Source organism: Cnephaeus nilssonii (genome assembly GCF_951640355.1).
Source record: "Cnephaeus nilssonii genome assembly, chromosome: 5".
NCBI lineage: Eukaryota > Metazoa > Chordata > Mammalia > Chiroptera > Vespertilionidae > Cnephaeus > Cnephaeus nilssonii.
In genome coordinates this window covers 68,587,274-68,875,631 of record NC_137076.1, presented here as the reverse complement: position 1 = coordinate 68,875,631, position 288,358 = coordinate 68,587,274, and the positions used below count along the sequence as shown (strand labels likewise).

The following is a 288,358-nucleotide window of genomic DNA, read 5'->3' as shown; positions in this document are numbered from 1 at the left end:
TAATGCTTGACACTGATGTAATTCTGATCAATGAGATTGGGCAGAAATATTTTCAATGACTTATCAGAAAGAATTTTTACTTTCTGATAATTGTGAAGCAATTTTATATTATTCTGTAACAAAGGCCCCCCTCCCCTTCTTATGCCTTTGAATATGGAATATGAAAGCGGCATTTGGAGCTCTTGCAGTCATTTTGTGGCCATGTGAATAGCAGGTGTAGGCCACATGCTTTGAGATCTAAATAAAGCTGCTGCAACACCAACAATGATGCACCGCAGGCTTCTTGTTTGGGGGAAATGCATCTCCGTGTACGTGAGCCACAGTTAGTCTAGATTTTGTTTACTTGCTACTAACCACATTTTAACTCAGATAAACTATATTCTGACTAATGTTGGCCCATATATTTGACTTCAAGTTTTAACTTTCAGCATGAACAGGAAAACAGTACCAGTTATGATACACATTGCTTATAATGAAAACCCAGCATTCCTCAGAGTTCTTAGTAATGAACATATTATGTGGTGCAGTGAGCAAAATCCTTCCCAAGCACAATGGATAACATGAAGGAGAAATATAGGCACCTTTTTAAAAACAAACAAACACACAACTTTGACCTTTGATAGAATCAGGGCGAGAATTAGGGGTTTATAAGGTTAATACCTATAGATGATAAAGAAAAGCATAATTTACTACTTTCTCCACCATCACCCAGAATGCTTTTAGAACACAAAAGTTATAAATTCATGACTCAGGGTGGTAGAGTTCCTTGCTGTATCACTGTTGGGAGGGGAGTCAAGATTTTGATCATAGACATCAAAAATGCCCTACTAAGGTACTTTCACCATACAAGAAAGCTGTTGGTCCCCCTAACCCCCAACCCCATTATTCTTACTGTCTGTACAAGAAATGCAGAGAAGTGTACTCATCTCATTTACACACCATGATCGCCCACACTGGAAACAATGAGATCAGCCATTTATCTCTACAGGGAACTGGTTTGCATAAGATGTACTAATCAAGAGGAAATTATTTGTCAGTGCAAAAATCCAAAATTGTGATTGTGTAAAGGATGCTTCCTTTAATTAATATATGACTGTTAATGAGAGATAAATGCAATGGTAGGTACCTATTCTTGGATCTTTTCATATATGACTGATATGGGGAAAAATGGGGAAGATGCAGAACTTATTTACAGATCTTTCCTTGGATCAACTCCCTCTTGAGAGATGAATAATTTTAATATTGGCTGAAGAAAGAGCTTTCACTTAAGGGAAGCCTGTGAGAGTGCTGCAAAAATACAACTGTTCTTTCAATCATGCCTGTAATTAACTATTAGAAAAACACAAGCGACAGACATAGATTCTGGAATGTTAAAACTAGATGGGGCCTAGGTTGAACATCATCTGTATATGTTAGTCAGGGAGAGGTATGCATAAAGATCTTTCAGCTGGTAACAAAATAAATTATGGTAGTTTAAATGAATCCTTTTCAGTTAAAGGTATAACTGAAATTGAAAGTATTTATAAAACTCAATATAATTTTGTTTTTGTAATTAATTATAATTAGATTGTTGACATCAACACAAAATTAATCAACAGTTTTTTTCCTTTGTAAACAGTTGGGAAAAGCCAAAACTAAAAGCACTGCTGCTTTCTCCCTTTTAAGGCATTGTCCTTGACAACCTTTACTGGATATTGAATGCATTACTTCTAAGGCAGTTAATGTCTTACACATAAGGTGCTTGAAGTAAAAATGAAAGGATCTTTAGATGGACTGATAATTCTATGAAGGAACTAACTTTTGAACAAAGAATATGGTGCCAGATTAGAATTAAAGGAGAGCTATATACACAGATGAGTGTGTTTAGGAAGTCAGACTGTGATGCTAATCATATATACATTGCTCACACATAACACATAGGAAGGTAGAGTTTGTTAGTACAAAAAGGAATCGTTCATTTCCAAAATGTATACTTATTTTGTAAGCCCATGTAAGGGAAGAAGCATACTGTTTTCTGTGTCTATGAATTTTTGTTTGTTTGCTTGTCATGATTGTTCATTCATTGCTTACAGGTTTATATCTCACATATGAGTGAAATCATGTGGTCCTTAACTTTTCCTGTCTAACTTATTTCACTTAGCATGATATCTCAAGGTCTATCCATGTTATTACAAATGGCAATATTTCATCATAGTACTACTAAATTTCTGTTCCCTCATAAACTGAGTGGAGAAAATTCTTCTTACAATCTATAGGAATATTATAGCTTCTGTTCAGTCAACTACAAACACCAATTCTGTACCTAATGCATGTGTTTTATGTTCAGGACTATGTTTTATCCCTCTTTCCAATAAATATCTTGGTTCTGTAAATAAAAATAAGAGTTTATACAATATATCACAAGAAAAAGTCAACAATTTCACAGTCTAATTTATCTGTTTTACATCTTTAAATGTTTCCCCACTTTAATCTTCTTACTCAGTTTATTCAGGTCTTGCCTATGTTAGCAAACAAACCTTTTCTTAAACTGTTTCCCACCTAAAAATATCACCTTAATTCCCTTAATTGTTCTCCAAAAAGAAAAGAAAAAAGAAAGGAAAGAAAGATACACTTCCTTACTTGTTTGTTTCCTACTCATTCTTTCAAACAACTACAAAATAAAATGGTTCTGCTGGAAACTAACCAAGTTCTAGCCCTTCAGAACCTTTGGCTTCTTCTCTGTCTTCTCCATGACACTTGGCAAGTAAATTACCTTGTCTTTCTTTATGACTCTGGTGATTCTTTATCATTTATCTTTATCCTCTTTCAGCTTCTCTAACTCTTTGTTTTCAGCATCTTCTTAAACACTTACTGAGTCTCTTCCCTGCTCCAGGCATGGGGCTTATCATGTTATCAACTTTCTCATTCTGCCATTAAATGTAGCTCCCCCCTCCACCCCAATGAAAACCCACAATCCTGTTCTTAGTTCTTTTCCTTTTTATCCTCACCATATTTTTTTTGTTTGTGTTTTTTGTTAATCCTCCCTGAGAATATTTTCCCAATTGATTTTTTTAAAGAGAGTAGAGGGGAGGGGGGGGAGAGAGAGAGAGAGAGAGAGAGAGAGGGAGAGAGAGAGAGAGATGGTTTGGTTGCCTCTCAATTTCACCCAGACTGGGGCCTGGGAACGAACCTGCAACCCAGGTATGTGCCCTTGACTGGGACTCAAACCCATGACCCTTTGGTTTGCGTGTTGTTTTTAAATTTCCTATTTCCTTCCACATCCTCAAATAGCATCTCCAATAGAATTATTTCTACATTCTTATGGAGAGCCTTAATTGGTTAATGTACCTTTTCCTTAGTTTATCCTGCACTTGAAACTCATTTGCCCATAACTGAATTCTTGTCCAACCACTGATTCTGCTCTATCACAAGAGGTAGAGCAGGTAGGGTTCAAGATCTGAAACCTGCACCCAGGCAAGCCTGTGCACACTCCTGGCTTTGTCTTAGGTGAGCTGTGGAATATTGAACAAGATTCTTACTTGTGGGGTATTAGATAAGTTTCTTACCTTTTCTAAGACTTCTTTTCCCTGGTACTACTTCAGGTTTGTCTTAAAGACAAAAAGAAGGAGAGTTCACAGAGGTAGAAAATGAATCAGGCCTTACAGAGGAATAAAAGCAAATTGAACAGAATGTCCCAAGATATGCTTGGTTCACACAGACAAAGGAGAAATGAGGGCTTTGAAAAAACAATTACATCTGACAAAGGATTTGGCAACCTCTAAAAGTTAGTTTTCGTTTCATCTATATTTGGTAGAATCGTGCCTGCTATTTGCATTAAATCTTTACTTTGGCTCAAACTCATATTTTATTCATCTCTTTCAATACAATAATTTTAGTTCTAAAACAAAGGAGGAAATTAGATTCACTTTTATATCTCCGTCTTTGTATATATTACCAAAGTCATCATTTCACATAGAAAGCATGGTGATTCTTTAGATTCATACATCTATTTGTTTTATAATATAAAGTATTTTGTTATTGTATATTTTAATCTAACTTGTTCATATTTCTTCTCTATAAAACTGGATACATTTTTGACTAGCAAGTTTAGAAAATGTAAATAATTTATTAATCAAATATATTCTATTAGCCACCATTTTTTTGGGGGTGGGGATGTTCTGAAACTATACTTGAATGAGAATAAAAAAGAGTCACATTCATTCTATGGAGAAATGAATTACTTATGAAGTTTAAAAGTTCTTTAAGGAACATAAAATGTTGATACAAATCATCCTATTGCCCTAACCGGTTTGGCTCAGTGGATAGAGCATCGGCCTGCGGACTGAAGGGTCCCAGGTTCGATTCTGGTCAAGGGCATGTAACTTAGTTGTGGACACATCCCCAGTAGGGGTGTGCAGGAGGCAGTTGATCGATCTTTCTCTCTCATCGATGTTTCTAACTATCTATCCCTCTCCCTTCCTCTCTGTAAAAAATCAATAAAATATATTAAAAAAAGAAAAAGAAATCATCCTATAGTACAACTCTTTTCTCTGTAAATCATTGATATTTATAGAAAAGATAAGTGCACATACTATATACAATCTATATATATAAAGAGCCAAGGTCTGTAATGTCCAAAACAACCAAAGGCTCAACCAAACACCAGAAGTCAGTCCTGCAGTCAGTGCTGGGTCGACATGGCTGACTGCTGAGCACTGACTGCTGAGGGGGCTGTGGATCAGGCCTGGAGAGAGAAGCAGGGTCTGATCCGCAGCCTCCATGGCAACTATTGATCAGCCCTTGCCTCTCCTTCTCTCCGGGCTTTGCCAGCAGCCATGAGGGCTGCAGATCAGGCCAGCCTCTCTGATCAGGCCCAGAGATAGGCCTGGAGATGGTGACTGGCATAGAAAATGACCAATCAGAACCAAATCTGGGGGAACTGTGAAGGCAGAATCTAAAGTGGGGGCTGAGGAGGGGTTTTAAGGGCAATAGCTGTTTCGTGTAAGGTGTAAGAAAGCAGTTCAATTTTTTCCTGACCAGTTTGGCAGTATAGTGCATATGGCTGGCTATCAGTCCAGATATAGGGATTATGTATTTTTGTCTGCCAAGAGCACTCCTCCTGCTGAAAAAGAGCCCCCCCACCCCAATTTAAGCAATTCTATTCTATATAATCTATCTATACTAATAAAAGGGTAATATGCTAATTATACCAGGTTGACTGGCCATCTTCCAGATGTCCGACTTCCTTCTGGACAAAGCCATGGTGGTGGGGGCCGAGGCAGAGGCAGTTAGGGACAATCAGGCTGGCAGGGGAGGCCAGTTGTGGGCGAGGTCAGGCCGGCAGGGAGGGCAGTTGGGGAGACCAGGTCGGCAGGGGAGGGCAGTTAGGGGCAATCAGGCAGGCAGAGGCAGTTAGGGGCAATCAGGCAGGCAAGCAGGTGAGTGGTTAGGAGCCAGTGGTCCCAGATTGTGAGAGGGATGTCCGATTGCTGGTTTAGGACATCCCCCAAGAGGTCCCCAATTGGAGAGGGTGCAGGCTGGGTTGAGGGACCTCTCCCTCCCCAGGCACGAATTTCATGCACCAGGCCACTAGTATATAATAAAACATAAATATAATATATAATATATAATTTAATGTTATATCTATATTTGCCCATCTAAATTTTTGATTAGTTTTTTATGAATGAACTACACTTTTGAAAGCTTAGAGCATGGTGGACTGCAGTTGGGAGTGAAAATCTGATGTTTTCTATTTGACATTTCCATAATCTTTTATCTGAACCTAAAAATGTATCTTGAAAAGCATTTTAACAATTATTTCAAAATAAAATTTATTTTCTTTTACAAGCTGTTTATTCTCTCTGTACAGCTCTTATTATTAACTCTGGAACTAAATTACTATAACTTTTCATAGACAAATCTATTAATCAGTATTCTCTTAGGTTGGTTATTGAGTTTCAAAAACATACAAACTGGAATAACCACTGTGTCTCAGTGGTTGAGCCTTAACCTATGAACCAGGAGGTCACTGGTTCAATTCCCAGTCAGGGCACATGCCCAGTTGCAAACTCAATCCCCAGTCAATATTTTTAGATTACCCAAGATTATAGTTAAATCTTTAAAAGCAGCATTCATTTGAAGTATTGAGACAACTCCATTAAGTATAAGAATAATATACATAAAAATTGTGTTCAACATATAACAAGTTATGGAAAGTTTAAATTATAGAGCTATAAAATGAGAAACTAAGAAGTTATTACAAGATATAACAGCAATGTAAATTAAGGTTTAATTAAAAAAAACTAGTGAAAAGGAATTTAATTTCTTATGTGACCAAGATGACTAAGCCAAGTGTCCTTGATATATTTTTTTCAATACCAACAACTTTATATATAAACACTTGTCAAATGTTTTAGCCTAGAATATATTAAGAAAGACAACTTATTTAGGATGCAAGCCAGCAAAGATGAGACCATATAGTTCAAAAATGAAATTCTGTTACCTCAAGGATAAGAAGTCAGTATGGGATCAAGGATACCATGCTGTAGTGTTTTATAAATAGACTAGTGGCCCAGTGCACGAAATTTGTGATTTGTGCATGTGGGGTGTTGTCTCTCAGCCCGGCCTGCACCCTCTCCAATCTGGGACCCCTCGGGGGATGTCCAACTGCTGGTTTAGGCCCGATCCCTAAACCGGCAGTTGGACATCCCTTTTGCAATCCAGGACCACTGGCTCCTAACTGTTCACCTGCCTGCTGGTCAGATCACCCCCAACTGCCCCCCTTTCCGGCCTGATTGGCCCCAACTGCCCCCCCTGCCGGCCTGCTTGCCCCCAGCTGCCTCCCTGCTGGCCTGCTTGCCCCCAACTGACGACTCCCCCCCCCCCCCCCCCCCCCCCGCTGGCCTGATCACCTCTAACCTGCTTCTGCCTCAGCCCCGCCACCCTGGCTTTGTCCGGAAGGACATCCAGAAGGTCTCCTGATCTAATTAGCATATTATCCTTTTATTAGTATAGATGGGTCAGAAAGTAGAAGGTGACTGTCATAAATTTGGTGTAAAGTCTCATTGGTCTAGATATAAGAAGCTGAGGAAAATGTAAATGCATCAGAATAATTTTGGTTGCAAATAACCTAAAATCCAATTTAGAATGGCTAAATACTCAGAGGGCATCTATTGATTCTCATCAGCACAGAGCTTTAGCAGTGTTAGTAATGATCTGGTCTCTTTTTGCTTTGTCTACAGGGATAAAAGCTTCAATGTCAGTCAAGGCTCCCTTAAGGCCATAAGATGCCTGCAAAAATTGATACCATGGCCAATGCTTCTTTGATAATATCCCAAGAGGAGGGACAGGAAGAACAGTTTCTGTTAGTTCTCTTGAAGAATAAACAAAACTACTTTATCTTAAACATTTTATCACTTCTACTGGGTCATTTGCTCATCCCAAGTTAATACTATGGGAGGAGGATATACTTGGCTGAATGACTTAAACCAATCAGGGTACACCTTTGGTATTTAAAGTTGGGTCATAGACTCTACACAATGGGGAAATGATGCATCACTCAATGGAATATTGGAAACATTTGGCAGAAGAGAGAGAAACAATTTGGGAGAATATAAGCAGGTATCCATCACAGCATGGAAGAGATGATTGGGTCTGACTGAAGTTTCCCCCAAGTGTGTGCCTCTATTAAAGTGTTAGCCCCTCTTCACTTTGCTTTGCTTGCTTCTCTCTTATAGAATGACTATGTAGTTTAGTGCTTGAAAGCTGGGCTGAAGCCCTAGGGTGAGTTCAAAGCCTGGCTCCATCACTTACCTGCTGCATGACTTTGGGCCATTATTTTATTTCCCTGTGCTTTAGTTTCTTCAGCTTGTCCTATATAATAAAAGGCTAATATGCAAATTGTTCCCTTGACTGGGAGTTCGACTGGGAGTTCAACCAGAGGGCGGGCCAGCTGGACCCCACCCATGCACAAATTCATGCACCGGGCCTCTAGTGTTATATAAAATAGTAGCTACCTTCTAGGAGTATTATGTGGGTTATATGAGTTAATTCATGTAAATAATTTAGAACAATGCTGATTATATAATTATTAATAAATCAAATTTATTAAGTTTTTATCATAGGAGATAGGCTTTTGACATATGGCATATATGTATGTGTGTGTGTGCATATTTATAATATAGATTATAGAACATAAATTAATCTTTAAAGCACCTCTCAAACAAAAATTTTGCTTTTCCCCCCCATCATCATCATTTTGTTTAACCTATCTTTGTTTTAGTAGCTCATCCCATCTAAATTATTTTACATTGATACAAGATTAATTTTTAATACACAGTAGCCCCCTTTTATCCATAATTTTATTTTCCACAGTCAACCATGGTCCGAAAATAGCAAATGGAAAATTCCAGAAATAAACAACTCATAGTTTTAAATTGCACAACATTCTGAGGAGTGTGATGAAATCTCGCGAGTCCTGCTCCACCCCACCTGGGACGTGATCACCCCCTTGTCGAGTGTCTCCACCTGTAGCCGCTCAGCAGCCGTCTTGTTCTCAGATGGACTGTCAGGTATCGGAGCGCTTGTGTTCACGTCTCCCTTGTTTCGCTTCATAACAGATGCCGGGGATTCGGAAATGCCAAAAAGAAGCCGTAATGCTTCCTTCAGTGAAAGGTGCAAGTTCTCCACTTAAGGAAAGAAGGCGATGCTGAGGTTGCTTAGATCTACGGTAAGAACGAATCTTTTACTGTGAAACTATGAAGAAGGAAAAAACATCTCGTGCTAGTGTTCTGTTTCTCCTCACGCCTTGTATCATCCCATATCATCATGAGAAGGGCGAGTACAGTACAGACGACATTTTCAAGAGACCACATTCACATAACTTTTATTCAAGTTGACTGCTGTAATGGCTCTATTTTACTTTTAGTTATTGTTTTATCTCTTACTGCGCCTAATTTTAAAAATTAAACTTTATCACAGGCATTTATGTGTAGGACTAAACATAGTACTCAAATAATGTCATTTCTTTCAATGTTGTTTTGGTTTAACATTGACGAGAAAAGAACATTCTAATATCCAGCTGGAGCCATGGTCTCCTGGAATGTGCATACAGGGGTAGGCAAAAGTAGATTTGCAGTTGAAATACTAATAAATAGTTCATAAATAATAAGACAAGAATAAACTCTGTGTTTTGCATACTCACAACTGTAAACCTATTTTTGCCCCTCTCTGTGTTCTCCCCATGTCTGCCTGGGTTCTCGCTGGGTTCTCCGGTTTCCTCCCACATCCCAAACATGTGCGCCCTGGAGGTGACTGGTGTGTCTGCATTGTCCCAGGCTCACTGAGACTGGGCATGTGAGGGTCCCTGCGATGAAAGGGCGTCCTGCCCAGGATGAGTCCCGCCTGGCACCCTCAGCTTCCAGAAGATAATCTGGCCACTGTGGCCCTGAACTGGAATAAGCAGGTTAGAAATTTCATTCTCTTACTTGTTCTTATTCATCTCTCTTTAATGTCTGTGTAGCTCACATTTATTTCAGTGTCTCATATTATGAGTGTTTTGGATCTATATTTAGAAACTTGGTGGTATTTCTGTGATCAGAAATGTGCCATAGGAAGCGAACTCTTATTTACTAGTATATCAATTAGCCTCTGGTAAAATTGGTTTCATTATGCATTGCTTTTCTTAAAGTTGCAGTTTCCAAGAACCTATTGAGCAGCTACTGTATATACAGGGTTTGGTATTATTACTATTTGAGGTCTCGGGTAGCCACTGGGGATCTTTGGAAGAAATCCCCTAGGATAAGGGGGACTACCTTACCGTGTCCCTAAGTCGTTCTGAGCACTGCTTAGGAATTAAGTTCTGTTGACTGTCCTGTATCCAAGGCCTTTTATTTTATTATTTTTGTTAATCCTAGCTGATTTCATTGCATACAGGCCTGTTTGCTCTATGCAAGCTTCCACTGTTGCTATATATTTTTTCTCATATCACACTCCTGCTCCCAATGCCTCTCCTTCTTGCTAAACTAGATATGTTGCCTGTTCTAAGTTCTTTACTCATCCTTACTTCCCAGGCCTCATGGCATCCTTTAACTTATTTTTCTTGATGGAGTATGTCTTTGAAGACTCTTATCAAAGAGAGTCTGTTTCTGATTAGCTCTCTGAGACATTTAGTGTGTTCCTGATAACAGATTCACCAAGTCTCCAGATGGGTATGATGGTTTAGCTTTTTATAAAATTGTGAGTTTGAAGTTCTTTTCTTTCAACAAATTGGAAATATTACTTCCCTCTCTTCTTTTACCCAATAATGACGTTGAAATATGCTTTCCTTCCTTATTCCTTTGTAGGTGACTTCTAACACATTTTGTAACTTTATCTATGCTTAATGGTTTGAATTTCACTATAATGTGTGATGTAAAAATTTACCAATCTTGTTTGGCTTGCTGTGTGTCTTTCCGTTGGAAATGTTAGATCTTTCTCTAATTCTCGGACATGATTATGATGTGAGAGGAATGAATGGGCCAAATTCCCCAGACACAAGTGGGAATGAGGCTCTTGTAATGTCTTTAGAAAATGATTTTTTTTTTCAGACTTGCATGGGAGGATGGGATATGGAAGATTTTATTGGCGTGGAATTACATTTCTCAGGTTCCAAAGTCCCCGCCCCTGAGCCAGTCCTGGAAAAGTTGCAGCTGGGGTTCCAGCAGAGCCAAAAGCGAGACCAGTGTCCAGAGTTTCCACTCCATGTTGTTGCCGGGGCTAGTTCAGCGTCTAGGCCAGATTAAAGACCATCAGCCCACGCGTGGAGCCCAACATGGCCCTGTGCCATGTGTGCCTGGGGGAGCCAGCCCCTGGCAGCAGGAGTCCCATGAGGGTCGATGTGTGAGAGAGAGAGCCCTTTCTTTGTTTAGAAGTTTAAATATTTAGGTTTTGCACATTTGCAGTGGACACGCCTATTCTAGCCACTGACTTGCTCGCAGGTGTGATTGACGGGCAAGCAGGTGAGCATCTTCCCACGCCACGCAGATCTTACTGGGCATGTGTCTACTTGGTCTTCCCTTTCCCCCTTTCCTGCTAAATAATAACCAGGTTATTACAACAACATTACCTAGACTTCATTTTTCAGATTTTCTTTATAGTTATTTATATTTTTTTCACCTTCTAGGACATATTTAATAGAGATCATGGTCAATTTACTTATATACCACATATCTATTAACTTCTATTTTGAAAAAAAATTCAATGGAATATTTTTCAGGTTTGGTTTTGTTTGCTAGCTGCAATTTACCCCATCAACTATTCTTGATCATTTCTTGATTCTGCTTCAGATTTCAATTATCCATCTTTCATTTTCAAAGATTCAAATAAGCCTAATGTGACATCCCTTTCCTCTGTTGAATCAGGTATTAAGTTGTGGTATTTCCATGACAGGGTCCACACTCCTTAGGGGTTGTGATTTTCCCTGTGGAATTATATTTCTTGAGGAACTATAAGCACCTCCATGTGTACTTCGGTGAGGGTTATAAAGTCTCTACCCTACCTTATACCTCGTGTGATAAAGTTAGCATATGTATTAGGACAGTGGTCAGCAAACTCATTAGTCAACAGCCAAATATCAACAGTACAACGATTGAAATTTCTTTTGAGAGCCAAATTTTTTAAACTTAAACTTCTTCTAACGCCACTTCTTCAAAATAGACTCGCCCTGGCCGTGGTATTTTGTGGAAGAGCCACACTCAGGGGGCCAAAGAGCCGCATGTGGCTCACGAGCCGCAGTTTGCCGACCACGGGCCTGGGGTATGGAAGGACGGCTGAAAGGAAATCCTTCAGGGTCCGTGGTCTACCTGCCCCTGGTTTAAGTATTCCTGTCCCAGCCACTGTGAACTTTGCTCACTGACCTAGATGGCTTGCAGAGTTCCCACTTGCACGGACGCCGACCGTGGCCCATCCTGAGCAATGTGAGAAAGGCACAGGGCACATTTAAAATAATAATTTCCTGCCCAGCAGTGCATGCACAGACCCAGCGGCTCCAGCCCTGCCCACCATTTCCTGCCCTCCCAGAGCTTCCTCACTCGGCCGGCATTAGCTTCACAGCTCCATGGGCTCTGGGTGTTGTGACCTTCTAGCCCGTGTTGGTGTGCCATCTTACCAAACCCTACTCACCCAGGCCCGGCCCGGAGCCACTTCTCGCTGCAGTGAATCTATAAGCAATAATGCCAGATATTCAGTTAACCAAAATACTTAAAAATGCTTATGTCCTGGCTGAAATTGTCATTAATATTCTAAATTATATCCACTATTTCAGAAGTGAGAAAATGTTCGTTCTAGCCAGGACACGCTGTCTGTTACACTGTTATCTAAGGAAAGGGGTCTGGAAAGTGTGTTCGGGCTTAGTTACATCGGAAGCCTTAAACATAAGTAGAATTTGGGGATCAAGTTACTCCTGAGTCTTTTCTTAGGGCAAAGCCATTTCCTCTGAAACATTTATTAGGCCCCTAATCTGTCCCAGATACTATAACAGGGATCATTTTAACCTTTGAAGTAGCTTGGTGAGAGGCGTTTCTCTAATTAACAGGTAATTAAACTCAGCTAATTAATAATAGCAAAAGGTTTAAATCTAGGTTCCTCATCCCCTTTGCCAAGCACTGTGAACACTCCCTTAACAAATAGCTCCCTGGAACTGGTGTGGATTCGGGAGAGCCCAAGTTTGATGCAACTGAGCTTGACCTTCCTCTAGTCCCGCACTGTATCAGGTCTGTCATAACTTGAGCAAAAAGTGCACAATCAGGAAAACTGTGAAAACTTGGTTCCCTTACAGGCTCAGTTTTAGCTTCTAAGGCAGAATCAGAGGTTTGCTGATCTGCCTGAGTCATGTGCTTCTATTTAAGGAGCCTTGAATGCAGCTGAAGAGTAAAGCAGGTAGTGCGAGGGAGATGGTGAGAAACTACCGTTCGAAGCGCACCATTCTGCCCAGATCAGCTCTCTGCAGTTAGGGGACCAGCCAGGAGAATAGATAGCCACATTCTCACTATTATTTCAGGGAATGGAAACAGTTGGCTGAGCTTAACTAATTGAAGTTAGGATGCATCGTAGTCATATGCATTTTGAGACTAGTACGAAAAATTTACATTATTCCCATTTCTGACTGAATCTGCATTATCCAAAATTTTTTAATCACAAAATGCAATACTGTTTTTGAAGCCAATCTTCTATTGCCAGTAAAATGAGTTTTTAAATGCGACTTGTCAATTCTATTACCTATAATTAAAAATGCCTGAAACAGTTGTTTTAAGAAAATAAAAGTTGGGAACTATTTTGCATTTTAATTATAACTGAAAAATGTCACTATTTTTTTAGAAGCCCTCAACACATAGGTGCATATAATCAAGAACTAATAACAGCGAAGGGATTTGAATCCTATGCCCATGCTTCCTCTCTGATCTCATGATAGCAGTTGATTGTCATGAGATAAATTGATAGATATAGACTATAAACTCAGGAATTGTTGATCATTGCAAAAATGACTTTTCTGTAATCAGCTGCGAAGGAGATTAATGTGCAAGTGCAAGTGGCAACTAATAGAACTTGGGTGCTGCTTTGAAATGAGGGCACTTACAGTATTTCTCTCTCTGATGTTGTGTTTTGAATTAAGGAAGGGGACTTGGTGCCACTCAAGTTCACAGGATCTGATCCTCAATTTTCTGAATTGAGAGATTAAAATATGTCTCTACTAGAGGCCTGGTGCACAAATTCATGCACAGGTGGTTCTGGCTGGCCTGCCCCGATCGAGGCTGATCAGGGCTGGGCCAGCCAAGGGGAGGGGCCACAGGAGGCTGGGGGGGCGATCGGGGCCCCAATCGGGCCAGTTGGCTGCCGCAGTGTGCGCCATAGCAACCGGTTGTTCAGGTCGTTCTGTCATTCCGGTCGCTTGGCTTTTATATATATAGATAATCAGAGTTTACCTGGATTTCAAGTCCTAAATAATTCTAAAAAATCTCAATTATGACTGATGTGTGTATCAAAATGCTAATAAAAGATGTACCTCAATTCCTTGACAAGGGATAAATGCTCATGTACAATATTCATGCTGTCCCCTTCTTGGTATCAGGCTATCTGGAAAGCACACTGATAATAAAACCAGCTTGGGTAGTGAGGAAGGGAGAGAACAAAACTGCTTTCCACAAGAAATGAGTAGAAATGTAAGTGGCGTAAGTGTGACCAAGCTAAGGTGTTTGAGGAAGTTCGGGTTATTATTGCAATCAGTGGTACTAATCATATACATTCTGCTGTATATTGATTACATATAATTTCCTCGGCTACTGTAAGTCTTAGTTTTGTCTTTTCCGTGAGGAAATTTGTTGGGATCTCGGTAACAACGAGTACCACCAGCTGCACTGTGGACCCTGTGCACTGAGAGCGTCAGTTTTCCTTTGTCCACATGGAATGCTGTGCTCTGTTTATTGTACTAAGGTAAGAAGATAACCAGATCTAACATTAAGGTAAAGAAGAATGTCTTACTGATTTTTATTTTAAAACGTGAGACAGTCTTCTTTAATTCAGACACCACATTACTGATCAATTTCTCTTCACTTCTCATACCCCTTTCATTGTTTCCTCTCCATACAATTTTCCCCTTTGTTTCTTATTTGATTTGATCTAGCCATGAATAATACCAAAACTCCTTTATTATTTAAAATGTATGCTTATTTTAATTCTTTTGTTCTAGAGATGCATCTAACTTACAAACTAGCACGTGTGCTATCCATGCCCCCAACTGCCTTATTAAAAATGCCCTATTTTCAGATTGATAGGACACTACATTAAACATGTTATTTGCTCCACTGCTTAGCTGCACTAAGCAGTAAAGAGCACTCGATTCAGCAAAGGCAGCAGGCAAGATGAATGCAACGTAAACCACTACCATGGCTATAAAAAAGGCAGATTAAGTGCACAACTGTGGCTATAACCTTAGCCTAATAAAATAAAACAAGATAAAGCCCATTATCGTGTGTTTATTGCCATCTGTTGCAAAATGCTTCTTTTGGATGGTTTTGGAACGGCTTCATAGCCTTCACACTGAGCCTGCTGTCTGTGAAATGCAAAACTCAGAGGAATTAGAAAAAAATGTCAAATGACTTCACATAACGAATGCAAATCCTCAATGTTCAGGCATGCCATACTCTCAACTTAGGCCGAGTTTGTCCCGAATGTGATTTCTGTCCTGGTGAGGAGCCAGCAAGAGCCTGTGGATGATCATTTGCTGTAGTCTACATATAGACAGGGCTTATGACCTTTACACAATTTAAACATAGCTGTTCTCCACCACTCACCTTTGAAGAAGCCACCCCTCTGGTCTATGGAAGATAAAATTAAAACACAGGCAACTGGCACTGATGATAGCATTGAGCTAGCACAGACCAAAATAATGGATGTTCATGGCCCCAGCAATAATGGTTCACCAATAAAGCAAGAGTGGCCTACTTACACCCCACGCACAGGGGACCCTGGAGACGTTGCTCAGGGAGAGATAGGACTGCTGGATTTCGCACAGTTGTTTGAAGAGTAGCAGAGATAGAATGATGGAAATAAAGTAATTTCTTCTTACAATTAATCCGGGCATTCTCCCCACTTGCTTTGAACCCCACGCATTGGACCTTGTCCATCCCCAACACTGTAGAATGCATAAGTAAAGTGAGCATATCACTTAACATCCGAATAGGACGCTCTCAAGAGTTAAAAGATGGGTGCTATTAATAATCACCGGGGGCAGCAGGCTTATACCAGAACTGTTGGTGCTCTCAGTATAAGATAGATGACACTTGGTTTTTAATCATTTTACGTTTCAGTCTTTCTTCCTTTAGCCCTAATATTTATTCACTTAACTTTCTAACCAGCTTTATTTGTACTTCTTTTTAAAATAGAAACTATGCTAAAATATAGAATTCACCAATTTTTGTTACAAAGGATATTGCCTATTTAATGCCTAGGAATTGGAGAAAAGATGACCTTCCAACTTAATTATATGGTGTCTGAGATGCCACTGGTGGAATTATTAAGTAAATTAATTACTGAAATAATTAAGACTACACTTTATCAAGTATCTAATCATAGTGTTTAGCAATAGAAGCAGGTATAACCAGTATTGAATGTTTTCATTTTCATGCATTTGGCTCTTGTAATGCCACTTCTGTCTGTCACAAAGCAGACTGTCACGCGGTCGCTGTGTGCAGTTCTCGCCGTGACACTGAGAGGCCGCTGCCAGGCTCCTCAGAGATCACTGGGTGGAGGGGAAAGGAATTACCGGGAGACATCGCTGACATGCTTTTTCAGTGCTTAATTTTAGCTCTAACTAGAATAGAAAGAATGGTTCAAAGTGTTATTAAAATTTGGTTTTGTATACAGCTGCTTACATACAAGGTATGAAAAAATACTTTAAAAATAAATTATGAGTAGGCCCTAGCTGGTTAACTCAGATGGTTATAGTGTCGTCCTGATATGCCAAGGCTGCAGGTTCCATTTCTGGTCAGGGCACATATAAAAATAAATTATGTGTATTATATAGCAGTGTTCACCCTGCATATGTATGTTCACACATTGGCAAAAAAAAAAATAAGTGAAAAAATATATTAATTAACCTCACACACAAAAAACTTTGATTCATTCTAAGAGTAAGTGGGAGAAGCTGCTTTTTTCTATTCAACCCAATGCAAAAGATATGTCAAAATCAGTGATGCTTTTTTTGTTATCCATCTGGAAAAAAAATTATCTCTTGAGTTTTCTTAATATTTGCAAGTGACCATCATAGTGAGAGTCTGTGCGTATTTTTTAAGGAGATTAAGTATTCCCGAGAACAATAAGGGGACACTATCTTCTCTGGCCCCAGACAATCCAGCCCTAACCCCAATGTGCAAATATTACATTTGTGTTGCTCATTGCAAAAATGGGGATCTGATTGTCAAGGGTTCCACAGTGAAGCTCTTGAATTCAAGGGAGCACCATCCCAATGGCTCCTGTGAAAGGGGTAAAGCTAAAACAAAAAGGAAGGATGGAAGGAAGGAAGGAAGGAAGGAAGGAAGGAAGGAAGGAAGAAAGGAAGGAAGGAAGGAAGGAAGGAGAGGGGAGGGGAGGGGAGAGTGGGAGAGAGGGAGGAAGGGAGGGAGGGAGGAAGAAAGGAAGGAAGGAAGGAAGGATAGGAAGAAAGGAAGGAAAAAGAGAAGCAAAAGGCCTGTCTCTAATGGGACCTACCCTTGGTAGAAATCAAATTATTGACCAACTACCAGTCTTAAGTGAGTGTCTGGGGAATTTGATCCTCTAACTGAAGGAGCTTGCCAAGATTTTTCTTCCAATTCCATGCTGCTACACTCTCCCAGGGAGGATTTCTGGTAAATACAATTTTCTTTTGCCAAATGCACCCCTTCAAGATTGCTGCCTCGGGCATCTGCCTTCCTGACCCTCCTTGATCCACATCTGACAGGAAATCAAACCTGCCCACAGGAATTAAGTTGAGGTGGAGAGAGAGAGAGAGAGAAAGGGCAGACGTATGTTCTAAATGACATGGAATCCAGGATGAAGTGGGTAACATGACTGGCTTCAGGGAAGAAAAGCAACAGCAGACACCCCTCAGAACAGTAATGGCATTGATCTCTTTGAGTGAGGATTTTGTGCAAGCTCGAGGCAGAGTCCTGAGGACACTGATGGAAGACAATGGCACTCTCTCTCCAGTGTTCAGCCCCAGTTGAATCTACTAATGGAAGCTAATGGCACCACCTCGCACATGAGGAACCATGAAGTAAGGTTGAATGAACAGGCGTGATGATCTTCCACCTCAAAGAAGGATTTTTGTACAAATCTTCTCTTTTGTTCTGCCAAGAGTAAATGTACCATAAGAACAATTGAAAAAAAAAAGAAATATTAAAGGGAATTCAGGTACTCCTTTACTGTCACTTCAGAATCTGGAAGAGCACCTTTTGACATGGAATCAAGCAATAATAGACTGTATACTTTGCAAAGCAATCACCCTTTTAAAGTTATGCTTGGGATTCTACATATGTGGTGCTCAATTTTTATAATGTTTAACTTATCTAATCTCTTAAGTGCAATTGTGTTTATTCTTCTTCTCGATGTTCATTTCCAAGGTGCCGCGGAATGCAACACTTTCTCCGAGCACTTGGTCTTTGTGATGCCTGTTCCCCGAGTCTCCAAAGCAGCAAAGCCTGACAGCAGTTTGCTCTTTTCCTGGTGACATACTGAGAAGATTAAACTGTCAAGCTTTCAATGCGTTTTTTAATAGCTCTTCTGTTTTGGGAAACTTTAAAATAAGAATTCAGATTTTACTAAGTGAATTAATCATAGCCCTTCAGTTATAGGAGGTACTATTGACAAGAGTTTGTTCAGTAATATTAACGTATTTATGTAATCTAATTCTGAATAAAAGACTAGGATGAGACAAGGTGGATTTTAAAGCATAAAGAATTTTATAGCATATGGTAGACTATAAAAACAAATCGAGAAATCAACTTTTCTTATTTCAAGAAACTAAAGTGGTGATTTCGATTTTGAGAATTAGAATTTAAATATTCTTAAAATTTGCTGTAGTCATGACTTTTACTCTAGTTTTAAATATTTGACCAGGGAATAGCTCTTAATTTAAAATAGGGTTAAAAGTTTAGTTTAAAAATATATGTTAACTCATTTTCTAGTATCAAAATGGAATATACAGCTTCTACTTTGTATGTTTACATGCGCATATTTTTCCATGCATTGTTTCAGATGATTAAGCAGCTATTGGGCATGGACAATATAATCTGCAATGAAGATGCAGAACCCGGGGCAGAGAACCATCGTCCATGCCCTCTCTGCTCTAAGGTCTCACTTGGCAGCCTGGACCTGCTGTCTGTTTATCCTCAGGCTCCTACCCGGGCTCCCCCTGAAGAACATGGACTAACCTTCTCTCCCACCTTGTAAACCTCACACTAGTGCCCCTCAGTGGAAAAATGGGAATCCCACTGGCAAGAGATTCTAGAAATTAAGCTCCATGATTTTCCTCTGTGGTTCAGGGAAGCACTGTTTTTGGTGGCTCTCCTGGGAGGGCGTGAAGCTGAGCGGGCAGCAACCCAGCACATTGGCGCTGGCAGTTTCACATTATCCTGGGGTGGGGAAAACTCAAGTTAGAAATGATGCAAGCCCTTCCATTTTCTTTTAAACAGGGGAATGACAGGAACAGGTTTATTTCTCAGGAAGTCCGTGATGTTGATGGAAAATTGTTCCTTCCAATCTTCCTTCTCTGGTCTGATCTCCTTAGTACTTATTTAGAAACGAAGATCAAAATCCTCCTCTTTTCTTGGCGATTCCAGTCCTTTTCCGATGACTTCTTTATTCTGCTCATTCTGAGTTACGTATTCAGTTTGGTCAGCTCCTATGTGTCAAGTAGTTTAAAGATAATTCTATTTAATAAGTACATATAAATCACCTGCCATGGACTTGACAGTCCATGAGACTAGAGACAGTGGATAATGCTAAAATTTTTTTTTAAATAATCTTTACTGTTTTCAGACAAGTTAGACTTACAATAATTATGTATGAAATAGTTTTACAAGTAATAAATTGAATATAACCAAATACGAGAGATGCTATAAACAAAGTTAAAAAATGGGGCTATTAGAGCACTGTTGACTTTTGTTCTCCAGAAGGTTGGAAGATAAAAAGGTGATTTCAGTTTTCCTTTGGAAGGGGAAAGAGAGGAGTATGTGAGCTTTCGATTTGTTGTAAACGTAAGTAAACTGGTTATAAAGAATATTTAGAGCAGTAACTAAGAATGTGATATAAAATTGTAGACTGTACTTCCACAAACCTTTACCCAAAGTCCTAATTTCCATATCTTGATTTTGATGGTAAAAACATAGTTACTACAGTTGTCCAATCTCATCCAATTGTAACTTTTGATAAGTTCTATTGCATGTGCATTGTACTTCAATTAAGCTGGGTTTTGGGATCAGGGATAGACAGAAATACCAAAGAAATATAATAGATTTTTCTCAAAACAAACCCATGACTAAGGTATCCCAGTAGAGTGGTGGAGGAAAGGGTGGTGGTGTAATGTCACTGGGTACATTAGATATTCACATGGGGGAGAAATTAAAACTAGACCCTGTTGAAGACAGTTATATTCCAGTCATTGCCACAAATTCTTTCCCTCTCCAACTTGGTCACGGCTTCCATGTGGACACAATCTATATACCTGCTCAAATGATCTTCATCTGGGCATGCAGGTTGCTTTAACCAGTGGAATGGGAACTCTCTCAGCCTGCGTTATAGGATGAGGCTCATATGAAACAGACCTGAACCAGACAGACTATGGAGCCCATCTAGCTGAGCCACTGCTAAACCATGTGGAGCCATAGGAAGCCACAGACCCATGAGTGAAATCTGAAAGTTGCTCCTGGAAGCCACCGAAACGTCTTCATTAGAATCACACATGGAAGGGAACTTGGTTTTTGTGAGCCCTAAAACAAAGCACTCAATATAAATAATATAAGTTCTAGACACACAAAGATGCAAAGTCGGTCATGACCTGGGAGCCCGTTTTAGTACTTACCCACCACGACAACGCTCTGTATTCATTTTTTTGAAAGACACTTTCTGGAAGCTGAAGTCCAGTATCAATAACTATGTTCCCACCAACATGAAGGGCATGTGATTCAGATTCCTCTTCTGTATTTTTTTTTTTTAAATATATTTTATTGATTTTTCACAGAGAGAAAGGGAGAGGGATAGAGAGCTAGAAACATCGATGAGAGAGATACATCGACCAGCTGCCTCCTGCACACCCCCCACCGGGGATGTGCCCGCAACCAATGTACATGCCCTTGACCGGAATCGAACCTGGGACCCTTCAGTCCGCAGACCGACGCTCTATCCACTGAGCCAAACCGGTTTCGGCGGATTCCTCTTCTGTATTTTAAATAGAATGGTTTGCAAGGTTTTATAAGCTACTCAGTAGGCTAGGTAACTTTGCCTCTTGAAAGCTCGAGTTAGAGACCATAGAGAAACTGGCCAACATTCAGGGTGGCTCAAAAGACCCTCCATGTGTGTGTGGGAAGGCTGAAGGCCAGGAGCCAGAGAGCCTGGATTCCCAATGGGGGAGGAATAATTTTGTTTGAATTCTTGTTTCCTCATCCGTAAATGAAGGTAAAGCTCTTTCTACTTTTCAAGATTTTTGTAAAATAAAATGAAATAATGGGAGAATATTTTTAAAACAATTCATGAAAGATTTCTTGTTATTATTGATATTATGTTTTTGAAAGAGCATTTTTTGTTGTTGACATCCAGAACCGATCTCATCTGTTATGGTATGCAGGTCTTTGGACTTGTGTCTAATTTCAATATTCAGCTAAAGAAATAGATGACTTGTTCGCTAATATAACAATGTTATGTGGATAGTGATAATTAGCCTTGGTGCATGAAGTTATTGTGCTGGGGTATGCATATGTTTATTTTTTAACTACTTACTTTTGTGTGGATATATTTAATAGATTTGGAGACTTTGGGTAAAAAGATAAAAACTAGACTGCTTCAACATATTAACAGATGGCAAATGTGGGAAAAGAATGAGATATTGGAAGATGCGTTTGTCACAAAACAAAGAAAATGTCAAGGACTATATTACTTTAATTTTTTGAGATCTTTCCAAAAGAGTCAACTTCTCTTTAGTTAAATGATGACATTAAAGATTTAGAGCAAGCCCTTTGTAACTTGTGACCTCAGGTTACATTTCCATTTCTGTAGTACAGAAATCAAAGTAATTAGTCCTTAATTACTTTATATAGTTTGATTCTATTTTTTTATCTGTATTTTATGCAGAATATTTATGAAAAAAATCAACTATTCAAATTACTACAATCTGAATTAAGATTTCTTAAAAAGGGCAAGCTATGAAGAAGCAAACTGGTATTGAGAATTAAAATATATTATCCGTAGTTTCAAGTGGTTCTTCCTTAAGCAAGCCATGCACATTGTATTAATATGCTAGAACATTTTAGAAATGGTTTTAAGATTTTCCAGGGTTCTGACAACTTCTAGCATGATTATAGTCTTACTAGTGAAAGTCTTATTGGTGCCTCCCCATTACACAGCAGCAGTACAGAATAGTCATTAGGCAAAGTTTTGGGGGTGAATCTAATGTAAAATTGAATCCTGGCTCTTCCTTTTTCTAACTGTATCAGGACAAATTACTTGACCTTTCAGAATCTGTTTCCTCACGTGAAAAATGAGGGTGATGCTATCTACCTTCATACACCTGTAAATTACACATTAAAAACCTAAGTTGTGACCAGCTGGTTGGCTCAGTTGGTTGGAGATTGTCCTGTACACCAAACAGGTTGCAGATTCCCAGTCAGGGCACATACCTAAGTTTCAGGTTTGATCATGGACAGCGTGAACATGGAAGGCAACCGATTGATCTCTCTCTCTCCCCATGTTGCCCTCCCCCAAACCCTCCCTCCCTCTCTCTTTATCCAAAAAAAAAAAAAAAAAAAAAAGAATTTAAAAAATCAGCAAACATCCTTAGGTAAAGATTAAAAAAACTTGTAAATTGTGCAGGCCATTTTCTGGCCCATAGCAAGCACTTGGAAACTGATAGCTTTTGTTCTTCAAACTGAAGGAAAGAGTATCTTTTTGCAGTTTATCACTATATATCAGTAGATGGATATAATAGAAAGATATTGTTTAAAATGTTCCTGTTAGCCAACCTTATTTTCTGAGTTAAAGATATATTTGAACTTGACAAGTAATATTTTTAAAAGTTATTCATTGTTGATTCCCTGGCCAGGTAGCTCAAGTTGGTTGGAGCATTGGCCTGTACACCCAAAGGTGGTGGGTTTGATTCCTAGTCAGAGCACATACCTCGTTTGTGGGTTTGATCCCTGGTCAGGGCATGTACAGGAGCCAACCAATCGGTCAGTGTTTCTCTCTCACATGGATATTTCTCTCTCTCTCTAAAATGTTATCCATTGTCATCTAAGTGAAAATTTATATTCTTAGTATTTCCATGAGATAGGAACTACTTCTAACACTTGAAACCTATGTGGTTTTATTAACAAATGTCATCCCAAGAAATTAAATATAAATAAATTAATTAAAAATATGTATAAAATTGAAATACCAACATTTCATTTTTCATTATAGGAATTTTGCCAACCTCACAATAACTACTGGTATCAGGGGAAATTTGGAATTATGAGAAAAATTTGTCTATAAACAGTCACACAGTTTCATTAGACTTTTATGGAGTAGTACAAACACAGAATATTCATCAGAATGCCTCAGTGAGATTCAGGCATCTGCGTACCTCAGGATTAGCTTTAGATGCTGGATGCAGTTACCATAATCCCCACCAAGGCGATGTGGGCAGACTGATTCCCATTCTTGCGCACAGTGTTATCTAGTGCTCCTCGAGTCCCGAGGGAAATGGGAAAATGAGGCAAAATTACGTCTTAGCATTTCAGGCATTCTTCCCATTGTGATACTAATTCCCTATCCTTAACTATTATGTCGCTTAGTACCTATGTCAATGGAGAGAACAGAAACTAAAGCTTATCATTGATTTTAGAATACGTGGTATGCTGTTAAAAATGAATCAATCGTTGTGAAAAATTGTAAATTAAATTGATAGCCTGCATAGTTTTCACCCCTGCCCCCAGAATCTGTCAAACCCTTACTTGCTATTTGATTCGTTAGATAAGTAAATGCATTCTTTTCCCAGCGGCTGGTTGAGAAAGAGATTTAAATGATGCTCTGCCGGGAAGACTTGATCCATGTAGGGAGGGCTGACACGTTGTTTTCTGCCTGACCTTTCTCTGTGGGTGTAATGGAAACATGTGACTTTGTTACATAGACTTAAAAACAATTTTCTTTCACCTTGTCTGTAATACAGAGGTCAAAGCATTTCAAGGAACTGTTATGTGACAAAACAAAAATATGCATAGGATAGAAGGTTGAAAAGCGACTTTCAAAAGTAAGAGTTGTGCAACCAGAAGTATCTATTGAAGTGTAAGTTTAAATAAAATACCAAGAAATGTGCTTTTAATAATAGCATTTTATGACTCTTTTGCTCCAGATTTTCTTGCCTCCTTCTCTTCATGGAGCAGCCATTAATAACAAATGGCAACCAGACAAGAAAACGGTTGTCTTCAGTGGCAGAGATTGTTTGCTTTTAAAATTCTTGTGGCCTAATTTCAAGAAAGATGATTAACAGAGGGTTATTATTATTATTATTATTATTATTATTGAATCATTTCAAACAAAGGGCATTTCAGAGATGAAATAGGGTGTAACAATGCAATAAAAATGTACATATTTTTCTAATATTTGTCATGTGTTATAAAACAATTATGATAAATGAAAAGCTTATTTTTCACTTTAGTAAAATATAAGGTTTTCTTTAAAAATGAGTCCATCTTAACCAAAAATTTCTTATAATGAGATGGACAATACAATAGCTTGCATTGTAAGTAGACTCTCAGGTCATTATTAGTTACCATAAGAAATTCCTTAAAAGAGGCATTCTACTTGCCATCACTAGACTAACAAATGCAGTGGGACATGGAGTATTTGCATTAGAGTTCTATGGGATTTTTTTTAGAGCACAGATTTGCTTTCTTGCTTCCAAAGTGCTTACTCTTTACTTACTACAATAATGATTGCTTTGAGTACCTCTGTTTTTATACCATTAAGATTATATCTCTTGTCTGGCCAATGTGACTCAGTGGTTGAGGGTCGACCCATGAACCAAGAGGCCACCAGTTCGATCCCAGGTCAGGGCACATGTCCAGATTGCAGGCTCGATCACCAGTAGGGGACGTGCAGGAGGCAGTCGATCAATGATGTTTCTATCTCTCTATCCCTCTTCCTTCCTCTCTCGCTTAAAAAAAAAAATCAATTTAAAAAGTTTTAAAAAAGATTCCCACTTGATTGTTCTTTTTTTCTTTTTCTTTATCACAGTTTTTGTGTTCTTCCTATGCTAGTTTCTTCCCCCTGTTCTTCCTTGGGACATGCATACCTGCTACAGGTATTTCAATAACAAGATAAGGGTAAGGGCCTGGGGATGCTAACAGAATCTCCATTCTCTAGTCTCATTTTTCCTCTCCATCTTCTGCTGTAGTTTGCCTCCCTAATTCCAGAGCATCTGTGGGAGAAATTAAACATAAATAGCTGCAGGAAGGGTAAGGCAGATGTGTGTGAGGGAGACTGCTGCACCAGGCTACCTTAGGGGCAAAGGCACCTCTGTGTTAAACTACACTGTTTATAGTCTTGAATTTCTGCTTCCCACTGTTTCTTATGTGTTCAAGTCCTGGATTGTCCTTGTGGCTCAAAAATTAACTTCCTTGCTACTTTTCTCTCTTCTACTCCAAAGGCTCTTAGGTAACCTCTATTTCTCTTACCTAACTTGCCAATTCTCCCTGCCACTAACCTGTATTCCAAAGATTTATTACAATTGTGTGTCACCTCATTTTCTCTTTGTCCTTGTGGGTTGACACCTTTTTATTTTATCATTCTCCTTTTGTGAGCTTTTGAGAAACAGACGTGATAATTCTATTAAAATGTGGTAAATTTACCACATTTATCTGATTTCTATTAGAACTTTTTGGGTAACTAATTTCACTTCACATCATTTCATGTCTCAGATCCCAAATATTTAATAATGTCTTCAAAACTGTACATATAGGTGAGTTAGCAAGATTCTATGGGCCAGGACTTGGGAGAGAATGATGAGAAAGGATATACTGTGCTCCTTGTCATTAATACCCTGTAGCATAGTGTAATGATTTGTCTCTGACCTTATGAACAATAACACCTTATAGGAACTCAGCTCACACACTCACCTATTTACCTCCTATCTTCATGGCATAATTCTGCATGTCAATGAGACTTCATCCACTAAAAGGGAATCTTTGGGAAAAAAAATAGCTGGAGAGAGGGATAATTACATTTTCAGTATGGTTTAATAATCTAAGGAACTCCCCCCATGAAAAAGCAAGTATGGTTAGTTTGAGTGAATTTATTTGATGTTTTAAAAAGTGAGTTTTGTAGCCATTTTAGAGCCAGAAAAAGGTGAAATTCCTATCTTATTGGTTGCTTTTATGCTTCTTCATCTTTAAAGGGCACACAAGATCAGAAAGCAAACAGAATTGCTGCTTTTGCTAGGACAGTAATGAGCTAAAATGGGACCAGATAAAAAACACAGCAGATATGGGGGTCACAGAGCGGTGAGACTTCATGAATTTATTCATTGAAATGTGGCCACGTCCTCATAAAATGAGATGCCATCATTGTAAGTGTGGATTGCTTCGTTGCACAATACTGCTGTCTACCTCCGCTATGAGGGAATGATCCCAAACTGGTTTATCTATTTGACTGAAAATAGAAAAATTATTCAAATTTCAAAGAGGAAAAAAAAAAGCATAGGGTCACTCCTTAGATGATTTAGCCTTTTGCTTCTGGATAACATTTTGTTAATTAAAATGTATGGTTCTGAAAAAGAAATATAAAGTGAGATTTTCATGTGTGGATAAAATGTTAAGTTTTGAGTTATTCAGAGGAAAACAAATAAGAAGTCTGTTCTAAAGCTGAAGGCACGTGAGTTCAGTGGAAATTCGGAGCAGTCCTTCCCACAGGTAAGCAATGACGTGAGGCCTCTGACCAACAGCTCAGGAGCCACTGATGCTATCTGCCCAGCAGCCCAAAAGGGACTGAAGCCCGGCCAGGGAAGCCTTCAGATGATCGCAGTCCCAGGTGACGTTTTGCTTATACCTTGATTTTGAGAGATTAAACAGAACCAATCTAAGCCACATGCAGATTCCTGACCCCGAGAAACTCTGAAATAATTCCTATTGTTGTTTTATGTCGCTGAATTTTGGGATAATCTTTTATTCTGAAACAGGCACATGGGTGGTTTTAAAAGGTTTCGGATTTTTCACAGAGCACAAGATGCTAACCTGAACAAATGTATGCATTGCCTGAAAACGGTGGCCTAGAGACAACGTGAAGGGTGTGCTACACAATTATTTGTTAAGTACTGGAACACATGGAAGGATAAAAGGATTGATTATTCAGCCACACAAAGGGCCCCTTAAAGATACTGAGAGGGAGCCCCCAGATCCTCTTAATCAAATAGGGCCGCTGGAAAATGTGGTGGTCAAGGTATCCAGTCACCTGATTAGAGCGAGATAAAGGACTTACGTGTATCCTATACTCCAGTGAGACTCACAGACCTACTAAATCTTTGAGAAAATTGTATCAGCAGAATCCCCTCTGGCTTGCACTGAGAAGAACAGAGACCACACAAAATGACAGGGACTGTTGGAGCCTAAAATTCTGCTGGCAAAAGCAGGTGTAGAAAACTGCTCCATTGCAAAGCAGTGCTATCCTATCTAATAAAAGAGTAATATACAGATTGATCATCACTGCAACACACAATATAGCTGCCCCCATGTGGTCAAAGATCCTGCCCCCATGTGGACACAAGATGGCCACTACAAGATGGCCAGCAGGAGAGGGCATTTGGGAGGCTCCCGGCCTGCAAGGGAGGGCAGTTGTGAGGGACCAGGCCTGCAAGGGAGGGCAGTTGGAGGTGATCAACCCTGCAGGAGAGGGCAGTTAGGGGTGACCAGGCTGGCAGAGGAGGGAAGTTGGGGGCAAACAAGCTGGCAGGGGAGTGGTTAGTGGGTGATCAGGCTGGCAGGCAGAAGCGGTTAGGGGCAATCAGGAAGGCAGGCAGGCAAGCAGTTGGGAGCCACCAGTCCTGGATTGTGAGAGGGATGTCCGACTGCCCGTTTAGGCCTGATCCCGGATCGGGCCTAAACGGGCAGTCGGACATCTCTCCAGGAGTCCCAGATTGGAGAGGGTACAGGCTGGGCTGAGGGACAACCCCCCGCCGTGCACGAATTTCGTGCACCGGGCTTCTAGTTTTTCATAAAAAATAATGAATGATAGAGGAGGCAGAACCAAGAGTCAGGAGGGTAGAACCAAGAAGCACGAGCTACGGCCTTGAAAACTAATAAGGAACTTCCAACATGTGACTGACTGGATTTCACAATTGCTATTAACTAGTGACTTCTTTGTGCCTCCAATTTTTCTTCTTTTGGAACAAGAATACCCATCGCTGTGACCCCGTACCGGCCCCACCATTATATGTTGGATGTGTGTGAGAGGCAGATGACTCCTCTCGTTAGCTTCATAGACTGAAGGAAACTGTGCTTGAGTAGCTCTGCTTAAAGCACTGCATCCTAGGAGCCTCATTCACACTCAGACATGATTTACATGATGGGATTCTTTGAGCTGATGATGGAATGGGAGGTGACTTTTGGAGACCCTAGAAGGGTGGTGTGAGTGTATTTTACATGTGGGGGAATATGAATAATTGAGGACCAGAAGTCAGAATGTGACAGGCGAGCTTCTGAAATGGCCCCCAATGTTTTCTATCTCTTGCCATTCACGCCCTTGTGCAATCTGCTTCCCTTGGTGTGGGCTGAGACCAGTGACTTGCTTATAATAAATAAAATATTACAATGATGATGGGGTGTCACTTTGAAGATTATGCTGTAAAAGACTGACTGCCATCTGGTTCTCTCTCTCTCTCTCTCTCTCTCTCTCTCTCTCTCTCTCTCTCTCCATCCCTCTCTCTCTCTCCATCTCTCTCTCTCAAATGAATTGAGCAGCCGTGTCGTGAGCTGCCCTTATGAAGGGGTCCATGTGACAAGGAACTGAGGGTGACCTCAGGCTAACAACCAGCAAGTTTTCAGTATGAAAACTCAGTTCTGGAAAGTTTTCAGTTATTATCTCCTTGAGTTTTACTTTTCAGCCATATCTCCATTGCACTTTGGATTACTTTAAATTAATGTTCTCTTTGTGAATTTTCTATTTCTTATTGCTTTGTCTCTGAGTGTTTTTTGCTAGGTTCATTCCTCCGTATAATCTTTCTATTTTACTACTTTTTTTTTAACTACTGTGGAAACTCTACTTCATTATAGAGTTAATTCCCTTTATATACTATTTTTAATTTCAGTGACTTTAACAATATATTTTAAATATTTGTTTGTTCTTGTTTTTTGTTTGTTTATTTTTCTGGACTCAGAATCTGGCAGATCTGCAGCTTCAGTTCTTCTCAGTTCTAAGCGCTTATTTTCCATTTTGTGCTTCATGAAATTAATTATATTGTTTTGAGCATGGGAGAGGTTTTTAATTTTTCTGCTTTTGTATTTTATGTATCATTATTACTTGTTCAGGTGAAGGAGACCACTTTCTGTGTGAATTTATAATGCAATCTTAACTAAAAGTGTGAACAATGTTTAGAATTTTTTTCTGAAAGTACTGTATGGGGAGACAGATGAAAAATCTAGAGAGCTTAAAACATTTTTATTGTAATACAAGTTTAAAAAAATTCAGATAGTGTTATTTCTTTACTTTTAGGTAATATGGATATTCTTTTCAGTTTATTAAATACTTTTCCTGACAGTTTTTTTTTCTGATAAACAATTCTTTACTATTGTGTCATATGCATTATATGTTATTATGCCATGAAATTCTTGGCTCCATTTTTCATAACAATTTCTGAATATAGCATTCTAAGGAAAATTAATGGAGGCCATGAGCACTGTTGGCTGAAAAATCCTTGAAAACTGTAGCCTTTCCCTGTTACCCTCCATGGGTGACATTTCTGCCAGACGATGCAGAACACAAGTGCGCATGTGTGTGTAGCTGTGGAGTGGCTGCCTGACCCCTAAAGGCTGCAGTCAGCATGAATTCTCGGTGGCAACAGCTGCCGTGACTTGGAATAAATAATGAGCCGCCAAGGAAGGCTGCTTATTTTATTCTTCTTCCTCCATGAGTGGAACTTGGTACATACAGAACCAGAACTTGGCTGCCAAGCATAAAGCCTAACTGTTTCTTAGTTATGCAGGTAAAATCTAAATCCATTATAAGGTTATTTGAAAAAAAAATACAATATCGATGAATAGAACATTATCAGGTATCCCTGTCTATATATTAGAGTTTCAAGCTAATGAGCACTAAAAAACTGAGTATCTTACTTACAGATTGTGTTACCACATAGTCAAATCTTGATTCCCAGAGCAATCCCCTGGCACTGTGAGAAGAGCATGGGAGAATGAGAGGAAATGTGACTTGACTCTGTGAATCAATTGGATCCAACCTTCTAGTAATCGAATCTCCTCCGTGTTCTCATGCTTTTCATTGTGGTCCTTCTGTTGGAACCGCTGATGCGTCCAATCTCTCCACGACAATTGTGTGAGAAAGGCTTGCTTGCCTTAATCAGCTGGGAGGAAAAATAAGAGTCTCTGCTTTTATCACACATGGAAGCATTTAGTGTTCAGCCGGCTGATGTTGGGAGGTCAGTATCTCAAAAGATGGAGCTTTTAGTCAAATGCTTGCAGAGTGAGCATTCACACAGCAGCACACAAGGGACGAGGACACTTGATATGACATTAGTGCATTTCTCCCCCAGTGTTCTTTTGATTCCATTACTCCCACTTAAAAGTAACTTGCAGTATTTGCAAACCCACTAAGAACTGGAGGGCAGGGGTTGGTGAGTGGGTGGGTAGAGATCAACCAAAGAACTTGTATGCAGATATGCATAACCCGTGGACGCAGCCAATAGGGTGGTGACGGCCATGGCTGAGGGCAGAGGCGGGCTAGAAGAGGTCAGTGAGGAAAGAAAGGGGACATATGTAATACTTTCAACAATAAAGATTTAAAAATAAATAAATAAATGCTTCATCATGAAAAAAAAATTATAGTTTAAAGTGGATGCAAACATGTGTGCATGAAGTGAAAAAAGCAATTTAATCTTCGTCATGTTTTCGGACGGAATGATTCAAATGAAAGGTAAGATTGACCAAAATGGAACGCTTTTTTTGGTGGCAAATTAATTAAAGTTACTCCTCCTAGCTGACTTTTAGGATACATTTTATATATGGATTAATGGGCCTGTAACAGACCTTCCAAAAAAAAACAAATTTTCCAAGGCATTTTGGGCTATTCAATAAGTTAAAAGTACTTATGGCTAGGTTTTAAAATGAGCTCCTTTTAGACGAAGCTTCCCACATAAGATGTTGTAAAGTTCCATCTGTTTCAGATAGAGATCTTTCAGCGTGAGACTCCAAGCGACTTTGATAAGAAGTAAGCACGCAAGACCGAGAGGCTCAGGGGATTCTATTTCCTCCCACATCTGGCTGCAGACAAATGCCATCCTTGGGCATGCTTTGCGGAACTGATTTTATTTAGCTGGAAGTCAAATGCTCCTGAAAGTCAGTTTCAATTGGGATGGAAACCCATCCGATTTTTAAAAAAAGAAAAAGTCTTTTCAGTCAGAATCAATGTTCCTCAAATATCTAAAGCCACCTACTGTTTGGAGCAGTGGCCCACCCTGGGTGCTGACAGTGGGTGATTTTCACTGGACTTGCTTCTTAGTTTGTGGGCCTCAGAGCCACAGAAAGACGGGACTCCTGGGATGTTTAAATATTGCCCCAGGACATGGGCTAACCTTCCTTAAGGTCAAGGGAATTGTGTTTTAAATTTCTTTGTATGCTGGGTGTCATTTTAAGGGTTCTATACTAAACTCAACGAATTACAATTACCTGGATTTCTTGAAGTACACCATGTCTTTAGAAGCTTTCTATATTTGTGTGCTTATTACCGTAATGTATTTATTTATGTTGCTTTATGCTTGGAAAAGGAGGGCGATTTTTCCTTCTCTTGGCTAGACTAGTAAGACTAATCTTTTTCTTTTACAATTTTATTCCCCCCTTCCTTCAGGGGCACTCAGCACTTTCTCTATCTGTCCAAAACCCCCACAAAAATGCGACTTCATAAAGCCTGGGATTTGTTTGTTGTTCTTGTTCCTTCATATATCCCCAGAATCTAGAATAATTGTGCATGACACATAGTTGGACCTTTAGTAGCCATTGAGTAGCAATGATCCCACATTTTGGGAGGGGTCAACACAGTGGTCCCCGTGAGTGTGCGTGAAGGGATGGATCCTCAGGAGCAAAGGCGAAGACGAACAGCCAGACCTCAGTAAACATTAGCAATTGTTAGTGTCAGGTGTTCAGGATGCCCAGTGTTTCTGCTGAAAGGTGACTTAGGAATCTCAATTTCAGGAAGAGATAAGGCAGGATACATTCCATCCAATAAAAATTATCTTGAAAAATATGCTCAAATACTATTTCTTTCAAAAGGGTCTATATTTTTTTACAAGTATTTGAGGTCCTTTAAACAAAACAATGATCTGAACATCTCAGATGCAAGCAACAAGAAGATCTGTAGATGGATAGATATACATTTACATGCATACAATGCCTTACATATATCTCCATCAGGACCACCTATATCTATACAGTATGTATATGTACTGTGTGAATATTCACCATTGTAGCTATTTTTAAATCTGATTCTTGCTAAGCTTAGTCATCTAAGAGTTCACTACTAGTTCTTTTCCAGTGAATTCCCAAATTAAGTGTAATTATTTAAAATGAACTTCCAAAATATAAGAAATACAATACATACCTTTGAGGAAATTAGTGTAGAATCTTATCTAGTTGAGTTGCTTTTTGCTTGTCTTTTTTGTTTGTTTGTTACTTCTCACCCAAGAATATTTTTCCCACTGATTTTTAGACAGAGTGGAAGGGAGAGGGAGAGACAGAGAGAGAGAGAGACACACATTGATTGGTTGCCTCCTGCAGGCACCCTGACTGAGGTTGGGGATCAAGCTTGCAACTGAGGTACGTGCTCTTGACTGGAATTGAACCCACGACCCTTAAGTCTGGGGGCTGACACCCCAACCACTGAGCAAAATCAGCCAGTGCTGCTTGTCTTTGTTTTCCACTCTACCTACAGTCTGTGCTCCTTTTCATTTTAGTTGTTAAAGCAGAAAGCTGCACTTTGATTTTTGGTCAGTCACTCTAGGCCTGTGATTAGTACTTCCATTATAATTGTTTAATCAAAATGTTTTTTTAATATACTCTTAGTTTGGAACAATATCTACTTTTATGCTTCAACTTCTGCAAAAAGATATTCTAAAATTGCATGTAGGACTAATAAGTAAAAATTGATTACCTGAGACACTAATCAAACAATCTTAATTAATCCAGTATTTTTGGTAGAATATATTACCAATTTATATGCCACTCACCATGAGAAACACAGTAGGGAATATAGTGAATCAGCACAAGCCATTCCTGTAATTGGAGCTATTAAATATACATATAATACTGCATAACTTTAGTGCCCTATAAATTACAAGTGTTTGAACACCAACAAAAACCATATACTTGCATTACTAACTTTTATAAAAGTGGCAGTAAATACATGCATAAACCAAATTGTATAAAAGAAAGCTAAATATAATAATAATTTAAAATTATGTCTTATAAAAACAGAGTTTCAAGTGTTCAAGAACAGCAGAGAAATAACAGAAATAAATTTTCCATTCCAGTTTTCTATCACTTCCAGAGAGAGTCTTCCTAACTAGATGAAGTCATCTAAGGGTTTTCCTACAAAGAATAATTTGAAGTAAATCTTCTGAGTCATATCTAAACCTCCTAAAATAGGGGCTGTGTGGGGAAGTTGATTCTGGGAATTATGAGTTGTGAAGGATTCCTTGCAATACTGCCCTAACCGATCTCTAATGTGCTTGATGTGAAGTACATCATAATTAAAAACTAATGCCAAATATACTGTTTTCCTTTTCTAAGCAAAGGGAAGATAAATATTTTAAATGGTGCCAATTCTTTCTATGTAGTTGTGTGTAGCCCTAGTTCATTTTTTTTTACATCACTGAACAATATTGTATTGCATAAATATGTAATTTATCCCTTCTGGAGTTAATAGACATTTAGATTTTTTTCCAATACTTGAATATTACAAATAATGTGGCTATGAGCATTTCTATACACAGCTATTGATGCACAGAGACACATCTCTCTTGGGAAAATGCCTGCAGGGTAGAAGAGTTGGTGTACATATATCCAGTTTTAGTGAACACTGTAAAATAGTAAGCCCAGGTGATGGTATCACTTGCGTTCCTACCAGCTTGGATGGCTTCTCATTTCACCTACATGACTTATTATTGTTGTTTTAATTTTAACTTTAGCTGTCCTGAAGACTGTATAGTGAAATCTCATTTTTTAATCTTGCATTTCCGTAAAGAATGATGACAATAATAACCTTTTAATTTGCTTCATGTCCATTTTATATAATCTTTGTATGTAGATTATCTTCTTATTGAGTAAAGGGTAGATGTTTTACTGTCCAGTATAATAAAGATAATATTTCCTTTTAGGGGAAAGTTTCAACAGATTTGCTTTTAGCTCATTTTAAAGACTAGAGGCCCGATGCATGAAATTCATGCATGGGTATGGTCCCTAGGCCTGGCCTGTGATCAGAGCCATCTTCCCAGCTGCCGGCAGTTGGCCCCACCTTCCACTGCCACCCACCCCCAGTTCCCCACTCGCTATCAGACAATCGGAGCCTACCCGCCAGGGGGGAGTGACCTAGAGGTTGGCCATTCCCAACCGCTCACCGGCCCTACCCCCCGTCATGGGTTGTCCTCTGTGTGTGGGGACTGGCGGGGTGGGGGCCTTGGCCTGGCACGGCATGCATTCGCCACCACCCACCCCGGTTCCCCGTTCCCCATCGGGCAATCAGAGCCTGCCGACCAGGGGAAGGGACTGAGGGGTTGGCCGGCAGGCCCCCATCAGGCAATTGGAGCCTGTGGGCTGGGGGCAGCTCCTGCATTGAGCATCTGCCCCCTGGTGTTCAGTGCGCATCACAGTGACTGGTCGTTCTGCCGTTTGGTCGATTTGCATATTACCCTTTTATTGTATAGGATTGGGTCCCCAAAGCTGTGGTTCATGGCTAGTTTGCTTTGTACGAATCCAATCACATTTCTTAGACTCTTTACTTTCTGATCCATGTGTCTCTCTTCTTATTTTCCTTTTTAATATATCTTTGCTTCAGTCTATTTTTTTTAATCCTCACTGTAGGATATTATTTTCCTTGATTTTTCAGATAGAGTGGAAGGGAGGGAGGAGCAGGAGAAGAGAGAGAGAGAGAGAGAGAGAGAGAGAGAGAGAGAAGTGAGAAGGGTGTATTAATTGGTTGCCTCCTACACATGCCCAGACCAGGCCAAAAATCCAACTTGCAGACCCTTTGGTTCATGGCCAATGCTCTAACCACTCAGCAGTTGGCCAGAGCAGTCTATTTCTGATTCAAATTCACAATACGTATTTGTTGAGTCTCGTCTGCTTTAATCCATCTGTTGAATTCTTAATTAGTTCTTGTATTTTTGTTCTATTTATGTGCATTTCTTTTTTAGATTTCATTTGTCATATTTTCTTGAATATATTATTATTATTTAAAGTTATTTTAGTGACTGATAATTGTAATACTCAGATAACCTGTGGGTCTCTTTTAATTTCTGTTTTTTCCTCTCTTGGTTATTTATTTATTTTTATTGAATAGAAGTTTTAATGTATGCTGAAAATTATGTATGAAGTAACTTGTCCCATCCTTTTAATCTATAATCTGTCTTTTTTTTCTGATGAAAGTTTTTAAGTTCCATTTTAAGAAGTATTTTCAACTGCCTAATATTACACTACTATGACTCTACCTTTCTTTAAGGATTTTTTAAAGCAAAATAATGTATTTTTCAACTACTATAATAGAGCCAGAATTCTATATCCAGGGAAAATATCCTTCAATAGTTGAGATGAAATTAAGGCATTTTCATGAAGAAAAATAGAGAGAATTTCTTGGCTGTAGATTTTATCTAAAGGAGCTACTAAAGGAAATTTTTCAGAGATGGAAATCTGAAGTATCAGAAATAATATACCAAGTGATGGCTAGGATTTGCAGCAGCTGGAACTCTCATACATTGCTGGTTAGAGTGCAAAATAGTGTAGCCATTCTGGAAAAAAGTTCAGCAATTTCTTACCAAGTTAAACATTCTTACCATATGACCCAGCAATCCCACTCTTGGGTTATGTTCATAAAAAGACCTGTCCATGAATATTTATTGTAACTCTATTTATAACTGCCAAAATATCCTTTGATGGGTGAATGGATAAACAAATTTATAAAAACGAATAAACTTGCCCTAGCCGGTTTGGCTCAGTGGATAGTGCGTCAGCCTGCAAACTGAAAGGTCCCAGGTTCGATTCTGGTCAAGGGCACATGCCCGGGTTGTGGGTTCTATACCCAGCAGGGTACTTGCAGGAGGCAGCTGATCCATGATTCTCTCTCATCATGGATGTTTCTATCGCTCTCTCCCTCTTCCTTCCTATCTGAAATCAATAAAAATATATTTAAAAAAATGAATAAACTTTTCCATTTGACCTTGATTGTGGTAGAGGTTAAACAAATCAATAGATGTATTAACATTAATTTGTTCACCTTTCTTATATCAGAAGAAACACAAGTCAAATTGTCTATTATAAATTTAAAATAGAATTTTAAAAATTAAATTTTACCCTAACTGGTTTGGCTCAGTGGATAGAGTGTCGGCCTGAGGACTCAAGGGTCCCAAGTTCGATTCCAGTCAGGGGCATGTACCTTGGTTGCGGGCACATCCCCAGTAGGGGGTGTGCAGGAGGCAGCTGGTCGATGTTTCTCTCTCATCGATGTTTCTAACTCTCTATCCCTCTCCCTTCCTCTCTGTGAAAAATCAATAAAATATATTAAAAATAAATAAATAAAAGTAAAAATTAAATTTTACTCTTAGTTTCAGCCAAAAGCATTGTCCTTCAATTTCTTTAAAGATGACAGTTTAGAATGATCACAAATTGTTATCTTACTATTAAAATTAAAGGAAATTTATTACTTAATTAAAACTTAGATCTATGCCTAGAAATATTTTAATAGTTTTAGTACTTACTGCAATCAGTGACTTTAAGAATCAAAAAATTAAGAATTATTTTAACTAGATTAAATGAATGTTCAACTTGTCTAGGGTTGTTATGTCACCAGAGTTGGAAGTTTGTAATTGTAAATAATGTCATTTATTTAATACATTAAGGGGTAGAAATCGGGAACAGAAGGAAGTTAAGACATTTAAAGATTTTTAGTGACAGAAATAAGGAGTTGTTTTCACTGGGAATTCAGAAAGAGGAGGTGAGTGGAATTTTAGATATACTCAATTGGATAAAATGTGGTTCCACATCTAAGTAACAAAATGAACTGATGAACAGAGTGGATCCAGGGACTTGAAACAGGGAACAGAGGGTGGAATCTCAGAGGGAACGGGGTTGCGGGGGAGGGGGGGGAGGGATGTTGTGGGGGAAGAGATCAACCAAAGGACTTGTATGCATATATGCATAACCCATGGACACAGACAGTAGGGTGCTGAAGGCCTGGGGGCAAGCTGGGGGGTGCAGGGGTGGGCTGGAGGGGTCAATGGGAAGAAAAGGGGGCATATGTAATACTTTCAACAATGAAGAATTGTTAAAAAACTTAAAATAAAATAAAATAAAATAAAATGTAGTTCCACTTCCTGAGGTAGGAGATGTTGGAGAGGAGATTGTTTTCGATGTGCTGGTAGGGATAGTTCACCTTGGTACCTCTGAGGGTGACACATCCAATTACGGTGTAAAGCAGGAAGTTGAACAAACAGGGTTAGAACTCACCATTATGGATTTTAAAAACAACCACCATGTTCTCTCTGTGTGTGCTAGACTGTTTTAGGACAAGTAATCTGAGGTTAGTAGTCAAGCAGTCCTTTAAATCTCAGCTCTTCCACTTAGCAGTGTAAACTAGAGCACTTTAATCTAATGAACCACTATTTATTCAACCATAAAGCATGCTAATATCACTAATGTATCATCATTATTGGGAACTTTTAATGAAGCAAGTTATACAAAAGGTACTACATCAATTCTATATAGATATTCACATATTATTTTCTTTTCATTTATGAGATGTGAATTCTATGGGTTACAAACCACCACCCCCCGCCCCCCCCCCCAAAAAAAAAAGAAGAAAAGAAATCTTTCTTTGCTTTGAATTAAATTCATCACCAATTTTCAGGGTTGAGAAATTTTCCATAAAATATTTTCATTATAAACGTGTTGACTTTAAAATGATATGCCACCACAGATAACATGGGATATTCAAACTATAGCTTCACTTTATATTGATTGAACTTATTGGATAATTGATAAACATCTTTTGCCTTTGACTAGTAATAAAAAATAAGGTAAAATGCAGAAAATATTCAGTTAGGGCAATGTGAAAGTGTAGTTTTTAAAACAGTTTGAAGCTCATATTGCTTGTGAGCGATTATAGAGGAAAGTCATGGAAAAATTGCTGAGATGTTGGAACTCCGTAATAAAAATCTATCAGGACCAAACAGCTTGGCTTCTGCCACTAGACCGCATTTGTGGATGTCTAATTAAAAGAATCATTTGCATTTGCTAATAAATGTGTTTAGCTTCTATTCAAATAATTACCAAACAAGCCTGTGATTTAATTTTAATCTCAATTCTCCAGTGGCTCACTTTTCGTGCTCACTTGAATATCACCCTTCAAAATGAGTGTGAGTAATGTGTATGACACTGTACATTGTCTTCTCATCATCACTGATTTTATTGGGTTTTCTCCCCTTTCTCTTGTGTCCTGTTTCCAGCATTTATTTAACCCAGTAATGCTGGATGAGCTTATATTTTGGCAAGGAATGCATCAAATTCCAAAAAATCAAGCCTTATTTTTCCAAAAGTTGGGTGAGCTCCCAGAAGACATTTAATGCCTCATAGTTTTATAGTTTAGGCAATAAAGGAGAGGAAACTAATGCCCTCCCCATTCTCCTGCCCTTGCTCGAAATATAATTGAAACAGTGCCTCTGTACTCTTGCTGATTTGTTTTGACATCCCTGAGCAGTCTTTGCTGAGGTGCATTTTTTCTACTTCTTCCTCTGCTATATCCATTATTGATTTTGCTAATCTTCCATTCTGTATTATACAGCACGAATAGGAGGTTATGCAACTATTAGATGAAATTAATAAATATTCAAATGCGAAGCAAGGTAACTGATAATCAAAACTGCCAAGTATTCCTATGAATAAGAAGCTTTATAACAATAAAATGCTTCTTCCTTTTAAATTATCCATGTGGATGTTGAAATTTTTTTTCTGAAGAACATATAGGGCTGTAATTTTTCGTACCAGAAAAATACATTTTACAGATCCAAAGTCACCAGAAATATAGCAATACATTTTACTTAGATCGTTTTTGAAAACCCTTATTTCTCAAATTGCTATTAAGGATGGAAAATGTCTCACCTTTTCATATGTATTGTCTTTGGGGGCTTAATTTTTATTGCTATAAGATTAATCATTATTTAGGACAGTCTTAATTACCCATTTGCCCCAGGAATGTGGCAGGTGTCAATAATTAGAACACCAATAATGATTTCCACAGACTTTAGCTTCAGCTCCGCTGCTACAACATCTTCCCATTAATTTTATTTCACTTCATGAAAGCTGGAAAATATGCAGTGTAAAGCAAGATGCACAGTTCCCAGATCCAAGGGAAAAAAGGAAAGAAAAACTGGTTTAATTTCATTTTTGTAAGACTTTTGTATTAGTATCACTATTCTATTTTTCCTGCAGAATCAATTTATTACTACTTGAAATCTTCAAATAATGATAAAAATGCTTATCTTTAACTCACAGGAACAAGAGAGAAATTATAGTAACTTTTAAAAGGCAAATCAAGATTATTTGATCGGTACAGAGTAATTTTATAAATTTCATCTTCTAGATTATTGTCACAACTTTCATCAATAATTGACAAGAGTGTTATTTCTCAGGATCACCCCTGAGTCTTATTTTTTTTTGTTTGTTAATTTGTGCCATTTTGTCACAAGAAAAATATTATCTCTGATTTGTATTTTTAAAAAATACTTCTTCTAAAAATATCTTTATTGTTGAGAGTATTACAGATGTCTCCCCTTCATTCTCCCATTGCCCCTCTCCACCGGGTTCCTGCCCTACCCCAGGCTTTACTGCACTATTGTCTGTGACCCGGGGCAAAGCATATATTCATATAAATTCTTTGGTTAATCTCCTCCCCCCCCCTCCCCTTTCTTCTGAGATTCGTCAGTTCGTTCCAGGCTTCCATGCCTCTAGATCTATTTAGATTGTCAGTTTATTTTTTTTCATTAGATCCCACATATAAGTGGGATCATGTGATACTTGTCTTTCTCTGACTGGCTTATTTCACTTAGCATTATCTCCAGGCCCCTCCATTCTGTCTCAAAAGGTAAGAGATGCTTCTTTTTTTACAGCTGTATAGTATTCCATTGTGTAAATGTACCACAGCTTCATTTTGTCCACTCCTCTACTGATGGGCACATGGGCTATTTCCAGATCTTAGCTATGAACATAGTGCTGCTAGGAACATAGGGGTGCATATATTCTGTCTGCTTGGTGTTTCAGGATTCTTAAGATATATTCCTAGAAGTGGGATCACTGAGTCAAATGGAGGTTCCATTTTTAATTTTTTAAGAAAAGTTCATACTGTTTGCCATAGTGGCTGCACCAGTCTGCATTCCCACATTTCTTTGATGTTATTGTGATTATTTATTTTTTATATGCATTTATTTATTTGCCTTCTTTTGTGAATTAGCTATATATGGTCTTCAAGTAGTTTTCCTCAGGAATTTTTTTCTTTCTCTTATTCATTTTTCAGAGATCTTTGTGATCATTAACATTGTTATAAACATTTAAAATAGGCCTATAGTTTTTAGTACGAGTCATTTTAATTCTGGAGGATTTTGATGCTTATTGAATATTATAAAAGTAAATATTAATGATTTCCTCTTTGAGGTATTTATGTTTTGCTGAAAGCTTAATATAAAAAGATTCTAAGTGATGATCCTAATCACAGCTAGTGTGTTGCAGGTGATATCTGTCCTCTGAGGTTTTATGTAAACTCTGGGATTAGTATCTGGCTATTGACCTGGCAAGTAGATTCTTTCCAAACCTGACATGAAAAACCAGAATCATTTACATTCACCTGGAATGAACAGCAGTATAGATTCACAGTCATTGTCACATGACCCAGTTTACTCTCTGGTCCTTTGTCACAGTAAAGTCAGAAAGGACATCTCAGATTATATCACACTGATCTACTGTATGGGGGCACCCTATTAATCTGACTGGGACAAAAATAAGTGGCAAGCACATTAGGAGCCCTGGTAAGAGTATATGTATCATAGTGGCTAGCAGAAATAATCATAAAAAGTTCAGATGTGTGTCACACAACTGTAGCTTTTAAGTGTTCAGAGATCAGGGGTATTCCAGGCTATCTCCTCCAAGAAGAAGGACCAGCTATTGTCACTAAGAAAAAGGCACAGAGCTTGGTAGGCCTCTTCATACCACACTTGCAAATACAGTTCCTCTCCATGTATCACATGGGCTTGGAAAACTGTCAATTTTAAGTTATCTGGCATAATAAAATGCTGTGGCAAGCCCCAATAAAATAGTCATGTCAAGGCCCCTAATTTTTTAGGGCAAGAACATGCCACCACAGCAAAGAATTCACTAACTTAAAAAAGCAGAGCCTAACTTGCTATTCAGCCCTGGTAGATGCTGGGCACCTGAGCACGATGCACTAGTGGCTGTGCACCCAGAGCTGCTTGCCCGTCACCAGCTGGGTATTATCAACACCATCAAGTCCCAGAGGCAATCAGATGCAGAGCAATCCATCATCCAATTGCAATGAAACGTTTCGAATCAGGCCCAGATTGAGAGGGCACATACCTTCTCCTCAACTCTCACGGTGCCTCCTCCACAGCGTATACCTCTGCTCTCCTAGTGGGTTCCCCATGAAAAAAAGAGAACCATGAAGGCCTGGTTCACAGTGGCTGGCTAGACATAAACGCAGGAGGCACGGCTGCTGCAGGAAAGTGCCACGTATGGTAAGTGTTGCTCTCAGTGACAGCGAGGAGAGAAATGCATCTCAGCAGCACAGCTCCTAACTATCAGGTGTGTGTAGGGGAAGTGCTGACCTGGGAGAAAGATGTACACAGAATCCTGAGCAGCAGCAAATGGCTTAGCAGGTGGGTCAGGGACCAGAAATAACAACATCTACATATATAAAAGCCCAGTGACCATTAAGGCAGAACACCCAGAATGACTGGTCGCTATGACACACACTGACCACCAGGGGGCAGACGTTCAACACAGGAGCTGCCCCCTGGTGGTCAGTGCACTCCCACAGGGGGAGCGCTGCTCTGCCAGAAGCCGGGCTCACAGCTGGCGAGCGCAGTGGTGGTGGCAGGAGCCTCTCTCGTCTCTGCCGCAGCACTAAGGAGCAGCGAGCCAAGTGGTAAGGAGCAAGCAGGCGGGCGGTAAGGAGCAAGGGGTCCCAGATTGCAAGAGGGCGCAGGCTGGGCTGAGGGACCCCCCCTGCATGAACTTCGTGCATAGGGCCTCTAGTTCAAATATAAGACAAGATGTTCTCGGGGAGAAAATGTGTGGCTGTACCTATGGCATTAGGCATGGAGATGGTGGATCTCTGTGTCTCATGCTGATACTAAAGAGCACCTATGACAGAGGAGGCACGTCAGAGAAAAACGGAGAGGATGGGTCATCTGGTAGGGATTGGCAGCACCCCCAATTTTATCTCACTAAAATGAGCTTCTGGCTACCCCTGGCTGGTTAAAAAGGGAGAGGAACCTGATCCTGATCATCCTGGGGAAAGAGTGGTACCATAAAATAAGGGAAGCGAGATTCACTTGGGAGACTCTGTGTGCGTCTGTGTTTAGCAATAGTCAGAAATGGGCGCCTGTGGCAATTTTAGCCTGAGAAGACATGATGGGAAGGCTGCGACTCCCCAGGCGTGATGTTTGAGTCCTGCATCAGGCAGGCCTTCCAGAACAGCTGTGCTGGCTCCCTGTGCGGAGAGTGTGCAGTGGGCAGTAGAGGAAGAGGATGTATATCAGTTGCAGAAGTGGGAACTGTGACTGTCTCATGAACTCCCCTTATTATGATTCCCCCTCCCCAGTAATTGTGACTGGCAACCCTATGACAGCAGCAGCGGTGGGTGAGAGTGAATGGAACATGAGTCATGAATGACTCTGAGAGGTATAAAACGTAGACTCTACTATTAACATCCACAGCCCACAGTATCTTTTATCCCTGGAACCTGTGTTCCGATAAGCTTCCAAGTGCCAGTATCTGCAGAGATAGATGACCCTGAGGGCTCTTTTTCTTTAAACTCCAAGAAAACTGTGGTCCCTGCAATGACTAGGCAGCAGGCTAGAGTGACAAGGCATTGGCAGCCCTCGATGTATTACTCTCAGGAGAAGGTGTTCAGTTACCCAGCTTCCTCCCTCATCAGGAAGGGTCATTCTAAAGGCTAGTTTTCGGACCATTTTCTCAAGTTTCCCCCAACATTTAACACAGAGTGGTCCACATAATAATTCACCACTTAATAACTCCCTCTATTCTGTATCATTTACCCTGCTTTTCTACCAGAGCTCTCTGTACTTCCCAAATCAACTACTTGCACTTGAATCCTTGACTCAAAGTTGACTTTTTTTGAAAACCCCAAATAATACACTATGTTTGATAGGGGGATAAATGAGTAGAAGGTCATACCAATGCCTGGAGAAATTTATATTTTGGAATCCAATACTGAGACATAAATAAATACAGTGTGGTAAGAACGATAAGAGTATTAAGAACAAGATGCTGACAAAAAAGCAAAGAGGAGGAGGCCTAAGATTCTCTGAGAAGCCGGATGAGTCAGAACCGACATTGTGGAGGAGTTGATATCCCACTAGAGTCCTAAAGAAGTGAAGAAAGAGTAGATAAGACAAGGTATACAACTCAGTGGGAAACTCATTTTTAGGACAGAAACAAATAAAACCATGTACTTCTTGCTCATCATAATTATTCAGTCCTTTAAGGTAAACCAACCCAAACTCTGAGACAGTCTCCAATGTGAGTCATTTCCTGTAGAAAGTTTGCCCGTATGGAAAATTTTCTAAAAAGCAAACCTTCTGTTCCCAGAGATAGCTGATTAGGCAGAGAACCTTGCATCTGTGCCACGCAGACAGAAGGTAGTTTCCTTCTGCTACTTCTGAAGAGAAGTTAATGAATTTCTTTGGAATGCATTTTTTTTTTAAGCAGGTAGCTGCAAGATGAAATTTCCCAATTCCACAGTTCAGCACCTTTGTGCCTGATAGCAGAAATTACTGATTAGAAATGGGGATATAAAGTGAAAGAAATGTAATTTCTTCCCATCTTTGAAACTACTTTGAAATGGGAAACATTTTGTTGTTTCATGATATAATGTCTCCTCTTATAATGCGCTGTTGGTAGTAATGAGTTGAGTGATGGTAATATTTTTTCTCTCATGTAAAAAAATGATGTGAAATATTCACAGGGTAAAAATTATCCTCCAAACAAAATATGTATTTCAGTATTTTCTTGAAGATTAATGTACCAGATGCCTTAATATTTTTTCTCTTCTTAGAGTTATAAAACCGGGCAGTTTTCTCTAAAAATGACTCGTTGGTCTGTTACTCACGACGAGTCATTTTTTCCTGGTGTGAGCTAGACTACATGACTTTGCTTATAGACGGATCTTTCTTTCACAAATGACTTGCCTGGTCTGGTACAAAATGATTGCATAGAATGTTTCAATAGCTATTTTTAGGTGAATAAAAGTATGATCAAATTAAGATTGTTAAATGATGCACTAGCCATATGCAAATCAAGACTGTGTAGGGGAAGATAACGAGGGAAAATTACTTACGTCTTACTTTCTATTATAGAAAAGCAATTCTGGAAGGCAACATAATCATGGTTTCTTTCATAATTGAGTAGTTCCAGAGAGCTGGTAAAGTCCCAGGAAAAGTTATGTGTATATTAAGGCTCAGGGATGATCTAGTTCTGCCGAGTAATTTTCACTCCTACTATGAGACTTCTATTACTGAATCTACATGGTCTAGCAATATGTCTTCTAAGATTTTATGGAAAAAAAATGAAGTCATTGGGATTGGGATAGGTGCATAATGAAGCTTTAGATGTTTATGTTTCTTCAAAACATTTTCTGAAACATTTGTCATGTAACATTTTGTAATATTTCTCATAAAATGCTTTCTGTATACCCTAAATGTAAAGGATGAACATAAAGACTATATAAATGAAAAATATTTCACACAGATATTCAATTAAGGATATTCAATTAAGAAAAATTTACAAGTGAGGTGAATATACTGAGTAGCATGTGAAAATTTCATAATTTTTTATGTATGCAAAAAATGCTCAATGCAAAATAATGCTCAAAAAGTCATATACATTCCATGTCCCTACATGTATGTTAGTTATAAGAAAGAGAAAGATAAGGAAGCAATGACTCATCCAATAAAAGTTGAATGTGCACCATAGCCAAAGAAGTAATATAAAGAGACAATAATTTTAGGAAGTTCAATTTTGATATCATAATAATGACCAACAGTAGATGAACACTGTTTCATTCTAAAGTATTTTTTCTAAGTGAACCTAGATGAATCTTTCAGAGCATTAATAAGATAAATGTAATACGTAACATACATATGCATATATAATGAAATGACTTGCTAAATAGCTACCAGAAGGGATTATTTTTGTGTTTACAAAATTATATATTCTTTATTACCTATGAGCATTGTAAAGAGTCGTGGTTTCTAAAGTCAGACTACCACTATTCACAAATCAGTAGCCTTACCAATTACTAATTGTGTGACCCTGGGAAAATCTTTTAACTTCTATATGCCTTAGTTTCCTTACCTGTAAAATGGGGATGAAAATAATAGCCATTCATTGATTAGTTGTGAAGACTAAGTGAATTATGGCATGTAAGTGCTTGGAGAAATACTTGGTACATTGTCAGTGCTATATTCAGATTAGCTGATATTACTTATTATACAATAACAAATAGAAATAACATCATACCCTTATTTTATCTCACCTGAACTACTATCATATTCTTCCCTCCTGCAATCCTTTCCATTTCAAGTCACCCTACATGCAGTCCATTCTGGAAAATCTTTCTAAAACACAGTGTTGCTCATGTCAGACCTACATACTGAGAGTGTCCACTGTCCACAAAACATCCTATCTAATAAAAGAGTAATATGCAAATTAACCATCCACTCTGCTAACACAAGCAATGCCCACCAGCCAATCAGGAGCAAGTATGCAAATTAACCCCAACCAAGATGGCTGCAGCCACAGAGCGAGCAGGTGGCTTGGGTTTCCCCAGCAATGGAGAAAGCCAAGCTTTCCACACACCCTGGCGGGCCCAGGCCTCCACTCAAGGCTACAAAGTTTCAATTATAGAAGATAAATAAATCACAACAAAAATGGCTGCAACCATGAAGCAAGCAGAAGGCTTGGCTCCACTCAAGGCTACAAAGTTTCAATTGTAGAAGATAAATAAATCCCAGATACCAGGGCCACTGCTTGGGTCACTGGGGGACTTGGCCAGCCTGCAAACCACCACAGGCCCCTCGCCCAGGCCGCCCCACGCCCCAAGAGAATCCCCACCCTGATCTGGGACACCCTTCAGGGCAAACCAGCTGGCCCCCACCTGTGCACCAGGCCTCTATCCTATCTAATAAAAGAGTAATATGCAAATTAACCATCACTTCAACACACAAGATGGCTGCCCCTGTGTGATCAAAGATCCTGCCCCCATATGGACATAAGATGGCCACCACAAGATGGCCAGCAGGGGAGGGCAGTTGGAGGGACCAGGCCTGCAAGGGAGGGCAGTTGGGGGTGATCAAGCTGGTAGAGGAGGGACATTGGGGGTGACTGGGCCTGCAGGGAAGGGCAGTTGAGGGGGACCCAGGCCTGGAGGGGAGAGCAGTTGGGGGGACCAGGCCTGCAGTGGAGGGCAGTTAGGGGCAAGCAGGCTGGCAGGGAAGCAGTTAGGCATCAATCAGGCTGGCAGGGGAGTGGTTAGGGGGTGATCAGGCTGGCAGGCAGAAGCGGTTAGGGGCAATCAGGAAGGCAGGCAGGTGAGCAGTTGGGAGCCAGCAGTCCTGGATTGTGAGAGGGATGTCCGACTGCCCGTTTAGGCCCAATCCTACCAAGAGAGGTCCCAGATTGGAGAGGGTGCAGGCTGGGCTGAGGGACCCGCCCCACCCCATGCACGAATTTCATGCACTGGGCCTCTAGTAGATGCATAAAGTTCTAGCCTGACACTCAAGTTCAAGGAGAGCCCACCCTAACCATTGCCTGAAATGATCCTGCACTTTCCCTGCTGTGATTGGCTGTCCTGGCCATTCTCTTTGCTTATAGTGTCAAGTCTCCATCGCCCACAAGAATCTTAAAACGAGTGCCACAGTCTGACTTTGTATATTATAAGGATAAGGATATGATAGGTATATTATAAGAATGTGTACATGAGTATGGATAGACCCTTCATTGCTACCAAAACTACTCACCCCTTAATTTTGTGCATCACAGCAGGCTAGTGCTTACAGTGTGCAGTTTTTAAATGATCTAATATTTCTTGGCTTATGCATTCAAACTCTCCATCTGTTTCTGGATTTATGGATGAAAAATTTTATTTTATCACCTTGGAGACTTTGTGCCACAGTTATGCATTGCTTACATTACCTGCAGTGTGGCATTTTACATCATTGCACAGTTGTGCTGCAGGATATATCTTGTCTTTGACAACAACCCAAAACCAGCACACATGATTCGTTTCATGGGATGATTGATTCAGTCTTAACTCAGTTTTTCTGAAATGATAAAATTTAGTTTATAATGTTGTGGTTCTAAGTAATTAACTATGTATCATGGGAGGCTAGTTCTTTTGATAAACTGTCTCCTCTGTGCTTTAAATTGTGAGAATAAACAAGAAGCTGTAAGGAAAATCTATCACAGTGAGATAAAGGAAGTGGACCGTTAATCAGGTTATGAAAGGAAGGGTAGATTTTATTATTATTATTATTATTATTAGAAGCCTTGGATTTGGGTTCTTGTTTGATTAGTTTGTAGCGTGTATAGCTGACTTACCTTTTCTTTGTAGCTTTTTTACCTTTTCATGGGAATACGGGTGCCTGGGCAGCCTATCCTCAAAGTTATTTTGAGAAACAAATGAGGCCTTGTACTTCTGAACCCTTGTAAATTTTGTGCTATACAAATGGAAGGTATTATTATTTTAAAAAACAATTGCTAAGTTTTTTGTATGTTTAAATACAAAGATATTATGACTTCCATTAAAACGTTAAGTGCAGTCATTTTAGTGCTTATTCAGTTGTTAATTGCAATATGAATGTAGATAAGCTGATGATAGATTTGCTATCTTCTGCCAGCCACTGAGCTGAGTACATCATAAATATAGAAGAAGAAAAGTCTCCGCCTTCTCAGAGCTTTGGGGGTGGAGGGCCATGTACGAGGGAGGAAGCTTGAATACACGGGCACTGAACTCTAAGTGCCAGGGTTTGGAATAGTAGGTAGCAAAGAAATATATATATATATATATATATATATTGGTTTTCTGTTGCTGCTGTAACAAATTATCAAAACCCATATGGCTTAAAACAATTCAAATTTATTCTCTCATAGTTCCAGGGTTTAGAATCCTGAAATATGTCTCCTGGGACAAAGATCAAAATGTTGCCAGGGCTGGTTCCTTCTCGAAGCTGTAGAGAAGGCATTTCCTTACCTTCTCCCTGGAGGCCGCCTACATTCCTGAGGTCATCGCCTAGCATCATATCACCTCTTGTCCTCCAGCTTCTGATATCATATCGTCTTCTTCCTTTGACCTTCTTGCCTTAGTCTTATAAGGATCCTTGCCGCTGAAATCATAAATACTGAAGGTTATTGCTTCAAGACACTCACTAATTAAAACAGGGGCAAAAAATATGAATTGAGTATAGCATTCTTTCTCTAATTTCAATGCTTTTTTTCCTGTTTTATGACTAGAGAATCCTTAATTAAGGCAGTGCCTAAGTAGGACCTTCTCTGCCTCCTATATTCTGGTGCACTTTTTTATAGGCTCGCCCATTTTACTTTGTCTTCACTGTGTGTGAAGCTGCTTTTAAGAGTATTACCATCCTTTGTCCCAATACCCACTTGGATAAAATTAGTTTTGAATGAGAACTTCAGTGATTGAAAACTTTCAGTTGGGAAAGCTGAAATAGGGTCAAGTGATACATGTCTCTATTACGTTGTTGCCTAGCAATATAGTTGCAGGTTTCCATTATAAGAAATGATACTATTATGTAGAGGCGTCTTGGGAAAGATATGAATGATAGGAAGTTCTAAGCTTACAAAGAAGTTCTCATTTTAGACTTGAGAAAATGAAGCCATTGAGCCATCCAGAGAAGGAGACAGAATTAAAAAGATAAATTAGTATTTAAGGATATTATAATTTTAAAGTTGGTGTCTCTTTACTTCCTGTTATGGATGTCGCAATGCTTTTCAGTTCTTTAAGCTTAATATCTTGGGTAGGCTAAACACGAAGACCATTAAATAATATAAGAGTAACACATAAGTATCATGACATACAGAGCCAAGATCTACAGTGATACTGCAGAATGTCTTCTGTAAACCTTCTGGCATTTTTTAATGTGTACTTCAAATTGTTACAACGTTTTTTTGCATTGATAAATAGAATTTAAGTACTACTAAATACTCATATTAAATGGAATGGAAGACATCTATAATAATGAAAGTGTAATGTGCTAATTAGACTGGATGTCCTTCTGGATGGAAATTCAGCATAGACCTAAAATGTATATCTCCAAGGAGATAATGTAGATACAATTTTGAAAGTAAATTCCAATTTCATCCTCTCCAAATATAATCTCATTTGTTTGTAAACCATGGATCTTTTTTTATATATGTATTTTATTGATTTTTACAGAGAGGAAGGGAGAGGGATAGAGAGTTAGAAACATCGATGAGAGAGAAATATCGATCAGTTGCCTCCTGCACACCCCCTACTGGGGATGTGCCCGCAACCAAGGTACATGCCATTGACCAGAATCAAACCTGGGACCCTTCAGTCCGCAGGCCGACGCTCTATCCACTGAGCCAAACCGGTTAGGGCTATTTATTTATTTATTTATTTATTTATTTTGTTTTATGTTATGTGGCAGTTCACATACAGAAATAAATACAATGAAACTATGAAAAGAGAAAAATATTTTCAAAGTTTGGCCATAAATATGCTTCTGCTTTATCCGTGCCGAAACGAGAAGGCTACATATCAGATTCGGATTTTCTCTAATTCTTGAAATACTCTGGATTGTTTCACGTCCAGGGGTGGGAAACCTTTTTTCCTGCTAGGAGCCATTTGGGTATTTATAACAACATTCTCGGGCCATACAAAGTGATCAGCTTAAAAATTAGCCTGCTACATGTGGTCAAACATTTAATTACCTCACCCCAGTGCGTTCGCGGAGCCAGACCAAATGATTCCATGGGCCTTATTCAGCCTGAGGGCCGGACATTCCCCACCCTGGTTTAAACAATTGGGTTCTCTTTATTTCTTAACAGGTTCTGGAAGATAGTTTTCATTTCTCTTTTCCATGGCGCAGGCCATACAATTCAAGTCGTGTGACTAACTCACTATGAGTTCCGCTAGAAGACTTGCTGTGATTATTTACTTGGAAGAGTTCTGCCCCATCCTTTGTGCAGACTGTTGTAAACCTAGTCTCAGGACAGCGCCTAATGCTTTTAGTGCTGACGACTAGGGAAATACAATGAGACAAAGCTGGAGGATTTGGTAATAACAACTTTGGTGAATGTATAGGAAAATGACTATAGGGAAGTCATTACTTTTGCATCTCGTGGAAAATCCATCATCAATATTTCTAATGTACTTCTATCACCTATATGATAATATAGATGGGTCCCATATTCTTTACATTTATTTGATTACTCTGTTTCGGGTTATGTTTAGTTTTAACTCCCCTGAAATGTTGCTGTGCTTCTAGTCATGTGAGTGTTTTACTGGTGACATGTGGTTTAAACTAAAATATTTTTTTAATAGTTTTCTATTTTTTATTTTCTAAAGGAACCATTGACACTTATGCATAGAATAGAATATTAAATTTTAAAATTACACAGATTCAATGACATGGGCTTAGTGGTCCATATTTATTGTCATTCTGTTCTGAACTGTTTAAAATATAAATAGAAAAATGGATATATGTTCCAGATTAAAGTGAAAGAGAAAAGTGAGACAGAGAAAACTTATAAGCAAAGCAAATACTGACTTGAAATTCAGCAGGCCTTTTCTTTTTACATACTTTTGTATTTTAAAGAATTTATTTTGAACAAAAAAATATGGATTTTAGCAGAATAATAAGAAATATCAAATTTTAAACATCAAATATCTAATTTGTGCTATTTAAAATTTTTGAGATGGCAGAAATCAGGTCATCATTTTATAATATTATATTTTCAATTTGAAATAACAGGTCTGAATGCTGTGCAATTATTTTTAAGAATCAAAGATATTAAAAGTTAGGTAGGGATATTACCTTATCTATAAATTTTAGTGGTTTAGCTACCAGATCAATAGGTTGCACAGTATGGCTAGTTATAAAGTAAGTTTTTAATTGACGTTTCAAATTGCTGACCCTATTGACCTTTCAGAAGACCTTTCTCCCAAAGGGCTATTGACAGACACACAAAAACTGCATGTAAATGCGTTAAGAAGACAGACATTTTGCTTTTAACTTACCAATGAAATCATGTGTTAAATGTTCAGAATGTCATCAGAATCATTTGTTGGTATCATTATCCTCATTCAGTCTCCTTCACTCTTGCTAGCTTTTTGCTTTACATTTAGGATGTTGTATTAATCTCTCAGAATTATTTCACCAACCTGGGAGACTTTTATGTGGAAAATACATTGTTGAACATCTTCTAGAGTTTTTCTAGATAAATGAATGATTTGCATAAAATTTACCACGTGGTCATAATTTCTAGTATTCTGGTTTTTGTTTGTTTTATGTCCGATTTTGCTAAAAATTACCATTTGAAGAGCGATAGATGTAATTCAATATCATTATTTTTTTAATGTAAAAAAAATTATTTGTGAATTCTGTTGTGTCTAATGATCTGCAGTTCTGTGGTTTATAAAATGCAGTTCCATAGTTGCCTAACCTAATCCTGTCATCAAGCTGAGGATGTGGTAGGGGAAGATGTTTTATCTCATCTACATTTTAATGCAAGACATATATTTTATCACACATAAAGCATATGTACCTGTCATTTGTCCAAGAATAAGAAGAAACTAAAATTAAGGGGAGTGAAAGTGAAAGGAATTAACTCAGGCTTATTGTTTGAATTCCAGATATAGCATTTACTAGTTAAATAAGGGGACAAATTATATCATTGCTCTAAGCCTCAGTTTCCTCATTTGAGAAATGAGATTGACATCAAAGAATTGGAAGGGCCCCTTATGCATAAACCTTATGTTATTTCCTTCACGTTGACTCTGTCTTATTTTCTTTCAAATATATCATTCAGTTAGAAGGCACTGCATGAATAATATAGGAATCTAGAATAATTTTATCAGGAAAATTGTCTATAGTTTACTTTTGGTGCCGCACAGGGACTCAGTTGGATTATTTATATGTTGTCTTTGTCAATGGATTTATTCACTAAGATATTTTGCCTCTCTGTCTCTTAACTTGCCCACTTTTCTTTATATCTACCAGAAAAGTCAAAGACCCCCTTTTCCATCAACTAGGTTATTGACAGTCTTATTCCATTTCTAAGATATTTGATCATAGTCATAATGGGAATACAGGATTAGTTATTTAGTTAGTTTAGATAGTTTTCATGACCACAAAAGTAACAGGTCTACTGATTATACAATCTTCACATATGTGTCTTATATTATGATTAGTGCCCACTTTTAAAATCTATGTCAAATTTATATTAAAATACTCTAATTCTGCCATTGTTCCCCCAAAGTGCTCTTGTCAGAATAAAATAACTCCTTTTATAAAACCCATGGTCATTCCAGAGTCCTCATTTTATACAACCCATTAATGTAATATAATTACATTGAGTGTAATTGACGGCTTCTTCCTGAAACATGTTATTTGCTTAAATCTGGTATCCACTTAGTTTTCCTCTCCCATCAATCCCTAGTTTCTCTCTCTCTTAGATGGAGTAGCTAGTTCATGCTTCTTTTCCTGATCTGTAATGTTGGAATGGTGTATGGCATGTGGTGTGGACAGTCTATCTACACATACTTCATAGGGGTTCTCATTTGAAGCAACTAAGACTTTAAATTGTATCTATGCCATGTTATAGACACTTACTGTCTGGGACCTCACTTCTGATATCAGTGCTGTTTGCTCAGCTGTCTACTCACCACCTCACCCATGCTTAACAGGTATCACAAGCTAAACAACACTTGATTTTACACTCTGTGGCTATCTTTCGTTTTTCTTTTACTTTTTCATTCTTTTCTTTTTTTCAACTAATATTAATTACCCATTAATTTCTTTGATTTCCCTTGTATATCAGAGCCTGGGAAAAATTAGAGGAAATGAATGCTAATGGGAAACACACACACACACACACACACACACACACACGAAGAGAAGTGTATTTCACAGAATCCATCGCCACAGTTCCCGTATAGATTCTGCCAGTGGCAAGCACCTGTCTGGAATTTGAGAGATTGTCTTGCGGGAAAAGCAATTATTTCTGAGGCCGTGATAAGGAAAGTGGCAGATGTGACCTTTGATCAGCAGCATGTTTGCGTGCTCACGAATTGCTCAATTTGTTGCCAGAGGCAGCTGAGATAAATGCCTGTACGTACTGATTTCCTAAAGCCAGCGGTGACTCCCAGATCTGTCTGCCCTCAGCCGTCCAAGAGTTTTGTTCTAAAATGATTCCATTTATTAAATAAATGTTGTCTTGCTTATGATATTAGTTCCTACATTTTGACCAAACCCTAACTTTTCAATCAGTCAGGAAATAGACACTCAAAGACAGAATTAATTGATTGGATATGGAGGCAGGAGTGATCTCATCACAGGTGGAAAAAGAGAAAAATTTTCCCATGGTATTCAGTAGCAAATTAATTACATAACTTATGTCCTATACTTACCTGGAATGAAGTTCCTATCAAAAGCAGGTGTAGGTTGATAAGTTAGCTATTGCTATAAAATATTATCTGGAAATACTTAGTATAAAGAAATACTTAGCATAAAAATCTGGGGAGGACTGACTGCTTCTCACTACTTAAAGGGCAAGAGAATGAAAATGACAAGTCCAGGCTGCATTCTTACATCAAGACGTGGTCCAGAGGACTAATGAGATTCCATGACGAATGCCCCCTTCTCTTCCCATGCCCCTCAGTGGAGAGCAGTCAACTATGTATGGGCTGTTGACTTATCACACAAGTTCATTCACAGTATTACCAGTAAATAACCCTGAATGAAACTTCAGGTCTCATTGAGGGCCCTGTGAATTGGAGTGGGGCAAGTTTGGGTGTATGCCAATGAATCTGAGTACCTTAAACCTTCACATTCATTTTCAGTTAGAATCTCCTGACATCCTTCCTTCACTCAAATAACTCTACTCTTCTTACCTAATGTAGTTAATTTATAAGGACATAGCCATTATTTTTAAGTCCCACATGTATCGCCTCCTTTTATTTCTAGATTTAGAAAGCAGTGAAGTGAATGAGATCCTACATAGGTTAAGGTGGCTTATACATCAGAAGAGTTACAAAATTTTTACAAAGATGTGTCATTAGAAATCTAGGATAAACTAGAATGGATTCTAAAGGATTGAGAACAGGGACAAAAGAGTATAACATTATATCAAGTCACATTTATCCATTTAGGAATAGGCACCATACTTTAAGAATTGCATGTAGCACAAGGTTTTAGGAGTGGCAATAACAGTTTGCTCAGGTGGTTAACCCAAACCTGGACACTGTTGTCACCTTAATTTAAAAAGGGGGAGGGGGATAAGTGGAGGAGGTAAAAGAGGGTACAGGGGGGATAACTGGTGATGGGAAAAAATAAAAAAAAATATAGAATAACTATTAAAAATTTAAAAACATGAAATGTTCTATTTTAAGAAAAGAAGGAAAGAAAAAGGTGATATGCCAGAAATCCTTTGGTATTGTGCAGAGCAAGGAATCCAGAGAGTTAGATAGGTATGCTAATGTGGATTAATGACAGCACCCAACGCTGTTCCCTGGGAGGGCCCAGAAGACAATTCACTGTAGCACAACCTTAAGGACACTGATGAGAGGCCTGGACTGCACCTAGCAAGCAGGAATGAAGGTGAGAAATGCTGCCAGGCATGTGTGCTGACTGACATTTATGTGAAAAGTAAGGTTCTAGCGTGGCAGAGGCCATGGCAGGGCTTAATTGCTGAAGACACAATGAGCATGACAGCTGTAATGGGAAGCGGAGGCTGAGCTGTAATCAATACGCTGGGCAAGCATCAATATTTGGCCATGAATAACTGATCACATGGGTCACAGAACTGAGCTAGATGGGCAGACTAATCCATTCTTCCTTAACTTGGGTAATAGAAAGAATTATCTCTTGGTTGGTGAGTTTATACCTGACTTGGGAGTCAGTACAATGGACCATCATGAATTCTCACCCATTTCCAGACTTGAGACAATTTATAGTCTCATAATTCTTGGGGAAAAAAAAGGGGTAATGGATCTGTTTATAGGAGGACCAGAGACACTGCTAACCACATGTACTCTATATCCTTCTATTTTGCATAAAATGATCCCATGACAATCTAAGAGGGTCACTGTGGACTGGGGAAAAGAAAATAGCCAAGATTTTAAAGAATTAATGAACCCTAAGTTTGAAGTTAAAATCGTCATTAAAGATCCAAAAAAGCACTGCAGGCCCTGAATCAGAGAGGGGATTGTGACAGTGGGTGATGAACAGAGTTCCGGATGGAGTCTATGTTTGAGTGAACTCATTGTGTTTGTGGACTTGTCCATGAGTTTTTCTCCTTATTTGGAGACTCTCAGAATCCTTCCTTTGGCTAGTGGCCCCTTGAATTAACATCTGTAATGTATGTTACATTAGGAAGGATGCAGTAGAAGTTCCTGGAATTGCTCTGTCTCCCCAACACTAATTTATATTTTAATAAAGTGGGAAGCTGAGATCAGCACCACATCCTTGGAGGAATGACAGAATTTAGTACCGCCATGAGAGACCTGAAATATGAATGGACATTGATTCATGATAGGTCTTCATTTACCTCATCTATTTGTTATGTTTAAATGTGACTTGAAGAATGATGGGGATTGTTGTACATAGAATTAATTGAAGACTCCAGTATCAGCAACCAACAGAATGCTCTGACCCTGGTATGCGGCAATTGATCCAAAGTCAATGTTGGTCTAGCAATAAATGAAAAGCCAGGCCAGCCAGGGGATTCAGCAGGCAACAAAAGAGAGGTGGTGTTTGTGCATATTCTTCTGAATCATTCATGTTGGGGCTCCAGGAACTTGAGACCATTGGTGGAAGTTTCCTGTGATTTCTGCTCTCCCTGAGGTCTTCCAGCTGGTGGCAACTTTCCCTGGTCTTCGCTCTGCTGGCCTTTCCAGAGGTTTTGACATCCTCCAGTTCTCTGTATTAAATACCCTTTGGCTGCTCTCTTGTAAGTGGTGGGATAGCATCTGTTTTCTTGACTAAACATTGACTAATTTAACCCTGAGCTTTGTCCTCTCCAAGTTTTCTTCGTCTCTACAACTAAGATCTTCATTTATTCAGTAGTTAAGGTCAAAAGCCTTGTGGACATTCTTGACCTTGCCCTTAACTTGACTGCAGTTACCATCCCTGTTATGATTGGCTTTATAACATATAGTGATTTTGATTTTAACTGATGTATTCATTTACTCTCCTCTCAACTTCACAAAAGCAGAAGCTTTCATCTGCTTTAAAAGTGGATACATCCACATCTCACAAAATAGGTTATACAATTAATCGTATTTCAATAACTACATTTTTATTTATATAAAAAGAATGATACATTGATCTCATATGTAAATTATGTATTTATGATTCAATATTTTAAATTTGCATAAAATATATTCATAATTCATTTACACTGATAAAAATTATAATAAAATAACATTATGGGGCCCTCGCTGGTTTGGTTCAGTGGATAGAGCGTCGGCCTGCGGACTGAAGGGTCCCAGGTTCAATTCCAGTTAAGGCCATGTGCTTGGGTTGTGGGTAGCAGATGTGCAATAGCAGATGTGCAGGAGGCAGCCAATCAATGATTCTCTCTCATCATTAATGTTTCTATCTCTCTCTCTCTCCCTTCCTCTCTGAAGTAAATAAAAATATATAAAAAATAGCATTATGGGGGACAGCATTTAATTCAATGATATCCTTACAAGTCAAGTTCACAGAAGAAAACTTCCATATGAAAGTCATCTTAGTTACACTTACTATTGCCGTTTGCCAAACATGGCTTTGCCTACTCTGAGTACATAAAACTCCATGCATTACTTAGAAAATGTCTTATACAACCCATATCTCAATTCCTGAAATGATCATTTCATTTGTCTTTTATGAAAACAAGAAAAGTTTCTCTTTTAATGTCTGACCCAAATTCTGAGATGGGAAATATGTACTCTATAGAAACTGAGTCATAACAATATGAAAAATATATAAATTATATACATTATTTTCTTAGTAATTCTATTTTTCTCTTTACTGAGGATCCAGTAAAGCCCATCGTCAGGTGTGGCATAGTATCTCTGTTAGGTACATATCTCTCCACTTCTCTCTTTGCACAAATTCTTGGCTCCTTTCTGATGATAGATAATGTCCCATTCCAGTTTGTTCTGCCCTGGGTATCACTTTCTTGTGTAAGCACAGTGATTCCTTGGGCTATGCTACCACACTTATTCTGTTGTCAAATTTTGAGTGAAGTGCCAATTGTGTTGCTAAAGAAATTGCATCTCCCCAAATACTGTGAAAAATCCCCATCCCTAATTTCGGGTACCACAGAATGGTATTTCTCTCAGATTTGGATGTGCTAGTATAACTGGTGCCTTTGATATTCTGTCACACAGCACTGATAGAGAAGTTTATTGTATTTCATTCCTTATGGTAGAGGAAGTGACTTCCTCATGGGGTCTGAGCTAAAATCAGATCCTCCACTGGGCAGAAATAATAGAATTCAACGCTTTATGTTCAATAGCATCAAACAATGTCCTTCTGACGGCAGGGGACATTTCTTATTTAATCATTTTATCCTCACTCTCATTTTTCTTTCACTCATAAATCCTGACCTTCAAAGTTGCATGCTTATTTCATTGTAAGACACTAAAGCAGGAGAATCTAACGATGCTAGATTGTCAATTACCATACATTTCTCTTTTCATATTTCTCAACTTTCTGACCCTCTTTTATTCAAGACATTTACAGCATTTCTCTAATAAGTATGCCTACCACGTTTCGACTCTGTCTCCACCTAGTTCAAAGCCAGCTATCTATCCCAGTTACCTGAAAATAACCATATATACAAAAGCTTTTAAACAGGTTGTACAATGTCTAGACTGTATGATGAAGCAAAGACAAAGGTCTGGACTATAGAGGTCAGCGTGAGAAACAGCAGTGTGCTGGGGGAACTAGGAGGTTGGCCGAAGAGTGGGACACCAACAATGCAAGCATGAACAATGGAAGAGGCGCTGGAGAGAGGTACAGAGAGGTGCAAAGAACCTGGGAAGCTTGTGATAATGGAAATACAAAGAGAAGGAGATGTAAGAAGGATGAACTGTGCAGTGCTGTTGCATGGTACAGCGAGTTACAATGTGATGAGGGTTGAAATTATCTTTTTAATCTGGCACATGGAAGATTTTTGGTGACTCCAGTGAGAACGATCCCAGTACAATGAAGTCACAAGACGTTACAGTGGGTAGACTAGCTAAAACACTTTGGAGAAGACATTTGCCCCTTGCGTGGAGAGGGATAATGTCATAGAGTCCATGTGGCAAGTACCTGTAATTTGAATCCGATATGATCCTGTGTCCAGAAAGCTGCCTGCTATCAACTCCAAGTATCATAGAGTTTGCGGTGTTGTCATCTACAAGCGACTCTTCCATGCAAGCTGTGCTTACAGCATGTTAAAAGAAGTCTGAAACATAATGGAGTTCACAAAAGAGATGCATGAATGATTTGGTTCTTTATAATAAGAGATGAAGAAGTAGATCAATATTAGAATTTGTGACAAATTTGGACATGAGAGCTGATTTTACTATTATCTGACACTGAGATTATGGAGGAAATAGTTAATCCTCACCCACCTCTAACTACTTTTGGCTCTCCTTTTCTACTAAGACACACTGAAGATTTGTGCATGGCAGTGGTGTTCTTTTATCTATTTCCTCAATAATCATTTCTCTGAACTTCCTCTGCATTGGTTATATCTTAGGTAACTAACTTCTGAAAACACATTAGCCTGACTCTCTTGCCAACTGTTTGTTGAGGAATTTTGGCCAGTGAAAAGCATTATGGGAAGAGTGTCAAGAGGAGGAGGATGTCAGCCACAGAGCACTGAGAGCCTGCGTGGGAGAAACCCCAGGATCTTGAAGAGGCTCTGCAGTGCTGTCCTTAGAAGACAGGGATGGTAGTGGGCGAGGGCACCGTTGCATTGGCCCGTGGGCCACCGTACAGGCCTGGTAAAGTAACAGATGTGGTGGGTACAATCACCATAAGGGAAGGAGAGGTGATGGCAATCAGAGCTTTGACAGAGATGCAGTGACCTTGGAATCTAGGAATGGGCTAGATGAGCAGTCTACATGAGTGTCATTGAATCTTTTTAAAAAATATATATTTTATTGATTTTTTACAGAGAGGATGGGAGAGGGATAGAGAGTTAGAAACAACGATGAGAGGGAAACATCCATCAGCTGCCTCCTGCAACACCCCCTACTGGGGATGTGCACGCAACCAAGGTACATGCCCTTGACCGGAATCGAACCTGGGACCCTTCAGTCCACAGGCCGACGCTCTATCCACTGAGCCAAACCGGTTAGGGCCATTGAATCTTTATAACTGGAAAAATACTAGGTTTGATGAGCAAAAAATAAAAATAAAAATAAATAAATGCCTTGAATGGCCACAAGGGAAAGACATGGCCTGTCACTGTTTTTAATTTTGTACATTTTGAGGCAGGTTAAGCCATTGATTTTGATATCATATAATCCTCATTTTAAATAATTTTTTTCATTTTATAGAATAATTTTGCTGTTATTTGTTTGTTCACTTCTCATCTCCCTCTCTACTGGAATGGAAATTTCCTAAGAGCAAAGAAATTCTGCTTCCAGAGTTACCATCAAAACCCAGAACCTATAACGGTACATAGCACAGTAAATTGATAAAATGAATGAGATTCTGGTGCTGTTTCAAACATTTATCATTTTGTGTGATTTTTATGGATATTTAAATAGGAGAGTGAAAGAAAGTCAGACATCATATTAGCTACCAGAGGTCACCCCAAAGAGCTGTCCTATAGTAAGTAAATGAGAACATAGGCTGTGTTCATATTCAGTTGGGACAGATCATCCTTTTCTCAGTGTGCACGGATGGGTCCATTCCGCCTAGCACAGACCTCTCCCTATCACACCAGGAATACATACAATTTAAAAAAAGATGTCCAGTACATGATTCCTACAACAGGCCAATCATGTCATTTGCTAAAACATAATTAAAATGCATGTCCTAGTTCTGATAAATATATGACATCTTATTAGATATTCCTGTGTGCCTGTATATTTATGAAAATGTGTACTATATATATAATTTCCACATATATTTTATCATGTATGGCAATGTGTTGGAAGCATTATTGTATGGAATAAAGTGATTTATGAACTGAACAGTTAAGACTATCACAGGAATAAGCACATTTTTCTGTTATTTTTTTTTGTTTGAAGATCATGTTCATTTCATGATGTTTAAAATATTCCTTTTTCTTACTAGTTCATTAAAGAGTCAGTGGAAAAGCCTTCCAAAATCTATATTTTATAAAATGAAAATATTATGAAGTGAGTAGAATAAATATTAGATTTAAATCCTACTAAAATTACAACTTTGAGGAGAGTGGAAAGTAAGAGAACTTTATTATCTATTTCTTCTCATGGGCATTTCTCATAAAAGATAAAAATCTAGCAATAATCTTGATAAGTGTGTAGAATTAATATTAGGTGCACGAAAACCATTTTTAGCAGAGAATAACAAACATTTTAAATTATTTTACAAAGTTAGCCTAAATGCATCCAAATTAAACAAAAATCAAATGAATCTATTGATTAGCTATATGAACAGAACTATAAAGCAGTTTTATATGTTCTCACCTTCATTGTTTTCAGAGTCAAAAACAACCTTCTCAGATCCTTTTTACTGACCTTAGCTGGATTTCCTCTGAGACTTCTATCTTGCATGTCAGCACTAAGTAGTTTGTTAGAAATTTTATGACTTCTCAAAAAGAACTCTGAGAACATTTCACAGTAATATAAGTGGATCAGCTTTGATAATCTTGTAATAGATGAGGCTGAATATTAAAATGTATTTGCTACTTTTATAAATTTTTTAAGCTTTGAAAATCTTTGGAACACAAAACACTAATTCACTACAATAACTTCTTACATTCCTTATTGATGTGTTTCATATGTACTTATATTAACTTTCTTTTAACTAATATTTCAATAAAGCATGTGATGTAGGATGATTCTTGTGATTTTACAAAGATCACGGATCTGAAAATAGCTTGATCAAGATGCATAAAATACTTAAAATAAGTCTGGTTTATACGCTTGTGTGCCTGTTATTTCTGTCAATTTAACATATGCTTCAAGTAGTTTGGATACAGGTTATTTGATATTCATCACACACATGTAACCCGAGACTTTTTGTATGTTTTATTCTAGTGGTTATTAAAGGAAATATGGTTTATTATTAATGATAAGCAAGTTCTTCTGCCAGTTCCTTATCACTAAACTACATATTAATTATGAAGAACTTGGAAAACATTACAGAAACACTGTCTTACTGAGTTCTGCTTAACTGATTGCCAAGTGTAATTCTTCTGTATTCTGAAACCAATTTCTAATGTGTGTGTGGTGGGGGGTGGCTTCCCTCACCACCAAGCCATTCTCTGAAACTAGCCGGGTGTCTGAGAATTTAACTAAATTCTGTCACTGTCTACCAGAAATAGCACTAGAGGCCACAGGTGACGAATGACCAAATATCTTTCTTAAGAATCATAATATCACAGTAACAGGTCTCCATTGTCTCTATAAAATGCTGAACGCTCAAGGCTAGTAGCCTCCAAGCCATGGGAACCGTTTGTTTACTGGGATTTGCTGCACATGGGCTCATTCTCAAACCTGTTTGTGCCAGAGTTTCTTAATATTGCAATTTCACAGTGTAATTCAATATCAAGCAAAACAATAGTACGTGATTGTCAGAAGATAATTGCTTTCATAAAAATTACTTTAAATACTATGGGAATGATAATAGAAATTTTCTTGAAAATGCTGATAAAACAGGGATGAGTGCGACAACCATAAAATATTGGCAGGAAAATTACAAACATCTCTAAGGATTCTCAGCTCAGGCTGCATTGCTTTACAGATGTCTTGAAGTTCTGGCTATGCATGAGAGAAAGTAACACTTGAAATCATAACCATAACACAAATTTAGCAATGTCAAGTCAGTTTTGGGTGGTTAGTTTTGCAATATTTTGTTTGTTTGTTTTTCCCCTTGGTAATAACCTATCTGAATGACAACAGACTTAGTCATAATGAGAACAATATAAAATGTTCTTTAATGTAGACCAAAAACAGGTTGAAATACTAATCTTTCTACATGTTTACCAAAACAGGTGTAAAGGATTTTGACACAAAATCTATTACTTTAATGAAGTAATGACAATAATTATTTAGATGATGAAAGCCAATGTTACTTAATGGTTGCAAATTGTTTATCTTATATTCATTGTGTTCATTTATCTGAGAAATTACATTCCTATTAAGATGGCCAACCTCCATAATATACATGTTGCTTGTGCTAAATTATATGGAATCCAAACATGGCATTTTCCAAAAATATATTATCAAAAGGATAGAATCATGATGCTTTCTGTTAGAGTATATAGGGATTTTCTATACTTTTGATTAAGTAAATTAGAATTTTATTTATTTATTTATTTATTTATTTATTTATTTATTTATTTATTTATTTTGATAGAGAGAGAAACATCAATATGTTGTTCCACCTAGTTATGTATTCATTTGTTGATTCTTGTATGGGCCCAGAGTATCAAGATGCTCTAACCAACTGAGCTACTTAGCCAGGACCAGTAAATGAGAATTTAAAAAATTCTATGGTCAGCCCTGCCCAGTTTGCTTAGTTGGTTGAAGCATCATCCTGTGTACTGAAAGGTTGAGGTTTGATTCCGGTCAGGGCACATACCTAGGTTGTGGGTTCAATTCTTGGTCAGGGTGCATACTAGAGGCAACTGAGCGTTTTCTCTTTCACATTCATGCTTCTCTCTCTCTCTTTCTCTTCCTCTCTCTCCCCCTCTCTCTGTAGAAATCAATAAAAAAACATATCTTCAGGTGAGGATTAAAACAATAACATTCTATGGCCAGTAATGTATAAGCAACGAATTATATGCCATAGCAGAAGATCTGCTTGGCTACCTCTGCACTAAACCATTTATTTAAAGAGCATCCATCCATTGAGTGTAGTGTGTCCAGGAGACTCTGCTCAAGGAAGCAGTAACAAAAGAAACGTGCTGCTTCCAAGGAGTCATATGTCTGCCAAGCAAACAATCCCACTCTGACGCTGCGTGTGTGGATGTGTGCTTTAATAACAGTGCAAAAGAGAAAGCAGGAGAAAGCATGCAACATGACAAAAAGAGAGTTCATCTGTCAAACCCACAGATTTATCATCATTGCTTTGCACAATGAAAGATAATTCAGAAGGTACATTCATGTCTTCCTATTAATGAATGTTTCATTCTCAATTAGTCCATTAGCTGCATTGTTGTGTGTGATCTTTGTAATGGTTTCACTCTTGAAATCTTGCCCTAAGCCCAATTTTGTTTTTATTTGTTTTTAATAGATAGGAAATTACCAAATGTTCATTATTTTTTTTTCATCACATTCAGGTTAAAGCAATGGGATATGCTTGAAAGTATACCATATTCTTTATTTGGTCAATGTCCTCTGCATACTCTTTATTTAGGTTACTTTGTACTCTTAAATATTTATTTCTTTATTATTCAAAGTATTTAAATCCAGCCAGATAGTTTAATTTTAACCAGAGTGAGGGGCATATGTTTCTAAGTTACTATATTAAAATCACTTTTCCAAACTATATTTCTGGCTTAGAATCATGGAAAAAAATAAGAAAATTAGAATGTGTTATAGAGAAAGGGCAGCCATCTTTTCATAAAACTAATCCCCAGAGAGTACAGGTTAGATTTATCTCTATATTTTAGAAATATCACTAGGTACTAAAATGCTTCATTATTTAAAAAATGACAAGAATAAATGTAAAACCCTGTTATTGGACGCAAAGTTTATGACTGTTTGACCCAAATTTATTGTTTAAATGGCTATAAATTTCTCCAGAAGGAGAAATTATGACACTTTGTAAAAATGACTTATACTTTCATTTTATTAACAAAATAAAGTCGCTTACCATTTTATAGTAACATCATTACTAAAAATGATGCTATAATATAAAGTCCCACAGGCCAATATTTTATATTAGAGATTTCAGTTACTAAACCCTGGATGACGATTCCTTGTCCATCATGGGAACAGAATTTACAAAATCTACTATTTTCTACTAACATCAGAAATAGCCTTAAAAAACAACACAAAACAAAACAATATCAAATAATCAGGATTGGCATGGAAGATAAAACCTGTGTGATAATCTGGTATGAAGAACCCCTTTCAGAATTAGTGGTACTCAGGATCGACATTTCTGGCTCTTGTGGATGAAAGAGGGAGGCCAGGGATAAATTATACAGTGAAGCATCAAGGACATCCCATTCTTCTTCTGAAATATAAGGAACCTTTCACCCTGCTATCCAGAAATTACAGGAAGGGAACTGCAGTCCCAGTCTCGCTGGTGTACAGGGAGGAGAGGGGTAATATCACTGAGTCTGCACAGGGAAGATGATGGAGGCGGCATCCAGGGCTCTCAGAACGCTCCCCTGCTCTGCTGCTAACTGAATTGGCTGCAGGGCCTCGCAGGGTTTCTGTATTTATGTTCCCTGCTCAAAATGCAGATTAAAAGAATCAGGTGAACATATCATGTTTATCTGATAAAATGTCAGCATAGTTTTCTGTACTTAGATAACTAGCCCAGTGCTTCCTGTGAGAGCCCAGAGAACAATGCAGGCCTTATGGGAAAGGCCACAGAAAAATGGCCCCTACATTAGAGGACAGTGGTGTTTACAGGCAGGCATTTTGGAATTCAAGGATGCTTCGAAATATGTAGGTTTTAGCTACAGTAAAACTGATGAGTTGAGAATGTTTTAATAGGCCAAGGTCAGTTTACTCAGACCAGTAAAATTTAATGTGATAATTCTGAGGAAATGATTTAGACCTCCCTTGCCAGGAGTAAAACCTTATTTTATTTTACAAACAATTCAATTGTTAAATGAAATGCAACATATTATTTAGGATATTATTTGAATCTTTTACTTTGTGAAGAAATATGTCTTCAGTAGTAAGTACTTTTAATATTATGATATATAGATATAATAAATCTAATTTAAAACCGTTTTTATTTATGTTAGTAGTATAACTTACTATTAAGAAATTTTAAAATTAAACTTTAATTAAGTATATCTCTCAGTCTCTGGAAGTAATCAAATAATTTTAAATATAATTATTGAATTAATCTTATTAGCAAGATCCTTAATCTTATCTGTCTCAGAAAAATAAATGACAACATATCACTTGGAATAACATTATTTACCTGGAGGTAAGCATTATGTCACCTACGTACTGTATTCATTCCAGTCAGCCAAAAAGAGAACCAGGAAGCAGAAAGGCATGGCCCCTCTCTTTAAAACATTCCCCTAAGTTTCACTCACATCTTTTATCTGTGCCATACTGTCCCCTACTTAGTTATAGTCTCACATCCAGATTCAAAGGGGACAAGGAGATATAACCTTTTCCTCAGCAGTTATGTGCCCAGCTATAATTTTGAGGTACAATTGCTGAGGACAAAGGGGCAAGAGATTAGGAAACAATGAGCAAGTAGCCTGCCACAAACAGCTGCATGCATATTATAATAATCTGGACTTTTAATTTAACAATGAAAGTTTTCACAAACATTCCTAATTTGTATTCATTTAATCATCTACACTAATAAAAGAGTAAGATGCAAATTGACCATACCTTTGCGACACCCACCAGCCAATCAGGAGTGAGTATGCAAATTAAGCCAACAAACATGGCGGGTTAATTTGCATACACAGGCACCAAGTGGCCGGGGGCGGGGCCTCTGGGCAGCGTGGGATGGCAGAAAGGCGGCTCCAGCCGGAGTGAAGGTGGTGCCAGAAGCCAGGGGAAGGAAGGCCCATTCTTGCACGGATTTTCGTGCATCGGGCCTCTAGTCTCAATATAAAACAGAACAATAACATTTGATTCTTCTGACAGAAGACATCATAGTTCTGCTTTCTTCTTTCCATCCTCAACCCTTTCAACTTTCTAATTTGTTTATATGATCTTTTAAGGTCACTGATCTATTTTTTTCTCTCTTTTTTACCTTTTTTTTTTTTTTTTTTTAGAATAGGATATGCCTCTTTCAGGTGTGGACACCCAATGTCCTAGGTAGACATAAATCTAAGCCAAAGGAGGTAATTGGAAATCAAACCTGGTAGATAAGGACAGAAATAAACAACCCCAACCAAGTATGTGTGTTTCTCAAAACTGTGTTGCTCTTATCCTCAAAGGGTTCCTTTCAGAACAAGAGTGGTGTCTCTGAGTTTGCATGAAGGTCCCCTCAATGAAATAAAACAAATTAAAGAAAACCTTCACTGGCAAACCCACATCTGGGTGGTCTTCTCAGTTTCAGAAATATTTCCCCTGCCTGCCTTATCCTTTAAACTATTTCTTTTTCTGTGGTTTAGAAATACAGATTTACCAGCATGGATCTTTAATTCTTATAATTATTAGTTACATAAAAGCTTATTTACATATTTCTCTATCGTTTAATCCTCATTTAAAAACCAGTTACCCCGTAGAAAGAGAATTCTCTCCTCCTGATTTCCCTCATAGTGATCTAGCACGTCACTGAGCATTTCCCCAGAGGCGTTTATACCTGAACATTTGTGCTTTCAAATGCTTAATAGTATTTGAAGTGACATTACTCAACGCTTTCCAGTGCAAGTTTTATAAATAGTACAGAATTTTCTTTAGGCATCTATTATACTAAAGGAAAGATTTAATTTGATTTTAGTGATCTGTAGGCAATCATTTTAAAGTCTTTCATGGAGTTATTATTTCTCTTACTCATTTTTGATAAATGATTTGCCTTCTTGAATGGCCCAGCACCCTTTCCCAACTCCATGTGAATGGCATGCTCCAGGGTTGCACAGGTGCAATCTCCAGGCCTTCAGGGTGGCCCACGTTCTGATGTGATCATAGAAGACTTCTTCGCTTATTTCTCTGATCATTAGTTCTGACAGTAATATTTATTTTTTCTTATTTTTCCTCAAGCATAACTTAGATTGCTATGGTTAGCGTTCTACGTACACTCATTTCTCTCAGACCTTTCATTTCTATCTTTCTTATGGATTCTGGAAATGCTTTGTAAGTCTATTTTATTTATTGTTCATTTGAATTTCTTCTATTTAAACCTGCTTTTTACTCTTCCCAGTGACCATTTTATTGGGCAATTATTTCCCACTGAATTTTGTGCTTTTCTTATCCAGGCCTGTCCTGTGTAACAGAACTAAAGCTTTCTGTTGGATTGCTAAGAATAAGAAACAAGTGAGCACTACATTTTATTCTGTGTCATGAACTAAATTCATTGCGGGGAAGGATTTTCCTCTGAGTCAGTACCATTTTGCTGCTCTCTTCCGTATGTCTCATAATGCCTTCTTATATATCAGTTGACATTTTTTATTAACTCTTGTTACAGCTTGATTTGCTAATATTTATTCATGCCATGAGGATGACTGATGCATCTTATTTCAAAGCCCTTCCCCTGGCTCGTACTGCGCAGGAAGGAAGTGGTTCGTGCCCAGTGTTGGGAGAGAGTAAGGAGGTGGGTTTGCGATCCCTGTTCCATGGTGGTTCCCCGGATGCTGGCAGAAGCCCCTGGTGGACTTGAGACCAGGGGAGAGAGACTGTGGAAATCAGGAAGCACCATGGTGCCCTCATGGTGGCATTTAGCAAATTGCCAGTTTCCTTAGTAACTCTGTGTGCCTCTTCCTATTGTTCACCAAATACAAAGACCTACTCAAAGATAAGTAAAAAATAAACTTCCGTAGGCCTACAGTCATGGTTCAGAGAGCAATGAGAAGCAGGCAGAGGTATCCACGCTGCTCCCAGGATATGCCTTCCAGGACCAATACCCGTGACTAAACGCCGAAAGGCAAACCAGCAGGAAGTGAGGACTGGAGACTTCACTGTGTGGCTTTCCTTGTCAGTGTGAGCCTGAGGCAGCTGAGGTCATGAGCCTTCAGAAGTACTTGTGCAGACTTCCACAGCCGGAGGCCAATGCACAGGTTGTCAGGGGAAGCCGGCCATGACTGTTCCTGCAGAAATAACAGAGGGATGATCTTCCCTTCTGATTTACCTGCGTGAAAAACCTCCGCAATCAGAAATGTGCTCACCACTTATTTCTCACTGCAGAGATGTTACCCTGTCTCTCACTGCCAAATAAATTAATGGCTGTTCCATTTACAACTAAAACCCAACGAAGACCCAGGGGCAAGCGTTCCTGTCTCTTGCACTCCCTCCCCATCTTTCTCTCCAGAGGTCAAGTATGCAGGGAATGCATATCTCCCGGTTAATGCTTTGGACCCCTCCCTCCAGGCACTGCATCGAAGCAACCCAGAGCATGGACTCCAGGAAAACAAAGGTTACCTGGGAAGACCTCTCTGGAAAGGAGGGAATAAAAGCTGCTGCTGGGAGGAGAACATGAAGCGTTTACAACTTGTGGTACCTGCATGAGGCAGAGTGAGGAGGAATATTAAGGATTTGGGGAGAAAGCCTAGAAACCAAATGGGAAAAAGTGTCAAAATACAGATCTGAGGATGCAGCCAAGGACCAAGGAAAATGTAACCAGAGACTGGAAAGCATCATGGAAGAAAACACACATAATTCGATTAATGAGCTCTCTCACCAGGAGCTGATTTTCAGTCTACTCAAGCATGCAACAGTGTTGGCCTGGTGGCGTCTTAGTAATGACATACAACTGACATTTATTACATTGTCTTAATTATTTTTTTTATTTTTGATCAGATCACCAAAAGAACATGAAGCATTTCAGATTAAAATATTGTGAAACCTTTTTATAGAAAAGAAGTAAAGTCCCTTGAACATCAAAACTACCTTTCTGATAAGGTGTGTGTTTGCACACAGGTGTGTGTGTATAGAATTCGACTTGCTTGAGGGGGCTTGAAGGCAGGGCCGGAGGCACATCACAGGCATCAGTGTTTTGTGCTAGAACTAAAAATTCCCAACTTGTATGCTGGGCTTGGGCCTGAGAAGGATTCCTGAGTAAAATAGAATTATGTAATCTATGTATATAAAAGCCTAAGTGACCGTCCGACTGTCTGACTGTCCAACCGTCCGACTGGTAGCTATGATGCGCACTGACCACCAGGGGATAGATGCTCAATGCAGGAGCTGCTGAGCTGTGGTGACTTGGCAGCTGTAGTTCTTGGGTGATGCACCTGGAACCAGAGAGGAGGGAGCCCAATTCCGGGGTGCGTCACTTGAAAACTGCCCTCTCGCAATCCAGGATCCCCCTCCCTGCCCCCGGTTTCAGCCCGATCCCCGCAGGCCAGGCCTAGGGACCCCACCGGTGCACAAATCCGTGCACTGGGCCTCTAGTATCTATATCTATAATAATAAAAGCGTAATATGCTAATTAGACTGATGTCCTTCCGGGACGAAGCCAAGGCTGCAGCTGCGGGATCGAGGCAGCAACTGGGTCTGCAAGGGAGGGATCCAGGCAACTGCGGCTGCAACGGCCTACTCTTGCACGAATTTTGTGCATCGGGCCTCTAGTAATTAATAATAATACTTAGCATATTGCATGCACTCGGTATATGAGGCTTTGTAATAGGCATTTTATAGGCATTCTCCTATCAGGTTTCTAATGATTGTTTTGGGATAGTTATTATTACTCCTGTTTCACCCAAGAGAAAAATGAAGTTCACAGAAGAGACATGACGGCTCCAGGTAGCTGAGCTGTGTATAACAGAGCTCGCGTTAGGTAGGTGTTTCTGAATCAAAAGGCCATGATTTCTCTAGGATAGCAGAGCAGCATATCTGAGGAGTCACCTTATGTCCTTCAGAACTGAGGTAAGTTATAAAGTCTGTCCCAAGTGTTTTATATCTCAAGTATCCAGGACACCCCAAACCACAATGGAAACTTTGAGAGAAGGTGGAGCTGGGAGAATCATAAACACCCTTCACTTCACACATCCCCAGAATGCCAATCCAACCATCTGGAAAACAGCTCAGCAGTTCCTTCAGGGCCATACTTGGCAAATGTCCCTTTAGGAACTCCTTTCCCTGCCAGTAGAGCTGGATCTGAGCAGGCCACACAGGTGATAGAGAAAATGTGCAAAGAGGGTTTGTGTATCAGTGCCGGAGACATCATTATAGCTGCACGGAGGTCGCTTGTCAGTTTCCAACATGGCAGCACCAGAAGAAAAAGACTTTACTTATCAAGGAAGGGATCCCCTAACACATACCACTGACTGCATGTAAGACATGCAAGCAAGGAGGATGAGTGCAAGAAAAAACAGACAAAGAAAAGCAAAAACCAGAAGGGGAAAGACACCAGTCCTCTTCGTGCATGCAGGAGAAGGGAGAGTTCCCGCGGAGGGCTTCAGTAACCATGCACAGTCCATCTAAAGTTCAGGAAGGGATGCACGATCCGCTATGAGTCAAGCAGTGGCCTTGCAAGTCCAATGTCACCACCAACGTCATCGTCATCTTCTATTGCTACGCCAGTGCTTCCGCTGTAGCTCAGCTTCACACCAGCCTAGAAGCTCATCAAATCAGAGATGCTAAGAATTTTGTTTTCTGCCTTTTGGGTTTTTTTTTAATTTAATCTTTTTAAGTATTTAAGATAAGTATGTCTTCTTTGGCATATGCACTGAGTGGCCAGATTATTATGATCTCTGAACGCATAATAATCTGGCCACTCAGTATATATATATTAGAGGCCCGGTGCATGAATTCGTGCATGGGTGGGGTCCAGCCAGCTTGGCCAGAGGGAGGGGACATGGGCGGTTGGCCAGCCTGCCTGCTGGTCGAACTCCTGGTCGAGGGGAAAATTTGCATATTAGCCTTTTATTATATAGGATATACACTGAATGGCCAGATTATTATGCGTTCAGAGATCATAATAATCTGGCCACTCAGTATACATATTTTTAATTTAACCACTGCTAATTCACTAATTTCACAGTTTAATGAACTCTTCCAGAGGAAATACATTAGTGTACTAGAATCTCATTAGATTCTTCTCTCTCTGTCAAAATACTGAGTGAACAAATGAAATTTGTTAAATTATGGCATGAATTAACAAATGTGCCTATCACATTATATGTATATAAAAATACTAAATTTATATACTAAATATAACACATTTATTATAGATACATAGCTATATTAAAGATCTAAATCCTATATAATAAAAGGCTAATATGCAAATCGACCAAATGGCAGAACAACCGGTCGTTATGATGCACACTGACCACCAGGGGGCAGATGCTCAACACAGGAGCTGCCCTCTGGTGGTCAGTGCACAGGAGCACTGCTCATCTAGAAGCCAGGCTCATACTGGTGAACACAGAGGTAGTGGCGGGAGCTTCTCCTGCCTCCGCAGCAGCGCTAAGGATGTCCGACTGCCTGCTTAGGCCTGCTCCCCATGGGCCTAAGTGGTCAGTCGGACCTCCCCCAAGGGCTCCCAGACTGCAAGAGGGCACAAGCCAGGCTGAGGGACCCCTCCCCCCACCGAGTGCACAAATTTCATGCACCGGGCCTGTAGTGTATATATAAATGTACTATATATTAAGTTTTATATGTACATGATATATATAGATATAGGTAATATGTTGTATAGATTAATATATGTATGATATATACATATAAATTTGTATTTTATACTGCCATTTATTACTCTTATTAGATATTCAATACTAACCTTCACTTTTGTCATTTTCTGTCATTCAAATATTATAAGTTGAAAGCAGCCAAGAATTCAACTACTCAAACACATGTTCACAAAAATTACTTTGCAATATTAACTTTTCTCTTGCCAGTAGCATAAGGAGGTAGGTGTCTCTTCTATCATTTATGTCTTGTGTGTTTAAGAAACAGAGAGACTCCCTAGAGGCACAATCAGTAATGAAGATTTTGACATGTTTCATGTATCAGTTTCATTATTTTGTCAAGAGCATTATTCTAAAACAATGGAATCCTGGAGAAAGTTTCTTGCCTCTTTAAAGAGAATAGATTCTGAGACTAAAGAACATACAGAGAAAGAATCCTAATTTATTTTCATTTTAAGAAGTAGTTGCTTTTTTATCTTAAACTTACATACATAAAGGGCTGCACTTAGTATATATTTGACCATTTTTCTTGATGGAGGGTGATTTTGATATTTGCACTATTGTCCTCTTCTTCCTATTCTTTTTATGAGAATTAAACTAGAAGTCATGTAAAAGAAAGGGAATTTTGCCTACTAATTTTTTAATTATCCCTGCTTGCATTTCAAGTTAGACACTCCCATGCTTATTTCTTGTAAGTAATTTGAAATTTGCTCTGGAAATTTTTAATCACCAGTTTAGTTGGAGGAGAAAAAAAGGAGGAGTAAAGGTACTTGTCAGTCTCTTCTGCTTTGGTGGAATTCCAAGATAGAGTCTACATTTGATTAATAACAAATTGTTCTTTGAGGTTCTATAGCAGTGATTTTTAACCGGTGTAATACAAAAAAAATTAAAACATACAATACCTGTCTATTTAGTCAGGGACATTCACCTCTTTTCCCTTAGATTGTCAATTGAAAAAAAAAATGACAACAGCCAACACAACAATAGCCATCCAGCATGAATGTTGTGTCTTGAACCATAAATATATAAGTCATATAATAGAGTTGTATCTTACTGTTTACATCACATAATAAGGATATGTTTCCATTGGATTTTAGAAAGAATGGAAGGGAGGAGAGAGAGAAAGAGAGATTGAGAGAGAGAGAGAGAGAAACATCGATATGAGAGAGACACATCAATTGGTTGCCTCCTGCACACATCCCAACCAGGGCTAGGGATTGAGCCCAGGACACTTCAGTCCATAGGCCTGATTCTCTATCCACTGAACTAAACTGGCTAGTGCTGATTTGGTTAATTCTTGGTACCAGAATTTCTTACGTACAAGTATAGGCATCTGATTTTTTAAAAAGCCACTTTAGAGTAAAAAGGGTAGGTAATTACTATTATTATTATTTTGTAAATCAATCAACATTGTACCTATTTTTTTTGAAGATAGAAAATAAATCCTATATAATAAAAGCATAATATGTTAAGTGTCCAGTCATCCAGTCGGTCGTTCAACCAATCAAAGCATAACATGCTAATGACATGCTAAGGCCACTCAACCACTCGCTATGATGTGCACTGACCACCAGGGGGAAGTCGGCCAGTCCACTAGTCACTATGGTGTGCACTGACCAGGAGGGGGCAGATGCTCCGACTGGTAGGTGTGCATGCTGCTGAGGTCCAGCCAATCGGGACTGAGCGAGATGGGCCAGACATGCCCTGGAACACTCCCGTGGTACCTCCCCGGCTGGCCAACCTCCCACACCCCACCCTGGCCCCGATTGTGCACCAGTGGGGTCCCTTAGCTTGGCCTGCACCCTCTTGCAATCTGAGACCCCTCGGGGGATGTTGGAGAGCCGGTTTCAGCCCAATCCCACAGGCCAGGCCAAGGGACCCCACTGGTGCATGAATTCATGCACCGGGCCTCTAGTATAATATATTTTTTGGTGTGCCACAGAATTGTAGTAATTTGTTTATGTACAATGAAGTGAAAAAGGTTGAAATCACTGTTTTATAGAAATCCAAAATAAAGAGAAATGAAATAAACTAGACTTAGAGGTTTACATGCTCGCCTACAATTGGTTTAAAATTGTTTTTTCTAGGCGAAGCTAAGTCTTTATTATAAGGTTGCAGAAAGCTCATTAGGCAAGACATTCTTGGAATCTCTTTTTGGTTTATACCAATTAGCTGTTTGAATGCAGCCTTACTTTTTGTAGCAGTTATCTTTGTGGGGAAATCCCCTCTTAATTTATCCTTGGATAATATTCACAAAACTATCAGCAATTGTTTTTCCTATAACTAAGTCTTTGTTATTCCTTTGGCCTTGTGGTATTGTTGTTACAAAATATTTTTTCCATGTATAGAGGCCAATTTCTGATTGTTGTTGAGGTGAGAGTCTAGAAGGAGGAATTATAAGGGGTCACACAGTATATGCATTTCCCTCCCTCTGTGGGTTAGCTGTGAAAGGCAATGAGGAATTCTGACTGCCACAAATTATCTTGTGACTTGTCATTTAAATACCATTTTCTGTGAATGCTATGTTTCTTAGAAGAGAGAAATCAATGTCCTTTTGACCACTGGCAATTAATTCATATTCATGAGTCCTCAAGAATAATTTTCAGGTTATTAAAATAGATTGAGCCTGATTCTTCTAAAGAGAGGGGTGTACCTCCTAATCATTGTGATGTTCAGGCACAAAATAATGTCTGATTTCTCCACATCCATATCTTTACTAGTTGCAGCCATCTATTCATATCTACCAAAGATGATTCTGGAATATCTTTCCACTACCCCAGTTTCTTTACCTTCCACTTTTTTTTTTTTTTTTTTGCCATTATGGCTGGAAAATGTTATTCATTTTTAAGTGACCTAATGATAAGGAAAAAATGAATGCTGGTAAGTGTTGCTCATTATTAGTATTTTGCTCTGAGCACATAGTAATACTATTACTTATTGCACTCTCACTCTATGCCAAGTGGTTAGGTACTTATTATTTCTGTTTTACAAGTGAGGAAACTAAGACCAGTACAAATTAACCACTTTCCCAAGATTACACAGTTTAGGAAGTGGAACTGGGACTTCAATCGACTGTCTTTGTCAGATCCTGTGCCCTCGCCCACTGTCCTTTTTAGTATTAGTGAAGGAAGTTTGAATAAACTTAATCTGATGTAGTTTTTAGAACAATAAAGTATGTTCTCATCAAAGATCTAATTATCTAAATAATTCCAAAAATTGCAATGTTGAAACAGATGGTATAACTCTGTAATAGAATTAATGTCCTCTTATACTTGTAAACTTGTAAATAGGACAAAGACTAAATATATTGTTCATAAATGCACCTTCAAAAGAACCACAATATCATTAGACTTTTTTCTGTACTAATGAAATTGGGGCATTAAAATGGCTTTATTGCAGCACATTTTAGAGTTTTCTATTTTGTCATAAATTGTTCCATATTTCCCTTAGTTTTATTTTTTTGGTGGGATGAGGGGAGAGAATGAGAGTTTTCTTCACACTGACCCAAATAATATTGTGTTTAATTTCCCTGAAGAACAAAGTATCCTGTATCCCAGCAGCCACTGAAAGAGAAAATGGTAAGAATATTGAACAGCTGTTTCACCATGGCTTCCCTTTAAATTGTTGTAGGGCTCTTTTCCCACTAGATGCTGGAATTCTTGAGGCACTAATGGCTTATGTCAGAGAACCATTGTCATATAAAAAATTGAGCTACATAAAAGCTAAGTTCCTTGACATGTTTATGGGAGTCAAGCAGTTTCTTAGCAATCTTTATAGCCATCCCTGATTTACTTTTTTCTAAAGTTGGTAACATTACTGTTTCCAGATATACAACATCAGATTCTTACGGATTGAATGTGTCCACACACAGACTTGGAAGGTAGTAAGGAATCCTGATTCCTTGGACCATCTATGACAACATATCCAAGATTATGGTGTACCATCTCTTTTGGCAATTCTGGGGTTTCAAAACTATCTTGAGTCATATTTTGGGGTAGAATATTCTAAGGGGAGAGTATTCTTGATAATAATAGCCTTCTCAATAATGCTTAAAGAACTTCTAATACAAGCTATAAAAGACATGCATTGGTAATGGTTATTTCAAATATATTGCTGTCTTAAAATTGATCTTTATCTGCCTCAACTGTGCTTGAGAAATTTGTGACTATGAGTCCTAAGCAAACCTTCACAAGTGTATGGCACTCCCGGTAAGAACGGTGAAGTTTATGAAGGGTATAATCTACGTAAAACAGCCAGTCTGCAAAACTGGATAGGCATCTTGTTCTTCCAAACCAGAAAGAGAGATTGATTCTGTCTTGCTGTTCACACCACAGTGTTATAAAATGTCCCCATTTATACTGAGTCAAGAACATCTAGAAAACTTAAAAAGGTTCATTCAGGACATGGCTCTACCTCAAATCATCTTTTTTTCATTGTTATTGCAGAAGTACCTTTTACTGAAATTATGCATTACATAGAGATGGATGCTTGCAGTTATCATTGGGGCACAAAACATTTGCAGTAGCAGACAAGAGTAAATTCAAGTCAGTGACTCTCTAATGGGGTATTTTCAGGATGATTGGATAAATATAAACCCTTTAGAAACCTATCTGAGGACACTGGTAAGGTTTTTGATTATGCATGCTGCCGTGTTTACAAAAGAGCTATTTTTTCTTTTATAACTCATGGCAAATTCTGAAAATGCAGCTCCTTGATTTCTATCATCTACTATTTATAACAAAGAAATGGCTTGCAAATGTTTCAAGAGTTTGCATAGCTAAGCAGAAACCTAAGCCTACTGCATCCTTACCGGGGTTTACAGCTGGAGTTCTTTTTTGTTTGTGTCATGTTTAGTTGTTTGTTATTTGGTTTGGTTTGTTTGGCTTGTGGGTTATTTTCTGAGCTGCAGAGTTTTACGTGTGGTTAGTCTAGACGTATTACTTGCAACAATAACGCATTGTTTTCTGCAAGGCCAGTCTTGTTCTGAAGATAATTCCAAGCATTGTCTGTAAAGAAATATTGTCATTTCAGGAGTGCTATTTTTTTGAGTATATTAAGGTTAAAGAAACTGAACATATCCTTTAAAAATAAGCTTCTGAAACTTTCATTTGCAAAAAAAAAAAAAAATTATGTCTACATCATCTGTTCTTGTGTTAGAAGCAGAAAGCCAAGTTGAGTTAAAAAAAAAAACACAACTGTTGTAAATCAATAAAGTATACTTGATTTCAGAATAAGAATTTTCTCAATCCGTCAGCCAAAATTCTAAGAAAATATTTGTTACATATTGAAATACTCTTTGGAATTTAGAATATGTCTTCAATTTTAAGCCAACCCACCAATTACAATCCTCTCTAATAAAATGGTAATATGCAAATTAACCATCACTCCGCTACATAAGCCATGCCCACCAGCCAAGCCACGCCCACCAGCCAATCAGGGCGAGTATGCAAATTAACCCCAATCCAAGATGGCTACAGCCACAGAGAGCAAGGTTTCCCAGGTAACAGAGCAAGCCAAGCTTTCCCATAGCCCTTGCAGGCCTAAGCCTCCACTCAAGCTACAAAGTTTCAGTTATAGAAGGTAAACAAATTGAAACAAATGGCGGCAGAATGGAGCTTGAGAGAGCAGGCCAGGGTTGCTGGCGGCAACAGGGGAAGCAAAGCTTTCCGCACACCCTGGCCGGGCCCACCCGCTTAAGGCTACAAAGTTTCAATTGTAGAAGGTGAATTAACTGCCACAGAAAATGGCTGCCGCCCCGGAGGGAGCAGCAGGCTTGGCTCCGCTTCAGGCTACAAAGTTTCAATTGTAGAAGGAAAATAAATTCCAGATACCAGGGCCTCCGCTTGGGTCGCTAGGGGGCGTGGCCAGCCTGCAAACCACCACAGGCCCCTCGCTCAGGCCGCCCCACGCCCCAAGGGAACCCCACCCTGATCCGGGACACCCTTCAGGGCAAACCAGCTGGCCCCCACCCGTGCACCAGGCCTCTATCCTATCTAATAAAAGAGTAATATGCAGATTGGTCATCACTGCAACACACAATATAGCTGCCCCCATGTGGTCAAAGATCCTGCCCCCATGTGGACACAAGATGGCCAGCAGGAGAGGGCAGTTAGGAGGCACCCAGCCTGCAAGGGAGGGCAATTGGAGGTGATCAATCCTGCAGGGGAGGGCAGTTAGGGGTGACCAGGCCAGCAGAGGAGAGAAGCTGGGGGCAAACAGGCTGGCAGGGGAGCAGTTAAGCAACAACCAGGCTGGCAGCGGAGTGGTTAGGGGGTGATCAGGCTGGCAGGCAGAAGCGGTTAGGGGCAATCAGGAAGGCAGGCAGGCAAGTAGTTGGGAGCCAGCAGTCCTGGATTGTGAGAGGGATGTCCGACTGCCCGTTTAGGCCCGATCCTGTTGGGATCGGGCCTAAACGTGCAGTCGAATGGGATCGGGCCTAAACGGGCAGTTGGACATCCCTCCAGGAGTCCCAGATTGGAGAGGGTACAGGCTGGGCTGAGGGACAACCCCCCGCCGTGCACGAATTTCGTGCACCGGGCTTCTAGTATTAATATATGAACAAATGCTATAAATCTAACAATATAGACCCTGAGAAATTTGGAAATAATTGTATGGAGTTAAAGGTAATATTGTTAACATAGAAATGATATATTTCAGGGGAAAATATGTTTAAGTATAAAAATAGATTTACTTTCTTTAAAATGTTTTAAAAACTGATTTCAATGAAATGGGTCTTAAAACGTATTTCATCACCTCTACTTAATTTTTTTCTTTATGCTGAAACCTGTAGGCATATTCATTATTCATCAGGAAAAATGTAACATCATCGTACGGGCTGTGAATTCTGTTCTGTCTTCTGTTATTTTGTATAAGAAAATTTCTCCTGAGAAGAAGAGAATTTTTCTATTAAGACTCTGGGCAATGCTTCCGTAGAGCAATGCGTCATCCACTATTGTGCTACCATAGTTACCTGTGGGCCCAGGAACAGAACGCTGTAGGGTGTCTGCTCATTCTTAATAGTCAGGTGCATTTATTTAAGTATATCTCCCAGCTGTAAAGCATGTAGCCTTCACTAACTTTTAATTAGAAAAACTAAGGCATAAGAAAATGTTGCTTTCTCTGGCAGCCGAGCAAAGTGAAAAAATTCCATAGATTTTCTTTTGTAACTCCCAAATCTTAATATTTTTGTTGATTTTTCTTTCAATTATTTATGAAATATCATTTAATGTTGTCTTTAGTTCTCCCTGCATTACATGTATATATTCTATCTGTATTTCATTACCAAGACACCAAAATTGTGCATAATTTTAGAGATAGGATGAGTTCCATTTCCAATCACTGTTTATTTACTTATGTCTATTTACAGTAAGTGGTTCCTAAAAAAAAATCTCTTATTACCTTCACATTTAGTATTAAGGTGCTTGTGTAATAAGCCATCCCAAGCTTTCACACTTGGAGAGTTGATGGGGCTCAGCGGATAGCTCTCACCAGCGGTCTCTCATGGAGTCCCATACAGGTGGAGGGTGTGGTGGGAGTATTGGAAGGTTGGCTGCATTAAACATCCAAGTTGTCTTCTTCATTAAAGAGTCCATAGCAGACCTGAGAGGGCCCAGAGAGCTGGAGGCTGGCCAGGTCTCTCTCTCTCTCTCTCTCTCTCTCTCTCTCTCTCTCTCTCTCGCCTCTCCAGGTGACCAACATGACCTTCTCCACAGCACTACAGTTTCAGGGTAGTAAGAATTATTACACGCTATCAGCTAAATTCTCCCAAAGGGAGTGTTCTGAGAGAGAGCTAGGCAGAAGATTCAAAAGCTTAAGCGAAATGAAAATCACTGCTTAAGTTTTGACGACCAGAGTAAATAGTCCTTTTAAGTAATGTCCCCCTCCAGGAAATCAGAGGTTATCAAAGAGACTTACATGATAAATAGTGAGCTTCAATTTATATGTATGTGATGATGGTGGAAAATTTTGGAGACTGGAGACTGTTTCTACATCTTCTTGATAGTTTTTTTTTTAATTTTAATTTAATTTTATTATATATTTTTTATTGTCTAAAGTTTTACATATGTCTTCTATTGATCCTTGAATATGGATTCTTTTGTTTGTTTGTTAATCCTCACCCAAGCATGTTTTTCCATAGATTTTTTTTGAGAGAGTGGAAGGGAGAGGAGAGACACACAGAGAGAAGCATCAATGTGAGAGAGATACATCGATTGGTTGCCTCCCACTGCAACCAAGGTATGTGCCCTTGATCCAAGTCAAACCTGGGACCCTTCAGTCTGCGGGCCAGTGCTCTATCCACTGAGCCAAACCAGCTAGGGCAAATATGGATTCTTATGGGAGGAAGTGATGAGCTCTACAGTTGAATACTGTGGGGTCCACCAAGAAAAATGAAAGAATTCAGTCACCATGATCCTAGGATAATAGCTCTGACATGAGAGGGGTGAGTACTATGAAACTTTGTGGTATCATGGGACTCCACTTTCCTAATCCTATATAATAAAAGGCTAATATGCAAATCGACTGAACGTAGAACGACTGGTCGCTATGATGCACACTGACCACCAGGGAGCAGATGTTCATGCAAGAGCTGTCCCCCATGATGGTCAGTGCGCTCCCACAGGGAGAGCGCTGCTCAGCCAGAAGCCAGACTCATGGCTGGCGAGCGCAGTGATGGCGGTGGGAGCCTCTCCCGCCTCCCCGGCAGTGCTACAGACCCCTCAGGGGTATCTGCCTGCCAGCTTAGGATCACTCTGCCTAAGCCAGCAGGCGGACATACCCCGAGGGGTCCCAGACTGTGAGAGGGCTCAGGCTGGGCTGAGGGACCCCCCACCCCCCAGTGCACGAATATCATGCACCGGGCCTCTAGTCCACTATAAGAGGTTATATGAACTTAACCATTCCAAGCTTTGTTTTTTAATCATATGGAGATAGAAATAGTACTGCAGTTAATGGCATAGAGGATGTAAAGATCTTCATTTGGCTAGGAGACAGTTCCACTAAATAGGTGGTTGTGGTCATTATAGGAGTAATTAATTAGTTCTTTATAAAAGGCTGTGCTCTTAAAGACATACTAGGTATATATTTTTAAAAGCTGTGTGTTAAAGACCCATCCAATACCCCAACGTAGACCAAAGAAAATAAATGTATATTTTAAAAGCTATTCATTTATCTAATATTTACTGAGTGACTTCTTTTTTCCAAGTAGTGCACATGATACGTAAAGCAAATTGGCTTCCTTTCTTCCCTTTTGGAGCTTGCCACTCAGGGAGGAAGGAGACAGTGAGCGCCCAATAATCCAGTCATCAATGCCGAAGGACTACGAAGAACACACATTCTCCTGAGAGAGTAATAGAAGGAGGTGGCTTATCCTAAGTGTGATCAAGGAAAGTCTCGAAGGAGGTGATATTTCACCACACCTAGTAATCTGACAATTGTCTAACAATAGTTAATTGAAATAAACGCTTTTATGGGAGCAAAAACTGTATGTTCAAAGGCTCTAACAAAGAAAATAATTGTCGCCTTTTAAGAGGTCAGTGAGGTCCAGTTAGCTGGGATGTGGGGAGAGGGGAAATGATATGGAACTGAGCAAACAGATGGGACAGTTCACCCAGGTTCCTGGCTGCCAGTATTAGACATTTGGATTTTGTTTGAGAGAAAATAAGAAGCCATTGAAAAATTTTACTAGGATAGCATGTGGTCCAGTTTGTGTTTGTTAAAAATAATATTCCGTAATTGTTTGGAGAATCTGTGGAATAAGAGTAACAGAGGAAGAATGTGGAGACATGACGAGGTGACTAGGGTCATGCTGGGGAAGATGGAAAGGAGTGTGCAGATGTGGAATATGCTTTAGAGGAAGAATTGATGGGGCGGGGTGGATCGGATGTGAGGATGAACGTGAAAAGAAAAAAGAAGCACAATTCCCAGGAATGTCGAGTTTGGAACTGTATGGATGGTGGTGCCATTTGCTAAAACACAGTAAATGAGGCTTTTAAGGGTAAAGGCAGAAATTTAGTTTTACAGTTTTCATTTTGAAACCCTAGTCTGATATCCAAGGAAAATGTCAGGTTTGTAATGATCTGGCCTGCAGAACTAAATGTGGGAATCATAGTACTACAGATGGTGTCTAAACTCACATGACTAGGGGGGGCTCAGCTCAGGAGAGGGAGACGGGAGGTGGAGAGACCCTGGACTGAGTCCTGAGAGGACCAGACTAGGGACAGGCGACAGCGTAAGGGTAAAGAGTGGCCAGCAAGTTGGAAGAGAAACAAGAAGAAAACGGTGTTACAGGATCTGAGAGAGAGAGGACGGTGCTGCACTAGGAGGGAGAGGTGGATCCTGCCAAATTCTGTCGGAGCTTAAGAAATATAAGGACGGAAAGAGAAACATTCCCACTGAATTTGGCAACTGGTGAGGCGGAGGTGACGTGGTCCAGTCTTCGAGGGCTCCAGGTGGACTCCCATGTGGCTCAGGCTCATTTTCGTGACCCAATTAAAGACGTAATCAAGTTGCCAAGAATAATTAATTAAAACTCTTGAAGTGCATGCATCTAAGAACATTAAAGGGTTTCCACTTCATAACCCAAAACGAAAGTCCTTGAAATCCCATTTTCTCTTCCTTTCCACTCTCCCACGCACTTGAACTTCCTCACACCCTCCAAATCCTCTGCTCCTCACTTTCTCGACCTCTCTGTCTCAGTTCTATTTTTATTTTAATAGGAAAGTTAAAAAATCTCCGCACCTTGGGTGTGTGTGTGTGTGTGTGTGTGTGTGTGTGTGTGTGTGTGTGTGTTTGTGTGTGTGTGTGTGGTGTGTGTGTGGTGTGTGTGTGTGTGTGTGTGTGTGTGTGTGTGTGTGTTTATGGTCATTTTTGTTCGTGGTTATTTTCTCTATTCTTTGTTTTGGAAAAATAGAACTTCACCTTCTCTTATTCTTTGTTCTGTGTTCACATTTTCTGCAATAAACCAAGGCTTGGGAAATACCCCAACAAACAATACTATTATAGTCTTTCCAACTATTTCTTTGATCTTAGCTTCCCATGCTTACATTTTTTACTTTTTGTCACCAAAAGGTTGGGATGTAGGCTGGCGGGCACAGGCCTTCCCTTGGTGGAACGAAGAGCTGAAGGCACAAAGACAAAATTCACATTAGCCTATAAGAGGAAAAACCATTAGTGCGTATGATAAGTTCATAAATATCATTCCTTGTCACATGACAGTGATGGAGATTTGGCAGTCTCAGGCAACCCAGATAACCAGAGGCATCCAAGTCAAATTGTCTTCAAAGAGCCAATTTGTTGCCACATTCAAGGGGAGAGGAGAGATATACGATCTTTCCTTCTAACTCATCCCAATGGCGTGCAAATAATAGCTTAGTGCAAGAACACTTGTACAATTAATGGCCTTAAGGGGCGTGGAGGCTTAAGCTTCTTAAGAAGAAACAAAATAGCACCGTGGGAAGCAACGCTTCTCAGCAAAGTACAGCCTACAGGTATTTAGCGCAGTGATGGCGAACCTATGACACGCGTGTCAGCACTGACACGCGTAGCCATTTCTGATGACACGCGGCCGCTGAGGCGGCCGCAGGCCGAGGATGAAACATTTGCTGCTCCTGAGGATGAAACATTTGCGAAATAATGTTTTTTCCTCAAAGTGACACACTACCCGAGTTATGCTCAGTTTTTTGGCGAAGTTTGACACACCAAGCTCAGAAGGTTGCCCATCACTGATTTAGCAGGTGCTGCACTCACTCAAAAGTTAGAAATACGGCATTTGAAATAGACTCCAAACCTGGACGCACCGTGGGACTCAGTGTTTGCTTTTAGGTATGTGCTCAAGATGGGTGAAATTCTCAGAGGCAGTGAAAAGCCACACTCACTTGGGAAATGATCCACCCAGATTTACCCACAGGATTCCAGACCATTAGCCTCTGGACACTGGATACCAACTAAGTATTCAAAATAGTGTCATATTGAAGGTTATCAACTGTGAGTGAGAACCAAACACAAACTATGCAGCACCTGAAAGCCTTGAGAATTGGGTCCTAACGTTTCCGTGCAGCCGGCAATTGGGGAAGGTAGGGGGATGGAAGTGGTGTGGGCAGACCAATGTAACTGCTAATAGGACTTGTGCTGAGTGAAAGTCACTGTTTGATGTCCTACCATTGATGGTGCCTGTGCTGAGTGAAAGTCACTGTTTGATGTCCTACCATTGATGGTGCCTGTGCTGAGTGAAAGTTACTGTTTGATGCCATACCATTGACCTAGAGTTGGAGTGGCTGGCTTTCACGGAGGTGAGCTAAAATAAGTTTACCTTAAAAGTTAAACATTTTGTACAATCACACTCTCCTGCCAAAAATATTTGTGTACTCTATAAAATCCATAACATTAATTCGCTAACTAAAAATGTCTTCCTCTAGTTCATTTCCCCCTAAATAAACACAGTCAGGTTTAATTTGTTGAGCGTGTCTTTGAAGTCATGTGTAAAAATATGTCAGTTATAACATGTATTAAGTATATTTTATAATTTCATAAATGTAAGATTTTATTCAAAGCATATTTTAAATTATGGGAAATCATTTCTTTATAGAATGAATAGCATAAGGTCATGATCAGATAAGGGGATGGCTCCTAGAATATGCAATAGGTTTTCATAGAACATTATGACCCCTCATTTTAAAATAAGGGACCTAAGATGTAAATAAGCTACATGATTTATGAAAGAACAGAAACTAAATAAAGTAAAATCTACACCTTCTGAGTCCTAAACCTATGCTTTTAAAAACAGTGTTGCCCTGGCCTGTTGCTCAGTGGTTAGAGCATCAAACCACGGACGAAAGGGTTGTAGTTTGATTCCTGGTCAAGGACACCTAGCTCAATTGCCTGTTCCCCAGCCCCTTTCTGGGGTGCGTGAGGGGAGGGGGCAATCAATCAATGTGTCTCTCTCATTGATGTTTTTCTCTCTCTCTCCTTCTCCTCACTCCCTTCCACTCTCTCTGGAAATCAATGGAAAAAATTCCCGGCCCTTGACGCCTGATATTCCTCCTGAATATTATGCCCAGGCTGCCCCAGCCCCATAGTATCTCTCAGCACCCTTTTCTAACCCTCCTGACTGATTTCATCCTTGCTTACTCAAACTCATTCTTCCTTCCCGAAAATCTGCTTCTGAACCCTGAGTGTATTTGTCTCTATCTCCCCTCTACATGGTCTTCTCCTTGCCACATCCATTGCACCTTGGTTTCATCTTTCTCCTGGGTTTCTTTGATTTACACCTGTCATTCCAGCATCATTGGTTTTCTTGGTTTAGGACCCCCAGATTCAGCCTAAGAAGCTACTATGGGGTCCAGGTAAACCTCCAAATCTGTGGAATAAGAATGCTAAGGGTAGCAACAAGTGACTGTCTAACATGGTACCATGCTACCACGATCATTCAGGAATTTCTTTTTGATAATTTATCTTTTCCACATCAAAGGGAGCTCCTTCAGAGCAGGGTCCTCGTACTCTTGGTTATTAGGACCGGGCCTGGCCCAGAGTAAGTATTCAATAAAACGTTAATTGGTGTAAATCTTCAGGTATTTTGACCTCTATCTTGCACTTACTGTTTGTAGAGAAGCGAAGTAGCTTGCTCAAGTTCACAAAGCAGAGCTTGGGCTAGAGGCTGTGTCTGCATGTCGTTTATGGAGCAACTTCTGTACCTTCTAGAGGCCGCCCTTCTAGGTTGAAGCACTTGGTGGAGAGTAAGGCCAAGTCCCTTTCCCATGGAGCTTGCATATGCAATAGGGAGACAGATATGTGCAAAATAAAGTGCCATATAGTGGTATATTAAACCTGATACAGGCAATAACAGAATGAAGGGTGTGCAATTATAAAAAGGGGGGCAGAGCCTGACCAGCATGACTGAACGTTAACGTATGAACCAGGAGGTCATGGTTCAATTCCCAGTTGGGCATATGCAGGTTGCAGACTCCATCCCTGGAGTGGGGCATGCAGGAGGCAGCCAATCAATGATTCTCTCTCATCATTGATGTTTCCATGTCTCTCTCCCTTTCCCTTACTCTCTGAAATCAGTGTGTGTGTGTGTGTGTGTGTGTGTGTGTGTGTGTGTGTGTGTATGGGGGGACAGGGAAGCAATGGCATGTGCTATTGTATGTTTTTTCCTAACTTGCTCAATTACCTGTACCTGTAACCCATGTCAACCAGTTAATCATTTTCTGTCTTTTTGTAATTGAGTCCAAAGTATAAGGATTCAGTTTAAGAGCTTCATAGGACTTTAAGGAAATGCCAGAATAGCTTGTTTTTTAGTTGACCTCATGGATTAAAATCCAAATTTACATGAATGAAAGTTAAAAGTGGTGAGTAAGGAATTTTACCAATAGTACTTACCATGTTTTCAAAGGATTGATTTATAAAGCAATGTTAAATAAAATGAGTAGTGGATTAATTTCAGATCTGCAAAAATTATATGCACATAGGACCCACTGCCTTGTGGAAGAAAGGCAGTGACTTTTTACACACACTTCAGTCTGCACTACAAAAATGACCTACATGAAGCATGTTTTACAGCATTATGGGTAACTAGTGGCCCAGTGCATGAAATTTGTGCATGGGGTGGTGGTCGGGGGGGAGGGGTCCCCTCAGCCCAGCCTGCACCATCTCCAATCTGGGACCCCTCAGGGGATGTCTGACTCCCAGGGATCAGGCATAAACTGGCAGTCAGACAACCCCCTCACAATCCTGGACCACTGGCTCCTAATTGCTCACCTGCCTGCCTGCCTGGTTGCCCCTAACTGCGCCCCCCGCCCCCGCCACCGCTGACCTGGTTAAAAGGCCTTCCTCTGTCAGCCTGGTCGCCCCCAACTGCCCTCCCCTGCCGACCATCTTATGGTGGCCATCTTGTGTCCATATGGGGGCAGCCATCTTTGACCATATGGGGGCGGCCATCTTGTATGTTGGAGTGATGGTCAATTTGCATATTACTCTTTTATTAGATAGGATGAGCATACAATAATCGATCCTAAAGTTAAAAAGAACAGCAAAGGATCAATTAACTAGACCTTTCATGGGAAAGTCTAAAAGCAACATACTAAAGGTGACAAACTGCTAATTAGTTGGAGATCATTGAAGGGAAAGGGCCATCAACCCTGAGTCTCTTCCTTTTTATTGTGGGAGTTTAGAACGTGGATAACTCAATGCCCAAAGTCTCAGTTGGCAGGACGTTTTAGTGGTAGATATCATGGAAATTGCTGCAAAAGGCTAAGGAAGATGCATCCCTAAAGGCTTCGGTTTGGTTTGTTGCACTGTGTTTTGCATTGTTTTGTTTTGTGGCTGAATGATTATAAGCAATCCTATTTATTCCTCTTCAAGGACACAACGTTCAGGTGGTGCCTGCTTTAGATTCACATCCTTTCTTCCTCTTTGTTCAAATTGTTCAAATTCAATTCAGTGTCTCTTCATGCTTAAGCAGCTTACTTATCAAAACAGCTCTGTGCTCTACTGAAAAAATGCTAATGCACATTACTCATGGAGAACTAGTATTGTTTTAAGAATCAAACTGAGCTTTTAAAAATAGGATTCTACTTTTTACTAAAAAGTAAACATTTTAGGAGTTAAAAATGAAGAAGTTAGACTATAATCTCAGATGTTATAATGCTTCCGTAGATATTTTATTGTGTTAATATATGAAGTTTCCCCAAATAAAAAATAATTCCGTATGTAGCACATTCTGTGAAACTAGAATATACAATTGCAAAAAACCTCGATCAGTTATTTAAAATGTTAGATATCATCATTGATACAAGTTTACCGAATCCCCTGCATGGGCTGCTCAATGAATACTAAAAATAATCCCCTTGTGTTGCTTTGGCAGAGTGTTTGCATGCTATGTGGAACATTTCCTCTCCAGCTACTTTTACTGAAAAACAGGAATTCATCTCTGTCTCTGAATGGAAACACTCCCTTCTGCCCCCGTGTAGGGAGGGAAGGGGTTGCAGACGAAATGGCTGAGCAGGCAGCAGCTGCTCCGTCCACTGGCTCCATCTCCCAGTGTCACATGTCAGGGTCCTGAACAAATAATGCACCATTGTCCACACTTGCAAAACTGGGGGTCTGGCCTGGTGAAGCGGCAGAGCATTGGAGCTTAAGGAATTGTGCTCGCCCACACCAGCACCCTAGTCAGTGCCTCACTGCTGACCTTCAGGAAGGACAAGGGTAAAAGCGGGTCAAATGAGCCCCTCCTGAGGGCCCACCCTTGAGTTTGTGTTGTTACCTTCTTCGTTACTTGGCATAATAATAACAATTCCTTAATATCCTGGATGGTAACTAAAAAACATTTTTGTGTAACCCCCCCACACACACTAATATGTGTTGAGTAACTTAACAATCATAACCTTTAAGTGAGTCAAACAAACTCTTTTGTTCATTCTCCTTTTCTGTATAGCCCAATGTTCCACACCCAGGCCCCCGCCAAATGGGGAGAGCTGGGCAACTGTGACTTTGGACCCTTTAAGAGTGGAACATGAGCTGTTGATAATTTAGCAAACAGACCTTATCAATTTGACCTGAGAGTATCTGTAACTATATGACAGGAACTCCTGCTGACTGGCTATATGGTTTTAGAAGCATGTGCTACAATTATTTCTTTTGTTTTCAGAAGCTCATGCAAAATTTGATATTCACAGCTGCCAGGCATCAATTTGGTGGAGAAACCATCTCACCACAAAAAAACAAAAGTGACTGATTCCAGATTATTGCCAGAGCATGCATCTGTAGTGCTGGAGAGGATTCAAGTTTAAGTGCTACAAAAGTAGCCGTGACCCAGGTGGACTATAAGGTTTCACAGCGCCACGCCAGACTCCTGTCTGCCGATTCTGTTTGATAGCATCTCGGAATTCCTAGTAGTGGAGTTAAGTATGGCAGCTACACGTTTTCCCCCTCCTCATAATGACTGTATTGAAGCAGACAACTGACGGAGAACTTATGAGACTGAAACGAATATATGTTTGCTTGATGAGAAACTCAGTCAAAACTCCTACTTACAATATAAATAAAATTGAGACTGTGCATTTCAACATGAGATCCAGGTATAAGCATGGTTTTATAAACTGATCTGGACTAAGTTAAGAAGCCGTGTGGATAGAGGGCCTGGGTCCAACAAAGAACATCACGTAGAAAGCAATGCATTATTTTCATTGCATCTTTTTATATATGATCCTTTGAGCCCTGGTTCACATTTTAAGAGGAACTAGTATAGGAAAAAATCATCCTAGCCCCTTACAGAGGTGGAAAGTTATAATGACAAACAATAAAAAGGGGGTTGGAGTATTTACAGCACTCTTTGGTATTACCATAAGAATTCTTGTCAACTATGTCAAGAATTAGGTCAGTTTGGGCTGACTCATCTCTGTCCAACTATATGTGTATCGTGTTTGTGATACAAAAGACTGGTTGCTGTAAAATAGATGAAGCATGCTTACAATAATCAATATAATTTAAAACATCACATCTTTTAAAACTTTAAGATACTAGTAAACATGAATTTAAAGAAAAGCATTGCTAAAAAGATATTTGCATGCACATTGTTTAGCTTTTGCTCCATCTGTGTTCTGAGCCCTTAGGAGGCCAGACCTGCTTCCCCATTTTCTGTCCCTCTGTTGTTCCCTGGACATTTCCAAGTCATGACCATTTCCACACGTGTGCACGTTACTTGCATGTGCTTTCTGTGTTTCCACTCGCCCCCCAGTCTAGAAATGCATGATGATAGTTCCGTTTCCGTATCACTTTATACCTATGTACTTTCACCTCTGCCATGCAAGTTTTCTGTTTTAGTAAAATGAGCTTTTCCCAATTCTCTGTATAGCCTCTCTTCAGCTATCTACCTGCTAGATATACAGTATATATGGTAAGAGCTATTCAGAAACCTCACTGAATCTAAATTCCCAAACTCTACTGTGCTATGAGTCTCTTGCTTTAAAGGCAGACTGATATTAAATAAAGATAAAAAAGAGTACGTGGCTGGATCTGGAAGAATGGGAACCAGGACACCAAGTTGCTGTATGTTGTGAACAAGTCTGTTTTCTTACATGAATCTCACATGACTTGTGTAACATGAAAAAGAGAAAAAAGTAGTCTCTAAAGCCTTTTCCAAATCCAAGATGTTAGATATTATTAATTTAACAAACATCTATCTGTATATAACATTATTATGAATTAAAGATGAACAAATACGTGCCTGCCTTCACCAGGCTTTACATATAGTTAAGTAGTTAAATAATAGATATAGGTATGGGTATCTGTATAGATATATAGATTTATCTTGTTTTGCCTTTTCCCTGCTAGCTTTTTACTGAATATCCATTAACTCTTTTTTCTTTATTAACAATAGACATGGTTGTGTTTGAGGTTGCATTGTATCCTGTTAAAATTTCTTAATCCCCAAAGTCTCCTTGCTCCTAAATATGGCTGTATGACATAAATTTGATCAATCAGATCTAAGTTCAAGTTTACCAGATGGATTTTTTTGGTGAAAAAAATTACTTTTGTATGTTAAAAGTGACTTGTCCATCTAGGAAATATCACCATTTGGAATCCACTTTCAGTTGGGGATATAGAATCGATGGATGGCGAAAAAGCAGCCATCTTGCACCCATGAGCAGGGAGTTAGGTGAAGTCTGTATATCAACAACATATGGGGACTGTCTGGAGAGGGGATCTGCCATGGGGCCCTGCACGTTCTTGCTGGGCATTCCAAGAATGTGTAATTGTGACACTCTTTACCTGAGCCGTCTCTCCAGGTTGTGACTGCCCTGAGCAACCTTGAAAGCTGAGATAGCATCTCTCCCGGGACAGGGAGCAGGCTTGTTCTTACTTGCTGCAAAAGCAGTGAATCCTCCAAGTTCAGTGTTCCTCTGCTGCAGTGCAATCCGCTGCATGTTCAAGCATCCGTGGGATGTGGAGGGCAAGGGTGAATTGGCACAAATATGAAGCTCCGGCTACTGCTTTGCTGTGAGTGATACAGTCCTTTGTCTCTGGTTCAGGAATTTCATAGTTTCTATGGGCATATATGAATCAGTAATAAGCTAATTGTCTAGCTTAAAGGTAGGGTGAACTCTCAGACCCTACACAGCTCTGGACAATGACTGAAGTACTAAAATATGTGTGTGTACATACATGATTCTATACATGTAATTTTATATACACATGCACACATACATATACATCCCATATCTACATTTTTGGGGAAGCTCTTGTAACAACATGTTAGTGGTATACAATCTTGGGCCATTTATTTAAATTCTCTATCCCTTAGTTTCCTCATCTACACGTTTAAATTTTCACCGGTAGATAACTCATAGAACTATTACAGGATTAAATGGCAAAACAAATGTAACATTCTTAGAACAATCCTGGGCATTTAATAACTTTAACTGTTCTACTCTGTCTTTTATTTCTATTAGTATCTTCTAGAATCCACCATTTTGCAAAGATATTTCATTGGAAGTAGGTTTATGATCTTTCTGTTAAACCATAGGCTTTGGGGAAAATAAATGCCGTCTGAGTGTTTAAAAGAAAACTTCACATTTTGCTTTAAGAGTACTCAAAGGCCATTTTTTATTTTAAGTAAGCTGACAGTACAAAAGATAATATTCACATAGTCTTCCTCCTATTTTTAACATTGATCACTTTTGAGGTTACTCAGACAGTATTTAAAGACTTTTATAGTTATGAAATATATCTAAAAGACAACAGTGTCCTCTAGTGATATGAAAACTGAAATAACAGAATGGGAATTTCTAAACTATTCAAAGGAGAATGAATTTCAATGATTTGCTCAAATGTTTGCTCCAGTAGATGAAAGATTAGTATGGTCTTTCATAGGAAGCCCCTCACTCAGAAAAGGACTCTGTACAGGTTAGTAAATTAATGTACATAGTTTTTTTGTTTTGTTTTGTTTTTAATATATTTTATTGATTTTTCACAGAGAGGAAGGGAGAGGGATAGAGAGCCAGAAACATCAATGAGAGAGACATCGACCAGCTGCCTCCTGCACATCCCCCACCAGGAGATGTGCCCGCAACCAATGTACATGCCCTTGACCGGAATCGAACCTGGGACCTTCCAGTCCGCAGACCAACGCTCTATCTACTGAGCCAAACCGGTTTCGGCTAATGTACATAGTTTTTTAACTCGAACAGGAACTGCTATCTTCACTACTACAGTGTGTAAGGCACTCCAGATGCATAGATTAAAAAAAAATCATTTATAATTTCATACATGTGTACATTCACAACAATCGTAATTTAATTTTCAAACACATTTGATTGGTAATGATTTGAAACTTTCTTGTAAATACTAGTACTGAATTAGGATTTGAAAACTCACCTAAATTTCAGTCTATTAACACTTGTCCTGGAAAGAAACATTTGCCTATTGCCTATCCTACCACTGCTTCAACAGCTCTTGGCTTTGGGACAATCTGGCTTGGGACCATCAAGACCAGTATCTTCACTCACTTTTCTCCTGTTGTTGCTGTTCCAAATAAGCTCCTATTTCACAAGCCTCCTCTTCATGGCTAGGGTGACCACGTATCCAGCTTTGCCTGGGACAGTCCCAGGTAACACTTCTTATCTTGGCGTAATTATTATTGGGGCCTTTTTGAGGGTTTTGACAATAAATGATATGGTCTTGCTACTCATAATGCTCTATAAATCAAATTTCTGGCCTTATTTCCCACACCTCCCTCCCTTGTTACCTTCTCAATGAACAAAGATCAATTATTTGAAAAATTCCCTCAAATCTTTCTCTGAAAGTTCCTTTCCCCCACTTGACCTAACTGCCACCAGGCAGTATGGGTTTCCAGTCCTCTCTAGTAGTGGCTATTTCAGACCTTATGGTATTCCTCTGGTATGATGCTGAAGGCAGTCTGCTTGCTTCCCTTATTGTCTCCAGACCCTTCTCCTTTATTCTTCACTGAGAACTCCCAGCTGAGAATTTTATAATCCTATATAATAAAAGCCTAATATGCAAATTGACCGAACGGTGGAATGACTGGTGGAACCACCGATTGCTATGATGTGGACTGACCACCAGGGGACAGACGCTCAGTGCAGGAGCTGCCCCCAGCCCACAGGCCCCAGGCCAGCCAGGGTGGGTGCCAGCAGGGGGCCCCTAACCTCCCCTATGGTCACCTCGCAGAGGGAGGTGACCGTCGGCAGCAGCAGGTTGATCGGGGGCTGGGGCCGGCCAGCGAGGGGGCCGGTGCTGGCCCCAGATCACCCCGCTATGTGGGTGGCACCAGCCCGGCCAAGGCCGGTGCCAGTGGGGGCCCCCTGATCACCCTGCCGGTCACCCGACAGATTGGCCCTGATCACCAGCCAGGCCTAGGAACCCTACCCATGCACAAATTTTGTGCATCAGGCCTCTAGTACAGAATAAATACCACACAACTATCCTCATTGTTGCTGTTATTTACCAACTCCTGTTCCATTCTTCTCTTTCCTGAAAGATTTAATTTTTTTTTCTTGTCCTATCTACAGTCATAATTCAGGTAAGTAATCCCTCTGATGCTAGATCTTCTGCCCTCTCTCCACTAATTATTTCCTCTTCCCCACCTCAGCCACATATTCTCTTAGTCATAACCTAGACCTTGTCATTTATAGTAGCTACAACTTCTCCACAGCTATGATTTCAAGCATCCTCAACTTCAACCCTGACCTTCAACTCATTTCCCACAGTATCCTGACTCCAATCATTTATTAACCCCTCTGGAGCTTTGACACTGCCATCTTTCACTGTTTCTCATTCCTTTCCTATTCTCATTTGTCCTTTTAAGTCTCATGATTAAGCATTACAATCATTATCTTATACCACAAATTCAATGCTCTCTTTACTCCATGCCTGCATCTATAGTGTATGGGATAAAGGAAAAATACATACACACATGCACACACACAAACATGAGCATGATGACCTGACCTACTTCCAATGTATGATCACTAATTCAGAAATGTGAGCAATTAAGTTCTAGTCCACTCACGCTTCTTTTTTCCTTAACAAACATTTCATAGTTCCTCCCCATTTCACATTTTCACTTAATCTCCCCCCCTTTCTATTGAATTTATTGGGTGACACTAGTTAACAAATTATATAGGTTTCAGGTGCACAATTCCACAACATGTCATCTGTACACTGTATTGTGAGTTCACCACCTAATGATCGATCATGCTACCTGTTTTGTTGAAACTTTAAGAAGCCTCAGAAGACAATTACTATTATCATATCTCTTCACCTTCTTACACCTAGCCACCTACACTTGACATCTCTCTTGTTGCTATATATGAATTATTGATGTTCCAATTTACAGCAAAATCTCCTCATGCGTACTTTATTCCACTAACTCACTATTCAAGGACATTTCTCCTGCATCATGGGTTTTTTTTTTCTCTCTTGGCTGTCTCCATAATATACCATCATTTCTTCTATCTTTAAAAGAAGAAAACTAAACAATAAAAAAAATCTTTCCATTTCACTTACCTCTCCAACTACCACTTCAACTCTCTCATTCCTTCTAATAAAATTCTATGTTCACTGTTTCCAGTTCCTCGCTTTCCCTTCTTCCTTGAAACACCTGAATCAGGCTTTCACCAGTACAAATACTTACTGAATAAGAGAAATACAAAGAGAAGAGTTATATATGATATTTGTACTTGTGGAAGCCATAAGTGACCTCCACTTTGCCAAGCCAGTGGTCAGTTTTCAGTCCCCATCTTGCTTGATCTGTCAGCATTATTTGATATAGTTGGTCACTCCTTTCTCTTGTGAAATGCTTTCTTCTCTTGGACACAACCTACTCAGGAACTTTCTAAAATTTTGCTGGCTGTGTGTATTCTCTTCTTCACCGAATAACTTGTCTCCTTAGCCTGTTAATGCTAAAATGTTATGTTACTAGTGGTATAGAGGAAAATAAGGAAGGGTGGGGGATAGCACGTGATAAGGATGCAGTTTGAAATTTTAAATAGTATACCATGGAAGGTCTCACCAAGAAGGTCCATGACTTAGGCTCTTACTATCTTCTATGTACACTTACCCCTTTTCAATCTCATTCTCTCTATATATGCGAGTGACCCCCTACTCTATTTCTTTTGGGTGAAGCTATCCCCTGAACTCCAGGCCCATGTGTCCACCTTCTCACTCACATTTTCACTTGGATAAGCTTGCCACACATAGCAGGTTAGCTGCTGATTCTTCATTCTTCCTGCCTTCAAGAGCTATTCCTCTGTTAGCCTTTCCATTTCAACCGAAGTCAATTCACTTCTTCACGTTGCTCAGTCAAAACGTTAACATTATCTTTGACTCCTCTCTTTGTATTTCTCTCATGCCATAAATAGTTGCACTGAGAGACTACTAAGTGCTATCTATGCATTTCCCCATGTTCTGAAGCTACAATAGTGAACACATTAGACAAAAATATCCTGTTTTCATGGAGTGTATATACTAGTGGGGGAGTCAGACAATAAACAAAATTAAAATGTAAACTATAAACTACTTTGTAATGTTACTAATGGTATGGAGAAAAATGAGCAAGGGTGGGGATAAAGAGCGATACCGGTGTGTTTTGAAGGCTTCACCAAGTAGGTAACAACTGAGCAGACTTGAAAGATGTGAAGGATTGAGTCATATGGATATTTTGGGGAAGAAAATTCCAGTCAGAAGAAATAATAAGTGCAAACATTGTCAGTCAAGAGAGGGTCATATATATTCCTGAAACAGCAAGGAAGCCAGTATGCCTAGAGCATTGGGCGCATGAGGAAGTAAGAGTAATACCTTAGCTTAGAGCCAGATCAAGTAGAGACCTGCAGGTTATTGCAAAGACTTTAGTTTTTACAGAGTGAGAAAGGATTCTGAGCAGAAGTAAAATATAACGTGACTTCTCCTAAACTGAATTACTCTGTATTCTCTTTGAGAGGAGACGATATAATAGCAGTGGTGTAATCAGAAAGATGAGTTTGAAAGCTACTACAACAATCTGACCTTTTTTTAAATTCTAATAACTCTTTGGAAGAGATATTATTTTTCAAGATTCTTAGTGAAGAATATTCAATAAATATTTAATGGAGAGCAAGTTCCAAGCCCTTACCAACTATAACAGTCTTAGTTACCTAATAGAGCCAAGCCCATGCCAATGAGTACATACCAGCCCAGCGTGGCTGAATAGGACAAGTAGATTGCATGGCCTCCCAAGGAAAAGAGACTGGAGCTCCTATTTTGTGATACTTATTAAAATTGTTTTCTAGTAGGGCCTTATAATATAGAATCTACCTCAGTCCATTACATACAATTGAACTTTCAAAACAATTTTAAAATATCTGGAAGTTCAAATGTCCCATATGTTTTAAAAAATCGTAACAGAGGGAGGGCATTTAGCAAGTCACTAATTTTTAAAATTCATCAATCACAACAGAATTGGAATATTATATTAAACTAGAGGCCTGGTACACAGATTTGTTCCCTGGTGGGGTCCCTCGGCCTGGCCTGCAGGGATAGGGCCAAAACTGGCTCTCCAACATCCCCTCTGGGGTCCCAGATTGCAAGAGGGAGGTTCTCGGGTGATGCACTCCGGAATCAGGCTCCCTCCTCTCTGGTCCTGGGTGCGTCACCTGAGAACCACAGCTGCCAAGTCACCGCAGCTTGGCAGCACCTGCATTGAGCGCCTGCCCCCTGCTGGTCAGTGCACGTCATAGCTACCGGTCGGATGGTTGGATGGTTGCTTGGTCGGACAGTAGCTTAGGCTTTTATATAGAGAGATAACTAATATATATTTGCATTAGTTTATTATGCCATATGCTATTTTATATATATATATATATATATATATATATATATATATATATATATAATCATGTATATGATTAAATATTTGAGAATTTTAATACATTTGTTATATATCATGATCTTTATTTTTAGGTAAAGAGGATTACTTATTTATAGGCCACAATTTCCTTGATCTAAATATGATTTCTACATTTAATTAAAGGTAATGATCTTCATGGTCAGGAAAAATAGATGCATTCTCCTGTACATTTTCATTGCTTTCTTTACCATGTTAATTGAGTTAATACATTCTTACACCTAAATGTTAATCATACATCAGTGAATTGCTTGCCTCACCAGAGAATTTGAGATAACACTTCATACTCTTGGCTGCAAACTATCTATAAATAGCCACGTGGCTGCAAGCCAAGCCTGTGAGATCAAAGTTCATGATACACTTAACGAGTCCTGCTTAACTTTTTAATTTTTCTAATAGATTGTCATGTTTAAAAATTATATTACATGGCCACTTTCTGTGAAAACATACTTCTATACTTCTTCCCATGCTTATAAAAAATACAAATGTAGATACACAGGTGACTTTTTTTTTTTTTTTACAGAAATAAGATTGTCATTCATGTTAATCTGAAAAATTATTCTTTCCCATACACAATTTATTGTAGTCATTTTTCTAGGTCAATATGTACAAATCTAACCTGATATTCTAAATAGAAGTATAACATTTTCTATGGACATTCAAATTATTCCTTTTTAAAATTAATTTAATTATAGGTCCATAATAACTTATTTGCAATTTCAAAATTAAAAATTTTCTTCAGTTTATTTGTTGGGAAATCTGACCTGAAGCAATATGAGGCATTTATAATCTTTCTTTAGCTTACTTAATTTCAATATTCATATATTTTGCGGCAAAAATTGTGAATGTGTTTGATTGAGATGCTTCCCCAAGCTCCTTAGTGTTATTTATATTAATGTTTTATATTATTGTTATAAAAATTCCAAACATCAAAATTCTGAAACATATCTGGTGCAAGTGTTTCATTAAATAATGCTGCCACAGACACCCTTTTACCTATACAATTAAAAAACTGGGATTTCCATTTTTATAAAGTAGATTTCTAGAAGTGAAATTGGATCATAGAATATGCACTTCCTCATTTCTAAATTGCTTTCAGAAATGTTTTAATTCAGCCCAGGCAGTGTGGCTCAGTGGTTGAGCATCGACCCATGAACCAGGAGGTCAAGGTTTCATTCCAGGTCAGGGCTCATGCCCTGGTTGCAGGCTCCATCCCCAGTAGGGGTCATGAAGGAGGCAGCCAATCAATGATTCTCCCCCATTATTGATGTGTCTATCACTCCTTCTCTCTTTCTCTCTCTGAAATCAATGAAAACATATTTTTTTAAAAAGAAACATTTTAATTTATACTTCTATCAAGTATATGTTAACGTGTCTCTATTTCTCATGTTTCTACCAGCAAAGTTTATTGACAAACTTTGTATGTAACTGCGAGGACTACCTTCATGTTTATACTGATATTCCCCAAGGTGAACCTGCCACAGTAGGATTACCGTGCACAGCATTTCGTCAGTAAACCTGACACCCAGCAGGCTATTTGAAAGAGGCAGCTCAAGATGTGCGAAGAATGAGAGGTCACTTGTTTTGTAGTTATCTTACAAAGAGCTTTCTTCTAATCATTAGCGACATCTATTTGCTACCTCATTTCATTTATCTATGCCCTGGATCACCACCCTTCTTATGCTGTTCGTTAACTGTAAAATGGAATAACAACCCATGTTAATCTGTTGTTCCCCTCTTCCTTCCTACTTCTCACCCAGCTGCATTTGGTGATGGTTCTATCGGGTTCACCTGAACTCTTGACCATCTCTGTTTGCTTCCCCCATATTCTCCCTACATGAGCATTTCCACCCATTGTGCCATCAAGCTAATCATCCCATATTTATTGCTCTAGACTCTTCTTCCTGTTTCACACACAATGTTACAGAGTGTGTCCCATACATGCCTCTGGAATATTCCCTAGGCATTTCGTACCTCACCTTTCCCTCACCGTCTGCCTTCTCAGAACGCCCATTCTATATCCTATGTACTCCAGCAGCTAGCAATGCTTGGCATGTAAGGGACTCAAGAAGTGTTTGATAAGTTCATGAGTGGTAAACAACAATGCTTTAAACTTCTATAAAGCATTTCAGTCATCATCCAATGTTAAAACACAATCACAATAATTCTTTGATAAAGGCAGAATAGTTTCAAAGAAGTTCAGCAGCTTGAAAAGAGGAATAAGACTCAAATATGTCAGAATCAGGAATAAAATCAAGTTTTCTGGTTTTACATCTATATCTGTGTTGATTTCATTGTGTGCATTTTAACTGATGACCCCTTTATTCACTCACTTTTTTACAGTACACATTGTTTTGGCTTGGCTTTGTCTGTTCGTTTGCTCATATGGCAAGGTATATAAATGTCAAATGACTGTATTACATACCTGAAACTAATATTATATTGTATACCCGTGATTCTTAAATTAAAAAAAAAAATTTGAAAGTACACATTGATTTTTTGCAATACTGCTTAAACACATTATAAAAAAATACAAAACCATGCTGGTATACTAAATAGACTGTGAAACACTTAAAAATATTACTTAAAATGTATAAGCAGATGAATGTATGAATGTGAGCATACATTCTGAAGTCCACTTTTCTTGACTTACGGCCATCTTCACTGGACATCCAAGGCAGTCACAGAGCCCTCTGCCAGAAGGCGATGCCTTCAGTGTTAGTCTGCCTCTGTGTATCTATGACACACTTTATCGTATGCAGCATGGGATTGCAAAGGAATACTGCTTCATTTACACACCTAGTACATATGAATTATCAGCAGTTCTTTGAATTCTTTCAAAGGCGTCAAAATCAATCCAAGGATACAACCTCTTCTTATTTCACAATATTCCTCCAAGTGTGGGACCAACAGACATCACTGTGCCTGTCTCTGCATGTGGGAACACATCCTTAGCCTGTGGTTCCTTCTTCCCTGTGTTGCAGGACAGAATTTTCCCACGCTGGCTTTCTTCAGATGAGTCACTAAATCTTTCAGCTCATCAGTAACGCTCTCGCCACACCAGCCCCTTCCCAGAGTGCTGCATGTCTGTGGTGCATACATGTCGGGATTTGATCAAGAATCTGAATATGGCTCGGTGCCCGGTTTGCATTTTAGACTCACAAAGGCATTGGGCAAAGCCATCATTCTGCAGACGTCTTACTTGCCTGGAGTGTCACGCCACGTCTGAGATCACCGGTTTCCAGAGAACTCCCTGGCCTTTTGAACCGATTGCTCCTCTGCTTCATTCAGACCATCGTTTCTCAGTGCATTTTAAGATACGTTACTAGTTAACCTTTTAAAAAGTCACAGAATTATAAATATTCACAATCTCTTCTGCAAATCTAACATGAACTTATTTGGAGGTAAAAACCTATCCCAACTTAACATGAGCTTACTCATATAATCTTTATTTATCTTATTTAGTGTGACTATGCATTCAGGTCCCTGTAGAAATATTAATGTGTTTGATTATGGGGTGCCACCCATAATTGGAAATGCTACAATAATACACAGTATGTGTATTATGTTTCCAAAATTTAAAAAAAAAATCTGAATTTCAAAATCCATCTAGTCCCAAAATTTCATGTAGGGAAGTGTGAACCTATAAATAAATGCTAAGTTGCATCTATGTACTGGCCTGGAAAGGCTGCAATGATATTTTAGGTTTTAAAAATATGACATAATCCCATTAAATATAAATATATATACATATATATATGTGTGTGTATATATGTGTGTGTGTGTGTGTGTATATAAGATGTGTCTTTAAATATAAGCATAAACAGAGAGATAACTAGAAATATGGTATTCTTTTATATATTCTATTTTATATTGCTTGATATAAATCAGTGTCTTCATATGCAAGTATATAAAGTTTGCTTGAATAGTTGGATAATGTGTGTGTGTGGAGGGGTGGAGTTCATGTGGTAGGAGGCAGTTATATAATATCCTTTTACTACGAATATAATTATTTCTAATTCTGCTACTGTTAGCAAAAACATTTTAAAAGCACTTGCTATAAGGGAGACACTAAAATAAGCATTTGTATTGCTTATTTAATAACCAATACAACTTTTTGGAATAGGTGCTGTTATTATTCACATTTAATTGAATACACATTTGACCTTCTGAATCTTTAAAGATGACCAAAAATCATAGGACCTAAAAAGTGGCAGAAATTTTCATTTGAGGGCATAACGTTTTTTAAATGGTTAATTAATTTAAGCTAATTTGAAAAGAGATTCGATATTTAAAATGCAGTAAATTTTTCTTAGTATGTATACATATTACAAAATATCCATAAATAAAAGTGGTAAGTAGCAATGTTTAACAACCAGTTTGCAGGGCAGGGGGAGGAAGGAGAAGAGGAGGGAAGCCAGGTATGTTGCATTTGTCCGTTTCTGTAGCCCCAAGACTCCTATTGTGGTGGATTTCAAGCTTTCCCAACACACCACCAGGGAACACGCTTGCACTGAGCTGTGTGTAATTGCTCTTGGGAGCCTGCGCAGGCTGGCTCTAGTGCCCTTTGGAAATATTGCTCAATAACCCCAGAGACGATGAAGCTCATTCTAAACCAGAAATATAAATGCCAGTGCCAACATGTTTCAGAGGTGTTCATTAAACAGAGGAAAAATTCAAATGAAATAAAAAGTATAAACAACATTATTTTAATTAAATTTATTATATTTTAATATGCAAAAGTAATTTTTAGAGCAGAGGTTATTTTTTAATTTAAAAAATCAGTAACTATAATTATTAAATATAATTCCATCGATCTAAAAAGTCGGGGTAATTAACTATGTTCAGGTGTTTTAAAGTGTGTTCCTTTGAGGTAACAATGCACTTCCGGTCACAAGATTCAGGGGTGAGCACATAGAGAACGTGTCATTTCATTAACAGCACTTCGAAGCTCTGTTGTCTTAGTCTGTTGCTGATAAAGCTCTGAAGAATGTTGACCAGTTTCTCCATAATAAATACTGGGAGGTTTCTTTAGTAGAGTGAATAGGTTAGGAAAGAAAAGAAATGCTGTCCTATAAACAACAAAGTAAAGGTCGACTTGCTTAGATCTTTTAAGTGGTGTCAGTAGAGTCATAAATTTTAGAATTCAGGTAAAATTTTCAAGAGAATCCGATCTAATAAAATAGTAATATGTAAATTGACCATCACTCCAACACACAAGATGGCCGCCCCCATTTGTCAAAGATGGCTGCCCCCATGTGGACACAAGATGGCCACCACAAGATGGCCGGCAGGGGAGGGCAGTTGTGGGCAATCAGGCCAGCAGGTGAGGGCAGTTGGGGGGGACCAGGTCTACAGGGGAGGGCAGTTGGGAGCAATCAGGCCAGCAGGGGAGGGCAGTTAGGGGTGACCAGGCCTGCAGGGGAGGGCAGTTGGGGGGAACCAGGCTGGCAGGGGAGGGCATTTGGGGGGGGACCCAGGCCTGCAGGGTAGGGCAGTTGGGGGGACCAGGCATGCAGAGGAGGGCAGTTGGGGGGGACCCAGGCCTGCAGGGGAGGACATTTAGGGGTGACCAGGCTGGCAGGGGAGGGTAGTTAGGGGTGACCAGGCCAGCAGGGGAGGGCAGTTAGGGGCAATCAGGCCAGCAGGGGAGCAGTTAGGCGTCGATCAGGCTGGCAGGGGAGTGGTTAGGGGGTGATCAGGCTGGCAGGCAGAAGTAGGGGCAATCAGGCAGGCAGGCAGGCAGACAAGCAGTTGGAAGTCAGTACTTCTGGATTGTGAGAGGGATGTCCGACTGCCCGTTTAGGCCCGATCCCACTGGGTTTGGGCCGAAACAGGCAGTCAGACATCCCTTGAGGAGTCCCATATTGGAAAGGGTGCAGGCTGGGCTGAGGGACACCCCCCACCCCCCGTGCACTAATTTCATGCAGCGGGCCTCTAGTTGGTACATAATTCTTTTTAAAAATAATATTTTATATTTATTGATTAAAGAGAGGGAGGAAGGGAGAGAGAAACACCGATGTGAGAGAGATACATGGATTGGTTGCCTTCTTACATGCCCCAACAGGGGACTGAACCCACAACCAGATATGTACTCTGACTGGGAATTGAACTGGTGTCCTTCCAGTATGCCAGTGATCCAACCAACTGAGCCACACCAGCCAGAGTGATACATAATTCTTAATCAGGTACATGAAAAATAGAATACCTTATCCATAAATTATGAAATGGCAATATTAGTACATACTCATTTCTTCTAAATAATAGTTTAGATATAAAAATATCCATAAAAAATAATACTTGTGGTGGTTAATTTTATGTGTCAACTTGACTGGGCAATGGGGACCCCCAACATTTGGTCCAACTTTACTCCAGCTGTGCCTGTGAGGGTATTTCTGAAGAAGAACAGCATTCGAATCAGTAGAATGAATAAAACAGAAGGTCCTCCTCCCTGATGAGGATCCATCTCAGCCAAATGAGTTGCAGATTAGAACAGAACAAAAAGGCTGAGTACGTGTCCCTCTCAGGTTCAGAAAGACAATTGGAAGTGAAGATGCAATTTTAACTGCCCTCTCTGTTCCTCAATGGCCATTGGGTGAGTGCAAGCAAGCAGGAGTGAAGCAAGAGGAACAAGAAAGAGAGAATTCCTTTGTCTGAGGAATTTAACCTTCTAAGATTCTGTGAGCTTGCAGTGGCAAGCACCTTTGCTATGTCACCCTGATTTCACTGTGCCTACACCCATCTCCCCCCCCCCCCCCCCCCAGTGACTTACAGGGGATGGAACCCCGTTTCCCTGGGGAGTGTGACGCTGCAGCTTCCTGATGAAGCTGCCCGGATGACCGTGCTTATAATGTAGGGCATTCCCTTTGTACCTTTTCTATCGTTAATATATTAATGACTGCCTAATTACACCAGTAACACAACTGTCTTTGTTTTTAGGTTACCACCAACGTGTTCTCATTTGTTGATGTTTACAGGCGTGAGTGCATTGGGGTCTGTGTGTTTCAGGGAAATCACTGCAGGGCTGCGTAGAGGAGAAACGGAGGAGTAGAAAGGTGCCCGGGAAGGAGAGGGCATGTGTGCTGGTGGAAGGTTTCCAAACTCTGAGCTGTCCCCCCAACATCTGCAGATCAAATTCAGTCTGTGCTGTCTTCCTAATTTCCTATGTGGGTGATAAGCCTCACAGACTTCCTTCCTTTCCTTCCTTTTGTTTCCGATAACTAACAGTAACAATAACAACAGCCTCGCTCAAGTGCCCTGCACACACATTCCGTTCTCACAAGAAACCTTCGAGGCAAATGGTTTTATTATGTCCACTTTACAGATAAGAAAACTGAGGCAGGGAACGTTAAGAAACTGTCCAAGGTCACTCACAAATGTAAGTAGTAAAGTCAGAATAAGAACCTGGTAACATTTGTGATTTTGACCCCAGTATTCATGTTTTTACAGTCTCATAACACAATAGGTTTTTCCTATTAGTCAGAACCTGTCTCCACCTGGTCAAAACAAGAGGTTCAGAGGAGAAAAACTGTCCGGTGTAAGCAAAGGGGGTCTCCTTCTAACCTACCCAGCAGCCTTTGGGGCAGGAGAAAGAAGGCCCCATCTGATACCAAACAGAACTCCCTTTAAAACATGAAATCTCCCCCAAAAAACAACAAAAAACCAAAACAAACAAACAAACAAAACACATGAAATCCTATTTCTAGGTGTCTAGACATAAAGATGAGTAAGATATGTGCCTGTCCTAGGTGTAATTTCTTAAACTTTGTGCTTTTACAAGTGTAAAGAAAAAGAAAATAATTAGAAATGATTTCTTGGAAACTGTTTCTTTCTGGTTAAAGTCTGCCACCATGTGGCCATTTTGAAAAACAACATGTTCGAAGTGATTTTTCTTAAGCATTGAGATATGGAAGGGAAGACAGCAGGGTACACTATAAGGACCTGAGCTTCCATCATTGTTAACCTAATCCAATCCATCAGGAGGGCCTAGTTCTGGTAATGGTATTATTATGCAAAACGTTCCGTATGAATTATTTATTTATCCCTCACTACCAGCCTTTGAGGTAGATACAAAGGCTGCAAGTATTATATCCTTCATGCCCTTATGGACAGGAAGCCTTAGATTCTAGATTGGTCTCTAACATCGATGAGCTGTATCACTACAGCATCATATGACTGCTATGTGGTAGTTGGATTTTTAGCCACTTTCAGCTGAAACTAGATTTATGAGGGTCTAAGCTTTTTTCCTCATGCCTTGAAGTCTCTATCTATTTTTTTTAGTATATTATCTATATTTGTCAAGTAACCAAAATATCTGAGCTTTACTGTGCAAGTTTGACATCACATTAATAGTGGTCCAATTAATAGGATAGCATATATTAACAGTGTAAGGACAAGTAAATATCATCTTATTAGCAATTAGTACATAAGGATTTCAAAAGTTTTTTTCACATTACAGCAAACAAACCACACAAAAAATTAAAATAAAGCCAACTATTGATGTGGTACCAATAAATACATATCATGTGCTTGTTTCATAGACTTGCTACTGAAATTAGGTAAGAAATTATTATCACAGTGTAAAGAAGTATTACTAATATTATGTAATGTACTTAGATTAAGGATTATTATAAACTAAAGGCCCGGTGAATGAAATTCATGCACTGCGGGGGAGGGGGTGTCCCTCAGCCTGGCCCTCTTCTGGGAGCCCTTGGGGGGATGTCCTTAGCGCTGCCGCGGAGGTGGGAGAGGCTCCTGCCACTGCCGCTGCGCTCGCCAGCTGTGAGCCTGGCTTCTGGCTGAGCAGCGCTCCCCCTATGGGAGCTCACTGATCACCAGGGGGCAGCTTCTGCGTTGAGCATCTGCCCCCTGATGGTCAGTGCATGTCATAGCAACCAGTTATTCCACTGTTGAGCCAAATGTGAGAGGGCTCAGGCCAGGCTGAGGGACCCCACCAGTGCATGATTGAAGCGGAGAGGGACGTAGGAGGTTGGCCTGCAGGGGAGGGACTGCGGGAGGGCTCCAGGGTGTGTCCGGCCCGTCTCATTCAGTCCCAATTGGCCAGCTAACCAGCAGCCAGCTAACCTACCAGTTGGAGCATCTGCCCCCTGGTGCTCAGTGCACATCATAGCAACTGGTTGACTGGTCGACTGTCTGCCCCCTGGTAGTCAGTGCAAGTCATAGCAAGCAGTCGAGTGGCCTTAGCATATCATTAGCATATTGTGCTTTGATTGGTTAAACAGCCGACCAGTGACCAGACACTTAGCATATTAGGCTTTTATTATATATGACTAGTGGCCTGGTGCACGAAATTCATGCATGGGGGGGGTGTTCCTCAGCTTGGCCTGCACCCTCTCCAATGTGGGACCCCTCGAAGGATGTCCTACTGCCAATTTACAGGGATCGGGCCTAAACCGGCAGTCGGACATCCCTCTCACAATCCAGGACTGCTGGCTCCTAACTGCTCACCTGCCTGCCTGACTGCCTGATTGCCCCTAACCACTCTGCCTGCTGGCCTGCTCGCCCCCAAATGCCCTCCACTGCCAGCCTGATCACCCCCAACTGCCCCCCGTGCCAGTGTGCTCACCCCCAACTGCCTCCCCTGCTGGCCTGCTCACCCCCAACTGCCCCCCCTGCAGGCCTGCTTGCCCCCACCTTCCCTCCCCACTGGCCTGCTCACCCCCAACTGCCCCCTCTGCTGGCCTGCTTGCCCCCACTTTCCCTCCCCACTGGCCTGCTCACCCCCAACTGTGCCCCTGCTGGCCTGCTCACTCCAAACTGCCTCCCACCGCTGTCCTGATCACCTCCAACTGACCCCCACTGATGGCCTGCTCGCCCCCAACTAGCCCCCCTGCCGGTCTGCTTACCCCCAACAGCCCCGCCCCCCACCATCCTGATCACCCACAACTGCCGTCCCATCTTGGCCTGATCACCCACAACTGCCCTCCCATCTTAGTCTCTAACCACCTCTACCTTGGCCCCGCCACCATGGCTTTGTCCAGAAGAACATCCGGAAGGTCTCCTGGAAGGTCTCCCAGTCTAATTAGCATATTACCCTTTTATTAGTATAGATAGAGGCCTGGTGCACAGGTGGGGGCCAGCTGGTTTGCCCTGAAGGGTGTCCCAGATCAGGGTGGGGGTCCCGCTGGGGTGCCTGGCCAGCCTGGGTGAGGGGCTGATGGCTGTTTGCAAGCTGGCCAAGCCCCCCAGCGGGGACCCTCACCCCATGAGGGTGTGGCCAACCTGGGTGAGGTGTGAGGGCTGTTTTCAGGCTGGCCACAGCCCCTTCAGGGTGGGGGTCCCCGCTGGGGTGCCTGGCCAGCCTGGGTGAGGGGCTGATGGCTGTTTGTAGGCTGGCCACAGCCCCTTCAGGATGGGGGTACCCACTGGGGTGCCTGACCAGCCTGGGTGAGGGGATGATGGCTGTTTGCAGGCTGGCCAAGCCCCCCAGCAGGGACCCTCACCCCATGGGGGTGTGGCCAGCCTGGGTGAGGTGCTGAGGGCTGTGTGCAGGCTGGCCACAGCCCTTCAGTGTGGGGGGTCCCACTGGGGTGCCTGGCCATCCTGGGTGAGGGGCTGATGGCTGTTTGTAGGCTGGCCACGGTCCCTGGCGACCCAAGCTTCCAGCCCCTCCTTTTTTTCTTTTTTTTCAGCACCTCCTTGAGCGGAGGCCCAGGCCGGCTGGAAGCAGGTATCTGGGATTTATTTATCTTCTATAATTGAAACTTTGTAGCCTTGAGCGGAGGCCAGGGCTCCCAGCTCTTCTTCAAGTGGAGGTCAGGGCTTGCTGGAAGCAGGTATCTGGGATTTATTTATTGTCTCTAATTGAAACTTTGTAGCCTTGAGCAGAGGCCAGGGCCAGCCAGGGCGGGTGGGAAGCTTGGCTTCCTCCATCGCTGGGGCCAACCCAAGCCTCCTGCTCGCTCCAGCTCCATGGCCGCCGCCATCTTGGTTGGGTTAATTTGCATACTCGCTCTGATTGGCTGGTGGGCGTAGCGGAGGTACGGTCAATTTGCATGTTTCTCTTTTATTAGATAGGATTGTTAAAATTTATGTTTTGGATTCCAAAACAAATTTTATAAGGTGAGGTTGCCTATTTTTTATCCTCAGAGTTATTCATACCATGGACCACAATAGTTCCTTCTTTCATAGAATCACATGATGAATGGCATAATGAATTGCATAAAAGAATCTATTTCTATAAGAGCTAATCATATATGCTTTACTTTCATTATAAAATTTTTTCATTTATAATTTAGGTAACGTATCATTCAAGTGAAAGATAACTTATTATTCCAAATGTTTTTCTTTCTTCTTTATTTATTTTTATTTTATTATATATATTTTTATTGATTTTAGAGAAGAAGGGAGAGGGAGAGAGAGATTGAAACATCAATGATGAGAACCATTGATCAGCTGCCTACTGCACGCCCCTACTGGGTATCAAGCCCGCACTCCAGGCATGTGCCCTTGACTGGAATCACACCCAGGATCCTTCGGTAACCAGGCAGACACTCTATCCACTGAGCCAAACCAGCCAGGACTCTTTCTTCTTGATAAAGTTATGCCAGAAAGGAAGAGAAAAAGGCTAACCACTGTCTTTCACTCCCTCCTAAAATTATAGGTTGAGGAAAGTCCCAAACTTCTTAAATAAGGTTGAGTCTTCTTATTATTCTTCCCCTCACCCCTGGCAAAAAAAAAAAAAAAAAAAAAAAAAAAAAAAAAAAAAAAAAAAAAAAATTATTGATAAGAACTGTGGACTAGAACTCCAGGAACAATTTGAGAAATTTGAATACATTTTTTTTGTATTCATAAATCACAACAAAAAATCACCAATTTGAGACTTACTGCTCTGATTTGATCATTCTCCAATTCTTTAAAGCCTAAAACAGGGGTCTGGAATGTCTGGCCTGAGGGCCCTCGAAATCATTTGATCTGGCCCTGCCAAGGCAACCACAGGTGGGCCTCGAAAATCAATAAATCTAGGAGCTTTATTCATAGCAATATAAATGTATATTAAGTTAATTATATTAAGTGAATTATATTTATGTTATAAATACCCAAATGGCCCTTGGCAGAAAAATGGTTCCAATCCCTGGCCTAAAATATGCTCTCGAAGAGTTAAGGTACAATGCTGTTAGTATTTGCTGTACTTGGGTTTTAAGTTGGTTTGGCACTGGAGCGATACATTACCCTCACTTTTTATACTTAAAAAAAACACATCATTGTTGCACCTCTCCTTATATTCAGCTTATACTACTGTTTTCTATTACTGTCTGCAGATGTCATAGGGAAATAATCTTGACAGGTGCTTGTCCTGCAGGAAAAGAAAGCTTTAGGCAATTCAGATGAGGAGGATATGACTAGTTATAATATGCCTCGTATTTATTCACTTGGCATGTTGGTTACATATTTACTATCTGATAGGTTTTGTTATTAAATACCAAGGATAGAACTTTAGTAAGTACAGGCTCCTACCCACATGAAGCTTATATTTTAGGGGAGCGGACAGATAGTCAACAAGTAAACATTATTAACATAACTTCAGATAGTGACAAGTGCAATAAAGAAAATTAAGCAAAACACTCTAATAGTGAGTGCTGTTGGGAGGCAACATTAATTAGATAAATGACTTCTGAGTTAGAAACATCTGGCCAGAGTCTTACATGATAAAGAAATAGCAAGCCATACAGACATCTGAGAGAAGAACATTGAGCTAGAAAGAAATAGTTAAAAGGTCCAGAAAAATGACCCAATTTGGAGAGGGAGAAAACAACAACAAACAAGCAAACAAACGCAGGATAATCAGATCAAAGAAGTGAGAAGGGCATCAGTTTGCTGATCTGCAATTTTTGTTTGTTTGTTGGCTTTTTTTGTTCCACTGGTCACGTGGCCAATTGTTTTAAGAAATTTGATATTGAATGATGGACTATCACTTATTAATACTGATGTAGACTAGTAGATTTCAAAGTACTTCTAAAGTTTGTCTCAGACTTGAACGTACAGAGCATTATGTAAAAATGCAGTTTAGATTCAATCATTCTGATACTGAAATGGTGGGTCCAGGATTCTATCTGAAGCCAGAGCTGCTTCGATAAGCTGCACCTGCTAAAAGTGAGGATTTGGCTTTCTGCTTCTTAGTTCCTGATTCTGTAAGGTGCAAAAATATGTATTTTAGCAAAGGGTCCCAGGAATTCTGATGAAGGTGGTCCACATACAGTGTTGTGGAGGGTACAGAATTGGACAACATAAGCTCAAATATTCCTTTTATCTGGTATCCACTCTCAGGGACATTGGGCAGTGGACATCAAGAACCTGTTGGTCCCCGTCTATCCCAGTGAATAGTCATCAAAATAGTATTTATTGAATAGCCACTCAATAAATATTGCTAGGTGGCTCCCTCAAGGACTTCACAATCTGGAGACAAGTAGCCTAAGAGTACAGAAGGATTAATAGAAGTATGGCTTTTAGAAGCAGGCAAACCCATGAGTGTGTGAAGGCTAAACTCTCTGATGTAGTCTCTTGATATTCTCATCAGTAAAATGAGAGTATCGATATTTCATAAATCTTAATGCAAGGAGTAAACGAAGTGATCTAACTAAAATGGTCAGTATAATGTCTGGCATAAAGTAAGTACATGAACAGCACTGGGCCATTAGATGCTGAGTATTTTAAGATAGTAAAGAGTTATTTTAATTTTAAGTGTGGTAATGCTGGATATCCTATATAATAAAAGGCTAATATGCAAATCGACCAAAGGGCAGAATGACCAGTCACTATGATGTGCACTCACCACCATGGGGCAGATGCTCAACGCAGGAGCTTCCTCCTGGTGGTTAGTGCGCTCCCACAGGGATCCAGGCTTGCCGGCAGGCGGACATCCCCTAGGGGTCCTAGACTGCAAGACGGCTCAGGCCAGGCTGAGGGACTGCCCCACATCCCCCACCAGTGCACGAATGTCGTGCACTGGGCCTCTAGTGTAAAAATAAATAGCCTTTAAGAGTTTGGTATTTGTTAAATTCTTATGAATGAAATGCCATAATATCTGGCATTTGTTGTATCTGACAAAGAGACACCAGGTAACTTCTGCTTCACAACCAAGGCAAATACTGCAAGAAGATAGTATTCTAGATAGAAGGGTCTATCAAAATATTGTGCTATTTGTTTACTGCTGGGGCAGGAGAGTCAAAGCAATTTTGAGAATAGACGGCAGCTGTATTTCTGGAGCTCTGCATGGAGTTCTATTTTTTGTGTCCCTTGTTAAAATGTTCTCTTGACCACCAGATTTTTTGCACACAGAGCTTGTAAACATGCTCCAGAAAATGGTTCATAGCATGCATTTCAAACAAAGAAATGAAATGATCGGTGTCACCAGTTTCATTCATTCATAGTATAGATTTTTCCAGTTGACCAGTGGCACACCTCATCTTGGTGCCCTGGGTACTTGATTGTCCTGGCCCAACACTTATCTGGACACAGTGCAAGTCCCCTACTCACCATTCCATCTAATATGAATTATTTTTAATTTAAAAAGTTATTTAAAAGTATAGTCAAAGTTGGGGGCGTATATTGAATTCATTGACAAATATACAACAGAATGCTAAATTACATCTTCACTTGGAGCCTAAAACTTGAAATTGGTATTATTTCTGCCCTCCATTTTCTAGCCTGAAGGAATAATGTTCGTGAATATTAATACATTGTGGACTCTAAAGTGAATTGCAAACCCAAGATATTATCTCCTGCCAGTGCTTTAATGCTTAAAAAATGATAGTAGAGCTTTTATTCCTTGTGTTTTAATTATAAAATATTATCTTTTATTATATTGGTGCAAGGGCACCAAGAAGGATGTTAATGAACTTAAATAATAAAATACAGCTTCTACTTTATGATTTTTGTTCTTAAGGAGTATGGTCAATAGACTCTAGGGTAGTCTCCCCTTACCTATGTACCCTGATATTCAAGTTTTTTTGTGACACTCTCCCCTCGAGCCTGGGTGGGATTTATGGATTGTTTGCAACCAACAGAATATGGCAAAGGTGCCATGATGCACTAGATTTTCTGTGTGTGTATTACAAAAGATGGTGACCCATCTTGCTAGGAGACTCTCTCTCTTTTGCTGAATTTGAAGAAGCAAGTTGCCATTTGTGAGCTGCCATGTGGACAAGGACATGTGGCCAGGAGCTGAGGGTGGTCTCTGGCTCAGAGTAACCAGGAAACTGAGGCTCTCAACCTGGCAAACTGAAAGGGCCTGAATTCTGCCAACAACACTGTGAGTTAGGAAGCTGATTCCTCCCCAGTCGAGCCTCAGATGAGGTACCACTTGGCTGACACCTTGACTGTAGTTTTGTGAGACCCCAAAACAGAGCACTCAACTAAGCTGGGCTCAGACTCCTGACCCAGAGAAATTGGCCAGTAGTAAATGTGTGCTGTTGTAAGCCACTAACTTTGTAATACTATCATTAAGCAGCAATAGATAACTAATACACTAAATTTTACAACATTCTTTTTTAAAGACTGAGCTTAACTCCTAGGATGATTTCAGTCATTTGCTCTAAATGAGCATTCCTGTTGAATTATGCCACATGAATGGGAAAAATAGCTAACGTTTATTGAACTCTTCCTTTTATCTTATTGACTATTTTTCAGCATGGAAGATAAACCTCTCCAACATCATCATTAAATCAACCAATCAATCGGTCTGAAAATCACAGTGTTATTTCCAGTACAGGTAGGAAAGAAAATACTTAATTCTAAGAGTTATCTGGTGGACAGTGAGGTTCAGAACTTACTGGGCACAAAACTGTGTTGTTAATAATGCAGAACATTGAGAATAAGCAAAATTATCATAGATATGGCAAAACTATTAAAAACTCAAATGATTGGCTTGAATAAATATGACTTTTACATCATCTCATTCAACCTTCTTGATAGCATCAAATGTCTTAAATTATATAATCTATACTAATAAAAGCCCAGGTGGCCCTCATGCCCTCACATCATCACAAGATGGCCACCCCCACATCATCACAAGATGGCTGCCTTAAGATGGCCACCCCCACGTTGTCACAAGATGGCCATCCCACGTCATCACAAGATGGCTGCCACAAGATGGCCACCACAAGATGGCTGGCAGGGGAGGGCAGTTGGGGGCAACCACCTGCAGGGGAGGGTGATTAGGGGCAACCAGGCCAGCAGGGGAGGGTGGTTGGGGGCCATCGGGCTGGCAGGAGAGGGCAGTTGGGGGCGATCAGGCCGGCAGGGGAGCAGTTAGGTGTCAATCAGGCTGGCATGCAGAAGTGGTTAGGGGCAATCAGGCAGGCAGGCAGGTGAGTGGTTAGGAGCCAGCAGTCCTAGATTGTGAGAGGGATGTCCGAATGCCAGTTTAGGCCCAATCCCTAAACTGATCGGTCCTAAACCAGTAGTCAGACATCCCCCGAGGGGTCCCAGATTGGAGAAGGTGTAGGCTGGGCTGAGGGACACTTCTCCAGTGCTCAAATTTCGTGTGCCGGGCCTCTAGTAATATGATAAATGTAGTCATTAAAAGTGATAAAAAAGAGAAAAACAGATCTACCATTTGCAAACAGTATTCTGCAATAAGGCAATAATTCATCCTCCAAGAGGCAAAGATGAAACACAAATTATCAAAGCAAAGATCATAATGTTATTTTAAAGGAAATACTTAAAAAAGAAAAAGTAATGTGTCAGACCCATTAGAGATCAGAAGGAGTTTGGACAACCCCTTTAACATGTTTGATATAAACTTATTACTACCAATTTCCTGACTCAAAAGCAACAAAATATTTTTTATAAAATATGCTTCCATTTAATGTGTAGATTTCCAAGAGAACCTGCTGATAGAACTCTAGAGTAGTATTTTGGTTACTTGCAATAATAGTAATATTCAGTGACATTTTAACATGACATTAGAATTTCTTCAATCATATTTTTTTAAAATTTGGAGTTAATAAAAGTTTTAGCTCTTCTGAAATATTAGTCTATGACTACTTACATAGGCTTATTATGACTACCTCCATAGGCTTTGGTTCAACTTTATGTGGCTTATTGTTTTCTTTGAACTAAATTTAATTGATACATTGTCCTATCTGAACCTACCCCATTGGAATTTATTCAAACTTATTTTAAAGTAAATACACTATTAGTATTTCCTTTCACACAATCAGATTATGGCATTTGACTTTACTTACCCATAAATATTTCAATGTATTTATATTAATTTTCTTGTTTTGCTCCAAGTTTTATAGAAATTTACTATAAATCTTGAAATTCTACATATGTAGCTTTGCAGGGCTGTTTTTATTTATTTATTTATTTATAATTTTTTTTAAAAAATATATTTTATTGATTTTTCACAGAGAGGAAGGGAGAGGGATAGAAAGCCAGAAACATCGATGAGAGAGAAACATCAATCAGCCGCCTCCTGCACACCTCCCACTGGAGAGGTGCCCACAACCAAGGCACGTGCCCTTGACCAGAATCGAACCTGGGACCCTTCAGTCCGCAGGCGGACGCTGTATCCACTGAGCCAAACCGGTTTCGGCTGCAGGGCTGTTTTTAAATAAATAAAACTGTTTCCCTTCCTTAAAAATTGTAATTATATTTTCAAAATTTCCCAATAAAGGTACATTGACCAGTACTTAATTTTTATCTAGGACTTTTTAATAAATTGAAGTATGTATCATACTCTGACAGTCATGAAGTTACAGTTAACATGTGATCTGATTTCTCTCATTTTTACATGTGAGGAATTCAATTATGGGATGTTGAAACAACTTACACTTGACCCTATACAGAATAGGAAGCAGAATCTAGATCAGATTCAATGATTGTTCGATTCTAAAACTCATCTGTATTTAAGAGCAAAAATTAAGTCTTAGCCACAAAAATATGATTGCCTACATTATTTTAGATTGACATTGTCTTTAAATATTAAACTGTCACTTTTTATTAATTTGTTTCTCCAGAAACATCTTCTTAGTATAACCATATACAAGTACTTGAACTAAAAGTCTTTCACTTTTTATGCTTTGTTTGCTTATTTTGTGTTTACTGTTTCCTTGTGTCTGTTATGAGTTCATGAATAGGGTGTAAAGGAAGGGGTTAATATATTCTGCCACTCCAAAATTACTACCCACAACCAAAATCATAGCTTAGTTTCTTCTCAAAACACATGTTTGCCATTTTTAATCACAGACTCAGTGATTAAGAATGGAATGAAAAAGAGACATGACTAAGGAGCAATTCAAATAAACAAAGAATTAAGATGTTGTGATATGTTTATAAAGACTAGGGACATCTGGAATATTCCAACTAAACAGTACAGATAATGCACTCTTTCTTTTAATAAGGGCTTTAAGTACCGTAAAATATCAAATTCTAAAGCACTACCGAGGGCCTCTGTTATTTGTCCTTTGTCTTCTAATATAAGGCAAGTTCTGAGTTTCTTCTTTATTGCAATGTATATTGTGTTCACTACCTCTGACTCATATTTGATTTTAATGTTCTTTATTAAAGAGAATCTATTTGTGTACAGTAGAAACAGTATTCTGTTAATCAAATCTTGATGAATTATGTTTGTCATATATGACTATTCACTTAGACCACTCTCTGTTTGAAAGGAAGATACGCCATGTTAAACAGGAAATAGATATTCTGATACAATCTAGAATTGCTCCTTTATTATTTGAAAGATATGCAAATGGTATAATTTTTTATGGCCTGTGATTTCAGGAACTATCAGGCATTGCGTTAGATTCAGAGAAGACCAGGTATTTAGCTTCCCCTCCCCCCGTAGCATCATGCTAATTGATACAACACAATTAAAACAAAAAAGTAAAGGGAAGAACAGAAAGAAGAAACTAGAGTTAGAGTTTTATGGATACTTATTTAGTTGCTGGATAAAAGAAAGAGATTATACATTTGAAAAGACAGGTGTTAACAGAGGAAAACAAATAGATTTAACAACAATAGCAGCAACAACCAAAAAATTGTCTGAGACCCCAATTGATTGAATTGCAACAAACATGAATACTTATTTTTTAAAAAGCAAAACAATAGCTAATATGTAAAAATATAATAAAAATGTATGTTAAAAGAAGACACCCTTTTTATCCTTCTTAAATGGGCCAGTATTTAAGATGTGCTGTATTCAAATATATATGTTTCTTTGTTTTGCTGGAAGGAAATGCTTTGGTTTGGCTTATTAATAGGGATATAATTTCTGGAAAGGCACTTGGCAATAACCAATAAGGATCATTAAAAGTTAAAATTCTTTTTAAAAATTTCTGTAATTTGACTAAACATGGCAGAAGATATGTCTGTTTTGTATGCCACTGTGTCTTCTGATGCTTTTAAAGTACCTCACATGGACACACACACACAAATAAAGTATCTGACATAGTTACTTTCCAACAAATTGTTGGATGAATGATGATAATAATAAACGCATGACTTTTCATAGCAATATAACCTAGAAAAATCCTAAATGTCAACATTAAAGGGACAATTTTAAAAATTGGCCAATTCATATGACAAAATATTTAGCCAATAAAACATTTATGTAAAATTATTCAATAGCAAGAGAATGCTCATTAAACACTAATACAATATCAAGTAGTCTTATTGTAGTCTATACTTCATTATCTCAAACAAATTTAAAATAAAATATATGATAAAAATATTGGCTGTGGGTCAAGGTTATTTGTGTTTTTAGAATCAACATTGGTAGGATTCTCTTAATTCTCCACTCACTATAGATGACAAAAATGACAGTTCAAATTGTTCTGCACTTTTGAATTTTTTAAAAAGTAGTAAACCTAGACTGAATATATCATTCTTCTTAACACTTTCTGATATTATATACATTTATATTACATATAAATTAAAGGCATCTACTTTCTTTATTCTTTTTATATTCTAGCATGAAATTCAATGTCAGTTTCATTTTCATGTTAATGCAATCTTTATTGTCCATATTAATATATTTTTAGTTTTAGATAAATTGGATACTTATACTTAATAAAGATTAAAATATGATCAACTATTCACATAGTATATATTTCAACAAAAGGGTAGATTGTCACAAACAGTTGTTGGACTGGGCAGTTTCTCCAAATTATGGTAGGTAATTACTAGTCTGTGGCAAATGCCACAATACCAAGAGACCTAGCCTCACATTTAGTGTAAGCAATTTCCATTCCAGTGGCTTTGCTCACAAACTCACATGTACTATATTATGAAGGACTGAAACCCTAACCCTTTATTTTGTTTCTCCCATAAGTGTGATGTTAAAAAATATGATTTTCGTTTCCATCTTGTAGTTTCAGCTTTATTTACATACACTGGTGTTTCCACATTAACCTTTGTAAATTGAACACTGGTCAGAAAAGAAAGATTAAATATATGCATATGGAAGGAGAAGCTAAGTACCAAATGATAAAGGTCAGAAACTTTTCATAAAAGACTAGAAATGATCACTGTTTAGGAAAAAACTAGCTTTTGCCTCTCCCCTGTGTTGCCTTGAGGCAATTATTGCCTGTTTCTCTGCAGAAATTGACAACAGCAGCCAAGACATCAATGTCCTCATGAAATAAGTGACCACTTGCCCTTAGGCATTGAATGTCCCATCCAACTCTCTGTAAATCCCCAGGGCTGTGGATTAAAATTTAGGGAGACTGTCAGACTGTCCCTTCCTAATCAGACCACACTGCCCAGTTCAAAATTCAAGATTACAAAAGAGCAAAAGGCCAAAAGAAAAAACCCCGCAATCAATGTAAAACATAAATAGAAATTTTGACTTATTCAAAATATTGACTTTATTGATTTTGTATATACACACACATATTCACATACATATATAAAAAAAAATTACAAATGGAAATTTTCAACAACGGTATCCTGGTAGAGTTTTCAGTATAAGGCTATCTCTTATGCTGTAAAACAGAGGTCAGCAAATGACAGCCTATAGGCCAAATGGGATCTGCTTCCTGTTTTTGTAAATAAAGTTTTATTGGAACACAGCCATACATACCCAATGATTTCTATGTTAGCTATAGCTGCTGCCACATTACAAGGACAAGGTTAAGTATTAGTGTGACAGAGACTGGCCCTCAGAAACCTAAAATATTTCCTATCTTGCTTTTTATAAAAAAAAAATCTTGCCAAACCTTGCTCTAAACTCACAGACTGAGGCCTGCCTATACTTTAAAGATCCGTCCTCAGCACACATTGCCAGCGCAGCTGACACCGACCAAAACAAGACCTCAGAGTAAGACAAACTGAACAACATAGGCAACTCATAATAAGGAGAGAATTTTACCAGATGGGACAAGAATCTAAAATGTGTGTTAAAGATAGATGATTGATGGATAGGTATTGTTAATAGAAAGCAGAATTAAAATTTATTTAAAAATGAAATAGAAATATTAAGTATGAAAAAATACGAGTTGACATGAAGAGAATAAAAGATTAATCAGTGGTAGATTGGATATACCTGAAAAATGAATGAGTGAATTGAAATATCAGATTGTGGAATTTTCCAAGGAAAGCAAGAAAAACTAAATTGACCCAGCTTATGGATAAGTACCAAATAATAAAATTTCTCAAAAAGGAAAAAAAAATGGAAAGAGGAAAATATTTGCAGAAATAATGGAGACAGGTTTCTTATTCTGGTAATATGCCAGACTATTATTATCACTAAAAGCCACTAAAATTATTTCATTTTAAAATATTTTCTCAAAAGATCAAGAGCTGATATGATATGATAGGAATGACCATATAAAGTCCAGAAGATGTGAACCAGCTCATTAGAATATTAGAATGTTTGCCTCTGGCCCAGCCCGCTGGGCTGAGTGGTTGAGCATTGACCTATGAACCAGGAGGTCATGGTTCAGTTCCCAGTCAGGGCACATCCCCAGGTTGTGGGCTTGATCCTCAGTGTGGGGTATGCAGGAGGCAGCCGATCAATGATTCCCTCTCATTATTGATGTTATTCATTCTCTCTCTCTCTCTCTCTCCCCCCCTCTTCCTCTCTGAAATCAATAAAAATATATTTAAAAAAGAAAAAAGAACGTTTGCCTCTGGGAGACCTATAAAGGGAATGAAGAATGACAAGGACATGAGAGTGAGATATAATAAAATGAGTATGATTAGCCTAAGCATCTTCACCTGAGGTCTAAAAGATGAAAAAAAAATTGGACATTTCATAAAGTAATGAGGGCAAATGTGTAAAGATCAGGATAACAAATTGTTATAAAAGCTATTTGTTTTGATGTACCCCTAAAGTTCAAGTGAGCTATATTCTCTAGTTTCTTTCATGACTGAACATAAAAATATAATTTTCCCTACAGTCTATTAAAACTGCTGAATATCTTCTCTTTTAGAAGTATCTAATTTAATGTTTAGTGAAAGCTTTCATAAGTAATCCTTTTTAAAATAATTAAAATTTTAGTGGAAGAGAAAAAATAACCTAAACCTTATTTATTCATGCATACAATCTCTCTATATCTTTATTTTCTTTCATTTATATTTTGGAAAGCATCTTTACTTAAAATTTTTTTATTTACTAAGAGGACCACCCTTACTTTTTATCATGCATTATATTACCACAATTTTTGAAACCCAAGGGAGAAAAATAAAATAAAATGAATGCCTCATTCCTGGTCTTTCAGTAAAACCATTCTCCATACAATACTTTATAGTGGAAGGTAGGGGAGGGGATTGGGGGGTAAGAGATCAACTGAAGGACTTGTATGCATGCATATAAGCACAACCAACAGACTCAAGACACTGGGGATGGGGGGATGAGGGCAAGTGCCAGGGGGTAGGGGAGGACGAGGGGGTGGAGGTCAGTGGAGAAAAAAAAAAGAGAGAGACATATGTACTACTATTTGTAATACCTTAAACAATAAAATTTTAAAAAATGCTATTTGTCAAGTAAAAATAAATAAATAAATTATGTACCTGGCATACATAAGTTGTAATTCTATGTGTAGGTTTTAGCTACAAAATAAATGTTTTATTTTAAAGTAGTTATCATGGAGAGCTTCCATTTATTCAAATAACTGTACCATTAGCTAAGCCATTTTTATAATCCTCTTTCAGAATTGTTCAAAAGTTATTTTATGTATTGAATAATACCCACTTTCTGTATTACTTAATTTTGCCATATCTTATTTTTTAAAATAAATATGTATACTATAAAATATAGATTACACAGATAAACACTTCCCATTCCACAGAATGAATGATTTTTACTTGTTCCCCAAATTAAGTTCACTCATAAATTATAAATATAACAGTATTTATGCTAAATACGAAGGTATCTCACAGGCTCTCCAAAGAACTTGATCTCCTACAACAAGTACCTAAATGTTTTCTTTCTACTTCTTTGTACTTGAATGGAGCATTAGCAAACAACAGCCAAAAGAAAAACCCCTATTATTCTCTTAAAATCACACATCATAGCCATGGTTTGTAAAAAATTTTGGTTCTATTTTAGCTACAAATTTTTGTTGGCTAAATTACTTCAAAATAGTGGTATTAAGATTGTACTTTTTTTTTTTTTTTGGCAGAGGAAGTTTTGAGAAAAGGCTTAAAGATGTCTTTCTTTTAAAAGAACAGCTTCCAATGCTTTAAAAAGTTTTCAAGTCCTAAAAAATACAGAAATGGTAAAATTTAACTTTCTTGTCTGTTTCCAATTCACTCAATATGTATACACTGTGTATATACTGCCATATGTACAGACTGTATGTACCTAATGGCACGCATAGTAGAGGAACATGCAGAAGTGAACGTTCTAACCTAAACAAAGAAACTGGTGGTAGCATTTTTAGTATTCAGGTTTCCATAGATACTTTGGGTTACAGGCTGTCTACATCAGAGAACTTGAATTTGCTGTCTGCTCTACTGCTCTTAAATTTTTTTTCATTTTTTTTTTTTACCTTAAATAAAGAAAGGCAGTAGGAGATTCCTAAAGATCTTTTTTCTTTGCCACTATCCCCAGGCAAGAAGGAGGAACTAGCCTTGCAATCTGATCCTTCTGGTCTCTGCATTTAATTTTAAGGGAAAAGCTAGGCGACCAAAGACCTTAAGATTGACGAACAGCAGAGGGCAGCATTTACCCGTCGCTGAAATATCCCCGGGCTCAATCAAGTTTTAAATTTGGAGGGGGTCACTGTGGCAAAAATGCATGCCATATGCCCTATATTGTATTTGCGTTGCTTGGTTTAAATTCTTATTTTCAAACTGGTTTCTCTTAAAGGGAAAGGAATACTGACCTGATTCCTGGTCACTTTTTTTTCTTTTAAAGAAGCGATGCACGAGATTACAAAAATCAGCTACTGTAAATAGCAGGGGAGTTAATTTGAGTGCGATACTTGGCACGTGAGCATTCTTCAAATTTAAAGTTCATTCTATTTATATTTTTTTCATATCTATTTTTCCCGAGACAGAGAGAGAGAGAGAGAGAAAGAGAGAGAGAGAAGAAAAACAAACAAACAAACAAAAACCCCTAAATTTTGTCAGGATTCCTTTGGCTACAGAATGTCAGGGACATATTCCAAGAGAGATGAAAATTCCAAACTTTGCAACAGGAAAAGGGCCCGTCTTTCCCAAGGGCTACCATTGTTATTGTTGCACTCTAAGGTTTGGCTACTGGCACCTGGGATCCATTTGGGAAGGGAAACAAAACCAACACCGAGTTTCCCTAGCTTTTCCTACGGGAAGTCCAAAGCGCAGTGGGCACTGAGGCGTCGGTGCCCCCGGTCACCTGGGAGCTGGGCGCAGGTTGAGGGTTGAGCCAGCCCGGGAGAGCGGGGAGCACGCTCTGTAGACCGAGGGGGAATGGGGAAGAGTCGGTTTGCCTTTGGTCGGATCCGCAGAAAGAGAAGAGGCAGGAAACGGTTAAAGCCAATCTGCGCTGTGCATTCCCAGACAGGCTTTGCTTAATCCTTCCTCCCCGCTCTAACAGACCCTCGCCCCCCGCCTTTCTTTTCTTTCTCTCGACCCCCTTCCCCCTGAGTTATTACTGCCATAACAACCGAACGGCTTCTCCTGGACCCCGCCACCAAAGTTATTTATCTGCAAACCTGACCTAACCCCCATCAATTCTGCGGCAGCTTTTTGCTGTTATTGCTCTGACGCCGGCCAAGATTTGACCAAAAGGGTGGGGGGTCGGGGGGGGGGAGAAAAAAATCGCCCCCTTCTCAGCGCCTCCGACTCGCGGGGGTCCCACCCCGGAACGCCCACCGTCCCCACCCCCCTCCCCCCCCCCCCCCGCCCCCGAGGCCAAGGGAGTGATTAGCGTCGGGAACAGCCAGTCGGCAGCCTGGGCAGCCCGCGCGCGCGGGCGGGGCGGCGCCGGGCCCAATGGGCTGGGCCGGGGCGGGGCCGTGGGTGACAGGCTGGGAGCGAGGGGGAGTCGTCGCGAGCCCGGGGCGGATCACTGAGTGGCGAGCAAAGTTTCGGAGTCCGGCTCGCCCCGCGGTCTGCCCGCCCTGGTGTTTGTGTTTCGGCGGCGGCGCGCGCGGTGCGAGTGCGCGCGCGCGCGCGCGGCGGACAAGGGGCGGGGAGAGGGAGGCCTCGGGGGCGCGGAGAGGGGCTCCCGAGCTCCGGCTGCACCGCCGCACAACCTCCAGCCCGGCGGGCGAGCAGCGGAGCGCTGACAGGCGCCGTCCCGAGCTGCCGCGGGCGCCGCCACCGCTCGGCGCCGCGTCCCCGCCTCCCCGCCGACGGCACGGGAGAAAGGGGTCCGAGCGCCCCCAAACCTAAAGCCTTGTGGATTACAAAGTGAAACTGACCCGGGACCATAAACGCAAAGACCACCGGGGCAGGGGCGAGGCGCAATAAGAGTGGGCTCTGCCGGGGCCGCCCGACCCCCACGGTCCCCCTCGGCATGCTGAGGGGAGGGGACGCGGGGACCGCACGCCGCTGCTGCCTGACCCCCTCGAGGCCGAGAAGAACCGGGGGGACCTGCGCTCGCTGTGGATGTACAAATAACGGGTCGGCGGGCGCCCCGGCTGAAGTGAAATAAAACCATGCCGAGGAGCGCTGGACGTTGCCTGCGCCGGCAGCAGGGGCGGCGGCCGCGGCTGCCGGAGGAGGAGGATGCGGCGGAGCGCTCGCGGGCACCGGAGCCCTAGCGCCCGCGCCCGGAGCGCTGTCTGCCAGCCGCCCGCGCGCTGCCGCCCCGCCGGGGCCTCGCAGCCACTCGCGCAGCCCCGCGGAGAGGCGCCCCAGCCTGTTCCCGACGCGTGGGGGGCTCGCGGAGACCCCTGGTCTCCAGCCTTTCGGGGAGGAATTCGCTCACCTCCCGGCTCCCTCCCGCCCCTCCCGGTCCGCAGCCGCCCTCTGCCCGCGGCGCCACCCGCGTCGGTCCTCTTGGCCGCGGGCAAGTTCCAAAGTTTCCGAAGAGCGTTTGCAACGGGGTTGCTCATACACCTTAGACACAGGCCACCTCTCCCGGCTCTCAGCTACCCGGGGGAAACGCTCAGCGTCTCCAGATTCAGAACCAACGTGGAGGGGGCGGGAAATACTGAGGTTTGAGAAACTTTTTTTTGGAACTCATCAGCACTCAGGGGCGCCCCGCGGAATGCTCGGCCGCCTCTCGCCCCCGCTTCTCTCTGGCCTGACGCGTCTACAGGGCTACCTGGAGAGAGCCTTCGGCTGAGGCGACTTGCTTCTGCTGGGCTGGAGGTTCCTTGAAATAACAGAACTCTCAAGACCATCAGTTTGCATTTGCCGGGAGACTTCATCCCGGCCATTGCCTTCTGGTTGCCTCCTCGGTTCCTCCTATTGATCGCGCCGTTCCAGGGAGCCGTGATCATGGACTTGACCGCACGCTGGGCTGCTGGCCGCGCCTGGCTCCCGCTGCCCACCCCCTCGATACTCAGGCTCCTGCGCCTCCTGGGGCTGCTGTCCCTGCTCCCCGGGCCGAGCCAGGTTGGCGGGGCCGAGCAGCGCCAGGTGTTCCAGGTGCTGGAGGAGCAGCCGCCCGGCACGCTGGTGGGCACCATCCAGACGCGCCCGGGCTTCACCTACCGGCTCAGCGAAAGCCACGCCCTGTTTGCCATCAACAGCAGCACGGGGACCCTGTACACCACGGCCACCATCGACCGCGAGAGCCTGCCCAGCGACGTGATCAACCTGGTGGTCCTTTCCAGCTCGCCCACCTACCCCACCGAGGTGCGAGTGCTGGTGTGGGACCTCAACGACAACGCCCCCGTCTTCCCGGACCCCTCCATCGTAGTCACTTTTAAGGAGGACAGCAGCAGTGGGCGCCAGGTCATCTTGGATACGGCTACGGACGCAGACATCGGCTCCAATGGCGTGGACCACCACTCCTACCGCATCGTCCAGGGCAACGAGGAGGGTCGCTTCCGCCTGGACATCACCCTGAACCCGAGCGGCGAGGGCGCCTTCCTGCACCTGGTGTCCGAGGGCGGGCTGGACCGCGAGGTCACGCCGCAGTACCAGCTGCTGGTGGAAGTGAAGGACAAGGGCGAGCCCAAGCGGCGGGGCTACCTCCAGGTAAACGTGACCGTGCAGGACATTAACGACAACCCCCCGGTGTTTGGCAGTTCCCACTACCAAGCGGGGGTGCCTGAGGACGCGGCCGTGGGCTCCAGCGTCCTCCAGGTGGCGGCGGCGGACGCGGACGAGGGCACCAACGCGGACATCCGCTATCGGCTGCAGGACGAGGGGACCCCCTTCCAGATCGACCCCGAAACGGGGCTTATCACGGTGAGGGAGCCCCTGGACTTCGAGGCCCGGCGCCAGTACTCCTTGACGGTGCAGGCGCTGGACCGAGGCGTGCCTTCCCTCACCGGGCGCGCCGAGGCGCTGATTCAGCTCCTGGACGTCAACGACAACGACCCGGTGGTGAAATTCCGCTACTTCCCCGCCACCTCGCGCTACGCCTCGGTGGACGAGAACGCGCAGGTGGGCACTGTGGTGGGCCCTGCTCACCGTGACGGACGCAGACTCCCCCGCGGCCAACGGGAACATATCGGTGCAGATTCTGGCGGGCAACGAGCAGCGCCACTTTGAGGTGCAGAGCAGCAAAGTGCCGAACCTGAGCCTCATCAAAGTGGCCAGCGCCCTGGACCGAGAGCGCATTCCTTCTTACAACCTGACAGTGTCTGTCTCGGATAACTATGGGGCGCCCCCTGCCGCGGCGGTCCGGGCGCGCTCTTCCGTGGCCAGCCTGGTGATTTTTGTCAATGACATCAATGACCACCCTCCGGTCTTTGCACAGCAAGTGTACAGGGTGAACCTGAGCGAGGAGGCGCCTCCGGGAAGCTATGTGAGTGGAGTGTCTGCCACGGATGGCGACTCTGGTCTCAATGCTAATTTGCGTTACAGCATTGTCTCTGGCAATGGACTAGGTTGGTTCCATATCAGTGAACACAGCGGCCTGGTGACCACCGGGGCTGCCGGGGGCTTGGACCGTGAAGTTGCTTCCCAAATTGTACTGAATATTAGTGCTCGGGACCAGGGCGTTCACCCCAAGGTCTCCTACGCCCAGCTTGTAGTAACTCTCCTGGATGTGAATGATGAAAAGCCAGTGTTTAGCCAGCCAGAAGGGTATGATGTGTCTGTGGTGGAGAACGCCCCAACAGGGACAGAACTGCTGGTGCTCAGGGCAACTGATGGGGACCTGGGTGACAATGGGACAGTGCGTTTCTCCTTACAAGAGGCTGAGACTGACCAGAGGTCTTTCCGTCTGGATCCCGTGTCTGGGAGGTTGAGTACTATCTCCTCCTTGGACAGAGAGGAGCAATCTTTCTACTCCCTGTTGGTTTTGGCCACAGATCTGGGCTCCCCTCCCCAGTCCTCAGTGGCTCGCATAAATGTGAGTCTCCTGGATATGAATGACAACAGTCCCGTGTTCTACCCAGTCCAGTACTTTGCTCATATTCAGGAGAATGAGCCCGGGGGTAGCTACATCACCACAGTGTCTGCCACTGACCCTGACTTGGGTCTCAACGGAACTATCAAATATAGCATATCAGCTGGGGACAGGTCTCGGTTTCAGGTCAATGCTCAGAGTGGGGTTATTTCTACAAGAATGGCCCTAGACAGAGAAGAAAGAACAGCTTACCAACTACAAGTAGTGGCTACGGATGGTGGCAATTTACAGTCTCCCAACCAGGCAGTAGTAACCATCACTGTATTGGACACTCAAGACAACCCACCTGTGTTCAGTCAGGCTGCCTACAGCTTCGTGGTCTTTGAGAATGTGGCTCTGGGATATCATGTGGGTAGTGTGTCTGCTTCCACCATGGATCTCAATTCCAACATCAGTTATCTCATTACTACTGGGGATCAGAAAGGTATGTTTGCTATCAACCAGGTCACTGGGCAGCTCACCACAGGGAGTGTGATTGACAGAGAAGAGCAGTCCTTTTATCAGCTGAAAGTAGTGGCCAGCGGGGGCACAGTGACCGGAGACGCTCTGGTTAACATAACAGTTAAGGATTTGAATGACAACTCCCCCCATTTCCTGCAGGCAGTAGAGAGTGTGAATGTGGTGGAGAATTGGCAGGCTGGTCACAGCATTTTCCAAGCCAAAGCTGTGGACCCTGACGAAGGTGTTAATGGCATGGTCCTCTATAGCCTGAAGCAGAACCCCAAGAATCTCTTTACTATCAATGAAAAGGATGGTCATGTTAGTCTTCTAGGGCCCCTGGATGTCCATGCTGGTTCCTACCAGTTAGAGATCTTGGCATCTGATATGGGTGTGCCACAGCTCTCCTCTAGTGTCATCTTAACGGTTTATGTCCATGATGTAAATGACAACCCGCCAGTATTTGACCAGCTCTCTTACGAGGTCACCCTTTCTGAGTCAGAACCTGTGAATTCTCGATTCTTTAAAGTGCAAGCTTTTGATAAGGATTCAGGAGCAAATGGTGAAATTGCATACAGCATTGCTGAAGGAAATATAGGGGATGCTTTTGGCATATTCCCAGATGGTCAATTGTATATAAAAAGTGAGCTGGACCGTGAACTTCAAGACAGATATGTTTTACTGGTTGTTGCTTCTGACAGAGCTGTGGAACCCCTTAGTGCTACTGTGAATGTTACTGTAATTTTAGAAGATGTAAATGATAACAGACCTCTTTTTAACAGCACCAATTACTCGTTTTATTTTGAAGAGGAGCAGAAAGCTGGGTCGTTTGTGGGCAAAGTAAGTGCTGTAGATAAAGACTTTGGGCCAAATGGAGAAGTAAGGTATTCATTTGAAATGGTGCAGCCAGATTTTGAGTTGCATGCTCTTAGTGGGGAAATCACAAATACTCATCAGTTTGACAGGGAGTCTCTTATGAGACGCAGGGGGACTGCAGTGTTTAGCTTTACAGTCATTGCCACAGACCAGGGGCTCCCACAGCCTCTCAAGGATCAGGCCACTGTCCATGTTTACATGAAGGATATAAACGATAACGCTCCCAAGTTTGTAAAAGACTTTTATCAAGCTACAATATCAGAGTCTGCAGCCAACCTGACACAGGTTTTAAGAGTATCTGCCTCAGATGTTGATGAAGGTAATAATGGACTTATTCATTATTCTATAATAAAAGGAAATGAAGAAAGACAGTTTGCTATAGAAAGTACCTCTGGCCAGGTGACACTAATTGGCAGATTAGACTATGAAGCAACACCTGCCTATTCCCTTGTAATTCAAGCAGTGGATTCGGGGGCGGTCTCCCTCAATTCAACCTGTACCTTAAATATTGATATTTTGGATGAAAATGACAATACCCCCTCTTTCCCTAAATCAACACTCTTTGTTGATGTTTTGGAAAACATGAGAATTGGTGAACTCGTGTCCTCTGTTACTGCCACGGATTCAGATTCCGGTGACAATGCTGACTTGCACTACAGCATTACTGGGACTAACAACCACGGAACTTTTAGCATTAGCCCAAACACTGGGAGCATTTTTCTTGCCAAGAAACTGGACTTTGAAACACAGTCTTTGTACAAATTAAATATAACAGCAAAAGACCAGGGAAGGCCTCCTCGCTCATCTACAATGTCAGTGGTTATCCATGTGAGGGATTTCAATGACAACCCTCCTAGCTTTCCTCCTGGGGATATTTTCAAGTCTATTGTTGAGAACATTCCCATTGGTACGTCTGTCATTTCAGTGACTGCCCATGACCCTGATGCAGACATCAATGGGCAACTAGCCTACACGATCATCCAACAGATGCCCAGGGGCAACCACTTTGGCATAGATGAAGTCAAAGGCACGATATATACCAGTGCTGAAATAGATCGGGAATTTGCTAATCTCTTTGAGTTAACCGTAAAAGCCAACGATCAAGCGGTGCCTATAGAAACTAGGAGGTATGCTTTGAAAAATGTGACCATTTTGGTTACAGACCTCAATGACAATGTTCCAGTGTTCATATCGCAAAACGCCCTTGCTGCAGACCCTTCGGCGGTGATTGGTTCTGTGCTGACCACAGTCATGGCTGCTGACCCAGATGAAGGTGCCAATGGAGAGGTGGAGTACGAGATCATCAATGGGGACACAGACACCTTCGTTGTGGACCGTTTTAGTGGAGACTTGAGAGTGGCCTCAGCGCTGGTGCCTTCACAGCTGATCTATAACCTCATCGTTTCAGCAACAGACCTTGGCCCGGAAAGGAGGAAATCCACCACCGAATTGACCGTCATTCTTCAGGGCCTCGATGGACCTGTTTTCACTCAACCCAAATATATAACTATTTTGAAGGAAGGGGAACCCATTGGTACCAATGTGATATCCATAGAAGCAGCTAGCCCTAGAGGATCGGAAGCCCCAGTGGAGTATTATATTGTTTCAGTTCGTTGTGAAGAGAAAACCGTTGGGCGTCTCTTTACCATTGGACGGCAAACTGGCATGATTCAGACAGCAGCCATTCTGGACCGGGAGCAAGGAGCTTGCCTTTACCTGGTGGAGGTTTATGCCATAGAAAAATCAACTGCTTTTCCCAGAACACAGAGAGCAGAGGTAATGATTTTTGTCATCTTTTATGACTTATTTGTTGCTATGCTTTTAAGAAAGATCACTCTTCTTTATATTACTTTCCATTATTATTTACCTGTATTGTTGATAATTGATTTTACTGACAGGAGTATATAAAAGTGTTCTGGCACAAAGACTAACAAGAGTTACATAAAATCTAGCTTTAATCCTGGTCAAAACTAAACAATGAACAGTTTTTACTTTATAGTTCACCTCATAGAAGTCATATGTATATGTATAGGCTAGGGAGAAATCTTTAGCCATTTCTGAAGTGCCCCCCCCCCCCCCAACAAACAAACAAACAAACAGCCATCCCACATCCATTAGTGCTGAATCTCAGCACTAAACTAAACACCTCTCAGTACGGAAGCCTACTAGAGAATGGATGATTTCAGACTTAAGAATTTTCTGTTTCAAAATTAAGAACTTTGGTAGAAATCAGCATTACAGCCTAGCTGTCTAGGGGGTGTGGCTATGGAGGACAGTATTAACTTTCACATCCTCAGCAGCCTTAGCAGTTTCTTTATAGACAGTGACTAATTTCAATGTGCCTAGCCAAGTTCAAGGAGATTCCTGATTTCATCTGCCTTCACATTTTAGGCACTGTCTTTTGACTTAGGGTAATCCTTTCTTTACCTTCTTAGCCTAAAACATGTAATGTGCTGTGAATGATCAGAGAGTAGAGGCTGTTTCTTGAGAAGAGGTTGTTCAATACCCTGGTATAGGTACACATTGTTCTGTCTGCTGATGGGTGAGAAGTTAGTTTCACAGTATAAGCCAAGAGAATTCCAAGCTTGGCCTTCCCTGGGTTATATTTTAGGATACTACCTCCGTGTATCATTGTTTTGTTTTTTAAATTGAACTACTGCCAATGTTGTCTTGATATCTATCAGAAATGATATAGCTGTGCTCTGGAAAGCTCTTGTTTGCCATTTTCTAAGTTCTTTCTGTCCCCCCTTACTCCCCTCAAAGTCATTCTGGTGCCACTCAGCCAAAAACACAAAATATAAAATGTGGTTTGTGATATTTGGCCGTAAACCAGACATAACATGCTTGTGAGATTGAGGCTCATGTATTTGTTTTCTTGCTTTCTTTTCTATTTGGGGGAGGTGATGGGGTTTTCTTCATTTAAAATGCTCATTTATTATTATTATTGTCTTTTTGAATCCTGTGTGATTTTTTTTTCATAATAGGTAGCTATGTCTGTTCAATGGATGGAGCAGCAAATTCATGGCCTAGAGGATATTAGAGATATAATTAGAGATATAATTCTTAATAGAGATATAATTCTCAGAGATATAATCCTAAGTGGAATTCAGTTTTTTCTTTTACACATAGCCCTGAAGGGACTTCTAACCCAAATGTCCTCTTTTACCTAATTAGTTTTTTAAAGATCTTAACATAGGTCTTATATGTTGAGCTATTTGATTTGACTCGGGCCTTGATTTATGTAATTTTATTGTGATTTGGTATATTCCTCCCCTAAACCCTCTCCCTGTCTCTTCCTCCCTTCTCTGGAATCACTACTTAGATGAAGAGATTGCATTAGTTTGAAGACTGAAATAGTTATTAAAGATAGACTTTAGATGAACTTGTTAAACTATCAGACAAATTATATTATTGGTTGTTGTTGGTTGGTTCAGTGTGTTACATTCATTAGAGAATATGGAGAATGAGAATAAATGTCCATTGTTATCATTAGAGGGTTTGTCTTATTATTTACTCATTGGATATATAAAGATTGTTTTAGATTAAATTTATTAAGTAGTGCTGTCTCTGTAATAGGCCTGCAGATTAAAAAGTAATTAGAAATCATTTTGTTAGTAATAGGGAATAATATGTTTGTTGCTTTTTTTAAACCTCAGTAACACCCACATGAAAAGTTTTCATATTTACTATACTCTATTTATTTAAAAATCTAGGTGAAGTCCTTATGCTGATTGTTTTATAAGAAGAAAAATTGTTTGTCAGGGTGTCTTCTGTGAACGAAAGTGCTGAAATTGTAAACCAAGTTTGAGTTCCCAAGGTCCAACCACTCCTAAAATTAAAAGCAAATGTGCTTCCCCAAAGAATATTGAAAGCAGTAGTTGGGAGCTAGGATTTCATATTATTATTGGTTATATCTTTTAAGTATATGCAATAAAATACTTTTTCCTTCTGCTGAAACAATTAATTTACCATGATTCTGCAAAGAGAAGTTATAAATTACTTCTGGTTGTCAGAGGTGATTTTTCAGTTGTTTGTTTCCAAGTGCAAACTTCATTCCAATGTATTTTAAAACATTTACTCATCTACACTGATAGGCATCTGGGTTGCTTACTCAGGTTTCTGGCTAGAGTCATGGTTGACCACATTCCATGGGCAAGCAGAGGGTCAGTGGGTAAAAGAGAAATGATTTCATCTGCATTCTTTGTCCAGCTCTGATGCGTGTGGAGCAGGGCTGGGGACTGTGGCTCTGATTTCGCTCATTCCAAAGATCTCTCCAGTTGTGTGCCTTCATTTACCCTATTCGCAGAACTAACATTTTGGCCTGAATAAGAGTATCTCTGAAGGATGACTTCGGGTTGCAGACATAAGCTTTATTATCTTTTTACTAGAGGCCCAGTGCATGATTTAATCATGCACCTGGTGCACCAGCGGGCTGGCTGTCCGCCGGTGCCCCAGGCCTTCTGAAAGCCTCCGGCGCTGCGGAGGCTTTCGAAAGGCCTTGCGCCAGAGCAGACAGCTGGCCAGGTCCCCTGCTTTGGCCTTTGATCGCGGGGGACCTGGCCGGCTGTCCGCCGGTGCCCCAGGCCTTCCGAAAGCCTCCGGGGCAGCCATGGCACAGACGCTGAGCTCGCGGCGCCACTGGCGCCGTGAGCTCAGCGTCCTGCTGGCCCAATCAGCTACCCCGGCCACCCTGAGTCCCGCCCCCTGCGCCTCCTGCTGGCCCAATCGTGGGTGTAGCGGAGTGATGGTAATTTACATATTACCATTTTATTATGTAGGATTCTGTGCCTTTACATTCCCAGAAGAGTCTAGATGAGGTTAAAATAGCTCATATAAATTTTGAATTGTTTTCCTAGGTTCAACAAACAATGGAGATGTGTAGTACTTCAATAAGCATTTCTCTTTTAATATGTGTTGCAAGGGAACATGAAGCTGAGGGGCTGTGTTGGACCTCCTCAAGGTCAGAAGCTTAGTTTCATTGACCTTTTTTATATCAGAGCCTAGTCTGTTGCCTGATGTATAGTAGCTGCTCCGCACATGTTTGTTGAATGAGACGGTAGAACTGAATCCAGAATGTGTGTTCTTGTGCCTCAGAAATAAATTAACCGAGATAAGCTAGGGGAGTGGAGGAAGTCAGTACATTTGATCTTAGTCATTAATTGAACGAAGGACCAGGGCATATCAATTATCTCTGTTCTATAGATGAATTGAGAATTGTCAGAAAACTCAAAAAAAGGAAAAGAGGAACTTAAGTGGGTGATCTCACATGGAACTTAGGGTTTAAATGGAAGGAAATATTGTCTGTGTCCAGGTCCCAGTTCTCAAATTTGTTGGTCTTAGGACCCCAAGGATCCCAAAGAGCGTTTGCTTAGGTGTGTCTTATTTATTGATAGTTACCATTTTGAACATTAAAATTAAGAAAAAGTTAAAATATTAATTCATGTAAAAATCACATTAAACCTATAACATTTTAATTTTATTGTATAAAATAAAACTTTATTTTGCCAAAATGAAAAATTATGAAAAAAAGAGACATTATTTTACATTTTCATAGATCTCTTTCATATCTGGCTTAGGAGAAGACAGCTAGATTCTCAAATCTCCTTCAGCCTATTGCAAAAATATTGTTTTGGTTGAAGTATGTGAAAAGAATCCATCCTCACTCAGAGATGTGCAGTTGGATAAGGGAGAGATACTTTGATATCCTTTTTAGATAACTGTCAACTTCCTTTTGATACACACCAGAACTCCCCAAGTGGCATTTTTTAAAAACTTACTTGCAATGTGGAGTCTGAACTATTCATATTTTGTTACAAAAAAAAAAAAATATGTGATCTACTTGTATTCTGAATGGATATTTACCTATGCATGACTTGGAAATATCAGGCATTGGTTATTGGAAAATATTGGTATAAGTGATAAGAATCCTATATAATAAAAGGCCAATTGCGGGGGTCTGATGCGGCGGGGGCCAAACATGGCGGGGATCTCCCTTTTCCGTGTCCCGCGCGGAAAGAGAGATGAACGAATCGGTTCTAAGTGGAGGTGGCCAGGGATTGAGAAATAATAGAAATAAAGAAAACAAGACACAGAAATAGATTCATGAAGCTGGGGCTGGGTGGGACGCCATCTTTCCTCTCTCATGGAGAGGCAGCATGACTACGACCCTGAGCCACCCAGCAGGTTTATCTTATATCCCCCAAAATCCAGGAAGTAACACCAAAACTTAGGATCAAAGGAGCTTATTTGCATTCTTAACTAGGCCCCAGCATTACTGGATTTACATATCTAGACCTGCCCCTGCTGACACCTGGGCTGCTATGAAGTCAGAACTGATTAACATGTCCAGCCTCATTGGGGAAGCAAGTTCCCAGGGCATGACTTGGCCTATGCCCTGAGTTCAGCTGATGATAATTAAGGAAATGCCCAGGTGCCTCCCAGGCTGCCCTCTACAGCCAATATGCAAATTGACTGAATGGCAGAATGACTGGTCACTGTGATGCACCCTGACCACCAGGGGTCAGACGCTCAACACAGGAGCTGCCCCTTGGTGGTCAGTGCGCTCCCACAGGGGGAGTGCCACTCAGCCAGAAGCCGGGCTCATGGCTGGCGAGCGCAGTGGTAGTGGTGGGAGCCTCCCTCGCCTCCAAGGCAGCGCTAAGGACCCCTCAGGGGATGTCCTCCTGCCAGGACCTAAGCCGGCAGGCGAACATCCCCCAAGGGTCCCAGACTGTGAGAGTGTGAGAGGGTGCAGGCGGGCTGAGGGGACCACCCCCCCCGCCCCCGCCCCCCAGTGCAATAATGTCATGCATCAGGCCTCTAGTATTAAAATAAATGTCTTTAAGTGTATTGGCTCTCAACCTCATAGTGATGGTTAGAAGGTTTCCAAAATTTGAATTTTCACTTGGTAGCTCAAGTTTTCTCATTAGTAACATATATTGTTAGTTGCTTTCCTTGAAGTGCCAGGTTCCCTTTGTTCATTTTCAAACAAACCCAGCAAAAAAACAACACAAAAACTGTTGGCCAGATACTAAGTCTAAAAAAACATAGTTTCTCTGTCTGTCATCCTTTCAAGTAAAAATCACATTCCATAAATAAAGCAGCTAGTTCAGCTCGCAACTCAAACCACTGCCCATGTGCTTTGCTTTGAGACGGCGGCAGTGCTTAGGGACAAATCACTGGTTCTTGGTGCACATTTCAGTGTTTGCCACAAGAATAGTGAAAACACCTAGAGATTTAAGGGTCCAGTGTTAATAAAATTCATAATTTTACTATTTTTTCCAAGGAGTTTTCTCCAGTGTTTAAGTGGAACTGGCATGTTATTTTAACTGCGAGGGCATAGCAGTGAAGAATACAATTATTGCTGGGTACTTGGGAGCTACTGTTTTGATTTGTGCTCAGGCAACAGTCTTATCCACCACAGTGTTCGCACCTCTAGTGTAAATGTCAACGTAGTGAACAAGACAAACAATGTTTTTCATTATGATGAGGACAGTTTTGATTTCCCAGTTGGGAATGGCACTCTAGGATGGAGCCCATGTTATACAGTGCATTGCAATTCAGTAAAAAACAAGTAAACAAAAACCACACTAGAAATATTCTAGTGTGGGTGGAATAGAATTCATTAAAGATCAGAAATGAGTTTTAACAAGAGGATAATAACTTATTTTTACAATGAAAACATCAAGATTTCTAAGAGAAGTGATGGAGACTTTTGTGAGATCAGTGCTAACTACCAAGTTTGGAAATGATTTTCTCCCAGAGGGTTTAGAATCAGAGTCAGTGCATCTTGGATTAAATGTCTGTGTATCTTGTGTAGCATCCATCACAGGCAAAATATAAGCAACAGAACTGAATATATACTAATATGATAACAACAACAACAATAATAATAAAATGTATCGAGTATTGCTAAGTGCTTTTTTTAAATGTATTTTATTGATTTTTTTACAGAGAGGAAGGGAGAGGGAGAGGGAGAGTTAGAAACATCGATGAGAGAGAAACATCGATCAGCTGCCTCCTGCACACCCCCCACTGGGGATGTGCCTGCAACCAAGGTGCATGCCCTTGACCAGAATGAAACCTGGGACCTTTCAGTTGACAGGCTGACACTCTATCTACTGAGCCAAACTGGTTAGGGCTACTAAGTGCTTTTTTTAGGGGTTTTATCATTTGAGCCTCATGACAACACTAGTAATAATTAGTCCCACTTCATAGCTGTGGAAACAGTCTCAGAAAAGTTAAAGGGTACAGGGGGTCAAATGTATAGTGACAGAAGAAGATTTGACTTTAGGTGGTGGGCACACAATGCAATATACAGATGATGTATCATAGAAATGTACACTTGAAACCTATATAATCTTATTAACCAACTAGAGGCCCAGTGCAAGAATTTGTGCATGGGTGGGGTCTGGGCCTGTTGGAAGGAGGACACGGTGGGATCAGGGCCGGGCCAGCAGCGGGGGCGGGGGGAGGGGCCTTGGGCAATTGGCCAGTGGGCCCCATCCCAGATTGGGGTTGGGGGCCAATTGGGGGTAGTGCCAGCCATGGGGAGGGACTGTGGGCAGTGGGCCGGCCAGCCCCACCCCCAAATGGGGTGGGGGGCCAATCAGGGGTCAGCAGCTGGGGGGAGGGGCTGTGGGAGGTTGGTTAGCCGGCCTTGCCCCTGATTGGTGTGGGTGTGGGTCGATCAGAAGGGAGGGGTCTCGGGCAGTAGCTGCTGGCCTTGCCCCTGATCATAGTGGGGGGGATCGATCTGGGGCAGAGCTGGCTCCGGGGAGGGGCCACAGGCCAATGGGGTGGGGGGCCAATCAGGGGCAGGCCCAGCCAGGGGGTAGGGTTACAGGCAGTTGGCCAGTTGGCCTCGCCACTAATTGGGGTGGTGGGGCTGATCTGGGGTGGGGCGGGCCAAGGGGAGGGGCTGCAGGAGGTTGGTGGGCTGGCCCCACCCCCGATCGGGCCGGTTTGCTGTCACAGTGGGAGTCATAGTGACTGGTTGTTCTGGTCATTATGGCGTTCTTGTCACTGGCTTTTTATATATATAGATGTCACTCTAATAAATTTAATGAAATTAAAAAATTATTTGCTTAAGTTTGGGTAGATAGAAAGGAAAACAATGCTCAGACTTATATAAGTCCATTATTTGTACTCACAGCTACTACTCAAAAAACCCAGGGCCATCTGTGGTTTTATTACAAGCAGGACTCTTCAGTATGTTGAAATGAGCATATATATATGCTTTTACCAATCTTGTTTGCACAGCCTTTGTTGGCTGTTGAAAAGTCTTTGACAAGTAGTATTATGAATTGTCTGAACTAAGGGACACATGAGTGTTGCTTGCCTCAGTCAAGGCCTTTGGCAGATGCTGGACACGCTTATGGGTCAGTTAGTGGTGGCAGTGCCCATCCCCATGGCGGAGTGGCTCTGGGTGTGGTTCTGGAGCAGGGCAGAGGGTGAGACCACGAGGCGGGGAACCAGAGGCAGATGAAGAGCACAGGTTTGCCTAGGACCTCTCCTGCTCCATGAGCTGTGCAATTTGCAAGCTGTAATTTATGAAGGGGGAGAATGCAATTTTGGATTTTCAGACGATAAACCTTACTCTTTTAAGAAATAATGGTGAAGTTGGAGTGGATGGAGTGTGGAGATTGTATTAAAAGGAGAAAACATTTTATTGCTTCCTCTTTTGATCTCCAGAATAGAAAATTTTAAAAATAACCTGTGATTATTTCTGGTATTTTCTTCCTATTGGTATGTTTTTAAATTTATTAAACAAAATACTTAAAAGGTCTCAAAGGGCTCCATAAGTTTTCAAGAAATGTACAAGTGGATACTACAAACAGGAATATTGATGGCCAATTAAGCTCATGCTGCATACTTTGTAAATGGCTCAGGATGTTTGATTTGGTCTCAGTTTGGTAGTAGATTCCATAGACATAATTTATCTTCCGATGAAGTTATTGGTTTGTTTTTTGCCTTTGTTAGAGCCCTAATCATTTTAATCCTATATTATTCCATTAAATGTGGAGGCAACTAGTTTTGAAAAATATTTATGTACTTAGAGTTTTGTGGAATCAATTTTTCATCTCATTGTCTGCATCTTGCACTTTGTCATCATTACAGTGAAAAACTGCCCACGAACCTCATTAGTAGTGAGGACTGTTGAGTTAGCGACTATAAAGAATTCCACAGGCCCTGAGGTGAATCCTCTGTTCCGAGAATTAATAAATCTAGGGCTCAGCTCTTTATGATACCCCTGAAAGTATTCTGAATTAGAGCTTGTGAGTGGAAATAAGAAAAGAATAATTGGCAAATTATATGGGCCAAAATTAATTTAAAAGTTCCTTAAAGTGTCCTAAATACAGAATATGTTCAATATTTTCTAGTACTTTCAGGCTTCAAGTCATCTGTGACAACAGAGACCAATTGCAGTCACACATTAAATAAGGAGCAGAGAGTATGAGGAATTCAGACAAGTGAAAAAAAATCCTATTAGACAAATATCCTTTATAAAATACATGTAATATATTATGTTAATATATACTATTAGTACATAATAGTATATATTAACATGTTTGCAACCATTATACAAAGACTGCTGGATTATCCCTGGTGTTAATATTTTGAGGAAAAAATAGGTTGATAAAGTTATGAATATGAAACATAACCTAATTGGCAGATAGTGTATATGTGTTGATCAAGATTTGGCTCTAGGGGTACAGCTTCTTTAGTTTCCAGACATGCATTTAAGAAACAATCAGGGAGCAAAAACTAACTCTATAGATATTGAAGAAGTGTTGAAAGACATTTACAAGCCACATTTGACGACTGGCAGTTGGGAGTCAATCTAATTGTTACTAATCATTTATTTCAGATTATTTGACATTTTTCTGAAATGTTTTTATCATCTATGCTGGATTCTGACATATTTAAAGTACTTAGATTATGTCAGACACTGGTAAGCACCTGGCATTGACTTGCCTTCACAATAATCCTGACGACATATGACCTCACATCCTTTGACAAATGAGAATATTGAGACTAATGGGGGTTAAGTTTGTGGAGCTGGTGTAGAGAGGACACAGGATATGAACCCAGTAGTTTGTCTCCAGACTATGCACATTTGATCCCAACACAGCACTGAGTAACACCACATGTTATAAGGATGGTTGATATTTTCTGTACTCTCACAGGCATACAATCTTTACTGTGTAAAATGTTGATTTTTGTATTTCTATGTTTCTTCATAATGATGACTAAAGTAATATAGTGTCAAGTAAAATTTAGATAATGACCCAGTGGTAGGATTACTTTCGGTCCCTATCAGCCTTTGGTTAGGTTAGGCTTGAACAAGTAGATCTATAATCAGTCAGTTCTTCATTTTAATTTCTTAAACTTGAAGTAGAAATATATGTCCAGTCTTCTAATTGCTGCCTCATTTATTTTCTCCCCTTTTCAGCAAAATTTCTTGAAAGAGTTCCCTATTCCTGCCTTCTTTCATCTCATTATCTCTTAACTCCACCCCCATCAGGCTTGGTTTCTGTTGCTCCAATGAAATTGCTCTTGTCAAGACCACCCTGACAGCCAAGTTTCTATATCCAGGGTCAGTTCTTAGTGCCCATTGGACACACACTTCTGAGTCATCATACTCTGTAATGCTTGTAAGTCATTATACTCAGGATTTTTATCTTATTTCTTGAACCAATTTCTTCTTCATCCTCTTTATCAGATTCTCTACATCTCCTCAAATACTAGATGTTGGACAATTCCTGGAATCAGTTCTTGAAACTCTTTTTTAACCTATACTTATTTCCTTGAGGATATCAATCGATTTCATGGTTTTAAACAACATATATATATATATATACTGATGACTAAAATTTTGTCTCTGGCCCATCTATCTCTCCTTATTCCATATTCTTACAACTAACTACTCACTCATTATGTTTAATTAGCTTCTTCTTAGATGTTTTGCATTAACATTCCAAAATCTGAGCTTCTGATATCTTCCCCAATAAAAACCTACCCCACCTCAGCCATCTCCTTCTCACTTGATGGCAATCCCAATCTCCAAATTGCAGAGACCAAAAAACTTGGAGTCCTTTTTGACTCCTCACTTTCACACCTTTGTACAATCTGTCAGTGAATCTTGGCTCAATATTAAAAATATATCCAGAAAGTGACAATTTCTGATCACTTCCACTGTTACTGTCATGGTCTAAGACACCATCATCCTTCCCTCGGACTATTGAAGATATCTTCATATTGATTCTAACATCCTTTCCTACTTTTCTCCTTTTTTTTTTTTGTTTTTTTTTTTGTTTATCTGCTTTACCTACACTGGCCTCTTACTTTTTCCAGAACTTTCTAGGCACACATCTACCTCAGAACTCTTGTTCCTGGCTTTTACCTAGCATAAAACACTCTTTCCTTCAGACATCTATTGAGATAATTTGCTTTTGTGCTTCAAGTGTTTGTTTATATTTCATATTCTAAGTGAGAATCACTCTTCCTTTACTAACTTATTACTTACTATCCTGCCCAATTTCCATTTCCCTGTTTCAGTTTTTCATATTCCTCCAGGGTAATGTTTACCAGTCTCCTTCAGGTTCTCATCTCCCCAAATGCTAAATGTTGGAACGCCCAGGAAATCAGTTCTTGAAATTCTTCTCTTTCTTATTTACACTATTCCATTGAGGAGCTCAACCAATATCATCACTTTAAATAATACACATTAGATATGTATCAGTGTGTGTAATATAATTTATCGATCTATAATTCTGATTATGTTTTCTGTCTTCCTCCCACTAGAATGAAATTTACCAGGGCAGGTAGATTTATCTGCCTTGTTCACTGATGTACCTCAAGAGCCTAGAAGATTACTTGGAACATAGTAGGCAGAGAATAAATTTTTGTTGGATGATCTATTGCATGCATGAATGAATGAGTGAAGTGACTTCCCTGCTTCTGTCCTGACCCCTTCAGTCTAGTCCAGCAGCTAGGGTCAGATCATTTCACTCACTTGCCCATGGCTTTCCATTTCTCTCATGGTAAAAGCCAGATCTTTACAGTGACCTGTAAGGCCCACTGTGACCTCTCTTGTCAGTTTTCTTTCCTCCTGGTTGTCCCTTATCTGATCAAAACACAGGAGGGCTCCTGCTTCAGGCCTCCATGCTGGCTGTGATCTTGGCCTGGACTGGTCCCTTCTTGCTTCCCTCACCTTTTCTCAAAGTCACCTTGCAAAGTCCCTCCCTCAATCTTCCTTTTTCTCTTTCTTTTTGTTTCTCCGTACTCTCTATCATCACCCAACATAACACATGTGTTAACTCCTTTATTTTGTTTATGGTCCATCTTCCCTCTGAAATATATGTTTCATGAGGGGAGAGGTTTCCATCTGTTTATTACTGCTGTATTCCCAGCACCTACAACAGGGCTGGCTCAGTGCCCACACTCAGTAAGCTTATGTTTGATAAGCTAAGTAGTCACCGTTGAACACGCTGCAGATAAGCTGCCAAGGAGCCAGGAGCTCAGGCAGTGATACATATTGAAGGAAAAGAGCCATTTGTCATTTCTCAAGCCAAGCTGTGGAGCTTCTTCTGAATTAGTGAGGCTAGTTAATTGACAAAGAATGATTTTCCTGGATAAAATGATGGTGGCTGCATGCCTACACTGGCTAGCAGCCTTGTAATCCAGTCTCCAGAAATCTTCAGTGTCATCGCTAATGCTTACTATATAGCTATTTTGGTAAAGTAGAACATTCAGAGTGTATATAATAATGCATGTTACACTATGACCCTATCTTCTCATTTCCTTAGAGCCTACCTAATTTTGCTTTAGAGAGCAAATCTCAACTTCTTGTAAACTATGTTTCTCTTCAGCAAAAAGGAGTGTACATAGACACTTTTAAAAAATTAAAAATAGTAAAAAATTACTACTTTCAAGATTGGTAAATTGAAGTACTGTCATTTCTTTTTTCAAATTTACTATCTTGGCTCAACATTTAACATCAATAATAGTAGTAAACCTGATTAATAAAATGCAGCAAAGAAAATATTGCTTAAAAATTCATCCTGACTAAAGTTCAGTTGAAAGAGTGTATGCTTTCGGTTTGGAAGAAGCTTGATTCAAACATGTTGCAGCTATTCGAAGAACCTCAGTCTCCTTGTCTGTAAAATGGGAATGACAGTACCAATTTCATTACTAATTGAGAGGAAAAAAAGAAAGAAAAGGTACTCAGTGAAGTTTGTTAGTTTCCTTCTGTTTTCTCCAAAGTGCAGACATGCATAGAAATATTATCATGAAAAACACTTTCTATTTCCAAAGTATTTTAGAACTCCCTCCACCTCCTCCTCCTCTTCTTCTTTTTCCTCTCATCATCATCTCCTCCTCCTCCTCCTCCTCCCCCTCCTCCTCCTCCTCCTTCTTTTCTTCCTCCTTCTCCTTCTCCTTCTCCTTCTCCTTCTCCTTCTCCTTCTCCTTCTCCTTCTCCTTCTCCTTCTCCTTCTCCTTCTCCTTCTCCTTCTCCTTCTCCTTCTCCTTCTCCTTCTCCTTCTCCTTCTCCTTCTCCTTCTTCTTCTTCTTCTTCTTCTTTTCTTCTTCTTCCTCTCCTCCTCCTCATCATATCCTCCTCCTCCCCCCTCCTCCTCCTCCTCTTCCCTTTCCTCCTCCTCTCCTTCTTCTTCATTTCCCTGAATCTGTAAGGAGGTAAGTCGGATGTTTTTCTCTTACTTTTAAGAAAAAGGCATCAGAGAATTTCATGACTTATGTGTGGTCACACATCTAGACAAACATCCAAGTTTTTCTGACTTGGGTCAGCATACTTGACATTAAACACCATGCCCATTCTGTGATTAAGTTAATGCTATTTACCCATCATTTTGCACCATTTAATTGTTGAGATAATTCAATAATACTTATAGTTCCTTAAGGAAAGTAACTTATGAATCCAGAAACTACTCTGTTGAAAGCTTAGCTGCTTATGAAATAGACAAATTTAAATATTAGGTTTTTCAGGTGTTTAATGTTGAAACCTTACCTCTGATTTACATGGGGAATGTTGTCTCTCAATTTCCACTAATAATAGTGTAATATTGACTCCCTCGAAATTATGTTTACCTGTGAAATATCTCGAAAATATTTTTTTTGTATTATTCACTACTTAATGCACTTCTTATAATTGAAGTCAAATTGGCTTAGTGAAATTAAGGTGAAACTATGTTTTCTTCCGAAGGACTCTGTTTCATACAAAACACATAAATTCAAGTATCTTCTTCAGTGAGAGCTTTATAGTTCATAATTAAAACCTTTCCCCAAAAGTGCTTTCTTAGTTACTAAAAATTTCATAATAACCAGATATGCAAAGTGGATGGGCTTCCCTTCTGCTTGCTGTAGTGTTCTATAGTCTCTAACACTTTGTTCTTTAGTCAAAATGCTCACCAATGATATTATATATACATCCACTTCATTCTACAGTGGATGTGAAACAGGTTACAAGAGTATATATACCTTGAAAGGATAAAATAGTTAAATGAATCTCCAGAAAGTAAAAATAAGTGTAGCTATAACATAATCCTGGATATATAAGATTAGTGTACATAAATGTATGGCTTAAGCAGCCCTCGGACTTTATATGTGGTTTTTTAAAGACCAAATCAAACAGAGAAAGTCAGAGCAGGTATGTAAGTCATGGTGTCCTAAGACTAAACAAACACATCCATGCATAAGTGAGTTAACAAAAGAAATACAGATTTTCTAAACCCAGGGACCTAAGAGGAATTTGTCTCACAGATGCTCATAAAGAGATGTATTCTTAAGTGATGATTCTTTCATTGTTACCCTCACTAGTATAATGACAGATTTTTAACATCTCTTTCTTGTGACATCTTTGTCTTTTAGTGTGGGTTTATGACAAATTGTAAAATTGCAATTCTAGCAAATAATTTATTTATGGATCAAAAAGAGGCTCCCCATGGTAAAGTGCTCACACTTGGTTTTATTTCATGTGGTGGGTTAATATTTTATAACCACACAAAGAACAATCCTGCTGAGGTTTTCACATTAGCATATTTGCAGCACATCACAGGGAAACCAGACTATAGGGGGTTTTCAGTAAAATTTTAGCTTAATCTATGAGGGGACTTCACTGGAAATTTTTTAGAGGCAAAATTGGTTAATTTAGGGCAGTTGGCTAAGACACTTGGCTCGATCTAGCAGCAATCTGTGTCTTAGATTGTGACCATTTCTTAGAAACGTAATTTGGAGTTCCTAAATGTTATTTAAATTGATTATATTGCTTTTATTGTGGCATTTTCCCTTCCCCGTAACGGCATGGCAACCCTTCAATTGCTAGCAAAATTTGACTAATAGTCTATTTTTTGAAGATGGTAAATTCTCTACTAAAAAGATTAAAATCCTAATTCACGACTATCAGTAAGTGGGCAGAACTGCCTGTGATGCAAGCCAGCTTAATATTTTATGACCTTGCATAACAAAATAGGAAAAGTTATCTGTTCATTGAAGTTGTAATCAGTTACGAGTTAGTAATGAATCCTTAGTATTCCAAGTCCAGAATCTGGCAGAGTTAGAGCATCACATGACCCCTGATTTGCTGGAAAATGAAGGAAGTGGGAGTAGAGCTTTTCTTTACAGGACAGGGTAGTTTGTGATGGGAGGGACAATATAGGCTTGCCAAAATTTTGGGTCAGACTGAACACAGTTGGCCGTAGCACATAGAGCTGTCAGTTATTGTATTTTCTCCTCAGCACTTTTCTGTCTGTGCGTGAGTCTGTTTACACTTGGATAAAGAATTTTTGTTGCTTAGCAACCATTCAGAGAATCCATTTTTGTTTAAAAAAATTAATTGGTCATAGATACTAGAGAGCAGAGGGTGGGTCAGGGCTGCTATTGGGCAGTGTTGGTATTAGTAGAGGGGATTTTCCAGGGGAGAAGTGTTAGTTAATATGTGTTTAAAACTGAACAAATCTCATTGTATATTTACTTCTTAGCATGTCTCTACCTCCTACCTCAAATACTGTTTGGGGAAAAAAATGGCCTAAGTAAGTGCGTTATATTAGTTAATAATATGTTATAATGCACAGGTCATACATATGAAGAAGTGAAACTATAATTTAAATTTTATTTTCATAAGCTTAGTTTATCCTAAATGCAAATTTTCTCACACCTCAATGATAGGATTTAATGTGTATTGACTTTCTGAAGGAGCTCTGTTGTTCATAATGTTGAGTGCAGTTGTGCAATGCATAGTTAAATACTGAAATAAACAGAAATTTTGAAGTCAGAATAGTTGTGTTCAAATCCTGGTTCTACCCTTTCACATTGTGTGACCTTGAAGCATAAGCTAAACTTCTCTGAGCTGCAGTGCCTTCATCTATTCCAGGGAGAGAATTCCAACCACTTAGTAAGTTTCGTGATGAAAACGTTCGGTACACATAGCACTGAACATTTTCTGAAAAGGCTGTTTGGTTTACTTTTATTGATGCTGCATTCAATTACTCCATGTGTGGTCCAGAAGGCAATGATTAAAAAAATGTAAACAGTTACCGGGCATGTAAATAGCTACTGTTCATGCAGAAATTGTGATGACATTTCTAATAATACCATGTAGATGGGAAGCAAAACCACTTACAAATTCTATTTCCTGATTTTAGAGAAATTACTGAGGAAACACATTAACAAAATGCCTCTGTGGTAATTTTCCTCATTATGCTGTATCAGGTAGAAAAATAATTTTTAAATGACAGTGACTAGTGAGCCAAAAGACATAACTAAGACTGGGAAATGGATGCAATTTTCAACATACCAATTTTTACATACAATTTAAGTAAATTGCAGGATTCTATTTTAAATCTTAGTATAATGCAAAGCCAGATAAGTATTATGCAATTTATAGACTGTGTCCTGATAAGAGTATCAAATACCGAAGTCATTTAAAATATAGGCCGTTTACCTAGAGAAAACAATAAAAAGAAAAACTTTATTGAAAGATAGGGTGAGGATTTGTTAATAAGTAGGCCAAAAATTGACTTCAACATATTTAGGCTCTAAAAGATCTTTATTTCAGTTCAATATCATATTAGAAACATTTAGTACAGACAGACCTTTAATGTCCCATCATTGGCAGCATTGTGAATTTATGCAAAGTATTAGTTCACTTTTCTCTCACCTTTTTCATTAGCATAGATGATGCCTTTGATCAGGCAAGATAGCAAGGCTACAACATTGAGAGCTGCATAAATGATACCCCATCTTTTCAGACCTGCCTTTAAACGAGAAAACGTTTGAGAGATTTCTTGCAGTGTCTCCCAGTAGAGAATTCAACCTACCTAGGAGTTCCAGTTTTCTTCTGAGACAGAAGACGGACGTAGAGCAGAAGAGATGTTGTTAATCTTTTCCATGGCCATTTGCCCAGATACGTATGTTCCCCTTGCTAAAACCTTGTTTCTGCACAGTGTCACTTAGGCAGTAACCAAGGACTTCTAAATTAGGAGGGGTAGGTACTAGGACCTTGTTCTTATTTTTTATTGTGAACAATTTACTTACCTTTGTATTGACTTTCCATCCTCAGCTTTCATCCCAGTATTCAATGTGCTAGACCTGGTGTTTAGTAGTAGGGATACAAATTTGCATTTTCCAGATTTATGCCTTCAGGAGATAGTCTAATAGGAAGACAAGCATCACATAAATCATTTATCAGAAAATATAGAAGATCGCTATGATGATAAAAACTTTACCACTTGGTTATAGTAACCAGTTTTACACCATTGAGACTATTTATCCTACTTAAGCTTTGTATTTCCCAAGGGGTTGTCTGGATATTTTATTTATTTAAGATTTTTATTGATTTCAGAGAGGAAGGGAAGAGGGAGAGATAGAAACATCAATGATGAGAGAGAATCATTGATCAGCTGCTTTCTGCATGCCCCACACGGGGGATCGAATCCAAAACCTGGGCACGTGTCCTGACCAGGAATCGAACTGTGACCTCCTGGTTCATAGATGGTCACTCAACCACTGAGCCATGCCAGCTGGGCTATCTGCATATTTTAAATGATTTTAAGTGGAATAATGTTCTTGGTGTATATTCTGAAAAAACATCTGTAAAACAATACCTTCCTGTATTGTCTCCTTCATTTCAGAATCTTGGATATGAGCTATCACTAAGTAACTAAGTGGAGTTTGGTTGCATGTATGCCCACCTTGGGCTCATCCCAGAGACAAGCTAGTGCACCTGCTCTGAGGCTGCGTCTCAGTCCCACTGTGCGTTCGTTCCTCCATGAAAGCTACCCTTGCCCTCCCTGTGTGTTTCCATTGGATGATGTATTTGTACATATTGGACAGGAAATAGATTTATTCATGTCTTCAATATTATTTCCATCCCTGGTAATAGTTATTGAACAATTACAGCATGGTTCTTAAATACTTTTTTAAACAATAATAGCAATTACCCCTAACACAATAGGATCTATTTATGAGGAACAGATGGCTATTTGTGCTTTATAATTCAAATCTCAAAATGATGCTATGAACTTGCTGTTTTACAGGTGAGAAAACTCGGGCTTAGGGAGGAGAAATTTGCTCCCTTTGGGTCATACAGCTAGCAAGGCACAGAGCTGAGATTGGAGCCCAGGCCTAACTCCAAATCTCATGCGCACCAATAGCACATTCTGCTTAAAGTTCCTAATAAAGATGTCAGTTTGGGAACTTTAAATGAAGTAATTGTTATTTCCACTGTGCATGATATAGCATTGGTATAATTTTATTTATCTACAGCATAGACAGTTTTAAGGATATCAATTTAAGTCCTTTTGGGGGTGAGTTATAAAAAATAGTTTGAATTAAAAAAGCAGGATTTTAACCAAATGATGAATCTGGAAAAAAAATATGTTTTAAAATATCACTGACCCATACAAAATATGAGAATGTTTGAAAACAACATTTATTGTTCCTATTTTGTAGATATTTCATTTATGAAAAATTTAAACTTTTAAAACTATTCAGTTTTCATGTGGTGACATATTATAGTTTGATTAGTTCTTAAAACTTAACACATGTGAGAATTCCTTGTGTTGATGCTTATTTAAAATGCAGATTATTTTTCAGAAGATTCAAGGAAGGCCCTCGGAACCTGTCATTTTAGCAGGTCCCTCAAGGATTCTCATGCAAATGGCCCGCAGACCTCACTGCAAGAAACCATTCTTTACTAGGCTAGGTTTTATGTAAGAGATTAATTACATGTTTGCAAATGTGTAGTCCTTTCTCTGCAGTAATAGCAGTGGTAGCAATAGCAGCAGGATCAATGCATGGAGCCCAAATGGACACTTACTTTTTCTAATTTGATAGCTACTCAAAAATACTGGAATACTTTGGTAATAGTTGACCAACTATGACAAGTACTAGTATATGTAGTAGCTAGTGAAATAATGAAATATAAGTATAAATAAATAAAAATGTATTCTGCCCTATGTATTGATTAATTGATCATATTAGTGTAATATACATAGCTATCTGGCCTTCAGAACCCCTCACTGTATTACGAGAAGTTACATTTCACAGGATAACTTTATTTTTACATGTATTATATACTTAGAAAGAAGAGGAAAACAATAGATTTTTGTTGGTATAAGTCAAACTTCAAGTGTTTAACTCTTCTTAGGAAGAGCAATGTTTCTGAGAGATACAGAGGGGGAAAAGGACAATATGAAAGAACTGTGTGGTGTTCAAGTACAAGGAGTGGCTCTATGAGCCATTCCTAGGAGAGTATATTGCAAAGGAACTAAAATAAGGATATTTTGCTTAGAACAGAATGTATGGGTTTTTTTGTTTTGTTTTGTTTTGTTTTTTAGCGTACATTAGGTGACCTGAGGCAGTAGATATATAGGAATTTATGCTAATATTAGAGATTTGTATTTAATAGTATATGATATATTACGGACTTCATTGATTTGAGTAAGGCCTCTTAGTTTTCTTACTGTAGTTCTATAACTGTGGAATTAATATTAAGCTAGAGTCCCAAAGTGTTTCTTATTTCTGTAGTCTTCTGAGAAGTAAAATCATGGGAGGTATACTAATACCACGTACAAGAAAATTGATTGGTAATTTTAAAAAAATGATGGATCCCTCAGGTGTTCAATATCATTTTAAAGTTCTGACTTAATGTTATCTGCAGTGTCTTTAGATTCATGTATAGTCTCCCTTACCCAAGAAGCATTTACATTTAGAGAGCCGAGGAGTCTTACCTACAGCACCCAAGAGACAGTCAGTAGCTGTGGATAGCAGAGTCTCTATGTAGCAGAGTAAGAGAACTCTTCAAAAAATTATAATTCAGCTTAATTGAAACATGTGCCTAGCCATCTGGAGCACTTCTGCATAATATAAAGACATTTGGCATTTTAAATAAAGGATTTTGAATTAAACCAGAAATCTTTTGTGTCTTCCAAAGACATTGATTTATTGAGACTATGTGTGGCTTTCCCTCATATACAGAAGATTAATGATTCCCTAAATGTCCATTCATTCCTTCGTTTTATAAAATAAATACATACAGTTAAGCAAAATGACATCTTTGAGGTTCTATGAACAAAGGTGACAGGAAATATTGCAAAGCATGTTTCACTAATTCATCAAATGATACAAAATATAAATTTTCCTATAGTAAGAATTGATCTTGGCATTATTGAATGTTGTTGAAAGAATGATGAATGAATGAATATTACATGAGTGATTTTATGAAACACATTATAGAGTACTGTAAGATAATTCTTGCTTTTGGTCTATAGACTTCTAAAATTTCAACATGGTGATTGGTGTTGATAAATTTAAAGCATCAGACAGATCTAGTCTTACCAATATGAAGTAGTTTATATGAAGGTATTTTTGAGAATAAAATTTTTGTTAAGCTCAACAATTCTAAATCTTACCATTCAACTGATTAAAAACAGTTTTTATGCTATGAAATATGAAATTGTCATTTATAAATGAATTTATAAATTTATTATTTACAGTCAAAATAAAAACCATAGTCACCAGAGGTATAGATTTTTGTTATGTCTTGTCCAGGACACATGCAAATCTCCACATTCAACTAAATTAGATGGTTTTATATATACAGGGCTGGGCAAAATTGTCACACCAACAAAAACAGGAAAAAACAATTTTAGAATTACAACCAAAACCCTGAAAACCTGCTAGAAAGTGAATGAATTTAATTAATTGGATCTTTATTGGCTTATCTGAGCTCCCTTTCACTGACTGACACATATATTCTGAATAAAAAAGTAAAACCACATATTTTTAAAATGCCATGATATGTGTTCATAAAACCTATTGCATGGTGTCTGCAATATTAATAGGTAGTTTATCTTATGAATAGTATCCATTAAGTTACCCAATAATTATAATTGTAGTTACTTGGTTAATAATTCTAAAACAAAGTGATATGAGACTTTCTGAGTTACTTTAATTATGTCTGTATGAGAAACAGATTGATTTGGTAGAAAAATTAGCAAATACAATTTAAACAATGTAAAATATACTTTTATATTTCATTTGTTTTTACCTACAGTAAATGCATTGACTAAGAATAGGATTCTAATTAAAATATTTAACTAATTTATTAAATAGTTATATGATATATTTTATGTAATTCTATAGTGTGCTTTGAGTTTTAATGTAAATATATCTAAATTTTAAGAAACCAACTAAAATTGTATTTTTAATATTGAGAGTGTGAAGTATGTTATATATATTTAGAACAGTTTGTCATACACCAATTTTAATTTAATCTGTGAAAAGTTTCTCTTAGTTTTTTCATACTAAAAAATTATGTTTTTGTATTTTTATATTTTATGGCTTCTATTATGCTTTAGGTTAAGTTTCATCTGTGACCATTAGATTATTATTACTGAATGATGGCCGTAGTATCATTTTTTGGTTTTCTGCTTCTTGTATCAGGCAACACATTTTGATCTGGGTTATAAATCATCTCATTACACTTGCAAAATATTTCTTTTCTTAGGAAGTTTATTTTAGGCTGCCACTACCAGTAATAAGGGCAGAGTCCAAGATTTGTTAGTCAAATAGTCTTCTCTTTCTCTCTCTCTCACACATACACACAAACACATATTCACATATCCATTAACTTTAAAAATGGGTAAATATATACATATATATTTACATATTTACTCTGAATATTCCTTTAAATATTAAAAACATTCTGAAGTTATTTGTCTAATTTAATGGCTAGCACTTAAAACTTGATGTGGAGATACTCCATTAGAGTTTTCATCTTCAAAATTTCCAGAGCAAACGCTAAACCCCAGTCCCAGTTTGGGAATATCTACTTGCTACTATTGCTCTTTGTATGCTCCAGCTGATGGGCGGTCTTACCTTTAGGTTAAGAACAACCCTACGGGAAAAACAATCCTCAGGTGTCTTCCTGGTAGAATTAATTATTCCCTTCTCCTCAATTCCTTAATATTTTCTTCACACCACCAATGTAAACTTCCCACAATGACTTACCCTACTTTCATTTCCAACGGTCTTGCCCACCTGATTCTGACTTCGTTGTGCCTGGTCCATTTCTCACCTCTCCTGCATCTTCAGTGTCTGTAGTGGTGCCCGGCACATGGCAGTGATCAGTAAATGCTGAGAGAATGAATTCACTGGAGGGAATTGTTGGGCTACACTTAAGGTTTCTTCCCCGGGTACCCGTCTGCTTACAGCCAAAGAGAAATATCTAAAGGACTCTTAAGAGGCACTGGGGAGAGGGGGGACGGGGGGGGGGGGGTGGTCAGGGGAAGGGAAAAGGGTGATAGTAATACATGTTTTCATTTTACTAAGTTATTATTGTCCTTTACTTTTTTTTCCTGGTATTTTGTTGATGTTGTTATTATAACCATTGAAATAAAGCTCATCTTAAAGATTACCTTGGATACCACAAAAAAGAAAAGTAATACATAATGCATGTGTTAATTTTTTTTTCCTTCACTTTCCTATTAGTAGGAGAAAGCATACCTTTAAAAAATTCTTATCTCTCAAACCTATAGCTAGGGTGTAGACTTTTAGTAGCACTTAATGATTTTTCTTTCTCCTGTTGTTCTGGCATGCATTATTAATGAGCTTTGATTGGCATTTGCATGTTGGAATTTCTTTTGGCTTACAATCAAATTAGAGTACACTTAGAGTTTTAGAGGGATTGCAGTTTATAGAACTTGCATTGCTAGCTATAAATGGAGTTATAGATTCATCCTTAAAGCATTACCAACATCTGTATTTTAAGCAACTCTATACGCATAGTGCTTTAAATGTTAACCAGGCAGATTTTCCCAGCGGCCTAGCCAGAGAGCGCAGTATTCAGTGTCACAGGTCAGCTGAGCCGCCCTTATCTGGATGAGATCAATCTTCTGGGGAAAGCAATTGAGGTTTTCTTATTTAATTTGCTTTCAACCAGACTTTTTTTTTTTTTTTAATTTTAAGTAATGCTGTTAGTAGGTCATTAGACTTTGAGAGTTATTCACTTTGTTAGCCCAAACACTAAAACCTTGTGTCTTTTTACTCTGATTAGTGACACTTTAATAAAGTCATTTGAAGTTCAGTGGACTGAATTTTCCAACTTTTCTGATGTTTCTATGGTCACGGAAAAGCAACCTGTATTGAAGCTTGTATACAATCTTTTAAATGCAAATCTTGGAAAACTGTGTGTAATTTTGTAAATCTGACTTAATGCAGACTGCAAATGTGAGGGATTAAGATAAAAGTGGTAGCAGTGTTTTCCTTCTTTTTTTGTTTCTCAAGTTGGGGTACAGTGAGTGTTGGGAAATAGAGAAGCCACTTGACTAAACTTGGGTCTTTGAGGATAAAAGCTGGTGGATAAAACTTTTATGGCTATATATTTTTTTAAACACACCAGTAGAACAAAACCGAATTTTCTTCCATATGATTAGGTAAAATAAGGATTATGCAAAACTATTGAATGAAAAATTCCTTAGAACTATATCATTGATTTTTTTTAAAGTAAAGGGTAAGTATGTCCAATTGGCTATAATTAAATCATGCACGGTGAAATCACTTTGGAGGAATTAATGCATTTTGTATTAGATTGTGGACTTGAGTGAACATTTACAACACCTAAGAATGGGAAGGTTGAAAAATTATGGTTGTCTTTTGGTTCACAAGAAGCCAAGGAGGCAGGTCATTGACTTGATTTTCATGGGAAGCCTGACTCAAGCCTGCTCGCATATTCAGCGGCCCAACAACCTTGTATTGACAGGCGAGTTTGGGAGGGGAGCAGCATTGTGCCATGGTTTGATGGGGAAAAACAAGGGGAGATTTAAAACAAAGCTGTGAATAGGAACAGTGGTCCTTGTGTTTTGAAGCGGACTGACTTCTCCTCTGTAGTGCTTATGAAAGTGTTACCCTTCCCTCTACATCAAGTCTATGCTGTGCTAAGAGAAATATTTAAGTTATAATTCAGTCACTCTCAGGAGTAGAAGCACTTAGACTCTGAAGAAAATAAGGTGAGAGCTATTAGTTGCAAATGCCCTAAGAAAGCAGGATCCTGAGAGGTGCCTCGCTGTTAGTCGTGGCATATCAAAAACACCAACAAACAAAATGGATTTGTAGCCTTTCATGTCTTTTTAAAAAATCTTAATAGCCATAAATTTGTGTACTTGTATTATATATTCAATTATATAAGAAAGTATGGCTTGGCATTTAGTGATTGCTTGGTGAATTTTAGAAGGCATTATTTTTTAAAAATATAATCCATGGATATTTTCTATGAATTAATTGTAAGGAAACCTAACAGAAATGCTATTATGTAGGCAGGATCTGACACCAAAAATATCAATATATCCACTGGGGACTTAATAAGTGCTTTTGTTTAACAAGTGAGAACATCAATACATTCTGACAAGGTAATGGAGAAACAAGTGGCTGACAGTGAATATAGATACTTATTGCATTTTTAATGATTAATAATGTATATTGTACCATGATAAAAATGGATATTTTTAATGAAGTAGTCTTCTAAAAACTGGTAACAGAATAACGGGGGGTTTGAACTGATATTTTGTGAGAATTGCTGATGAGGAGTGCTTTACCTTTGGTTCCATGGCTTTAATTAATGAACATTAACCATAGATTTCTATTACCAACTAAATATAGCTTATATCACACACATACATAATATACATAACATATGCTATCTCTCTCTATATATATTTCAATCATGTGACCTAACTACTTTATATGTAAAGTCAGAGACATATAGATAGAAAGACCAGCTAAGTAATGGTACTAATTTAAAATGATACAAAAAAGGTAAAAGAAGAAAGATAAAAGGCAGCATAGTAACATCTACAAATATTTTTAGAAGTAAAAGTAAATGTCAATTATACTTCCAGCGGAAAAATAGTCGATTTTCTAGAATTACCTCTATTTTACCAGTAACTCTTCAGTTTTTTGATATTTAAAGACAAGCTGCTCAAACTAAGCCAAAAACATTTATTTCAGAAAAGATAATTAATTTATATGTTTGAAAATATATGTGATATCTAATTTGAACATATACAGTATATATATATGAAATATATAGCATTAATATAAAACATGAGTAAATACTATTAATAAGTACAATATATAAGAATACTCACTTTATTATATTTCCATTGGGGTTTGATCCATTGTTCACCTGACTGAAGTATAATCACATTTATTTTTCTCAAATAAATATAGCTTACTTAAAATGCTGATTTTAATACAAACTTCTTCAAATTTTGAAAAGACCCCAAACTTTATAACCATTGAACCTGTGGTATATATGACTGAAAATTTATTGATTTTTGGATTTGGGTATTTTACAAATTAATTTAGCCATTTTAATTGGGTTTACCAGCTGTTAAGAGTTGGCAATTTTATGATAATTATATACTGATGTGCAATAACCTTTGCACCTACTACTTGGAAATTTTAGAGTTGAGAAGAATTATAACACAACCATGTTCAATGATGATGAAAAACCATAATTTTTGGAGTTTGTGGAATCAGGATTCAAAGTTTACATCTCTCAGCTCCTGAACTAGCTCTATGACTTTAAGCAAGTTGTTAATTATTTCTGACCTTCCCTTTCTTTATCCCTAAAATAATTATGTTAATACGTACCTTCTCTATTTAGGGTTTACCCTTATTTAGTTAATATAGCAGGACATCTAGTATAGTTGTTTCTATATTATACACAACACACTTAGGGAAATAATTGTTTATCACATAAATTGGGGCATATCCTTTGCTATTATGAAATGGCCCAATAATTACATAACATCAAAGGCCAAAGCGCATCACAACAAAATATCAAGTACCCACATCTGCAGTAGAACGAAGCTCTCTGTCTAGGGAGCACACTTCGGAAAGATGAGGGTCCTTTCTGTCCTTATTTGTTCTGCATATCACTGTATGCCCTGAGCTAAGTCCAATGCCTAACAGCTAGAGAGAATCAAGAATGATTTATAGAGGAAGTGACTAAACATCACAAGACTGGAGTGGGAGAAAATTTAATTAATGTGAAAATTATATTCTTAAGCTAGTTGCACCTGGAAGGGCTGTTTTTCTATTGTATGGATCCATGAAGTAATAATCCCACAGAATATGTACAGATGATCTAAGTAAATATTCAAACTTAGAACCATACAATGCTGTCTACCTGCAGAAATTCGGCCAAAACCATGTTGGTAATGCTATATTTTACTTGTATTGAAGTAAGGCATTAAAAGACTGTGCTACATTTATTATAAAAATAAGGATAATTTGCATCAAAATTATCACATCTAAGAGAAAACTGCAGACATATTTTAAGATGCTAAAAAACATGGTAGAATCTGGGAGTTCTATAGATAATTTTCTGAAAATAGTTATTTTCCAAAATTCCAGGAAAAATATTAGAAACGAAATAAGTCATCATATAGGTAATCACGAATCTCTGCATTAGAGATATTGTATAGAACTTTGGTTGCTTTAATTGAGAAAGATGTAATGATACTGAGAAAGGAACATAAATTATCCAGAGGAGTTTAGAAGAGTATAATGAAAATATAAAAATTAGGGCTTTTAAATCAGGAGAAGAAAATAAAAGAGGCACTTTTTGGTAAAGTTTATAAAATGATTTCAAGTGTTGCGTATACTGGCAATTCCCCCTCACCCCCCACAATTCGCCAGTATATTAAAGGTAATGGCTAACACTTGCAGCTTAAAAGAGATGTATTTAGGAAAAGTAATATTCTATAACATTCTCTTATATATTAACACATGTTACAGATTAAATTACATCAATAGCACAAGAGGTAAAATGTGTTGCGCGATCATTTTAAAAGAGGTTTAAATTACTTTGGGAATGGCTTGCACACCCTTCCACGAATGGTCTTGTGCTCCCATAGTCAGAGATGGTGTATTGGGCCCACTGTACCGAAGTTCTTGCATTCTAGGTGAAGTTCACACCCAGAGAGATGGACAGGGACTTCAGCAGGTGAAGAACACAAACAGAATTATATCTGTAAAATATGCCATGGCATGATTGAACATATATGTCCACTTTTAAACTTTTACATATGCCAACAGTGCATTTTTGGAACATAATAATAAATTCATTTAGAATGTCGTCATTTTGTTTGACATTTATATGTCACATAAGCTAGATTCAAATACTATAAAGAAGCACAGATATAAACAACACATAACTGCTATTAATTTTTACAAAGATGAAAGACAATAAAAACTGGTTAAAATCTGGCTCACTACGATTCAGAGTGTTTTCCGAGGGCCCCAAATTCAATGGGAAATTTCAGACACGCATATTGAATGGATGCTTCCTGACTACATTAAATTTATTTTGTAACTATGCTCAGGTTTTTATGAACTGAATTATTAAATGTGATTTCTATCTGGTGGAGCCTGGTTATCTGGTACTTCATAAAAATGCACATTTCGCATAGTGAGTGAATAATTTATAGTAGGACTTCTCTTGGGTAGGACAGCGCATTGGAGGAACACAAAGGAACAGTCCATTTTGATTCCAGCGTTTCACATGCTTTAGAGCCAGTTGAATGCTGAAGTAACTTAGTGGTGTTTATCTTTGGTCACACTTAGTGTTCTCTTTCTTTCTCCTCAACACGATGAGAGATTTGAAGCTTTTTCTCTACCGTGTAAATTCAAAGACCATGAGAAAACCGGAGCCCTATAATCACTATAATTTTATCTTTATTTTCCAAGGACAAAAATTAAAACGTCATCCTACTTTATTTGGATGCTCTTTCAAAGTCCTGTTCCTTAGTGCTGATTTTTAAAAACATCCATGTCAGTGACTTAGTTTCTGTGGACCACAGAAAGAACCCAGTTTGGTCTTTGTGAGGAGTGAAAGGCTAGGAAGGATGTGTTGTATAGCCAGAGTTTCGAGTTGGTGGTTTTTACTTTTGTGCACTGTGTTTCCCATTCAGCCCGAATGTGCCCATCTGCAACAGCTCTGGAGAAGCACCTTTGTCCCCAGAGCCGGCCTCCAGGAAGGCTTGGATCGGTATAAGTTTGGAGAAATGGGCACTGGCTGGCATCCACAGGAAAACAGAGCTCCCGCTGATTCCCTGGAAAGTTCTCTCCCCTCGGGCTCTGCAGTGAGCCATTTCATGTCACTGGGGACAGACTCTAAGTATAAAAACTTCTGAGGTATCTATTCATCGGGCCATTCCATTTGAAGAAGAATGCCTGACTCTTAAGGCAGGCTGGTTCATCATACTTCCCATTCTGACAAGTTGGAATGAAAAGACCCTTAAATCATTATTATTATTATTATTATTATTATTATTGGATTAGAGGCATAGGCATAGTGATAGGTTTCTCAGGACTCATTCAGGAGCCAACAAGAGAGCTGGATGGTCATATTGGTCATATTGGAGTAAACCTTATTTTCAAAATCCTATTTGACTCCATCTTTATTTAATGAACTTATATTTAAGGACAATGAATCATATGAATGGGTAATCTTAGGATTGGATATTTTATGAATATAAGCTTGGTGCCACCAATTTGGAATTAAAATGTATGGATGGAACACAAGACCGTTGCTCATACAGTGACTACTTTAAAATGTTTCGTTTTCATGTTGATTTTGGTCAGTGTGCTTTTTTAAACATTTACAGCCTCTGGCCCCAGCGGTATGAGACGTAAGTAAATGATCAGAACAGACTCTCAGATTTTAGAGAAACTAGAAATAATGTCATGCATTTTCTTTTGTTATCTATCCTCTGCTCTCTTGTCCACTCATCTACTGAGGGCACTTGGGCTGTCTCCAAATCTTAGCCAATGTAAATAGCGCTGCTATAAACATAGGGGTGCATGTTTTCTTTCTGATTGGTGTTTCAGGATACTTAGGATATATATTCCTAGAAGTGACATCATTGGGTCTAATGGCAATTCCATTTTTTATTTTTTGAGGAAACTCCATACTGTTTCCAGAGGGGCTGCATTCCCACCAGCAGTGCACTAGGATCCCCTTTTCTCCACACCCTCACCAGCATTTGTAATTTGTTGATTATTGATGGTAGACATTCTGCCAGGTGTGGGGTGAAATCTCATTGTCTTTTTAATTTGCATCTCTCTGATGATCAGTGACTTTGAGCATTTCTTCAGGTGCCTCTTGGCAGAAGTGGCTATTTAGGTCCTTTGCCCATTTTTAATTGGATTGTTTGTCTTCCTTTTGTTAAGTTGTATGCATTCTTTATATATTTTGGAAATTAACCCCTTATCAGATGTATCATTGGAAAATATGTTTTCCCATATTTGCTGTGCAGAAGCATTTTTTTTAATGTAGTCCCATTTGTTTATTTTTTCCTTTGCTTCCCTTGCTCTCAGAGTTGTATTGGCAAACATATTGCTACAAGGGATGTCTGAGACTTTGCTGCCTATGGTTTCTTCTAGGATTTTTATGGTTTCACGACTTACATTTCAGTCTTTTGTCTATTTTGAGTTTATTCGTACACAATGGAATACTATGCAAATATAAAAAAGAAGGATTTCTTACCCTTTGAGACAGCATAGAGAGACCTGCAGAGTTTTATGCTGAGCGAAATAAGACCATCAGAGAAAGACAAGTATCACATGATCTCACTTATATGTGGAATACAATGAACAAAATAAACTGACAAACAAAATAGTTCCAGAGACATGCAAGCATGGAACAGACTAATGAATCTCAGAAAGGGGGGGGGGTAGGAGTGGGAAGAGATTAACCAAAGAATTTATATGCACACATGCATAAGTTGTGAACACAGACAATAGTGTGGTAGGCCTAGGGGATCAGGAGTGAGGGGGTCAATGGGAGGAAAAAGGGGGACATCTGTAATATTTTCAACATTAAAGATACATTTAAAAACAAATGAAAGATACTGTTTTTGTCTACTCATATTACTTTTACCAGCCTGTCTGAAATCCTGTGATTCTTCATGTTTCTCTTTATCAGAATGAGTTTAATTTCATTGTATGTGCAAGAGCTTCATTTCACACCACAGATAAACTGTTCAAGTGATAACAGTTTGTGCTAACACATACAACTGAACTGCCTCTGAAGTCAGGAAGCAAATACATAATCAGCAAGAGGCATAATTTTAATAAAATTTTTTGCCAATTGTCAGTGAACATCAGAAATAGTTGTATAAGTTTCTTCTTGATCATGTAGTCACCATTCTTCCAACTCTGAGATAGTCTTCATTCTGAGCAAGATGGATTCTTCAGAATTCTTCACAATACCCCCTCTTCCTACAGAATCCTAGACTTTTCCCCTCTAAGAATAAACTGGGTTTTGAGGGGGTCCCTCACTTTAGGTACAAGATTTACTGCAGGAATCCATAAGACTCCAGAAAGAAAAATACTTCCTTTTGAAGTATTTTATATTGCAATTTTTAACAAACAGTTGATATATTAGGCTTTTAGCTTTATTATAACCCCTGTTTTCTCCAACACTTATTTTATAACGGAATTTAGATTGTTGCACATAGTTGTTACTTTAATTTTCATCATTGGTATAACAGATACAGCAATAATTACTATCATGCATTGAATTAATGTGCTTATCTGTAGTTTAACTCTAAGTGATTACATGATGGGCAATTAAAATATTTTGGAAGCATCTTCGATCACCCAATGCAGCGATTTCCAAACTAGAGGTGAATTGACCTCGGGGCCAGGGGAAACTGTCTCCTGGACTTGTCTCCCTCTTCGCTATTTCAACCAGAGCAGTTCCAAGGGGAAATGTTTCAAATGTTTTCTTCCACCTACCATTTATTTTCAATATAATAATTCATTTTTCATGACTAAAAATAAGTTTCAACAGAATAGGTAATCACTGAGTGTTTTGTTTGAAAATGTACCAGCATGCAGGTTGCCAACAGATTTGGGAACTACATCTGTTATGCTTGACTATTCCTCCTTGAATAAAGCATTTTTTTTTCTTTCTTTTTTTTAAAGAAAGACTTGTTTTGTTTTTAAATATATTTTATTGATTTTTTACAGAGAGGAAGGGAGAGGGATAGAGTTAGAAACATCGATGAGAGAGAAACATCAATCAGCTGCCTCCTGCACACCCACTGCTGGGAATGTTCCCGCAACCAAGGTACATGCCCTTGACCAGAATCGAACCTGGGACCCTAGAGTCCGCAGGCCGATGCTCTATCCACTGAGCCAAACCGGTTAGGGCTAAAGCATTCATTTTCAATTGTTGCTTTGTAAGCCTATCTATCAGTATTTGCAAGTATTCCATTTGCGCATGTTACAGTAAGGATATTTTTAAAGTGGGATTTTGAAAAGTCCCTGATTTCAAAGAGTGGTTCTTCGGAATGCTTCCCTAGGTGGGTACCTAGTGATGAGTCTCTATCCTCTGGGGGTGGCCAGTCTCCTTTGCATGTTCGATACGTATCAGTTGTCCCTCTGTGCAATGAACTGGGGCTTTCTTATGCGTCTCCAACACCCTGCAACCTGGCGCTGGAGGAAAAAAGTTAGCATCAACTGTAGGCCATAAGACTATGTGAAATTCTGAGGATGCAGTGGTGGTATTAGAGACATGAACCATTTCCGTATTGCCCTGTCCCTAGCAGAGTGCTTTGCACAGATTAGGCCCTTGAGGAACGTGTTTTTAATTCATAATTAGCCCTCTTTGGTATCCTCATGTTAAAATATGATTCCACTCTAATTTGAAGACGTTTTAAATCCTTCTGAAATTTTAGAAGTTGGCAAAGTTTAGAAGGATGCAAAAGGTGCATTCTTAACAACTAATAAAGATTTTAAATGACCCAAACCAGATCTCATTTTTCAAGAAGTGTCCAGTTCTATAGAAAGTTTGGCATTTAGTTAGAATGACTTCTTTATTCAAGCAGTTCTACAATAATTTGAAAATGAAAACCAGCCAGCATTTAGCGATGATAGTCTACAGAAGTTTCACGAAAACATTACTTCATCACAAACAAAGAAACTATTCATTGCCTGTTCGGCATCGTCTCAACATCTGTCCACTATTGACTTGTCCACTTTTATATTGTTGTAGAATATGATGTAAATTAAAAATTTATTGTTTTCTTTTTCATTTAAAATAGTATTTGGCCCCATTGTATTTGGCCCAGAAGTGAGATAAATATGTGTGAAAATAAACCCTTTTCATAATATGTTTATACTTTTTTTTTTTGTCGATCTGTTACTTGGTCTAAGACTTGATAATGGTTTTAAAAATGGAATGTAATATTTGTCTTTAGAAGAAAATAATGCTGTAACAGAGGTTATAGTTACACATATTTGGAAGGCCCATGGGTATAAATATATACATATCTATAATAATAAAAGCGTAATATGCTAATTAGACTGGACATCCTTCTGGACCAAGCCGGGCTGCAGCCGCCTGGGGCGGGGAGGGGGCGAGGGGGGAGGGGAGTGGCGGTCAAGGAAGCTGCAGTGGCTGCGAGGGATCCAGGCAGCCCCCGCAGCTGCGAAGGCCTACTCTTGCACGAATTTTGTGCATTGGGACTCTAGTACATATATATGTGTGTGTGTGTGTGTGTGGTATAATATTTTGAAAAAGTCCCTGATTTCGAAGAGTGGTTCTTCAGATCACTTCCCCAAATGGGTAACTGGTGATGGCATCACTTTACTTTGTTATATATTAAAAAGTCTCAGGGATGGTTTAGTATTATAAAGGAGACCTGTTGTTTCTATAATATGAGTTACATGCATCTTTACTTATAAATAAACATGTTACATTTTAATCATTAGGGTAAAATATTTAATGATTGAGCCTTTGCCAGGTAGCTCAGTTGGTTAGACCATTGCCCCGATATGCCAAGATTATAAATTCAATACCAGGTCAGGGCATATACAAGAATCAACCACTGAATGCAAAAGTAAGTGGAACAAATCTCTCTCTCTCTCTCTCTCTCTCTCTCTCTCTCTCTCAAATCAATAAATAAAAATTTAATGACTGAAAAGTTTCAGGTGAATATTAAGTAAATTATCCTTTGGATGAACTGTGGCATTTGAGAATTTGCAAAGCAATCATTATAGTTTGACCCAGAGGTCTCAGAAATGTTAGATAATCAGTCATCCTTTTTTTCAGATTGAATTCAATTTTAATCATCATAGGCAAATAGATGTCTATGCTGTTACTCAGCAGATCTTTTAAAATTGTAACTTAGAAGTTGCCCCAGATATCCTTGGGGAATGAGTGAGCAAATAAATAATAATTCTCCCTAATCAGCTGAAGTTAAAATTAATAGAATTTTTATTTTTGAGGGACTTTTTATTAATGAACATTTTCTATTTGTAGCACTCAACATATATATTATCTTCTTTTAGATACAGTTTGTGAGGAAAGAAATAACTAAGAAATGTTGATGTTATATGTAAATAGAATCAAGGTTCAAAATTAAACACCTGGGCTCTCTTACTCTCGTTGTCCAAGTGAATTGTGATTAGGTCTTTGCTGATGGAATATTGAGCAAATTATCACTTCCTTTTCTTATCCAATGTAGAGGAATCGTGTGTACCAAGTAAGGGAAGAGAGTCTCAGGGCCATAGAAACTGGGAAGGAGTTCCCCCTCACAGTCCCCTGAGGCCAGTTAAGGAGAGAAATTAAACCATAGTCTAGAGGGTCAGAGGCTGCAGCTGGGAAATTAGTGTGAAGCCTCAAATCCCACAGGAAAATGTGCACGGACTTCAGAGTGAAGAGAAGATTGGGCGATGGGAGAATAATGAGAGAACTAAAGGGGACAATTAGGCAAGAGGGAAAACAAATCTAAAGTTTAGGTTTTAACTTGATCAGAGTCCTGGATCAAACCTGGTATCTTAAAGGAACTGCTCACAGCAGTGTTCTTAGAATGGTTTCTGAAACTTTCTGAATCTTGGGATTCAGGAAAGTGGGAGAAAATCATAATAATTTAGCCCTAAATCTACATTTATATCATTGGCTGCCTTTCCTAAAATCCACATATTTTTTTCATTTAGATATGCATAGAAAGAAATTTAGTACAGCTTCTACTTATTATTAATTTCTGTAATTCACTTTTTCCAAATAATTCCCTGCATATCACCAACAATTTATATTTTTATCTTATGTAGGTTTAGAGGAGCTTCACATGGTGTACTGATACTGATAAAAGGGTTAAAGACCTTTTAAAAATATTAATTTCTGAGCAAATGATTTATAAGTGCATTTATTACTTTTTTCTAATCCTAAAACATGTGTACTTCCTACAATAAAATTAAATAGCTTCTATGATGTCTATTAGAGTTGGTTAGCTGCTAGTATAACAGAATGTTTGCAGAGTGCTCTCAGTACATCCATAGCCTCCCCATATTTTAACATACAAAAGAGATAGTGAAAATAGAAATCCCTTTGATCCACCTCATTACAGAATGCATTCCATATCTGATTCCAAATGCATTTAGGTAAATGGGAAGGAAAACCTGATCTGGTGTTGATATGATGGAAGAGTTGTCATAGGTGTGGTTTGAATCTCTGATCTTCTTTTTTTTTATTGTTTAAAGTATTACAAATAGTAGTATATATGTCTCCTCCCCCCCCCCCCCATTGACCTTCCCCTGGCCTCCCCTACCCCCAGCACATGCCCTCACCCTACGCCCCCAGGAATCTCTGCTCTTTTTACCAGCGTTATGCTCCTGGTCAAGTTCCTTCACTTTTCTTATCTGTGCTATGGGGAAACCACATTTAGGGTTTTGTAAAGATGAAAGGATGTAACTGATGTATTACACATAAAATGATGCCTTTAATGGTACAGGTAAAATGTGTTACATCTTTATCTCATTGGTTTCTGGTGGTCTGGAGAGGATGGTTCATGTTTCCCACCTCTGCTAAGCAATGGGCTCAAGTGGATTGGAATGTGTGGGGCTTGGTGGGAGAGGAAAAAACATACGATAATTGTGGTGATGATGAGGAAGGCGATTTCCAGATCCTCTAGCAGGGCCATTGACACTTTGCCTAACTGAAGTATAGAAGCACAAATAGTCTCTTCCCCCACCCCGCCCCAATATGTTTGTGTTAGAGGGTCTTCTCTATCCCAGCTGCAGCCCTTGATTGACACACTAATATCCTAAGAGTCGCAGCCTGCTGTTTGGATCATGTTTTGTTTTCTGTCAGCAGTGTATCACAAGTATTTTCCTCAGTGGGCTGAACAGACCCCGAGTGGGAGGCTGATAAAAGCAGCTTATCTCCATGCGTCACTCTGAATGATTTCAAAGAGAAAAAGCAGCAGCTGTGACAGTGTTCACACGAGCCACGCGGGGTGGTCCCATCTTTGTAGTCTAACAATAATAGTGCACCCTGGTTCGCATTCCTCCGCTTGGGAAGTGCAAAGGCGCCCAAGAGTCATACGTTTTTATTCCCTGACATGTCTTAAAGTTGGATCCGTGATAAAGGAAAGGACATCGTTACTTCCCAGGGTAATTTCTCTTCAAAGTAAAAGTACAGAAGTGCTGTTTATGGATTTATTGCACGTCTGAATAAATATTTATCTTATACAGATTCTTGAACTAATATGTAACAGATTAGTACTTACATAAGCGATCAGACTTTTTAAAAAATCAGTTAGGTAAAGGGGTAGGAAAAGAGGAAAAAAGTTTTATACATGTGCAGATCATCATCATAATATTCTGCTCTAAAAATTGTACACCTTTTTTTTTGCAATTTTATAGGTCATGAGCCATGTTTACATATTTGAAAATATCCTATGTGAGAGTTATTTTCAAAAGTGACTATATAATACAAGTGATAATATAAATAGGATATAGTTAAATTAGAGAATGTTTTTTATGATTTAGCCTAATACAATGCACATAACAAGAGTCATTCACCAATAGATAGATGGTGGGACTCTGCATTGAATCCCCAGCATTTCTGCAATGAACAATCATGAATTTAAAAATAAGAAAATTAAGTTCCCTGATCATGTGACTGTGTCTTTGCATTTCTTCTCCTTTTTAATCTCACCATAATCCCCCAACCTCTCTGATGCCTACTATCATACACAGCACATGGCAGTAATGAATGAATAAAATCAAAAGTGAATACACCATATGGTGTGCTATATAAAATGCAATGTAAAGCACTTTTTCAATGGCCAGAATAACTGATCATCAGTGTGCTCAATTCGAAAAGTCTGGGATCTGAGCTTCTGTACATAAAAAGAAGCATTAAGACATCAGGTATTACAGGCAATTGTAGAGTAAAATGCTACATTTGTTTCTAGCGATTGAATATGTCTGAATAAGATATTCTTAATTCCAGTTTTTATGATGAATTTAGGCAGACCTACAATTCCCTGATCTATAATAAAAATTGTCATTTGTGCCCTAGTTGGTTTTCTCAGTGGTTAGAACGTCTGCCTGCAGACTGAGGGGTCCCGGGTCTGATTCCAGTCAAGGGCACATGCCGCCAGGGTTGCAGGCTCAGTCCCCAGTAGGGGCCATTCAGGAGGCAGCTGATCAATGATTCTCTCTCATCATTGATGTTTCTATCTCTCTCTCCCTCTCCCTTCCTCTCTGAAATCAATAAAAATATATATTTTAAAAATTGTCATTTGCTTATTTAAATTGATACAGATTTCTACAGTGCCCCAAAGACCTACAAAACAAGATCTGGGATAGATTTACATTTTAGCCCAGACAATTTTGGACCTTTAAGTAGTGATCACAAATCAAAAGCATCAAATGGAATTTTAATAGAAATTATTTTGCTAATATGCCCACTAGCATTTAGCTAAATGAAATATATTTAACATTCCAATTGTATTTGATAACTTGAGGTTTTCACACAAAGACATAGGAGATGTTATTTTACTACTCATTCTTATAGGTTTTACTCCTTTCACTAAAGAGAAACAAACTATTTTATCTCCTCATTGCAGTCCTGATTTATAGTGTAACAACTAAAGCATAAGGTGTTGAGCACGGCTGGCATGTGCTCTGCTGAGGTTTGAGTCAAGGGACTTGACAAAGAGCTCAGACCCTCTCCTGGGGGCTGTCATTGACCAGAGATGCTTTGTAGGAAATGGCCTCAGAGCACCCCTCCATTGTCACATCCTATCGGTTAATGAACTGGGCCAATTCTTCCCCTTCACTTACAGAGAGGAATAGCTCACCACTGCCTGAAGCTGTAAGGGTACTTCCTTTTGCCCTTTGGTATCAGTTTCTTTTAGAGTTATTTAATCCTGAATTATATAAATCCAAGCAGAGTTCTCAGTTGACTGATATTAACTAGCCTTTTTTGTTGTTGTTGTTGTTGTTAAAACTTTTGCCTCTATGTTTTGAACTAATTGGGTCGTATAGACAGACAAATACTTGTTATGATATATATGATTTTGCTATTATTGTTTCTATTCCACATATTCTGTCTTTGGCGAGGGTTTGGTGTGGGGTTAAGGATTTAGGAGCCCAAAATTGTATCTGTTAAAAGAAAGAAGGCAACTAGAATCCACCTTTTATATAAACCATACACACTTATTCTCTATACAAACACAATTATTTTACCTTTATTAAGGAAGAAGCTAATTATGCATCGGTAAATCACATCACCATTGCTGACTGGCCTATGTTGATTTATGATCAGACTTAGTAGCTGAATGTTGAACAGATAATAGTAACAGCAGCAAGAACATCTATATAGCCCGGGCGGGTTCTGCTCTAGCACCTTGACACATGGTAGCACCTTTCATGCCCCCAGCAGTCCTGGGAGGCAGGTCCCGCTGCTGTCTCCCTTTTCCTGATGAGAACATGTCATAGACAGGTGAAGGTAACCCACCCAATAGCAACAAGACCAAATGAAAAAATCTTACTGTGGTGGATTCGTTGTTTTTTTTTGTTGTTGTTGTTGTTGTTGTTAAGTACCCTGGGTTTTGGGGATATAATTATTTTCCTAGTAAGTGAGTTATCTGTATTGGAATGCTAAGCTGGCAATACATGATAAAGGCCAATATGTCCCCAAAACATACTGTGTTCATATATCTTTGCTAAATGGGACATTTTTAGACAATACTCTACCTACATATTCAAATGCAAGTAATCTTTTTCACTATGGCTTGTCTCAATGTTATACTCAACAAATTGACTAATGAGTAGTATAAGATGTATCAGTCTTAAAAACAACTATATGATCATTATTTATAATCTATTATTGTCTAATTTATCTTTTAAATTAAAACACATGTACCTTCTTGTTGGTATTGATATAGTGATCCAAAAGAAAATTAGAAGCTTCAAAGGGAAAACTGAAATAGACAGGGAAAATTTTATTGCATAACCCTCAGAGGAAAATCATACTTGCATATCCTATATAATCCTGTACAATAAAAGGGTAATATGCAAATAGACTGAACGACAGAACAACTGAACAACGAATCAAAGTATAATCTTACCTTATAATAGAGAAACATGCAAATTGACCGCACCTCCGCTATGCCCACGATTGGGCCGGCAGGAGGCTGGGGGCGGGACTCCGGGTGGCATATCCGCCGTTGAGAAGTTCAAGATGGCGATGCCAAGTGGCCGGGCCCATGCCTCCGCTCCCGGGGGTGCCTGGGGCGATCGGCACCCCGGGGGGGCGTGGCCGGGCCCCCCGGGGGTGCCTGGGGCGATCGGCACCACAGGGGGGCGTGGCCGGGCCCATGCCTCCGCTCCCGGGGGTGCCTGGGGCGATCGGCACCACGGGGGGGCATGGCCGGGCCCATGCCGCCGCTCCCGGGGGGTGCCTGGGGCGATCGGCCACCTAGGGGGGCGTGTCTGGGCCCCTCCCGCCCCTTCCGCCTCTCCCGGGGGTCCCGGGGGTCTATCGGCCACCTGGGGGGGCATGGCCTGGCCCCTCCCGCCGCTCCGCTCCCGGGGGTCCCAGGGGCCGAGGCTTTCCGGGCCTTGGGCACCAGCGGGGAGCCTGCACGATCGCAGGAAACCACTGGGGGTCGGATCCTGTGATCGGTAGCAGGGACGCTGGGTGCGGCGAGCCCAAGGGCAGGAAAGCCTGGGGCGGAGGCTTTCCCGGCCTTGGGCACCAGTGGGCAGCCTGCACGGATCGCAGGAAACCACTGGGGGTCGGATCCTGCGATCCTTAGCAAGGATGTTGGGTGCCGCCGAGCCCAAGGCCACCGCCCGGGGCCAAGCCCCGACCCTGAAAAAGGCAGAAGGCGGTGGCCACAGCCAAGGCCTGGGTCCCTGGTGCCGGCAGAAAACTGGTGCAGGCAGCCAGGTGAATGAAGGTCTATTGCACGAATCTTCGTGCAAACGGGCTACTAGTATGCTAATAATATGCTAAGGCTGCTCAACCGCTCACTATGACGTGCACTGACCACCAGGGGGCAGATGCTCCAACCAGTAGGTTAGCTTGCTACTGGGGTCTGGCTAATCAGAACTGATCGAGATGGGTTGGACATGCCCTGGAGCCCTCCCGCAGACCTCCCTGGCCCAATCGTGCACTGGTGGGGTCCCTCAGTCTGGCCTGTGCCCTCTTGCAATCTGGGACCCCTTGGGGGATGTAAGAAAGCTGGCTTCAGCCCGATCCTGAAGGCTACTCCCATTGGGAGGGTGCCAGATGCAGGGCTCATGGCTGGAAAGTGCTGCTGCTGCAGCTCGAGCCTCTCCCGATCAGGACTGATTGGGTGCGAGCCTGCGGCTGGCACAGTGGGGCCAGGATGAGTGGGAAAGGCAGGTAGGAGCTGTAGGCGGCATTGGACTGCGAGTTTCAGCCTGATCCCTGCAGGCCACCCAGAGGGACCCCATCTGTGCATGAATTTGTGCACCGGGCCTCTAGTTATAATATAACTTTGATACCAGCATTCAGGAAATGAATGTTTTGAGTTTCACGGTTTTTGTTTTTTTTTGTGTGTGTTTTGTTTCCTTGTTTGCTTATATTTCTGTTACTCATAGGCCCTAGCCTGGATCTCTGGGGAGAATTCCAAAATGTATACTCCTGACCTTATTCTCAAAACCTCACAACACTACTTATTGACTCTTGGAGTTGACCCGCCCACATTCCCTAGGTGGATCTTCACACAATATTGTGCAATGCTCTAAAGTCAGGTGTCCTAAAGTCCTCTCTTTCTGTGCCTCCTTCTGTCGCCTTTTCATCAGTTTCTCCACTCTGTTAGCTTATTTTTTATGCTTTTCTCTTAACCCTCGCACAGTGTAGAAGCTCTTCCCAGTGTTTCTCATGCACATAGTACCAGCACCAGCCCTCCCATCGTAGGGAATTGTCACCTCCTTCCCTTCCCTAACCAGTGAGAGATCTGGAGGCACGATATCTGCCTTCACATCCCACTTTCGCAATTCACCGGCTTTTGACCTTAGCAAGCCAGTGAACTTCATTGAGCTTCCATTTCTCCATCTTGAAAACCTGGATAATAGCACTTCCCTTTTAGGCTTGTAAGGAGGATAGAATCAGCTCATAAATACAGCGTTCTGAGCAGAGAGCCCGGCAGAGATCACATGTTAGCTGTTATTTTTGCTCCCTCAGTACAACAACACTATTAGGTCATTATTTCTCACTCAGTTAAATTCAGGAACTTTTATTTTTATTTTTTAAAATATATTTTATTGATTTTTTACAGAAAGGAAGGGAGAGGGATAGAGAGTTAGAAACATTGATGAGAGAGAAACATCAATCAGCTGCCTCCTGCATATCCCTTGGGGATGTGCCCGCAACCAAGGTACATGCCCTTGACCAGAATCGAACCTGGGACCCTTGAGTCTGCAGGCCAATGCTCTATCCACTGAGCCAAACCAGTTAGGGCCAAATTCAGGAACTTTTAAATCAAGCCTCTATGTCCAAGGACCCGAGGAAACAGTTACTGTCCTCAGGTTGCTCATAGTCTAGGGGTGGCTGACCAGCTGAGGGATAAATTTAATGCAATTGTACCAATTGCATTGAAAAACCAATACATATGCACTTAATTGTGGTCACCCCCCTGACAGTACTTGCAAAACTCAACATACCTTTCGGGTAGGGGGATGGATTTCAGATATAATATGGATGGATTTCAGAGAGGTATTGTCATCTTTACTTCATTAAAACTTCAATTTACTGAAGTAAGGATTATAAACATGTAAAATATGGTTTTGCTTAATTCTGGGATAAATATTTATGGATATGAGTACACTAATGTGTATTGTTTCACATACTTTTTATTAAAGTCAGTGTCAAATTGCTGGTTACTGGATAGGCTGAACATTGCATTTCCCCCCCATGGGGCAAAGTTTAATTCAATTAGTTGCAATGAATATGTATTAGACCTCAACTCTCTCAGAGAGGTACTGTGATAGATGTTGGAAGGAATTCAAAAATAATTTTTAAAAAAGTGTCTGTGTTCTCTGGGAGTTCAGTCAATTATTAGCAAAGCACATGAAGCTGTTACACACACAAAGCAGTTCAGTATCACATATAGGAGGCAGTAGATAAAACAAGGTACAGTGGGAGTAAAGGGAGTGAGATCCATCAAACTGTGGTGACAGGGAAGACATCCTGAGGGAGACTGCATTTGGCAGAGTAAACAAAGGAGGATGCACTTTCAAGATTGAATGAGGGGTAGGGGCCTGCATGCCCATGAGAGGTTTGGGAAATATGAAGTCATTGTCTTTGTTTTAAACTGAGGATGGTGTGCAGGCAGGCGGTAATGCTGGGAGGTGACCTAACAAATGTTCATGGGAAACCTGCTGCCCTGTGTTAGATAATAGGAAAAAAAAAAAAAAAAAACATGAACTTTGCCCTAATAAGGAGGACAAGCAGCTAAACGGTTGATTTTAAAATTGTGATATTGCAAACTTCGGGTTATCATAAGCTACAAAAGCCACCTAGGGAAGGGCTTATTCACGCTATTGGTAGAACAGGATTGGACAGGAAAGGCACTGTTGAGCCTGAGTTTTGCAATGGAGACCGGGGAAGTGAAAGTAGGACATGGGCAGGTGAGAACATCCATATAGAAAGGTGATCATTTTCTCTTGTCATGGTTGCTGAGCCCCTGTCCTTCTGTGTCCTACAGTAATCATGAGCTCCATTCATTCATCCTCACGTACAAGTCCAGACTGTCAAGGATGGACAATATTTGTTACCCTGTTTACCTTGTGTTTTACATTTTGTTATTTTCCTGGTGGATCTGGGACCAGACCTTCTCGCTGAAGGACCTCTGCAGCTTTCCGATACCCAGTCGCCATTGCTGTTACCTGGGTTGTTGCATGACTTTGGATTCATGACTTCCTCACAATACCACAGAGATATCTTTCCTTTTCTCACTCCCTCTTGTACCAAGATTCACATTCTCTCTCTCTCTCTCTCTCTCTCTTGCTCTCTCTCTCTTCTAGCCTCCCTCTTGCTACAAGTTAATAGAGGTCTTCTCAATGACCTTTTTTGGGACTCCGTCTCCTCTCTCTACAGTGTCTCCTTAGCAGTCTCATGGTGGCAACTGTCACATTTATGTGGAGAACTTTTATTTTATTTTGTTGCCTTTCTTTTCTTCAGCATCCCTTTCCAACTATTTTCTGGGAATTTCTACCTGGTTAGTTAGCCGACTAACCTGTTCAGGTCCACCCTGTGCATTGAGAAAAAAGTTATTAGCTAGATGTTTCAATAAATTATGATGAGTATATGAGAAGGAAAACAACAGGGTACTTTAAGACTATATTGGAAAGGAACCAAAACTAGCCCATGGGTCACTAAAGGTGTCACTATGGAAGTGATATTTAAACTGCAGGTTGAAGGATCAGTTGAAATTAATTAGGCAAAGTTCAGTGGTCAGGAGCCAGTGCTCCAGGCAGAAAGAAGAGCTTACATAAATGCCTCGAGGTGGGGGTGTATGACTCTGAGTAACCGGAAAAAGTTTATGGAGTTAGCACTTGAGTGTTGAAAGGAGAGAAGTGAGCCAAGACTCTGGAGACATAGCCGGGTGCATGTGTGAGGAACCCCAGAGTGAGCGGCCGTGCTTGGTATTTCTCATACCAAAAGGATTAGTCATTGAAGACTTTTCATCTAATTATTGATCTGATCATCTTTCTGTTTTTATAAAAAGCCTTTGAGCTGAATACAACCCTGAGTGGATGTAAAGAGACCAGTTAGACATTGGAGGCATTGCGGGCTGAGTAGTTCACACAGGGAACACGGAGCCCGGGATGAGGTGGTGGCAGTGAGGTTGGGGACCGGGCACTGATTTCAGATGCCTTGGCCAGATGGTGCTGATGTTTCTTAGTGAATTGAATGTGAGTGCGGAGGCTGATGGAAGTAGCAAGATGCTGGCTCTGTTTCTGCCTCGAAAGGCTAAGTGGGTGGTGAGTTAGGGAGCAGTGATGGAGGGGCAGTAACAGGGAGGCAGGGAATGTGGTTGGGGCCTGTTCCACGTGAGGATACTCCGAGACACCCAACAGACACCTCAGGCCGTTGATATTTGCATCTGGAGCACAACAGAGTGGTCTAGGTTAGACTCTAGATCTGAAGTTCGGCATCAGGAAAGTAGGCGTGAGAGCAGACGTAAATCCAAGGTGTGCTCTCTTTTGACAGGAAATGCCGTCTCTGCAGCTGGAAACCTCACCCGTACCTTTGACCCCTCTCCCTCTTTCTTGCCTGCTCCCTGTGTGTAAATCAGTCATTAAGACTTATCAGTTTGGTTTCTATTTTGTTTCTTGCTTATACCATATGTCTATTTCCGATAGTTTAATTAGGTTCTTTTTATTTCTCACCAGAACTATTACAGATTTGAGGGCAGCAGAGTGGGTGCCAGGAGATTCGTAGACCATTGCCGTAAGCTAGGAGAGAGAGGACTGTCATTTGAACAAGGGTAGTAGCTGTGGGGATGGAGGAAAATGGATAGAGTTCAATATAGGCTATGGGAAGTGGCAATGGAAAATGAATATTTGATTAAAACTAGTAAGGGAGACATTAGAAATACAAAGTGAGTGCAAGTTCAATGAGAGATGGTTGAAATGAAAAAGGTGTTTTTGTGTTGTTGTTTTTTTTTGTGGGAGATATTTGAGGGTGACAATAACCATCTACAACATTCATGTTTCCTTAAGGCACTACATACAGAGCTACTGCTAACTAGTACATACAAAAATCAGGTCGGTGCCTCTGTATGCGTGTGTGGAAATTCCACACTGTCTCAGGTAGGTGGATATTATGAACAAAAGGGAAAAGGCAATTTCCTACCTGATGGTGTGGAACTCTCTAAATCTGCCAGTCCAGCTTTTTCCCCCTTCTGTTTTACGTTTTATACGACCTAAATAGTCAATTTAGTATTTGTTACTAGTTTAGAGATTATTTTTTCTGGAGCCAGTATGAGGTGTTAAGTATTTATAGACAGAAACTTTGGCAAAGACTATAGAGAATCTCGAAATGGCCTTTCTCTGTGGCAGAAGAGCCTGAGCAGATTCAAGTGCAAATCCAGATCTGTAGAGAGTAAGTGTGGGTTTGTGGAAGTTAAGTGTAGGATGAAAAAAGTCGCTTTTTCCAGTATGACTTAGTGATTATTAAATAGCTGTGTTTTTTTCATCTGAATCGCTTGGAGGAAAGCGCCATAGCTTTAGTGGTAAACAATTTATGCAGTTAAAATATGATAAAGACAAAGAAAAGCAAACTGAAAAGACGTTTTAGAGTAGAATGGGAATTGAGCCAATGAGCCCGACTGGTAGAGTCTTTGGAGGGAAGCCAGGTTGTCTGTGATATTTCTCTAGTTAGGATGTATATATGTGGTATTCGATAAAAAAAATGTTAACTCTTTCCATTGAATTTGAGACTTTCCTGATTCTGAAACTCAAACTGAATGCTAATTAAGAGTTTTTAAAAGTATGATTAAAAAAGCAACCACATGCACACGTGACATTTGGCAACGCTTTGGATCTCTCTTAAAATGTCAAGGTAGGAAAAGATCCAAAACTTTTTTTTTTTAGAAAAGAGGAAAGTTGGATTCTAGCCAAATGCCTGCTGAGGAATTCTTCTGAGAATTTCTGGAAACTGTGCTTTTGAAGGTAATCGTGTTCTCCATGCCTACATGGGCCCAAATGTTACTCGAGTGAATGTAAAGCTCATCTGTTTGTGGCTGGCTGTTGTATATCCCGAAGACTTCAGTGGTCAAGTTTCCCTTTGGCGAGATGACAAAAGAATACATTGTGTTTGGCACTACACAATCCTAGAATACTTCAAGAACAAATGTGCCAAGAGAATCATATTATATAGCTTAAGTTATTTTTTTCATGTGTGATATGCATATCTCCTTATGTTAGACAAACCTATAACAGTTTTTTGCTTTTTTATTAAAATAAATACACATCAGATACCTGATATACATATGCTATGGTTGGAGGGTGTAGGTGAGTTTATCAGGTAAGTAATGTAAAATCCGCAGCTCTCTCATCTAAACTTAATGTCTTAAATCTTATCAGCGTAGGGTGTTTTTTTTTAATGTTTTCATTGATTTTACAGAGAGAGGAAGGGAGAGAGAAACATTGATGAGAGAAAAAAAATATCAATGGGCTGCCTCCGACACACCCCCTACGGGGGATCAAGCCCACATCCTGGGCATGTGCAGTCTCCTGTAATCCAACCTGTGACTTCTTGGCACATGGGTCGATGCGCAACGTAATTTTTTAAGGGAGAGGGAACAACTGTCTACATACATCAGAAAGGACTAAGAAGAAAATGCCTAACTTTCCTGCAACAATTTGGGAGATTACTATCTCCTCTATTCATTAATTCAGTCTGTTGTTTAATATAGTGAAAATGTTTAGTGTTGTTTTTTTAAGCGTACAGGTTTGTCATCACCATCTATCTCCAGAACTGAAACGCTTTAGCCATTAAACACTACTAGTAACTCTCCATTTCCCTTGCCCCTAGCCCCTGGCAGCACCGTTCTGCGTTCTGTCTCTATGAACCTAACTGTGTTAGGCACCTGATATAAGCAGAGTCATACAATAGTTTTCTTTTTGTGACTGGCTTCTTTCACTTAGCATAACTATGTCTTCAATGTTCATCCATGTTGTAACATGTCAGACTTTCCTTCCTATTTTAAAGCTGAATAATATTTAATTGTATTCATTCACCCACTGAAGGACACTTGGGTTGCTTCTATCTTTTTGCATTGAGTTTTATGATTAGATGATCCTTCAAAAAGGGACTGGGGACATAGAAGTGAATCAGATGAACAATGTCTCTCTTTGGGAGGATCAATTGTGGGGAGAGATGCAAGAGAATTAGACAAATGTACACCTTGGATTGTTATGGGTAGTGAAATATTTTATGAATAAAATGAACCATAGTGTTGTAATGGACAATGAGGGAGGTATATGGAGACTCCCCTTTACAGGGTCATTTAGGCAATGCCTCCCCAAGAAGGGGATGTCATAGATGGTAATCTTGCCACTAGTCTACTTAATCAGGGTCAGCATCATATTTTCCTTGTTGGCTCGTGTGTCCATGGTGCCTCGCATTAAATATTTGTTGAACATGAGGAGAGAGGCCGAAACCGGATTGGCTCAGTGGATAGAGCGTCGGCCTGCGGAGTGAAGGGTCCCAGGTTCGATTCTGGTCAAGGGCATGTACCTTGGTTGCGGGCACATCCCCAGTGGGGGTTGTGCAGGAGGCAGCTGATCGATGTCTCTCTCTCTCATCGATGTTTCTAACTCTCTATCCCTCTCTCTTCCTCTCTGTAAAAAATCAATAAAATATATTTAAAAAAAAAAAAACATGAGGAGAGAGAAGTGGAGCGGCAGCGAGCAGGTCTTCTCCACGTGAAGGAGTCGTCTCCTGCTCTCACAGTTCTTCCTCCTGTCTCACCTGCTCTCTGCCTTCCTTTCCTGCAGCTCCCCAGGCAGCTGGGGAAAGTGGAAGGCTCAGGGTTTGACAGAGGGGAGATAAATAAATACTGTGTTAATAAGGAAAAAGGAAGAATGATGGAACAACAAAAGTGATATCAGTAGTAATGATACTGATAACAAAGCATAGCATGACAGTGCTTTTTATTTTTGCTATTTATTATTATTACTAGAGGCCCGATGCACAAAATTCATGCAAGGGGCTCAGCCCTCGCAGCCCAGGCTTCATCCGGAAGGGTCGTCCAGACTATTGTTCTGCTGTTCAGTCTAATTAGCATATTACATAGGATTTTATTTTTATTGAATTTATTGGGGTGACACTGGAAAATTATACAGGTTTTGGATGCACAATTCTGCACTACATCATCTGTACACTGTATGGTGTGTTCCCCACCCCAGTCAAGTCTGTCCATCATCATTTATCCCCCCTTTACACCTCCCCCCACCCCACCCCCAGCAATCACCACACTGTTGTCCGTGTTCATGAGTTTTTTTCTTTTTGTTTTTGCTCAATCCCTCTACCCCCCCCCCTCCACACACAACAACAACAACCTGTGTGTGAGGTACTTTTATTATCTCTCGTTATTGATGAAGAAACAGTGGCACATGCAGGTTAAATGATTTTCCCAAATCCTGTGGGGTGAAAATGACAACACCAGGATTTAAACCCACTAACAGGGCTATAGCACCCCATGCTTTCCTTTAGAAATTAATTGAGGGCAAGGAACAACCCTTGTTTAATATCTAATTTCAGACACCATCCCGATGAAGATAATAAATATATTGGAAAAGAATAGAGACTATAGACATTTGATGTTAGACTATGATTTCCACTTAAAAGTAGGATAAATTGGGTATTTGCTAAAGGGTGAAATGTTAGGAAAAATCTCAGTTCCAGGCACAGACCCCTACTAGCCCTCAAATAGTGCTCACTCTTTGGCCTCATATTTTTTATTCAAATGAATCAGATGAGATGATCTTTATTAATTAAAAAATTCTGTTTATCACCGTCTATATTACACTTGATGGTCCGTTAGTCCTACGGAGTAGTGGTGGCTTTAGTCCTCTCTATGTTTCAATTGCACCTTTCCTTGGAAAAGTAAAAATGAGTGTACTGCAAGAATGGAAACCTATGGCCACATTTGCTTATTTTCGAAGTTCTTGCAGTATTTCAGAAGTTTAGTGACAAGCCCCTATTTTCAAAGTGATGAAATATCAGTGTAAATAGGTGAGCTTAACAATCTCTCATAACAAATTACCAAAAACATTCTTCGGGAAAAATCAGCAATGGAGGTGCTATCTAAAGAAGCCACGTAGGCTTCAGTACCAATACAGGACATGCAGTAAGCATCACGTCCTTATTCCACAGATGTACTGATTCAAAAGGCCTCTTGCCTATTTCTTAAGAGCTTTAGCAAGATATAACTTACATACCATAACGTTCACTGTTTTAAAGGGTACAATTCGGTGGTTTTTAGTAAATGTGTAGAACTGTCCAGATCCACCTGTCAGGAGCATCTATCTTAATAGTGCCAGACCTAGCATTCCATCAATTTGCTGCATAATCCACTTACGGGGTAGAGAAGAGGCGTCCAGGGAGTCCTGGCTAAACCCAATTGAAATCACTTGTAAAAACACAAGGGATGATTAAGTATTCAGATATAGGCCCCCAACAGCATGCAAATAGATGGTTAAAAGAACAGTTATTTGTAATATTAGCACCTACGAAAACCATGTAGGCTTGTTGGCAACAGATAAGTTGTCAGTTATGACATTTGTCTATATCTTAGGTTAACTTTATGTGTGATTTAAAGTCAGAGACATCTTGTCATCTTCAAACAAAATGTATTAACATTCAGGAGTTTTAAAATAATTAAAAAAAAATAGATTACCACTTGGGAAAAGGCAGAATCATAACATTCAGTGACAGAGTTTGAAATTTTCCTATGGGCCTTAGTGATTTAATAACTAATAAAACTGACGAAAAAAAAGCTTGATCAAAGTATATGTTTGATATTGTATGTCTAGCTCATTGTTTCCCAATTTTATTGAGAAATGTCGACATACAGCACTGTAAAAGTTTAGGTGTACGGCATAATGATTTGCAATACATGTACAATATCAAGCAGATGTCTAGAAAATAAAACAGTACAGTAGTCATAGGCAAAAAAGGAAAGAAAGTTTAATCATTATTTTAAGATCCTTCTTGGTGATTCTATGTTGAAAGTACAGGGAGAATGTTTTCACTGGCAATATCCTTTGTCTTAAAATTTAATGACACAACACACTTAGCAAAGCAGCTAAATTATTTCTCATGCATATATTTGATTGAGGCAGTTATTACTACGGAAAAGACAAAAATAATGAAGATTTTATTTCTTACCCTGTTTGGCCTGTACCTCTAATGAGTTTTTCTTGCATTCATCTCACTGAATGGCCATTTTTATGTAGCTGCTCAGGCCTTGGCAACCCACTTGGGTGCCCTAATGAGTGAGGTTGCCTTGCAAATGTGTGATTCTAATTTGTAAATTAGTATCAAACCATGGCACTAGAAGTAAGGAAGCTCTTTCAGGTCTCTGCTCTGGGTTCAGTGCTTTTCATTTTCCAATAGATGTCTTTATAACTTGGCTCAAAAGATTTTCCTGACTTCTGATGCCATCCAGAAAAACATTTTAAGAAACAACTTAATTACTATTTCTAGCCAATTACAAGATTTTGTTAACAAACATTTCAGTGTGTGATGATTTGTAGTTAACATTTCATTTCAATAAGTAATTACTTAGATTTACAACTACCTGCACTACATTAATACAAAACCTATCTTTCTGATTACTGTATATTTGCCTGACATTATGCAAAGCTGCATCCTTTTCACATTTGGGAGCCCCGCTTTATATATGAAGAGGTGGAGGCTTAGAAAAGGTGATAGACGATTGGATAATGACATCATGACTCAAACTCAGGTCACATAGAGGTAGGTAGGCACCTGTGTGCTTATACAGGACTTATTTGTAGCAAAACATCCTCTGTCATATCCAATTATTGCTAGTGATTTGAATTGTATTGGGTTTGCATTTAATTTGCAAATTGTTATTGCTTTATCATTTATGTAAGAACTTACATTTACAAAATGTTTACCGAGTTTATATTTTTACGTATTTCAGTATATATTGTTTCCACTCCAGATTATGATGCTTCCCCACCCTTATATTTTTCTGCTTTACAATTAACATTATTTCCAAAACTAGACCCAAAACAAGTTAATTTTAGTTTTTCTAAATTTTCTTAAATACAAGTTCTAGAAACTCTTAAATATATTATTTTATTCATTTTAACAAGTACATACTTGAGTGGTTATTTATTCTTTTGTTACATATGTTCTGAGTAAGCATACACACCTTAAAAGACAAGCTATTAACCCAATTACACTTTTAAATTTTGGAATTTCATAGATAACATTTGGTTTATCTACAGAAGTTCAGAGCAGTGTACTTCTAAGAATTAAAATCTACTCCAATCATGAATGAACAGATTTGAAGATGTTAGTAAACTCTCACAAACAAAAGCAAAATTAGGACATTTTAATTGATTTTGATATTACCTTAACAAATATAAAATAAGAACTTAGATGTTTTCAAAATATTCATTAAAAGTAGAGAAAACTTGCCCGGCTGGCATGGCTCAGTGGTTGAGTGCTAACCTATGAACCAGTAGGTCAGAGTTCGATTCTAGGTCAGGGCACATGCCTGGGTTGTATCGATCCCCAGTGTGGGGCGTGCAGGAGAAAGCTGATCAATGGTTCTCTCTCATCATTGATGTTTCTATCTCTCTCTCCCTCTCCCTTCCTCTCTGAAATAAATAAAAAAGATTTTTTTAAAAATTAGAGAAAACCTTGTTCATTTATTCACATAACTATTCTTTCTAATACCTGAGTGAAAATTATATGTTGTTAGTTCCTTTAACAGTTTGCTCAAGCAGAAAACCTGAAAGAATTTTGCAGGTATACACAGGGTTGTAATAACTTATTGAGACTTGGAAAACAAGACATGATTACTGCTCTACTCAAACTCTTATAATTTAGAAAATTTTATAGACATAGCAGAGATATTACCAGATTAAAACTATGCCAACTCTGTCTCACAAGACTTATAACAAACGCTAGGTGCATTACTGGTCGCATATATTGGATTGAGTTGGACAAATAGACCAATGCATTAAGGACTATAGTGTTATTTAAACTATAAATTCTGGCCTCTAAGAATTTTATACATATCTTCTAGTCTTTGGTTTTGCAAACGTATTTTTTTAAATTTTTTAAAAATATTTTTTATTTATTTCAGAGAGGAGGGGAGAGGGAGAGAGAGATAGAAGCATCAATGATGAGAGAGAATCATTGACCAGCTGCCTCCTGCATGCCCCACACTGGGGATTGAGCCCACAACCCGGGTATATGCCCCGACCAGGAATCAAACTATGACCTCCTGGTTCATAGGTTGATGCTCAACCACTGAGCAATGCTAGCAGGGCAAACTTATTTTTTCATATGACTAAATAAATATTTATTGTTACTCCTGTTGTCCCAAATGTGCAATGCAACTTCTTAAATAGATATGATCATATCCTCTAAATTTAACAACATTCAAAACACTATCCAATAAACCAAGAGAAAAAATTCATGTTCAGTATTCACTATTGTGATATAACTTAGATTACTTTCTCAATTGCTACTATGAAAATTTAAAATGTAAGAGTGCAATGAACTAATATTAAGTTTTTCTAAAGGAGAGTTTCATTGGTTATGGAGTAACTAGGGACTATATCCTCTGTTGTAAAATGTTTATGAACATTGAGATTTGCAACTTCATTGGTTGTATTGAAAGTTCATTCTGTACAAAAAAAATGATGCATCTTGTGAACAAGAATGTGTTTACACAATGGTCAACAGAAAACCCTTGATTAAATGAAGTATAAAAATTGGTTAGATTAGAGGCTTATTCCATTTCTTTTAGTTTTCAGTTGTGTGGAAGCATAAAGCTTTAGTTTTGCTAAAGAATATGCTTTAAAAAATAGAACAAATTTTCTTTTATTGACATAATTAAAACCATGTTTTTAAAGAGAATGAAAAACATTAGCCGAAACCGGTTTGGCTCAGTGGATAGAGCGTCGGCCTGTGGACTCAAGGGTCCCAGGTTCGATTCCGGTCAAGGGCATGTACCTTGGTTGCGGGCACATCCCCAGTAGGGGGTGTGCAAGAGGCAGCTGATCGATGTTTCTCTCTCATTGATGTTTCTAACTCTCTATCCCTCTCTCTTCCTCTCTGTAAAAAATCAATAAAATATATTTAAAAAAAACACATTAACATGCTAAGCTAACTTTTGAAGAGTGAAAGTAATATATTATAGAACTCTAAAAGAAACACATTGATATTTTCTAGTAAATAAATTGTTTGCATTTAATCTTTCTCTTCAAAGTTTGAACTTATTTTATACTGCTATATTTTGAAGAACTAAATTTCTAACTTGTACTTTTGATGCTTTTATGAAGTTTATTCTTAGGGAAATTAGGTTGGTGAAGATAGTTATCTACTAAAAAGACAAATTAAAAGAGCTAAACTTTGGTTGTTTTGAAAATTATCAATACAATGAAATAATAATATTAATCTGCAAAGTCAAGTCTCTTTTGTCACAATGAAGTCCATGTTGAGTTTTTTGTTTGTTTGTTTTGGTTTTTTTTTTTTAGAAAATACTTTAAAAAAAGGGACCAATACAAAGTAATGTACAAACTTTTGGTACCTTAGGTGGAAATTCATGTGAAAATTTGCGTAGTGTTTTTTCATAAATAATACATAGAATATTAAAAATTGCCAGTAAAAAACAAGTTGATAATGCTTAATCACTTTTACATATTAATTAAAAAGTTAATGAAGACTATTAAAACTGTAGTTTATTCTCATATTAAAATCTATTCTCTGATTAACTGAACAAACAATCATGGGCTCTAATATCTAAATATAACCACAAGAGGAAAGGGATAGATTTCCTGTAACATTTATTAACATATGCAGCCTGTGAGAATTCTATTAGTCCAGACAGGAGAACTGCAATGTTTCTTTTGTCTTCCTTATTAATTTTGACAGATTTGAAGTGCTTGCAGTTCTGGTTTTCATGAATTCCCTACTCAGCAACAGTTTAATTTTGCATACTTATTAGGTGCTTTAAAAATGCTATACTTTTTAAAATAGGAGTGCAGAAAAAACTAATTAGAAATAGGTTACACAAAACATTTTCTGTCTTTTTTATTTCAGTGAAGAGAATATATCTTTGAAAAATAAAATCAAAGCATCCATTGATATCATTCTACTCATAGTTATATAGTCACAAATTGAAGACTGTGACTGTATTGGACAAAATAATCAAACCATGCTATTTTCTGTTTCATGGAGATGGTGGGTGTAGTGAGTAAGTTATAAGGGACATGTCTTTTTCAATAGTCTTGAGTCTTATCTCATAAATTTCATAAGTATGCAGATATTTTGTTGTATTTTGCACAATTTTTTTCTTTCTATTGGGAAAATACCTTTATTTTTATTAAATAGTTTTTTTATTGATTTCAGAGAAAGGGAGAGGCAGAGAGAGATAGAAACATCAATGATGAGAGAGAATCATTGATCGGCTGCCTCCTACAGGGCCCCACACTGGGGATCAAGCCTGCAACCTGGGTATGTGCCCTGACTGGGAATTGAACCATGACCTCCTAGTTCATAAGTCGATGCTCAACCATTGAGCCACACTGGCTGGGCTGGGAAAATACCTTTATGTAGCAGTTGAGATATATATTAAAAGTGAGTTATATTTTTAAATTGGTTGTTTCTTTTGATACTGTTATTTCACTCAAAAACTTTGGTACTTTGGCTTTGATGATGACAAAGAGTAGTCGAACAGCCTTCCACACTGAAACATCTTTCTAAAGAAAATTTGTTTTGTCATTTATTTCTTTGTTTGACAGTTAAATTTTTTTCTCCTATTAATTAGTTTTACTTTGATAATCATCAGTGCATCATTCTTAGGACCTTCTTACTCAATGTTATTGTAATAGTTGATGGTTCACTAATTGTGTCCTGTGCTCTTAATTTTGCATATACTAGTAAAACCCGATTCTCTTCATTTGAGTGTCTGTAACAAAATGTGCTGCTACAATGACCATGTTGGCTTTTAAGTCATTGAAAAAATATATATGAATTGCCTCCTGAATGGTAGACACTAAATGTTCCACTGATACTTAGAAGAGAGGCAGTCTTTCTGAGTTCATTGAAATGGGATTTCTAAATAATGATTAAATAAGCATTAAAGAACAGTGCACTGTGAAGTATTTTATTTTGAGAGTTCAAGACTTTCAGAAGAAATATTTTACATTTAACATCAGATCAAAACTATATTTTTATTAACGAGCCAATTCTGTTTTATAGAAATGAAAATTGTTATAGTTTTGAGGTTAAAAGAAAATTCACAGTGTGGCACTGAGCAGCACAGATAGCCGAAATGCTATAAATGAAACATGGTTTTCTCTTTAGAAAAGTCCACAAAACCCTAAAATGGGACGTTGACCTTACAGTTAAAGGTTGTTGTTTAAAATATATAAGGAAGTGTAAGTATTATACTAATAAGCAACTAAAATAAAATAGAATAGCTATAAGTCAAAACTTTGTTTTTTGTATCAAGTAATAGAAAATTCTTCCAAGGTGAAGATTAATGTGCAAAGGTGAGATGGGGTTGAGGGATTACTTTGGCATTGTAGTAATTCCATAAAAAAGTCTAGCCAGGCCTCATAAGGGTACTAAGAAGCTACAAAAGACAGAGTTGACTACATATTCAGGGGCGGCATCCTCTCTTATGGTGTGACATTATTATTCTCTTGTAGCATACCCCGTTTTCCATAATTTTCTACTCTTAAGACAATCTGATTGACTCAACCCAGCATGAGTTGCTCCTCTTGGTTCATGTGCTCCTACCCCCTTTCCCTAATCTTTGGCTTGTGGGAGGACAAGGGGAACTTGAAATTATGTCTTATTTTAAGTTGCCCTTCTAAAAAATAGGGGTATGGCATGTTAAGTGAGAATGGGAAGTTATACAGGGTAGGAACATTTATTAATAGGTTCATAGTAATAAAACTTGTCTCTCGCTGGTTGGTGTGGCTCAGTTGGTTGGGTGTCATCTCATGCATTGAAAGCTTGTAGCTTCAATTCTTAGGGCACATGTCCTGGGTTGTGGATCGATGTTTGGCTTATCTCTCTCTCTCTTACCCCTCACCATCTAAAAATTAAATCAATACAAATATTTAAAAAAACTTATCTCACAGCACAGTGTATATCACAGATAGCAGTATATATAAGCTTTCTTCTTTTATTTTTACCTCATATTTTAAACAGAACAGTAATCCATTATTGAGAACATGAAAATTAAGTAAAATATTCAACTGATGAATCCATTGTCTTAACTTGTGTATCTGTTAACTATTGCCACAATGTCATTGCAGAGAAATAGCCACAAAATCTTATATACTTGGAACAATACACTCATACATCTGTGGGCAGGTTAGAGTTGGACTGATCTAGGCTGGGCTCAACCAGTCTCTGAGTTAGCTGGGACTACCTCCTCAATACCTGTTATCTTCCTTCTGGTACTAATGGACTAGAAAGAATGTTGTTCTACTGACTATGACAGAGGTACAAGAGACAAAGCAAATACATTTCAAGTCTCTACTTGTGTTAGATTCGTAAATAACCCACTGGCCAAAATAATTATCACAGATGAGCCCAAACTAAAAAAGCAGAGAAAGAAACTCCATCTTTAGTAGGAGGGACTGTGAGGTTGTTTGAGGTGGGGAGTGAAGAATTGGGGTCAATGATTCAACCCACCACTGCTTGTATCCTTAATGTGAATCAAACTACTTTTCTATTTTTAATCAGTCTTAAGAGAAGCCTTATGTATTTTATAAAATTCAGTATCTATTGGGCAAAAGGAAAAGTGAATAAAAAATGGTAGACTCTTTTTGTTTGTTTTATATTACATTCCCTTTTGAATGTGTCTACCATGTCCAGATTCACATCTACTGAAAAGTATACTACAGGCTGCTTTTGCAGAGTGTTTGTTTTGAAGAATAGTATAAAGATTTCCCTAAGTTTCATATGCAACCACACATATTTTAACTTGATCTTTTCTTCTGCATTTACTTTTGGGAGTCCTTAAGAATCTGTTAAAATGCAGAAATTATGCAGTATTGATTTCAGGAAAAGTTGAAGTGGTTACACATGATTGCCTTTGCCTTAAAAGAAATCCTTATTTGGTTCTAATTTGAACAATATTGAAAGCACAACAGAACTAACTTTTTATTATGTCACCACACATTTAGTGAGTTATGGAAAGCATTTTGTTTCAAGAATGGAGTTAACTATGTCTTGTCTACACTTCTAGCCATTTCTGGCTGCTTTCCAAGCCTGCCTGTTACTCATGCATGTTTGTTTCCGAGGAAGAATAATGCATTGCAAACCTAAGAACTTGCTCGGCTGACTGCTAGGAGAATTTCAGTTGTGAGAGATTTATGTAATTGCTTCTGTTTGAGAAATATAATTGGTCGCAGTTGCATACATGTAGTTTATATGGAAAATATGTTCTGTTTTAAAATTCATTATGTTTATTTTTACTTTGCTTTTAAAAATTAAAAAGAATCTAAAATGTGTATGTTTTCTTCTTTCCTCCTATTCCTGAACACTTGGAACAAAAAATGGTACAAATTTGTGTGAGATACATGCACAGACATCTAAATTTACACATTACACACTTTAAATTGAAGATATAAAGTTTGAAATGGCAAAATACTGATTAGCCTAGAACTCCAAAAAGAATACTCCTATCCCAAAGTTAAGTGTTGCTTCCTCAGATATTATCATTGCATCATGTTCCTTGTACTAAGGTGTTTTTTTTATTAAAAAATATAGTAGAATAATGTTCAGTATATAGAAGATATTTTATTGCTCATCTTCTAGTAAAATGCAATGATTTTTTAAAAATTTTCTTGTCATTCTAAAAAAAAAAAACAACCCAAAAACTTTAGCTAAATGCATAGCCTGACTTTGTAATGAACCCTGGACTTAGTGGGGTTTAGACCTGTAACAGACCAGTGTGCCCAAGCATTCCTGATTCCCTCTTTCGTGCCACGGTGGCTGTTGGTTTTTCCTAATAGGTCACACCTAGCCCCTGCCAGGCTTTCGTAGTATGGTATCCTAGGCCTGTTCTCCCAAGTTTGATGGCTCTCATTTTCTTTAAGATTTCAATTTCAAAGTTCAGAAGTACCATCAACATGGGAGAGCCACCACAGACCCTTTTGCATTCAGTCGGCTGCACATCATAAATAAAGAAATACCGAAAAGCATTGTTCACTGCGTATGATCAGATCTCGCACGCCTATGTAATCCAAATACTACATTCCTGACATTTAGGACTTTTCAATGTAGACTGCTCTTTGCTAGGGCCTTCCCATAACTAAAATATGAGTCACTTGTAAACCATAATAGATTCTGGCTGTTCAGCGTGATGAAGTGTTCTGGATGCAGTGAAACATTTCACCCAGACTCATGGCAGCAGAGTATCCCCAGTGGTCACCCCAAATAGGGAAAGAAATGAAGAGAAAAATTAAAGGAGCTATGCAATGCCTGGCACCCTCCTTTCATGGCAATAGGGCTCCTTACTCCCGTGGTTAGAAATGCAAGTGCTTAGAGTGTAAACCCATAAATGACAGTACAAGTAGCTGTTGCATTTTCTTTTTCCTGAAGGCTAAATTTAACCTGAAACTCTAAATTTTAAAAAGGCATCAGTTATGTATCCTAACAAGTGAAATTATATAGTTAGTTCTTCTAAACACACACACACACACACACACACACACACACACACACACACACACACACACTAACGTAGAATATCAAACTTTCTGCTGAAATTTATCATTTAATCGAACCTTCTGCTGTGGAATCTCAGTATATACCGACTTTGACATAAACTTACTAAATAAAGACTTGTTATTGGAAGCCTAAAAGCATGTAAAGTGTGTCAATCCCATTGAATTAACCGAATCATGTAGTATCTGGCTTCATTTGAAGAGAGCACGCAAAGCTATCGCCAAACATTTTAAGTACAAACGTGATTATTTACTTGAGCCATGGTTTTGCTGTTTCTATCCTGCTGACTTCGTTCAGTCAATGTTGCTCTTGATTCCCACGTTGAATGTCAAGTCACTGAGGGTCCCCTGCGCGCTCCCCTCTGAGAGGGATTTCCAGGTGTCCCTCAGCTCCAGCGGCCACCTCCAGCCTTGGGCTCAGTCAGCTCCACACAGACCCTCCTCCCCGGCAGGAAAGGTGGAGTTTCCCTTTCCAAGGTCAAAGGAAGTGACCCACGGGGGTGCAGTGGCTGCACCGATCCTGGTGAGGATTTCAATTTGGTTCATTTCCTTTCAGTTTCAACTCCTCACTTGAGCCTCCATACAGAAATTCAAGGGTCAGTCTCAGCATCTCGTTTCACTCTGATGAAGTAAGAACTGTTTTGAGTGTAAGATTAGACGTTTTCTTCTCACCGAATTTCAGTAGCACCTGCGCAATATAAACTAGGGCATCCTGTAGCAAAGCGCTGTTGGAGTGACATCATAATGACCCGTGAAGGGTAGTGCACCTTTGAACAAGCTCGGTTATTCTTCCAGGTGTACTCGTGTGCGTGCCTCTCCTGGTGTCCGGTGTGACTGCTTCTGAAGCAGTGATAGGCACTACTTAGTATCTCCTGTTCCAGTCTCCACAGTGAGAGGTTTTTCCTGAAGCTCTTAATTTGAAGTCGTCATCCTGAGTATAAAGTTATTGAGTGATCATCAACTATGATTTCACATCATAAAACTATTGCATGATGGCATGATGGGCACGCATGAACTAGGAAATCAGTAGGATTGAATTGTTTCTCAATATTATTATAATATAGGACGACTTTGGTGACTGCACTTGTTATATACCAGTATCTATTTTATTTGCCAAACATGTGAATCTAGCACTTTCCCTTTTCTTCTCCCCCACCCCCACCACCCGAGGCATGTTACCAGTTAGCTCACTCCCAAGCTCCAAGGGCCCTTCCTACACCTCTGTAAGTTGTTTCCTAAGCACACTTTTCCTACAAATTACTTCTACCTCTTTGATTTTATAAATGAATGTTCTTATAAAAAATAAACTCGTAAATCTAATTAAAATGTACAAATAACCTGGGTTTGCTTTTTTTCCTACTCATTTTTACCTGTGATTTATTTTTACTTTCTATAGTTTCTTTTACTACAAAGGTTTGTATTTTACAGGTTTTTTAATGGGAAATTTGATTTACTACTTTTTTAAATAGAAAACTATATCTGTTAGAAACATTCTTTTCATTCTTTTTTTGCTTTGCAACCAACTTGGGAGAGGAGTTCTCATCTTCATTTTATTGTATTGAATTTTTCTTTCATCTATACTAATAAAAGGGTAATATGCTAATTAGACTGGGAGATCTTCAGGACAAAGCCATGGTGGTGAGGCCGAGGCAGAGGTGGTTAGGAGCGATCAGGCCGGCAGGGGAGGGCAGTTGGGGGCAATCAGGCTGGCATGGGAGGGCAGTTGGAGGCAAGCAGTCCAGTGGGAGGGGGCAGTTGTGAGTGAGCAGGCTGGCAGGGGGGGCATTTGGGGGCGATCAGGCTGGCAGGCAGAGTTGTTAGGGGTGATCAGGCAGGCAGGCAGGTGAGCGGGTAGGAGCCAGTGGTCCCAGATTGTGAGAGGGATGTCCCAGATTGGAGAGGGTGCAGTCCGGGCTGAGGGACAACCACCCCCCCCCCCCCCCGTGCATGAATTTCATGCACCAGGCCACTAGATGACATATAATAGACTTACAGTGTTATGTTATTTAATTTTAGAGAGAGGAAGGGAGAGGGATAGAAACATCAATGATGAGAATCTTTGATCAATGATCAGCTGCTTCTTGCACATGCCCTACTGGGGATTGAACCCACAATCTCAGCATGTGCCCTAACCAGGAATTGAATCTTGATCTCATGGGTCGATGTTCAACCACTGATCCACACCAGCCGGGCTGGACTTTTCTATTTTAGTCAATTCCTTAGTTTGACTGTAACATATTACTTTCATAATATCAATTTAAATTGGTTTTATAGTTATATCTTCATGTATATAATGATTTGATAATTGCTGTTGTTAATTTACAATTGCTCATTGATTATGTAGTTGTATTCTGATTTATTTACTTAAAAAATTCAAAATAAATCCCCAAGATGTGATACCATTCTTGATGCAGTGCAGGATAAAAGTATGGATTGCATATTACAGAGCGATATTTAAAAGAGGAAAAAAGCATTGTACTCATTTCATAGCAACTATTTGCACAATAATATTTTGGGGTTTTAAACACTCGTGTAACTATTCAGCCAGGTGAATATCAAGGACTCTCTTCTTTCAGAATAAAGAAATTTGGGGACAATATTTAAAGTCATATTTTCAATTTAACTTTCACCTTTTTTAAATTACCAGAAGACAGACAATTTTCATTATTTTTATTTTTAATCCCTCTCTCTTTTTAAAAATATTTATTGAGATTATTACTGATGTCCCTCTTTTTTCCCTCCACCTGGTTCCCGCCCCACCCCAGGCCCTCACCACCCTACTGTCTGTGTCCATAAGTAATGCATACAAGCATATAAGATCTTTGTCTAATCTCTTCCAGCTCCCCACACCCCCTTCCCTCTGAGAATCGTCAGTCTGTTCCATTTCCATGCCCCTGATTCTATTCCATTCACCAGTTTATTCTGTTCATCAGATTTTTAGATTCAATTGTTGATAGATATGTATTTGTTGCCACTTTGTTGTTCATATTTTTTATCTTTTTCTTCTTCTTCCTCTTCTTGAAGAATACCCTTCAGCATTTCATATAATACTGGTTTGGTGGTGATGAACTCCTTTAGCTTTTTCTTGTCTGTGAAGCTCTTTATCTGACCTTCAATTCTAAATGATAGCTTTGCTGGGTAGAGTAATCTTAGTTGTAGGTTCTTGCTATTCATCACTTTGAATATTTCTTGCCACTCCCTTCTGGCCTGCATAGTTTCTGTTGAGAAAAGCTGACAGTCATATGGGCACTCCCTTGTAGGTAACTAACTACTTTTTTCTTTCTGCTTTTAAGATTCTCTTTTTGTCTTTAGCCCTTGGCATTTTAATTATGATGTGTCTTGGTGTGGTCCTCTTTGGGTTCCTCTTGTTTGGGGTCCCCTGTACTTCCTGGACTTGTAAGTCTATTTCTTTCACCAGGTAGGGGAAGTTTTCTGTCATTATTTCTTTAAATAGGTTTTTAATAGCTTGCTCTCTCTCTTCTTCTGGCACCCATAATTCAAATGTTGGTACACTTGAAATTTTCCCAGAGGCTCCTTACACTATCTTCATATTTTGGGATTCTTTTTTTCTTTTTGCTCTCTGGTTGGGTGTTTTTTGTTTCCTCATATTTTAAATTGTTGATTTGATTCCCAGGATCCTCTAGTCCAGTGGTCCACGGACCACTAGTGGTCCATAAGGTTCAAAAGGTTGGCGACCGCTGCAGTCTAGTCTGCTGTTGAACCTCTGTATATTATTCTTTATTTCAGTCAGTGTATGCTTAATTTCTGACTGGTCCTTTTCCATTTTTTTGGCATTCTTACTAAGATCCTTGAAAATCTCACTAAGTCTTTTGGAGGTTTCTAGAAGGTTCTTGAGTAACCTTATAACTGTGGTTTTGAACTCTATATCCAGTAGTTTGCTTTCTTCCATTTCTTTCATTTGTGACATGTTTCTTTGTTTTCACATTTTGGCTGCTTCCCTGTGTTTGTTTCTATGTATTGGGTAGAGCTGCTAAGTCTCCATGAGTTGGCCTTGTGTAGTAGACGTCCTATAGCACCCAGTGGCTCAGCCTCCCCAATCACCTGAGATGGACACTCTAGGTGCACCCCTTTGTGGGCTATGTGCACAGTCTTGTTGTAGTTGAGCCTTGATTGCTGTTGGTGTCACTGGGAGGAATTGACCTGCAGGCCAATTGGCTGTGGGGACTAGCTGACTATAGTGGGAGAGCTGCTGTGCAGGAGACACCCTTATGGGGCAGGACTTGCTTCAGTGGGGTTTTGGTGCTCACTGAGTCTGCCTCTTGAGTGTGTCACTTATGGATGTAAAGAGTTGTAATCTGGTATGGTCTGACACTGACCACTGGGTACACTGGCTCTTGGGTCTCCATGGAGATCAAAGTCAGCCACTGTCTGGAGCAACCCAGCAGGAGCTACAAAGAGATCTGCAGATTCCTCCTCTTTGTATTGGGTTTGGAAGTGCCCAGATAAGGCCCAGCTGTGAAGCAAGGCAAGCTGGTGCTGGTGCTGGGTTTTGGGCCTTTTATTGATAGGTTTGGGGCTTCCTGACCCAGCTGCAGCTTGTTTTAGCCTGAGTAAGGACAGGCCATTCATATGAAAAGCTGGTGCTCACAGCTTTGGCTGGGGTTGTAAATTGGATGGGGCGGGGTCTCAGGGAATCACCTGGGTGGAACAAACAGAAATGGCTGCCAGTCAGCTCTGCAACTGAGGAGGTCCCAACACAGGAACAAAGATCCCTGGGAACACCTCTGAAAGAAAGGTGCCCCTGAGATCCTGTCCCGATGCCAGACAGTCTAGTTTCTCCTCGTATGTGTCTGAGTCCCCCAGAGCCTCACCCAGCATTGGAGCTCAGTGGAAGTGGGAACTTGTAAGTTCAGTTTTTGTGCTGGCCTTTTAAGAGGAGCAGCTGAGTCTCCAGCAGCTTCTGTGTCCCTGAGCCCCAATCCCCAGTGGTTTTTACAGCCCATAATTCTTACTGCCCGTAGGAACTTCTTTTCCCAGCTCTGGTACCTTGGGCTGGTGGTCTGGTGTGGGGTTGGGACCATTACTCCTCCAGGTGGCCTCCACAGAGACGATCTCCCTCCTGATTAAGAAAGTGGCACACCCGGGTGCTGGACCAGCCCGTTCCTTACCTCCACCTCCTACCAGTCTCAGTATGCTGCCTTCTTTACTTCTCCAGTTGCAGTACTTCCATTCAGCCAGCTTTCTGGCAGTTCTGGATGATGGTTGTTCTGTATTTTAATTGTAATTTTGATGTGGTTGTGGTATGCAGCAAGTATAGGCATTTGCCTACGCTGCCATCTTGGTTCTTCCTCACAGACCATTTTTAAATTAATTGCTCACTAGCCCCCTTAATTTCAACCATGTTTGTGTCTAAATATGATTCTTCATTCACCAGGGTTTCATTTGCTAGAGATCAGTTGTCTCAGCCAAGAAAGACATTATTCTGAAGGTCCCTAAATGGTGACAGAGGTGATGGCCATGGGCAATACCTGTGGCTCAACCATTAGCTACAATTGATGTTTTTGTTAAGAATAAGTCAACCACGAAGCTACCAACTGCCAGTGTAATTGTATCTGGTGAAACCACATATGTTCCTCCTGAAGGGCACAAGGTCAACGTTTGATAGGCAGGCATAAAATATGCACGTGCCTTATCTTCCTGGTGTAAGCTTTCTTCCAGTTTGGAGGGTCAATTTTCACAAACTTTCAGAATTGATACTTTGAAAATTCCCTTTGGACTTAAATTATGGAAGCTGTTGGCAGTTTTTATTTGCTTTTATTTAAATATAACCATTTGTGAAGGGGAGCTTCTGAATTCACAATGTGATTATTTTTTTCCAAGATGAAAATTTAAATGCAATTATTTTACTTATTTCAGCTCTAAACAAATGTAAAGATAAATATCACACACTGAAGGGGCAATGCTAGCACTGAAAGCTAAGCAGTGATTTTTGGTTTGTATTTTAAAAGAATGGAATGTATTTTTCAACACATACAATTTTTTTTTTAGTGTAGGAATAATATTGTAGACTAGTTTAAAATTTTGGCATTATTTATTTATTTATTTATTTTTATAGCAAAAGGTGGAAATTTATTGAGAAATGAGCACAGACTCCCATGTGGAGAGGAGAAAAGAGTCCCCTAAAATTTTGGCATTTTAAAATAAACCAATAATAGCCAGTGTCTATATTATTTAAGGCGATCTAATTTGTACAGAAAGAAAGGAGTTTTTAAAAATTATGTCTTAATTTTTGTTTCTAGATACCTTCTTTAAACTTTCAGCGTTTGATTTCTGTGTTTTATATGATAACATTTCAAAATAAGTCATACCAGTCTTAGTTCAAAGAGAGCATTGTAATGGATAGACCCAAGAGTGAGCCAAGCACATGTTAAGACCTAGAATTATCAGGCTGGAAATTGCCAAGGGCAGGATGTAAGGCAGTTGAAAGATTATCCAATGTGTGGGGGACCCATATATGCATAGAAAATCCTCAAACACTTCCCTCTGTGCTAAGCATTTTTCTGACATCATCAAAATCTAGTCATCATAAAGTGCTCTTATTATCCCAATATTAAAAAGAAGAGAACGAGGTTAAGAAATTAAGTGCTCCCCCGGCCAGTGTGACTCAGTGGTTGAGCATTGTACTATGAACCAGGAGGCCACAGTTCAATTCCCAATCAGATTACATGCCTGGGTTGTGGGCTCAATTCCCAGCAGGGGGCATGCAGGAGGCAGCCAATCAATGATTCTCTCTCATTGATGGTTCTATCACGTTCTCCCTCTCCCTTTTTCTCTCTGAAATAAATAAAAACGTCTTTAAAAGAAAAGAAATTAAGTGCTCAAGTTTACCCGGCTAATACTAGTAAGTCCCAGAGCCAGCAAAACCCATTTACAACCGTGCAATGAAGCTGGACACACTCCTTATAGGCTTCGATGGTGGCCATCCTGGACCTTTCCTTAGAGAAAGTGGTAGAGGATGGTGCTAGTCGAAACCAGACAGGCAGGTGCCTACCTGCTGAGACTGCCTGTGTAACCATCCCCTAGACCAGTGGTCGGCAAACCACGGCTCACGAGCCACATGCAGCTCTTTGGCCCCTTGAGTGTTCTAAGCACCACTTCTTCAAAATAGACTCCCCCAGGCTGAAAACCGACTTCTGCGCATGGGCCACCAAGTTTCAATCGCACTGTATGTGCGCGCCCTCACGTGGTATTTTGTGGAAGAGCCACACGCAAGGGGCCAAAGAGCCCCATGTGGCTCGAGAGTCTAAGGCCTAGACTAATCTGAGTCATTGGTTATGATCCAAACTCTCCTATTTAAAGGTGGACCTAAAGTTATAGTAATTATTTAGTACTTAACTTGGTATACTGTTTTCTGGTTTTCTTCTTTTAGTCAATTGCTCATCCATTTACATGTCTTGCTCTCTTGTATTTCCCACTCATTCCTTGACACAAAATAATGAGAATCTTAGCTGTTGCTTCTTTCTGCAACCCGCCCCTCTCCTCCCCCCCCCGCCCCGCCCCCCGCCCTGCCCTCCTCTTGGGAAAGGAGAAATCAGAATCCTTTTGCTCTCTCCTCTGCTCAAATTCATCCTCATCACTCTTGGATCTGGTGGAGTTTTTACAATATAACTATAAAAGATGACATTTCATCCCCTGAGAAAAATGTCTTGGTTATATCCCAGCTAAATGGATGGGTGGATTTTTCATCATGACTTAATTTTGTGACCCAATTGGGAAAACTTTCAGTTTTATTAGCAGCTGTCTTCTCTTTTCTTATCAGATATTCAGCTTTTAGCACCTAGCTCAGAAGAGGAAACACATGGTTTGAAGTTATTATATGGACTTCCAAATCCTTCCAAACAATTTTTCTTAGGTAGGGAAACAAACAAATGAATGCCTAAGATCTTTCAAACAGAGCTGTAATATTTGCAATCTATATAAACAGGACATCTGAAAGGAATGCTTGCTTAGATTTCATCACATTAAGACGTGCTGATAGGAGTGAAAATAGAAAAGAAGATGCAGATGCGTATATTTTTCCTTCCCCCTCAGGTTGAAGGTTGACTTTAAAAGGGAAAATGCTGAGTGTTTCTTAAAATGAAATGGGAACTTCTTTATTTCCCCCAGACATTAGTTGCCAATCTGTAAACATTTCAAGAGGAAATTGTACACCACCTCATCTGTGTGACAAGTGACATTTACTGGTTGGGTGACAGGCACACTGGTGCACAAAACTGGGGATTAAAATGACAGTTGATCGGTGGACCTTTTTTAGTATAAACACCAAGGCGACCATTTAAAATCAGTTACTGTCAACAAGTCAAATAATTTTTACTTGGATTTATATTTACTCTATAAAGAGTTGACAACTTCCTCTGGGCTATTTTCTGTTGCTTGGATATTGTTTATGAAGGTCCTGGTTCTTTTCTGGAAGGCCGGATTGTCTCTCGTATACATTTGCATTTGTATCTTGCAGACATCTAGATCATTCACACATTGTTCCTTTCTCTCCTTGTAGGTAGAAATAACACTTCAGGATATCAATGACAATCCACCCGTGTTTCCAACGGACATGCTGGATCTCACCGTGGAGGAGAACATCGGAGATGGCTCTAAGATTATGCAGCTCACAGCCATGGATGCTGACGAGGTACCTCAGAGCCTGTGTCTGAATTTTTGAAACCTAGTATTCCACTGATCTATCCAATTTCTGCTACATGTTGACAACTTTTATTACCCAATAACTAAGGCTAAGCAGTGTGTGTTCTTTTCCAAAGAGAACATTGATTGTTGAAATGTATTATAAGAATGCAAATCTAGAGATTATGGAGAGGTAATTTTCCTTAGATCAGCAATTCACAACTCCATTTCTAGTTGCATTTTAGATTTCTTAGCCAAATTATTTTAATTCTTAGTAATAAAAATATACCCATTTTATGCTTTTATTATTTCAATTTGCTATCTTATAGCAGCTAAAGATTGGTTTTTATTTTTAATACTAGAGGCCCGGTGCATGAAATTTGTGCACTCGGGAGCGAAGGGGTCCCTCAGCCCAGCCTGTGCCCTCTCGCAGTCTTGAAGCCCCATGACCAGTCACCCCCGCAGAGGGAGGCCCCGCCCACCCACCACAGAGCCACCAGCTGGGTGGCCTGGGCCTCCCTTTGCAGGGGTGATCGTGGGGTGATGGTGGGGCTTCCCAACCAACAGCATCACACCTTCCTTGGCTGGGCTGGCACCAGTGCGTGTCATAGCATGGTCTTCTGGATGGTCATCCGGATGGTTGTTCTGCTGTTCAGTTGTTCATTTGATTTGCATATTATTTGCATATTTGCTTTTATTATTATAGCTAAAAAAAGCAAATTATCACCCTGGCCAGGTGGTTTAGTTAGTTGGAGTGTTGTCCTGTACACCAAAAGGTTGCAAATTCCATTCCTGGTCAGGGCACATACCTAGGTTTCAGGTTAGAAACAATAAAAGAATCAATAAAAACATGTCCTTGGGTGAGGATTTAAAACAAAGCAAATTATTTCAAATTTTAAAATGTTAAGGCTATTTTATAATTTTTATTTAATGTACATATTTGTAAATTAAAATATATAATTCAGTAATAGCCTTATATATTAAGGAAATTATCTAGTCAACCTAATGACTTTTTTAATTTTGTTAATAAACAGAAATTCCTTGCCTAGTGGTGAATGTGAAATCTGGAGGCATAACTTAGATTACTGTCTTCTATATTTATATCTTAAGTTTAACTATGTAATCATCATGCTCCAAATGTCATAGAAACTTATCTAATTTGTAATTTATATTTTTCCCCATGAAGGAAGTCCATGGCCTGTTTTCTCCTTCTTGCTAGGTAAAGGGGTTAATTCAGGTTATGGTGTTTGAGAAAGAGGAGTCACCTGTCCAGACACTAATATCCCCTTTCTCCTTAAACTAAGCCCAACACGCATCAGAGTATGAATCATAATGTAAATATCTGTGTTTTCCGATGGTCTTAGGCGACCCTGCTAGCAGTTCTCAACCTGTGGGTCATGACCCACAGGTTGAGAACTGCTGCTGTAGAGCCCAAGACCATCAGAAAACAGAGATATTTGCATTATGATTCATTAACAGTAGCAAAATTACAGTTATGAAGTAGCAACGAAAATAATTTTATGGTTGGGGGTCACCACAACATGAGGAAGTGTATTAAAGGGTCGCGGCACTAGAAAGGTTGAGAACCACTGCCTTAAGCTAAACTCCAGAAGTATTGGAAAACTTTATTTTATTGACTGAAGAATTTATTGACTGAAGCAAGAACACACTTAAGAGAGTGAAACAAGGAAGGGCATAAAGAAGCAACAGGGGAGCCTCGGCTGGGCTGCTTTGGCTCACTGGGAAGTCAGAGAAAGTGGGGCCTTGGAGACAGGTTAGCTCAGGGTGAGCTGCAGCTGCCCATTGCTCCCTTGGTTGCAAGTCTTGTGTGATCCCTTGGAGTTTAGGCGAAGTATGCCTATGGGGGAAGGAGAAGAAGAGGGGGAGGGAATGGCATGGGCATGCTCCCTGGAGGGAGAACATGCTGGGAACCCTCGTTTTCAGGGGATTTAAAGGCTGGGCATTTAGGGGAGTGTCAATATTGGCTATTTGATCTTTGGCCAATTGACAAGTCCAAGTTAGAGCAGTTAATTCAGCTCACTGGGCAGATCTTATGCAAGTAAATAAGAATCTTCAATTATGTCCACCATGGACATTATTGCATATCCAGCTCAGTAATGTCCCTGTTCATCTTTCAGATAAGATCCATTTGTAAACCAAATTAAGTCAGCATGATCAACAGGAGTTTCCAATAAATCCTTTTAGGAACAAGAAGGTGGCCAGTTAGTAAAACACAATCGTGGATGTCTTCATCCCGCAGAGAAGGTAGAAATGTTGCTGGGTTAAGGCTGCTATATCGAATTAAGGTAATATTAGGCACAGAAAGCAAGAGTACTTCATAAGAAGCCAGTCCACTGACAGGAACATTGAGTGTGATGAGTGTTCAGTGCAGATGCAGCAGAATGAGGAATATAAATAAAGGAGAGCCCATAACTATCGCCTCTGTTTGTTTGCTTAACACGTCAGTAGCAGAGGTAGCCACCATGCGGGGTGGGAACCCCTTGGCTACTGACTCTAATATCCTATAGGTCCTTTTTTATTTTTTATTGAATTTATTGGGGTGACATTGGTTAATAAAGTTATATAGGTCTCAGGGGTACAATTCTATAACACATCACCTGTATATTGTATTCTGTGTTCACCACCCCAAGTCAAGTCTCCTTCCATCATCATTTATACCCCCTATGTCCTCTTCTGCCTCCTCTCACCTCCTTTCCCTCTGGTAATCACCACACTGTTGTCTGTATCTATAAGGTTTTTGGGTTTTCTTGCTTAATCTCTTTACCTTTTTTATGCAACCCCCCACTCCTCTGACAGATGATCTCTGTTTTTGAGTTAAAACTGCCAAAGCATTTCCTTTATTTTCATGTATTAAAAGGTATTATAAATATGGTGTCTCAGAGAAGGATCTTTAAATAATTCTTTCTTTGGAGCTTTTACTTGGATGGATCAGGTCAATCTGATTTTAATCAGACATATAGAGGTTGAGCTATTAATGAAAAATTTGGACTCTAATCGTGACACTGTCTAGTCTAATACAGAATAAGCTGTATTTTGTTTGTTTGTTTTTAGAAGAGTAAAGGATATCCTTCTGAGTGCTCAGGGATAATTCATAGTCCATCTTTAGATATTAGATAACCAAGGTATTTACTTGAGGTAAGCAGAATCAAAGTTTGCCCTTTGAGACCCTATATTCCTTTTATGGCTAGCTGTTGTAAAAGGTAAATTTCATCCTCTTGGGAGTCTAATATGTCCTAGGGCATAAAAGTAAATCATCCACATATTGGATTAGAGTAGAATTTCTGGGAAATTCAATATCATTCAAATCAACCTTTAATATCTGAGAGAAATAAGTGGGAATTTCATATATCCCTCGGCATAACTGTCCCAGTAAACTCCCTTCTTCCCAGGTGAAAACAAAGAGGTATTTACTGCCTTTTTAAAAATATAAAAAACACACAAAAATAAACCAAGAATACTGAAAAAGGCACTACATAAATCTATCACTGAAAAATATTAGCAGTCCACGGGGATAGCTGATAATAGGGTACTTGGATTTGGAGCCATGGGGTTTCTGTGAATAACTGTTTTATTTATAGCTCTGAGATCCTGTGCAAATATCCATCATTTCCCATTGGGTTTCTTTACGGGGAGGACAAGAGAATTCTAGGTGCTTGTGTATGGAATTATAAGCCCCCCTTTGAAGTAGCCTTACATAATGGGCTTAGTTCCAGCTTGTGCATCAGGTGTTAAAGGATATTGGTGAATATTAGGTAGAGGCAAAATACTGTAGTGGCTAAATTAGTTTTGCCAATATCTGTACTGGAAAAGGTCCCGAGTTGGATTGTAACATCCTGCAACAAACATTCAGTCAGTCTCAAGATTAGTTTCCTCTTGCGGAGGTTCCTTTAAAAATTATTATTTTCCCACCTGCTTTAGAATCTGATTCATTTAGTTATAAATACATTTCACCCTTCAGGGAAAAGGATATGTGGGTGTCAGTGGTTTCAAGAAAGTTTTACCCTATCTGGTGAATTGGGGTAGATTGGACTAGTAAAAATATATGTTGCCCATATCATTCCCTAGTTATCAGGGAACAGGTTCCGATTAAAAAACAGACATTGGTTGCCCTAGCCGGTTTTGCTCAGTGGATAGAGCATTGGCCTGTGGACCCAAGGGTCTGGTTTGATTCCTCGATTGCAGGGCTCCTCCCAACCTGGGCCCTGGTCGGGGCTCGTGCAGGAGGCAACCAATCGATGTGTTTCTCTCACATCGGTATTTCTTTCTGTCTTCAGCTTCTCTCTGAAAATCAATGGAAAAATATCCTCGTGTGAGGATTCAAACAACAACAAAACAGACATTGGTAGATTAGATATCTCTACCATTTGTACAGAAGCTTTACTCTGAGGGAGAGGCCAACTTAGTTGGGTGTGGTTAAGAATAGATGAAGTAGCCCCAGTGTGTGCAAGGGCCTTAGTAATTCCCCCTTTTATGGTAATTTAAGTTTCTCTTAAAGTATTAGTAAGGAGAAGGGGAAACGCCCTCTCGTCGTCCTTGGAGCAGCCCTATGCTTGCTTCTGTTTCTTTTCTTTTTCTAAATCCCATTTCAGTTTCTCAAATCTCCTTCTTAAGGTGACTTGACTTTTTAAAGTAAGAACAGACTTCTCTCTCCCCTTGTCTAAGAGACCTTGGGGAGGTCTGACCTCATTGCTTATTTGCTGGAGCTGTAAGTTCATGATTTGGCAGCTTCGTCTTTTTCTCTCTTTTGAATAATTTTAGTTGATCAGCCAGAATCGCCAGTTCATGGTACACATGGCTGGCCAGTTTAATTTATGTTGTTTAATCAGAGTTATAAACTCTTCATTTAAACCTCCCCAAAATGCCAAATTTCATAAGGGATCATTTGGATGATGCTTAAAACTGTCTGGAGACAGACTGGGTAAGGTTTGAAAGCTTTTTTTGAAACATTCAAAGAAACATAAATTGATGGATCTTGGTCCAGTCCATTTTCCAGGGAAAAATCTCAGGTATGACTTGGTAAAGCTTATGGGCTAATTCCCTGCATTTTCCTGGTCTTTCTCTCTCTGTTTTAAAAAGTCCTCTATAGGAGTTTCCCAGTGAACCCTAGAAACCCCTCAGAAACCAGTAGGTGTATTCACTGGAATAGGTCGGAATAGCCAGGATCTCTAAAAGTTAAATTCCTTTGCACACCCATCAGGGTGCTGGAGAGAGAGTCAAGGAAATCTGTAGGTAGATTCCTTAATTCTGTTCTAGTCCAAGGGACGGACACATTCGCTGGCTCCCCTTTGCCTGAGACTGGCTTTTCCCCAAAGGCAGCTGCCAGAATCTGTGTTTGTTTTTCTTAGTCTATCTTGGTCTGGTTTTCTATTCTGAGGGCCCTTAGGTCAGTAAGGAGCTATGGTGTAGAAGAGAGAGAGAGATAGAGAGAAGGAGGAGGAAGAAAGGGGAATAAGTCTGGACAAGGAAGTAAAGGGTGCAGCGGCCGCTGGAGAAAGAGGTAAAAATGGGGTATGGACATTGAGCAGCTTCAGAAACCTACTTAAGTTCAGAGATAGTCTCTAAAATTTGCTTACTAACTTCTGGGCAGAAGAAAGGCTCTCTGTGCTCCATTTCAAGGGCTTCTACTTACCAATTGAGGTAAGCCTCTCATTCATTTGGTTTGATTTTAGAGCTAGCATTTATTTCCTCTATGGTGCATGCAAAAAATGTTCAATTTAGGTGCCAAAAGAGTTCCATTTTAGACATCATTAGTTGATACCACTTCTAGTTAAATCTTCCTATTTCAGTAAGGGCTTGCAAGTAAAAGCTCCCCATGAATTGTATATCTGCTGGAGTATTAGTGGGGGCTGGAGTCTGGGGTCAGTGAAAAATAAAAGCCAAAGTGAGATGCTACAAGCCTTTGAGATAAAAAGAAAGAAAGAAAGAAAGAAAGAAAGAAAGAAAGAAAGAAAGAAAGAAAGAAAGAAAGAAAGAAAGAAAGAAAGAAAGAAAGAAAGAAAGCAATCTGGGAATACAGATGCAGGCAGAAACCCAAATTATGTTCTGATCATGGAGTGAAGGCAAGGAGTTTTAATGAGAAAAGAAAAGGAAATCATTACTGAATAGAGAGAGAAATTTCTGCTGTTGCTAACAGGCTAGTTACCCGTTAGCTATACGTGGCTGGCGATGGAGTGTAAAGAATGTCCAGAACATCGGTCCTGTGGGCAGCAGGTTTGCTATCCCGGTAGCTTTGTCACAGTTTGTAAGACAGTGTTGGTTTCGCCCATCCAAGGTTACTTTGCTGGTTCAAACATCCCAAATGTTCCTGGAGTAAGACGCGTAAGGCAGTTTTTTTGGGATGGCAACTCTGACACCCTTTTGCAATGGCTCCATTTATAGCACTTTTCACATCAGCATTAAATTATTACATAACTACCCAGGTGGTGGATTGATTTTGAGAGATTAATGGAATTCTTTAAAACACTAAGACTATGTAGGTCATCAGCAAATTGTTTAGATATATTTTTTTGTTATTTGTACACTTTTTCTTAATAATGAAATCGAACATAAAAGTACTGGACTAGTATGTTAGAGAAACTCTAGTCGGGCACTGGAGAATAATGCTTGGGTCAGGGATTCAGTTTTAGAAAGCAACATGTACATGTTAAACTTAATTTAAATATCATTTGAAACATGTGCTGGATCAAGATACACATCTTTCAGAAGCACGTGACTTTTTGAGTCTCCCGTTTCCTTCCATAAACAGAATTATTATGCCTGTAGTGGGCAAGGATACTCAAGCTTTGTTTCATGGTGCCATACTTGTTTTTGAAACTACTTGACGATGTAAAATGCATTTGCAATTTATAGCTATTTACTTTCAGAATTCCTTTCACGTGCTTTTGTCTCTGAGGTTCCTCAGGAGAGTAAAATATTTTTAAACAGCATTATTTCTCTGTGCTGTAGCTGAAATACGATATTTGTTTCTTGTGGTATTGCCGATACTGCATATTTTGGATATTAAGTAAATAAATAGGCTTTTCAAAAGACCTAATTAAATCATGACTCTTGGCCAGACATTTTCAGATATTCACTAGAACTATTAATTCACCACATCATCTGATTTTGAATAGGAAAAAAAGATTGTTTCACCAATAGAGTCTGATACCTTTGCTTCAGCTCAGAAGAATTATCATAACTTTAGGAGACAGAACATTTCTAAATTTTAGGCCATTTGTGTAATAGCTTTTAATGTGTATTTGTTTCTTTGCTTTCCCTTAATTTCCAAATACCATTTCAAGAAGTGGGAACTGAAAATAGCTCTTTTCTTACCTGGACTCCTGTACTAGAATAATGAAATTCCTTGTGAAATAGAGAGCCGAATGTGGTCAGATTAGAAGTCTCAAAATGCTATCGAATGTTTCTGTTAAGACGGTACAATTACAATAAATACCATAGGTACTCCACGTACACCTGAATATACAAAATAAATATAGGCAATATGTTAAACTCAGCAGTTTCTAAATTAAAATGTGCTTTTAGGCATTCAATTTACAAAATGTTAAGATTGGCTTGGGGAATGCAGTACTAAATATAGCAAATGCCACTAAACATACATTTTGAAAGAGTGTTTTTGCCTGCAACTGTTAGAAATTTTCATCTTATGTATCTGCTGACTGTGAAGGATAAAACATATTTAATTCTGATGGAACAAATGTAGAGAAACTGTGATTGTTGTCATCTCTTGTCACATCAGCCTTCTCTATTCCTACACACCCTGGATGTGTGTCCTTCCTAACATCTTTCTCAAGAGTTTTTAGCTGTCTATATAATAAATAAACTTCTAGTGGTTAACAACAGTAAAGGATATATTTGTCTCATGTGAGTATATTTAAATCAAAATGTAATTTTTGAAATCAACAGTTTTAACATTACTTATACCTCAATGTCAAGACTTAATATTTGTGTAGAATAGGAAACCAGGAAACATATTTTTCTTGGGATATATAGCAACGCTAATTGTAGTTTGATTTACTCATTTGCAGACATTTTAGTCATTAAATATACTTGACACACTATATCTATACTAATAATAGAGGAATATGCAAATTGTCCAGGACGCCATCACAGTAGCAGGCTGTGTGGGGTGACCAGGCCGGCGGGGGTGGGGGGGCAGTTGGGGGCAACCAGGCTGGCAGGGGGGCAGTTAGGGGCAGTTAGGGGTGATCAGACTGGCAGTGGGGGGCAGTTAGGGGTGATCAGGCAGGCAGGCAGGTGAGAAGTTAGGAAACTGGCAGTCAGACATCCCCCAAGGGGTCCCGGATTGGAGATGGTGCAGGCTGGGCTGAGGGGGACCCCCCCATGCACAAATTTCATGCACTGGGCCTCTAGTTTACTTATAAGAAAATATTAAAAATAGGAATAAATGTAATTAACACTGTCATATCCTTAGCTGTTTCTCAAAGATTATTCTCCGTTCTTCACATGCATTAACTCAATTCTCACAACAGCCCTACGGGGTGTGGCGGGGAATATTATCATCCCGACAGTTCAGGCAAAGAAACGGGCTCATAGAGGTTAAGTAGTGGCCCAGTGACACACAACGGGTAAGTAGTGGAGCAGAGATTCTACCCGAACACCAGCTCCAGAGCATCACATCTCAACCAGTGCAGTGTAGGCTATTTAACTCAGTATTTCAATTACATTATACATGATTTAAAAGACCTAAGTCAACCTGTTTATAATTCCAACAATATACAGATAAGTTTAAAACAGATTTTAAAATGCTGTGGAGTTAGCATCTTCTATCATCAAATCTAGATGGGTGCTTTAACTGTAATTCTCCTTAATTTCTTTATTTTGACTTTGTTAAAACCTACTCTTTCCTGAAACCTTACTTTAACCTCTGTGGCAGGCTGTTCCTCTGGGTTTCCCCCTGGGTCCCTCCCTCCTTCCTCAACCTTGCTGCTTCTCCTTCTTCCCACTCTTTTTATTTTTTTAAATTGAGTTTATTGGGATGACATTGTTTAATAGGTTAAACAGGTTAACCTGTTATACAGGTTCAAGTGCACAACTCAACAAAACATCTGCACACTGCATTGTGTGCCCATCACCTAAAGTAAAATCTCTGTCCCCATTTACCCGCCCCCCTTTGCCCTCTTTCACCTCCCCTGCCCCCTTTCCCTCTGGCTGTCACCACACTGTTGTCTGTGTCTATGTGTTTTATGCACATATATGTCTGTTCCTTCTTTCCACTCTTAAAACGACCTTACACAGCTGTTTATATTTAGTCCTTACACCGCTGTTCCTTTATCTAACCTAATTAAATTCTCAACAGATCGGTGACTTTCACTGTCATGTACGCATATTGACCTGCAGATAGTTTTGCAAACCTTTTCTCAACTCTTTGATTGCCACATAACCATTTCTATGACGCTATCCTTCAGTCTCTTAACATGCCATATATCACTGCGTCAAAGCAGATCCTGCATCAAATTCAGATCTTATCCTGAAGTGTCTTTAGCAAGAGTAGTCTTTTAATTCCTAGCTCAAGTAATCTGATACTATTTTTCTTTGCTTTCACTTGTACCCATCACATAACCTTGTTAAAAGAAGGACATGAGACTATGGGAATGCTGAACAAATGAGAGTATTGTTACTTTTATTTCTATATCCAATAACCTATCAGATATCACTGATTTGTCCCGTGTATTATGCCACGTGATGAGTTAGAGTCTGAGTTCTAGAGCAAGAGGCCAAGGTTTAAATTCCTGTCTCAGACGCTTTATCATCAAAATGGGGATAATAATAGTCCGTATCTAAGGGGATTGCCTTTAAGGATTAAGTCATTTAGTGCCCATGAAGTGATATGCTCAGAGCAGTGCTTAGCAGGTAATAAACACTTAATGAATGTGCTCTTTTTCTCAACTTTCCATTCCTTCTGCCAACTTCCTAGTTCATACTTTAAAGTTTCTGAAGGCCATGGTTCAAAAACTTGGGAGAACCCAAGAAATCATCCCTGCTTTCATTTTACAGAAAGGGGACTTGGAACCTGCACAGAATACAGAGTGCACACAGTTTTGCCTTGAGGAAATGAAGCTCCAGTCTTTAGGGCTCAAACTCCTCACTATCTCCCTTCTTGGCCTCCCCCAACTCTTGTCCATTCTATTCTATCGATAGCCTTAAAGACTGTTTCCAACTCAAACAAGCTCAGTGGTTTCTTGGCCATAGAATTCAAGCTAATGAGTGCTATGATTGTGATTCTCCAACATAGACCCATAACCTAGTATTTTAGCTCGACTTTCTTCTTTTGGTCTACATTAACATTTTCCATACAACTAACGTGCTCAATGGTGACTACGCCAAGCACGCCCTTCTTCCCTTTGCACTTTTGCTCATACTCAAACATTTTCTCATGTTCATTGCTTTAAAAAAAAAACAAACACAAAAAAACATTTCTTCAAAATCCAGTCCAGCTCTGCACATTCTCCATTATATTTTTCCTAATAAGTCAACTCAAAATAATCTCTATTCTTGGTTCTGATGGTGCTTTTTGCGAGCCTCTTCCATTTAGCCCTTGCCTTGTTTAGATACTTTTTCCTGCTAAATGAGAAGGAACACAGAGCTCAGTCAGGCGGACTTGGGTTTGAAATCCTCACTGGCACTTATGTGTGATGATGTGTAAGTTAGCTCTTGTCTCCGAACCCCGTGTCTTCCTTTGAGAACTCATACCTCGTAGTGTTGTAACGGCCTAGCAAAAGGCAAGCCTTTAACACACCGTCTACAGTGACAGCTTTACTCCTTCCCATGTGTATATTTTATGAATTAAAAGAATATAACTAATCCTGAAGGTTGATATTTTCTATATTACTTAATGGAGTGAATGGTGAAAGGCTGGCTAGGTAACCTACTACACTAGCTTGTACCTTTTGAAACCTTGCAGGGGTCCTCAAACTTTTTAAACAGGGAGCCAGTTCACTGTCCCTCAGACCGTTGGAGGGCCGGACTATAGTTTAAAAAAAAACTATGAACAAATTCCTATGCACACTGCACATATCTTATTTTGAAGTAAAAAAACAAAACGGCAAAAACACCCGCATGTGGCCCGCGGGCCATAGTTTGAGGACGCCTGCTATAGCATCCTATGAAATTAAGTCCAGAGCCTCTCACTGTCAAATACATACTCAGCCTAAAGAGTGGTGCCCTAACTGTTCCATTTCTGACAATTCAGATGCTGGTCTTTCTTTCTTAGGGTGCAAATGCTCTCGTCACATACACCATCATTAGTGGAGCTGATGACAGTTTCCGCATTGACCCTGAATCCGGAGATCTGATAGCGACCAAGAGGTTGGACAGAGAACGCCGTTCCAAATACTCCTTGCTGGTCCGCGCAGATGACGGTCTCCAGTCCTCAGATATGAGAATCAACATCACTGTCAGTGATGTGAATGACCACTCGCCCAAGTTCTCCAGGCCTGTGTACTCTTTCGACATCCCAGAAGACACAACCCCAGGTAGGGGCACGCCCTTAGGTGTATTTTGCAAGGATCACATTTGACTCCAGTTATAGACTGTGTTTTAACTGCCATTCATTAGTGACTAGTTTTTATCATATGCTACTAGGTATAAAAATATATATGCTGGATTTTCAATATTTTTATTAGCCATCTTTGCTATAATTCCTAAGCAAATTGCTAGACTTTTCAGAGCAAGTGAGGTTAGTCCTTGATCTGATTACTAGTTACAGATATTTCTGTTTCTGAAAGTACTTGTAATATGGGTTGTTAATTTTTCTGGCAACCACACTTTTGATTTTGTTTTTCCACTTTAGAAATGTCAATTGTGATTATGCTGCTATGTATAGAAAGAGCAAAGAGAAAGCATGAGGAAACCTGTGAAAAGTGGTTCTAATCCTTACTAGCTATGTGACCAAGGAAAGTTAATTCATTTCTCTAAGCTTCAATTCCTCCTGCTGTAAAATGGAAAGAGTAACTCCCATTAGAATTTGGGTGAAGATTAATTTGGAATGTATATGTAAGTTTACTAAAGTAGGGCTTGAGAAGTAGCAGGTGCTCAATAAATGTGAGTAGAATAAGAATCCTGAATTATTGTCTTGCCTCTTGGAACATATGATGCTGTGATTGTTGAGTTTGAGTATGCAGTGTCTATGTGTTTGCTTCATTCCCATTACTGGAAATTCTTACCTAAAATTGAAATTTTATTCTGAATCACAGTTAGAATGTGTTTGCCTAATAAGGCATATTTTTGGAAATTCATTTGACAAGGAAAGAAGCATTTATAGAGGACTCTTCACTTCCTCACTGCAGTTTTCCCCTCACTCCCCAAGATGAGCCTGTTCTTCATGAAGCTCCCATCACATTTATTCCTTGCTTAATTATAGCAATGGCCATCTGAGCTGTCAAATGGTACCTCCTTGGCCTAACTCTGTATTATTTCTTGGAATGCCCAATCCTGACACTAGCAATGACCCCCATTCATGTCTCTATTACTTAATGGAGTGGTTATGAATTGGTAGTGCCAGATAGCAAAATAATGTCAGAAATGGTATTAGTATCAGAATATTTTTTTTTTAAATTTATCTTTCGTTGAAAGTATTACAGATGTCAGCTTTGGTTTTTTTTCCCCCATTGACCCCCCTCCATTCTGCATCTGCCCTTCTCAGGCCTTCAGTACACTATTGTCTGTGTCCATGAATACCCAGAATATTTACACTGCAACATAAGATCTACTGGATATTGAATACTTGATATGCTAATATTTGGGAATGTTGGCATCAATGTTAACATAGAAATCAGCTGAATGTTGTGTTCTTTATGTTTTCATAGTGATTCTCTAGTTAAAATATTCCATTGTGCAAATAATTTTTTGGTGTTGTGTGTGTATTCTCTTAGTAATATCCATGCCCCATTAATTTGGACTGTTGATTTATTTTTTTTGATAGGTTCTTTGGTAGCAGCTATTTTAGCTACAGATGATGACTCTGGTGTGAATGGAGAAATTACATATAGTGTGAATGAAGATGATGAAGATGGCATATTTTTCCTGAATCCAGTTACTGGAGTCTTTAATTTGACTCGAATATTAGATTATGAAGCACAGCAATATTATATCCTCACTGTTCGAGCTGAAGACGGTGGAGGGCAATTTACTACCATCAGGGTTTATTTCAATATACTAGATGTAAATGACAACCCACCTATTTTCAGCTCGAGTTCATATAGCACATCTTTAATGGAGAATCTAGCTATAGGATCTACTGTTCTTGTGTTTAATGTAACCGACGCAGATGACGGTATGTACTTTGTTTTATATACTTAAAAAACATTATTAAAAATGTTATTGGATTTATGTTATCTTTATTTATATTGTTCAGCTGTCACAAAATTGCATTTTGTGAATATAGGTCCAAAGTTAAGAAATAGATCTATAATTTAGCTATAGAGGATGAAACAAGTTAAGTAATTTATCAGTTAACTTCTTATTTATGATAGTTAGGCAGCATGCATTGTTATTGCTTTATAAACTTTATCATCTTTATCTTCCCCACACCCCCAAAAAAGTGTGAGAGTATTGCAGTTTAGTAATGTAGAAATCATAAAACAACTTTTCGGTAGGTTTTTGTCAGATAAATAAAAATAGTTACTTACATATAGTATTATGTTAATGTAAAAAGAATAAAATTTGGAAGCAAAAGTAAAACCAAAGTCTTCAAAAAATACTTAGGAATGTATGAGTAGTTTTGTATTTCTAACTGAAAACTGCTAACTAATAATATTTTGGCAAGCTTTCATGCTTTGACTCAAAGGACAGTCTCAGAGCTCTTAGGCTATAAAATCAAGTTGAAATTTTTTCATTAAATCTACGCTTTCCATGTATTTGATTTTTATTCATTACAAAAGCATTTGATAAGCTTAAAAAAAAAACATATGACTCCCCTGGCCTTCCTTCTAAGACCTGCTTTGTAAGGACACATCCTATCTAATAAAAGCATAATATGCAAATTAACCATCACTCCGCTACACCCACAAGCTATGCCCACAAGCCAATCAGGAGCGAGTATGCAAATTAACTCAACCAAGATGGCTGGGGCCACAGAGAGAGCAGGAGGGAGGCTTGGGTTTCCCCGGCGATGGAGGAAGCCAAGCTTTCCGCACACCCTGGCCAGCCCAGGCCTCTACTTAAGGCTACAAAGTTTCAATTATAGAATATAAATAAATCCCAACAAAAATGGCGGCAGCCACAGATCTGGAGAGAGCAGTAGGCTAGGGTTGCCCCCAGTGATGGAGGAAGCCAAGCTTCTGCAGCCTTGGCCTGCTTTGGCCTCCGCTTAAGGCTACAAAGTTTCAATTATAGAAGATAAAAAAGTTCCAACAGAAATGCCTGCCACCACAGAGCGAGCAGAAGGCTTGGCTCTGCTCCAGGCTACAAAGTTTCAATTGTAGAAGATAAATAAATCCCAGATACCAGGGCCTCCGCTTGTGTTGCCCAGGGGCGTGGCCGGCCTGCAAACCCCACAGGCCCCTTGCTCAGGCTGCCCCATGCCCCAAGGAAACCCCCACCCTGATCCAGGACACCCTTCAGGGCAAACCAGCCAGCCCCCACCCATGCACCATGCCTCTATCCTATCTAATAAAGAGTAATATGCAGATTGACCATCACTCCAACACACAAGATGGCTGCCCCCATGTGGTCAAAGATCCTGCCCTCATGTGGGCAAGATGGCCACCACAAGATGGCCAGCAGGGGAGGGCAGTTGGGAGGGACCAGGCCTGCAAGGGAGGGCAGTTGGGGGTGATCAAGCCTGCTGGGGAGGGCAGTTAAGGGTGACCAGGCCGGCAGAGGAGGGAAGTTGGGGGCAAACAGGCTGGCAGGGGAGCAGTTAGACATCAATCAGGCTGACAGGGGAGTGGTTAGGGGGTGATCAGGCTGGCAGGCAGAAGTGGTTAGGGGCAATCAGGCAGGCATGAAGGCAAGCAGTTTGGAGCCAGCAGTCCTGGATTGTGAGAGGGATGTCCGACTGCCCGTTTAGGCCCGATTCCACCGGGATTGGGTCTAAACGGGCAGTCAGACATCCCTCGAGGGGTCCCAGATTGTAGAGGGTGGAGGACACTTCTCCCCCCCCCTGTCCCATGCACGAATTTCGTGCACCAGGCCTCTAGTATCCGATAACTTATTGTTAGTGATAACATTGTGCAGGTTATCAGTCATTAGCTAACTTCTGGGAAAGTCGCTACCTTGTTTTCCCTGCATTGGATGCAGCTAAATGTCCGGTCAGTAGGGAAAAAAAGGGACAGTCCTTTGAAGAGGAAATAGGTCCCTAGCCTGAGGATATGCCTAGTGACACAGGCATATCAATCTTAATTTAGAATTTCCTGATTCTCCCTAACTTGATTTATGCAATTGCAGAGTATCACTGTGTTTCAACCTTCTGCTCTATACTTAGTTCCCTTTCAGGAGTATCTAGAAATGTCCCTGACAGAGATGTGGGGGGTAAAATGTATCAGTATTTTATATGTTTCTTTTTATTTTATTTTATATGTTTCAATTCACAAAATTGAAAATGCTTTCTTTAAAAAAATTTTGAAGTCCTTTTTAAAGTTTTCTCCTCTTATTCAAACACAATTAATATTGGACACATGATTACATCTAAGATAGAAAATAAAAGATGGAAAGTAAAAAAAAGAAGAAGAAATGATAGAAGTGGCTGTAATACTAGTACCACTACTATTACTAGTAATACAAACAATAGTCAAGGTTTGTCGAGTGCAGTGTTAAGTTTGCACGGGTGCTGGCCTAGGAATGCTGCAGACGCTGTTTCCTTCCTGTACATCAGCCCCACTCTGTGGATCGGCTCCAAATAGACATTTATAAACAAGTGAGGTTAGTCTCTATTTTAGAAGTTGATCTCTCTATTATAGCCTTAATTAGTTTACCTGCTCCCTGGATATGAATATTTTCTTACTTGTCCTTGTGACTGACTGGGCCCATTCTGTTCTGTAGTGAAGAATTTTGTGCCATGTTTCTTTGTGATTTATTTCTTACGGGTTAGGGAGGGCCCATTGTTTCATAGGATTGTGTGCTCTTCTGGGATACAGTTCATTTATCCTCATGCCTTAAAATGTAGGGAACTGGGGAAATAACAAACAAGAAACTTTCTTTGTGAAAATATGCTGGGATAGTCCATGCACATGTACGCACAGACATTCATTAACCATTGACTTCAAGTTGCTTTTCATAGATTCCCCCCACCCCCCCACCCCTTTAATTGTGTTGGATTAAAAAAAAAATTAAGCTACATTTCCCCATTGTTTTAGCTTTGAATACTTTTATCAGCGTAATTTCCTGTACCTTGACCTAAAATATAGGACACAGTTCCTATTCTCTCTGAATTTCAAGGATAATGATAAGACTGTACAAGAGTAACCTTGTTTGTTTAAAATTGCCAACTCAGTTACATTAAATAGTTCTCAAAGTATTTTGCAAACAGTATTGTTTAGACTTTCTAAAATTAATAAATTCATCTTACTCTCTGTCAAAATGTTCCTGAGGAGGTAATATGGTCACCTTCTTAGATGAATACATTTTATATGATAATAAATGTAAAGTATTTTGTTATCATTATCTAAATGCTCCAAGAGGTTAACCTAAAATTTTTGGTTACATGATCATTTAATAAAAATAATGCAAATATTTTACTGTTTTCACAAGATAAGTAGAGTATGTACTGATCTCAAGGCTTCCATGCACACAGTTTAAAAAGTACTATTTTGAGTCAAACTATTATCAATTGAAGCTTTATGGAAATATGATGGCTTTGATAATTCTTTATTACTTTAGGAATAAATCTTATAGTCTTCAAAATCTTGGGTAGTCATAGGCTATTTTGAGAATAAAATGATTGTAATTACTGCCTAATAAATTCACCTCTAGATGTATGCTACACAGTGGAGATCATTTGACCTGTGAATGGTTTTCATATTGTGAATAAGTGTGCACATTTTACAACAGAACTTCATATCTATAGTTACGTGCTACGTTTTCTGGGACTTAAGTTATTCGTGAGACTGAAATAAAAAATAAAAATCCCCCCAAATGCAATACAACCACACATACACAATAAAACTGCCAGAAAGAATCATGTAACTAAACCACTTTCAGAATATTGAACACAAATGTTAGAAATTTGGACTGTTTTAAATTTGAGGATCTGGTGGCCTGTAAAAGCCCACTAGATTCAAGTCTCATTGCTTTGGATAAATTATAGAATTTAAAATAATTTATTTACTGTTTTATGATTCTAATATTTGATACAAAGAGCAGAGAGAGAGAAATGTCTGAGCTCTTTTCCGGATGCTGCAAGTGTTCAGGGAGAGTTTTGAGTTTCCATATGTCCATGTGAATTCTGTGGATGAAGAGCACGTGCCAGCGTCACTTAGACTTGTCTGGAGTGGAAAGGCCTTTTCTTTTCAGCGAAGTCAATGGAGAGGCTTCCCTGGGCTGATGGAGGCAATGAGGGTCCCGTCCCGGAGCTGAGACCTGCTTCTTAGATGGTGCTGCTATATCCTGTGCAGCAGTAGTTATATCATTCTATTTTTTTCTCAAAGATAATGATAATTGTCCTCGGTTTATTTTTAATAGTATCACCTAATATGTTTGTCATGATGAATTTGACTATGTAGTCAAATTTTTCTTTTTCATAATTCTATTTAAAGTTAAACTTACTCCACCAACCTCCCCCACCAAACTCTTTCCCTAAAAAAGAGGCTGTTCTGCTATTTGCTGCTTGGCTATATAAGCTCAGTATCGGGTTCTCTGTTTGCCTCTGTGATTTAGTTGTTTACTCAAGGAAGCAGCATATACAGTGGACGTTCCACTTGATTTATTTCATGTAGATGTGCTAGGCCATCACTTCGTGGCCATGTGCCATTTTGTTGGTATTTTTCATTTCTTTTGATTTGGGGCATGCAAGATTTTATAGGCTTGCATAGAACTAAATTTTATATCTCTGCTTGTTGGTATTATTTTTATCCAGGTGTTTTCACAACTTTTTCTTAATATAATTGTGCCTCAAAGAATAAGAATTCAGTATTCTCTGATAGATTTAGCTATAGGAAATGCAAAAACATTATCTTAGAGAGTAATCAGATTTAAAATATATATTAAATATATACATATATTATATATAAAATACATATTAATATTAAATCAAATTATTTTTAATTATTCTTATATATATCCTTAGAAAGTAATTTGGGGGGACCCTGTCGTGACCTGCATTGCGGGGTTCAGGATCTGAAGGAGGGGCTGACGCACAAATGAAAATGCTACACAAGAAATATGAATTTAGAAGGCATTGGGGATCAGGGGGTGTCTCTTTCATGAAGAGCACACTGACCTCTGACCCAGTCCGCTTTTTATTTACTTGAATATACATTTTCCCTTTAGCAAAATGGATACAGGCATATCAAAGGTAAAGTTTGGTAAACGGTAAAAGGATTATCAGGTTAGGGAATTGCCTTGAGCCACCACTATCTCAACACTCTTAGCATCAGCCCTGCTAACCCCAAGGTCCATCGGCCTTCTGCGTTCCTTGGTGCACTGACAGTATTGGCAAGTGGTGGCTTCCCACAGGATCCTCTATCATGGTGCTTTTCTCCCCCAATCCCTGTGGAATTCTAAGTTGACAAGTTGAAGTAGCTGTTGACCTTGTTCTAGTCAGATCTTAAAATTCTCTTTATCCCTGCTGTTGAATTGACTGGCCTCCATTAGCTTTATTTATTCATATTTTTCCTGGTCCTCAGAGTTTTAAGTGTTCTGAACTTTCTAACCTCTGCTTTGTTCACTTGTGAGTAGTCATAAACTATAAAGATTAAAAGCCACAACTCACAGTGAGGAGGAAAATCTACCTTTTCAAAGATCTACTCAACCCTTGTTTATCTTAGACATTTTTGTGAATAAGCCAGTGCCTGCAAGTTTCTTCATAAATATTTGTTCTCTGCATCAATATATAGACAAAGCACATTAGATAGAGACCATAAAATCACCAGAAAAGAGTAATTTTAGCATTTTTTACCAAAGAACAGGAAGGCCCTACCAGGTAGAAAAAAAATACTATTATTCAACTAAACTTGCCTTTGTGAGCAACTTGATGAGTTTTAAGAAAAGGCAAAAAGGTCACTCAAGTATTCATACAATCCTGAGAAAGTATTTTTCAAAGGAAAAAAAAAAAAAGAGAAAAAGGATGATCAAATAGTTCTAGAAGACTCTTGGCAAACAGTGAATATCATTTCTGACACCTGAATAGTTGATATTAATTTCAGAAATATAGGAGCTATTTGTAAGCAATTTATTAACTCAATAAAATTTCCCTGGTATAAAATCCCAGAATATAAAATCTTTATTAAGGATGAGTTATCTAGGTACACAATATATTTCTTAGCAAGTCTTTTAATACCCTACAATATCCCAATATCTTTATGATAAAATATGAAAATGTAAAAGGCATGCTGGGTCAGTGAAGAAAACACTACTCTGGGTCAGGAAATTTTATATTTCTTTGTTTTCACTGCTTACCTGTTATCTACCTGTCAACGACTTACTAAAACAAGAGCTTGGTCCATTCTCCACATCATCTTTTTTAGAAAAATGCCTGGAATCAGTTTCTGAAATGAGGATTTACATATAATTTTTTTAAATTTTATCTTTATTGTTAAAAGTATTTATCATTTTTTAATTAAAAAGTAACACATGTTTCTAGGAAAAATAGATAAAATACTATGTAAATATAGCCCAATAATAGTGTGAGCATTTATATGTGTAGCCTTTCATGTATAATTTTACTGCTGACATTTCCTTTAAATAATATTTTTAAAACACATTAATTGTACATAATAAAATTTGAAAGAGAATTATTTTCACAAAGGCCATTAGCCAGGTGCCTAATAGGAATTAAAAAGTATTTATTGGTCTGACAAGAAATGTAAAAGTAGACTCAAAGCATCCATGACTAATGCCATACATTAGAAAATTTTATTACCCTCCTCTGAAAATTGGTGTCGGCCTCCATAAATTACTGAAGTTATAAATTTTGGGCTAATAATATAGAGTGTGGCACCGTTAATGTTCAACTCTCAGGAATTATGTGACAGAAATAAGGAAATGTATAGAAAAATATACACTCTCTGGAATATTTTTTCCTCTTTACTTGTGTAATTTAACATTTCAACACCGTAGTAAATAGCAAACAGTATATATATCATTTGTTCACCAGGTTGTAAACATCTTTTCAGATCAAATGTTAACAGGAAAAGAATTATGCAATATGTGTTACTGACAAAGAAAATTAACTGCAGCTAAATCATCCATAAGGTGTGTTTGGAGGCATCATATATCAAATATGCAGTTTCATAGTATAAAAAATTTGGTGTAGCTCAGTTGGCAATCAGCACACATGGAAGAAAATTTAATTCTTTCCCTTTCATTTCAGGCATCAACTCCCAGTTGGCTTATAGCATTGCTTCAGGTGACAGCCTCGGGCAGTTTACAGTTGACAAGAATGGTGTGCTGACCGTCCTAAAAGCTTTGGATCGGGAAAGCCAGTCCTTTTACAACCTGGTTGTTCAGGTGCATGACCTGCCACCGCTTCCGGCCTCCAGGTTCACCAGCACTGCTCAAGTCTCCATTATTTTGCTGGATGTGAATGACAACCCACCAGCATTTCTTTCCCCTAAATTGACATACATTCCAGAGAACACGCCCATTGATACCATTGTTTTCAAAGCTCAAGCAACTGACCCGGACAGCGGCCCAAACAGCTATATTGAGTACACCCTACTGAACCCCTTGGGAAACAAGTTCAGCATTGGGACCATCGATGGGGAAGTGAGGCTCACTGGAGAACTGGACAGAGAAGAAGTTTCTAATTATACTCTAACAGTGGTGGCCACAGACAAGGGCCACCCGTCTCTCTCCTCGTCTACAGAGGTCATGGTGATGGTGCTTGACATCAATGATAACAACCCTGTTTTTGCGCAGGCTTTGTATAAAGTGGAGATTAATGAAAACACACTCACAGGAACAGATATAATACAAGTATACGCAGCAGATGGAGATGAAGGCACGAATGGACAAGTTCGCTATGGCATCGTTGATGGCAATGCCAATCAGGAATTTCGGATTGACTCTGTCACAGGAGCCATCACTGTGGCTAAGCCACTGGATAGAGAAAAGACCCCTACTTACTCTCTAACTGTTCAGGCAACAGATCGGGGAAGTACCCCCAGAACTGATACCTCCACAGTCAGCATTGTGCTGTTGGATAGTAATGATTTTGTTCCCATATTTGAGCTATCTCCGTATTCCATACATGTCCCTGAGAATTTAGGGACACTACCCAGAACAATCCTTCAGGTCAGTATATTTAAACAAATACTGTTCTCTATAAGACATCTAATTTAATTATAACATTCATACAACCCCTCCCTCTTCCTCGTTCTCATCCGTAAGAGCTTAATTGCAGATATAGCAAATCTTGAAAGGTTTATGAAAATTATACCTATTGACCTCCTTGTAGATTGACTATTACATTTCATTCCCGTTCTTATATATATATTCATGTTGTACACATTTGGGTATTAGTGCATCTTTGAATTTTCATTATAGCAGGAATATCTGCACATAGTAAGAAAATGCAATGATGTAAAAGTTTGAAAACTTGGTTGCAAACATGGTTTTCCCTTTCCACTTTACAAATCCAACTACTGAGATGAAACTGCTATTAACATTTTTTAAAGCCTTCCAAAAATGCTATGAATTGATTTTATGCCTGTTTATACATCAATAATACATACTACTCTGTATCATTTGAATTTTTTACTTGAAACTTAAAACTTTATCTTTGAAACCTTTTATTATTGATATGTATCAGCCATTTTCAACTGGTGTGTCACAAGAATTTTTAAAACATGAAGTACATGACTATTTAGTCAGGGGCACTGACCTCATTTCCCTTAGAGTGTCAAATAAAAAAAAAATGACAACAGCCAAAACAGCAATAGCCATCCGATGTGAATAAATCAATGTTATACCTATGTGTTTTTTTTGTCAGATCAGCAAAAAACTGTATTTTTTGGTGTGCTACAGAATTTTAGTAATTAGTTTATGTGTTCCATGAGAGGAAAAAGGTTAAAAGTTGCTGGTACATATGATTCTGTCTCATTATTTTCAATGCTACATTTTCTTTGGTGGTGTGCATTGTGTTAGATTTACTGACATTCGTGGCATGTATTATGCCCGCCTACAGGTGGTGGCAAGAGATGATGACCAAGGTTCTAACAGCAAACTCTCCTATGTCCTGTTTGGTGGCAATGAAGACAGTGCTTTCACTCTCTCAGACAGCGGGGAACTTCGAGTGACACAGAGTTTGGACCGTGAGGCCAAGGAGCACTTTGTGTTGATGGTCACAGCTACAGATTCAGGTAAGACTGTTTTGACCTTCATCGGGTGTAAAGAATTTCTTCCTAATATGAGTAAAAGAAAGTATTTGTGTCTAGCATTATGTTTCATATTTGTTGAAATTTACTACTGCTTGGAACTCCAATTGCAGCTATACAATTTATAGCACATTTATCACTTTTGGAAATTAAATGTGAGTAGTAAGGGCTTAAGCACATCACAAACAAAGCTCTGTTCCTGAAAGACAAAACGTGTTCTTGCTGAGTGCCGCTGGGGGAGCCCAGATACTCTGCCACTTGGGCCAGGAGGCATTTCAAGTACTGGGGCTTTGCAGGCAGCCACAGGGTTCTAACTGGCTATGGAGATACGAGAGTGGGGGCAGAGTTCTATGTAAGTGGTCCTTAGGTTCCACACATCTCCAAGTAGCTGAACGGGGCATGTGATGAAGCCCCACCGAGCTCCAGAGTACCAGTGAGAGCCCAGGTTCTCATCCAGTCGGCAGAGTGAAGTGGTGTGTCAGCTTTCCTGGGGGAAGTAGGGGTTACATAAAGTTGTAGAGCAAGTAGCATAAAACATAATCTATTCTTAAAAGTAATATTATTGTTTACCATTATTTTGTGTTGCATATATTGATTCTGTTCATAAATATCACACACTTCCAAATCAAAACTGAAACAATTAAAACATTTCAAAGAATTTTTATGCCTTGAAGAAAGTAAGTATTGCTTAAATATTTGTTGAATAAATGAATGATTAAATGAATGAATCATTGATTTCCAAAATATTAATAAATTTTGGAATATTATCCTTATGTAACATTTATTTATAAAATGGTCACAACTTAATATTTAAAAACTTAATAATGTTGACATATATTTTTTAAATTGTGTTTAAATTGTTTTTATGACATGGCAAATTTGTTGGAATGTCAAATGACTGAGATTATATATAATTATATCATATAATTAAATTACATATATATGTATACATATATACATATCTATATCTGTATCTATATATAGATATGTATATCTCCATGCTCAGGTTGATGTATGGATGCTGATATAGGACAACAATTTTGAATTTTCAAATGGGCTGTTTTTACTCTTGTTGCACTGTTTTTATAAATATAATGAATTAATATTTTTGTTATATGTGATCAATTTCAGAGTATAATGTTTAATTTTACCACTTCTCATAAAAGAGGAAGAGATTTTGAGATTATGAGTACTGATAGATTTATGTTAAGTGTTCAAATGATAGTGCCACTGATCATTAACTGAGGCAGCTGTCTCTATTACGTGCATTTACTTTTGGGAGTTTGATTTTCTGAGACTATTGGTTTATGAAAGAAAGCAATATTCTCTGTATATTTTGTAATGTACATGAATGACCACGCTACAGTTTAGGCAAACAATAAAATCCTGAAGAATGATGAACAGAATGTAGTCTGGTAACCACATCAAACCTAAACCACGTTGACCTGAAAGGCGGTTCATTATGTGTGTAGTCAGCATGTGCCTCCCGGTTGGCAGGCACAAAGGGCCAGCCTTCTCATGAAAAATGCAGTCACTACCACATGGCTCACATCAATCCAGTGTTTCAACTGTCACCTGGAGAGACAGGGGATGAAAATGCGTAGAAACTGGTAGAGATTCAGATAGTTAAAACCCAGGTTTTATTTCTAAAGCTTCTCAGTCTCAGCTTTGCTCTCCAGTTACAACTGGAAACACGTGGTCAATAGCAGAACCTTTGCAGAACCTTTGTGGAGGTGAGGTGGGGGCGGAGAAACCAGGCCCAGGAATCGAGTTCACTAAGGCATCAGCGACGATAAAACTTGCTGCCCAGAGGGTGTGTCACGTGCAGGCCATCCCAGGGTGGCGGCAGGATGTGATTTGGGGAGCCAGGGGTGCAGGGTGGCGTGACCAGGATGGGCAGGGCACAGCCCACAGAAGTTCTCCGTTCTAGGCCTTGTACTCTGGGGCATTCTAAGTCAAGGCCGTGGCAGAGAAAGGATGTAACCATGTAGACAAGCGTGCCTGTTTTCAACCAAATGATTCTGAGATTTTAAGAATATTTTGGATGCCTATGCAGCCAAGGGGGGATATTGTGAAATACATGGGAATGGTTGTTTTCCTGCTATACGGCCGTCTGTGTCAGTCACGCAGTGCACCAGGTTTTACAGACACTAACCCATTTCTACACATTACTTTTCTTCATCATCTCAAAGACTTAGGTATTTTTAGTTCCACTTCACTTATAGTAAACCTAAGCTCAGAGCAGTCAAGTCATTCGCCCAGGATTACACAGCTAATAAGTGACAAAGTAGGATTCAGGCACTAAGCATGCCTGACTTCCAAGTTCAGGATATATGGGGTGTTTTAGTGTGTAGATAAAGTAAAATTTTTAAAAAAATACTTATTTCCAAAATTATTTTATTTGGAAAGCAACACAATAATAGGCTGTATAATATGATGACAGATTTGAATTTGAGTTACCCTTGATTTGAATTCTGGTTCTGTTGTAATTTTCTTTGTGATTCAGACCGGGTGCATCATCTCTGTCAACCTCAGTGTCTTCCTCAGTAATGTGGGGATAACAGTAATTAGAAAGTAGGTTATTATAAGGTTAAATATGCCTTAGTATATCACATAGTATATACAATGATTTTAATAAGAATTGTGATTGATGCACTTTAAATACTTAAAACTTCTTAGAAATATTTGCCCGGTTCCTTACTACATAAGTATTCTTGTTCAAAGATTACCGATTGGTTTAAAAAAACATGTTTAAAAATTGAAATTTAAGTTTCATCTTACATATTACTATATTAGGAATTTCTTTTATGTTTCAGATATTTCTTTTCATATTTCCAAAGAACATATTGCATAGTAAGCATTTCTTATTTAAAAAGACCGTAGATTTTGAAAATTGTAGGTCAGCCCAGTTATGGGTAAGGAGGATTTTGCCGGCTCCGCAGCACGCTTAACCAGCACTTAAAATTCTGTTTCTCCCTCAGAATGACAACACAAAAGGGACATTTCATTAGGAAAAGGAAAAGAAAGGAAGAAAACTTGAAGTCCTAGAGCTAAAGGCATTCTCTTGTGATAGACAGGGATGGGTCAGTCTGTTAGGAGAAAGTTCACCAGGAGATTCCACAAAGCACCGGTCGAAACGTGCAGACTGTGCAAGAGCCCAGTCCTGCTTCAGGGAGCAAACCGACTTCCTCAGGCCATCAGCCTTGGTCCTGAGGGAAATCGGGGCCTGGACGTTTTAATATAAGGACAAATAATGGTGTACAACTCTGACTTCTGTCAAGGACCATTGCCATTAATGTGAAGACCACGTTTGTACAGATTCCGCCCAGTATTGACATAGGAGAGTTATGAGTTATGGAGAGTGAAAATTCAGATTCTCAGTAACACGAAGGTATTAGAAGTTTGTCACAATTAGATATGGTGCCAAGGAACATGAGCGAGATTCTGTGGCCCTGGATATTAGAGCATTGTTGAACTTTGTCTCAAAGCACAGATTTTTATTAGTGCTGCTTCTTCTTCTTCTTCTTCTTTTTTTTTCCCGAGTTGCCCTGAAATGGACTGGTGTTTCTGAGGCCACTGGGGTGAAATATTCAATTAAATATCTGAAGATCATTGAATATGGATCATGTAGAAAGCAACCAGAAATTATGAGGGGAGTTGGACTAGATGATCTTAGAGTCATGAAAACTCCTATATGACCATGGTTTTATGTTCATTTCCGTTGCATACCTTTGGTAGCATAAATAACCACTTTATGGGATGCTGTGAGAGTTTCAGATACCAGGCTTCAGAATCTGCAGTTTCATCTTATATTCCAGAACTGAAGTCTCTGACACAGGATGTAAAATACATATTCGCTGCTATGATTTAGAAGTCAAAGTGGAAGATGACATGAGAAAATTCAGAAAAAAACATGGCAGCTTTTAGATTCCAGATGCCACATTATTCTCAAATTTGCAGTGTCCTAAGAACCAGGCAAATATCAAAGTGCTCTAAACAAAAATGTTTGGCAGTTTTATTCCTTAGCTCACAAATCACTTTTCCTTTGCTCTTTTCAAATTCTTACCTGGTGTCAGGCCAGAGATGGCTCAGCTTTGCTGATATGGCAGAAACTGAAGCAGGGGCTTCTTTTTTTTTTATCAGCAAACCTCTAAATCTTTGAGTATTTTTTAGAGAAAAATATTAGCGTTGCACTATCATCATATTATTATTTACTGACTCTGTGGCTCCAGAATAGCACATCTGGAAACTCTCTAGCTACTCCTGACTACAGCTTCCAGTGAGCTACGACCACACTATCCTGTGTGTGTGGGACTGAATGTTGCCTTGCTAAATAACCAAGCCAGAACAGAGCATAATTCTACCATGTTTTTTTTTTTTTTCCATGTAGGATTAAATTACTAAGCAGCAACTTAATGAGTTGAGACTACAGCTCAATTAAAGCTATTTTGTTTAACTATAGTTTTAAGTATGGATCGTCTGCCATTATTCTGTATTACTTACTGTTATTTCTTCTAGAAATATGGACGGTACCAAGCAGAAATTCCTAGGAGTTAAAGCTTCAACCTGGTGCAGTAAGGCAGGTACTGCAGATGGCCCAGCTCTCGGTTCCTTGTCAGGGAAGCTGGAACTAATCGCTAGTGGTTTGGCATTCTGTTCCCAAGAAGCCTCTTCACAAGGCTGTTTCTCATCATGTTCTCATATGTGCAATAAATAAGATAGTGTTTCTAATAGCGTACGTTGCAGGGAATAATCAGGGAACCCAGAGCAGTTTACTTTATAAAAAATTAGTTCGGAGAATTAATTTACAGAATGGAAGCGTGTCCTAGAAGTAAATACATAGGTTTATAGTTTAATTAAAAAAAAAAAAAAGGTTTCAAATCCCACCTCTGCCATTTCTAGCTACATGACTGTGGACAAGTTCCCTTCATGTTCCTATCTATAGAATGGAAATATCAATTCCTACTTGAAAAACATATTGGCAGGAGTAAGTAAGGCAATGGCTTATTGCAGTTATTAATATTAGTCAATATGTCTGCTGGATGAGTGAAACTTAGTAAGGCCAAGTAAAACTTGTGGACTTCTATCCACCTCCCTAACCTCCATAAATAACCTCTGTCTATGATTTCGCAGTTGCTAAAGGCAAACCTGTTATCATATTCATTCCTCTTTCTCTGTACCCTACATTCAGCAAGTCCTTTTACAAGTAGACTGTGCTTCCAAACATGTAAAAGGATTCCTGAGCATATCCGCTTTTCCTTTCTAACACCACCACTGGAGTCTAAGCTACCCCACCCCACCCCTGCCCAGGCCTTCTCCAGCAAGCAGTTCCAGAGCTTTGAAACTATAAATTAGATCATCATTCCCCATGACTTGCTTAAAAACACTTAGGTGGTTTCCAAGTATAAAACCTAAATTTCTTACCAGCGACCACAGAGCATTAAATGACCTGGCTTCTGTACTCCTCTGGCCTCTTTAGAAATGCCAGCCTTCCCTGCCTGTGGCCCTTTGCACCTGTAGTTGTGTGCTTTACTCTATGGCCAGCTGTTTTGTTATTTTAAGGGGAGACATTCATGACTTGGTTGTCATTATATCTAAGTAAAATATCTTCTTCTCAGAGAGGACTTATCTACTATCACTCTAATGGTCCCTCTCTCTGTAGTGTCTCTTTCCATCACTTTACCTTGTGTTTTTTTCTTACACTAATTTCTACCTAAAATGTATGCTTATATACAATAGGATATAATATATGTATAATTTGTTCACCCCACCAATATTTAGCATCCTTCCAATAGAATGTGAACCTCCTCTCTTGTTCAAAACTGAATTTCCAGAAACACCCAAAAGAGACCCTGCTCCATAGCAGGTCCTAAATAAACATTGGTTGAATGAGTGAATGGTTCAATGAGTGCAAAATTATGATAATTATTTATCAATTAATCACCATCCTGTTATTTCTACATTTAACTGTTATTTCATATTCATTTACCATACTTTTATTTAGTTTATGGTTATATAGTCATCGCTGGCAGATTTTTCAAAGGACCTACCAAAAGGAAAAATGCCAATCTTTTAAAACTCACTGCTGAAATACCACAAGTTTTTGCTACATTGGTTGTGGTCATCCAAACTGACCTCTGCTTTGAAAAGCAGCTCAAGTGTTTAAGGCTCTGCGGTGGTTAGTACGATGTGATAAATTGCAGTCATATGTAAGGACCCATTGAAGCGTTTTATGGCTTTAATTCCATTTCAAGTGCTTAAAGTACTGTTTGGGCTATATTCTCACGACTCTCCCCTGCACCTTTGGCTCTTACTCAATTCTATTCTCTATTAGACATTTCTAGGTAAATCTTGTCTCCATTCTGTGCTGTGCTGCTTTCCTCCCATATCTACCAAATACCCAAGCACCATTTAGCTATCAAAAATATGCCCTCTATGTGCTTTTGGCTTCACATAGCTTACATGTAAGGGCCTAAGACTCTTTCCATAAGCACAATATGAAAAGTTTTACTTGTTTTGATTTTTGTCATGCAAATTTGGTATCTAAGAAACTATTTCAGTACATAGACATCTATACAAGTAATTCTTCTTGGTCTCTTAGGAAAAAGCTTTTTTTTTTTTAACTTATGATAATCCTATGCCCTCACCAGGAAATGCAAAATCTGTGAGCCATTAATATCTGCCACTGTTCTTCCAGGGAACTGAACGAAGATGGCAGAAAGAAGTAAGCAAGCTGATAGGACAATTGAGGATGTTACAGTTATAATTCAGTGTGTAACATGGAGCCATTTTTAAAGAGAAGTACATATGAAAAAAATTACAAGTTAGAGAAATCTGACTTAAAATGATGATTTTATAACCAGAAGACTTCTTGGCGATAAGCCAGTTCATTTCCTTTATTTTGCAGATAAGGGAATGGAGGCCTGGAATAATTAGGCCGTTTGCCAGAGCTCGCAGACCCAGAGAGTGGCAGAGGCAGAACAGGGTCCAGGAGTTCTGCCTCGCGGCTGTTCTCGCTTCCCTGTGCTGTGTTACACACCAGGGTCTGCTGACTGTCTGCGTAGAGCACATTTCTAAAAGCACAGTTTCAAGAGACCCTTTTTCTTATTGCTGTTCCCGGCGCTTTAATGAATAAAACATTCAAATTATTTTTCTTCCCTCAAATGAATAAATAAACGTTTCAAAATATTTTTAAGGAACGCCAAATTAATTGGAGTCCGTAATTTCAGTTTTGATCTTTTGCAAATAAGCTTAAGTTTAGGCATTGTTCAGCTGGAATGCTAAGGAGGGAAAGACATTGAAAATCCATTAGGCTTTGCAGGTGGAAGGTGGTGGTAGTGTCAGTTGTCACTGCCAGGTGTCATTCTGCATTTATTAAAATCAAGTTATGATGCCAATTGAGTAGACCCTGTATGTGAAATTTGATTATAGTCTGTCAGACTCTGTGCCTCTATGGGCTGTATTAATACACAAGTTATGTATTGAGGATATTTACAGAGCAGTCCCTTCCGGCTATTCCCCTAGACCAGTGGTCGGCAAACTCATTAGTCAACAGAGCCAAATATCAACAGTACAACGATTGAAATTTCTTTTGAGAGTCAAATTTTTTAAACTTAAACTTCTTCTAATGCCTCTTCTCCAAAATAGACTCGCCCAGGCTGTGGTATTTTGTGGAAGAGCCACACTCAAGGGGCCAAAGAGCCGCATGTGGCTCGCGAGCCGCAGTTTGCTGACCACAGCCAGCCCTAGACATTGGAGATACAGTGATGAAAAGTGCACGTCTGTGTCCTCGGAGAGGTTATGTTCTAGATAACAAAATATAATGCATAGAACAGGAATGATTGATATGAGATGCTGTGGAGTTAAATAAAGCAGGTTGGTGGCTAGAGAGTGGGGAGTGGGGGTGTTAGTTTCGATAGTACCAGAGTTAAGAAGGTGAACCGTGAGCTCAGGGTTGAGTATTGCAGATGAAATAGCCTGCAGTAGGATCAAGTTTGTCACATCCAGAGACCAGCAAGTGGGATGAGAGTAAGAGAGAGGAGGAGGTGGGGAAGAGAGGCAGATGGGGGCTAGACCAGTGGCCTTCAAAGCCACAGTCAGGAGCTTTAACTTTATCCGAGAGTGAGGAGCAGCCTTGTGGGGGCTTTGAACAGCGGAGGGACAGGCGATGTTGGACAGATCTGTTTGGGGCAGTTGAGGAGAACAAGGGTAGGCACAGAGCTGAGGATTGGAAGGCTGCTCCAGCAGTGCCTAAGAGATGCTAGTGTGAAATCAGGTGACAGGAGGAGGGGTGTGGAGTAGTTATACATTTTGTCCATTTGAAGGCTGAGCCCATTGGACTTGGGGGAAGGGGAAGTTAGGAAATGAGATGAATCAGCATGAGTCTTAGGTTTTCGGCCTGAGAAATTTGGAGATGGCGAGAGAAAATATTTTAGGGCAGGTCATTAATAATTACTTTTTGGTTATGTTATATTTTAGATATGAGACATTCAGAGGAGCTGTCAGGTGGACAGTTAGATATGCAAGTTTAGTTTCCAGGGAAGACATGTGGAGTAGACATATAACTTGGAAAGTCATAACCTCTAGATGATATTTATTCTGTGAACACTGAGTGCTTGTATGTGCCAGAATGTGTTCTATGTTATCTTTCTTAATCTCACAACAGCCATGTAAATGAGGTAGATTCTATTGTTCTAATTGTATAGATTAAGAGAAAACCAAAACTGAGTGTTAGGCAAAGTAAGCAACCTGACAGGCAGGCAGCTGTTTATCAGTGAAAACGGGATGTGAAGCCAATCAACCGCTGCTCCCTGCTTCCCACCTATGAGCTTGTCCACCAGGCTGTGGTTTTTATAGACCATGTTTATCACACTTTCTTCTCTTTGGATTAAATATTGTTATTATTTTTAAAAGGGCACTGATTTGTGAAGCAAAACAAACACCTTGTACTTTTCTGCCATTAAAATAGCTCATAAAAGAAGAATATGAATAAATTTGAAATCAAAGGATTGCTCTCCTCATCAGATCAGGAAATGGAAATGCATATCCAAGGGATTTAGAAAGCACAGAGTGCAAAGCAAATGTTAGATATTATACTAAAATGTGCAATCAATATGTATGATGTACTGACACATGCACATACAGTGAGTCAGTTGAGCTGTGTGTGTGTGTTTGCATTTAACTAGGGGATGGGAGATTCATTTGTGCACATATTAAACACATTATTCTTTATCTGTTCTCAGTCTAATATGCTAAAGGGATATAGAGATATTCTGGCTATAGATTTGGCCAAAAGGTTTAGTTATGAAGTGTCTATGTGTCAGCATAATTAATTGGTCTGAAGGGAAAAGCTCAGTTATTAGCATTTCTAATTAAAGGTATTTATCATCTGACTGAAAGACAGAATAAACTTCATTCGTATGCAGGGATTGGAAATTACTTTTTAATGGAGGGGAAACATGATGCTTTTGCAAAAGTTAAGTCTAAAACCTAAAAGGGCGAACCATCATGCTTTCTTTTTTTGGTGAGTATATGATGACATGTTGAATTAATGCTATCTTGTCACATTGCTTAGCTGAGAGGGTCATTGCACTATAAATAGTTCTATAATCAAAAGAGAGGTCAAAAGGAGTGTGGAATATGACATTTTGCATCTGAAGACAGTTGGTTTTTGTCACTAAGATTGCATTTGTCACTATTATTTGTGGGAAAATGTTACCCAAGAGTTTGCCTTGTCTATTTTGATGGACATATTTATTAAGAAATATTGCTTGAAAACTTTTCATAGGCACCAATGATTCCATAAGTCAAATACTGTTAGGGTTATCTTCAATTACTGAAAGTTAAATGCATTTAACTTGCTTCTATATTTGAGTCTGAGGAAGTTTTGCTTGTTTCCAGCGGAAATAAGTTATAAACATTTTTTCCCCACAATTTACTGATGCAGTACGCTTTTTATTCAGTGATTCATGATTCAAGCAGCATCCAGTCTAGCAGATAAAGAGGAGTTTTGAAGAGCTGTACAGGCAAGAGATTCTTACAGACCAAAGTGAGCAGGAGCAGGAGGTTACAGTGGGCATTTGCTGGTGATGAAAGCAGGGCCACTTTCCTATGTGCAGCAAAGGGAAGGTGTGGAGCAGGTCAGGTAACTTGTGCCGAGGAAGCAAGTGCCCATTGCAAGAGCTGGGCTTCCTTTTCTGGGAGAGCTGCGGATAGAAACTTGGTTAGGTTCTGGCTCTCTGACATGGGGCTCTGCATGAGCAACACCATGATGGTCCTAATCTGGTTAGTTTAATAGAGAATTTTGTCTTAGATGAAAATTGTGTTTCCAAGGTTGATAACTGGTGATTGTTTTACTTTCTTTTATTTCCTGTAAGACTTTGTACCATATCTATTAGTGATGTATTATAAATCATTCATTTAGTGATTGTTTTTATTTTATTCATTTATTTTTCATTATTTTACATTTTATTGGGGTGACATTAGTCTATATGAACATATAGGTTACATGTGTGGATTACTAATTTACAAAATCTGTATGTAGGACAGTGATGGCGAACCTATGACACGTGTGTCAGCACTGACACGTGTAGCCATTTCTGATGACACACGGCCGCTGAGGCGGCCGCATGCTGAGGATGAAACATTTGCGAAATAATGTTTTTTCCTCAAAGTGACACACTACCCGAGTTATGCTCAGTTTTTTGGCGAAGTTTGACACATCAAGCTCAAAAGGTTGCCCATCACTGATATAGGACCATATGCCCACCACCCAAAGTAAAATCTTCTCCTGTCACCTCATATTAGGTCCTAATGATTGTTTTTAGATCTAGAGACATGGACACATGCAACAGACTGAGGGTTCTCATACTGCGGTGGGGGGAGGGGAGGTTAACCAAAGAATTTTTATGCATATATGCATAACCCATAGACACAGACAATAGAGCAGTGACGGCCTGGGGAGGGGGCAGGAGTGAGGAGGAGGGAGTCAATGGGGGGAGATGTCTGTAATACTTTCAACAATAAAAATAATTTAAAAAATATATATATTGTCTTTAATCAGCTACTCTATAGTAGGATACATTTTTCTACATAAACTTTTATTTATATATTCTGATAAAAATACAATAAAAGATTTACCTTCTAAAATTCTACTAAATAAGAGCTAGAATTGTCATTATGTTTCATAGAATTAAAGTTGATAAAATAATTTCATTTTACTCTTCATGTACTTCATATAAGCTATAAATCTGAGTACACCAAGGAAACCCAACTTTGAAATGCAAATAAACAATTTGCAAAATTAAAAAAAAAATTTGTATTACCTAAAAGATAAACATTAAATATTATAGAAAATAACTTGATCTCACAAAGTCCTATAATTTTATCCTGTTAAAACTTTATTTTTGTAGCCTATTTTGATAAATATTCCATACATATATAATTTGATATTTCCACTAAACAGGCAGGAGGAAGGTTGTGTTTAGAATGTGCCTCTTGGGTTTCAGAATTTCAATGTGTTTTTATTTTTTAATGTCCTCTACAGGTGACTTGTGACTTTTTTTTTGTGGGAATAAAATATTTAGTTAACATTATGTTTTGCTTTATAAACTTTTTTTTATATATATTTTATTGATTTTTTTTACAGAGAGGAAGAGAGAGGGATAGAGAGTCAGAAACATCGATGAGAGAGAAACATAGATCAGCCAGCTGCCTCCTGCACAACCCCCACCGGGGATGTGCCGCAACCAAGGCACATGCCCTTGACCGGAATCGAACCTGGGACCTTTCAGTCTGCAGGCCAACGCTCTATCCACTGAGCCAAACCGGTTTCGGCTGCTTTATAAACTTTTAAAAATTGTGGTAAAATATACATAACATAAAATGTACCATTTTAACCATTTTAAGTGTACAGTTCACATTATTGTACAACTTTTCAGTATCACTTTCATAACATCACTAAATAGTTTCTATAGTTTTCCTTATCACCTCTATTTTACATAAGAATTTATATTAAGGACATATAGTGGTTTTTTAAAGATTCTTTTAGAAATAAAGAGTCAAGTGTTACTTAAATGTGTATATATCTAATTTATATAAACATTTTTACAGAACTAATTAGTAGTAATAAACTACTATATTATAAAGTAGAATTTTTAAAATACAAAGATGTTGGGTTATATTGAAAATATTCCATACTTGTTTGCTTTGTACATTTTCTGGTTTCAAATTTAAATATAATCACATAATCTTTAATGTTAATATAAAGTGGCTAAATTTAAGTACTTACTGTGAGAAAAACATGTTTACTTCATGAGGAAAAAAGAAACTAATACTTTTTAAAATATATTTTTTTATTGATTTTTTGAGAGAGAGGAAGGAAGAGAGAGAGAGAGAGAGAGAGAGAGAGAGAGAGAGAGAGACATTGATCTGAGAAGAAAGCATCAATTGGCTGCCTCCTGCATGCCCCAACAGGGGCTCTAGCCTGAAACCTGGGCTTGTGCCCTGACCAGGAATCAAACCAGCAACCTTTAGGTGCACAGGACGACACCCAACCAACTGAGCCACGCCTGCCAGGGCAAGAAGCTAATATTTTATTACAGCAAACACAACCAGTGAGGGGACCTATTTGCCAAATGTTTGATATCAAGAACAAAATTGGAGCCCAGCCGGTGTGGCTCAGTAGTTGAGCATAGACCCATGAACCAGGAAGTCACGGTTCAATTCCCAGTCAGGGTACATGCCCAGATTGCGGGCTCGATTTGTTTTTGAACACTTAAAAAAATGCTCTTTAGAATCATATGTATTCTTTTCTATTTGTTCTAAAAATTTCAGAAGGTTCCTATTTACCCATGTTTATTTTATATTTATATGTAGTATATGTATGCATTACACACGTAAGTATATGTATACATACAATACATATAATTTTATAAATTGAAATTTTAAATGTATTTTATCTTCTGACTTTAATTGTATTTTGAATGTCCACTGCATGCTCCTAGCCTTTACATGTCTACAGTTCTGAGGCCTTGATCTGTTATTTCATTTGTATCTCCTACCCTTTTTATTGGCTCACTGTCCTCTACCAGGAGTCTGTGTTTGCATCCTGCCTCTTTTTTTCTGACTGCATTTGGTTCCCATAAATAGTCCCAGATGAGACTGAACAATCTCGCCCTGTTACGCCACTACCTATATAATTCATCATTATCAGCTCTATCCAAGCTCAACATTGGCCTTTAGTATTCAGATTCTTCTCATGGGATTCAGGATTAATTGGGACCCTCTGTTTATAAGTAGTCAACTATCTCCAAAATGTTGACCTTTGTCTGCAGTTTGGTTCTTTGACTTTAGTATTAGGCTAAGGGCTATATTCCCAGATGTGTATTTCCAGAATTGTTCAGCTCTTTGAACTTTGAGCCATGTAGTTATGAGACCAGATTCCCATATATAGAATCAAAGGAAAAGTTAATATAGATAAAGGACAGGGCCTAATGGAATGCATTATGGGTTTAGAGAGAGCTGAATTAAACAGAATTATCCCTGCTCTCAATTAACTTATAACCTAATAAAGGGATATAGCAGAATTACATTGGAATAATAATAATAATAATAATAATAATAATAATAATAATAATAAGTAAAACACCTGCAATGAGTGGCATAGTGTTATTGGGGACTAATGAATGGAGAAGATATTTTTTTTTCAGTTCAGAATTAGCTCTCTCACTGTCCACTCTGTCTGAATGCAAATAAATTTATTAAATTCTTTGTCTCAAGTTCTCCATTTTAAAAATTAAATAATAATACCTATTTCATAGGCTATGCATATTAAATGAGTAACACCGATATAAAAATACACATGGTATCATATAAGTGTTCAATAATATACATATATATATACACATATATATGTATATAAACATGTATGTAGACAGCTAAAGGTATATATAAGTATGTATGTATACATGTATATGTACAGATGTATTTCAATTTATATATAAACTAGAGGCCCAATGCACGAAATTCATGCAAGAATAGGCCTTCACAGCTGTGGCAGCTGCCTGGATCCCTCCCTCGCAGCCACAGCGGCTGCCTTGATCCTACAGCTACAGCCCCGGCTTCGTCCAGAAGCTTGTCCAGAAGGACATCCGGTCTAATTAGCATATTATGCTTTTATTATTATAGATATATGGGCTAAGTTTAATTATGAAGATTGTGATTTCAGTTTTTGGCATATAAATGCTGGGCCCTTTGGTAACTTGCGAGAGGAGACAACAAATAGTCACTTGGATATATAAGTCTGGAGCCAGCAGAAAGTACTGGAGTGCAGATAGAGTAATAGTAAATATTATGCAGCATTTCACATGGAATGTAACCAAAAATATGTTGGGAACCAGGAACATAAGCGTGTTAGATCATTTCTTCACACAGTTAAGAGGAAAGGTTCAAAAAGAGGCAAACAAACAAAAACAACCAAAGTTTTCATTACTCAGCTCTCAGAGAAGAGGAAGTCCTTCATCTGGGAATAGTGCCGCAGACATGAGACTTACTCTCTAGAAAGCAGGGGCCTTCCCATTTTCTCCCTTGACCTCGTCTTCCTGACTCAAGCTGAGAGGCAGTGCCTTCAGAGCTCATGCTGTCAGTAGACAAGTTGGAGGCTGGGGTTGTGATGGGGTGAGGGGGTTTAGCTCTGTCCCCAGTAATAAGAGTGAAAAGTCTTGCAGGCAGAATTCAAATGAGAGATTAGGTAAATCTTAGTAAAAGACAGAAATTTAGAACAATGTCTTTGTAAGTTTTTCCTTACAAAAGTGAAAAAAGAGAAAATAAGACCGTCATCCACATCTCCTCAGGTGACAAGGAAGTGAGGCCGTGGGCAAGATGGTGCCTCTAGAGTTACCCATTCTTGAAGTGGAAGGAGAACAGGAGGTGAAGAAGCTTATGGAGTGGGTTGTGGCAGCTAATAAGGGGAGGAAGGGGACTCTGGGGATTGTTCTGTGCTTGAGAGGAGGCCCCATGTGGATAGGGGGTCACCTGTCGGGCAGCTTCTCCAGCCGGAATCATCTGCTGTCACTGGTGTGCTTTTAAAACCTTCCGGAAAAATGAGATATCCTCTGGTATGAAGACAGTGAGATTGAACTTGCTGAATATTTTCCTGGGTAAACAATTTTCTTTCTGCTTACTAATTCAGAAAACACATCACCAACAATATTTATATAGTTTATAGACAAAGAAAGAAATCACATGTTCCTAACCAAAGGAGTTAGTCACCATTTTATGTGGTTTTCCATATGTGTGTCATCAGACACTTTAGTATACCAAGCGAAAACCTCTGCTTGACAGTTACTGGGTTATTTCCTAACAAGTTGAAGCATCGTCAATTACAGAGCAATGTGCATATCAGAAATATTCAAGTCTTCTTTAAACTCTCTGTGTAAATTTAAAAATGGTGCACTTTATAAAATCCACAAAGCTGTGAAATTTTTGAGAGCTAAGTGTTCATGTGTTTACACTACTAGGCAATCATTAGGAGCAAGTGATTATTCAAAATGTTTTCTTGAACAATAGTATTAGAGCATCAACTCAAAAGTTTTGTGGGCAGCAAACATCCTGAGAACTATGACACAGACATTTGTTAGATTAAAAATGGACCTTTGATATGGCAATTTTTCATTTTTCTTGTTTTTACAACAACTACAAGAACAATAAGTAACATATCATACATTTTAACTCTGTGCTGGCATTATCCTAAGCATGTTACATTCCCTCAGTAGTTCTCTGGGGTAGGTTCTATTCTCATTATTCAAATTTTACAGATGAGGAGACCGAGATTCCGTGAGTAGAACACAGTGTCAGTAAAAGAGATAAAAGAGCTCTATATCTCCTCCCACCCCTTGATTTAGTTATCCCCTCTCTCAGTTCACCGTGTGTAATTATCCTTCCCATGACATTCCCTTTTGCCCACACGAATGCACAGGTGTCCTTTGGTTAACTTTATTTTCTAATTCAATTACCGAGAGAAACACTGACATTATTCAGATCATTGATTTCCATTTTGCCATGTTGTATATAATTAAACACACATTTAAGAGATTTAGGCCAAACACTGGCCATCAATAATACCCCTGAAGATATTTACTTTAGCTTTAACATGTCCCTTGTTAGAAATTCAAAATCTGTGACAAGATTATTGTCTTCAGTTGACCCACAGACTTCCAACTGCAAATAGCTGGGGTGCCTGCAGTTCCTGCAGCTCGTGCCTGGGGCCGTGCTCTGGGTTCCGCTTGTCCAGAGCCCAGCACAAATGAAAGTTAGAAAATTATCTTAAAAACAACTAAAGGCAGATGCTTTGCCTTTGAGTTGGGGGACAAATAACAGAATCTCACCAAATAGGACATCTGACCTTCACCATGAGAGTCTGCCAATTTTGTGTAATATGGACAGCGTATCCAAGGTTCTGGTCAATGTCGGGTTTTCACTATGTGTTGATATCAGAGCTGGAACAGGAAATAACATGAATTGCTTCACATTTATGTTAAATATTAAGTAAATGCATAAAAATGATTCCAAGTCAGCTCACTGACATAATGTTATTTCCAGAAAGTGGGAGATTACAGTTTTGAAATATAACCGGAAGCTTTCTCCCCTCCCCATAAACAAATATCACTTAGTACACTGACAGGGATTGAAAGACTTCGGGCACCCAGTTGAAAATTTTGACATTAACATTGATAGTCACTGCTAGGAATACAGTTCTTAACGCTGCCTTTATTTACACTAAGTGGGCCAGCTATTCCGTGCCCCCGGGTATTCTCCAAATCTGGTTTGGGTTATTTTAATGTGATTTCAGAGAAGCCGCCATGCCTCTTTTGTGGTGTTTTAATGATATTGTTGTGTTCTATACTGTCGAATCAGCACCTTCAAAATAGAAGAAGTTGAAACTCTGTTTCTGCAGTATCACTAGGCAAGAACTGAAATACCAGATCATAAATTAACATATTTTTTGTCACAAAATTTAAAATGAATACTTGTCTCTGTTCAGAAATTTAACGTGGAGCTGTTTCTAAATTCTCTCTAGTAGTGTTGTCTACAGCTAGGTATTAAAGTCACTATTATTACTGTTATTTATAAACATCTGAGACTTGATTTTTTTCCCCCTCTAGGGTCCCCTGCCCTGACTGGAACTGGAACAATCAATGTCATAGTAGATGACGTCAATGACAATGTCCCCACTTTTGCCAGTAAATTGTACTTCACTACGATTCCCGAAGATGCACCGACAGGAACAGACGTCCTATTGGTCAATGCCTCAGACGCGGACACATCAACCAACGCCGTCATTAGGTCAGCGCCTTTTCCTCTGTAAATTTTGATTATTTTTCTCATTAAACATTAGTCTTTGCATTAAATGAATATGATGCTCAATTTTGCCAGAAATGTCATCATATTAACACATACCTGATTGTGGCCTAGCGATGATTCGGTTAATGATTTATTTTGTTTGTTACTAATTTCCTACTTAAAAACTCACTTTGGGAAACTGGCAGTAATTAGTCTCCTCCCCCTGGCATAGATGACTGAGTCACGTAGGAGGCCTCAATGTATTTTTTATTAAGTAAACATTAATTGAGTCGCTAGTATGAATAACAGTGATGAACAAGACAAAGTTTCCATTTTCTTTGAGCCTGCATTGTTTTAGACAGATATTCAAGTAAATTGAAAATAGGTAAGATTACATCATATAGGGAGGACAGCCTTGAAAATAAAACAGGATGATGCACTGGAGAGTGACAAGGACTTTCAGGTGTGAGTATTGTGGAAGGCCTGGACATCCGGGGCTGTTGGCTGGAAGTCAGCCTGGTGTGTTTAGGGAGGTTTGTGAGTCTGGACCAGAGTGAAGAAAGGGTCAGGGAGGGAGGCAGGGGCCAGACCATGTAGACCACATAAGGACCTTTAGGTCATGGTAAAGCATTGGGATTTTAAATTGTATTTTTAAGTGGGAAACTATTGATGGATTCTAATCAGGGAGCAACATACACTGATTTGTATTTGGATTGGATTGGAGGAGGCAGGATTTAAGAAAGAGGATTTAGAGAGAAAACAGTGAGACCATTTAGGTGCTAATTAACATGGGGATTCCAACAAAATGGGGATCTAGCCCATACCTGGGTATGTGCCCTGGCAAGGAATGGAACCTGGAACCAGCTGGCAACCTTCTGGTGCATGGGGCCTTCTAGTAAATTGGATGATACTCATCTGAGTCACACCAGGCAGGGCTATTTTATTCTTAATATCGTCTTCTTTGCATAATGTCTGCAACGTAATAGTGACTGGCACTGAAATAAATGCATTGAAGAATCTTTGTTTAAAGTATTACTATGTCTCCTTTTCCCCCCATTGACCTCTCCCCACCCAGTCCCGCCCCCCTGCACATGCCCTCACCCCCCTACTGTCTGTGTTCATTGGTTGTGCTTATGTGCATGCATACAAGTCCTTTGGTTGATTCTTACCCCTCCCCCTTACCGCCATCCCCTGCCTTCCCTCTGAAGTTTGAATGTCTGTTCCCCGATGTTTTTGAGAGGGTGGGTCACAACATCACATTTTCTCCAGCCATATTTTCTTGACAATTTTTCAATCTGATTTTTCTCCATTGCTTTACCAAAAAAAGACGCTATCTGAAGATTCCACTGAAATTTACCAAGAGCAGTGACTGTCTCTGAGTCTTTAGTCTCCTTTACCTATCACAATCTTTGCACTACAGGTCTGCTTTCTTTTTTTGGCTTTGTTTTCCTCCTCGATGTCTGTGTAAATGTTTCTTATTTCTCACTCTGTGTTTCTGACCATATCTTCTAATTTTCCTTCTATTTATGTATTTTTAATTTATCTTTATTGTTAAAAATATTACATATATCCCCTCTTTCCCCCCCCCCATTGACTCCCTCCACCCTGCTCCCACCCCCTCCCCAGCCTTCACCTCATTATTATCTGTGCCCATGGGATTTGCTGTCTAGATCTCCTCTCTCCCTCTCTACAAAGTAATTTGGACATTCCTCACAGCATTTTTTTTCAGTCCTTTTTTTCCTTTCTCTACCTTTCTCTCTCTCTCTCTCTCTCTCTGTCTCTCTCTCTCTCTCTCAGAGAGAGAGAGAAAGAAAATCATCCATTTCCATCACACAGAACACTATGCAGAAATGTAGACAACTTCTAAATTTGTTATCTCTGACTCCATCCCAGACATCCCCACCCACATTAATAACTCTCTAGAAGACACCTCTGCCTGGCATCTGTTGGCATCGTAAGTGGAACACATCAGAAATTCCTAACCAATCCTGTTTCTCATCTTGGCATTCTCCTTCCTTTTAATGATGTTGCCTTACCTTCTTCAACCATGTTTGATGGCTAAGGGTCATCATTTCCCCTCCACTTAGTCAGTGGCAAGTACTCATATTTCTCCTTTTCTAATGCCTCTGACACCCATTCTTTTCTATGCATTCCTCCTGCCAAGATTCTAGTTCAGTCCATAATTACATCATGCCTGGACTATTACAATAAAAATTATCTTACTTTCCTGGCTCTGGTATCTAATTCCTCCAATCAATATACTACACTATATTGTATAACTTTGGAGTTCTTACTATGTTAAGTTCTGAGGAATTAAACACTTCAGATGATCCCATAGGAGAATAGTGTGATATAGGAGGTAATTTTTTAAAATCTTGTGATGATAGTACTTTATAACAAGTATAGTTTAAGCACAGAAGGGTGGAAAGAACAGCATAGTCAGTGAGACCTGAGGAAATCAGTAGAAGCTTCAAGTAATGGATGATTCTGGGAAAAGACAGAGAAGTAGTTTGTGTAAGGCATCCTAGACAAAGACAGTAACAGGTACAAAGGCAAAGAGCTGTGCAAAAGCATGCCATCAGAGAAGCTCTTCATAGGATGGAGTGGGTTAGGAAGGGCCTTGTTTACTGAGAGAACAGTTCCCATTTCTTTCTGCATCTAATGGGAGAAACCACCTAAGTGTTTTTAGCTGGGCAATCACATGATTGATTTCCCTTTACAAAAATTCCTCTATCAATATAGGAGGTTATTTGGATAAAGCAAAGACTGAATCAGGGAATGACAGGGCAATTGCAGCGATATGAACTAGCTGGGCATCTAGTGGCTCAGCTTTAACAAGGATCTACTTTCTTCCTTGGAATCTTCAACCTCCAGTTTGCCGTGTCCATATTGCACTCTCTGCATAAACAGCCCCAGCATCCCCCCAAGCATCTTCTGCATGGACCCCCACATATAGACAATCCTTCAGCCTCACTGGATGGCCTTCTGCTATTGGGAAAACGATCTGTGCTTCTCTGGCCTTAGGGCTTTGTCCAGGTCTTTCTATATCCTAGGCCAGGGTTTTGCAAACTACGGCCGGCAGGCCAAATTCAGCTCAGGGTCTGCTTTTATAAATAAAATGTTATTGGAGCATAGCCTCACCCATTCACGCACTTATTGTCTGAGGCAACTTTTGTATTAAATTGAGTATCACAACAGATATCTTACAGCCTGCAAAGCTGAGAATATTTACTAACTGGTCCTTTACAATGTCCTGGCCTAGAACACCTTCTTTCTCCTTCTTCAACATTATTGTAAGATGGGCAACCCCCTTAAAACGGAGCTTGAATTTACTATCCTCCAAAGAAGGCTTTATTTTAATAATTCCAGTCAAGGGTGGTCTCTGTCTTCTGAACACCTGGAGCAGTGCTTCTGCACCGTTTCTTAGCACTTACACATACCACCGTGGTTTGCATTTACTTTCCTACATACCTTTCTTCCATTTAGGATGTAAGCTTGAGGACAGAATTTTTACCTACTTATCCATGTCTCTATTAGTCCATCTACCACTTAACTAAATATATAGATGGATTATAATAGATTACAGCAGGTCCTTGAATAGCATTGTTTCATTCAGGTTGTTTTATTAGAACATTGATAAGATGTCCTGGGAACCTAACTCTTGTGTGTATCAATTAGTCTGCAGTAAAATCGGTTTTGTTCTTCATTGTTTTGCTTAAAGTCACAGTTTCCAAGAACCTTTCGATGGTGTTACATGAGGACTTACTGTATATGTAATAGATCATTATAATTATACTAGAGGCCCATTGCACAAAGATTCATGCAATAGGCCTTCCTTCCCCTGGCTGCCAGCACAGGTTTTCCTCCGGCACCCGGGACTCTGGCCACCGCCTTCCATCTTCGCTCCGGCCCGAGCCTTTAGTCTTCTCCGCTCCAGCTGGAGTGCCGCTCCTGTAGCTCCCTCCACCCCCCACCCTCTCCCTCATAGCAGGCATCCCACCCACCTGGCCACTCCATGCCTGCATATACAAATTAACCTTCCAGATTTGTCGGGTTAATTTGCATAATTACTCCTGATTGGCTGGTGGGTGTCACAGAGGTATGGTCAATTTGCATATTTCTCTTTTATTAGTGTAGATATGTATATATACTATGTTTATGTAAGCCTGGACTTTGAATTGTTGTCATGTATCAATTATATTGACATGTGCTTATCATATGAAATGACATTTAATACTCAAAACTACCAAATGAAAGGAATCCATTTTTGCCTGTAGTTTTTAAATACCAGTTCTCCAACAGTTTATCATTTCTCTAAAAAAAAAATGAAAGTGCTGAAATGTGTCTTTTAAACTGTGAGCTTAACGGGAGGAACATGCACTCTGCCGGCTGCAGTGTGGGTTTTTCCTGCTGTTTCTGTGAGACACATGCTGTTGCTATGTTTTTATGAACGCAAACAAAACTACAGAAACACGTGCCTAATTCTACCAAGGGCATTTCTTTGTTGGTCTAAAGGAGAAAGCTTTTAAAGACATCTATTTCATTGCTACCTCCAACCTTAGAAATGATGGACCCCAGCCAATTTCTGAACCTTCAAGCTTTGGAACTTCTTCCCTAGCGGATCTCTCAGGAATATATGCAGATAGCTTTCCTCTCCAGAAAGAAGAGAGAAGCTATTCTCAGTGGAAAATCCTGTCTGTTAACCAATCTGGTTAGCATCAAAATATCCATGGAGATGTCCTACTTCTCTTGACAACAAGAAAGCAGAGCAGCATGGCCATGGGAGGAATGAAAAATGAGAGAATTAGTAACTAGGAATGTCTCTGTGTAAATAATCAGTTCTTTAGTTGTTCTGGATAGTCAATGTGTATCAAATACAGAGTTTTCATCTTGAAAGAGCAGCCCTCAACTGCTCTTCCCTGGGACATTATGGCACACAGCAGAAAAATAATTTTTAGATTCATTTAACAGATGTTCATCTGTGATCCTGGCCATTAACCACACTATTAGAGCAATGCCCTGATTTATGCTTTCTGGCTCATCTATTTAAAACACAGTGGTCTTCTGGGTACATTTTGGGGTCTTGCGTGATTTAAGAAGCCCACAAAGCTTGCGAGGACCTGCTTGAGGTCATTGGACATGTCACAATAAAGAGTGTCAGTGTGATATTCACATGAAATTTGAAAGATTTGTCTTCCAGCTGTATTTTTTTCATTGTTGTGTGATCTGACTTGTAATGTCTTTGGTTACATTTCTGCCTCAGTTTTAAAATTACAGTAAACAGGTGCTATAATATCGTACCTAGAAGGAACCTGCCATCTCTGCTCTCTGCTTTAGTTATAGGATCATCGGTGGAAACTCTCAGTTCACCATCAACCCATCCACAGGACAGATCATCACCAGTGCATTGCTGGACAGGGAGACACGAGAAAATTATACATTAGTGGTGGTTTCCAGTGATGCTGGGTCCCCGGGGCCTCTTTCCAGTTCCACCAGCGTGCTGGTCACAGTGACTGATGTCAATGACAATCCACCAAGATTTCAACATCACCCATATGTCACACACATCCCATCGCCTACTCTTCCAGGTAATCACATGATGCATTGGACATGTTCTATAAAACACATTTCTTTCATTTTTACATGTATAGCTTTGTTTGCAAATCCTCTGAAATTCAACTTGTTTTGCCTAACAAAACTAAAGGAACATTGAATGTCACAAATTAATTCTTTCTTCATCAACCAATTGTGTTTGAGATTTTATAATTGCCATATCTTTCCTAGTACTATTTCTTAATATGACTTGAATATTATTAGGTGATTAAAATAAATATGACTTGTAGTCAGGTAGGGTTCTGCCAGGAGATGTAATTTGTAAGATCTCTGAGAGGAGGGACAGGTCTCTCTTTTTTTTCATGCCATATCCCAGTGCCTGAAACATTATCTGGAATTGATAGGAATTCAGCTATATTCATGGGTAGAAAATGAATATGTTACTTCAATGCTTCATAGGTAGATTTTTAAGTGTTTAATGAATGAATAATTCTAGTTAATGCTTATCATTAGTATCATTTTATTCCAGTTTTGAGGGATGCAGTTTTACTTGTTTGTAAGTTTATGGAGCCATTAATGAGCCACTTTCATGCTGACAGCATGCATTTATTATTCTGCATCTCTTTCAAATTTAGTTTGGTTGCATTTGCTTTTTTTGCAAAGAATGGCATACTCTCTTCAGAACCACACAAATCATCTGCCATCTGCAGTTTCTGAGATGAGTTTTCAAACGAGAATAAACACAACTAAAGACCACAATTCATTTAATCTTCCTTGCTTTAAAATATTTTTAATTAGAAGAAAAAAATAAATGGATCCAGGATTCCTCCTCTCAGTGATCTTTGATCTTCTATGCACTCGAGAATGTCTAATTAATACCAATTGAAGGTATAATATCCATAAAATTTTGCCAACTTTCTATGAAAAGGAAATGTTGATATCAAAGTCGTAGGTCCCTGCTGAAGGCCTTTAGCTGAAATGATGCTGGCAGACATGACTCTAATCACATCCAGTATTCGGTGATGCAACATCGCATCTCCTACGCAAAGTGAGGGACACGCCAGCATCTTTTCCTCATTAGACATAATTAATCAGGATCACTGGCCTTTTTTTTTTCATATATAAAAGACTTTTCAGTTTTGTCGCAAACTCTTTGGTAGGGCTGGGAGGGCAGGTTTGGGAAAGTTTCTGAATGAGAATATCAAAAACATGTCCTTCTGGCAGCTCCCCTGCATATTTCTGCTACAATCTGTTTTGTTGGCACTCATCCCAAGCACTGACTTTTGGAACCCACATTGGGTCCATTCTTTCTCAGTTCTTATTTCTTACTACTTTATAATTGCTTGAGTTGACTTATAGATTTATATGTATATCTATGCTTGTTTTGTCTCCATGGCATAATAGCTCATAGGTAAAAGAATTTTACTATGAAACAATACGCATAAGGAATCAACAGTGATTTTTTTAAGCATATTATTTTTGTGGACATCATTACATATATGGTAATTGAGAATGTTTTAAAACATAAAAGAGCAATTATCTTTTACTTACATGGGGTAGCAGCACAGCTGTTAGCACAGCACACGTTACAATCATGTGTGCTGGGAGTGGTATGATGTGCAGATTTATCTCCCAGGAACTACAATTCGGAAGGATTAGCCATTGCTCTTTCTTGTGCTCCTCTCAAAGGCATTCTGCAGAATATTAAATCCAGTAGACCACATGGGCTTTAGTTAGGAAATGGCAGGTCAGTCCCTGAAGAGGATTGTTAAGTAGATTTGATTTTGCAACTTCCGGGACAATAGAGGAGGTACCGTCCTCCCCTAGGAATTGTGAGAAATAAAATTACACCAGGTAGAAATACAGTGTTTTATATGCATTCACCTACTACCCAATGTTCTGTTTGGGTTCCCTGTGATTCTCACTGCACGCTCCCTCATTCATAGGTGCCTTCGTCTTTGCGGTGACAGTCACAGACGCTGATATTGGACCCAATTCTGAACTGCACTACTCTCTGTCAGGTAGAAACTCTGAGAAATTTCACATTGACCCGCTGCGGGGAGCTATCATGGCAGCCGGGCCATTGAACGGAGCTTCGGAAGTGACGTTCTCTGTCCATGTGAAAGACGGTGGCTCGTTTCCAAAGACAGATTCTACAACAGTGACTGTTAGGTTCGTGAACAAGGCGGATTTCCCCAAAGTCAGAGCCAAAGAACAAACTTTCATGTTTCCTGAGAACCAGCCAGTCGGCACTCAGGTCACCACTGTTACGGGGTCCTCCCTGAGAGGAGATCCTTTGTCTTATTATATCGCAAGTGGGAACCTGGGCAGCACGTTCCAGATTGATCAGTTAACAGGGCAGGTGTCCATCAGCCGGCCTCTGGATTTTGAAAAGATGCAAAAATATGTTGTATGGATAGAGGCCAGAGATGGAGGTTTCCCTCCTTTCTCCTCTTATGAGAAACTCGACATAGCTGTGTTGGATGTCAACGATAATGCCCCGATTTTTAAGGAAGATCCATTTGTATCTGAAATATTGGAAAATCTTTCTCCTCGAAAAATACTCACTGTCTCAGCAACGGACAAGGACAGTGGACCCAATGGACAGTTAGATTACGATATTGTTAATGGCAACAAAGAACACAGTTTCAGCATCGATCACGCCACTGGTGAAATTAGAAGCCTTCGGCCGCTAGACAGGGAAAAGGTGTCTCAGTATGTGCTCACCGTAAAGTCCTCAGACAAAGGCTCGCCTTCTCAGAGCAGCTCAGTCAAAGTCATCATTCACATTTTAGATGAAAATGATAATGCCCCGAGGTTTTCTCAGATCTTCAGTGCCCATGTTTCTGAAAACTCCCCATTAGGATACACGGTTACACGTGTCACGACTTCTGATGAAGACACTGGTGTAAATGCAATCAGTCGATATTCTATCATGGACACAAGCCTTCCATTTACCATTAATCCCAGCACAGGGGATATTGTCATCAGCAGACCTTTAAATAGAGAAGATACCGACCGTTACAGAATCCGAGTTTCTGCACATGATTCCGGGTGGACTGTAAGTACAGATGTCACAATATTTGTGACAGATGTCAATGACAATGCTCCGAGATTTAGCAGACCCTCCTATTATTTAGATTGCCCCGAACTTGCTGAAATCGGCTCCAAAGTGACGCAGGTGTCTGCAACCGATCCTGACGAGGGGTCAAATGGACAAGTGGTTTATTTTATAAAATCTCAGTCAGAGTATTTCAGGATTAATGCCACCACAGGAGAGATTTTCAATAAACAGATCTTAAAATACCAAAACGTCAGTGGCTTCAGTAACGTGAACATCAACAGACACAGTTTTATAGTGACATCTTCAGATCGAGGTAATCCTTCCCTACTCAGCGAGACCACCGTTACCATCAACATAGTGGATAGTAATGACAATGCACCCCAATTTCTTAAAAGTAAATATTTTACTCCAGTCACCAAAAACGTGAAAGTTGGTACAAAGTTAATCAAAGTTACTGCAGTAGACGATAAAGATTTCGGATTGAATTCCGAAGTGGAGTATTTCGTTTCCAGTGAAAATCATTTGGGGAAATTTAAGTTGGACAATAATACAGGGTGGATTTCGGTAGCATCTTCTCTCATCTCTGACTTGAACCAAAACTTTTTGATCACTGTCACTGCAAAGGATAAAGGAAACCCTCCACTTTCATCCCAAGCAACGGTTCAAATCATTGTCACTGAGGAAAACTACCATACTCCGGAATTCTCTCAAAGCCACATGAGTGCCACCATCCCCGAAAGCCACAGCGTCGGGGCCGTGGTCCGAACGGTTTCTGCAAGAGATAGAGACGCAGCGATGAACGGCCTGATTAGATACAGCATTTCTTCCGGAAATGAAGAGGGCATTTTTGCCATCAATTCCTCCACAGGTGTATTGACACTAGCCAAAGCTCTTGATTACGAGCTCTGCCAGAAACATGAAATGACTATTAGTGCTACTGATGGCGGGTGGGTGGCAAGGACGGGTTACTGCAGTGTGACTGTCAATGTGCTCGATGTGAATGACAATTCTCCAGTGTTCCTCCCTGAGGAATATTTCCCCACTGTTTTGGAAAACGCCCCAAGCGGGACCACCGTCATCCACCTAAACGCAACAGATGCGGACTCTGGCACCAACGCTGTGATTGCATACACTGTACAGTCATCTGACAGCGACCTCTTTGTCATTGACCCCAACACGGGCGTCCTCACCACTCAAGGCTTCTTGGATTTTGAAACCAAGCAGAGCTACCACCTTACTGTGAAAGCTTTCAATGTCCCCGATGAGGAAAGGTGCAGTTTTGCCACAGTTAATGTACAATTAAAAGGGACAAATGAATACGTGCCTCGTTTCGTTTCCAAACTCTACTATTTTGAAATCTCAGAAGCAGCTCCTAGAGGGACGATTGTTGGAGAAGTGTTTGCCAGTGACCGGGATTTGGGCGTTGACGGGGAGGTACAGTATTTGATTTTTGGAAACAGTAGGAAGAAGGGTTTCCAGATCAATAAGAAGACTGGACAGATTTATGTTTCTGGACTTCTTGACAGAGAAAAAGAAGAAAGGGTATCTTTGAAGGTATTGGCCAAGAATTCTGGCAGCATCAGGGGTGCAGACATAGACGAGGTCACTGTGAATATCACTGTGCTCGATGCCAACGACCCACCCATTTTCAGTCTGAACATCTATAGTGTTCAGATCAGCGAAGGGGTCCCGACAGGAACTCACGTGACCTTTGTCAGTGCCTTTGACTCAGACTCGGTCCCCAGCTGGAGCAGGTTCTCTTATTTTATCGGGTCAGGGAATGAAAACGGTGCCTTTTCCATCAACCCGCAGACAGGACAGATCACTGTAACTGCAGAACTGGATCGAGAAACCCTCCCCATCTATAATCTGACCGTGCTGGCTGTTGATGCGGGGACGCCCTCCGCTACAGGAAGTGCCACTCTCTTAGTCACCCTGGAAGACATAAACGACAACGGGCCAATGCTGACCATCAGCGAAGGGGAAGTGATGGAAAACAAACGCCCCGGCACTCTGGTGATGACCCTTCAGTCCACCGACCCTGACCTCCCTCCCAATCAAGGCCCCTTTACCTATTACTTGCTGAGCACGGGTCCCGCCACCAACTATTTCAGTCTGAACACCGCTGGCGTGCTGAGCACCACCAGAGAGATCGACCGAGAGCAGATTGCAGACTTCTATCTGTCAGTGGTCACTAGGGACTCGGGTGTGCCTCAGATGTCTTCCACAGGGACTGTGCACATCACCGTGATGGACCAAAATGACAATCCTTCCCAGTCTCGGACGGTGGAGATATTTGTTAATTACTATGGCAACGTGTTTCCTGGTGGGCTGTTGGGCTCTGTGAAGCCACAGGATCCCGATGTGTTGGACACCTTCCACTGCTCCCTGACCTCAGGGGTGACGAGCCTCTTCAGTGTCCCCAGGGGCACTTGTGATCTGCATTCCCAGCCAAGGTCCACCGACGGCACGTTCGACCTGACCGTCCTCAGCAGTGACGGGGTCCACAGCACGGTCACCACCAGCATCCGCGTTTTCTTTGCTGGCTTTTCCAACGCCACCATAGACAGCAGCATCCTCCTGCGGCTCAGCGTCCCCACAGTGAAGGACTTCTTGACCAACCACTACCTCCACTTCCTGCGCATCGCGGGTTCTCAGCTCACGGGCCTGGGGACCGCCGTGCAGCTCTACGGGGCCTACGAAGAGAGCAACAGGACATTTCTCTTCGCCGCGGTGAAGCGGGGCCATAACCAGTACGTGAATCCCAGTGGGGTGGCCACCTTCTTCGAAAGCATCAAAGAGATCCTTCTCCGGCAGAGTGGGGTGAAGGTGGAATCTGTGGATCACGACTCGTGTACCCACGGGCCGTGCCAGAATGGGGGGAGCTGCATCCGAAGACTGGCGGTGAGCCCCGCGGTCAAGAGCCACGAGAGCCTTCCGGTCATCATCGTGGCCAACGAGCCTTTGCAGCCGTTCCTGTGCAAGTGTCTGCCGGGTTATGCTGGGAGCCGGTGTGAAATAGACATAGATGAGTGTCTTCCGTCTCCCTGCCACAATGGCGGGACCTGCCACAATTTGGTGGGAGGGTTTTCATGCAGCTGCCCCGACGGCTTCACAGGGAGGGCCTGTGAGCGAGATATCAATGAGTGCCTGCCTAGTCCTTGTAAGAATGGTGCCGTCTGCCAGAATTTCCCAGGAAGCTTCAACTGTGTCTGCAAAACTGGATACACAGGTATGTCACGTGTGGCTCTTTTCACTAAGACTTTAGCCGTGTCAGGTAAGGTACGCTAGAAGGTAATGAATGTTTTTAAGTTTTTTTTTTTTTTTTTACTTAAAAATGGGTAAAAGCACTGAAAATGCTTTCAGCATTGCCCGTTGGCCAGATACTGTTCTAAGCCTTTGATCTGTATTTATTTTATTTACTTCTGATAAGAAACCTATGCAGTAGGGCTAATTATTTTTTATGGACAAGAAGACTGAAGTAGAGAGAAGTGAAGTCTGTTTTCTAAGGTGACTCAGTGGATTTGTTATAGAGTTGGGACCTAAGTGAATTCCAGAGTTTCAACTGACCTTCAATTTCCCCATCTGTAAAAATGGGAACAATCATGCTTACTTATCTCTTAGTGTTGTTGTAATAAGTTAAAATAATGCTTGTAAAACACCTAGCACCCAATCCACTCAGTAAGTAGCAATGACAATAAGTAGTGTTCGTAGAGGTGTCTGTGTAATAGTGATGGTAATAGAGGGGAGCCACAGGATCACTAAGACAAGAAACCTCAGTGGCACAAGGTAAGTGTGAGTCTTACCAGGGTTGTAGTCTTAGGATCATGAATAATAGGGCTATATACATGTTAGGAGTTCAGGATTTCTAAAGAAAAAACACACAAAACCTACACTCCTCCACCCCTCCTTTACCCTCACCCGTCTAATCTCTCCCTCACCCCATCTCAAAAAAGTTGCTTCTTCTACTGGAGCAACAATAAAGATTGTCACTTGTCCCATTTTGGTGTAACAGACTCCTTCACACTTAGATTTAGAGTGAGTTCACACATAGCCTGAGCACGGAGAGAGTGTGAATGCATTTGATAGGTGACAGGGATCAGGGGAAGTCCCATGGGCCTGAGCCAGGGCACCGTATGCGGATTTCAGCATAAATGGGGCTGACTTCGTGACTGGTCGTGGAACGAGCCCTTTCACATTGCTTCTCTCTAGTTTGCTTCATGGGAGGATGGTGTTATAAAGCACAGCAGGTAAACAGAATTAGTTCATAGGCCCTTTCACCTTCCCCGCTCGCTTTCACACATCTGGAGGCATTTTAGCTGTGGTGTGAGCCAGCCCTGACATTTCAGGGAGGAGGAGAATGTCCATTCCTCACTCTTATGTTATTTGACAGTATAAACAGGATATTTTCCCAGATCTATAAAGTTAGATACAGCTCGTGCACAGTCATTTTACTATGAAACTTGGCAAACGTTTGCATTCATGACAATGGGAGTGATGACTAAGAGTCACTCTCTTAAAATCACAGCAGTTGTATATTAAGTTGTCAGTGACCACGAGACCAGGAAACCATTGTGATATGAAGTGAAATTTTCAGAGATACTGAGGAGTAAGTGGTTCATATGAATAAGAGAAGGTAAAAGCCTCGATTCTTATTTTGATTTTATTTCCCAGAGGGGAATTAGACAGTTTACCTTAAGTGATACATTACCCTATTAAAGTGTTAAAAACAGGTTTCTAGGAGCTTTAAAGTGTTAAAATCAGGTTTCTAGAAGCATTTAATGCTTCTTATTTCTGCAGAAAATAAGAATGTATTTGTAAGTTTCTCATGGAGATTACGTATGTCATTATACATGATCGCCTGCAGCCTCACTGAGATTGTATTTGTATGTGCTTTAAAATACAAAGGCAGCCCAGCTGGTGCTCAGTAGTTGAGCATTGACCTATGAACCAGGAGTTCATGGTTCGATTCCTGGTCAGAGCACATGCCCGTGTTGAGGGCTCAATCCCCAGTGTAGGGCGTGCAGGAGGCAGCCGATCAATGATTCTTTTTCATCATTGATGCTTCCATCTCTCTCTCCCTTCCTCTCTGAAATCAATAAAAATAAAAAACTATATATATATATATATATATATATATATATATATATATATGCAGAACAGTTTTGTCCCTCTTAGCTTTTCTCAGTAGCAGCCCGTATTAAACATGATATTTTTGCATTGTTTTGATATAAAAGACATACTGCTGTTTGAACAGAATATTTAGATTGTCTTCCTAGTGCATTTTACAATAATTGGAAACATTTAGATAGTGTGCAGAAAAACAGCTACTTTCTGCTAAAATAATTAAAAGATTATAAGCATAAATATTCAGAATAAATAGCATATATACATTATGGAATTATATTTTTAACAAAATTAGTTTATATATAAATAGGCTTTGATAGTTGTACATAATCTCCCTTCTCTGTGTATAAATATAAAATGCAAAAATTCTTGTGGTGTTCTAATATTTACATATATTTCATATATGTGTATATGATATTAAAGCATACATGAGCTATAGGATATCAAGAATCATCCTACCCTCATCAGTTGGCCGAATTGAACAGGTGAGAAGAATAAATGTAGCTCAGCTCTACATAATCTAATATTCAAATGTGCTATCAGCACAAGTGAAACTTCAATATACATCTTGTTGTAAAGACCATAGGTGACCACCTTAGATTCAATTGGAGTTCAGCAATTCACCACACCTACCTCTGAACATGAAGACATTTGCTAAATTTCTACAGTAAGCGAACTGTAATCTTGGAAATTCCGCGCATACCCTACCTAGCCTCTTGTTATGCATTCATTTCCATCGTCCACAATTCCCATTCTCAGGTGCTTAGAGCTTACACTTCCAGAAGCACGATTCCTTCTACCTATGAGAAATAATGTATATCAACACAGTTCATTGATGGACGTCAAAGCAGTGAGATCAGTTTATTCCTCTAAGCAGCTAACAGTTAACATATGACAGTTAATGAGTTTTAATAGGAAAGGCTCCTTGAGTTCCAAAGACATGGATGCCTTTCTTTGTGCAAGCTCTGTCAGTGTCTTCCAAGCCTCGAGGCACTGACAAATATTGTTAGCTGGCTTACAGCAGTAATTAAGTTAATGATCCAAGATTTTGTTTCATGGTGCTTCAACACATCAAGTTATTTTTGCCAGAAGCGTGTTAGTGTAATTCAAACTGCTGCATTCCTGATAATCACCATGCCATTAACACTAGAACTGAAGTAGATGCAAAATAATACGGATTGCATTGCTGACTTTAGTTGGGTGAGTGAGCATGCATGGATCTTCCAAACCTGAGACATAGGCGTTTATGAGATTTCTTTTGATTTGAAGTAAAATTATAACATCTTTCCCTCACATTAAAAAAAAAGGCTTTCTTGAATAATTTAAGTGGAGTTTTCAAATTGTATCTTCAAATCTCCATTTCTAGTATGGCAACCACTTGCAAGTTTACTAGTTGTAAAACAGTTTGCTGATTAAATGGAGTACTCAAACGAAATTTTTGAACAGTAAATAATTTACATACTCTAACACCCTACAGATAAGACTATTTTTCCCCAAACTTAACTATAAATTAATTTATTTGACTCCTACTAAAGTCATTTCTTGCATTTTTTAAAATTATCTACCAAGGAAAAATAAGAAAATAAAACACTTTTAAATTAAAAGCTTAAAAGTTTAACTTTTTTCTCTTATAGTGTGTATTTATATTGTTATATCTGCAAAAAATCAGATTCTGTTGGGAATTTATTTTAACTTCATTCTCAAACCACTATTTTGGTTCCCCTTTGTCTCCCCAATTCCAGTCTTCACAAAGGGAAGTCTGTAATTTTGTAAGCCATGCATGTTTTCACAACATAAAGGTGATACTGACCACATCTATAAAGTATATTAATCTATGTATTCAATACATGCTACTTTTAATGCAATTCTAAAAGGATTTCCAAAAAAAGAACATGAAACCTTACGGAGTCCAGTAACACATGGGATAGTTACATATGCTCTTATAGTGGGGAAAATGGTAGAAGTTGTGACTTTCCTCATGGCAAATACATAATCAAAAGTATACCCAGTAGGTAGGTCTCATTTATTCTCTAGGGGCAATACTGATGTTTTGTTAAGGAAAAGAATCCCCTTCTTTAGAATAATCTGTCTCACATCCAGTTGGAAAACACCAGAGGAGAGAGTTCTCTATGACACAGCATGTCTCTGGTGTGATGTTTGGACAGGCTTAGGTAACATTGTCCTGCCTGTAACACGTTATTACAATACTTAAAGCATAATTTCTATGCTTCTATAGTGGTAACTTGTTTATGTTCATTACTTCCCCTGAGAATAGGAAGGTATTCTGAAATTGTTAGTGTTTTGCCTTGTAAGGAGGTTCCCAATGTTATTTATAAAAGGAAAAATGTTGTGTTTATGACCCCATGAAGTAGAGGAACATTTCTGTGAGCAGTGTCATGAGGTCTGACTCACACTTGTCATTTCAAACCAGAACGATGGTGGCTACATACTCAAGCCACAAAAACATAAGTAAATTAAACAGAAACTTTGACTGTTTTAAGCAGTTATTATGATGAAGTGGATTATCGGTGCTCAACATTAAGTTTAATTGTGCACATAAAACTTACATGTTTTCATGAGACAGTTAATAAAAGCATTAGTGCAGTCATGCTCTACAGAAACAAACTCTGTTTAATTAGATAAATAGTGAAACCCTCCTGTCCATGAATGGAAATTAAAAAATCGATATCACATTGTTTCTTAGAACCAGAAAACTAGAAACTCTTCTATCATACATGAAATACATCTATTAATAACATGTAATTGATCAGAGTGTAAGTTGGTGGTATTAAAACACATTTAAGTTTACATAGGAAAACAATACCACAACAAATACAAGTGGGACAGGCCTTATACCCTAAATTTTGCCTATCAAGTGATCAGCTATTCAGTTATAACTTGTGAAGCCTGGATCTGCGAGCAGACCTACACTGGTGTGGGCTGTAGTTTTATCATTTCTTTGGTGGTTATTAGCCTCCAAGGACCTCTTCTCCTTCACCTGTGATGTGAATGTTTGCTGTTGGTGCATCATTTCCCCCATTAAAATAGAAACACTGTGTTAAGACCCTTGTCTGTTTTCTTGACTGCAATACCTCCATCCTCTGGCATGCCTGCTGCATAATAGGCACTCAGTCAAAATTAGTCGATTCAGCTTGACAAGATGATAAATGAGAATAGTCTTTGTAAACTGAAAAATGTGCCGGTTAGATATTATTGGTTTTGAAAAAAAGTCAAAGTACTCATAATCCATAGTCGAGAATAAATATTGATTAGTATTTGAAAATGTATTTGGTGTGTTTTCTTAGGTCTCATTCTGCTTTACATCAGATAGGCGTGCATTAAGTTAAGGGATATTTCTTGATGGTAGTTCAATAAAGAAGCTAAATGGGATTGATTCGTTTGAACAAATCTGAGCCAAGGACACCTCCACAGTGAAAATTATCCTATAAAAGTTTCACCTCTTCAGTTATAAAATGTGAAAAATGTAGCAACATCGAAAAAAATTAGTGGGAACATCTAAATTTCTTCACCATTTATGATTTCCCTAAAAACAGTATTTATTTCAACATCTATGTGTAATTATTTCCTAAATATTATAATGCGTATATTTACAATAGGACAATTATATAAGATTTTGAACTCTCAGATAATATTTCAATTTCCCCAAGTCAAGTAGAATGGTCTCATATTTCTCTTCTTTAAGATATAATCTCTCAGGAGAGATTTCTATATATGGTTATGCAATGGTGGTGTTAATGTATTTATGCGTAAGATTTTTTAAATGATCTTGATGCTTTTCAGGGAAAATGTGTGAATCTTCAGTCAATTACTGTGAATGCAACCCCTGCTTTAATGGTGGTTCCTGCCAAAGCGGTGTGGAGTCCTACTACTGCCACTGTCCGTTTGGTGAGTAAGGCTCAGCTGGCCATATAAAATGTCAGTCTGTTTTGACTCACAGTTTAGCAATTTTGTTTTATTGTGGCCCTGAGTGATTAAGACGATATGAAATGTTTTACACGGGAGATTTTGGCAAAATAAAATCTCAAAGGTTTAATATTCTTAAAAGTTAATTATGGAAATCCCATTGAATATATTGCTTTGATCATTACTAGAAAAATAATCAACTGAAGATAATTGAATTTGATGTTGTGTTCTCAGGACATTTCCCCTCAATACTTTATAGCTGTCTTCTTTTCAGCCTAGATAGAACCTATCATGTAAAAAAATCTTTCAGGCACTATTTGACATCATTCTCTATTTCAAATCTTTAAAAATAATCCTTCAAAATGATTTTTGTTTTGTTTTGCTTTTTTTTTTACATTAATTCAAACAGTTGTCTGAGAAGGATTTATAGGCATTTTGTAGATAGTATCAACATAACTAATCAAAATTCAGGCTAATGTGTTCTTTGGAGGAAGAAAGTTGTTACATTTTTTTTTTTTTTTGAAAACGTACCTATACATTCACCACAGTGGCATGAATGAAAAGATTCCTTCCAGGTGTCACTCAAATGTTGCTAGGCACTGAAACAGCCAAGGACTATGAGAAAAGCTTTGGAGGAAACTTTCATTTGACCTTGGTTTGTGATCATTACATCAATTTTTTAAAAAATTTATTGATTTTTAGAGAGAGGGAAAAGGAAAGGGATAGAGAGATAGAAACACTGATAAGAGAGAAACATTGCTCAGCTGCTTCCTGCACGCCCCCTACTGGGGATCAAGTCGGCAACCCGGGCATGTGCCCTGACCAGAATCAAACCAGTGACCTCTTGGTTCATGGGTCGACGCTCAACCACTGAGCCACACCAGCTGGGCTATTCCATCAATTTAAAGGCTGACTTAGCTCACACTATAGTATTCATCTCCAGATGCCCTGCAGTAGTTAGAGACCCTTTATAAGCAAAAGAGGAGAAAGGATATTTTCTGCTCTTTCCTTGGACATATTACTATGGACCTAAAAAGTGAATTCTAATGTATAGTACAGAATAGAACTTAAAAATAAACTGAGGTTTCTAGTAGCCAGTGAAATATACTGCTAATTGGTTTTCAAATAAGTCCAGGACTCCATCTAGTTTTTATACAGCACATCAATAGAATGATAAAGAAAAACAAGATATGAAAATACCTTATTGTGAGCCATGCATTTTAGCAATGGTTCTGAGTCCCAGACACTGAGGTTTTTGTCTAAAGTAAAAAAAACAAAATCAGCCCTAACTGGTTTGGCTCAGTGGATAGAGCATCGGCCTGTGGACTGAAAGGTCCCAGGTTCGATTTTGGTCAAGTGCATGTACCTTGGTTGTGGGCACATCCCCAGTAGGAGTTGTGCAGGAGGAAGCTGATCAATGTTTCTCTCTTATCGATGTTTCTAACTCTCTATCCCTCTCCCTTCCTCTCTGTAAAAAAATCAATAAAAAATGTTTTTAAAAAAATCAAAACAAAATTACCCCAAAATGATATAGAGACTAGAAATTTTTATTTTCAGTCCAGCATGACATTCACAATATCCCTCCTTTTAAAATGTATGTGAGATTCTCACAAACAATGCTCATGACACTGGGAAAGGTAGATCAAGGTCAAAACAACCACAACTTTAGATCTACAATTTCTTTCTCTCAGTGATATCTTATAATCCTTAAAGGGTGCTGCCTTCTGCTCATATCACATTCAGGTTGCATGGTTTAACTTAAGTTTTGGAATAAAAGATAAAGGGATTGGAGTAGAAAGTGGAAAAATGATTTCAAGTGACTGAACAAAGGTTGTTTACACTTTTAAAGATTCCTTTGCATCCCAATCACAAATATGAGGATTTAAGGTAATTGATAGTAAATCGGAACAAACTGTTGCTGCAGTGTAGCTGATACAACAGTCACTGCCTATTGGGTGGAAGTATTTTGGGGTCCTCACCCTACTAGAGCTCCCCAGAGAAAAGGGACTAGTGCAACCACATAAATTAAAAGAGAGACGGATCATATGTGGCTGGCAGTACAAATTTCTCTCTCTGTTCCTAACAGTGGCAAAGAAAAAAAAAATTATTTAGACTTAAATATTGTCAGACAACAACAGAAGCAGTTACAAAACAAAACAACAAAACCTTGAAACAGTAATACATGATTACAGACAGAGAGAATTGAAAGGAAAAGTATTTTCCTTTTCATATTGAATGTGGGTGAAACATACAAATAAAAATGGCAGATGGAATGCCTCAAACAAATAGCTGGAGATCGTTACACATGCATCCTATAAAACAACATCTTGACCATAATTTCGAAGTTGGAAAAAAATTTGCACTGTTTACCTTCTCAACAGTGAAAGATTTGTTTGGATTTGATTTCTTTTTAATTTAGATTTTTTTTAGATTTATATTTTAGAAAAAAACATAAAATGCTTAAGATTTGCCCTAGCCAGTTTGGCTCAGTGGATAGAGCGTCAGCCTGCGGACTGAAGGGTCTGAAGTTTGATTCCGGCCAAGGGCACATGCCCGGGTTGCAGGCTCGATCCCAAGTGTAGGGCGTGCAGGAGGCAGCCAATCAATGATTCTATCTTATCATTAATGTTTCGTTCTCTCTCTCCCTCTCCCTTCCTCTCTGAAATCAATAAAAAATATATTTTAAAAAATGCTTAAGACTTTTATAAAGAGAGCCTGTATAATTGTATATGTGTAACTTCATATACATATACACACAAGAAAAAAATCCCTTATTAGAGCAATTTTAATAATTGCTCTTGACTTTTATGTAAGTTTATTTTGTGGCATTTCAGATGGAAGGCGATTTTAAAATCCTCAACTTTTCAACTTTTATATTTTCAAAATAGAAATTTACTTTTCTCTAGAAACGATATCAAAACTCCTTAAAAAGAAAAAAAATATATTCCATAAAGAAATATTTTTATGTTTTAATATACAGTATTGATTTTAGTTAAAATGTAGAATATGTTTCTGGGATCTGTATACTTTCTACATATGTGAATATACAATTTAAGCACACTTTAATAGATTTATTAAAATTTAATCAGAAGAGACCTGAGGAAATACATAGTGAATATTTCTGCAATAATCTATTTAATTTGTATGCTTATCTTTGCTTTTTCTTTAACTTTGGCTACTCCTTCTGCATATATAAGGTATATGTAATATAATAAATATTTAATATAAATAAATTGTAAAATCTTATTGTATGTGAGTATAAATTATAGATACAACATAAAATATAAATACTATATGATAGATATAATATATTTATAATATAAATAAATGTATACCATATGTAATATATGATTTATAATATGCAACTCAAATATTCCTTTCCTTTTTTTAAACTTCAGTTAACGATAAAAAGAAATTATTTATATTTCTACTCATTTACAATGAATGTGATTACAGAAAAAGAAAAGATAGTAGACATATGCTTTTATAGAAGCTACTAAGCTGTTTTGATTTAAAGAACATTTGGATAAAAAATGTGGTACAGCTAAACAACTAGACAATCAGGAGATCTGGCCTTCAGTGTTGGCTCTGACTCCCATGGTTCTGTGGCCTTAGGCGATTTTTAAATATTCTGTAAAATGATGGCATTGGTTGCTTCTGGTTGAACAATTCCCTGACTCTAAATGTAACACATTTATAAGAGATGTGCAGCCAAAATGAAGGCATGAAACCTCTGCAAGTTAATAAGAGTCACGATGTATTGGCATGGGTTAATTTTCCAATCATTTGCTACAGTCTACTAATATTTGTGGGAAAAGAATTTTGGCATAGCATTGTAACATCAATAAAACTCATTTTTCAAGTTTGAAAAAGAACCAGCACAAACAAATGGGAATGCTTGATTTTGGAAAAAACAGAAAACTATTTCCAAGGAGCCTGGTATAAATCATGCCCAGAGTGGGTATGAAACAAGAAAGAAGTAAAAACTAGGACAGTTAATTTCCCTAAAAGCAGTGGTTCTCTTCTGTAATTTGTGACCCTTAAAAATACCACAGGCACAGAGACTGATTTTTTTTTAGTCAAAACAAAATTTATCATGCTCAATTGAATTAAAATTGTTTTTAAGAATTTATGAGATAGGAGAAAGAAAGAATTATATATTATGAAGGAAGTACCTTGTTTGAAAATTGCAGCATATGAAACTTTAAAAAGATTGACCAACTAATTTTGAAAGCTTTCCAGGAAAGAAATCTTTTTGGACATACTTCATTCCACTAATTCTAATTTTTAGAAATGGGGCATACTTAAATATGTTCCCTAATTGGCCAAAGAAAAGCATTTAAACCACTTTATCATCTCTGTTCCATGTTTTAAAGATCATCGATTCATTCCATTTCAATTTGGTTTAGATAGTATTCTTGGGAGAATAAGAAAAAATGTTGTAAGTATGACTAATTTTTGTATTTTAATCAAAGCTATTGAATAAAACTTTACCGGAATTTGATGTGTCGATTTTTCAATTTTTTCTGTCTCCAGGTGTGTTTGGAAAACACTGCGAGTTGAATAGTTATGGATTTGAGGAGTTATCTTACATGGAATTTCCCAGCTTGGACCCCAATAACAACTATATTTATGTTAAATTTGCGACGATTAAAAGTCATGCTTTATTGCTTTACAACTATGACAACCAGACAGGGGACCGGGCTGAGTTTTTGGCCCTTGAAATTGCTGAAGAGAGACTAAGATTCTCTTACAATTTAGGCAGCGGTACATATAAACTCACCACCATGAAGAAGGTGTCAGACGGACATTTTCACACTGTGATTGCCAGGAGAGCAGGAATGGTAAGGCACTGATGACTTCCTGATATGAACAGTCACTCTAATAGGGGATAGTAAGTAGCACCCTCATCCCAATTCTCAGAGCATAGGTAAGATAACTCTATAGCTAAGGTGTTGTCAGTGGACTCTTATGTGGAGTAGATGATTTTGCCTCTTGACCTCCAAGGTCCCTTTAAACTTCATAAACATTTGATTGTGTCACACAAGGGCTTGGGAGCAAGAGAGAGATAAAAGAAAAAAAGGTACTTTGAGGTACGCCCAAAAGGAGAGCAAAAGGATTCTTTCAGTTTGTTTGTAATATGTAGCCATTGTCATCAGGTCTGGAATAATACTAAATGGGGAAAAAGAAACTCTTGTCATTGTGACTTCGGTCAGTGGAAAAATGTCTCCCTATTTCAGAAAACATCCAAAACAAGGCCCCTACTGGATTTTGAATCTATTTTCTACAGTTCAGAAGGACTTTGTTGGAAACTGGCAAAATCATTAACTTCTCAGCTTGAATCATTTCATCCACAGGACAGAAACTTCTCAATTTATTGCAGTACTGGTAGAAAAATTCAATAATAAAGAAGGTGCATTTAACTCTGAAGATTAAATTGCATGAGCTACTATCCAAATAAAGCTTTCCCTCAGGTATTTTAATTGAGTTGTATCATCAAGCTTTTAGAAAATAAAAAAAATTAAATATTAAGTCTGAATAAAATATGATACCATTATCTAAGTTGTTTTTTCTAGTTAAGACATTCATAAATATCCAGTGATACTCCCGAGTTTATTATTGCTTTAGGGATCTCTGGAATTGTTGGATACTTTGCATCGTATATGCAGAGAGAGATGTGTTAATGTTTTGTTGTGTTGGGTTTTTTTTAGAAATAAATGAAATAGTCCACATAAGCAACATAAACTATATCATGAAAACCTAATACTGCCTTTGAGATTAATATCACTCAATTTCATAGGACATAAGAAAATTATTAATTATTGAAAGAATTAGCTAAATGGGACATTAAAAAAAGTCTTGACATAGAATTGGAAGTGTAAATGTTTCCTATAATGTTAGTATTTATTATGGTTTCCTTGAAAAGGTGGCAAGAAAAAAATTTACATGGCTTATGAGAGTTCATTGTCTGAAGCTTATAATAAGTAATAATAATTAACTGATAGAAATAATTTAAAACACTTCCGTAATATTTGATGCACAATAAACTATACATTGACCCCATTCATTATTTCTGAAATGTAAGGTATTTAAGATATACCTTTACAAGTCTCTCATCTAAGTACACATTTTATGGGCAATTCCTCAAAATCATATGTAATATTTCTAAAAATGGGGTATTAAGGAAATGAATAATTTCTATACATAATGAAAGTGACTTGATTCAGGAGGACTGAAAACCAGATAGATGCTTTTGCATGTAAGTAAGAGTAATGTTGGTCAACTTGCTGGACCTCCATGTGTTGCTTCTTACACTTGCTCTGCTGTTAAAATTAAACTCAAATGGTAACCATTCTTATAAATTAATACTTGCATAGACAGTTGGGCCTTGAACAACATGGGTTTGGATTGTGTGCATCCACTTACATGTGGATATCCTATCTAATAAAGATGGAATATGCTAATTGACCCTCACACCATTGCAAAGATGGCAGCACCCACAGCCAATAAGGAGGGAATATGCTAATTGCTGTCCCGCCCTCAAAGATGGCGGCACCCACAGCCAATAAGGAGGGAATATGCTAATTGTCTGCCAAGCCTTCAAAGATGGCAGTGCCCAGTCCCCTCAGCCCCCCAGCCACCCAGGGCCGGCTGAGGCTCAGGTAACCAGGGCCGGCAGTGGCAGCAGCAGAGGTGTGATGGGGCATCGCCTTCCCCTGATCGCCGGGTCGCCTCCTGCCCCTGAGGGCTCCCAGACTGTGAGAGGGGGCAGGCCGGGCTGAGGGACCCCCTCCAGTGCATGAATTTTTATGCACCGGGCCTCTAGTCTTTCAATAAATACCTGTACTGTCTGATCCAGGATCAGGAGGCAGAGGGCTGACAGCACTCACTGGTCTCTGCTGCTTTATCTAGGGAGCATCCGCTGATCTCAGTATCCACAGGGGGTCCTGAGTTAACCAATAAAGAGGGACAACTTAAGTTTTGGGAAGTCAACAGTTATATGCAGATTTTCAACCTCATGCTCTTTATAAATAACTAGAGGCCCAGTGCATGAATTCGTGCACAGGTGGGGTCCAGCTGGTCCGCACCAATGGTGGCCTATCAGGGCCAAGCTGGCTGGGGAGGGGGGGTGCCGCAGGAGGTCGGCCAGCCCCGCCCCCGATGGGGGGGCGATTGGGGGCGGGGGCAGCAGGGGGAAGGGGCCACAGACGGTTGGATGGCTGGCCCCGCCCCCTGGTCGAACTCCCAGTCAAGGGGACAATTTGCATATTAGCCTTTTATTATATAGGATGATTCTTATAAATGAAAAGAGCATCTAACTTATTTCTTTACATTATCTCAAAATTTAACTTTAATGCATGTATTTCAGTCTTCTTAGGTTGCTATAATAGTATGTACATTGTACTTGCAAAATCTTTTTGTATATATGCATGACATATTATTGGAAGAAGACTTTAAAAAATCAGAAATATAATGTGTGGTGTTTTTTTTTTTCATTTGTTAGACTAGTTGGCTAGTAGAATAAACAGGCTTATCACTATTGTAACTCCAGAAAGCTGTCTCAGACCCACTGTATAATATCTAAGAGATGTTAATGGCATTTTGATTCTTTCATCTATAAAAAAAGAGCCAGAGAAGGTTTTTTAAAGCACCTTCCCACCCCTTATATGTAATTCCTTCACAATTTAGTTTTAGGCATATCAAAGAAATACGTGTCTATAACTTACTATTGCATTGTATTTATTATGCTAAATCAATATGTTATCACAATTTCACAATCACGTCCACATCGAAACCAGCCCTGGGCAGTGTTGGCTGGAAAAGGACACAGGTAGCAGTCGCACCCGGCTGAACGTTTCCTTCTCTTGCTGTACAGGCAGCTTCCTTAACTGTGGACTCCTGTTCTGAGAACCAAGAACCAGGATACTGCACTGTCAGCAACGTGGCCATCTCAGATGACTGGTACGTACAACTATTAGTTTGATCTTTACCATTACTTGACATTAAAAAGGAAATTACACAATTGAAAGTAATTTTATTATGCAAAGTATTGCATCAAAATTTAAGGTCTTTCATCCTCTCCAAAGAGATATTTGTGCTGCAAAATAAAAAGTTAATAAGTGGTGCACAAAATTTGTTTTTAAAAAGAAGGTGTGAGATGAAGTGGTCGGGATGAGAATACAGTTGCAGAAAGGAAAGATGGACGTAGCCTAGACTCTGAGAATCTCTGGGAAATAGTTGCATGTGACTTGGGTCCTGCAAGGCTAGGGTAAGGGCTCCACCCCTTCTAGACACAGTCTCTGAACGTTGTATCATGTGACAAGTACCGACGGATATTTATCAATAGCACTTCAAACGGGAACACATCATTACCCGATCTAAAACATAAGTAACTTCAGTAGAAATAGTAACAAACAGAAAAATAAGCAGTGTCACATAATCCATTGCAGTAATCAACTTATTGGCATTCCTTATCATCTCTGTAGTGAAGGGAAAGCGTACTCTGACATTAACATTAGAGTTGTCACTACTCCTAATGCATTTTATATTCTTTCTGATAGTGTGCTCCTTACTAATTCAACATTGTTATATACATCCCACTTGACTCTCTGCAAATACCATTTCCATAAGTTTTATTATTATTCAGACCTTAAATAATCCTGTAGGTATCTGTCTGGTACAGTGACACATCAGTAATGTTTTCCACTCAAATTCACCATCCTATAACACCTGCCAGAAAAAGTTATCTTCACACTTTTTTAAATGAAACCTGCTAAAATCTATCATGTGGGTACTTAATATACTTTTCTTTCTTATGGAGGACTCTTGACGTTCAGCCAAATCGAGTCACAGTCGGAGGTATCAGATCGCTAGACCCAGTTCTTCAGAGGAGAGGACACGTGGAAAGCCACGATTTCATCGGTTGCATCATGGAGTTTGCAGTGAATGGAAGGCCTCTGGAGCCCAGCCAAGCTCTGGCTGCTCAAGGCATCCTAGACCAGTATGGCAATTTTACTTCTTACCTTTTCAAGAAAGTGCAAAAAGTGTGTGATAATTGACCATCAAATGATGAAATTGCTGTGCCAAAGCCCTGAAATGTTTTACAAAGCCCCAATGTTTTACATTGTTTTGAATTTTAAATATTTATTCATAGTTGTGAAATTTTGTTTGGCATGGCATGTAATATTTAATTAGAAAGTTAATTCTTATTTTTTTTGGAGTCTAAGAAAAAATAACATACATATGCATGCATGTATGTATATACCCTATCTTACAGAGTTATGGTAAAGTAGGTAAATCTTACAGAGAGGAACCTGGCACATGGTGATGTATGGGTTAGCAATAATGTATGTTCAGAAAAACATAAAGTAGCCTATAAACTAACTACCCGCAGACACTCTTAGGTAATTGTTATGCCCATGACTAATCCATAATATGGATGTGCCCTATTTTAACTGTGGTTGTACACTTCAATTGTTTCCAGTTTTATTTATATATTAACAGCCCTGTGATTAATATGTATTTACAAAATTCTTTGCTCGCATTATTTTCTTGAGATTTCTAAAAAGAAAATTTCAAAAAGTCGTGAATACTTCCTCATGTTTATAACTTAAGTATTTTAATGCAATCTGCATTTGCTTTTATTTTTTCTTATGTCATCATTGTTTTATTATAAAATTGTACTATTACATTATGTACAGGAAAATACAGAGTTCTCATCGCCAACCATTATTAAATAGTTGGATATGCATTCTTCTGTATCTTCATGATCTTGCAAATATTTTTGGAAATATTAAAATTTAAAAAAATTTCTTTTTATTGATTTGAGAAGAAGCGAGAGGAAGAGAGAGACAGAAAAATCAATGATGAGAGAGAATCATTGATCGGCTGCCTCCTACACACACCCCCACCAGGGAGCCTACAACTGTGACCTCCTGATCCATAGGTCGACCCTCAACCACTGAGCCATGTTGGCTGGGCAGAAATATTAAATATGTTGTGAACATCTGTTTTGGTCAAAACATAGAGATATAAGTCATAGCTATTGCCAAATTACTTTCCCCAAAGTTTATAGTGGTAGTATATGTACATAATTTGTTGCATCTATATATGCCTTTTTATAAGGAATAGTCTGGTGTTGATTTTCCCTCAAATCATACTTCATGTGAATTATATGTTTTATGACTTCTCAGAAAATTTGTAAATTGAAATTGAATTTTCTTTCAATGAAAATTTTTATCACTCTGTCATAAAAGTTTCAAAATTTAAGACTGAAGCTTCACTGGAAACATTATTTTATCTTATACTTAATAAGTTGAGTTTTATTTCTAAACATATCTTATTTTGATATGATGGATGTCATTTTCTTTGGATATGCTAGAATAAAGAGACTTAAAGACTAATTATGTCAAAGCTCCCAAATTTGAGGATTTACTTTTATTTTTTAAATTTCAGATTTATCTGGTGTCTACAAAGGCCAACATTTATTGATATCTTCTATGCACCAGATGGTATTCTTAGTATTTTACACTATCAGTTCTTTTCATGTTTACAATCATTTTGTGAGGTAGATATAGTTTCATTTTACAGATGAAGTAACTGAGCTACTTAGACTTGTAAAATCTTGCCTCAAGTCAACCAGCTAGTGAGTTAAATCATGAGGTAGCACCTGGCCTGGAGCTCCTGAGGAGTTTGTAGTCTGTTTAAATTCATGTTTACTAACCTCTAGTGTGGACATAATATAGCCTGGCAGTTTATTATATTCCCCTAGCTTAATAATTTTCACACTCTCTTCATGACTAGATCATGACTCCTCTTTCCACAGACCTCAAACATCCCCTGCATCTTTTTCTCAGCTAATGAATTTGCTTCCAAAGTTCAGAAAATTTTACAGTCGAATGAAAACTCCCCAAAGCTCATTCCTCCACATCTGCCCATGTGTCCTGTAGCGTACCTTGTAACCTGTTATGAATGAACTCTTCCTACTCCCACAAAGACCAAGCAAGAGCCTACATCCCGCAAACCTTCTAAAAACAGCGTTCCAGCACTCAACTGTCTTTTTCTCATCTCACTTCATGCTGTTATTCCACCCATTTTATTTTAAAAAACCACCTTTATTAGTCCCATTTTCCTTTTTTTCTACCACCTTAATTTTCTGTCTTTTCTTTGAAAAATTGTTCTATCTTTATCAAAGTGCTTATTCACTTCTTTTGCTAAAATGAGTGGCCAATTCTCATCTTATGTGAATGTCAGCACTATTAGGAACAGTCTATCACTCTGTCTCCCTAAAAGTAGTTTATCAGTTTGTGCACATGGCATACTCCTGGTTTCCTACTATAGTTCTTCTTTTCTCCTCCTTAATCTCCTCTAGTTTGTATCTATTTTCATTCTAGAAGTGACTTTTTATAGTCCTTGGTTTTAACTACTCTCTCTAAAGCTCGTGACCCTTAAATAGTTATTATCAACTTGGCCTGTCCTCTGAACTTCAGACCCTCATATCCAACACCCTATTCAACTTTCCATGTGTGTTTCTAACAAATATCACAAACATAAGTTTAAAACTGAACTTCTGATCCTCCTTCCTGACTCCTCCCAGTCTCCTCCTCCCACAGATTTCCCCTCTCAGGTAGGAATAGCTCAATCCATCCACCGGATCAGCCAAAACTTTTAGACTTACCGTTGGCCCCTCTCTTTCTGACACATGTCACGTGTAATCTACCAGCAACCAGAATAATATTTTAAATACAAGACAGTTCCTACCCTGATGTACCAGTCCTTCATGGCCAGGCCTCCCCCTTAACTCCTCATCGATTTACACTTCTCCTTGTTCTCTATGATCTAACCATGTTGGGCCCCTTGGTGTTCCTCACACATGACAGGGCTTTCTCACTTACTGTTTCCTCTGCCCAGAATGATCTTCTACCAGATTTACTTTGCTCTCTCACTTGGTTTAGGTCTTTATAAGAGTGATGGGTCCTTCCTTCACTGCCTAATCTAGAGACCCAGCAACCCCCCAAACTCCCAATACCCATTCTCTGTCTCACTGTTTCCATAGAATCTCCTTCTTTGAACATTTGTCTAAATTTGCTTTTTGCCCATTTCCCCCACAGGAAAAGCAAATATTCCATGAACACATGGGTTTTTTCATCATGTTATGTCCATGCTTGCAATAGTGCTTGCCATACAGAAGACATTCGATAAACTTTAGTTGCATGATTTGTCTGGTGGAGATGTGCCTTCAAATAAATACGTAGCCCCGGGATCACATTAACTATGGTGGTTATTGGGCCAAGATGACTTGCTCCATTTAGAATTAACTTAAAGAAAAAAATTATCACCTCTTTTTCTTTACCGTGTAAGGGGTTAACTCTGTTTAATCTTCTCCTTTATGAATGAGGCGGGTCATTTGTCACAGTTTGATTCAGGCGTCCTCAAACTACGGCCCGCGGGCCACATGCGGGTATTTTTGCCGTTTTGTTTTTTTACTTCAAAATAAGATATGTGCAGTGTGCATAGGAATTTGTTCATAGTTTTTTTTAAACTATAGTCCGGCCCTCCAACAGTCTGAGGGACAGTGAACTGGCCCCCTGTTTAAAAAGTTTGAGGACCCCTGGATTAGATGCTACAAATGTTGTCACTTAAGTTTTAAAGAATTGAATGCACGAAACGAAGCAGGTTAACAAACGTTTGTGTTTAATTTTAACACATTTCCCCCCACCATGTCTTGTGTTTTCTGAGTCTTTGTTGTGACTTGGTTTCAGATGCCCCAGACTGGAAGGCGCGTGTACTCGCAGCCCCTGCCAGCACGGTGGCACGTGCACGGATTACTGGTCATGGCAGCAGTGTCACTGCAAAGAGGGGCTGACCGGCAAATACTGTGAAAAATGTATGCAAGCGTCTCACCTTTCACTGGAAATTATAGTAACTATGACAATATAGATATATGCTCCTAGATAAGGAATTAAATTATGTTTTCATTCTAAATATTGAAAATATTAAGTGGGCAATCATCAGTGAATATAGTAACATTTTAAAATTTATATTTTTAACTTGAGGAAGAGTGACATCCTTTTAAAATTATTTACTAAATACATCATTAGCTTCCTTTTAAAAATATATATATATTTTTTCATTGATTTCAGAGAGGAAGGGAGAGGGAGAGAGAGATAGAAGCATCAATGATGAGAGAGAATCATTGATGGGCTGACTCCTGTAAGCCCCACACTGGGGATTGAGCCCCCAACCTGGGCATGTGCCCTTGACCAGAATCGAACCTGGGACCCGTCAGTCTGCAGGTCAGCACTCTATCCACTGAGCCAAACTGGCTAGGGCTCCATTTTAAAATTATATCACTTATGTTTGGTTTACCTTTAGGAAAGCTAGGCAATCTACAAGGCCAGGGGCTTCATATTATCTGCCTTTTGGCAATATTTCTCTGGTGAATATTTTATATTTGGTAGAAAAATGTAAATGATAAATCACTGAACACAGGACTCAAAACATACAATGCATTATAATCTATTACAATTAAAATGACACTTGAATTTTAACTTTCAATTATTAAAATTGGTTTTAAATCCTTTTATTAGTGATTTGTTTCTAAACAACCCTAATGTTAATAAGATTTTAATGATGTTCAAGCCATCATTAGACCGTGGCTTTTTCTAATTTCAAGCTGTACATCCACTGACTATCCAACCCTAATGAGCTCTCTTTTATAAAAATTGCTTCGTTTTCAAATAAGTGGTTAGTACTGCAATCACTGCATTTAACTGACTACTTTTTAAAAGAGTCATTTGGTTCTATTATAATATGAGAATGAATAGAAATTCATGATTAAATTAAGGACACTATCATAAAAAATATGGTAGTAGAAGAGGTATAATTGTGTTTAATTATTTAGGAGAAAATCACAAATATGGAAAAAGGACTTTGACACATATTTTTTAAAGTAATGAGTATTTAATAAGTAGGAACTCAATTATATCTGAGTATGAAGTGAGTCATTGGCTTTAGAAATATCTTGCTTTAAAAAACGTAATTTACATACTATAAAATTTGCCTTTTTGAAGTGTACCATTTAATGCTGAAGCCCTTTTGTGCTCATTTGATGTTTTTTCTTTAGCTATGGTGCTATAACAAACTGCCATACTTCAGTATGTGAAAACTTTATCAGATTATGATAAGTCATAATTATAAATGGTGATAAATTAAATTCTGTATGATTATTACTAATCATAAAGTTAGTTACAAATATAAATATGTGATTGTATATTTTTTCTTCAAATTTCTAATTGCTAGAGACTTTGAAGATTGCAAATCACTTTAACTATGAAAATATATATTCATTTATGAATTTTAGGAACACAGTGAACCATTATAAATAAATAATGATTCACTGTGTTTCCCCCAAATTTTAACAGGTGGCTATCTCTTCAGATATTTATAATTTATATCAAGTATCAAATATTTAATGAATATTTCCCAAATGATTAGTGTGTGTCATAAAATGTTTTACATTTCATGGTTCTGAAATGGATTTAGCATTTGAAATCAACTCATACAATAATTCAGAAGTGGCAATTATTTTTCAATAGGAGAATTGGGAGACATTAATTCTAAACACTTAGTATTTTTATTGTCCCTTTTTATAATGTTTTGTCACCTATAGACACTCTTTAGGAAGTAGTGGGTGCATTTATTTGTCCCTTTCTTTGTTGGCTTGCAGCTGTTACTCCTGACACTGCCTTGTCATTGGAAGGCAAAGGGCGCTTGGACTACCACATGAGTCAGAATGAGAAGCGGGAATATCTGTTAAGACAGAGCATACGAGGGGCCACGGTGGAACCTTTTGGTGTGAACAGTCTGGAAGTAAAGTTCAGGACAAGAAGCGAGAATGGCATTTTAATCCATATCCAAGAAAGCAGCAATTATACTACTGTGAAGGTAAGATAAAAGCTAATGGTGACTTCATTTGATTAGACCGCCTGCTGTGTCATGGTTTAAATCACTTCTCCCACAATTTCTGTCCTCTGTTTGTACAGCCCTTTAGAGTTCCGATTGATGCTGGGCACTAGTCCAATATCGTCTATCTTAGCTATTTCCCTGGCATTGGCCAGAGTAACAAAGATCTGCATGGTTTGGTTTCTAAACACTTTTGTCTTGGTTTAGAGTAGAGACCACTGCTAGGTAGGCCAGCAGGGAAAGAATTCGTTGTGATCTATGTTGTCTGATAAAAATTTATATTGCTTTTCCCCCTACTTTTAAACAAAGTAAAACAAAAGGATAATGTGTCTTTGAAAAGGAAAAATACTTTTCTCCAAGAATTATTTCAAACAATGGTATGTGCACAGGGTGGGGCAAAAGTAGGTTTACAGTTGTTCTTATGGAAAATAATACAATGATTAATAAGTAATAATTCAAGAATAAACTGTGTTTTATGTACTCACAACTGTAAACTTATGTTTGCCCCACCCCGTACATTTAAGGGCAGGACTGGAATAAAGACAAACATTTGAAATTATCTGGCTTTACTCCGGAGTGTATTTTTAACTTACATCCAGGTAAACCCTGTGAAATTAAGTATCTTTGGAATTATTATAAGTAAAATTATAGCTAAATTCTTCAAATAATCTCTAAATAAATATTTTTAAACATCATATTTCATGAAAACAGTGGATTGATTTATCATTAGGCTTTTACATCATTTCTTATTTTTTTCTTGACTGTAAATAAGACACTGCACTGGTGAATAATTTCATTAGGCATGCATTTTCCATCAAATCAGAATTCTTTATTCCTAAAATGATCATTCTGCTTTCTATCCCACAAATAAGACATCTATTAGATAATCATTTTCTTCAGTTTAGTTATATTGATTGCTTTCTACATTACTTTGTATATTATAATTCTACTCATAATTTTATATGAATTTTGGTAAATTCTTTAAGAAAACAAACCCAAATTTCCTGAGTTGTTTCCACCTATAAAGCAATACTTTGAAAATTACTAAAAGCTTAGCTAATAAAGCCAAAAGCAAAATGCATAGAAAAGTGCTAGGTTTAATTCACATATAATACTAAAAGTAAAAACAGATGTTCACCTTTAAACTTCAGCCTCTTTATTCTCAAAATTTCTCTTTATCCAAGCCAACTCTGGTTGTTATGTTCCATGTACACATCTTTAATAAGAAGTAAAAAATACCAATCTTTTAAATATTCCCACATTATAATCCCCTAGTCTAGCCATTCCCATCTGGGGGTGATGTTACCCTGTATGGACACTTGGCAATGTCTGGAGACAATTTTGATTGTCATGGTTTTTGGGGGTGGTATATCCCTAAACATCCTACAGTGTACAACACAGCACCCCACAAAAAAGAATCATTTAGTTCGAAATGTCAGTAGTACCAGCGTGAGAAACTGCCCTAACCCAGGCCTAGGGAACGTCTTCGGCCTGTAACGTTACCTCCACTATGGAAACAAAGAGCCAGTTCCCGAATTAACAGGGCAACTACAAAACAAAGCATGCGAGTCATTGTATAATGTTATTAGTTGGCATTTATCATTTTCATTGGGAAGTGTATTAAAAGCCAAGAAAGTAAAGAAGCAGAGAGAAAAGTAGACCTGCATGTCTATAGGAAATGTTTTCTATGCGTTGAGAGGCTCTGACATGGAGGTCTGAGCATTATCTGTTAAGCTGCTTCCAAGTCCTTGTGCCATTGAAATGACATGTGAAAAATTTCTGTACAGTAGCTCCTTAAGCCGAGACAATCAAAATACAGTGTGGCTGAAGACACCCGAGGCAGACTTTCCTCTTCCTTGAGGAAGAGGCTGAATGTCAGGACCCATTTTTGTCACCATAAAATCTTGCATTTCCCGCAGCCCGGCAGCAGGCTGCTTCTCCAGACTGTGTGCCCTGGGTAGGGAGCGCTTCAAAGGAGATGGGCAAAGTCAGTGCAAACGAATAAAAATAATGACTAATGAGACCAAAAGGCACATTTCTTTTGTATGAAATTTTGAAAAGCATCTTTTCAGAGGTGAAAGGGGCTTGGCAGGTAAAGTAAGTAGATTAAAAAACAACAACAACCAAAACCAGTGAATAAGGAGAAGTCAATAGACAGGAAGAGGGTGACTGTTGGGAGCAGGCACGCTATTTGGATGGCAGGAATACAATGTGCTTGTGCAGCCTGGGCGCCAGTTCAGATGACTTACTTATCAGCCCGCTTATCAGTGGCCACGGCACCTGGTTTTCTTCTTTCTTTCCTTCGGCTCTCTTTCTGACAGTTTCTTTCTTCCTGTTTGCATACTCTAAATCAACTTCCCCCTCCGACCCCCCCCCCCCCCCTCTCTCTCTCTCTCTCTCACACACACACATTCTGTGAAAATGGAAAAGGATGGGATTGTAAACGGCTGTGGAAGAGAGGGTCAGCGGTGGGTAGCAATAGCAATGCGCGAAGAGATGCGAATATATCAATAGAGTCTGTTTGGATAAAAACGAAATGAGGGTGAGGACATCTCAGCCAGAAAAGCAAAAGGAAAGTCCGCTTGTGTATAGCGTGTTGACACTCTAAAGTGTTCCCCAAATCTCCCGTCTGTCGTGGCGTATTGTGTCTCTCCATGTTGGAGTTCTGTAATAACAGATGATGGACTTTCTATTCCAAATCAATTCTGTGGTTTGGTGCAGAGCTTTTTGGTTTGTTTTGTTGCTAAGTGAGGCTAGGTATATTGTACAGACTTGGGATGAGGGATTCAGAGGTCTGTTGATTAAAAAATAAATAAATGAACAAAGCAAAACATTAGCAGGATGTTTGGGAAGTTAAAAAAGAATACAGGAGTCTGTTGGTAGAGTATTATTAGGGAAAGGGAAAACATTAAGAATGTTGTAATGTTCTTAGTGGATCCACTCTGTGGTCTATCCCAAAGACCCTCTCTTCAGGTAAAAGGATGACGAGTTGTGATCCATCAGGCGAGAGACACAGAGCTGCGAGAAGGCCCTTCCCAAGGCCTGTTTCCAGAAACGACTCTGGCTACAACCAAAGACGAGTTGCTGTTTTTACCGCATGTCATGAGACGTTGCCCATTTGATGAAATGTTATTGTCATTTAACCACAACTCTTTTTTTTCTATCTGATTTTGGTACTGAAATATATTATTATCTAGAGAGACTGCTTTAATAAAATATTACAATATGAATAACATATGTAAATGTGTTAGGCATATTTTCCACAGTACAGATGCACTGACTTTTAGTTCTACCAGATGTGTTTGTTGCATGGAGAAATGGCATTTGATCTGAGTGACAACATAAACTGATCCATCCTTTCATGCCTGTCATGTGAGACATGGTGTCACTTCATCCTCCTGCCGGCCCCAGCTCTGTCTGGGAGTTTGATGGGATGATGCTCTCTGAACCAAATGTTCATCTGCCTCATAAATTATTTTATTTTCTAAAGTGTCTACTCGGAATACTGGGAACTTGGTTGGAAATGGGAGTAGGAGCATCCTGTTACCCAATGTTCTACTGGGCGAAGTAACAGAAACCGAATATCCCTTAGATATATTGGAAAAGAGCCAAAGTGAAGACTTGCCCAGACACCTCATTATTAAGAACTCAACATTTATTCATCATAGTTCTTTTTAATCTCAATAACTGATGTAAATACTAGACATGATTTCTTTCTAAGATTCCAGTGTGTCATACATGACAGGTGAAACAATTTATTTTTGTCTTCATTTTTCCAACTATTCTTCATTTTTATCTAAGAATTGATTTATTTTGCAAGTAGTTTCAATATTTTTATCATTATTGGCCATGTACTGACCAATTTTATTTACACTCACCATTGCCATTAAATTATAGGAAATCATGCTCTACCAGTATGGCTCAATTGATTGAGCATCGTCCAAGCACAAGAAGGTCACCCATTTGATTCTCTGTTAGGGCACATACTCAGGTTTCTGGTTAAATCCCTGGTTGGGGCATGTGCAGGAGGCAACCGATTGATGTTTCTCCCCCACATTGATGTTTCTCTTTCTCTACCTTTCGCTTTCTCTCTCTAAAATAAATAAAAACATATTTTTTAAAAAAAATTAGGAAATCATTAAAAAATTAATTTACTTATCTTAAAAGTGCCATTCATCCCATTATTATCTCAATTGTGTTCTGGAAGATAATTCTCTGCATCTTGAATAATTAAGTAAAAATATAATAATACCTTGAAAACTATTGAAACTATTGAATGTGAAGGTATATGCTACCTAAAATCATAGAGGTTGATAGGTAACTATACTCTAATATATTCAGTCTCTTCAGCTATTCTAGCTGCTTTGAACTGACCAATATTTTAATGTTTTATTTTGTTTTTATTCAAGTATGTTAGAGTTTAATTGTACATTGTTTTAATATGTTTATAGATTAAGAATGGCAAAGTACATTTTACATCAGATGCAGGAATTGCTGGGAAAGTGGAGAGAAATATTCCTGAAGTGTATGTTGCTGATGGCCACTGGCATACTTTTCTAATCGGAAAAAATGGAACAGCCACAATACTGTCCATCGACAGGATATACAACAGAGATATCGCCCACCCTACTCAGAATTTTGGTGGCCTCGACGTGCTCACTATATCCCTTGGAGGAATTCCACCCAATCAAGCTCATCGAGATACTCAAACAGGTAAATGCTCATGCTGAGTCCAATCACAAAGGCAAGTTAAAGCTATTTCTCTAAAAGTAGTCAGATTTCTGGTAATATCTATTATGAATATTCTAAGAATGTCATAACTATCCTTGGAAAGTTTATAATGAATTATTGGCCATCACTTAACTTAGACATTTGCATTTGTTCTACCAAGTCATAGTTCAGCCCATTGTGTGTTGATGTTTCCTTGTCCACCAAGCATTTATTTATACATTTATTCACTTACTCATTCATTTGTTCATTCACACAACAGATATTTCTGAACCCTATACTGGCCACTGGGGGTGTGATGATAGACTTAATAAATAGCCACTTTCCTCATAGAATACAAGGCCCAGTAAGGGAGACAAACATTAATCAAATCATTACACAAATAAATATACTATTTTAAGCTATAACAAATGATGTGAAGAGAGAATATAGAATTCGAAGAGATTGCCCAAAAAAGGAGAAAGGGAAGCTTTCCTGGAAAATTGGCATTTGTACTTAAATCTGAACTATGAAGATGAGGACGGGAGAATATGAAAGATTGAATTATTTTGATAGAAACTTAAAAAAAAAAGTAGAGTAATTCAAGATCACAGAACCTAGCACCTTGGGAGCTGATGTCACAGGTAAAGGATGAAGTAGGGCCTTCTAAAACATGATATAGTTTTGGTCTTACTCTCGGAACAGTGGGAAGTTACTAAAAAATTAGTCTTAGAAGTGTCCCGTGATGTTAAAGATCTTTCAGGCTCTGCCATGGAGAATGCATTGCAGGAGAACACCAGTGACCTTGCATAAATTAGCTGGGAAAACATTGTAGTGATGTGAGCTCTGACTAGTGTGGTGGAGAGGAGTTGTAAAGAAGTTGGTAGGGAAAAAGTATTTTTAAAAGTCAACCAAACCGTTGGTGATTTTGGTAAAATTCAAGGAAGTTTCTGACTTTTCCACTAGAAGAAGGCTAGTTCCACTGAGAAAGGCAGGTGCAGAAGAGTACAAAAAGAAGCAGGCCTATGGGGAATATCAAGATTTGGTTGGGGGCATTTTGGGTGTGGAGCACCTTTGAGAAAGACCTTTTGGAAGATGGGCTAGAATAAGGAGTGGACTTCCCCTGAAAATCCATATTAGGAGTTACCAGTGTCAAGCAGGTAAGTGAAGTACTGAGCATGGATGTGATTGAATGAGAAAGAAAGGAGACTAGAAAGAAAACGGAGAGAGTAGGAGCAAATGCAGGAGATGTCTCAGCTCATGGAAAAGGAGTGGATGAGGGATGGAAAGGTCACTGGGATGGAATGATGTATCAGTAAGAGGAAAATTGAAAAATGCATGAGAGAGTCATTCAGTTAGGGCATCAACGTCCAAGTCCAGGCCATAAGTCATTTATATTTAGCTTATTTGAGAATAGGAATGTTAATTCTTTGGGGTGTTTTAGAAAAACAAATCAATGTAAATCAGGCATCTTGTTAGTGACAAAATAGAGTCTTGGGCTAATAGGAGCATTAGCAAGATTAGCACACTCCAGTCAAGCAACGTTTTCTCAACTTCTTAAAAAAATTATCTTCACCTTCTAAGGAGCCATTGTAGAGCTTTTTTCTAACCCCCACTATCCCCACCTCATGAGATATGGAGTTATACTCTATATCCGCCCTTTCAAGATCCACAAACCACTATAATAGCTAAGGCGTTTCTCTTGCTTCCTTTTTTTTTTCTCAACTCCTTGGGAGCAATATCACCTCCATTGAGAACGCAGGATCTAATGATGGAATCCATTGGCCTATTTTGTGTTCTTTATAAGTATTTGTTAAAATAAATTTTATTTCTGCGCATGCAGTTCTTGGCATATAGACTACAAAAAATAAAACAAATAGATAACCAAATAAATAAAAAGAAGGAGAAAAGTGGGGTAGAGGGGTCTGAGCGATCCACCCCAATTTCCTTCTGCAAGTCTTGCTAAGAAGGTAGCGTGTCAGCTGCACAGATTTATTGCCCTGGAACTGGACGGGGGCTCCTAGACGGTCGTCTCTCAGCGCCCGTGACACGATTGTGAAGCTTCTCTTGACCAGATCCCATCAGCCTTTGAAAGTTTTCTCTAAAAAACGCCCCACGGCTCCTTCTCCCCGCAGGTTTCGATGGCTGCATCGCCTCCGTGCTGTACGGTGGAGAGAGCCTGCCTTTCAGCGGGAAGCACAGCTTGGCCTCCATCTCCAAGACGGACCCCTCGGTGAAGATCGGCTGCCGTGGGCCCAACATTTGTGCCAGCAACCCCTGCTGGGGCGACTTGCTGTGCATCAACCAGTGGTACGCCTACAAGTGCGTGCCCCCCGGGGACTGCGCCTCCCACCCGTGCCAGAACGGGGGCAGCTGCGAGCCCGGCCTGCACTCGGGCTTCACCTGCAGCTGCCCGGAGTCGCACACGGGCAGCACCTGTGAGACGGTGGTGGCCTGCCTCGGCGTGGCCTGCCCTCCGGGGAGGGTGTGCACAGCCGGCAGCCCCGGAGGGCACGTCTGCGTTCTGAGTCCGGGCCCCGAGGAGATGTCCCTGCCGCTGTGGGCGGTGCCCGCCATCGTGGGGAGCTGTGCCACCCTCCTGGCCCTCCTGGTGCTCAGCCTGATCCTCTGTAACCAGTGCCGGGGCAAGAAGGCCAAGAGCCCCAAGGAGGAGAAGAAGCCCAAGGAGAAGAAGAAAAAGGGGAGTGAGAACGTGGCCTTCGACGACCCGGACAACATCCCCCCTTACGGGGACGACATGACTGTGAGGAAGCAGCCCGAAGGGAACCCCAAGCCCGACATCATCGAGAGGGAGAACCCCTACCTCATCTACGACGAGACGGACATCCCCCACAGCTCCGAGACCGTCCCCAGCGCCCCGCTGGCCTCCCCGGAGCAGGAGATCGAGCACTACGACATCGACAACGCCAGCAGCATCGCCCCTTCGGACGCCGACATCATCCAGCACTACAAGCAGTTCCGCAGCCACACCCCCAAGTTCTCCATCCAGAGGCACAGCCCGCTGGGCTTCGCGCGGCAGTCCCCCATGCCGCTGGGGGCCAGCAGCCTGACCTACCAGCCTTCCTACGGCCCGGGCTTGAGAACCGGCTCCCTGAGCCACTCGGCCTGCCCGACGCCCAACCCCCTGTCGCGGCACAGCCCCGCGCCCTTCGCCAAGTCCTCCACCTTCTACCGGAGCAGCCCGGCCCGGGAGCTGCACCTGCCGGCGCGGGACGCAAACACGGCGGCGGCGGAGATGCACGGGGACGCGTGCCAGCCGGGCATCTTCAACTACCCCACGCGGCTGGGGAGGAGGAGCAAGAGCCCCCAGGCCCTGGCCCCGCACGGCTCCAGGCCCGGGAGCCGCTTGAAGCAGCCCATGGGGCAGATCCCTCTGGAATCCTCCCCGCCCGTGGGGCTGTCCATCGAAGAGGTGGAGAGGCTCAACACGCCGCGCCCTCGGAACCCCAGCATCTGCAGTGCGGACCACGGCAGGTCGTCCTCGGAGGAGGACTGCCGGAGGCCGCTGTCCAGGACCCGGAACCCCGCCGACGGCATCCCCGCTCCCGAATCCTCTTCCGACAGCGACTCGCACGAGTCCTTCACCTGCTCGGAAATGGAGTACGACCGGGAGAAGCCGATGGTCTACACGTCCCGGATGCCCAAGTTATCCCAAGTCAACGAGTCGGACGCCGACGATGAGGACAATTACGGCGCCAGACTGAAGCCCCGAAGGTACCACGGCCGCAGGGCCGAGGGGGCGCCCGTGGGCGCGCAGGCCCCCGGGGTGGCCGACCACACGCTGCCCTTGAAGCTGGGCCAGCCAGCAGGGAATTTCAACTGGGACAACCTCTTGAACTGGGGCCCCGGCTTCGGGCACTATGTGGATGTGTTTAAAGATCTGGCATCTCTCCCGGAAAAAGCAGCGGCCGGTGAAGACGGCAAAAGTGGGACGAGTCAGCCGGTCCCCAAAGACGGGGAAGCAGAACAGTATGTGTGAGCGCCCAGTGTGGGGGGGCAGGACGCAGACAGAAAAAGCAAGGGGCGCCCCAGCGGCCCTCAGGTCACCGACCAGGGCCGGGGTCGTGTTTGCAACACCGGCCAGTGAGGACTGGTGCTGGAGGGAGACCGAAAAGTAATAGCCACAATGCTGCTGAACCCGGCTCAGAACAGCTCTCTCATTCAAACGGGCCCCGTTGCGTTTATCGTCCTGCATGCTTCGTATCGTGTGTGACCAAGTGATGGGGGCGCAGCCTTCGGCAGGTTTCTCCCACTTACCTACCAAGGCCCGCTGTGTGACTTCAAAAATGAATGCCCTGGCCATGGCAGAAATGAACCTGTTGCTGTCGCGGTGGGGTTGTGTCTTGTTGCCGCTGTGTTGCTGTTGTTATGTTTTGCATTGCAAGACCCCTGAGGTTTAACCAGTCCTTGTAACGTGTAGCAAAGAGCCCTCCTGCCCCTTGAACGAAAGACTAGGTATTATTAACACTTTTCAGGATCGTAGTCTCCATATTCGATGTTTATCGGGAAATGTCTGAGGGTCTGACTACCTTGTACATGACCTTGGGTACTAAAACGAAGTCATTGTGTTCAGCACTTTAGAACTTTCTTACGAAATTGTGTTAAAACTTCTGAATCCTTTCTGTGTAGACAGTGATGGTCTTCTTCTCATCAGGCTCCCACTGAGGAGCAAAGCGATTGCATGCTGCCCCAGAACGCTGCCGCCTGCTGCCGGGGAGTAAGGCCCGGCCGCGCCTCTCAGAGACACTTTGGAAAGTTATTTATTGAAAAAAAAAAGTTCTATGCTTTTAAATTTTTAAAGAATTGACCTAAGCAAAGCCTACGATTGGACATACTTTTCAACCATTTAGCATTTACCCTAAGTACCCAGTTTTTATAATTTATATAAAGTCAAATTTCATCACTTCTTACTTTCTGTCATTTTGTAGATCATTTTTTAATACCTTGTAAAGACGTGTTTTGTGTTTTGGGGTTGTTTTTTTTTTTTTTACACCTAAGCTGTCATTTTGATACTGATATTTTCTTATGCTGAAGAGTTTTCTTACTTTCCGGGAAGGTAAGAAAATACTTTTTTTACATTTGTTACTTATGTAACGTTCATATTTTTCACATTTTGATATTTGTAACATACTGTATGCTTTCTACTTGTAAAATGCCAACAATAGAATTAAAATATTTATTTAAAATATGTTGCATTCATGGTGTAATGTTAAACTTTCACCTCTCAGCATTATTTTCTTCCCCCTGATTGAAAATAGTTTCTACTTGTCAGTAGGGCGTGGCAAGTTGAACCATGTAAATGGGTAACTTCATTTTCTTGCAAAAAACATGAGTGTGAGTAATTGCCAGAAGAGATATTTTAAGGTTGATTTAGTGCATTCCTACCTGTCAGAGTTCTTGGACTTCCCAAGAGCATAATGAGTCTCGACTAGCCTGGGTCTTGGGGGACTAACTTGGTTGTGAACTTGGTGCAAGCATTCTGGCAGTAAATGTTTGGAAGTTCCCAGTAGAGTATGTTCACCGAAGGCCAGCTTTGGACCAGGCTTATAGTTATAGGAGCAGCAGTGGATTAAAGCTAATTATGGAAAAATGTCTGGGTTTCATTTTCTCCCAAATTTCCTTGAAGTCCAGTGGTACAGAAAGAATGGCAGTGAAAGCTCACCTCCTCCTGCCCGTCTACGTCCTTGATCACTCCGCTGCATAAATTCGGAACAAATTCTGCCTACCTTAGCCAAGACAAACTTCTACCTGCAGGTAGTTACCCAGGAGCGAAACAGTTCAGGAAAGGAGCCCAGCCCAGGACAGGATCCGTCTGTGCATAAATAGTCACATCTGAAAAACAGGACTTCAGCAAATCACCACACAGTCTCAGAGCTTGTTATTAAACATCTGCCCCAGACCTAATATCTGCTGAGAATATTATTTTCCAACTGCACCACTGACTGGCCTACATTGAATAGGGGTTTTAACCATGTGTAGAAGTTTTTAGTAAATAAAATAGTTTTAAATCAGTACCAACAAACTGAAACTTAGGCCAGAATTATTTTGTCATTTAATAATGTTGGGATTGCATTTTTGGTTTCAGAAGAGGAAATCAAATGTGGGTTTAATCTAAATTATAATAGTCTTATAATGTGGTTTAGCCTGAGTGTAAGACACTAAATTTTTTTGTCACCTGTGAGGAACAAACATGCTTCGGTATTTCCCTATGAATGTTGGTATTATGAATGTGTGAGCCAAATGTGGGAACATGTTGATTGCATGGTATAACTCAAAACAGAATACAGGTTTTTTTTTCTCCAGAAACACTGAAGCATCTCAATGTCTTCAAGGATATAAACTCCATAATTGAGAACAGAGCAAAAGTAAATCGATCAACACGATTATCGGAAGGGTTAAGGGGAAAGAACCTGATGCCAAGACTGTGTTCCAGTTCTTCAGAATTCTTCGCGAGATAGAGAATTGCCGGTTCCTTCATTAATCAATCCCAGTTTAGGACTCAGGACTTTTCTAGGACAATTTCTTGTCTGGTTTTTCTTGGAAATCTTTTTTCACTGAAGCAAAAACAGTACTTAGAGCAAAACAAATCAGAAACGTATGGGACAAAAGTCTCACTTACAGTGGAGATTAATACTTCACTTACTGAAATAGCAAAGGGATGCATTGTGTATTGTGGTTACCGGAGATTATGGACAAATTGACAGGGTAGCAATTCCCTCAAATAAATGGCTAATAGTGGCCTAGACTGGTATGTTCGCACCCGAAATCGTGACCTGGGAATTTTAATCCAGCCCCTGTAAGGGTTTACTGGACCACCTGGAATGCAGTCATTCTTTGGGGCTTCTGTGCAAACGTTCTTTTCTTCCAGGCACACACTGCGAGCACCTCAGTGGCCATGTGGCCAGGAGAGGCAGGTACTGGGCCTCAGATCTGTAGGCCTGGACTGGCGACCTGGCACAGGACTCGCTCACTCACTCCTTAAGGAGCACACTGCTGCTGCTTTCTAGATTGTTTCTGGAATTTTCTAAATTAGCTGATTTTATTGATAGCCTATTCAGATCAATTAAAATTATTTTAAGATATGGAACCATCAGAAGGGCTTGGAATGCTTCTCCCTCACATGTTGCTATGAAAATGTTTACCAACACCACGGTTGATGAGAAATGTAACTGACAAACTATTGAAAGTTATGTCCTTTATAAACATTTTTTATAAAGGAAAATCAAATATATCACCATGTGATTTGATTACTTCCAGACACTCCATCTAAGCACAAGTCACTGTTTTCATGAAAATGCATTTTTACTTACTTAAATTCAACATCCTGGTAAAATTAGTCTGTAAAAGGTGGAAATAATTCTTAATTTTTAAATCAATAACTCAGCAATGCACTTTTCCTTTTCCCAATTTATGTTATAGATCTAATTTTAATGGACTGACATTTCTAGATGATTAAATTTACATTCCCTAGGAAAAATAAGCCTAAAATATAATGTGTTACAGCATACACTATTAGAGCTTTTAGTGTGAAATAAAGTATTAAAGTCTATGATTAATCTAGTATGTTTTATTTTAATTTCTTTGTGCTGTAAGTTTTATTCACTTTTTAAAAAATTATCTTTATTGTTGAAAGAATTACCAATATCCCCATTTCCCCCACCCCCCCCCCATTGATTCCCATCACCCAGTGCCCACCCTCACCCCCCACTCCTAGGCCTTCACTGCACTACTATCTATGTCCATGGATTATGCATATAAATTCTGTGGTTAATCTCTTCCCCTGCTCCCCTGCCCTCTGAGATTGGTCAGTCTATCCATGCTTTCATGTCTCTGGATCTATTTTATTTGTAGGTTTACTTTGTTCATTATATTCCACATACAAGTAAGATCATATGATACTTGTCTTTCTCTGACTGACTTATTTCACTTAGGATAATATTCTCCAGGTCCCTCCATGCTGTCTCAAAGGGTAAGAAATCCATCTTTTTTATAGTTGCATTGTATTTCATTGTGTAAATGTACCAGAGCTTTTTTATCTACTCATCTGCTGATGGGCACTTGGGCTGTTTCCAAATCTTAGCTATTGTAAATAGTGCCGCTATGAACATAGGGGTGCATATATTCTTTCTGACTGGTGTTTTGTCTTAGGATATATTCCTAGAAGTGGGATCACTGGGTCAAAGGGGAGTTTCACTTTTAATTTTTTGAGGAAACTCCATCCTGTTTTCTATAGTGGCTGTAGATGTAGAGAAAAGCGAACCCTCGTGCACTACATTTCCACCAGCAGTGCACGAGGGTTCGCTTTTCTCTACATCCTCGCCAGCACTTGTCATTTGTTGATGGTAGCCATTCTGAAAGGGGTGAGGTGATACCTCATTGTCATTTTAATTTTCATCTCTCTGATGATCAGTGACTTTGAACATTTTCTCTTGGCCATCTCTATGTCCTCTTTAGAGAAATGTCTATTTAGGTCTTCTGCCCATTTTTAAATTGGATTGTTCGTCTTCCTTTTGTTAAGTTGTATTAGTTTTTTTATATATTTTGGAAATTTATATATCAGATGTATCCTTGGCAAATATGTTTTCCCATACAGTTAAAGCCCTTTTCATTTTGTTGATGGTTTCTTTTGCTGTGCAGAAGCTTTTTATTTGGATGTAGTTCTGTTTGTTTATTTTTCCCTCAGTTTCCTTTGCCCTGGGAGATGTATCGGCAAACATATTGCTAAGAGAGATGTCTGAGATTTTGCTGCCTATGGTTTCTTCTAGGATGTTTATGGTTCCATGATTTACATTTAAGTCTTTTATCCATTTTGAGTTTATTCTTGTGTATGATGTGAGTTGGTGGTCTAGTTTCATTTTTTTGCATGTACCTGTCCAATTTTCCCAACACTACTTATTGAAGAGACTGTCTTTACTCCATTGTATGCTCTTGCCTGCTTTGTCAAATATTAATTGAGTGTAATGGCTTGGGTTGATTTCTGGGTTGTCTGTTCCATTCCATTGATCTATATATCTGTTCTTGTGCCAATATCAGGCTGTTTTTATTACAATGGCTTTGTAGTATAATTTGACATTTGGTATTGTGATACCTCCTACTTTGTATATTTCTTAAAGATATTTTGAGTGAAATGCCACATGATTAATAATTTACATGGTTATCACTACTTAGCCAGCTGGTAGTACTCATGGTTTATCAGTCCAGGAGTTATAGGTCAGTGTGATAAAGGAATCCAATAGTTTCATTTATTATTATTAAGGGGAAAGGCACACAGTTCCTGTAAATTTTGGTGCTTAGTAAATATTAATGAATAAATCCTCGCATAACCTGTGCATCTGTGATATCATTGCAAACAAATATATTCTTGACTAAAGACCATGAAGTACAATAATATCCTTCAACAGAGAAATAAACAGATATAAAGAAGTTCAGTATCCTGGGTAAATCCATTCAACCACAAACAATAATTAGTACACTTTCCATGCCACACACTCATCTAGATCATGGGATAAAATAGTGAAGAAAACAAAGTACCTTCCTCGATGAAACTTACATTGCAGTAGAGGAGATAGGCAATCGGCCAATAAATACAGCGATAATTGTGTACCATAGTATCTCGTGGAGACAGGTGCCAGCAAGCCAACTGGAGCAGAGTAAGGGGGAGATGGTGATTTGGGCAGACCTCTCTGAGGAGATGACATTTGAGCCGACTGCTGAATGAGGCAAGAGAGGGAGCCATGGATACACATGAGTGACATGGTGGCAGGCAAAGGCAGTGGCATGGGGAGGCATGGGGAGGCATGGAGTGGGAAAACACTCCATGTTAGAGGAAGAGCAAGAGAGTCAATAAGACGGATCATTGCCAATACATCAGCAAATACTGCACCACAAAAACCTTGGGGATGAATGAATGTGAAGATAGAGTAAGAATGATAATTCAGAACAGATGCAGAAACAGAATTATTGTCGAAGCAAATCTTTATTTATGTGTATTATCTTGCAAAATAAGAGCATTTCCAAATGCAAAGTAAATCCTGAGAATGTAGATAGATATACATTCACCGTGCACTAATGTCTATGGTCCAGGAGATAATGGAGAGACGTGTGTAATAGAGATGAATATCTGTGCTAACACCGGTAGAGTCATCCTGTTCCCAAGGACCGAGCTAAACCTGTAGGCATATAAATAGAAAGATAGAGGATCAGAAGGCAGTCTATTTTCTTATTGCTGAGACATTTATACATCCAAAGTATGAGATATCTCCTGATTAGGAGTTTACAGAAATTTTCATTTTAAAAAATTGACTTATTAAAAGTAAAGGAAAACTTTTTGAATGGAAGGAGATAGATTTATATTGGTGGGAGGAAATGATGGTAAATGCATCTGTAAGACACAAGAATAAATCTATGCCTGAATTCAAGGCAACTAAGACCTGTTCAAATACATTTTAATGAGTTTTTGTTGGTTTGTTCATAATGAATGTAGTTCACTTTCATCTTTGCATCTCTAATAAGCCTTGTTCACAGTGTGTTCAAATTTCAGCAAGGATCCAAGTCCAGTGTCATGAATTAAGGATTAAGCTACAGACATAGTTCTGACATTTACCATGAAAACTCTTGAGGAAGTCTTTTATGTACTATACTAGAGGCCTGGTGCACAAATTCATGCATGGATAGAATCCGGCCAGCCCGCCCCGCTGGGGGCCCATCGGGCCAGGCTGTCATGGGGGAGGAGCCATGGGCAGTTCCCGATTGGGGTGTTCGGGGCAGATGGGGGGCCGGGTCAGTCTGGTTGGCTGCTGCAGTGCATGTTATAGCCACCGGTAGTTCTGGTCATTCTGGTCATTCCGCCATTCCAGTTGCTGGGCTTTTATATATATAGACTAGAGGCCCAGTACATGAAATTCATGCACGGAGGAGGGGGGTCCCTCAGCCCAGCCTGCACCCTCTCACAATCCGGGACTCCTTGGAGGATGTCTGACTGCCGGTTAAGGCCCAATCCCTCAGGGATCCCTGTGGGACTGCTGGCTTCTAACTGCTTGCCTGCCTGCCTGCCTGATCACCCCCTAACCACTCACCTGCCTGCCTCATCATCCCTAACCCCTCTGCCTGCCTGCCTCATCACCCTTTGCCCTTCTGCCTGCCTGCCTGATTGCCCCTAACCACTTGCCTGCCTTCCTGATCGCCCTAACTGCTCGCCTGCCTGCCTGATCACCCCTAACCACTTTTCCTGCCTACCTTATCACCCCTATTCACTCATGTGCCTGCCTCATCACCCCTAACCACTCTGCCTGCCTTCCTGATCACCTATAACCACCTCTGCCTTGGCCCCTGCCACTGCAGCTTCATCCAGAAGGACGTATGGAATGACGTCTGAAAGGTCATTCAGCTGTCTGGTCTAATTAGCATATTATGCTTTTATTATTATAGATAATGTGCATATGTCAGACTCATAATTATGTTAGAATTCACATAGGCAATTCAGAAAAATGTGTAATTGACATCACACAGGTAACCTAAGGACCCTTTGAACTTATTAAAGGAATATGCTGAGGAATGACAGACTCATCAAAATCTTATGTAACCTGTGACATGTTCAAGGGAGATATACTGAAACCATTTGTGAGTGAGTCACCGTATCTGAAGATATAGCATTAAAATGGAAAGACCCACAAAGCATTCAACGCGTGCTACTTAAAGACAGATAACTTCCAGAGGACCCATTTGGATAATTCCAATTTCGTTAATTTGTGGATCAATTTTCCAAACTCCCAAACCAGGTTGCCAAGTACAAAGTGCAGTCCTCAGGGTTTTCTGGCAGAAAGTTGGGACCACAATCTGGGTACCATGCTAGCCCAAATAAAGGAACAACAATGCACAAAGTTCTCTGGCAATGTCACTGCGTTCCCCATTTCAGATTAAAACTACACTGTCTGTGGTCCAGACGCTGATCAAAATAAGATTCCATTTTGCCAGAGCAGTCTCCTCGCTCAAGTCGTCCGGCTCTGACCCTGTGCACAGCCTCGGGCCTGCAGGCTGCTGAAAACAGTTACTGATACTTGACTGCGAAGTCAAGAAGTGAAACGTTCTAGAATTCCAGAGAAATGTTCCTTTAGAGAAACAGCCAGGTTAAGACAACTGAGGGCAGCATAACCGACTCCGACAATATGTTGATTCTTTTACAGCTGTGAGTCTGAGGGAGGAGAAAGCTACCCTGTGCTGAATCTGGGGTCATGCGAGTGGGACATCCTGAGGAGGAGATGGGCTCAACGGGAAACATAAAGTTGGGAAAAGGCTTCAGATAAATAGAAAATGAAGAGAGGGCTGCCCTCTTTCACTTTGGCGGGCCTGTCCTGGAGAAACTCGAGTTGGCAATCATCTCCTATTTAACAGGAAACCACTCATGTCTGAAAAATATTTCTTCTAACCCAGGCACAGAGCTGAAGGTAGCATGTGCTGCACACACAGGCATGGATCTGGGAAGCAAATCAAAACCAGCATTTCTGTTTCTGTTAAGCTTTATGGACAGTGAGCATAGGATAGTGTTCCCTGAAAGAGGACAGTTTGAGCTGCCAGCAGCGTGAGATAGAAAAGAAGTATATTTGCATTTGAAATGGTCTTAATTTACACAGCTTCACATCAAGAACAGAATGAGTCCAAGAAACGCTCAATGGAATTCAAAGTGGCAAAGTCAATTATCTCTAATTTATAGAGAGCTTACTATCCAGATTAAAGCACAATTCCTGACCACTCTGCATTTGAACGGCCGCTTTTAAACATGTCTGTGGGACATCAAATTAGAGGGTAACTACCAGTATTCCCTACAAATCAGCCTGTAAGGGGGTCTTGGTGATGCCTTCACTCATGTTTTAATTTGCTCCACACAGTGTGCCTGGCACTGGGGCAAACCAGGCACATAAAGCTGACTCTTGCCTTCAAGGAGCTTGCAATTAAAAAAAAATGTTGTTGATTTTTAAAGAGAGAGGAAGGGAGAAGGACAGAAAGAGAGAAATGTCGATCTGAAAGGGATACATGATCCCCTGCCTCCTGCAGGTCCCCCACGGGGGATTGATTGAGCCAGAAACCCAGACATCTGCCCTGACTGGGAACTGAACCCAGTAACTCCTTAGTGCCCAGGTAATGCCCAACCAACTGAGCCACACTGGCCAGGGTGGAGCTTGCAATTTTTAGCGACTAGATTCTTCTCCAAAAATACAAAATTTGCACAGCTCTGTTTTCAGAAAATTACTCCGCTATTTCCAAAGAAAATTATATTTGTAGTCATGTGTGGCCATATGCAGTATCTGGACAATACTAGTATATCATCAATGACTTCCTCAGTCTTGGTAATCGACTGCAGTTTCAAAGTATAGTAAACCCTCGATTTTGCAGACCTCGATTTAACGGACTTCGGATTTAACAGACAAAATTTCCAGTCTGTACGTCATATGTGAAAATGAACACCATGTTCATTTTAAAACACATTGAACCAAGATTTCTTTTAAATTAAATTAACAGGTTATTTTTAAACAAATTTTAGGGAATAGGCCACATGTTGGAAAAAAACACTAGAATTTTAGCTGAAATCAGTAAATACTACATATCAACAACTATAGACCACATAGTTAAATCCAAGAGTCACCACTTGTAAATAATGTTCAGTAAATGATTAGCATGTTCAGTGATTAACACACTGAGTCACGAGGGCAATTGGTTGTGTTGTCATGTGGCGGTGACTTTCTGCAGCAGTTTTAACTCCTGCCTGCCCATGTGACTTGCACTAAGCCACGCCCCAGACCTGTGCATTTGTTTACTCGCAGTGGCGGGTGAATGCACACATTTACTAGACATATTCAGTATAAATTTAAAATTACAGTAATACACATAGAAAATGTTTCTGTGCAATTAAACTTTTCATGCATACTTAATTTTAATTACAAAACGTGTCTACATAAGTTAAAAAAGGTAAACTAACTAATTTGTCAATTTTTTTAACATACACATTCAGAAAACTTACTTTATTATATAATGGACTTTCAGCTTCAATGGACACTCCCTTGCCCGAATTAGTCCATTATTTCGATTTCACTGTAACAAAATAATAGGTTTAGTGGGTTTTAAAGGATGTGTTGGGCATTTAACCAGCTGCGTTGCCTAATTATGTAACAGTTAAAGCGCTGTCCTGCCCTATGTTGGAGTTGCCGAGGGAGGAATGTACAAGGCGAAAAGGGGTAAAGAATTATGAATTTATTAGGTCATCTGGATACCAGATGGGCTGAGCCCCAAAATGGCACCAGCCCGCAAAGATGGGGAGTCAGAGATTGTTTTAAAGGACTCTCAGCAGGCTTTTTCTGGGTGGAGAATTCTCTGTGCAGGTCGGGATTCTTGGAAACTCCGGAGGAGAGAGATAATGGTCTAAGCAAGTGGAATGTCCATTGTGAAGTGGCCTAAAGGTCAGTTCAGGGGAGGGGGTACCAATTCAATTGCTCGATCAAACATAACATCACATACAACTCATTTTGAAGCCGGTTCATTTGGTTTCAGGTCCCATTTTCACAGAATTTGGTGTCATCCTCGGTAAAAAGTATGTGAAGCTATCCAGATTCTTCTTGTTCGGCTGAATTTGTGGTAAACAGGGCTGAAGTACAATTTGGGAAAAATTACTGAATTGTCACCTCCGGCAAGTCGTCCAGCTACCTCTGAGTTTCGTTGGCTTTCTAATCCAGTGCTTCCATGAAAAAAAAGAAGCTTCGGCAGTGCCCTCGGTGGTCCTGGGTGGTGTTCCTTCAACAGTGTTTGGACGGAACAGACCCAGGGACGCCCCTTCTTCCAGCCTCCGGCCCCAGGCTGGGCTGGGCGAGTATCTCTTCGAAAGGCTCACCCTCAAGCAGGACTAGGAGCCTTGGGAGCCCAGAGGCTTTTGAGGGGCCCCTCTGCATTCCCCTGGGGTCTGGCTTCTACCTGAGCCTCTTCCCAAAACTACTAGCCATTTTAACCACCCCGAAGCCCTCTCCCATGCATTGGGCCAAATGAAACAATAAAGCGTTTTGCAGCAAAAAGAAGCTTCAATTTGTTAAGGGGATGCAAGTGGGTTTGTATCAGAGTTGCAGTCACAGGATAGCATACCTAATCTATTAGTTTTACTGCCTTTTTCACTTTCTTCATTAACTAATCTTGTCTGTATATAATATTTTAAAAAATTATATTAGAAATACTTAAAGAGGCCACTTTAACTTAATAAATTAAAATATTTACACTTATCTTTCAAATTGCTCCAAAATTCTCAATTATCTCAAAAGTTAAAAGACTTTACCAGGACACATCATGAGAGCCAATATTCTAAGTACTTCAAAACTTTTCCAGTGTTTGATAATATATGCAAAATGTTTTCTTTAAAAACGTTTACTTACCTCAGGTGACCCAAGGCACCACATTCTTTATTCCGTGTGTTGTTTTTGGTACAGAGTGTTATTAGTAGAACTATGTTAGTATTTTACTTTGTTATTGATCCTTTGCTACTTTTATTTTTAATTGACTTTAGAGAGAGGAAGGAAAGAGAGAGAGAAGGAGATCAATGTGAGAGAGAAACATGGATTGGTTGCCCCTATCTGCCCTGGGGAATCGAACCTGAATGTGCCTTGACCAGGAATCGAACCCCACCAACTTTTGGTG

General features: G+C 39.5%; 1 protein-coding gene across 1 annotated transcript; it reads left to right on the top strand.

The window, feature by feature from the left end:
- The first annotated feature begins 122,759 nt into the window (after positions 1-122,759).
- FAT4 (FAT atypical cadherin 4) lies at positions 122,760-278,716 on the top strand. Its single transcript, XM_079771296.1, is given in 18 exon segments — positions 122,760-125,235; positions 125,237-129,280; positions 195,357-195,488; positions 206,730-206,991; positions 208,440-208,790; positions 215,985-216,907; positions 217,800-217,974; positions 235,152-235,332; positions 240,667-240,917; positions 242,829-247,178; positions 252,875-252,979; positions 257,534-257,841; positions 260,874-260,959; positions 261,819-261,998; positions 265,759-265,883; positions 267,726-267,943; positions 272,413-272,674; positions 274,804-278,716. Coding segments are annotated over 18 exon segments (14,949 nt in total). The 5' UTR covers positions 122,760-124,104; the 3' UTR covers positions 276,669-278,716.
- The last annotated feature ends 9,642 nt before the right edge of the window (positions 278,717-288,358 follow it).